The sequence below is a fragment of the Narcine bancroftii genome, unplaced genomic scaffold, assembly GCF_036971445.1.
Source record: "Narcine bancroftii isolate sNarBan1 unplaced genomic scaffold, sNarBan1.hap1 Scaffold_153, whole genome shotgun sequence".
NCBI lineage: Eukaryota > Metazoa > Chordata > Chondrichthyes > Torpediniformes > Narcinidae > Narcine > Narcine bancroftii.
Window position 1 is genome coordinate 2,794 of NW_027211888.1, and position 288,358 is coordinate 291,151.

At 47.3% G+C, this 288,358-nt stretch overlaps 2 long non-coding RNA genes across 3 annotated transcripts; both read left to right on the forward strand.

Moving 5' to 3' along the window:
* The first annotated feature begins 7,326 nt into the window (after positions 1-7,326).
* On the forward strand, positions 7,327-14,353 carry LOC138750472 (uncharacterized). Its single transcript, XR_011349349.1, has 2 exons — positions 7,327-8,004; positions 13,012-14,353. It is a non-coding gene; the product is annotated as an uncharacterized lncRNA (long non-coding RNA).
* A 3,224-nt stretch (positions 14,354-17,577) lies between these two features.
* LOC138750485 (uncharacterized) lies at positions 17,578-185,154 on the forward strand. Of its 2 annotated transcripts, none has more exons than XR_011349357.1 (3): positions 17,578-17,825; positions 29,380-29,508; positions 184,120-185,154. It is a non-coding gene; the product is annotated as an uncharacterized lncRNA (long non-coding RNA). The 2 variants fall into 2 exon arrangements; XR_011349358.1 differs by having other exon boundaries at positions 17,578-17,743.
* The last annotated feature ends 103,204 nt before the right edge of the window (positions 185,155-288,358 follow it).

Below are 288,358 nucleotides of genomic sequence, written 5' to 3' on the forward strand. Positions count from 1 at the left end.
ATCCACTTACACCAATTTCATCATTTATTTAATTCCATATATGTATCAAAAATGGTGTATCTCTATCACCAACCATTAATTTCGATTCCCACTTGTATATAAATTCTTCTGCTTTTCTCTATCTTATTTTATTTGATGGTAATTTTTCCCTTTCAAAAAAAGAAGCAAAATATCTCATTTGAGCTGCTCAATGACAATTTTTTTAAAATTAGGAAGCTGTGGTCCTCTCAATGCAGAATTTGCATTGGTTCAATAACATGGGATTCAATTAGAAATGGGTTAATGTAACATAAAACCACTATGCAGACTGTTTTCTAAGAATAGAATACCAGAGGAGGGTTGTCTAGGTCTTCCGCAAGATAAAGATCACAAGATGTAGGCCCATTGAGTGTGTTCCACCATTTTTCCACAGCCCCACTGCCCAGCTTTCTCTCCATAACCCTTGATTCCTTGACTAATCAAATACCTCTCAATCTCTGAATGAAATACACGCAATGACCTCAGTTCCACGATTCACGACCCACTGACAAAATAATTTTTTCCACATCTGTTTCATAGTGGCACCCTTTTATCCTGAAATTATGCTCTCTTGTCCTCAAATCTCCTACCATGGGAAACTTCTTTGCCATATGTACTCTGTCCAGGCCTTCCAGCATTTCAAATGCCTCTGAGGTCCCCCTTAGATTAATTTAATTTTGTGAGGCGTACTTTAGAGACCAAATATTTGGGCTTTTAATGGTGACCTATTTAAATGAACAAAATCTGATTAGAATTTGTTTATGGAAAGTTTGGAAGTTGCCACAAAAAAAACGGAGCATATAAATTAGATGTTGTAATGAAGAGAAATGAACAATACAATGAGCCTTGTGTCATAGTATCTACCTCAGTCTACCGTACATCACGTTAAACCTTCTCCCCACTGTGAATGCGGTATCTCCCGCTGTTTATTGTACATCACTTTTAAACCTACTCCATACTCTGAAATCTGTGTCACAGTATCGGCCTCCATCTACCGTACATTCCCATTAACATTCTCCCTATTGTGAACTTGGTGTCACAGTATCAAACACAGTTTATCGTACATTACTGTTCAACTGTATGACGGATGTGAACCCAGTGTCCCAATATTTGACACAGTTTATCGTTCATCACTGTTAAAACTTATTCCCTCTGTTCACCTGGTGTCACAGTATCCATCTCAATTTACCATACATCACCGTTCATCCTTCTCCCCACTGTGAACCTGGGGTCACAGTATTTGACACAGTTTATCGTTCATTACTGTGAAACCTTCTCGCACTGTGAACCTAGGGTCAAAGTATCTTGCACAGTTTATGGTGCAGTAGTGATTGACCTTCTCCCCATTGTGAATCCGGTTTCACAGTATCTGCCTCTGTCTTCTGTTCATCACCATTAAACCACTCCCCACAGTGAATCCGGTGTCACAGTATCTCATGGAGTTTATACTATTTGTCTCAATCTGCCATACATCATCATTAAACCATCTCCACACAGTGAACCCGGTGTCATAATATCTGGAACTGTTTATCGTGTATCACTGTTAAACATTCTCATTACTGTGAACCCAGTGTCACAGTATCTGACATAGTTTATTGTACATCAATGTTGAACCTTCTCCCCACTGTGAACCTGGTGTCATAGTATATGCCAGAGTTTATTATATATCACCATTAAAACTTCATAATATTGTGAACATCGTGTCACAGTATTGCCACAGTTTATCATACATCACTGTTCATCCTTCTCCCCACTGTAAACCCATTGTCTCTCTATCTGCCACAGATTATCGTACATCGCCATTAAACCTCTTTCCCCTTTGAACCTTCTGTCAAAATATCTGCTACACATAATCCTACACTCTTAAATCCATAACAAATGGATATCAGGTGTCACAGTACCTGGGACTGTTTATCGTACTGTTAAATCTTCCACCACTGTGAACTCAATGTCATAGTATCTGCCTCACTCTAACGAACATCATAAAACCTTCTCCTCACTGTGAACCTGGTGTCTCTGCATCTGCCATAATGTATCATATATCACTGTTAAACCTACTCACTACTGTGTACCTGGTGTGAAAAGTATCTGTCAAAGTGTACCATACATCCTCATTAAACATTCTCCCCACTGTGTAACTGGTGTCACAGTATCTGCCTCAGTCTGCCATACATCACCATTAAACCTTCTCCTTACTGTGAACCTGGTTTTACAGTACCTGACACAGTTTATCATACAGCACTTTTAAACTTTCTCCCCGCCTTGTACCTGGTGTTACAGTATCTGACACAGTTTATTGTACATCACTTTTTAACCATTTCGCTACTGTGAACCCAGTGTCACAAAATATGCCTGAGTCTACCGTCTATCACCATTAAACCATTTCTCCACTTTAAACTCGAAGTCACCGTATCCACCAAAGTTTATCGCACATCACCATTAAAACTTCTCACCACTGTGAAACCTTTGTCACAGGATCTGTCTAACTCTACTGAACATCACCGTTAATCCTTCTCCCCACTATGAGACCCTTGTTACTGTATTTGGCACAGTTATTGTACATCACTTAAACCCTCTCAACACTGTGTACCTGGTATCATAATATCTGCTTCACTCTACAGTACATCACTGTTAAACCAACTGTCAAATTGGAGTCACTGTATCTGGCAGGAAGACCATTCCACTTCTGGCTTTTAACAGGCGGACTATTCCACATTCGGCATATGACAGACAGACCATTCCACATCAGGCATTTTCCAGGAAGGCCATTCCACAACATGAATCTGACAGGCAGAACATTCCACATCTGGCTTCTGGCAGGGTGACCATTTGACATCCGGAATCTGGCAGGTGGACAATATCACATCTGCCAAATGTCATGAAGCTAATTCCACATGCGGCATCTTGCAGACGGAACATTTTACATCTGCCATCAGGCAGGCAGCCCATTCCACAAATGGCATATTCCTGGTGGAGCTTTCAAAATCTGGCATCTAGCAGGTAGACCATTCCACATATGGCATTTGCCAGAAAGACCATTCCACATCTGACAGGGGGAACATTCCACATCTGGCAACTGCCTGAAGACCACTACACAGCTGGCATCTGGCATGAGGACCATTCCACATCCAGCATATAGTTCGCATACCATTCCACATGCTGTATCTTGCAGCTGGACCATTCCACATCCAGCCTCTAGCAAGTTTACCATACCCCATCTGGCACCTGTCAGGTGGACCAGTTCAAATCTGGCATCAGGCAGGTTGACTACTCCACATCCAGCATCTGACAGGACTACTATTCCACATCTGGCAGAAAACCATTCCACATCTGGCAACTGGCAGGTGGACCATTCCATATCCAGCATCTGACACGAAGTCCATTCAACTTCCAGCATCCGGCACGAATTCCATTCCACATCTGGCATCTGTCCAGAAGTTCATTCTACATCCGGCATCTGGCCGGTGAACCATTACACATCCAGCAGCTGGCAGATGGACCATTTCACGTCTGGCATTTTACAGGGGGACCATTGCATATCTGGCATCTGTTAGGTGGACGTTTCCATATCCAGCAAATGGCAGGAAGCTGATACGACATTTGACATCTGACAGGCAGACCATTCCACATCCGGCATCTGGCAAGTGGTCCATTCCAAATCCGGCATCTCGCAGGTAGACAATTCCACATCTGGCATCTGTCAGGCAGACTAGTCAATATCTGGCATCAAGTGGGTGGATATTACCACATCTGGCAGGCCGACACTCCACATCCTACATCTGGGGAAAAAGAAACATTCCACATCTGGCATCTGGCAGGTGGTCTATTCCACTCCAGCATCAGCCAGGTAAACCATTCCATATCCATCATCTGGCAGAGGATCATTCCACATCCTGCAACTGACAAACATACCATTTCACATCTGGCATCTGGCACGAATTCCATTCCACATTGGGCATCTGTCCAGAAGATCATTCTACATCCTGCATCTCGTCGGTGTACCATTACACATCTGGCACGAAGTCCATTCCACATCCGGATTCTCACAGAAGGACCATTCCACCTCCGGCATCTGGCAGGTGGACCATTCCACATCTGGCATCTCGCAGGAGGACGATTCCACATCCAGCATTTTGCAGGTGGACAATTACACCTCCGCAATTCCGCGCCACATTGGCCCTTCCCCTATATGGTTACATGCCCTGGTGGCTGCCACTGACGAGTGTATCCAATGTTGGCCGGGACAGCCCTTAATATTTGCCAATGGGGATTTGCATTTGGAATTCGGACTATTACTTAAAGACTAGTGGTGGGTCGGGCTAAGTGGGATCCTGTGATGGTGCCTCCCCCCCCCTAAAACCAGTATGCATTCCACAATATCGTATCGCTGGAGGGCAGGAAGAGATTACTGCCACCATCAATGCTTTGCAAGAAGAAGGAGTAGTGAGGCCCTCAACATTGCCCTTTAATAGCCCTGTTTGGCCAGTGCAGAAGTCGGATGGCTCCTGGAGGATGACAGTTGATTATTGTTTCTTGAACAAACATGCCCCACCACTTGCTTCGGCAGTTCCGGACATTGTCACCCTTATTGAAAACATTGCTACTAGGAACTCAGGAATATGTTATGCTGTCATTGATCTCGCTAACGTCTTCTTCAGTATTCTTATAGACGAGGTCTCACAGGATCAGTTCACCTTTACCTGGAGGGAACGTCAGTATACCTTCACCCACCTCCCTCAGGGCGATGTACACTCTCCCACTACTTGCCACAGCCTAATTGTCCGTGATTTGGAGACGGTGCCAGTATCGCCTTCCCTCTCAATTCACCATTATATTAATGATGTTATGATCCAAGGGGCCACGGAAGAAATGGTACAGAAAGCATTACAAGAGGACGCCTGGTTTACTGATGGTAGCAGCCGCTGGGTGAAAGGAAAGCAGAAGTGGAAGGCGGTGGCTTACTATCCCTGGTCAGGAACTCACTTATTGGAGGAGGGGGATGGTGGCTCCAGTCAATATGCTGAGTTGAAGGCGGTCACTTTACCACTAGACCCCCATGATCACCCTCTTCGCTTGTTCACTGATTCCTGGGCTATGGCTAATGGACTAGTGGTATGGATGTCTGATTGGCAAAAGAATGACTGGCTGGTACATGACCGCTCAGTATGGGGAAAACAGTTGTGGCAGCTGTTGTGGGACGCTTCCCATCATCGTGAGATAACCGTATATCACGTTGACGCCCATACCAATGCGACGACGAACATGGCACAACATAATGCAGTATCAGATCAGCTTGCCACTATCAGCCACGCCGATACCGTCCCCCTGGCTCGATGGGCACATGAACAGAGTAGCTATTTGGGGGAGAAGGGATCAGCTATGTGGCCTGTACACATGCCTTACCCATCCATCAGAACAATGTCCGCATGGTCGAGCGGACATGCCCAGCCTGCCAGCTTTTGAAGTCCCGCACTGTTCCTCCTCGTCTGCATGGTCGAATAAGACAGGGAGCTCACTCACCTGCAGTCTGGCAAATTGATTACATAGGCCCAATGCCAGATTGTATGGGTAAACGTTACGTCCTAGTAATGATTGACACTTTTTTGCTTTTCCCACCAAGACGGCTGACCAAGCTAGCACTATCCAAGGACTAAACCATTAAATTTCTTGTTATGATGTACCAGAAGTAATTCAGTCTGATAATGGCTCGCACTTCTCCGGGAAGGCAATCTGTGATTGGGCAGCTGACAACAGTATCTTATGGGTCCTTCTTTCTTTGGCTTGGCTTCGCGGATGAAGATTTATGGAGGGGTAGTGTCCACGTCAGCTGCAGGCTCATTTGTGGCTGACAAGTCTGATGCGGGACAGGCAGACACGGTTGCAGCGGTTGCAAAGGAAAATTGGTTGGTTGGGGTTGGGTGTTGGGTTTTTCCTCCTTTGTCTTTTGTCAGTGAGGTGGACTCTGCGGTCTTCTTCAAAGGAGGTTGCTGTCCGCCGAACTGTGAGGCGCCAAGATGCAGGGTTTGAGGCAATATTATCCCACTGGTGGTGGTCATGTGGCAGGCACTAAGAGATTTCTTTAGGCAGTCCTTGTACCTCTTCTTTGCTGCACCTCTGTCTCAGTGGCCAGTGGAGAGATTGCCATATAACATGATCTTGGGAACGCGATGGTCCTCCATTCTGGAGACGTGACCTAACCAGTGCAGTTGGATCTTCAGCAGCGTGGATTTGATGCTGTTGGCCTCTGCCATCTCGAGTACATTGATGTTGGAGATGAAGTCGCTCCAATGAATGTTGAGGATGGAGCGGAGACAACGCTGGTGGAAGCATTCTAGGAGCCGTAGGTTATGCCGGTAGAGGACCCATTATTAGGAGCCGAACAGGAGTGTGGGTATGACAACGGCTCTGTATACACTAATCTTTGTGAGGTTTTTCAGTTGGTTGTTTTTCCAGACTCTTTTGTGTAGTCTTCCAAAGGCGCTATTTGCCTTGGCGAGTCTGTTGTCTATCTCGTTGTCGATCCTTGCATCCGATGAAATGGTGCAGCCGAGATAGGTAAACTGGTTGACCGTTTTGAGTTTTGTGTGCCCGATGGAGATGTGGGGGGGCTGGTAGTCATGGTGGGAAGCTGGCTGATGGAGGATCTCAGTTTTCTTCAGGCTGACTTCCAGGCCAAACATTTTGGCAGTTTCCGCAAAACAGGACATCAAGCGCTGAAGAGCTGGCTCTGAATGGGCAACTAAATTGGCATCGTCTGCGAAGAGTAGTTCACGGACATGTTGCTCTTGTGTCTTGGTGTGAGCTTGCAGGCGCCTCAGATTGAAGAGACTGCTATCCGTGCGGTACCAGATGTAAACAGCGTCTTCATTGTTGAGGTCTTTCATGGCTTGTTTCAGCATCATGCTGAAGAAGATTGAAAAGAGGGTTGGTGCCAGAACGCAGCCTTGTTAATGGAGAAGGGTTCAGAGAGCTCTTTGCTGTATCTGACCCGACCTTGTTGGTTTTCGTGCAGTTGGATAACTTATGGGTCCACCATATTCCTTATTACTCACAGGATGCCGGGTTAGTTGAATGAATGCATGGTTTACTGAAGGAACAAATTAGTTTGTTAACACCACTGGGGACCCTGAAGGGGTGGTGCCATGTGCTGCAGCAGGCCGTCCATAATTTGAATCATCGCCTTTCCACCGACTTCTTCACGCTTCTGAACTACAGCCTATTCCAGAGGAAAAACAGTCATTGCCCCCCATTCCCGAGCTAGAGAATGTCGGACAAAAGGTATGGGTGACACCATCAGGTAGTGTCTGTTATATAGAGAATTTAGGTTAAAATGACTTAAGTTAAAATGTGATGATTAATCATAAAAAGGGAAGCCAGAACGGACAGGGAGCTTACTAGCAGCCAAGGACAAAAGGTTCAGCTGAATATGTTTTTTTAAAAACCTATCTTTTCATGGTCATAGTGAGAGACATGCAGGAGACAAAGGATTGATAAGAAGGGTGAGAAACAGAATTTAGTGTATGTAGAGTTCACAGCGTACGTAACGAACGTGATAATTAAAAATGCAGTTATACTTAGAATGCTTTTGTAATACTAACCAATTAAAACAGTATTAATAAGAAGGGGAAGGGCAAACAATAAGGGTATAAAAATCAATGCACTGTATGTATCGGGGCTTAACTGGTGAGAAGCCAGTTAAGTCCAACTCTGCAGACTTGTAAATAAAGCTTGTCGTGTCATCAGTTTTAAAGAGACTCATGTGTGAGAAGTTTTATTTCTGACAAATGGGGGCTCGTCCGGGATCTACACTCCGGCCGTGAGGGGAGGCGAGAAGAGGGACATCGGAGGTGGTGCACGCCGCTGAGTTCAGCGGCTCCTAGTCCCTTGCTCGTCGCTTCGGGCGGCTTGAGCGAGTGGTATCCGGACAAGGTGACACGACAAGACGGAGAGGAGAAGGGTGACGGTTCAATCCCCGGGAAGACACCGGTAAGTGACGACTTACGATTGTGGTGTGGGGATTGGGTAACAGGTGTAACGGGATACACCTGTTTGGATAAAAAAACCTAACATAATAGATCAGGTATAGAGCTTTTGTCGTGGCGTGAGGACCCTGTCGTGGGACTCTAGGATAGACCCCAGGGAAACCTCGGCGGTAACCGAAGGAGGGACAGCACCTCTGACGAAGTGCCGAGAAGAGAGGGGTCAACCCCAGGGAAACCTCAGCGGTAACCGAAGGAGGGACAGTACCTCCGACGAGGCGTCTGAGAAGAAGGGAGTAGGGTCCAGAACGAGAGGGTCCTCAGCAACGATAAACAGATCTAGGTGGGAAAATGGGAGGATCAAAATCTAAGGGCTCGTCTGAAAATTCAGGACAATTCCTGGGAGTACCCCTTGACAGCCCTTTGGGGAGAATGTTTGAAAATTGGGATAGTAATAGATATCGGGACAAAAACAAGAAAAAGATGGTCCAATATTGTCTCCTTTGGTCAAAACAACCTATTAAAGGTTCCTCGGTCTGGTGGCCGAAATTTGGATCTGATGAGGATTGGGTTAGACAAACATTAAACATATATGTAAATTCGAGACCAAAGGTGAATCAAGAAGAGTCAGCATATGCATTTTGTTGGGTTCCCTGGCCAGGATCCTTAACAGAATGTTTTAAATTGAGAGTGGCAGGAGAAAAGAAATGGGAACCTCTGGACAACCTTCCCCCTCCTTATATTCCCCCGGTGCCTACTGCGCCCGAGGAAAGCTTATTACCGGAGGGGAAAGGTGATGAATCTGATTGCCCCGAAGGGGGCCGGGATAAAAAGGATGAATTAAGGGAGTCGGACCCTAAACTTCCACCGGTAAACCGACCCTGGACAAGATCCCAGACTGGTCCAGGACCATCAAAGTTTTCAATAAACCTAAATCCCCTGAGAGAAATTCCTATGGGAGGACCGGGAGGGGGAACGGGATATGTGAATGTTCCCCTAACTAGTACAGAGGTGCGGGGATTTAAGAAAGAAATGAAAAAGTTATTGGAAGATCCTATAGGACTGGCTGAACAGCTCGACCAATTCCTGGGACCAAACACATATACGTGGGAAGAGATGCAGGCAATAATGGGAACATTATTCTGCCCTCCTCATGTGGGAATATGAACAACCTGGGGACCCCAGACCCCATGAACAAAAATATCCCTTAAAAGAACCCAGGTGGGACAAATGAACACCCGAGGGATTGAAAAGTATGAGACAATATAGAGAGTGGACAATTAAAGGGATACGGGAGGCTGTGCCAAAGGGTCACAATTTTACCAAGGCATTTGGGAACCACCAGGGGAAAGACGAGTCCCCTACTGATTTTTTGGAGAGGGTGAGAAAGAATGTCCAACAGTATGCTGGCGTGGACCCTAGTACACCAATGGGTGAACAGCTTATTCGAATTGAATTTGTTTCCAAATCATGGCAGGACATTAGAAAGAAACTAGAAAAGGAGGAGGACTGGAGTGAAAAACCCCTAAGTGAACTGTTAAAAAAGGCACAAAAAGTATATGTGCAGAGAGAAGAAGAAGATCAAAAGAAGGCGACAAAGGTTATGGTACAGACTATCCGACAGATGAATGCTGAATCCAGAGGGGAAAGAAAACAAAACCTTCCTCTAAACAATCCAAAATATCCAAGAGAGGGAAGACCCCGGAGATTCGTTAAGTGCTATTACTGCAATGAGGAAGGACACTTTAAGAGGGAATGCCCCCGATACAAGAGGGAATTGCGTGCCCTCGAACTTATGGAAGAAGATTAGGGGTGTCAGGGGTTCCAAATGTTAGGGACCAAATATAAGAGGGAACCCCTGGTAAAACTAAAAATTGGTCCCAAGGGAGAAGAGGTGGTGTTTATGGTGGACACAGGAGCGGAACGAAGTAGTGTAATAACTGTGCCAATCGGAACTGAGCCTATAAAAAGTAATTTGACAATTTCTGGGATAGAAGGAGCTCCCAGAATGGTATCAATAATTCCCCAAGTAACAGTGAAACTGGAAGAAAGAGAAGGGGTACAAGACCTCTTGTTGTTACCGTCGGCTGGATTTAACCTCCTAGGAAGGGACTTACAGGCTCTCCTAGGTTTGGGTGCTCTCCCTATGGACGGAGAAGTGCGAGTCCACCTCTGTGCTCTAAAGGAAGAGGATGAACGGCAGATTGACGAGAGAGTCTGGTATAAGGAGGGAAATCGAGGAGGTCTGGACATCCCACCTTTACATGTCACATTAATACCAGGTCATCAGCCGGTAAGGAAACGTCAGTATCCTATTTCTTTGGAAGGGAGAAAAGGAGACTCTAATACGAGACGGACTATTAGAAGAATGCATGTCACCTTATAACACCCCTATACTCCCAGTGAAAAAGTCAGATGGATCCTATCGCCTAGTTCAGGATCTAAGAAGTTTGAATGCTATTGTTCAGACCCGCCACCCAGTGGTGCCTAATCCCTATACTATTATGAGTCGGATTCCCCCAGACCATGAGTGGTTTAGTGTTATCGACTTGAAGGATGCCTTCTGGACGTGTCCATTAGAAGAGGAAAGTAGAGATATGTTTGCGTTTGAATGGGAAAATCCATGGACAGGTAGACGGAGACAGCTTCGGTGGACTGTATTGCCCCAAGGGTTCACTGAATCTCCGAACCTGTTTGGACAAATGCTAGAACAAATCCTGGTGGACTATCCACAATCTGATGATTCCCAACTAATGCAGTATGTGGACGATTTACTATTATCAGGACCCAAGGAACAAGAAATGAGGGGAGATACAATTAGACTTGAATTATCTGGGGAAAAAGGGTCTACGGGTGTCCAGGAACAAGTTACAGTTCGTTGAGAGAACTGTGGTATATCTGGGACACCAGATAAGTAAAGGACAGAAACGGATTACCCCTGAACGGATTGCGGGAATCACTAGAATGCCGTTACCCCGTAATAAGAAGGAAATAAGACAATTCCTGGGACTCTTAGGATACTGTAGGTTATGGATAGAGGACTACTCAGTTTTGGTGAAGTTTATGTATGATAAACTGACAAATGAAAATGACTATCCATTGAAATGGACCCAGGAGGAGGAGGGATGGTTCGAGGACTTGAAACATCGCCTAACACGAGCCCCAGTGCTCACTCTGCCCTCTTTAAAACAGCCCTTCCAGCTATTTGTCACTCATAACCAAGGAACAGCTGTGGGAGTTTTAACACAAGAAAAAGGCGGTCAGCGACACCCAGTAGCTTTCCTTTCCAAAATGATGGACCCAGTGTCTCGCGGATGGCCGACGTGTATCCAGGGAGTAGCGGCTGCTGCTCTGTTGGTAGAGGAAGCACGTAAACTTACTTTTGGAGGAAAGATGACTGTGTACACCTCCCATTCTGTGAGTGTTTTATTAACACAAACTGCCCATCGATGGCTGACTGATTCTCGCATATTAAAGTATGAAACCATTTTAATGGTTGGAGAAGATTTACAGTTTGCAAAAATTAATAGCTGCAACCCAGCTCAATTTTTATACGGCAGTGAAACAGAGAAAGAGGTGGAGCATGACTGTGTCGAGTTGACAGATCTTCAGACCAAGACCCGAGAAGACCTTTGCGATACTCCGCTGGGAGAAGGATATGAATTCTACATTGATGGCTCCGCCAGATGCGTTGACGGAATGAGAAGAAGTGGGTATGCTATAATAGAAGGAAATACTTGGAAAGTAGTAGAATCCACGAGACTACCCGGAAGCTGGTCAGCACAATCCTGTGAACTATATGCCTTGCAGAGAGCCCTCAGAATACTGGCAAAGAAAATTGGAACGATTTACACTGATTCCAAATACGCATACGGGGTAGTGCATACCTTTGGTAAGATCTGGAAGGAGCGTGGTCTAATTACATCAAGAGGAAAGGAATTGGCACACGAACAAATGATTACTCTGACTTTAGAAGCCTTGACATTACCCCAGGAAATAGCAGTGGTCTAGATACCAAGCCATCAGAGGGGAGATACCCCGACAGCAATTGGAAACAGACTGGCTGATGAAGAAGCCAAAAGGGCAGCCATGCAACAAGAAGTCCGTTTGCTGACCTTAATTCCAATAAGGCAAGGCATAAAGAAGGCTCCCATTTTCACTGCTAAGGAAGAAAAGGACATGGCTCAGCTGGGCGCAAGCCAGCTGCCTGATGGAACATGGAAGACACCAGATGGAAGAATGGTTCTAAATAAAGAAATAACTCGCAATATTTTAAAACACCTGCATCAACAGAGCCACTGGGGCACCCAAGCCTTATGTGACACAGTGCTTCGAGAATATGTGTGTAAGGGAATCTACACCTTGGCCCAACAAGAGGTGCAAAATTGTTACCTATGCACAAAAATTAATAAGAAGATAATGAGGACAGGGACCATGGGAGGTCAACCATTAGCCATACGCCCTTTTCAACGTATCCAGATCGACTTCACAGAGTTACCTCAAGTTCAAAGATGGAAATATCTGTTGGTGATAATAGATCACTTTACCCGATGGGTAGAAGCCTTCCCAACAATAAATACTACAGCCTCTACAGTAGCTCGCCTCCTCCTAGAGCAGATAATCCCCAGATATGGTATAATGGATTCTATAGACTCAGACAGGGGTCCACATTTTTCTTCAAAAATCCAGCAATTGATTTGTGATGCATTACAGGTCTCTTGGAAATTACATACCCCTTGGCATCCACAAAGCTCAGGGAAGGTCGAGCGTATGAATGGAACACTAAAAATCCAATTGACAAAGTTAATGGTGGAAACTAAAATGCCTTGGATAAAGTGTCTGCCCCTAGCCTTATTGAGAATTCGTACTGCCCCACGAAAAGATGTAGGGCTGTCCCCTTATGAAATGATGTTTGGGCTTCCCTTCTGGAGTACAGTTGAGGGGTGTCCCACCTTGGGGGAAGGGGATATATTTGTTAGGAACTATTTACAGGCACTGTCACGCTCTCTTACAGATTTACGAAAGAGAGGACTATTGGCACAAACACCGCCTCTAGACTTTTCTTTACACAAAGTGGAACCAGGAGACTGGATTCTTATCAAGACCTGGAAGACTGAAAAACTCCAGCCCCAGTGGGAAGGTCCATACCAAGTTCTCTTAACTACAGAAGCTGCAGCACGAACAAGAGAGAAGGGGTGGACACACGCATCCAGATTTAAGGGACCTGTAGAGGCGCCTCAGGACCCTGATACGAACTCAGACTGGACTTGTGTTCCTGGAGAAAAACCTCTTACTTTACGATTTCGCAGAAAGACTTGATTCACAATGTTATTGTTATGTTCTTTGATTTTTCTTAGTTTGCCTATGTCTTTATCAGGTGTGAAATGTAAGAAATGCAGAGACACAGTGGTCCTGTTTCAGGACCACATTTGGGGAAGAAAGGAAGGTAATTTCATTTCCCATACCTCAGTTCCTGAGAAATGCTGGGCAGAAAATACCACCCAACATCCATATACCCCTTGTGTGGAAAAAGAAGGAAATAATATGGGTCATTATATACAGATTCCTAATACCACTCCTTTCCCTCTTAACGGTTGGAAGGGTGACTCAGGCCCACCATGCCCTGATGGACTCTGGTTTTGCATACACCAGCGTACTGTTCCAATGAAAAGTTCCACTCCACACTCGAAAGTGCCTGCCCCTTTAAGACAGCCGGACTTAGTTCGAGTCCATCCAAATAACCATGAAAGTTTCGGTCATGCAGTTGGGGGAAATAACCTTTTTGTAGATCTTGCAACTAAAATTGCAGGAACTTTTAATGTAACCAATTGTTGGGTCTGCGGGGGTCCACGGATGAATTCATATCTATATATATTACACACATTTTAAAGAGAGAAAGGGGTGGATTGTTATATAGAGAATTTAGGTTAAAATGACTTAAGTTAAAATGTGATGATTAATCATAAAAAGGGAAGCCAGAACGGACAGGGAGCTTACTAGCAGCCAAGGACAAAAGGTTCAGCTGAATATGTTTTTTTAAAAACCTATCTTTTCATGGTCATAGTGAGAGACATGCAGGAGACAAAGGATTGATAAGAAGGGTGAGAAACAGAATTTAGTGTATGTAGAGTTCACAGCGTACGTAACGAACGTGATAATTAAAAATGCAGTTATACTTAGAATGCTTTTGTAATACTAACCAATTAAAACAGTATTAATAAGAAGGGGAAGGGCAAACAATAAGGGTATAAAAATCAATGCACTGTATGTATCGGGGCTTAACTGGTGAGAAGCCAGTTAAGTCCAACTCTGCAGACTTGTAAATAAAGCTTGTCGTGTCATCAGTTTTAAAGAGACTCATGTGTGAGAAGTTTTATTTCTGACAGTGTCCCTCCTGTAAAAGGAGAAATAGTGACACCTGCCCAGGGTAACACTCAGTGGATAGCTATTGAGGGACAGGATGGTTTAGTTTGTTTAAATACCGAAAGCTTATGGCACTGTGAGTGACATATGTCAGGCTTCTTTGTTCCAGGTCCTCCATCTTGTGCTCCTGCTGATCTGGCTTAACCGGTGCTTTGATGCCAGCAATTGGATTTGTAATGTCGAGGACGTTCCGAGGGAGTTGCCTGTGGGGGACACGGCCCGATATATCCACTAATATATCGGATATTGTTAAGCATGTTTCAAAATCTGTTGGTGAGCTTCAGCGTCTGGGTCTTGTGGCCCACAAGGATAGTTTGAGCTTGATTGGAACCCTTTTTCATGGTGAGCTGGTCCATTTGGTGGATTGGGCCACATTATTCTCCGTTGGTTGTCGCATTTTTGCTTGTTTTTGTGATTATCATAGTTTTAGTTTCTCTTTTTCACTCCTTCTGTACTCAAATGCTTGTAAGGTCTCATAAGTGACAGGCTGCGACCAAGGGGTGGAATGTAATGGAAGATTTAAACCATGTTTTTTATTTTTGCAGCCTTTGCTCCTGCAAGGCAGAGAACCAGCTTGTTGCATATGAATTAGTAGACATTATCTAAATTTACACTATGGGGCCCAGGGATGCATATGAATCAGTAGACATTATCCAACTTCCACCATGAGGCCCAGAGATGCAGTTGTCTTTTGTTGGTCGCAGACTGTCAGGAGACCTTGAAGACAATTAAATCATTTGTTCGAAGAGATAAGATCTGAAGTAAACAACTTTTGGGTAATATAAGCCATGGTCCCACTGCTTAAAGAGTCCCTCTTTGAGACTCTCCAAGAGGTGGCAACATCTCTCAGCAAGAAGAAGAACTTCAAGATTCCAACCAACGTCCCGGTCCGGGGAGGTGGAGAAGCTGCTACCGGCGCCCAGACAACCTACTACAAGTGTGCAGTCGTCGCCTCGCTTTGGCAGTTGGGACCAGTCCAGGCATTGATAAGTATAATTGGGAAGGGCTTGCATTTGGTAGTGTGAATTCAGCTAGCTATTTAATAATAAAGACTTGTATAAACTGAACTGCTCTCGGTGTGTATGTGTGTATGTGTGTGTATGTGTCTATTTTCTTTCGGTACCTCAAACACTGTGACCAATCTAAAAAGAACAAAATGAGAGGAATAAGTTTACCCAAGACAACGGGCATGTGGATGTAAGAGAACAGAAGGCAAGGGGTGTGGTACAGGTAAGGGTTAGTTTGTTGTGGAGAACATTTACAAAGGTCAGTACAGCCTTTATGGGATAAAGGGCCTGTACTGGGCAACAATGGTTGATGTTATAATGGATGCGGAAGCTCTGGGAAGGGGTAAGGGAGGGACTGGCCAGGAAGTCTGCAGATTCTGGGGCCGAGGGCAATGCACAAACATGCTGTGGAAACTCATGGATAGTTTTGTGAGGAGCAGGTCTTGCTTCATGAGTCAAATTGAGTTTTTCGAGGAGGTGTCAAAGGAAATAGATGAAGGTAAAGGTGTATATGGGCTGCACATGGATTTTAGTAAGGTTCCCACGGTGGCCTCATTCAGAATGTCGGGAGGCATGGGATCCATGGAGCCTTGGCTGTGTGGATTCAGAATTGGCTTGTCTGCAGAAAACAGAGGGTAGTAGTAGATGGAACAATGACTAGCGGCGCTCCAAGGTGATCTACTCTGGGACCCCAGCTCTTTGTGATTTTTATGAATGATGATGAGTGGAAGGGTGGGTACGTCAGCAGATGACACAGACCTGCACACTGCCAGATGACCAAAATGCAGACATGCGTGAAGACATTACCTTGGACAATGAGGATTTGGAGGTGTTCCAGAAGGCCAAGAACGCACTGGCCAACATCACTCTTCCATTAGACGCCAGGCCAAAGACACCCACCACTCTCACAGTAGACTCTTCCAGCACAGCAGTAGGGGGTGCACTGGAGCAATTCATCGAAGGGCAATGGCAGCCCCTTTGCTTCTTTAGCAGACACCTCTGGCCACCCGAACTCAACTACAGCGTCTTTGACTGAGAGCAATTGGTACTGTACCTGGCAGTCAGGCACTTCAGGTATTTTTGGAAGGTAGACAATTCAGGATGTTCATGGACCAGAAGTCATTAACTTTTGCCTTCCATAAGGTGTTGGACCCTTGATCAGCCAGGCAGCAGCAGCTCCTCTCATGAATCTGAGTTCACTACAGACATTCAACACATTTTGTGTGATGCACTGCCCCACCCCACAACCAAGTCTGTCCAGGCCCTGTCCCAGGGAATCGACTATTTAGCGCAAGGCAGGGGACAGCAGGAAGACCCTGAGATACTTGCATTCAGGACAGCAGTTTCCAGGCTCAGGCTGGAGGATGTTGACCTCGACCCTGGTAAGTAGATGCTCCTCTGTGACATTCCAATGGAAACCCTGCCTCATCGTGCTGACCACATGGAGATGGCAGGTTTTCGATGAGTTGCACAACCTGACGCACCCAGCCATCAGAACTTTCAAAATGGTGGTCAGTAGGATTGTCTTGCTGAGCCTCCGGAAACAGGTTGTCACGGGGCCAAGATCTGCACACTCTGCCAGATGACCAAAATGCAGAATACGTGAAGGCACCATCCCCAGACATTCAAGTCAGCACCACGTAGGTTCAGCCATGTCTACATTAACATTGTAGGGTCACTACTAGCCTCCCGCGGGGCAAGTTATCTTCTCACCATGATTGCCTGCTCCATGAGGTTCACCGAGGAGGTCCAGCTGTCTGACACAACCACTTGTGTCCTCCATTAAATTGGAAGCAGTAATAAATATGAAGGAGTGATTGATAATATATAGTCTCCCTTGTAGTTTGGGTGCAATGTATTTCTTGAGATCAGAGGAATCCAGGAGCCAGGACAGAGTGATCCTGTGTTTCCCAAGGATTTGATAGTTGGGGTAGTAGGAAGTGGAAGGGCCGAAGGGTTTACTGCTCCTTCGACTGCCTCTCTTTTCTGTCTTGCGATGCTGATTGGGTGCGACTGTGTGTTCCATCGCTCGCTGATGAGTTGCTTCAATTGCACGAGCCAATGGACTGATTCGGTGAGGCCGCTTTTGGATTGGACGCTGAAGTAGGGTTAGATTGATGGGCGGATTCGCGGGCTGATTGGCTCTTGCTGTGAGGAGGCGGGACGTTGGCGGTGGCGTCGTCAGCTCGGGGTCCGTCGCGTCGCCGAGGGCGCTAACGGGAAGAAGTTGGCAGCGGCGCCGGGACCTTCCTCAGCCGCGCGGTCCAGAGAGAGCGAGCGACCCGCAGCCCGATGGGCCCCACCGTTGAGCGGCCGGTACCGACGTGGTGTTTGGGTGGAGCCGAGGCGTCGGTGCGAGGCCTGATGGCGCCAACAGGGCGAGGCCGGAGGCCGCGGGGTAACTGGCAGCGGGGGGGGGGGGGGGGGGAGGGGAGGGGCAAGAAGGAGATTTGCACGTCTTTGGTTGGCGCATGCGCGATGGGTTCGCCACTTGGCGTTCGGTTCGCGCATGTACGATTGATACGCATGTGCCAAATGACGGCCCTAAGCGAACCCTTTGGGCAAGCGCCAACTGATGACTCGCGCATGCGCACAGAAATTAAGATGGCTTCCCCCAGCCGATGGACCCCGAGACACTGAGTCACAAATTCAATCCGCACATTTTGGGTCTTTCGTTCCCTGTGTCTCTGTTCTCGTTTGTCAAATCATTTGATTTTAAAAATAGGCTCTAATACTTCAGGCACCGCACACGGGGAAAACTCCGACTTGCGACCATTGTGAGATCTGACTGATCCTTCAGTCTCCATGACGGTCGCAGGTCGGGGAGGGCCGTCTTGGACTGTCCGAGTGTTGCTCCGATTTCACTTTTTTTTGCTCGCCCGGTCGCTTGGCGTGCTACAATCTCAGTGTTTATAAGGGGGAAATTCTTTTAATGTTTCATTTACTTTTGTTACATAATTCTTCCTAGATTATCTGTGTAACATTGAAGGTTATGGGTTTTCATGAACAGCAATCATGATTTTACTCATAATTTGATGACGAAATGGATGGGACACTTTTTGCTAATGCCCCATGTGAATTGAAATAAAAATGAAGTGACAAACTTAGGAAGGCTTGTTTACCCTTCTTTTAAAGCAGGATGTCCAGATGATTTTCATCTTGCTTGCTGAATTAAAATGTGATTTGTCTGTTCTTAATGGCAGCTGCCATATTGGCATTGCAAGGAAAGATGGGAAATGGGTCAGGTCCTTGGTGGTCCCAGTAATGCAATGGAGAAAGATGTCACAGGGCTGAATGTGGTTTAGGGAGGGAGAGGGTATTAATTTTTAGGAAACATATGTGTTCAGCCACCTATCAGTATTTTTTCTCAAATAGAAACTCCTGCTGGTAGAAGCCATTTCCTACTTTGAACAGGCCCAATGTCATTATCTAAGCAGATATTGTTACGAGCCCAAAGGACCCCAAAACTCAGCAGCAATAGACATTCACCAAGACAGGTGGTTTTTAAAACAGAAGTTATTTTTAATCAACTTTAAACATGAAAATAGAATGAAACTTTAACTTAACTAACCCAAATTAACCCCCTTCTAATTCTAAGCACACATGTTTGTAATGTGTTTAAATTTTATGAAAAGTTCTTTGGTTCACAGTTCAATCTCACTTCTCCTTCTTCCAAGTTCTCTGGATGCAGGCAATTCTTCTGCTGTGCACATAATTGATCATGTATAAATTTCACCAGGTTTTGGTGCTCGAAAGGTAAATATTTACCGCTCAGGAAGGTTCTTGTAGGGTTTGCAGAGAGTGATTTGTTGTTCCAGGATTTCCATAACTGAGGTACCACCATTAGTCACGTCAATGTCTCGCTGATGAAACTTGCCCCGTCAGGGTTTTCCAGATGGTAACTTCTTTCTTTAAGTGACCACAGAGTTCCATTTCTCTTATTCCAAACAACAGGAGTTCTTTCTTCTGCTCAAGCTGTGGTTAGATAAACAAAACCGGTGAGTGACTTTCCTGTAAGCGCCCTTCAGAAAGGTACTTGTAGTCATCCTGGCTCCATTTCCAAACAATGGTCATTCATTTTATTACATCAGTTCAGTTAACACCTACTTGTGTATGTGCATCAATATTTCTTCAGTCTTTCAAATAAAATCTGTTTTAAAAGGTATGTATGTATGTTTGTAACCTACACTAAATCTTACCAAAATCGCAAATATTACCAAATTCTCTAAATATATTTATTCATTACAATATCACGTAAGGAGCAACTGGGTCGATGAACTGCCTTGGGTTCTATTAGGAGTATGAACAGCTCCAAAAGAAAATCTGTCTGCATCATCTGTAGAATTGATGTTTCGTCCGGCCCTTATGGTTCCAGAAGATATTCACTTCAGGAACAATTCAGACATGGACATCCTTCAACAACTCCGCAAGGGTATTGCTAACAGCAAACCATCCTCTACCAACTGGCATGGCAAAACTAGACAACAAGTCCCCCAATCACTATTAAACACTGAATTTGTATTTGTACGAAGACAGGTTCCAGGGGCACCATTACTAAAACCACATGAAGGACCATTTTGTTTGATTAAGAGATATGGAGTGGTATATACATTGGACATCGGAGGGCATCCACAGCTATTCAGCGTGGACAGACTTAAACCTGCCATATGGACCCTACTTCACCAGTTCAGTGCTATCAACCCAGGCGACATGAACGTCTGCCTAACTCAAGCATATCTGGTATCTTAAGTTACAGTGACGATTTTGGGGGGGGCATGATATAGCGAGTGCACAGCGTGGTATTACGAATTGCCACCGTCAGTTCCTAGACTTAACTGACACATTACGGGCTAACTGTGTAAACATTTTTCATCACCCTATAAACTTTTTCGCATTGTAAACCCGGTGTCACGGTATCTGTCTCAGACTCCTGCAAATCACCGTTGTCACCTCCTACCCACTCTGTACCCGGAGTCAGAGTATATGCCTCAGTCTACCGAACATCACCATTAAAATGTCTCCCCACTGTTAACTCTGTGTCACGGTATCTGCAACAATGTATTGCGTTTCACGTTTAAACCTCTTCCACACTGTGAACTTGGTGTCACAGTACTTGTCACAGTTCATTGAACCTCAACGTTAAACCATCTCACTAATGTGAACCCAGTTTCACGGTATCCGCCTCAGTCTACAATACATCACTGTTAAACCTTCTACCCACTGTGAATCCGTTATAACAGTATATGCCAGAGTTTATTTTGTATCACCGATAAACTTTCTCCCCACTGTGAACCTGGTTTTCACAGTATCTGACACAGTTTATCCTTCATCACTGATAAACCTTCTCATTGATCTGAATCCGGTGTCACAGTTTCTGTCTCAGTGCGCCATACATCATTGTTAAAGCTGTCTCCCACGGATCCCCACCGTTTCCCATCAGTTCCCCACTGTTCCTCAGCTATTTCCCACCATTCCCCACTTTTCCCCATGGTTCCCCACTCTTCCACTCATTTCCCAATCTGTTCCCCCATTCTCCACAGTTCGCTATCTGTTCTCCACTGCTCCCCACTATTCACCCCTGTTCTCCACTGTTCCTTAGTGATCCCCACTTTTCCCCACTGTTCCTTAGTGATCCCCACTTTTTCCCATCTCTTCCATCCATTCATCAATTTTTCCCACTGTTGCCCTCAATACACCATTGTTCCCCAACTGTTCCCCACTGTTCCTCACTGTTCCCCACCTGTCACACACTTTTGACCAATGTTCCACACGTTCTCCAATGTTCGCCTTTTGTTCCCCATTGCTCTCCCCTGTTACCCTGTGTTCCCCACAGTTCTTCACTGTTCCCCACTTTTCTCCAGCTGTTCCCAATCTATTCCCCACTGTTGCCCTCTGTTCCCTACTGTTCTCCATTTCTCCCACTTTAACCTACTGTTCCACATTTCTTCCCCACTGTTCCCCACAGATCCCAACTGTTACCAACTGTACCCCATGGTTCCCCATTGTTGCCCATCAGATGCTCCTCTGTTTCCAATCTGTGCCCCATTTTTCCACACTGTTTCTCACAGTTCTCCACTGTTCACCATCTGTTCCCCACTGCTCCCCAGAATTACCCACTGTTCCCCATGGGTCCACTCTGTTCCCCATCTGTCCCCACAGTTCTCCAGCTGACCCCCTGTTCCACACTGTTCCGTTCTTTTCTCCACTGTTCTGCATCTGTTCTGCCAAGTGCAAGTGAGGACAAAAATGCAAGGTGAAGACAAGTGAATGTGTGGCTGAGGGGCTGGTGTAAAAGACAGTGTTTTGGCTTCTTGGACCATTGGGCTATCTTTTGGGGAAGGCATGACCTTTACAAAAAGAATGGGTTACACCTAAACTCAAAAGGGATCAATGTATTGGCAGCTAGGTTTGGTGCAGCCGTCGGATGCGGTTTAAACTAATTTGGCACTGGGATGGGAACCTGTATGATAAGCAAAGGACAGGAAAGATAAAATAGGAAAAGTTGGGTTAGGCAGCGAAAGTAAAAATCAGAAAGAGCAAGGAGGGTGAAAAAAGCAAATCTGAAGGCTTTATATCTTAATGCAAGAAGCATTCGGAACAAGGTAGATGAATTGGCTGTGGAAATTGAGACAAACAAATACGATTTGATTGGGATTACAAAACATGGCTGCAAGGTGGGCAAGCCTGGGAACTTAACATCCCGGGGTATACAATATTTGGGAGGGGTAGACAAGAAAGAAAAGGGGGTGGGGTAGCTTTGATGGTGAGAGAAGGAACCGACACAATTGACAGGAAGGTTATTAACTCGGAAGATACGGAATCTATATGGGTAAAACTGAGGAATAGCAAGGGGCGGAAAATGTTAGTGGGGGTGGTATATCGGCCTCCAAATAGTAATGTAGAGGTGAGGGAAGGCATAATAAGGGAAATTAGAGAAACGTGCAATAAGGGAACAGCTGTCATTATGGGAGACTTTAATTTACATATCGATTGGACTAGTCAAATTAGTAAAAATACTGAGGAGGAGGAATTCCTTGAATGTTTACGGGACGGTTATCTAGACCAATATGTCGAGGAACCAACTTGGGAGCAGGCCATTTTAGACTGGGTATTATGCAATGAAAAGGGCCTAATCAGCAAACTTGTTGTACAAGGCCCTTTGGGTAGGAGCGACCACAATATGATCGAATTCTCACTCGACATGGAGAGTGAAGAAATTATCACCGAGACTAAGGTCCTGAATTTAAATAAAGAGAATTATGATGGTATGAGACGGGAGGTGAGTAAGATTGATTGGGTGGTTTATGGGGTGGGGGGGGGGTGTTGACGGTGGATAGACAATGGAAAGCATTCAAAGATCTAATGGAAGAATTGCATAAAAATAAACCAAGAAAAGTGACTCAACTGGTGATAACAAGGGAAATTAGAGACAGCATTAGGTCCAAAGGGAGAACATATCAATTGGGCAAAAAAAGTACCAAATCCGAAGACTGGGAACAGTTCAAGATGCAGCAAAGGAGGACGAAGGGATTAATCAAGAGGGCAAAAATAAATTATGAAAGTAAGCTTGCGGCAAACATAAAAACCAATTGCAAAAGATTTTATAGATATGTCAAGAGGAAAAGATTGGTGAAATCCAGAGTAGGTCCCTTGCAGGCAGAATCAGGGGAATATATAATGGGGAATAAGGAAATGGCAGACCAATTAAATTCTTACTTTAGTTCCGTTTTTACAAGAGAGGATACAGTAACCTCCCAAGGATGTTGGGAAACATAGACACTAATGCAAGGGAGGAGCTGAAAGAAATCAGTATCTCTAAGGACATGGTCTTGGGAAAATTGAAGGGATTGAAGGCCGATAAATCCCAAGGGCCTGATAATCTACATTCTAGTGGAACTTCAGATAGCAGATGCTTTAAAAATTATTTTCCAGAACTCAATAGACTCAGGATCAGTACCCATGGATTGGAGGGTAGCTAATATAACCCCACTATTTAAAAAAGGGGTAGAGAAAAAGAGGGGAATTATAGGCTGGTGAGCCTTACATCAGTAAGGGGCAAAATGATGAAATCCATTATTAAGGATGTAATAGCGGAGCATATGACTAGCAGAGAAGGGATCGGAGAGAATCAACATGGATTTACAAAAGGTAAATTGTGCTTGACAAATCTATTGAAATTCTTTGAGATGGTGAGAGGTAAAATAGATGAGGGAGAGCCAGTGGATGTGTTGTACCTGGATTTCCAAAAGGCCTTCGATAAGGTTCCACATAAATGACTGGCATGCAAAATCAAGGCTCATGGGATTGTGGGGGGAAGGTATTTATGTGGATTGATAACTGGCTGGCAGATAGAAGACAGAGAGTTGGGATAAACGGCTAATTTTCTGAGTGGCAGGCGGTGACCAGTGGGGTGCCACAGGGATCTGTACTGGGACCCCAGCTGTTCACAATTTACATTAATGATCTGGATGAGGGGATTGGATGTAATACCTCCAAATTTGCAGACGACACTAAGCTAGGAGAGGTTGTGTGCACTGAAGAGGGGGTCAGGAAGCTCCAGTGTGATTTGGATAAATTGGGGGACTGGGTAGATACATGGCAAATGCACTACAATGTGGATAAATGTGAGGTTATCCACCTTGGTAACACAAACCAGAGGGCAGATTACAATTTGAATGGCAATAGATTGGGAGATGGGGAAGTGCAGAGAGACCTAGGGGTTCTTGTGCACCAGTCACTGAAGGCGAGCATGCAGGTACAGCATGCGGTTAAAAAGGCAAGTGCTATGTTCGCCTTCACATCAAGAGGATTTGAGTATAGGAATAAGGATACCTTACTGCAATTGTACAGAGCCCTGGTGAGAGCACACCTGGAGTATTGTGTGCACGTTTGGTCGCCTTTTCTGTTCTTGCAATGGAGTGCAAAGGTGATTCACCAGGCTTTATACCTGGAATGACAGGAATAACTTCTGAGGAAAGATTGCACAATTTGGGATTGTACTCGCTGGAGTTTAGAAGATTGAGAGGGGATCTCATAGAGACATATAAAGTTCTGGCAGGACTGGACAGAATGGATGAGGAAGGGATGTTTCCAATGGTGGGGGAGTCCATAACCCGGGGCCATGGTTCGAGGATAATAGGCAAACCATTATGAACCGAGATGAGGAGGAATTTCTTTACCCAGAGGCTGGTGAATCTGTGGAATTCATTGCCACACAGAGCAGTAGAGGCAGGTTCATTGAATATATTTAGAGGGAATTAGATATATTTCTTCAGTATAAGGGAATTAGGGGTTACGGAGAGAAGGCAGGGACGGGGTACTGAAATTTAAGATCAGCCATGATCTCATTGAATGGCGGAGAAGGCTCGAAGGGCCGAATGACCTACTCCTGCTCTGATCTTCTATGTTTCTGCCCTGTTGCCCATTTTCCCCAATCTTCCCCTCTGTTTTACACTGCTCTCCACTGTGCCCCTCTGTTCCTCATTCTTCCCCTCTTCCCTTAGTTCTTCACTGTTCCCCACTGTTCCATAGTGTTCACATTGTTCCCCATGGGTCCATAGTGTTCCCCATCATTTCCTAATCTGCTTCCCACTGTTCCCCACAGTTCCCCACTGTTCTCCATTTGAACCCCCTGCTCCACACTATTCCCTATATTTCCCCACTATTCTGCATCTGTTCCACCCTGTTCCCCACTGTTCTCCAGCTGTCTCCGTTCCACATTTATCCCACTGTTCCACAACTATTCCCCACTGTTCCTGACTTTTCCCTTCTGTTCCCCATCTGTTACCAACATTTGTCCACTGTTACTCGCTAGTTATCCACTGTTCGTCACCTGTTCTCAACTGCTCCCCACTGTGCCCCTCTGTTCCCCACTGCTCCTCTTTCTTCCCCCTGTTGGGGAACAGAGGAGCACAGTGGAGAACAGAAAGGAAAAGTGGGGAACTGTGGGGAATAGTCAGGAACAGGTGTGAACCTCTGGGGAACAGGTATATATGGGGAACAGATGGGGTACAGTGGAGAACATTGGGAAAAATGGGCAACAGTGCAGAACAGTTCATGGGGACCAGTGGGTTAAATGGGGAACAGAGGGCAAAAGTGGGGAACAGTGGGAATAATGCAGAAGAGTGGGGAAAAGTAGGGAACCATGGGGAAAAGTATGGAACCGGGGGGACAGCTGGAGAAGATTGTGGAAGCGTGGGGAACACTGTAGAAAAATGGGGATCGGAGGGGAATAGTGGGGAGTGGGAGGGAACGAGGAAAGGAGAACAGTGGGGAACAATGTTCCGCACTGTTCCCCAACGTACACCCTGGTTCCCCATTGTTGACCAGCAGAAGCTCATCTGTTTCCACTTGTGCCCCACTTTTCCACACTGTTTCTCACACTACGCCACTGTTCACCATCCATTCCCCACCATGAAATATAAAGTGTTCACAATCCTTACTCTGGAGATAAAAGTTTTGAAGAACAGGTTCATCTTTATTTCGAGTCTGCAGAGTCGGGTGTCCCTGGTCTGGAGACACACTGGAAGTTCAGAATCATCACTCTTTTGTACAGTCCCGCGTTCAACATCACCCCACCTTCATTTACCTTCTTCCAATCAGAATCCCAATACATTACAACATTCTCCTTCTCCCTTCCATCAATCCAGGTATCACTCAGTTCTTCCCTCTTCATACATTGCCTGTTCATGTCTCTATGAGGCAATCGCAGTACTAGCTATAGACTATCTTAGGTCACTGTACCAACCTGAACCAGTTCCTTGCATCCTTGGGGCTTGAGATAAGAAGGGGCCCACTGGCTAGTACTGTCTACTCTCAAGCTCTTATCTACATACTTTGCATTCCATCATTTTTCACAGAATGGTGCGAGTGTAATCACATTCAACTGTTTTTCACAATTCCTCCTTTTTTCTCGTTATCATGTATTTCTGATTAAACTGCATTATTGTTCACCTTTTGTTTCCTCAAATTGTAACATGAGTTGAATTTGTCGTTGTTCATCTGCCATGGGATTTTTTAATACCACCTGCTTCGCTCCAGTAGCTGAGCAAATGGATCTCATGATAAAACATCGTAGGATGGCTGATCCAATCAATAAGCCCACTAGAATCATTCAGCCAGATATAGCAAAGTTCATTAACTATGGCCGCCAACCTCCGAATTTCCAATCTCCCCATGTCCAATCACCTCCTTTTTCATATTTATCTCTAGTCTCCTGGATCTTCTCTCTACACTTTTTAATATGGACCACCAAATCCGAGATATTAGCTGATTCATCCAGGATGTATGTGTAACATTCAGAACCAATTAAAGCCCTTTCTCTGTCAAAATAAAATCAAGGGCCATGCATTTTTGGAGGACTGTAAGTTGCATGGTGGCCATTTCTGTATTTATTGCCCAGACTTGGGATTGGACTTCCCCAAGTACCAGGTTCGTATTATTTACTAGTTCATCTAGGGTGGCTGCTATTTTTGAATCTCAACCGCACTTTGTGCAGCTCCATATGTTGGGAAAAACCTCCACATGAGACGATCTCCTTCAGTCACCCTTTTGCTTTTCCCATGGGACAAGCCTAGTACAGGTAGCTGATTAAGTTCACGGACATGGGGAATTAAGTAAGCCAGGTAATAACATCCACTCCAACCTTTAGGTGTACAGGTCAATATAAATCCTTTTGTCCGATTCCAACATTCCTTTTCTCCAGGTAACCATGAATAAATTTTACGTCCACACACCCAATATGTGCCATTCACCGGGTGTGGGATTCACAGTCGTGTGACGGTCTAATTCTTCATGAAATTGGAAACTCCTAGTTGGTTTCTCAAAAGGAAGCATCTCTCCAGACTGAGGAGTTGGTGACTTTGTTGGTTTTGGTCGTATCGACCACCCTTTGTATTTATCTTCAATGGTTGGATCACTGTTGCTCGGCAAGATCTATATATCAAATAATTTGTGTAGGGAGAGAGGGATTGCTACTAAGGGGACTCCTGACTTGCCATGGTGTGGTATTTTCGCAGAAACCCAACAATCTGTTTGATTTTGGTTCTTAGCATAATTAGTACATAGAGAGATAAAATAATTTTTAGGTTTAACACGCAAAGTTATGATATGTATAAGTCAAATTGAAATAGTAAGCGCAAAAGTTTCATTATTGTAGTTTTCTTTTCTGTTCCTTTTTACTCCTCTTTCCTTCTTTCTGTGGCTGGTGGTGGGACCACAGGTCCCTTTATTCTTTTTTTAAAGTTTTTTTTCTTCGCACTATGAGCCATATTCACCAAAATACCCACAAACGTTTCCCTCTTGAATATATAGTGTCCCACCCCCCTCCCCACCCACTAAACATTCAACATATACAATACAATAAACCCATTAAACAATGTTATCACACAATGGAATAGACAAGAAAATTGTGTCATCTACTTTTACACACTGGGTCAGTTCATTTCGTCTACTTCTCATTCTGTCATTTCAAGAGGTGGTGGTCTGCGGTAGGACCTCTCTTTTGTGTTCCATGTACGGTTCCCAAATTTGTTCGAATACTGTGATGTTATTTCTTAAATTATATGTTATTTTTCCAATTCAATACATTTATTCATTTCCATGTATCATTGCTGTATTCCCAGGCTATCTTCTGATTTCCAGGTTGACATTGTACATTTTTTTGCTACAGCTAAGGCTATCGTAATAAATCTTTTTTGCGCTTCATACAAATCGAGGCCACGTTCTTTACTTCTTATATTATTTAGAAGAAAAATCTCTGGATTTTTTGATATGTTATTTTTTGTGATTTTATTTAATACCTGATTTAGATCTTCCCAAAACTTTTCCACTTTCTCACATGCCCAAATTGAAATATACTGTTGTTCCCGTTTCCTTCTTACAGCGAAAACATCTATCTGATACTGTTGGGGCCCATTTATTTAACTTTTAGCATGTGTCCACCCCTTTTCCTTTGTTCAGTCTGATTTTTCTGTGGTCAATAGTACTAGATATGGTCTGTTCCACCAGGGCTGAAGCTTTTCTTCTTTCCACGAATTGATCAGGACCCAGTCACCAGCATTCACAGAGTGGATAGAGAAATGCAGAGGAGGGCTCTGCACCAGCAGACGCTTAGCTTTTAAATCTGCAAGAGAACGAGAAACTGCCAGTCGATAATTCCTTAAAAACACATCATTATTTTTGACTGTAGGTATTCCTTCTATCCGCCCCAAATATGGGAGTCCAAATAACATCTCGTAAGGGGATATTAATGTTTTGTCATGGGGCTGTCCGAATTCTGAGAAGAGTTATTGGTTAGCACTTGGTCCAGGGTAATTTAGTCTCTTCTTTTAGTTATGTAATTTGCATTTTTAAAGTGGCATTCATTTGTTCCACTTTGATGCCTTGGAGTATGCAGCTTCCATTTTATCCCTAAGGTTTCACAGACCAGGCTGTAAATTTTAGAAGCGAAGTGCTTTCCCTGATCTGAATTGATGGATTCGGCTATTCCATATCGGGGTACAATTTTTTCCAGAATTATATGCTTGTTCAGTGGCATTGACGGTGGGGAATGCTTCAACCCATCTCGTGAAATGGTCCACTACTGCTAGTAGAAATTTCCATCGCTGGACCTTAGGGAGTTTGGTGAAATCCACTTGTATCCGCTGAAATGGCCAGATTGCTAAAGGTGGTACTCCTCCAGGCATAGCTTTCATAACTTTCTTATAACTTTCTTATTAACCTTTAAACAGATCACACAGCGGTTCACTGCCTGTCTTGCTAGGATATAGACTCCTCTGCAGGCATAAGTTTGTAAGAATGCATCACACAGTGCTTGCACTCCCGGTGGGAGCATGAGTGCAGTTCCCCTAGTATCTGCTGGGTGATTTCTTTATTTAACAATTGTCTTCCATTGGGGAGCCACCATTTTCCGTCTTCTTTGCTCCCATCTTTTCCATTTTTTTCTTCTTCAGGGAGGGAAAAGATAGGACCTTCTTCAGCCCTTCTCTGAGAGGTATCAGAGCCATCAGGTGGATGTACTTTTCCTGATCGTGCCGCTTGTCGGGCCAGTTCATCAGCCATCCGATTTCCTCGTGCTTTTGGTGAGTTCCCCTTCTGATGACCTGGTACATGTACTGTGGCAATTCTTTCTGGTTTGATTAATGCTTCCAAAGTCTTTTCAGTTAGTTGCTCATGAGCCAGTTCTTTTCATCTTGTTGTTATCATCCCTCGTTCTTTCCAAATTTTCCTAAATGTGTGTACCACTCCAAATGCATATTTCAAATCTGTATATATGTACCTTTCTGCCCTCCCAACAGTCCCCACAAGTCCCCAGAGTTCCCCATCAGTTCCCTATCTGTTCTAAACTGTTTCCCACTGTTCGTCACCTATTCCACACCTGTTCTCCATTGTTCTGCCTGCTGTTTCCCACCAGTTCCCCACGTTTCACCACTGTTCTCCATGGTCCCCCACTGTTCCCCTCATTTCCCAATCTGTTCCCCACTTTTCTCCACTGTTCTCCCATTCTCCACAGTTCGCTATCCGTTCCCCACTGCTCCCCACTATTCCCCTCTGTTGCCCACTGTTCCGCAGAGATCTCCACTGTTCCCCTTTCCTTCCTTACATTCCTCAATTTTCCCAGCTGTTGCCCTCCATAGTACAGTTCCCCAACAATTTTACGTGTTCCCCACGGTTCCCCACTGTTCCCCACCTGTCAAACACTTTTTAACACTGTTCCCCACATTCTCCAATGTTCGCCAAATGTTCCCCACTGCTCTCCACTGTTACCCTCTGTTCCCCACTGTTACTCATTCTTCCCCTCTGTTCCCCATTGTTCCCCCACAGTTCTTCACTGTTCCCCACTGTTCTCCAGCTGTTCCCAAACTGTTCCCCAAAGTTACCCATTTTTCTCACTGTTCCCTACTGTTCCACATCTGTTCCCCACAGTTCTTCACTGTTTTCCAGCTGTTTCCAAACTGTTCCCCACTCTTGCCCATTTATCCCAATTTTCCTCACTGTACCCCATTTTCCCACTGTACCCTATTGTTCCACATCTGTTCACCACAACTCTTCACTGTTCCCCACTGTTCCTTACCTGTTCCCCAATGTTTCTACCAATCTCAACTGTTTCCCAGCAGTTTCCCACCTCTTCCCCATGTTTCCCTACTGTTCCCCATCAGTGTCCCACTGTTCTCCAACTGTTCCCCATTTTTCCTACTAATCCCCACTCTTCCACATCTGTTCTCCACAGTTCACCTCTGTTCCCCACTGTTCTTCACCTGTTCCCCAACTTTTTCCCACTGTTCCCCACCAATCCCAAGTGTTTCCCAGCAGTTTCCCACCTATTCCCCATGGTTCCCCACTGTTCCCCATCCGTTCCCCATTGTTCCCCCTGCTCCCTTTTGTTTTCTCTGTTCTCATCTCTCCTGCAGTGTTCCCCACTGTTCCCATCTGCTCCCCTTTCCTCATTGTTCCCCCCTTCTCCCCAATATTCCCCTCCATTGCCCATTGTTCTGCAGTATACCCCATTATTCCACACTCTTCTCCCTCTGTTCCACACTGTTTCCCATTTTTCCCACTGTTCTCTACTGTTTCACACCTGTTACCCTCAATTCCCAGACTGTTCCCCACAGTTCCTCCTTTTCCCCACTTTTCCCCATTTTCCCACTATTCCCTACTGTTCAACAATGTTCCCAACTGTTCCCCTATATTCCACATCAGTCACCATCTGTTCCCCAATGTTCCCCATATTCCCCAATGTTCTGCACTGTTCTCCAACAATCCCCCCACCGTAACCCACTGTACCACATTTTTGCCCACAAAATGTTCAACTCTTTCCCATCTGTGCCCCACTTTTCCACACTGTTTTCCACAGATCTCCACTGTTCACCATTTGTTTCCCACTGCCCCCCAGAATTATCCACAGCTCCCCACAGTCTTCAACATTTCCCCAGTGTTCCCCACTCTTCCCCAATGTGACTCTATGTTCCCCACTGTACTAACTGTTCCCCACTATTCCCCACTGTCCTTCACAGTTCCCCACAGTTCTTCATTGTTCCCAAATGGTTCTCCACTGTTCCTCACTGTTTCCCAGCAGTTACCCACCTGGTCCCCATGGATCTTCACTGTTCCCCATCACTTCCCCATCTCTTTTCCATCTGTACCTCACTGTTACCCCCTTTCTCCACTGTTTACCGTCTGTTCCACACTATTACTCCTGCTCCCCAATGTTCCTCTCTATTTTCCAGCTGTTCCTGAACTGTTCTGCACTGTACCCCTTTGTTCCCCACTTTCCCCCATTTTTCCCACTGTACCCTAATATTCCACATCTGGTCCCCACAGTTCTTCACTGTTCCCCACTATTCTTCACCTGTTCCCCATCAATCCCATCTGTTTCCCAGCATTTTCACACCTGGTCTACAAGGTTCCCCACTATTCACCGTTAGTTCCCCATATGTTCCCCATTATTCTCAAGCTGTTACCCATCTGTTCCCCACTGTTACCCATCTGTTCCCCACTGTTCCCCTTTGTTCCCGTCTGTTCTGCAGTGTTCCCCACTGTTCCCTTTTCCTCATTGTTCCCCCCACTTCCCAATAATCCCTCCATTCCCCATTATTCTGCAGTGTACCCCTGGGTTCCACACTGTACCCTACTTTTCTCCACAGTTCCCCACTGTTCTGCATCTGTTCCAACCTGTTCCCCATTTTTCCCAATGCTCCGTACCGTTCCCCATTTATCCCACTGTTTCCCATTTGTTCTCCACTGTTCCACAACTGTTCCCGACTTTTTCCCTCTGTTCCCCACTGATCCCCAACTGTTCCCCATTGTTCCTCACTGTTCCCCAATTATTACCCACATTACCCCCTGCTCTATTTGGTTCCCCTCTGAGCTGCAGTGTTCTCTACGGTTCCCCACTTTTTCCAATGTGTTCCCCTGCTCCCTTTGGTTCCCCTCTGTTCTGCAGTGATCCCCACGGCTCCCCACATTTTCCAAACTGTTCCCCCGGCTCTCTTTGGTTTCATACTGTTCTGCAGTGTTCCCCACGGTTCCCCACTTTTTCCAATCCGTTCCCTCTGCTCCCTTTGGTTCCCCTGTGTTCTGCAGTGTTCCCCACAGTTCTCCACCTTTTCCAATTCGTTCCCCCTGCTCCCTTTGGTTCCCCACCTTTCTGCATTTTTCCACATGGTTCCCAACTTTTTCCAATCGGTTCCCCACTTTTTCCAAACCATTCCTCCTGCTCCCTTTAGTTCCCCTCTATTCTACAGTGTTCCCCACGATTCTATACATTTTTTTCCATCCTGTACCCCCTGCTCCCTATGGTTCCCCTCTGCCTTGCAGTGTTACCCATGGGACCCCACTTTTTCCAACCTGTTCCCCTTGTTCCCTTTGGTTCCCCCCTGTCCTGCCGTGTTCTCCACGGTTCCCAACTTTTTGCAATCCGTTCCCCCTGCTCCGTTTGGTTCCCCTCTGTTCTGCAGTGTTCCCCACGGTTCCCCACTTTTTCCAATCTGTTTCCCCTGCTACCTCTGGTTCCCCTCTGTTCTGCATTTTTCCACACTGTTCCCCACTTTTTCCAATCCGTTTCCCCTGCTTCCTTTGGTTCACCTCTGTTCTGCATTGTTCCCCACGGTTCCCCACTTTTCCGAACTGTACCCCCTGCTCCCTTTGGTTCACCTCTGTTCTGCAGTGTTCCTCACGGTTCCCCACTTTTTCCAATCTGTTCCCCCTGCACCCTTTGATTCCCCTCTGTTCTGCAGTGTTGCCCACTGTTCTCAACTTTTTCCAATCTGTTCTTCCTGTTCCCTTTGGTTCCCCTCTGTTCTGCATTGTTCCCCACGGTTCCCCACTTTTCCGAACTGTACCCCCTGCTCCCTTTGGTTCACCTCTGTTCTGCAGTGTTCCTCACGGTTCCCCACTTTTTCCAATCTGTTCCCCCTGCACCCTTTGATTCCCCTCTGTTCTGCAGTGTTCCCGACGCTTCCCCACTTTTTCCAATCCGTTCCCCCTGCTCCCTTTGGTTCCCCTCTATTCTGCATTGTTCCCTACATTTCTCCCTTTTTTTTCCATCCTGTACCCCCTGCTCCCTATGGTTCCCCTCTGCCTTGCAGTGTTCCGCATGGGACCCCACTTTTTCCAATCTGTTCCCCCTGCTCCTTTCGCTCCACTCTGTTCTGCAGTTTTCCCCATGGTTCTCCACATTTTTTCCAAACTGTTCCACCTGCTCCCTTTGGTTCTGCAGTGTTTCCCACGATTCCCCACTTTTTCCAATCCATTTCCCCTGCTCCCTTTGGTTCCCCTCTATTGTTCAGTGTTCCCCACGGTTCCCCACTTTTTCCAATCTGTTCCCCTGCTCCCTTTGGGTCCCCTCTGTTCTGCAGTGATCTCCACGGTTCCCCACATTTTCCAAACTGTTCCCCCGGCTCGCTTTGGTTTCATACTGTTCTGCAGTGTTCCCCACGGTTCCCCACTTTTTCCAACCTGTACCTCCTGTTCCCTTTGGTTCCCCTCTGTCATGCAGTGTTTTCACAGCTCCACCAATTTTTTCTTATCTGTTCCCCCTGATCCCTTTGGTTCCCCTCTGTCATGCACCACGGTTCCCCACTTTTTCCAATCCGTTCCCTCTGCTCTCTTTGGTTCCCCTCTGTTCTGCAGTGTTCGCCACAGTTCTCCACCTTTTCCAATTCGTTCCCCTTGCTCCCTTTTGTTCCCCACATTTCTGCATTTTTCCACACGGTTCCCTACGTTTTCCAATCGGTTCCCCACATTTTCCAATCTGTTCCCGCTGCTCCATTTGGTTCTCCTCTGTTCTGCAGTGTTCCCGACGCTTCCCCACTTTTTCCAATCCGTTCCCCCTGCCCCCTTTGGTTCCCCTCTATTCTAGTGGTCCTCACGATTCTCCACATTTTTTTACATACTGTACCCCCTGCTCCCTATGGTTCCCCTCTGCCTTGCAGTGTTACCCATGGGACACCACTTTTTCCAACCTGTTCCCCTTGTTCCCTTTGGTTCCCCTCTGTCCTTCCGTGTTCTCCACAGTTCCCAACTTTTTGCAATCCGTTGCCCCTGCTCCGTTTGGTTCCCCTCTGTTCTGCAGTGTTCCCCACGGTTCCCCACTTTTTCCAATCTGTTCCCCCTGCTCCTTTGTCTCCACTCTGTTCTGCAGTTTTCCCCACGGTTCCCCACATTTTCCAAACCATTCCCCCGGCTCGCTTTGGTTTCATACTGTTCTGCAGCATTCCCCACGGTTCCCCACTTTTTTACAAACTGTTTGCCCTGCTTCCTTTGGTTTCCCCTGTTCTGCATTGTCCTCCACGGTTCCCAACTTTTTGCAATTGATTCCCCTTGTTCCGTTTGTTTGCCCTCTGTTCTGCAGTGTTCCCCACAGTTCCCCACTTTTTCCAATCAGTTCCCCCTGCTCCCTTTGATTCCCCTCTGTCCTACAGTGTTCCCCACCGGCGCAACTTTTTCCAATCCGTTCCCCCTGCTTCCTTTGGTTCCCCTCTGTCGTGCAGTGTTCCCCACGGTTCCCCACTTTTTCCAATGCATTCCCTCTGCTCCCTTTGGTGCCCCTCTGTTCTGCAGTGTTCCCCACGGTTCCCCACTTTTTCCAATCTGTTTCCCCTGCTACCTCTGGTTCCCCTCTGTTCTGCATTTTTCCACAATGTTCCCCACTTTTTCCAATCCGATCCCCCTGCTTCCTTTGGTTCACCTCTGTTCTGCAGAACTCCCCACAATTCCCCACTTTTTCCAATCTGTTACCCCTGTTCCCTTTGGTTCCCCTCTGTTCTGCATTGTTCCCCACGGTTCCCCACTTTTCCGAACTGTACTCCCTGCTCCCTTTGGTTCACCTCTGTTCTGCAGTGTTCCACACGGTTCCCCACTTTTTTCAATCTGTTCCCCCTGCACCCTTTGATTCCCCTCGGTTCTGCAGTGTTGTCCACTGTTCTCAACTTTTTCCAATCTGTTCCTCCTGCTCCCTTTGGTTACCAACTGTTCCGCATTTTTGCACACGGTTCCCCACTTTTTCAAAACAGTTCCCCTTGCTCCCTTTGGTTCCCCTTTATTCTGCAGTGTTCCCCACGATTCTCCTCATTTTTTTAAATCCTGTACCCCCTGCTCCCTTTGGTTCCCCTCTGTCCTGCAGTGTCCTCCACGGTTCCCCACTTTTTCCAACCTGTACCTCCTGCTCCCTTTGGTTCCCCTCTGTCATGCAGTGTTTTCACAGTTCCCCAATTTTTTTCTATCTGTTCCCCCTGATCCCTTTGGTTCTCCTCTGTCGTGCAGTGTTCCCCACGGTTCCCCACTTTTTCCAAACCGTTCCCTCTGCTCCCTTTGGTTCCCCTCTGTTCTACATTGTTCCCCACAGTTCTCCACCTTTTCCAATTCGTTCCCCCTGCTCCCTTTGGTTCCTCACTGTTCTGCAGTGTTCCCCACGGTTCTCCAAATTTTTTCTAATCTGTTCCCCCTTCTCCCTCTGGTTCGCCTCTGTTCTACATTTTTCCACACTGTTCCCCATTTTTTCCAATCCGTTCCCCCTGCTTCCTTTGGTCCACCTCTTTTCTGCAGAGTTCCCCACGGTCCACTTTTTCGAATCCTTTCCCCTGCTCTCTTTGGGTCCCCACTGTTCTGCAGAACTCCCCACGATTCCCCACTTTTTCCAATCTGTTCCCCCTTCTCCCTTTGGTTCCTCTCTGTTCTGCATTGTTCCCCACGGGTCCGCACTTTTCCGATCTGTTCCCCCTGCTCCCTTTGGTTCCGCTCTGTTCTGCAGTTTTCCCCACGGTTCTCCAAATTTTTTCTAATCTGTTCCCATGCTCCCTTTGGTTTCCCTCTGCCCTGCAGTGTCCCCCATGGTTCCCCACCTTTTCCAATCCGTTCCCCCTGCTACCTTTGGTTCCCCTCTGTTCTGCAGTGTTTCCCACAGTTCCCCACTTTTTCCAATCGGTTCCCCCTGCTCCCTTTGATTACCCTCTGTCATGCAGTGTTCGCCATGGGCCCCACTTTTTGCAATCCGTTTCCCCTGCTCACTTTTGTTCCCCTCTGTGCTGCAGTGTTCTCCACGGTTCCCCACTTTTTCCAACCTGTACCTCCTGCTCCCTTTGGTTCCCCACTGTCATGCAGTGTTCCCCACAGTCCCCACTTTTTCCAATCCGTTCCATCTGCTCCCTTTGGTTCCCCTCTGTTCTGCTGTGTTCCCCACAGTTCTCCACCTTTTCCAATTCGATCCCCCTGCTCCCTTTGGTTCCCCACCTTTCTCCAATTTTCCACACGGTTCCCTACTTTTTCCAATCGGATCCCCTCTTTATGCAATCTGTTCCCTCTGCTCTCTTTGGTTCTCCTCTGTTCTGCAGTGTTCCCGACGCTTCCCCACTTTTTCCAATCCATTCCCCCTGCTCCCTTTGGTTCCCCTCTATTCTGCAGTGTTCCCCACGATTCTCCACATTTTTTTCCATCCTGTACCCCCTGCTCCCTATGGTTCCCCTCTGCCTTGCAGTGTTACCCATAGGACCCCACTTTTTCCAACCTGTTCCCCTTGTTCCCTTTGGTTCCCCTCTGTCCTGCCGTGTTCTCCACAGTTATCAACTTTTTGCAATCCGTTCCCCCTGCTCCGTTTGTTTCCCTTCTGTACTGCAGTGTTCCCCACAGTTCCCCAATTTTTCCAATCTGTTCCCCCTGCTCCCTTTGATTCCCCTCTGGAATGCAGTGTTTGCCATGGGCCCCACTTTTTCAATCCGTTTCCCCTTCTCCCTTTGGTTCCCCTCTGTTCTGCAGTGTTCCCCACAGTTCTCCACCTTTTCCAATTCGTTCCCCCTGCTCCCTTTGGTTCCCCACTATTCTGCATTTTTCCACACGGTTCCCTTCTTTTTCCAAACGGTTCCCCACTTTTTCCAATCTGTTCCCCCTGCTCCCTTTGGTTCTCCTCTGTTCTGCAGTGTTCCTGACGCTTCCCCACTTTTTCCAATGCGTTCCCCTGCTCCCTTTGGTTCCCCTCTGTTCTGCAGTGATCCACACGGTTCCCCACTTTTTCCAAACCGTTCCCCCTGTTCACTTTGGTTCACCTCTGTTCTGCAGCGTTCCCAACGCTTCCCCACTTTTTCCAATCCGTTCCCCCTGCTCCCTTTGGTGCCTCTCTATTCTGCAGTGTTCCCCACGATTCTCCACATTTTTTTCCATCCTGTACCCCCTGCTCCCTTTGGTTCCCCACTGTTGTGCATTTTTGCACACGGTACCCCACTTCTTCTAATCTGTTCCTCCTGCACCCTTTGTTTCCCCACTGTTCTGCATTTTTCCACACGGTTCCCCACTTTTTCCAATCCGTTCCCCCTGCTCCCTTTGGTTCTCCTCTGTTCTGCAGTGTTCCCGACGCTTCCCCACTTTTTCCAATGCGTTCCCCTGCTCCCTTTGGTTCCCCTCTGTTCTGCAGTGTTGCCCACTGTTCACAACTTTTTCCAATCTGTTCCTCCTGCTCCCTTTGGTTCCCCACTGTTTTGCATTTTTGCACACGGTTCCCCACTTTTTCAAAACTGTTCCCCCTGCTCCCTATGGATCCCCTCTGCCCTGCAGTGTCCCCCATGGTTCCCCACTTTTTCCAATCCGTTCCCCCTGTTCCCTTTGGTTCGCCTCTGTTCTGCAGTGTTCCCGACGCTTCCCCACTTTTTCCAATCCGTTCCCCCTGCTCCCTTTGGTTCCCCTCTATTCTGCAGTGTTCCCCACGATTCTCCACATTTTTTTCCATCCTGTACCCCCTGCTCCCTTTGGTTCCCCACTGTTGTGCATTTTTGCACACGGTACCCCACTTCTTCTAATCTGTTCCTCCTGCACCCTTTGTTTCCCCACTGTTCTGCATTTTTCCACACGGTTCCCCACTTTTTCCAATCTGTTCCCCCTGCTCCCTTTGGTTCCTCACTGTTCAGCAGTGTTCTCCACGGTTCCCAACTTTTTGCAATCCGTTCCCGCTGTTCTTTTTGGTTCCCCTCTGTCCCGCAGTGTTCCCCACGATTCTCCACATTTTTTTCCATCCTGTACCCCCTGCTCCCTTTGGTTCCCCTCTATTCCGCATTTTTCCACACTTTTCCCCAATTTTTCCAATCCGCTCCCCCTGCTTCCTTTGGTTCACCTCTGTTCTGCAGATCTCTCCACGAATCCCCACTTTTTCCAATCTGTTCCCCCTGCTCCCTTTGGTTCCCCTCTATTCTGCAGTGTTCCCCACGGTTCCCCACATTTTCCAAACTGTTCCCCCGGCTCGCTTTGGTTTCATACTGTTCTGCAGTGTTCCCCACGGTTCCCCACTTTTTTACAATCTGTTCGCCATGCTCCCTTTGGTTCCCCTCTGTCCTGCAGTGTCCTCCACGGTTCCCCACTTTTTCCAACCTGTACCACCTGCTCCCTTTGGTACCCCTCTGTCATGCAGTGTTTTCACAGATCCCAATTTTTTCCTATCTGTTCCTCCTGATCCCTTTGGTTCCCCTCTGTCGTGCAGTGTTCCCCACGATTCCCCACTTTTTCCTATCTGTACCCCCTGCTCCCTTTGGTTCCCCTCTGTTCAGCAGTGTTCCCCACGGTTCCCCACTTTTTCCAATCTGTTTCCCCTGCTACCTCTGGTTCCCCTCTGTTCTGCATTTTTCCACACTGTTCCCCACTTTTTCCAATCCGATCCCCCTGCTTCCTTTGGTTCACCTCTGTTCTGCAGAACTCCCCACGATTCCCCACTTTTTCCAATCTGTTACCCCTGTTCCCTTTGGTTACCCTCTGTTCTGCATTGTTCCCCACGGTTCCCCACTTTTCCGAACTGTACCCCCTGCTCCCTTTGGTTCACCTCTGTTCTGCAGTGTTCCTCACGGTTCCCCACTTTTTCCAATCTGTTCCCCCTGCACCCTTTGATTCCCCTCTGTTCTGCAGTGTTCCCGACGCTTCCCCACTTTTTCCAATCCGTTCCCCCTGCTCCCTTTGGTTCCCCTCTATTCTGCATTGTTCCCTACATTTCTCCCTTTTTTTTCCATCCTGTACCCCCTGCTCCCTATGGTTCCCCTCTGCCTTGCAGTGTTCCGCATGGGACCCCACTTTTTCCAATCTGTTCCCCCTGCTCCTTTCGCTCCACTCTGTTCTGCAGTTTTCCCCATGGTTCTCCACATTTTTTCCAAACTGTTCCACCTGCTCCCTTTGGTTCTGCAGTGTTTCCCACGATTCCCCACTTTTTCCAATCCATTTCCCCTGCTCCCTTTGGTTCCCCTCTATTGTTCAGTGTTCCCCACGGTTCCCCACTTTTTCCAATCTGTTCCCCTGCTCCCTTTGGGTCCCCTCTGTTCTGCAGTGATCTCCACGGTTCCCCACATTTTCCAAACTGTTCCCCCGGCTCGCTTTGGTTTCATACTGTTCTGCAGTGTTCCCCACGGTTCCCCACTTTTTCCAACCTGTACCTCCTGTTCCCTTTGGTTCCCCTCTGTCATGCAGTGTTTTCACAGCTCCACCAATTTTTTCTTATCTGTTCCCCCTGATCCCTTTGGTTCCCCTCTGTCATGCACCACGGTTCCCCACTTTTTCCAATCCGTTCCCTCTGCTCTCTTTGGTTCCCCTCTGTTCTGCAGTGTTCGCCACAGTTCTCCACCTTTTCCAATTCGTTCCCCTTGCTCCCTTTTGTTCCCCACATTTCTGCATTTTTCCACACGGTTCCCTACGTTTTCCAATCGGTTCCCCACATTTTCCAATCTGTTCCCGCTGCTCCCTTTGGTTCTCCTCTGTTCTGCAGTGTTCCCGACGCTTCCCCACTTTTTCCAATCCGTTCCCCCTGCTCCCTTTGGTTCCCCTCTATTCTAGTGTTCCTCACGATTCACCACATTTTTTTACATACTGTACCCCCTGCTCCCTATCGTTCCCCTCTGCCTTGCAGTGTTAACCATGGGACACCACTTTTTCCAACCTGTTCCCCTTGTTCCCTTTGGTTCCCCTCTGTCCTTCCGTGTTCTCCACAGTTCCCAACTTTTTGCAATCCGTTGCCCCTGCTCCGTTTGGTTCCCCTCTGTTCTGCAGTGTTCCCCACGGTTCCCCACTTTTTCCAATCTGTTCCCCCTGCTCCCTTTGATTCCCCTCTGGAATGCAGTGTTTGCCATGGGCCCCACTTTTTCAATCCGTTTCCCCTTCTCCCTTTGGTTCCCCTCTGTTCTGCAGTGTTCCCCACAGTTCTCCACCTTTTCCAATTCGTTCCCCCTGCTCCCTTTGGTTCCCCACTATTCTGCATTTTTCCACACGGTTCCCTACTTTTTCCAAACGGTTCCCCACTTTTTCCAATCTGTTCCCCCTGCTCCCTTTGGTTCTCCTCTGTTCTGCAGTGTTCCTGACGCTTCCCCACTTTTTCCAATGCGTTCCCCTGCTCCCTTTGGTTCCCCTCTGTTCTGCAGTGATCCACACGGTTCCCCACTTTTTCCAAACCGTTCCCCCTGTTCACTTTGGTTCACCTCTGTTCTGCAGCGTTCCCGACGCTTCCCCACTTTTTCCAATCCGTTCCCCCTGCTCCCTTTGGTGCCTCTCTATTCTGCAGTGTTCCCCACGATTCTCCACATTTTTTTCCATCCTGTACCCCCTGCTCCCTTTGGTTCCCCACTCTTGTGCATTTTTGCACACGGTACCCCACTTCTTCTAATCTGTTCCTCCTGCACCCTTTGTTTCCCCACTGTTCTGCATTTTTCCACACGGTTCCCCACTTTTTCCAATCCGTTCCCCCTGCTCCCTTTGGTTCTCCTCTGTTCTGCAGTGTTCCCGACACTTCCCCACTTTTTCCAATGCGTTCCCCTGCTCCCTTTGGTTCCCCTCTGTTCTGCAGTGTTGCCCACTGTTCTCAACTTTTTCCAATCTGTTCCTCCTGCTCCCTTTGGTTCCCCACTGTTTTGCATTTTTGCACACGGTTCCCCACTTTTTCAAAACTGTTCCCCCTGCTTCCTATGGATCCCCTCTGCCCTGCAGTGTCCCCCATGGTTCCCCACTTTTTCCAATCCGTTCCCCCTGTTCCCTTTGGTTTGCCTCTGTTCTGCAGTGTTCCCGACGCTTCCCCACTTTTTCCAATCCGTTCCCCCTGCTCCCTTTGGTTCCCCTCTATTCTGCAGTGTTCCCCACGATTCTCCACATTTTTTTCCATCCTGTACCCCCTGCTCCCTTTGGTTCCCCACTGTTGTGCATTTTTCCACACGGTACCCCACTTCTTCTAATCTGTTCCTCCTGCACCCTTTGTTTCCCCACTGTTCTGCATTTTTCCACACGGTTCCCCACTTTTTCCAATCTGTTCCCCCTGCTCCCTTTGGTTCCTCACTGTTCAGCAGTGTTCTCCACGGTTCCCAACTTTTTGCAATCCGTTCCCGCTGTTCTTTTTGGTTCCCCTCTGTCCCGCAGTGTTCCCCACGATTCTCCACATTTTTTTCCATCCTGTACCCCCTGCTCCCTTTGGTTCCCCTCTATTCCGCATTTTTCCACACTTTTCCCCAATTTTTCCAATCCGTTCCCCCTGCTTCCTTTGGTTCACCTCTGTTCTGCAGATCTCTCCACGAATCCCCACTTTTTCCAATCTGTTCCCCCTGCTCCCTTTGGTTCCGCTTTGTTCTGCATTTTTCCACACGGTTCCCCACTTTTTCCAATCCGTTCCCCCTGCACCCTTTGGTTCCCCTCTATTCTGCAGTGTTCCCCACGGTTCCCCACATTTTCCAAACTGTTCCCCCGGCTCGCTTTGGTTTCATACTGTTCTGCAGTGTTCCCCACGGTTCCCCACTTTTTTACAATCTGTTCGCCATGCTCCCTTTGGTTCCCCTCTGTCCTGCAGTGTCCTCCACGGTTCCCCACTTTTTCCAACCTGTACCTCCTGCTCCCTTTGGTTCCCCTCTGTCATGCAGTGTTTTCACAGATCCCAATTTTTTCCTATCTGTTCCTCCTGATCCCTTTGGTTCCCCTCTGTCGTGCAGTGTTCCCCACGATTCCCCACTTTTTCCAATCTGTTTCCCCTGCTACCTCTGGTTCCCCTCTGTTCTGCATTTTTCCACACTGTTCCCCACTTTTTCCAATCCGATCCCCCTGCTTCCTTTGGTTCACCTCTGTTCTGCAGAACTCCCCACGATTCCCCACTTTTTCCAATCTGTTACCCCTGTTCCCTTTGGTTACCCTCTGTTCTGCATTGTTCCCCACGGTTCCCCACTTTTCCGAACTGTACCCCCTGCTCCCTTTGGTTCACCTCTGTTCTGCAGTGTTCCTCACGGTTCCCCACTTTTTCCAATCTGTTCCCCCTGCACCCTTTGATTCCTCTCTGTTCTGCAGTGTTCCCGACGCTTCCCCACTTTTTCCAATCCGTTCCCCCTGCTCCCTTTGGTTCCCCTCTATTCTGCATTGTTCCCTACATTTCTCCCTTTTTTTTCCATCCTGTACCCCCTGCTCCCTATGGTTCCCCTCTGCCTTGCAGTGTTCCGCATGGGACCCCACTTTTTCCAATCTGTTCCCCCTGCTCCTTTCGCTCCACTCTGTTCTGCAGTTTTCCCCATGGTTCTCCACATTTTTTCCAAACTGTTCCACCTGCTCCCTTTGGTTCTGCAGTGTTTCCCACGATTCCCCACTTTTTCCAATCCATTTCCCCTGCTCCCTTTGGTTCCCCTCTATTGTTCAGTGTTCCCCACGGTTCCCCACTTTTTCCAATCTGTTCCCCTGCTCCCTTTGGGTCCCCTCTGTTCTGCAGTGATCTCCACGGTTCCCCACATTTTCCAAACTGTTCCCCCGGCTCGCTTTGGTTTCATACTGTTCTGCAGTGTTCCCCACGGTTCCCCACTTTTTCCAACCTGTACCTCCTGTTCCCTTTGGTTCCCCTCTGTCATGCAGTGTTTTCACAGCTCCACCAATTTTTTCTTATCTGTTCCCCCTGATCCCTTTGGTTCCCCTCTGTCATGCACCACGGTTCCCCACTTTTTCCAATCCGTTCCCTCTGCTCTCTTTGGTTCCCCTCTGTTCTGCAGTGTTCGCCACAGTTCTCCACCTTTTCCAATTCGTTCCCCTTGCTCCCTTTTGTTCCCCACATTTCTGCATTTTTCCACACGGTTCCCTACGTTTTCCAATCGGTTCCCCACATTTTCCAATCTGTTCCCGCTGCTCCCTTTGGTTCTCCTCTGTTCTGCAGTGTTCCCGACGCTTCCCCACTTTTTCCAATCCGTTCCCCCTGCTCCCTTTGGTTCCCCTCTATTCTAGTGTTCCTCACGATTCTCCACATTTTTTTACATACTGTACCCCCTGCTCCCTATGGTTCCCCTCTGCCTTGCAGTGTTACCCATGGGACACCACTTTTTCCAACCTGTTCCCCTTGTTCCCTTTGGTTCCCCTCTGTCCTTCCGTGTTCTCCACAGTTCCCAACTTTTTGCAATCCGTTGCCCCTGCTCCGTTTGGTTCCCCTCTGTTCTGCAGTGTTCCCCACGGTTCCCCACTTTTTCCAATCTGTTCCCCCTGCTCCTTTGTCTCCACTCTGTTCTGCAGTTTTCCCCACGGTTCCCCACATTTTCCAAACCATTCCCCCGGCTCGCTTTGGTTTCATACTGTTCTGCAGCATTCCCCACGGTTCCCCACTTTTTTACAAACTGTTTGCCCTGCTTCCTTTGGTTTCCCCTGTTCTGCATTGTCCTCCACGGTTCCCAACTTTTTGCAATTGATTCCCCTTGTTCCGTTTGTTAGCCCTCTGTTCTGCAGTGTTCCCCACAGTTCCCCACTTTTTCCAATCAGTTCCCCCTGCTCCCTTTGATTCCCCTCTGTCCTACAGTGTTCCCCACCGGCGCAACTTTTTCCAATCCGTTCCCCCTGCTTCCTTTGGTTCCCCTCTGTCGTGCAGTGTTCCCCACGGTTCCCCACTTTTTCCAATGCATTCCCTCTGCTCCCTTTGGTGCCCCTCTGTTCTGCAGTGTTCCCCACGGTTCCCCACTTTTTCCAATCTGTTTCCCCTGCTACCTCTGGTTCCCCTCTGTTCTGCATTTTTCCACAATGTTCCCCACTTTTTCCAATCCGATCCCCCTGCTTCCTTTGGTTCACCTCTGTTCTGCAGAACTCCCCACAATGCCCCACTTTTTCCAATCTGTTACCCCTGTTCCCTTTGGTTCCCCTCTGTTCTGCATTGTTCCCCACGGTTCCCCACTTTTCCGAACTGTACCCCCTGCTCCCTTTGGTTCACCTCTGTTCTGCAGTGTTCCACACGGTTCCCCACTTTTTTCAATCTGTTCCCCCTGCACCCTTTGATTCCCCTCTGTTCTGCAGTGTTGTCCACTGTTCTCAACTTTTTCCAATCTGTTCCTCCTGCTCCCTTTGGTTACCAACTGTTCCGCATTTTTGCACACGGTTCCCCACTTTTTCAAAACAGTTCCCCTTGCTCCCTTTGGTTCCCCTTTATTCTGCAGTGTTCCCCACGATTCTCCTCATTTTTTTAAATCCTGTACCCCCTGCTCCCTTTGGTTCCCCTCTGTCCTGCAGTGTCCTCCACGGTTCCCCACTTTTTCCAACCTGTACCTCCTGCTCCCTTTGGTTCCCCTCTGTCATGCAGTGTTTTCACAGTTCCCCAATTTTTTTCTATCTGTTCCCCCTGATCCCTTTGGTTCTCCTCTGTCGTGCAGTGTTCCCCACGGTTCCCCACTTTTTCCAAACCGTTCCCTCTGCTCCCTTTTGTTCCCCTCTGTTCTACATTGTTCCCCACAGTTCTCCACCTTTTCCAATTCGTTCCCCCTGCTCCCTTTGGTTCCCCACCTTTCTGCATTTTTCCACACGGTTCCCTACTTTTTCCAATCGGTTCCCCACTTTTTCCAATCTGTTCCCCCTGCTCCCTTTGGTTCTGCTCTGTTCTGCAGTGTTCCCCAAGTTCCCCACTTTTTCCAATCTGTTCCCCCTGCTCCTTTGGCTCCACTCTGTTCTACAGTTTTCCCCACGGTTCCCCACATTTTCCAAACCATTCCCCCGGCTCGCTTTGGTTTCATACTGTTCTTCAGCATTCCCCACGGTTCCCCACTATTTTACAATCTGTTCGTCCTGCTCCCTTTGGTTCCCCTCTGTTCTGCAGTGTCCTCCACGCTTCCCAACTATTTGCAATCCATTCCCCCTGCTCTGTTTGTTTCCCCACTGTTCTGTATTTTCCACACGGTTCCCCACTTTTTCCAATCTGTTCCCCCAGCTCCCTTTGGTTCCTCACTGTTCTGCAGTGTTCCTCACGGTTCTCCACATTTTTTCCAACCTGTAGCCCCTGCTCCCTATGGTTCCCCTCTGCCCTGCAGTATTCCCCATGGTTCCCCACTCTTTCCAATCCGTTCCCCCTGTTCCCTTTGGTTCCCCTCTGTCCCGTAGTGTTCTGCACGATTCCCCACTTTTTCTAATCAGTTCCCCCTGCTGCCTTTGATTCCGCTCTGTCCTCCAGTGTTCCCCATGGGCCCCATTTTTTGCAATCCGTTCCCCCTGCTCCCTTTGGGTCCCCACTGTTCTGCAGAACTCCCCACGATTCCCCACTTTTTCCAATCTGTTCCCCCTTCTCCCTTTGGTTCTTCTTTGTTCTGCATTGCTCCCCATGGGTCCGCACTTTACCGACCTGTACCCCCTGCTCCCTTTCGTTCCGCTCTGCACTGCAGTTTTCCCCACGGTTCTCCAAATTTTTTGTAATCTGTTCCCATGCTCCCTTTGGTTCCCCTCTACTCTGCAGTGTTCCCCACAGTTCCCCACTTTTTCCAATCGGTTCCCCCTGCTCCCTTTGATTACCCTTCTGTCATTCAGTGTTCGCCATGGGCCCCACTTTTTGCAATCCGTTTCCCGTGCTCACTTTTGTTCCCCTCTGTGCTGCAGTGTTCTCCACGGTTCACCACTTTTTCCAACCTGTACCTCCTGCTCCCTTTGGTTCCCCTCTCTCATGCAGTGTTCCCCACGGTTCCCCACTTTTTCCAATCTGTTCCCTCTGCTCCCTTTGGTTCCCCTCTGTTCTGCTGTTTTCTCCACAGTTCTCCACGTTTTCCAATTCGTTCCCCCTGCTCCCTTTGGTTCCCCACCTTTCTGCATTTTTCCACACGGTTACCTACTTTTTCCAATCGGTTTCCCACATTTTGCAATCTGTTCCCCCTGCTCCCTTTGGTTCTCCTCTGTTCTGCAGTGTTCCCGACGCTTCCCCACTTTTTCCAATCCATTCCCCCTGCTCCCTTTGGTTCCCCTCTATTCTGCAGTGTTCCCCACGATTCTCCACATTTTTTCCAACCTGTAGCCCCTGCTCCCTATGATTCCCCTATGCCCTGCAGTATTCCCCATGGTTCCCCACTTTTTCCAATCCGTTCCCCCTGTTCCCTTTGGTTCCCCTCTGTCCCGCTGTGTTCTGCACTATTCCCCACTTTTTCCAATCAGTTCCCCCTGCTCATTTTGATTCCGCTCTGTCCTGCAGTGTTCCCCATGGGCCCCACTTTTTGCAATCCGTTCCCCCTGCTCCTTTGGCTCCACTCTGTTCTGCAGTTTTCCCCATGGTTCCCCACATTTTGCAATCCATTTCCCCTGCTCCATTTGTTTCCCCTCTGTTCTGCAGTGTTCCCCACTTTTTCCAATCTGTTCCCCCTGCTCCCTTTAATTCCCCTCTGTCCTGCAGTGTTACCCATGGGCCCCACTTTTTACAATCCGTTCCCCCTGCTTCCTTTGGTTCCCCTCTGTCGTGTAGTATTCCAAACGGTTCCCCACATTTTCCAATGCGTTCCCTCTGCTCCCTTTGGTGCCCCTCTGTTCTGCAGTGTTCCCCACGGTTCCCCACTTTTTCCAATCTGTTCCCCCTGCTCCCTTTGGTTCCCCTCTGTTCTGCATTGTTCCTCACGGTTCCCCACTTTTTCAAAGTGTTCCCCCTGCTCCCTTTGGTTCCCCTCTGTTCTGCATTGTTCCTCACGGTTCCCCACTTTTTCAAACTGTACCCCCTGCTCCCTTTGGTTCCCCTCTACTCTGCAGTGTTCCCCACAGTTCCCCACTTTTTCCAATCTGTTCCCCCTGCTCCCTTTGATTCCCCTCTGTCCTGCAGTGTTCCCCATGGGCCCCACTTTTTACAATCCGTTCCCCCTGCTTCCTTTGGTTCCCCTCTGTCGTGTAGTGTTCCAAACGGTTCCCCACATTTTCCAATGCGTTCCCTCTGCTCCCTTTGGTTCCCCTCTGTTCTGCATTGTTCCTCACGGTTCCCCACTTTTTCAAAGTGTTCCCCCTGCTCCCTTTGGTTCCCCTCTGTTCTGCATTGTTCCTCACGGTTCCCCACTTTTTCAAACTGTACCCCCTGCTCCCTTTGGTTCCCCTCTATTCTGCAGTGATCCCCACGGTTCCCCACATTTTCCAAGCTGTTCCCCCTGCTCGCTTTGGTTTCATACTGTTCTGCAGTGTTCCCCACGGTTCCCAACTTTTTTACAATCTGTTCGCCCTGCTCCCTTTGGTTCTCCTCTGTCCTGCAGTGTCCTCCACGGTTCCCCACTTTTTACAATCCGTTCCCCCTGCTTCCTTTGGTTCCCCTCTGTCGTGCAGTGTTCCAAACGGTTCCCCACTTTTTGCAATCTGTTCCTCCTGCTCCCTCTGGTTTCCCCTCTGTTCTGCATTTTTCCACAGTGTTCCCCACTTTTTCCAATCCATTCCCCCTGCTCCCTTTGGTTCCCCACTGTTCTGCATTTTTCCACACGGTTCCCCACTTTTTCCAAGCTGTTCCCCCTGCTCCCTTTGGTTCCTCACTGTTCTGCAGTGTTCCTCACGGTTCTCCACATTTTTTCCAACCTGTACCCCCTGCTCCCTTTGCTTTCCCTCTGTTCTGCAGTGTTCCCCAGAGTTCTCTACCTTTTCCAATCCGTTCCCCCTGCTCCTTTTGGTTCCTCACTGTTCTGCAGTGTTCCCCACGGTTCTCCAAATTTTTTCTAATCTGTTCCCCCTTCTCCCTCTGGTTCGCCTCTGTTCTACATTTTTCCACACGGTTCCCCATATTTTCCAATCTGTTCCCCCTACTTCCTTTGGTCCACCTCTTTTCTGCAGAGTTACCCACGGTCCACTTTTTCGAATCCTTTTCCCCTGCTCCCTTTGGGTCCCCACTGTTCTGCAGAACTCCCCACGATTCCCCACTTTTTCCAATCTGTTCCCCCTTCTCCCTTTGGTTCCTCTCTGTTCTGCATTGTTCCCCACGGGTCCGCACTTTTCCGATCTGTTCCCCCTGCTCCCTTTGGTTCCGCTCTGTTCTGCAGTTTTCCCCAATGTTCTCAACTTTTTCCAATCTGTTCCTCTTGCTCCCTTTGTTTCCCCACTGTTCTGCATTTTTGCACACGGTTCCCCACTTTTTCAAAACTGTTCCCCCTGCTCCCTTTGGTTCTTCACTGTTCTGCTGTTTTCCTCACGGTTCTCCACATTTTTCCAACCTGTACCCCCTGCCCCCTATGGTTCCCCTCTGCCCTGCAGTGTCCCCCATGGTTCCCCACTTTTTCCAATCCGTTCCCCCTGTTCCCTTTGGTTCGCCTCTGTTCTGCAGTGTTCCCGACGCTTCCCCACTTTTTCCAATCCGTTTCCCCTGCTCCCTCTGGTTTCCCCTCTGTTCTGCATTTTTCCACACTGTTCCCTACTATTTCCAATCCGTTCCCCCTGCTCCTTTTGGTTCCTCACTGTTCTGCAGTGTTCCCCACGGATCTCCAAATTTTTTCTAATCTGTTCCCCCTTCTCCCTCTGGTTCGCCTCTGTTCTACATTTTTCCACACGGTTCCCCATTTTTTCCAATCCGTTCCCCCTGCTTCCTTTGATTACCCTCTGTCATTCAGTGTTCGCCATGGGCCCCACTTTTTGCAATCCGTTTCCCGTGCTCACTTTTGTTCCCCTCTGTGCTGCAGTGTTCTCCACGGTTCACCACTTTTTCCAACCTGTACCTCCTGCTCCCTTTGGTTCCCCTCTGTCATGCAGTGTTCCCCACGGTTCCCCACTTTTTCCAATCCGTTCCCTCTGCTCCCTTTGGTTCCCCTCTGTTCTGCTGTGTTCCCCACAGTTCTCCACCTTTTCCAATTCGTTCCCCCTGCTCCCTTTGGTTCCCCACCTTTCTGCATTTTTCCACACGGTTCCCTACTTTTTCCAATCAGTTTCCCACTTTTTGCAATCTGTTCCCCCTGCTCCCTTTGGATCTCCTCTGTTCTGCCGTGTTCCCGACGCTTCCCCACTTTTTCAATCCATTCCCCCTGCTCCCTTTGGTTCCCCTCTATTCTGCAGTGTTCCCCACGATTCTCCACATTTTTTTCCATCCTGTACCCCCTGCTCCCTATAGTTCCCCTCTGCCTTGCAGTGTTACCCATGGGACCCCACTTTTTCCAACCTGTTCCCCTTGTTCCCTTTGGTTCCCCTCTGTCATGCAGTGTTTTCACAGTTCCCCAATTTTTTCCTATCTGTTCCCCCTGAAACCTTTGGTTCTCCTCTGTCGTGCAGTGTTCCCCTCGGTTCCCCACTTTTTCCAATCTGTTCCCCCTGCTCCCTTTGGTTCTGCTCTGTTCTGCAGTGTTCCCCACAGTTCCCCACTTTTTCCAATCTGTTCCCCCTGTCCTTTTGCTCCACTCTATTCTGCAGTTTCCCCCACGGTTCCCCACATTTTCCAAACCATTTCCCCGGCTCGCTTTGGTTTCATACTGTTCTGCAGCGTTCCCCACGGTTCCCCACTATTTTACAATCTGGTCGCCCTGCTCCCTTTAGTTCCCCTCTGTTCTGCAGTGTCCTCCACGCTTCCCAACTTTTTGCAATCCATTCCCCCTGCTCTGTTTGTTTCCCCACTGTTCTACATTTTTCCACACGGTTCCCCACTTTTTCCAATCTGTTCCCCCTGCTCCCTTTGGTTCCTCACTGTTCTGCAGTGTTCCTCACGGTTGTTCACATTTTTTCCAACCTGTAGCCCCTGCTCCCTATGGTTCCCCTATGCCCTGCAGTATTCCCCATGGTTCCCCACTTTTTCCAATCCGTTCCCCCTGTTCCCTTTGGTTCCCCTCTGTCCCGCAGTGTTCTGCACGATTCCCAACTTTTTCCAATCAGTTCCCCCTGCTCCCTTTGGTTCCCCTCTGTTCTGCAGTGTTCCCCACAGTTCCCCACTTTTTCCAATCAGTTCCCCCTGCTCCCTTTGATTCCCCTCTGTCCTACAGTGTTCCCCATCGGCCCAACCTTTTACAATCCGTTCCCCCTGCTTCCTTTGGTTCCCCTCTGTCGTGCAGTATTCCCCACGGTTCCCCGGTTTTCCAATGCCTTCCCTCTGCTCCCTTTGGTGCCCCTCTGTTCTGCAGTGTTCCCCACGGTTCCCCACTTTTTCCAATCTGTTTCCCCTGCTACCTCTGGTTGCCCTCTGTTCTGCATTTTTCCACACTGTTCCCCACTTTTTCCAATCCGTTCCCCCTGCTTCCTTTGGTTCACCTCTGTTCTGCAGTGTGCCCCACGGTTCCCCACTTTTTCCAATCCGTTCCGTCTGCTCCCTTTGGTGCCCCTCTGTTCTGCAGTGTTGCACACGGTTCCCCACTTTTTCCAATCTGTTTCCCCTGCTACCTCTGGTTCCCCTCTGTTCTGCATTTTTCCACACTGTTCCCCACTTTTTCCAATCTGTTTCCCCTGCTACCTCTGTTTCCCCTCTGTTCTGCATTTTTCCACACTGTTCCCCACTTTTTCCAATCCGTTCCCCCTGTTTCCTTTGGTTCACCTCTGTTCTGCAGATCTCTCCACGAATCCCCACATTTTCCAATCTGTTCTCCCTGCTCCCTTTGGTTCCCCTTTGTTCTGCATTTTTCCACACGGTTCCCCACATTTTCCAATCTCTTCCCCCTGCTCCCTTTGGTTCCTCTCTTTTCTGCATTGTTCCCCACGGGTCCCCATTTTCCGAGCTGTTCCCCCTGCTCCCTTTGGTTCCGCTCTGTTCTGCAGTTTTCCCCACTCTTCTCAACTTTTTCCAATGTGTTCCTCCTGCACCCTTTGTTTCCCCACTGTTCTGCATTTTTCCACACGGTTCCCCACTTTTTCCAATGCATTCCCCTGCTCCCTTTGGTTCCCCTCTGTTCTGCAGTGATCCTCACGGTTCCCCACATTTTCCAAACTGTTCCCCCTGCTCGCTTTGGTTTCATACTGTTCTGCAGTGTTCCCCACTTTTTTACAATCTGTTCGCCCTGCTCCCTTTGGTTCCCCTCTGTCCTGCAGTGTCCTCCACGGTTCCCCACTTTTTCCAACCTGTACCTCCTGCTCCCTTTGGTTGCCCTCTGTCATGCAGTGTTTTCACAGTTCCCCAATTTTTTCCTATCTGTTCCCCCTGATCCCTTTGGTTCCCCTCTGTCATGCAGTGTTTTCACAGTTCCCCAATTTTTTCCTATCTGTTCCCCCTGAAACCTTTGGTTCTCCTCTGTCGTGCAGTGTTCCCCACAGTTCCCCACTTTTTCCAATCCGGTCCCTCTGCTCCCTTTGGTTCCCCTCTGTTCTGCAGTGTTCCCCACAGTTCTCCACCTTTTCCAATTCGTTCCCCCTGCTCCCTTTGGTTCCCCACCTTTCTGCATTTTTCCACACGGTTCCTTACTTTTTCCAATCGGTTCCCCACTTTTTCCAATCTGTTCCACCTGCTCCCTTTGGTTCTGCTCTGTTCTGCACTGTTCCCCACAGTTACCCACTTTTTCCAATCTGTTCCCCCTGTTTCTTTGGCTCCACTCTGTTCTGCAGTTTTCCCCACGGTTCCCCACATTTTCCAAACCATTCCCCCAGCTTGCTTTGTTTTCATACTGTTCAGCAGCGTACCCCACGGTTCCCCACTTTTTTACAATCTGTTCGCCCTGCTCCCTTTGGTTCCCCTCTGTTCTGCAGCGTCCTCCACGCTTACCAACTTTTTGCAATCCATTCCCCCTGCTCCGTTTGTTTGCCCTCTGTTCTGCAGTGTTCCCCACAGTTCCCCACTTTTTCCACTCAGTTCCCCCTGCTCCCTTTGATTCCACTTTGTCCTACAGTGTTTCCCATCGGCCAAACATTTTACAATGCGTTCCCCCTGCTTCCTTTGGTTCCCCTCTGTCGTGCAGTGTTCCCCACGGTTCCCCAGTTTTCCAATGCTTTCCCTCTGCTCCCTTTGGTGCCCCTCTGTTCTGCAGTGTTCCCCACGGTTCCCCACTTTTTCCAATCTGTTTCCCCTGCTACCTCTGGTTGCCCTCTGTTCTGCATTTTTCCACACTGTTCCCCACTTTTGCCAATCCGTTCCCACTGCTTCCTTTGGTTCACCTCTGTTCTGCAGATCTCTCCACGACTCCCCACTTTTTACAATCTGTTCCCCCTGCTCCCTTTGGTTCCCCTCTGTTCTGCATTGTTCCCCACGGTTCCCCACTTCTCCAAACTGTACCCCCTGCTCCCTTTGGTTCCCCTCTGTTCTGCAGTGTTCCTCACGGTTCCCCACTTTTTCCAATCTGTTCTTCCTGCTCCCTTTGGTTCCCCACTGTTCTGCATTTTTCCACACGGTTCCCCACTTTTTTCCAATCTGTTCCCCCTGCTTCCTTTGATTCCCCACTGTTCTGCATTTTTCCACACGGTTCCCCACTTTTTCCAATCTGTTCCACCTGCTCCCTTTGGTTCGTCACTGTTCTGCAGTGTTCCTCACGGTTCTCCAAATTTTTTCTAATCTGTTCCCCCTTCTCCCTCTGGTTCGCCTCTGTTCAACATTTTTCCACACGGTTCCCCACTTTTTCCAATCCGTTCCCCCTGCTTCATTTGGGTCCCCACTGTTCTGCAGAACTCCCCACGATTCCCCACTTTTTCCAATCTGTTCCCCCTTCTCCCTTTGGTTCCTCTCTGTTCTGCATTGTTCCCCACGGGTCGCCACTTTTCCGAGTTGTTCCCCCTTCTCCCTTTGTTTCCTCTCTGTTCTGCAGTTTTCCCCACGGTTCTACAAATTTTTTCTATTCTGTTCCCATCCTCCCTTTGGTTCCCCTCTGCCCTGCAGTATCCCCCATGGTTCCTTACTTTTTCCAATCCGTTCCCCCTGCTACCTTTGGTTCCCCTCTGTTCTGCAGTGTTCCCCACAGTTACCCACTTTTTCCAATCGGTTCCCCCTGCTCCCTTTGATTACCCTCTGTCATGCAGTGTTCGCCTTGGGCCCCACTTTTTGCAATCCGTTTCCCCTGCTCCCTTTGGTTCCCCTCTGTGCTGCAGTGTTCACCACGGTTCCCCACTTTTTACAACCTGTACCTCCTGCTCCCTTTGGTTCCCCTCTGAAAATGCAGTGTCCCCCATGGTTCCCCACTTATTCCAATCCGTTCCCCCTGTTCCCTTTGGTTCTCCTCTGTTCTGCAGTGTTCCCGACGCTTCCCTACTTTTTCCAATCGGTTCCCCACTTTTTCCAATCTGTTCACACTGCTCCCTTTGCATCTCCTCTGTTCTGCAATGTTCCCGACGCTTCCCCACTTTTTCCAATCCGTTCCCCCGTTCCCTTTGGTTCCCCTCTATTCTGCAGTGTTCCCCACGATACTCCACATTTTTTTCCATCCTGTATCCCCGGCTCCCTATGGTTCCCCTCTGCATTGAAGTGTTACCCATGGGACCATACTTTTCCCAACCGGTTGCGCTTGTTCCCTTTGGTTCCCCTCTGTCCTGCCATGTTCTCCACAATTATCAACTTTTTGCAATCCATTCCCCCTGCTCCGTTTGGTTCCCCTCTGTTCTGCAGTGTTCCCCACGGTTCCCCACTTTTTCCAATCTGTTCCCCCTGCTGCTTTGGCTCCACTCTGTTCTGCAGTTTTCAACACGTTTCCCCACATTTGCCAAACCATTCCCCCGGCTCGCATTGTTTTCATACTGTTCTGGCGCGTTCCCCACGCTTCCCCACTTTTTGACAATCTGTTTGTCCTGCTCCCTTTGGTTCCCCTCTATCTGCAGTGTCCTCCACGCTCACCAACTTTTTGCAATCCATTCCCCCTGCTCTGTTTGTTTCTCCTCTGTCCTGCATTGTCCTCCACGGTTCCCAACTTTTTGCAATCCATTCCCCCTGCTCTGTTTGTTTGCCCTCTGTCCTACAGTGTTCCCCATGGGCCCACCTTTTTACAATCCGTTCCCCCTGCTTCCTTTGGTTCCCTTCTGTCGTGCAGTATTCCCCACGGTTCCCCACTTTTTGCAATGTGTTCCCTCTGCTCCCTTTGCTGCCCCTCTGTTCTGCAGTGTTCCCGACGGTTCCCCACTTTTTCCAATCTGTTTCCCCTGCTCCCTTTGATTCCCCTCTGTCCTACAGTGTTCCCCATGGGCCCACCTTTTTACAATCCGTTCCCCCTGCTTCCTTTGGTTCCCTTCTGTCGTGCAGTATTCCCCACGGTTCCCCACTTTTTCCAATGTGTTCCCTCTGCTCCCTTTGCTGCCCCTCTGTTCTGCAGTGTTCCCGACGGTTCCCCACTTTTTCCAATCTGTTTCCCCTGCTACCTCTGGTTCCCCTCTGTTTTGTATTTTTCCACACTGTTCCCCACTTTTTCCAATCAGTTCCCCCTTCTTCCTTTGGTTCACCTCTGTTCTGCAGAACTCCCCACGATTCCCCACTTTTTCCAATTTGTTCCCCCTGCTCCCTTTGGTTCCCCACTGTTCTGAGTTTTTCCACACTGTTCCCCACTTTTTCCAATCCGTTCCCCCTGCTTCCTTTGGTTCACCTCTGTTCTGCAGTGTGCCCCACGGTTCCCCACTTTTTCCAATCCGTTCCCTCTGCTCCCTTTGGTGCCCCTCTGTTCTGCAGTGTTGCCCACGGTTCCCCACTTTTTCCAATCTGTTTCCCCTGCTACCTCTGGTTCCCCTCTGTTCTGCATTTTTCCACACTGTTACCCACTTTTTCCAATCTGTTTCCCCTGCTACCTCTGTTTCCCCTCTGTTCTGCATTTTTCCACACTGTTCCCCACTTTTTCCAATCCGTTCCCCCTGCTTCCTTTGGTTCACCTCTGTTCTGCAGATCTCTCCACGAATCCCAACATTTTCCAATCTGTTCTCCCTGCTCCCTTTGGTTCCCCTTTGTTCTGCATTTTTCCACACGGTTCCCCACATTTTCCAATCTCTTCCCCCTGCTCCCTTTGGTTCCTCTCTGTTCTGCATTGTTCCCCACGGGTCCCCACTTTTCCGAGCTGTTCCCCCTGCTCCCTTTGGTTCCGCTCTGTTCTGCAGTTTTCCCCACTGTTCTCAACTTTTTCCAATCTGTTCCTCCTGCTCCCTTTGGTTCCCCACTGTTCTGAGTTTTTCCACACTGTTCCCCACTTTTTCCAATCCGTTCCCCCTGCTTCCTTTGGTTCACCTCTGTTCTGCAGTGTGCCCCACGGTTCCCCACTTTTTCCAATCCGTTCCCTCTGCTCCCTTTGGTGCCCCTCTGTTCTGCAGTGTTGCCCACGGTTCCCCACTTTTTCCAATCTGTTTCCCCTGCTACCTCTGGTTCCCCTCTGTTCTGCATTTTTCCACACTGTTACCCACTTTTTCCAATCTGTTTCCCCTGCTACCTCTGTTTCCCCTCTGTTCTGCATTTTTCCACACTGTTCCCCACTTTTTCCAATCCGTTCCCCCTGCTTCCTTTGGTTCACCTCTGTTCTGCAGATCTCTCCACGAATCCCCACATTTTCCAATCTGTTCTCCCTGCTCCCTTTGGTTCCCCTTTGTTCTGCATTTTTCCACACGGTTCCCCACATTTTCCAATCTCTTCCCCCTGCTCCCTTTGGTTCCTCTCTGTTCTGCATTGTTCCCCACGGGTCCCCACTTTTCCGAGCTGTTCCCCCTGCTCCCTTTGGTTCCGCTCTGTTCTGCAGTTTTCCCCACTGTTCTCAACTTTTTCCAATCTGTTCCTCCTGCTCCCTTTGGTTCCCCACTGTTCTGCATTTTTGCACACGGTTCCCGACTTTTTCACAACTGTTCCCCCTTCTCCCTTTGGTTCCTCACTGTTCTGCAGTTTTCCTCACGGTTCTCCACATTTTTCCAACCTGTACCCCCTGCTCCCTATGGTTCCCCTCTGCCCTGCAGTGTCCCCCATGTTTCCCCACTTTTTCCAATCCGTTCCCCCTGTTCCCTTTGGTTCGCCTCTGTTCTGCAGTGTTCCCGACACTTCCCCACTTTTTCCAAACCGTTCCACCTTCTCCCTTTGGTTCCCCTCTATTCTGCAGTGTTCCCCACGATTTCCCACATTTTCCAAACTGTTCCCCCTGCTCGCTTCTGTTTCATACTGTTCTGCAGTGTTCCCCACTTTTTTACAATCTGTTCGCCCTGCTCCCTTTGGTTCCCCTCTGTCCTGCAGTGTCCTCCACGGTTCCCCACTTTTTCCAACCTGTACCTCCTGCTCCCTTTGGTTCCCCTCTGTCATGCAGTGTTTTCACAGTTCCCCAATTTTTTCCTGTCTGTTCCCCCTGATCCCTTTGGTTCCCCTCTGTCATGCAGTGTTTTCACAGTTCCCCAATTTTTTCCTATCTGTTCCCCCTGAAACCTTTGGTTCTCCTCTGTCGTGCAGTGTTCCCCACAGTTCCCCACTTTTTTCAATCCGGTCCCTCTGCTCCCTTTGGTTCCCCTCTGTTCTGCAGTGTTCCCCACAGTTCTCCACCTTTTCCAATTCGTTCCCCCTGCTCCCTTTGGTTCCCCACCTTTGTACATTTTTCCACACGGTTCCCGACTTTTTCCAATCGGTTCCCCACTTTTTCCAATCTGTTCCACCTGCTCCCTTTGGTTCTGCTCCGTTCTGCACTGTTCCCCACAGTTACCCACTTTTTCCAATCTGTTCCCCCTGTTTCTTTGGCTCCACTCTGTTCTGCAGTTTTCCCCACGGTTCCCCACATTTTCCAAACCATTCCCCCAGCTTGCTTTGTTTTCATACTGTTCAGCAGCGTTCCCCACGGTTCCCCACTTTTTTACAATCTGTTAGACCTGCTCCCTTTGGTTCCCCTCTGTTCTGCAGCGTCCTCCACGCTTACCAACTTTTTGCAATCCATTCCCCCTGCTCCGTTTGTTTGCCCTCTGTTCTGCAGTGTTCCCCACAGTTCCCCACTTTTTCCACTCAGTTCCCCCTGCTCCCTTTGATTCCACTTTGTCCTACAGTGTTTCCCATCGGCCAAACATTTTACAATGCGTTCCCCCTGCTTCCTTTGGTTCCCCTCTGTCGTGCAGTGTTCCCCACGGTTCCCCAGTTTTCCAATGCTTTCCCTCTGCTCCCTTTGGTGCCCCTCTGTTCTGCAGTGTTCCCCACGGTTCCCCACTTTTTCCAATCTGTTTCCCCTGCTACCTCTGGTTGCCCTCTGTTCTGCATTTTTCCACACTGTTCCCCACTTTTGCCAATCCGTTCCCCCTGCTTCCTTTGGTTCCCCTCTGTTCTGCATTGTTCCCCACGGTTCCCCACTTCTCCAAACTGTACCCCCTGCTCCCTTTGGTTCCCCTCTGTTCTGCAGTGTTCCTCACGGTTCCCCACTTTTTCCAATCTGTTCTTCCTGCTCCCTTTGGTTCCCCACTGTTCTGCATTTTTCCACACGGTTCCCCACTTTTTTCCAATCTGTTCCCCCTGCTTCCTTTGATTCCCCACTATTCTGCATTTTTCCACACGGTTCCCCACTTTTTCCAATCTGTTCCACCTGCTCCCTTTGGTTCGTCACTGTTCTGCAGTGTTCCTCACGGTTCTCCAAATTTTTTCTAATCTGTTCCCCCTTCTCCCTCTGGTTCGCCTCTGTTCAACAATTTTCCACACGGTTCCCTACTTTTTCCAATCCGTTCCCCCTGCTTCATTTGGGTCCCCACTGTTCTGCAGAACTCCCAACGATTCCCCACTTTTTCCAATCTGTTCCCCCTTCTCCCTTTGGTTCCTCTCTGTTCTGCATTGTTCCCCACGGGTCGCCACTTTTCCGAGTTTTTCCCCCTTCTCCCTTTGTTTCCTCTCTGTTCTGCAGTTTTCCCCACGGTTCTACAAATTTTTTCTATTCTGTTCCCATGCTCCCTTTGGTTCCCCTCTGCCCTGCAGTATCCCCCATGGTTCCTTACTTTTTCCAATCCGTTCCCCCTGCTACCTTTGGTTCCCCTCTGTTCTGCAGTGTTCCCCACAGTTACCCACTTTTTCCAATCGGTTCCCCCTGCTCCCTTTGATTACCCTCTGTCATGCAGTGTTCGCCTTGGGCCCCACTTTTTGCACTCCGTTTCCCCTGCTCCCTTTGGTTCCCCTCTGTGCTGCAGTGTTCACCACGGTTCCCCACTTTTTACAACCTGTACCTCCTGCTCCCTTTGGTTCCCCTCTGAAAATGCAGTGTCCCCCATGGTTCCCCACTTATTCCAATCCGTTCCCCCTGTTCCCTTTGGTTCTCCTCTGTTCTGCAATGTTCCCGACGCTTCCCTACTTTTTCCAATCGGTTCCCCACTTTTTCCAATCTGTTCACACTGCTCCCTTTGCATCTCCTCTGTTCTGCAATGTTCCCGACGCTTCCCCACTTTTTCCAATCCGTTCCCCCGTTCCCTTTGGTTCCCCTCTATCTGCAGTGTCCTCCACGCTTACCAACTTTTTGCAATCCATGCCCCCTGCTCTGTTTGTTTCTCCTCTGTCCTGCATTGTCCTCCACGGTTCCCAACTTTTTGCAATCCATTCCCCCTGCTCTGTTTGTTTGCCCTCTGTTCTGCAGTGTTCCCCACAGTTCCCCACTTTTTCCAATCAGTTCCCCCTGCTCCCTTTGATTCCCCTCTGTCCTACAGTGTTCCCCATGGGCCCACCTTTTTACAATCCGTTCCCCCTGCTTCCTTTGGTTCCCCTCTGTCGTGCAGTATTCCCCACGGTTCCCCACTTTTTCTAATGTGCTCCCTTTGCTGCCCCTCTGTTCTGCAGTGTTCCCAACGGTTCCCCACTTTTTCCAATCTGTTTCCCCTGATACCTCTGGTTCCCCTCTGTTTTGTATTTTTCCACACTGTTCCCCACTTTTTCCAATCAGTTCCCCCTTCTTCCTTTGGTTCACCTCTGTTCTGCATAACTCCCCACGATTCCCCACTTTTTCCAATTTGTTCCCCCTGCTCCCTTTTGTTCCCCACTGTTCTGCATTTTTCCACACGGTCCCCCACTTTTTCCAATCCGTTCCCCTGCTCCCTTTGGTTCCCCTCTGTTCTGCAGGATCCCCACGGTTCCCCATATTTTCCAAACTGTTCCCCAGGCTCGATTTCGTTTCATACTGTTCTGCAGTGTTCCCCACGATTCCCCACTTTTTTACAATTTGTTCGCCCTGCTCCCTTTGGTTCCCCTCTGTCCTGCAGTGTCCTTCACGGTTCCCAACTTTTTCCAACATGTACCTCCTGTCCCCTTTGGTTCCCCTCTGTCATGCAGTGTTTTCACAGTTCCCCAATTTTTTCCTATCTGTTCCCCCTGATCCCTTTGGTTCCCCTCTGTTGTGCAGTGTGCCCCAAGGTTCCCCACTTTTTCCAATCCGTTCCCTCTGCTCCCTTTGGTTCCCCTCTGTTCTGCAGTGTTCCCCACAGTTCTCCACCTTTTCCAATTCGTTCCCCCTGCTCCCTTTGGTTCCCCACCTCTCTGCATTTTTCCACACGGTTCCCTACTTTTTTCCAATCGGTTCCCCACTTTTTAAAATCTGTTCCCCCTGCTCCCTTTGGTTCTCATCTCTTCTGCAGTGTTCCCGACGCTTCCCCACTTTTTCCAATCCGTTCCCCCTGCTCCCTTTGGTTCCCCTCTATTCTACAGTGTTCCCCACGATTCTCCACATTTTTTTACATACTGTACTCCCTTCTCCCTTTGGTTCCCCTCTGCCTTGCAGTGTTACCCATGGGACACCACTTTTTCCAACCTGTTCCCCTTGTTCCCTTTGGTTCCCCTCTGTCCTTCCGTGTTCTCCAGTGTTCCCAACTTTTTGCAATCTGTTGCCCCTGCTCCGTTTGGTTCCCCTCTGTTTTGTAGTGTTCCCCACGGTTACACCACTTTTTCCAACCTGTTCCCCTTGTTCCCTTTGGTTCCCCTCTGTCCTTCCGTGTTCTCCAGTGTTCCCAACTTTTTGCAATCCGTTCCCTCTGCTCCCTTTGGTTCCCCTCTGTTCTGCAGTGTTCCCCACAGTTCCCTACTTTTTCCAATCGGTTCCCCACTTTTTCCAATCTGTTCCCCCTGCTCCTTTGGCTCCACTCTGTTCTGCAGTTTTCCACACGTTTCCCCACATTTTCCAAACCATTCCCCCGGCTCGCTTTGGTTTCATACTGTTCTGCAGCGTTCCCCACGTTTCCCTACTTTCTTACAATCTGTTCACCCTGCTCCCTTTGGTTCCCCTCTGTTCTGCAGTGTCCTCCACGCGTACCAACTTTTTGCAATCCATTCCCCCTGCTCTGTTTGTTTCCCCTCTGTCCTGCATTGTCCACCACGGTTCCCAACTTTTTGGAATCATATTCCCCTGCTCCCTTTGATTCCCCTCTGTCCTACAGTGTTCCCCATGGGCCCAACTTTTTACAATACGTTCCCCCTGCTTCCTTTGGTTCCCCTCTGTCGTGCAATATTCCCCACGGTTCCCCACTTATTCTAATGTGTTCCCTGTGCTCCCTTTGGTTCCCCTCTGTTCTGCAGTGTTCCCCACTTTTTCCAATCTGTTTCCCCTGCTTCCTTTGGTTCACCTCTGTTCTGCAGAATTCCCCACGATTCCCCACTTTTTCCAATCTGTACCCCCTGCTCCTTTTGATTCCTCACTGTTCTCCACATTTTTTCCAACCTGCACCCCCTGCTCTCTATGGTTCCCCTCTGCCCTGCAGAGTCCCCCATGGTTCCCCACTTTTTCCAATCCGTTCCCCCTGTTCCCTTTTGTTTGCCTCTGTTCTGCAGTGTTCCCGACGCTTCCCCACTTTTTCCAATCCGTTCCCCCTGCTCCCTTTGGTTCCCCTCTATTCTGCATTGTTACCCACATTTCTCCACATTTTTTCCATCCTGTACCCCCTGCTCCCTATGAATCCCCTCTGCCTTGCAGTGTTCCCAATGGGACCCCACTTTTTCCAATCTGTTCCCCCTGGTCCTTTCGCTCCACTCTGTTCTGCAGTTTTCCCCATGGTTCTCCACATTTTTTCCAAACTGTTCCACCTGCTCCCTTTGGTTCTGCAGTGCTTCCCATGGTTCCCCACTTTTTCCAATGCATTTCCCCTGCTCCCTTTGGTTCCCCTCTATTGTTCAGTGTTCCCCACGGTTCCCCACTTTTTCCAATCCGTTTCCCTGCTCCCTTTGGTTCCCCTCTGTTCTGCAGTGATCCCCACGGTTCCCAACATTTTCCAAACTGTTCCCCCGGCTCGCTTTGGTTTCATACTCTTCTGCAGTGTTCCCCACGGTTCCCCAATTTTTTACAATCTGTTCGCCCTGCTCCCTTTGGTTCCCCTCTGTCCTGCAGTGTCCTCCACGGTTCCCCACTTTTTCCAACCTGTACTTCCTGTTCCCTTTGGTTCCCCTCTGTCATGCAGTGTTTTCAAAGTTCCCCAATTTTTTCCTATCTGTTCCCCCTGATCCCTTTGGTTCCCCTCTATCATGCAGTGTGCCCCACGGTTCCCCATTTTTTCCAATCCGTTCCCTCTGCTCCCTTTGGTTCCCCTCTGTTCTGCAGTGTTCCCCACAGTTCTCCACCTTTTCCAATTCGTTCCCCCTGCTCCCTTTGGTCCCCACCTTTCTGCATTTTTCCACATGGTTCCCTACTTTTTCCAATCGGTTCCCCACTTTTTCCAATCTGTTCCCCCTGCTCCCTTTGGTTCTCCTCTGTTCTGCAGTGTTCCCGACCTTCCCCACTTTTTCCAATCCGTTCCCCCTGCTCCCTTTGGTTCCCCTCTATTCTACAGTGTTCTCCACGTTTCTCCACATTTTTTTTCATACTGTACCCCCTGCTCCCTATGGTTCCCCTCTACCTTGCAGTGTTACCCATGGGACACCACTTTTTCCAACCTGTTCCCCTTGTTCCCTTTGGTTCCCCTCTGTCCTTCCGTGTTCTCCACGGTTCCCCACTTTTTACAACCTGTAGCTCCTGCTCCCTTTGGTTCCCCTCTGTTATGCAGTGTTCCCCACGGTTCCCCACTTTTTCCAACCTGTACCTCCTGCTCCCTTTGGTGCCCCTCTGTTCTGCAGTGTTGCCCACGGTTCCCCACTTTTTCCAATCTGTTTCCCCTGCTACCTCCGGTTCCCCTCTGTTCTGCATTTTTCCACACTGTTCCCCACTTTTTCCAATCCGTCCCCCTTCTTCCTTTGGTTCACCTCTGTTATGCAGAACTCCCCACGATTCCCCACTTTTGCCAATTTGTTCCCCCTGCTCCCTTTGGTTCCCCACTGTTCTGCATTTTTCCACACGGTTCCCCACTTTTTCCAATCTGTTCCCCTGCTCCCTTTGATTCCTCACTGTCTCCACATTTTTTCCAACCTGCACCCACTGCTCCCTATAGTTCCCCTCTGCCTTGCAGTGTTCCCCATGGGACCCCACTTTTTGCAATCTGTTCCCCCTGCTCCTTTGGCTCCACTCTGTTCTGCAGTTTTCCACACGTTTCCCCACATTTTCCAAACCATTCCCCCGGCTCGCATTGTTTTCATACTGTTCTGGCGCATTCCCCACGGTTCCCCACTTTTCTACAATCTGTTCGTCCTGCTCCCTTTGGTTCCCCTCTATCTGCAGTGTCCTCCATGCTTACCAACTTTTTGCAATCCATTCCCCCTGCTCCGTTTGTTTGCCCTCTATTCTGCAGTGTTCCCCACAGTTCCCCACTTTTTCCAATCAGTTCCCCCTGCTCCCTTTGATTCCCCTTTGTCCTACAGTGTTCCCCATCGGCCAACCTTTTTACAATCCGTTCCCCCTGCTTCCTTTGGTTCCCCTCTGTCGTGCAGTGTTCCCCACGGTTCCCCAGTTTTCTAATGCGTTCCCTCTGCTCCCTTTGGTGCCCCTCTGTTCTGCAGTGTTCCCCACGTTTCCCCACTTTTCCCAATCTGCTTCCCCTGCTTACCTCTTGTTGCCCTCTGTTCTGCATTTTTCCACACTGTTCCCCACTTTTGCCCATCCGTTCCCCCTGCTTCCTTTGGTTCACCTCTGTTCTGCAGATCTCTCCATGAATCCCCACTTTTTCCAATCTGTTCCCCCTGCTCCCTTTGGTTCCCCTCTGTTCTGCATTGTTCCCCACGGTTCCCCACTTCTCCAAACTGTACCCCCTGCTCCCTTTGGTTCCCCTCTGTTCTGCAGTGTTCCTCACGGTTCCCCACTTTTTCCAATCTGTTCTTCCTGCTCCCTTTGGTTCCCCACTGTTCTGCATTTTTCCACACGGTTCCCCACTTTTTCCAATCTGTTCCCCCTGCTTCCTTTGCTTCCCCACTGTTCTGCATTTTTCCACACGGTTCCCCACTTTTTCCAATCTGTTCCACCTGTTCCCTTTGGTTCCTCACTGTTCTGCAGTGTTCCCCACGGTTCTCCAAATTTTTTCTAAACTGTTCCCCCTTCTCCCTCTGGTTCGCCTCTGTTCTACATTTTTCCACACGGTTCCCCATTTTTTCCAATCCGTTCCCCCTGCTTCCTTTGGTCCACCTCTTTTCTGCAGAGTTCCCCACGGTCCAGTTTTTCGAATCCTTTCCCCCTGCTCCCTTTGAGTCCCCACTGTTCTGCAGAACTCCCCACGATTCCCCACTTTTTCCAATCTGTTCCCCCTTCTCCCTTTGGTTCCTCTCTGTTCTGCAGTTTTGCCCACGGTTCTCCAAATTTTTTCTAATCTGTTCCCATGCTCCCTTTGGTTCCCCTCTGTTCTGCAGTGTTCCCCACTGTTCCCCACTTTTTCCAATCGGTTCCCCCTGCTCCCTTTGATTACACTCTGTCATGCAGTGTTCGCCATGGGCCCCACTTTTTGCAATCCGTTTCCCCTGCTTCCTTTGGTTCACCTCTGTGCTGCAGTGTTCACCACGGTTCCCCACATTTTACAACCTGTACCTCCTGCTCCCTTTGGTTCCCCTCTGTCATGCAGTGTTCCCCACGGTTCCCCACTTTTTCCAATCCGTTCCCTCTGCTCCCTTTGGTTCCCCTCTATTCTGCAGTGTTCCCCACGATTCTCCACATTTTTTTCCATCCTGTACCCCCGGCTCCCTATGGTTCCCCTCTGCATTGAAGTGTTACCCATGGGACCACACTTTTCCCAACCTGTTCCCCTTGTTCCCTTTGGTTCCCCTCTGTCCTGCCATATTCTCCACAGTTATCAACTTTTTGCAATCCATTCCCCCTGCTCCGTTTGGTTCCCCTCTGTTCTGCAGTGTCCTCCACGCTTACCAACTTTTTGCAATCCATTCCCCCTGCTCTGTTTGTTTCCCCTCTGTCCTGCATTGTCCTCCACGGTTCCCAACTTTTTGCAATCATATTCCCCTGCTCCCTTTGATTCCCCTCTGTCCTACAGTGTCCCCCATGGGCCCAACTTTTTACAATCCGTTCCCCCTGCTTCCTTTGGTTCACCTCTGTCGTGCAATATTCCCCACGGTTCCCCACTTATTCCAATGTGTTCCATCTGCTCCCTTTGGTGCCCCTCTGTTCTGCAGTGTTCCCCACGGTTCCCCAGTTTTCCAATGCGTTCCCTCTGCTCCCTTTGGTGCCCCTCTGTTCTGCAGTGTTCCTCACGGTTCCCCACTTTTTCCAATCTGTTCCCCCTGCTTCCTTTGGTTCACCTCTGTTCTGCAGTGTTGCCCACTGTTCTCAACTTTTTCCAATCTGTTCCTCCTGCTCCCTTTGGTTCCCCACTGTTCTGCATTTTTGCACACGGTTCCCCACTTTTTCAAAACTGTTCCCCCTGCTCCCTTTGGTTCCTCACTGTTCTGCAGTTTTCCTCACGGTTCTCCACATATTTCCAACCTCTACCCCCTGCTCCCTATGGATCCCCTCTGCCCTGCAGTTTCCCCCATGGTTCCCCACTTTTTCCAATCCGTTCCCCCTGTTCCCTTTGGTTCGCCTTTGTTCTGTAGTGTTCCCGACGCTTCCCCACTTTTTCCAATCCGTTCCCCGTGCTCCCTCTGGTTCCCCTCTATTCTGAAGTGTTCCCCACGATTCTCCACATTTTTTTCCTTCCTGTACCCCCTGCTCCCTTTGGTTCCCCACTGTTGAGCATTTTTGTACACGGTACCCCACTTCTTCTAATCTGTTCCTCCTGCACACTTTGTTTCCCCACTGTTCTGCATTTTTCCACACGGTTCCCCACTTTTTCCAATCTATTCCCCCTGCTCCCTTTGGTTCCTCACTGTTCTGCAGTGTTCCCCACGGTTCCCCACTTTTTCCAAATCGTTCCCCTGCTCCCTTTGGTTCCGCTCTGTTCTGCAGTGATCCCCACGGTTCCCCACATTTTCCAAACTGTTCTCCCTGCTCGCTTTGGTTTCATACTGTTCTGCAGTGTTCCCCACGGTTCCCCACTTTTTTACAATCTGTTCGCCCTGCTCCCTTTGGTTCCCCTCTGTCCTGCAGTGTCCTCCACGGTTCCCCACTTTTTCCAACCTGTACCTCCTGCTCCCTTTGGTTCCCCTCTGTCATACAGTGTTTTCACAGTTCCCAAATTTTTTCCTATCTGTTCGCCCTGATCCCTTTGGTTCCCCTCTGTCGTGCAGTGTTCCCCACGGTTCCCCACTTTTTCCAATCCGTTCCCTCTGCTCCCTTTGGTTCCCCTCTGTTCTGCAGTGTTCCCCACAGTTCCCTACTTTTTCCAATCGGTTCCCCACTTTTTCCAATCTGTTCCCCCTGCTCCTTTGGCTCCACTCTGTTCTGCAGTTTTCCACACGTTTCCCCACATTTTCCAAACCATTCCCCCGGCTCGCTTTGGTTTCATACTGTTCTGCAGCGTTCCCCACGTTTCCCTACTTTTTTACAATCTGTTCACCCTGCTCCCTTTGGTTCCCCTCTGTTCTGCAGTGTCCTCCACGCGTACCAACTTTTTGCAATCCATTCCCCCTGCTCTGTTTGTTTCCCCTCTGTCCTGCATTGTCCACCACGGTTCCCAACTTTTTGGAATCATATTCCCCTGCTCCCTTTGATTCCCCTCTGTCCTACAGTGTTCCCCATGGGCCCAACTTTTTACAATACGTTCCCCCTGCTTCCTTTGGTTCCCCTCTGTCGTGCAATATTCCCCACGGTTCCCCACTTATTCTAATGTGTTCCCTGTGCTCCCTTTGGTTCCCCTCTGTTCTGCAGTGTTCCCCACTTTTTCCAATCTGTTTCCCCTGCTACCTCTGGTTCCCCTCTCTTCTGCATTTTTCCACACTTTTGCCCACTTTTGCCAATCCGTTCCCCCTGCGTCCTTTGGTTCACCTCTGTTCTGCAGATCTCTCCACGAATCCCCACTTTTTCAAATCTGTTCCCCCTGCTCCCTTTGGTTCCCCTCTGTGCTGCAGTTTTCTCCACTGTTCCCCACTTTTTCCAACCTGTACCTCCTGCTCCCTTTGGTTCCCCTCTGTCATGAAGTGTTCCCCACGGTTCCCCACTTTTTCCAATCCGTTCCCTCTGCTCCCTTTGGTTCCCCTCTGTTCTGCAGTGTTCCCCACAGTTCTCCACCTTTTCCAATTCGTTCCGCCTGCTCCCTTTGGTTCCCCACCTTTCTGCATTTTTCCACACGTTTCCCTACTTTTTCCAATCTGTTCCCCACTTTTTCCAATCTGTTTCCCCTGCTCCCTTTGGTTCCCCTCTGTTCTGCAGTGTTCCCGACACTTCCCCACTTTTTCCAATCCGTTCCCCCTGCTCCCTTTGGTTCCCCTCTATTCTGCAGTGTTCCCCACGATTCTCCACATTTTTTTCCATCCTGTACCCCCGGCTCCCTATGATTCCCTTCTGCATTCCAGTGTTACCCATGGGACCACATTTTTTCCAACCAGTTCCCCTTGTTCCCTTTGGTTCCCCTCTGTCCTGCCGTGTTCTCCACAGTTATCAACTTTCTCAATCCGTTCCCCATGCTCCGTTTGGTTCCCCTCTGTTCTGCAGTGTTCCCCACGGTTCCCCACTTTTTCCAGTCTGTTCCCCCTGCTCCTTTGGCTCCACTCTGTTCTGCAGTTTTCATACTGTTCTGCAGCGTTCCCCACGTTTCCCTACTTTTTACAATCTGTTCACCCTGCTCCCTTTGGTTCCCCTCTGTTCTGCAGTGTCCTCCACGCTTACCAACTTTTTGCAATCCATTCCCCCTGCTCTGTTTGTTTCCCCTCTGTCCTGCATTGTCCTCCACGGTTCCCAACTTTTTGCAATCATATTCCCCTGCTCCCTTTGATTCCCCTCTGTCCAACAGTGTCCCCCATGGGCCCAACTTTTTACAATCCGTTCCCCCTGCTTCCTTTGGTTCACCTCTGTCGTGCAATATTCCCCACGGTTCCCCACTTATTCCAATGTGTTCCATCTGCTCCCTTTGGTGCCCCTCTGCCCTGCAGTTTCCCCCATGGTTCCCCACTTTTTCCAATCCGTTCCCCCTGTTCCCTTTGGTGCCCCTCTGTTCTGCAGTGTTCCCGACGCTTCCCCACTTTTTCCAATCCGTTCCCCGTGCTCCCTCTGGTTCCCCTCTATTCTGAAGTGTTCCCCACGATTCTCCACATTTTTTTCCTTCCTGTACCCCCTGCTCCCTTTGGTTCCCCACTGTTGAGCATTTTTGTACACGGTACCCCACTTCTTCTAATCTGTTCCTCCTGCACACTTTGTTTCCCCACTGTTCTGCATTTTTCCACACGGTTCCCCACTTTTTCCAATCTATTCCCCCTGCTCCCTTTGGTTCCTCACTGTTCTGCAGTGTTCCCCACGGTTCCCCACTTTTTCCAAATCGTTCCCCTGCTCCCTTTGGTTCCGCTCTGTTCTGCAGTGATCCCCACGGTTCCCCACATTTTCCAAACTGTTCTCCCTGCTCGCTTTGGTTTCATACTGTTCTGCAGTGTTCCCCACGGTTCCCCACTTTTTTACAATCTGTTCGCCCTGCTCCCTTTGGTTCCCCTCTGTCCTGCAGTGTCCTCCACGGTTCCCCACTTTTTCCAACCTGTACCTCCTGCTCCCTTTGGTTCCCCTCTGTCATACAGTGTTTTCACAGTTCCCAAATTTTTTCCTATCTGTTCGCCCTGATCCCTTTGGTTCCCCTCTGTCGTGCAGTGTTCCCCACGGTTCCCCACTTTTTCCAATCCGTTCCCTCTGCTCCCTTTGGTTCCCCTCTGTTCTGCAGTGTTCCCCACAGTTCCCTACTTTTTCCAATCGGTTCCCCACTTTTTCCAATCTGTTCCCCCTGCTCCTTTGGCTCCACTCTGTTCTGCAGTTTTCCACACGTTTCCCCACATTTTCCAAACCATTCCCCCGGCTCTCTTTGGTTTCATACTGTTCTGCAGCGTTCCCCACGTTTCCCTACTTTTTTACAATCTGTTCACCCTGCTCCCTTTGGTTCCCCTCTGTTCTGCAGTGTCCTCCACGCGTACCAACTTTTTGCAATCCATTCCCCCTGCTCTGTTTGTTTCCCCTCTGTCCTGCATTGTCCACCACGGTTCCCAACTTTTTGGAATCATATTCCCCTGCTCCCTTTGATTCCCCTCTGTCCTACAGTGTTCCCCATGGGCCCAACTTTTTACAATACGTTCCCCCTGCTTCCTTTGGTTCCCCTCTGTCGTGCAATATTCCCCACGGTTCCCCACTTATTCTAATGTGTTCCCTGTGCTCCCTTTGGTTCCCCTCTGTTCTGCAGTGTTCCCCACTTTTTCCAATCTGTTTCCCCTGCTTCCTTTGGTTCACCTCTGTTCTGCAGAATTCCCCACGATTCCCCACTTTTTCCAATCTGTACCCCCTGCTCCCTTTGATTCCTCACTGTTCTCCACATTTTTTCCAACCTGCACCCCCTGCTCTCTATGGTTCCCCTCTGCCCTGCAGAGTCCCCCATGGTTCCCCACTTTTTCCAATCCGTTCCCCCTGTTCCCTTTTGTTTACCTCTGTTCTGCAGTGTTCCCGACGCTTCCCCACTTTTTCCAATCCGTTCCCCCTGCTCCCTTTGGTTCCCCTCTATTCTGCATTGTTACCCACATTTCTCCACATTTTTTCCATCCTGTACCCCCTGCTCCCTATGAATCCCCTCTGCCTTGCAGTGTTCCCAATGGGACCCCACTTTTTCCAATCTGTTCCCCCTGGTCCTTTCGCTCCACTCTGTTCTGCAGTTTTCCCCATGGTTCTCCACATTTTTTCCAAACTGTTCCACCTGCTCCCTTTGGTTCTGCAGTGCTTCCCATGGTTCCCCACTTTTTCCAATGCATTTCCCCTGCTCCCTTTGGTTCCCCTCTATTGTTCAGTGTTCCCCACGGTTCCCCACTTTTTCCAATCCGTTTCCCTGCTCCCTTTGGTTCCCCTCTGTTCTGCAGTGATCCCCACGGTTCCCAACATTTTCCAAACTGTTCCCCCGGCTCGCTTTGGTTTCATACTCTTCTGCAGTGTTCCCCACGGTTCCCCAATTTTTTACAATCTGTTCGCCCTGCTCCCTTTGGTTCCCCTCTGTACTGCAGTGTCCTCCACGGTTCCCCACTTTTTCCAACCTGTACTTCCTGTTCCCTTTGGTTCCCCTCTGTCATGCAGTGTTTTCAAAGTTCCCCAATTTTTTCCTATCTGTTCCCCCTGATCCCTTTGGTTCCCCTCTATCATGCAGTGTGCCCCACGGTTCCCCACTTTTTCCAATCCGTTCCCTCTGCTCCCTTTGGTTCCCCTCTGTTCTGCAGTGTTCCCCACAGTTCTCCACCTTTTCCAATTCGTTCCCCCTGCTCCCTTTGGTCCCCACCTTTCTGCATTTTTCCACATGGTTCCCTACTTTTTCCAATCGGTTCCCCACTTTTTCCAATCTGTTCCCCCTGCTCCCTTTGGTTCTCCTCTGTTCTGCAGTGTTCCCGACCTTCCCCACTTTTTCCAATCCGTTCCCCCTGCTCCCTTTGGTTCCCCTCTATTCTACAGTGTTCTCCACGTTTCTCCACATTTTTTTTCATACTGTACCCCCTGCTCCCTATGGTTCCCCTCTACCTTGCAGTGTTACCCATGGGACACCACTTTTTCCAACCTGTTCCCCTTGTTCCCTTTGGTTCCCCTCTGTCCTTCCGTGTTCTCCACGGTTCCCCACTTTTTACAACCTGTAGCTCCTGCTCCCTTTGGTTCCCCTCTGTTATGCAGTGTTCCCCACGGTTCCCCACTTTTTCCAACCTGTACCTCCTGCTCCCTTTGGTGCCCCTCTGTTCTGCAGTGTTGCCCACGGTTCCCCACTTTTTCCAATCTGTTTCCCCTGCTACCTCCGGTTCCCCTCTGTTCTGCATTTTTCCACACTGTTCCCCACTTTTTCCAATCCGTCCCCCTTCTTCCTTTGGTTCACCTCTGTTATGCAGAACTCCCCACGATTCCCCACTTTTGCCAATTTGTTCCCCCTGCTCCCTTTGGTTCCCCACTGTTCTGCATTTTTCCACACGGTTCCCCACTTTTTCCAATCTGTTCCCCTGCTCCCTTTGATTCCTCACTGTCTCCACATTTTTTCCAACCTGCACCCACTGCTCCCTATAGTTCCCCTCTGCCTTGCAGTGTTCCCCATGGGACCCCACTTTTTGCAATCTGTTCCCCCTGCTCCTTTGGCTCCACTCTGTTCTGCAGTTTTCCACACGTTTCCCCACATTTTCCAAACCATTCCCCCGGCTCGCATTGTTTTCATACTGTTCTGGCGCGTTCCCAACGGTTCCCCACTTTTTGACAATCTGTTCGTCCTGCTCCCTTTGGTTCCCCTCTATCTGCAGTGTTCTCCACGCTTACCAACTTTTTGCAATCCATTCCACCTGCTCTGTTTGTTTCTCCTCTGTCCTGCATTGTCCTCCACGGTTCCCAACTTTTTGTAATGCATTCCACCTGCTCCGTTTGTTTGCCCTCTGTTCTGCAGTGTTACCCACAGTTCCCCACTTTTTCCAATCAGTTCCCCCTGCTCCCTTTGATTCCCCTCTGTCCTACAGTGTTCCCCATGGGCCCAACTTTTTACAATCCGTCCCCCCTGCTTCCTTTGGTTCCCCTCTGTCGTGCAGTATTCCCCACGGTTCCCCACTTTTTCTAATGTGTTCCCTCTGCTCCCTTTGGTGCCCCTCTGTTCTGCAGTGTTGCCCACGGTTCCCCACTTTTTCCAATCTGTTTCCCCTGCTACCTCTGGTTCCCCTCTGTTCTGCATTTTTCCACACTGTTCCCCACTTTTTCCAATCCGTCCCCCTTCTTCCTTTGGTTCACCTCAGTTATGCAGAACTCCCCACGATTCCCCACTTTTGCAAATTTGTTCCCCCTGCTCCCTTTGGTTCCCCACTGTTCTGCATTTATCCACACGGTTCCCCACTTTTTCCAATCTGTTCCTCTGCTCCTTTGATTCCTCACTGTCTCCACATTTTTTCCAACCTGCACCCACTGCTCCCTATAGTTCCCCTCTGCCTTGCAGTGTTCCCCATGGGACCCCACTTTTTGCAATCTGTTCCCCCTGCTCCTTTGGCTCCACTCTGTTCTGCAGTTTTCCCCATGGTTCTCCAGATTTTTTCCAATCTGTTCCACCTGCTCCCTTTGGTTCTGCAGTGTTTCCCACGGTTCCCCACTTTTTCCAATCCATTTCCCCTGCTCCCTTTGGTTCCCCTCTATTGTTCAGTGTTCCCCACGGTTCCCCACTTTTTCCAATCCGTTCCCCTGCTCCCTTTGGTTCCCCTCTGTTCTGCAGTGATCCCCACGGTTCCCCACATTTTGCAAACTGTTCCCCCGGCTCGCTTTGGTTTCATACTGTTCTGCAGTGTTCCCCACGGTTCCCCACTTTTTTACAATCTGTTCGCCCTGCTCCCTTTGGTTCCCCTCTGTCCTGCAGTATCCTTCACGGTTCCCCACTTTTTCCAACATGTACCTCCTGTTCCCTTTGGTATCCCTCTGTCATGCAGCGTTTTCACAGTTCCCCAATTTTTTCCTATCTTTTCCCCCTGTTCCCTTTGGTTCCCCTCTGATGTGCAGTGTGCCCCAAGGTTCCCCACTTTTTCCAATCCGTTCCCTCTGCTCCCTTTGGTTCCCCTCTGTTCTGCAGTGTTCCCCACAGTTCTCCACCTTTTCCAATTCGTTCCCCCTGCTCCCTTTGGTTCCCCACCTTTCTGCATTTTTCCACACGATTCCCTACTTTTTTCCAATCGGTTCCCCAATTTTTCAAATCTGTTCCCCCTGCTCCCTTTGGTCCTCCTCTCTTCTGCAGTGTTCCCGACGCTTCCCCACTTTTTCCAATCCGTTCCCCCTGCTCCCTTTGGTTCCCCTCTATTCTACAGTGTTCCCCACGATTCTCCACATTTTTTTACATACTGTACCCCCGCTCCCTATGGTTCCCCTCTGCCTTGCAGTGTTATCCATGGGACACCACTTTTTCCAACCTGTTCCGCTTGTTCCCTTTGGTTCCCCTCTGTCCTTCCGTATTTTCCAGGGTTCCCAACTTTTTGCAATCCGTTGCCCCTGCTCCGTTTGGTTCCCCTCTGTTTTGTAGTGTTCCCCACGGTTCCCCACTTTTTCCAATCTGTTCCCCCTGCTCCTTTGTCTCCACTCTGTTCTGCAGTTTTCCCCACGGTTCCCCACATTTTCCAAACCATTCCCCCGGCTCGCTTTGTTTCATACTGTTCTGCAGCGTTCCCCACGGTTCCCCACTTATTTACAAGCTGTTTGCCCTGCTCCTTTTGGTTCCCCCCTGTTCTGCATTGTCCTCCACGGTCCCAACTTTTTGGAATCCATTCCCCCTGTTCCGTTTGTTTGCCCTCTGTTCTGCAGTGTTCCCCACAGTTCCCCACTTTTTCCAATCACTTCCCCCTGCTCCCTTTGATTCCCCTCTGTTCTACAGTGTTCCCCATCGGCGCAACTTTTTACAATCCGTTCCCCCTGCTTCCTTTGGTCCACCTCTTTTCTGCTGTGTTCCCCACGGTTCCCCACTTTTTTCAATGCATTCCCTCTGCTCCCTTTGGTGCCCCTCTGTTCTGCAGTGTTCCCCACGGTTCCCCACTTTTTCCAATCTGTTCGCCCTGCTCCCTTTGGTTCCCCTCTGTCCTGCAGTGTCCTCCACGGTTCCCCACTTTTTCCAACCTGTACCTCCTGCTCCCTTTGATTCCCCTCTGTCCTACAGTGTTCCCCATCGGCCCAACTTTTTACAATTCGTTCCCCCTGCTTCCTTTGGTTCCCCTCTGTCGTGCAGTGTTCCCCACGGTTCCCCAGTTTTCCAATGCGTTCCCTCTGCTCCCTTTGGTGCCCCTCTGTTCTGCAGTGTTCCCCACGGTTCCCCACTTTTTCCAATCTGTTTCCCCTGCTACCTCTGGTTGCCCTCTGTTCTGCATTTTTCCACACTTTTGCCCACTTTTGCCAATCCGTTCCCCCTGCGTCCTTTGGTTCACCTCTGTTCTGCAGATCTCTCCACGAATCCCCACTTTTTCAAATCTGTTCCCCCTGCTCCCTTTGGTTCCCCTCTGTGCTGCAGTTTTCTCCACTGTTCCCCACTTTTTCCAACCTGTACCTCCTGCTTCCTTTGGTTCCCCTCTGTCATGAAGTGTTCCCCACGGTTCCCCACTTTTTCCAATCCGTTCCCTCTGCTCCCTTTGGTTCCCCTCTGTTCTGCAGTGTTCCCCACAGTTCTCCACCTTTTCCAATTCGTTCCGCCTGCTCCCTTTGGTTCCCCACCTTTCTGCATTTTTCCACACGTTTCCCTACTTTTTCCAATCTGTTCCCCACTTTTTCCAATCTGTTTCCCCTGCTCCCTTTGGTTCCCCTCTGTTCTGCAGTGTTCCCGACACTTCCCCACTTTTTCCAATCCGTTCCCCCTGCTCCCTTTGGTTCCCCTCTATTCTGCAGTGTTCCCCACGATTCTCCACATTTTTTTCCATCCTGTACCCCCGGCTCCCTATGATTCCCTTCTGCATTCCAGTGTTACCCATGGGACCACATTTTTTCCAACCAGTTCCCCTTGTTCCCTTTGGTTCCCCTCTGTCCTGCCGTGTTCTCCACAGTTATCAACTTTCTCAATCCGTTCCCCATGCTCCGTTTGGTTCCCCTCTGTTCTGCAGTGTTCCCCACGGTTCCCCACTTTTTCCAGTCTGTTCCCCCTGCTCCTTTGGCTCCACTCTGTTCTGCAGTTTTCATACTGTTCTGCAGCGTTCCCCACGTTTCCCTACTTTTTTACAATCTGTTCACCCTGCTCCCTTTGGTTCCCCTCTGTTCTGCAGTGTCCTCCACGCTTACCAACTTTTTGCAATCCATTCCCCCTGCTCTGTTTGTTTCCCCTCTGTCCTGCATTGTCCTCCACGGTTCCCAACTTTTTGCAATCATATTCCCCTGCTCCCTTTGATTCCCCTCTGTCCTACAGTGTCCCCCATGGGCCCAACTTTTTACAATCCGTTCCCCCTGCTTCCTTTGGTTCACCTCTGTCGTGCAATATTCCCCACGGTTCCCCACTTATTCCAATGTGTTCCATCTGCTCCCTTTGGTGCCCCTCTGCCCTGCAGTTTCCCCCATGGTTCCCCACTTTTTCCAATCCGTTCCCCCTGTTCCCTTTGGTGCCCCTCTGTTCTGCAGTGTTCCCGACGCTTCCCCACTTTTTCCAATCCGTTCCCCGTGCTCCCTCTGGTTCCCCTCTATTCTGAAGTGTTCTCCACGATTCTCCACATTTTTTTCCTTCCTGTACCCCCTGCTCCCTTTGGTTCCCCACTGTTGAGCATTTTTGTACACGGTACCCCACTTCTTCTAATCTGTTCCTCCTGCACACTTTGTTTCCCCACTGTTCTGCATTTTTCCACACGGTTCCCCACTTTTTCCAATCTATTCCCCCTGCTCCCTTTGGTTCCTCACTGTTCTGCAGTGTTCCCCACGGTTCCCCACTTTTTCCAAATCGTTCCCCTGCTCCCTTTGGTTCCGCTCTGTTCTGCAGTGATCCCCACGGTTCCCCACATTTTCCAAACTGTTCTCCCTGCTCGCTTTGGTTTCATACTGTTCTGCAGTGTTCCCCACGGTTCCCCACTTTTTTACAATCTGTTCGCCCTGCTCCCTTTGGTTCCCCTCTGTCCTGCAGTGTCCTCCACGGTTCCCCACTTTTTCCAACCTGTACCTCCTGCTCCCTTTGGTTCCCCTCTGTCATACAGTGTTTTCACAGTTCCCAAATTTTTTCCTATCTGTTCGCCCTGATCCCTTTGGTTCCCCTCTGTCGTGCAGTGTTCCCCACGGTTCCCCACTTTTTCCAATCCGTTCCCTCTGCTCCCTTTGGTTCCCCTCTGTTCTGCAGTGTTCCCCACAGTTCCCTACTTTTTCCAATCGGTTCCCCACTTTTTCCAATCTGTTCCCCCTGCTCCTTTGGCTCCACTCTGTTCTGCAGTTTTCCACACGTTTCCCCACATTTTCCAAACCATTCCCCCGGCTCGCTTTGGTTTCATACTGTTCTGCAGCGTTCCCCACGTTTCCCTACTTTTTTACAATCTGTTCACCCTGCTCCCTTTGGTTCCCCTCTGTTCTGCAGTGTCCTCCACGCGTACCAACTTTTTGCAATCCATTCCCCCTGCTCTGTTTGTTTCCCCTCTGTCCTGCATTGTCCACCACGGTTCCCAACTTTTTGGAATCATATTCCCCTGCTCCCTTTGATTCCCCTCTGTCCTACAGTGTTCCCCATGGGCCCAACTTTTTACAATACGTTCCCCCTGCTTCCTTTGGTTCCCCTCTGTCGTGCAATATTCCCCACGGTTCCCCACTTATTCTAATGTGTTCCCTGTGCTCCCTTTGGTTCCCCTCTGTTCTGCAGTGTTCCCCACTTTTTCCAATCTGTTTCCCCTGCTTCCTTTGGTTCACCTCTGTTCTGCAGAATTCCCCACGATTCCCCACTTTTTCCAATCTGTACCCCCTGCTCCCTTTGGTTCCCCACTGTTCTGCATTTTTCCAGACAGTTTCCCACTTTTTTCCAATATGTTCCTCCTGCTCCCTTTGATTCCTCACTGTTCTCCACATTTTTTCCAACCTGCACCCCCTGCTCTCTATGGTTCCCCTCTGCCCTGCAGAGTCCCCCATGGTTCCCCACTTTTTCCAATCCGTTCCCCCTGTTCCCTTTTGTTTGCCTCTGTTCTGCAGTGTTCCCGACGCTTCCCCACTTTTTCCAATCCGTTCCCCCTGCTCCCTTTGGTTCCCCTCTATTCTGCATTGTTACCCACATTTCTCCACATTTTTTCCATCCTGTACCCCCTGCTCCCTATGAATCCCCTCTGCCTTGCAGTGTTCCCAATGGGACCCCACTTTTTCCAATCTGTTCCCCCTGGTCCTTTCGCTCCACTCTGTTCTGCAGTTTTCCCCATGGTTCTCCACATTTTTTCCAAACTGTTCCACCTGCTCCCTTTTGTTCTGCAGTGATTCCCATGGTTCCCCACTTTTTCCAATGCATTTCCCCTGCTCCCTTTGGTTCCCCTCTATTGTTCAGTGTTCCCCACGGTTCCCCACTTTTTCCAATCCGTTTCCCTGCTCCCTTTGGTTCCCCTCTGTTCTGCAGTGATCCCCACGGTTCCCAACATTTTCCAAACTGTTCCCCCGGCTCGCTTTGGTTTCATACTCTTCTGCAGTGTTCCCCACGGTTCCCCAATTTTTTACAATCTGTTCGCCCTGCTCCCTTTGGTTCCCCTCTGTCCTGCAGTGTCCTCCACGGTTCCCCACTTTTTCCAACCTGTACTTCCTGTTCCCTTTGGTTCCCCTCTGTCATGCAGTGTTTTCAAAGTTCCCCAATTTTTTCCTATCTGTTCCCCCTGATCCCTTTGGTTCCCCTCTATCATGCAGTGTCCCCCATGGGCCCAACTTTTTACAATCCGTTCCCCCTGCTTCCTTTGGTTCACCTCTGTCGTGCAATATTCCCCACGGTTCCCCACTTATTCCAATGTGTTCCATCTGCTCCCTTTGGTGCCCCTCTGCCCTGCAGTTTCCCCCATGGTTCCCCACTTTTTCCAATCCGTTCCCCCTGTTCCCTTTGGTGCCCCTCTGTTCTGCAGTGTTCCCGACGCTTCCCCACTTTTTCCAATCCGTTCCCCGTGCTCCCTCTGGTTCCCCTCTATTCTGAAGTGTTCCCCACGATTCTCCACATTTTTTTCCTTCCTGTACCCCCTGCTCCCTTTGGTTCCCCACTGTTGAGCATTTTTGTACACGGTACCCCACTTCTTCTAATCTGTTCCTCCTGCACACTTTGTTTCCCCACTGTTCTGCATTTTTCCACACGGTTCCCCACTTTTTCCAATCTATTCCCCCTGCTCCCTTTGGTTCCTCACTGTTCTGCAGTGTTCCCCACGGTTCCCCACTTTTTCCAAATCGTTCCCCTGCTCCCTTTGGTTCCGCTCTGTTCTGCAGTGATCCCCACGGTTCCCCACATTTTCCAAACTGTTCTCCCTGCTCGCTTTGGTTTCATACTGTTCTGCAGTGTTCCCCACGGTTCCCCACTTTTTTACAATCTGTTCGCCCTGCTCCCTTTGGTTCCCCTCTGTCCTGCAGTGTCCTCCACGGTTCCCCACTTTTTCCAACCTGTACCTCCTGCTCCCTTTGGTTCCCCTCTGTCATACAGTGTTTTCACAGTTCCCAAATTTTTTCCTATCTGTTCGCCCTGATCCCTTTGGTTCCCCTCTGTCGTGCAGTGTTCCCCACGGTTCCCCACTTTTTCCAATCCGTTCCCTCTGCTCCCTTTGGTTCCCCTCTGTTCTGCAGTGTTCCCCACAGTTCCCTACTTTTTCCAATCGGTTCCCCACTTTTTCCAATCTGTTCCCCCTGCTCCTTTGGCTCCACTCTGTTCTGCAGTTTTCCACACGTTTCCCCACATTTTCCAAACCATTCCCCCGGCTCGCTTTGGTTTCATACTGTTCTGCAGCGTCCCCACGTTTCCCTACTTTTTTACAATCTGTTCACCCTGCTCCCTTTGGTTCCCCTCTGTTCTGCAGTGTCCTCCACGCGTACCAACTTTTTGCAATCCATTCCCCCTGCTCTGTTTGTTTCCCCTCTGTCCTGCATTGTCCACCACGGTTCCCAACTTTTTGGAATCATATTCCCCTGCTCCCTTTGATTCCCCTCTGTCCTACAGTGTTCCCCATGGGCCCAACTTTTTACAATACGTTCCCCCTGCTTCCTTTGGTTCCCCTCTGTCGTGCAATATTCCCCACGGTTCCCCACTTATTCTAATGTGTTCCCTGTGCTCCCTTTGGTTCCCCTCTGTTCTGCAGTGTTCCCCACTTTTTCCAATCTGTTTCCCCTGCTTCCTTTGGTTCACCTCTGTTCTGCAGAATTCCCCACGATTCCCCACTTTTTCCAATCTGTACCCCCTGCTCCCTTTGGTTCCCCACTGTTCTGCATTTTTCCAGACAGTTTCCCACTTTTTTCCAATATGTTCCTCCTGCTCCCTTTGATTCCTCACTGTTCTCCACATTTTTTCCAACGTGCACCCCCTGCTCTCTATGGTTCCCCTCTGCCCTGCAGAGTCCCCCATGGTTCCCCACTTTTTCCAATCCGTTCCCCCTGTTCCCTTTTGTTTGCCTCTGTTCTGCAGTGTTCCCGACGCTTCCCCACTTTTTCCAATCCGTTCCCCCTGCTCCCTTTGGTTCCCCTCTATTCTGCATTGTTACCCACATTTCTCCACATTTTTTCCATCCTGTACCCCCTGCTCCCTATGAATCCCCTCTGCCTTGCAGTGTTCCCAATGGGACCCCACTTTTTCCAATCTGTTCCCCCTGGTCCTTTCGCTCCACTCTGTTCTGCAGTTTTCCCCATGGTTCTCCACATTTTTTCCAAACTGTTCCACCTGCTCCCTTTTGTTCTGCAGTGATTCCCATGGTTCCCCACTTTTTCCAATGCATTTCCCCTGCTCCCTTTGGTTCCCCTCTATTGTTCAGTGTTCCCCACGGTTCCCCACTTTTTCCAATCGGTTTCCCTGCTCCCTTTGGTTCCCCTCTGTTCTGCAGTGATCCCCACGGTTCCCAACATTTTCCAAACTGTTCCCCCGGCTCGCTTTGGTTTCATACTCTTCTGCAGTGTTCCCCACGGTTCCCCAATTTTTTACAATCTGTTCGCCCTGCTCCCTTTGGTTCCCCTCTGTCCTGCAGTGTCCTCCACGGTTCCCCACTTTTTCCAACCTGTACTTCCTGTTCCCTTTGGTTCCCCTCTGTCATGCAGTGTTTTCAAAGTTCCCCAATTTTTTCCTATCTGTTCCCCCTGATCCCTTTGGTTCCCCTCTATCATGCAGTGTGCCCCACGGTTCCCCACTTTTTCCAATCCGTTCCCTCTGCTCCCTTTGGTTCCCCTCTGTTCTGCAGTGTTCCCCACAGTTCTCCACCTTTTCCAATTCGTTCCCCCTGCTCCCTTTGGTCCCCACCTTTCTGCATTTTTCCACATGGTTCCCTACTTTTTCCAATCGGTTCCCCACTTTTTCCAATCCGTTCCCCCTGTTCCCTTTGGTGCCCCTCTGTTCTGCAGTGTTCCCGACGCTTCCCCACTTTTTCCAATCCGTTCCCCGTGCTCCCTCTGGTTCCCCTCTATTCTGAAGTGTTCCCCACGATTCTCCACATTTTTTTCCTTCCTGTACCCCCTGCTCCCTTTGGTTCCCCACTGTTGAGCATTTTTGTACACGGTACCCCACTTCTTCTAATCTGTTCCTCCTGCACACTTTGTTTCCCCACTGTTCTGCATTTTTCCACACGGTTCCCCACTTTTTCCAATCTATTCCCCCTGCTCCCTTTGGTTCCTCACTGTTCTGCAGTGTTCCCCACGGTTCCCCACTTTTTCCAAATCGTTCCCCTGCTCCCTTTGGTTCCGCTCTGTTCTGCAGTGATCCCCACGGTTCCCCACATTTTCCAAACTGTTCTCCCTGCTCGCTTTGGTTTCATACTGTTCTGCAGTGTTCCCCACGGTTCCCCACTTTTTTACAATCTGTTCGCCCTGCTCCCTTTGGTTCCCCTCTGTCCTGCAGTGTCCTCCACGGGTCCCCACTTTTTCCAACCTGTACCTCCTGCTCCCTTTGGTTCCCCTCTGTCATACAGTGTTTTCACAGTTCCCAAATTTTTTCCTATCTGTTCGCCCTGATCCCTTTGGTTCCCCTCTGTCGTGCAGTGTTCCCCACGGTTCCCCACTTTTTCCAATCCGTTCCCTCTGCTCCCTTTTGTTCCCCTCTGTTCTGCAGTGTTCCCCACAGTTCCCTACTTTTTCCAATCGGTTCCCCACTTTTTCCAATCTGTTCCCCCTGCTCCTTTGGCTCCACTCTGTTCTGCAGTTTTCCACACGTTTCCCCACATTTTCCAAACCATTCCCCCGGCTCGCTTTGGTTTCATACTGTTCTGCAGCGTTCCCCACGTTTCCCTACTTTCTTACAATCTGTTCACCCTGCTCCCTTTGGTTCCCCTCTGTTCTGCAGTGTCCTCCACGCGTACCAACTTTTTGCAATCCATTCCCCCTGCTCTGTTTGTTTCCCCTCTGTCCTGCATTGTCCACCACGGTTCCCAACTTTTTGGAATCATATTCCCCTGCTCCCTTTGATTCCCCTCTGTCCTACAGTGTTCCCCATGGGCCCAACTTTTTACAATACGTTCCCCCTGCTTCCTTTGGTTCCCCTCTGTCGTGCAATATTCCCCACGGTTCCCCACTTATTCTAATGTGTTCCCTGTGCTCCCTTTGGTTCCCCTCTGTTCTGCAGTGTTCCCCACTTTTTCCAATCTGTTTCCCCTGCTTCCTTTGGTTCACCTCTGTTCTGCAGAATTCCCCACGATTCCCCACTTTTTCCAATCTGTACCCCCTGCTCCCTTTGGTTCCCCACTGTTCTGCATTTTTCCAGACAGTTTCCCACTTTTTTCCAATATGTTCCTCCTGCTCCCTTTGATTCCTCACTGTTCTCCACATTTTTTCCAACCTGCACCCCCTGCTCTCTATGGTTCCCCTCTGCCCTGCAGAGTCCCCCATGGTTCCCCACTTTTTCCAATCCGTTCCCCCTGTTCCCTTTTGTTTGCCTCTGTTCTGCAGTGTTCCCGACGCTTCCCCACTTTTTCCAATCCGTTCCCCCTGCTCCCTTTGGTTCCCCTCTATTCTGCATTGTTACCCACATTTCTCCACATTTTTTCCATCCTGTACCCCCTGCTCCCTGTGAATCCCCTCTGCCTTGCAGTGTTCCCAATGGGACCCCACTTTTTCCAATCTGTTCCCCCTGGTCCTTTCGCTCCACTCTGTTCTGCAGTTTTCCCCATGGTTCTCCACATTTTTTCCAAACTGTTCCACCTGCTCCCTTTTGTTCTGCAGTGATTCCCATGGTTCCCCACTTTTTCCAATGCATTTCCCCTGCTCCCTTTGGTTCCCCTCTATTGTTCAGTGTTCCCCACGGTTCCCCACTTTTTCCAATCCGTTTCCCTGCTCCCTTTGGTTCCCCTCTGTTCTGCAGTGATCCCCACGGTTCCCAACATTTTCCAAACTGTTCCCCCGGCTCGCTTTGGTTTCATACTCTTCTGCAGTGTTCCCCACGGTTCCCCAATTTTTTACAATCTGTTCGCCCTGCTCCCTTTGGTTCCCCTCTGTCCTGCAGTGTCCTCCACGGTTCCCCACTTTTTCCAACCTGTACTTCCTGTTCCCTTTGGTTCCCCTCTGTCATGCAGTGTTTTCAAAGTTCCCCAATTTTTTCCTATCTGTTCCCCCTGATCCCTTTGGTTCCCCTCTATCATGCAGTGTGCCCCACGGTTCCCCACTTTTTCCAATCCGTTCCCTCTGCTCCCTTTGGTTCCCCTCTGTTCTGCAGTGTTCCCCACAGTTCTCCACCTTTTCCAATTCGTTCCCCCTGCTCCCTTTGGTCCCCACCTTTCTGCATTTTTCCACATGGTTCCCTACTTTTTCCAATCGGTTCCCCACTTTTTCCAATCCGTTCCCCCTGTTCCCTTTGGTGCCCCTCTGTTCTGCAGTGTTCCCGACGCTTCCCCACTTTTTCCAATCCGTTCCCCGTGCTCCCTCTGGTTCCCCTCTATTCTGAAGTGTTCCCCACGATTCTCCACATTTTTTTCCTTCCTGTACCCCCTGCTCCCTTTGGTTCCCCACTGTTGAGCATTTTTGGACACGGTACCCCACTTCTTCTAATCTGTTCCTCCTGCACACTTTGTTTCCCCACTGTTCTGCATTTTTCCACACGGTTCCCCACTTTTTCCAATCTATTCCCCCTGCTCCCTTTGGTTCCTCACTGTTCTGCAGTGTTCCCCACGGTTCCCCACTTTTTCCAAATCGTTCCCCTGCTCCCTTTGGTTCCGCTCTGTTCTGCAGTGATCCCCACGGTTCCCCACATTTTCCAAACTGTTCTCCCTGCTCGCTTTGGTTTCATACTGTTCTGCAGTGTTCCCCACGGTTCCCCACTTTTTTACAATCTGTTCGCCCTGCTCCCTTTGGTTCCCCTCTGTCCTGCAGTGTCCTCCACGGTTCCCCACTTTTTCCAACCTGTACCTCCTGCTCCCTTTGGTTCCCCTCTGTCATACAGTGTTTTCACAGTTCCCAAATTTTTTCCTATCTGTTCGCCCTGATCCCTTTGGTTCCCCTCTGTCGTGCAGTGTTCCCCACGGTTCCCCACTTTTTCCAATCCGTTCCCTCTGCTCCCTTTGGTTCCCCTCTGTTCTGCAGTGTTCCCCACAGTTCCCTACTTTTTCCAATCGGTTCCCCACTTTTTCCAATCTGTTCCCCCTGCTCCTTTGGCTCCACTCTGTTCTGCAGTTTTCCACACGTTTCCCCACATTTTCCAAACCATTCCCCCGGCTCGCTTTGGTTTCATACTGTTCTGCAGCGTTCCCCACGTTTCCCTACTTTTTTACAATCTGTTCACCCTGCTCCCTTTGGTTCCCCTCTGTTCTGCAGTGTCCTCCACGCGTACCAACTTTTTGCAATCCATTCCCCCTGCTCTGTTTGTTTCCCCTCTGTCCTGCATTGTCCACAACGGTTCCCAACTTTTTGGAATCATATTCCCCTGCTCCCTTTGATTCCCCTCTGTCCTACAGTGTTCCCCATGGGCCCAACTTTTTACAATACGTTCCCCCTGCTTCCTTTGGTTCCCCTCTGTCGTGCAATATTCCCCACGGTTCCCCACTTATTCTAATGTGTTCCCTGTGCTCCCTTTGGTTCCCCTCTGTTCTGCAGTGTTCCCCACTTTTTCCAATCTGTTTCCCCTGCTTCCTTTGGTTCACCTCTGTTCTGCAGAATTCCCCACGATTCCCCACTTTTTCCAATCTGTACCCCCTGCTCCCTTTGGTTCCCCACTGTTCTGCATTTTTCCACACAGTTCCCCACTTTTTTCCAATATGTTCCTCCTGCTCCCTTTGATTCCTCACTGTTCTCCACATTTTTTCCAACCTGCACCCCCTGCTCTCTATGGTTCCCCTCTGCCCTGCAGAGTCCCCCATGGTTCCCCACTTTTTCCAATTCGTTCCCCCTGCTCCCTTTGGTTCCCCACCTTTCTGCATTTTTCCACACGTTTCCCTACTTTTTCCAATCGGTTCCCCACTTTTTCCAATCTGTTTCCCCTGCTCCCTTTGGTTCTCCTCTGTTCTGCAGTGTTCCTGACGCTTCCCCACTTTTTCCAATCCGTTCCCCCTGCTCCCTTTGGTTCCCCTCTATTCTGCAGTATTCCCCACGATTCTCCACATTTTTTTCCATCCTGTACCCCCGGCTCCCTATGATTTCCCTCTGCATTCCAATGTTACCCATGGGACCACACTTTTTCCAACCTTTTCCCCTTGTTCCCTTTGGTTCCCCTCTGTCCTGCCGTGTTCTCCACAGTTATCAACTTTTTGCAATCCGTTCCCCCTGCTCCGTTTGGTTCCCCTCTGTCCTGCAGTGTTCCCCACGGTTCCCCACTTTTTCCAATCTGTCCCCCTGCTCCTTTGGCTCCACTCTGTTCTGCAGTTTTCCACACGTTTCCCCACATTTTCCAAACCATTCCCCCGGCTCGCTTTGGTTTCATACTGTTCTGCAGCGTTCCCCACGTTTCCCTACTTTTTTACAATCTGTTTACCCTGCTCCCTTTGGTTCCCCTCTGTTCTGCAGTGTTCCCCACGATTCTCCACATTTTTTTCCATCCTGTACCCCCGGCTCCCTATGGTTCCCCTCTGCATTGAAGTGTTACCCATGGGACCACACTTTTACCAACCTGTTCCCCTTGTTCCCTTTGGTTCCCCTCTGTCCTGCTATATTCTCCACAGTTATCAACTTTTTGCAATCCATTCCCCCTGCTCCGTTTGGTTCCCCGCTGTTCTGCAGTGTTCCCCACGGTTCCGCACTTTTTCCAATCTGTTCCCCCTGCTCCTTTGGCTCCACTCTGTTCTGCAGTTTTCCACACGTTTCCCCATATTCCCCAACCGTTCCCAACGGTTCCCCACTTTTTTACAATCTGTTCGCCCTGCTCCCTTTGGTTCCCCTCTATCTGCAGTGTCCTCCACGCTTACCAACTTTTTGCAATCCATTCCCCCTGCTCTGTTTGTTTCTCCTCTGTCCTGCATTGTCCTCCACGGTTCCCAACTTTTTGCAATGCATTCCACCTGCTCCGTTTGTTTGCCCTCTGTTCTGCAGTGTTACCCACAGTTCCCCACTTTTTCCAATCAGTACCCCCTGCTCCCTTTGATTCCCCTCTGTCCTACAGTGTTCCCCATGGGCCCAACTTTTTACAATCCGTCCCCCCTGCTTCCTTTGGTTCCCCTCTGTCGTGCAGTATTCCCCACGGTTCCCCACTTTTTCTAATGTGTTCCCTCTGCTCCCTTTGGTGCCCCTCTGTTCTGCAGTGTTCCCCACGGTTCCCCACTTTTTCCAATCTGTTTCCCCTGCTACCTCTGTTTCCCCTCTGTTCTGCATTTTTCCACACTGTTCCCCACTTTTTCCAATCTGTTCCCCTGCTCCCTTTGATTCCTCACTGTCTCCACATTTTTTCCAACCTGCACCCACTGCTCCCTATAGTTCCCCTCTGCCTTGCAGTGTTCCCCATGGGACCCCACTTTTTGCAATCTGTTCCCCCTGCTCCTTTGGCTCCACTCTGTTCTGCAGTTTTCCCCATGGTTCTCCAGATTTTTTCCAATCTGTTCCACGTGCACCCTTTGGTTCTGTAGTGTTTCCCACGGTTCCCCACTTTTTCCAATCCATTTCCCCTGCTCCCTTTGGTTCCCCTCTATTGTTCAGTGTTCCCCACGGTTCCCCACTTTTTACAATCCGTTCCCCTGCTCCCTTTGGTTCCCCTCTGTTCTGCAGTGATCCCCACGGTTCCCCACATTTTGCAAACTGTTCCCCCGGCTCGCTTTGGTTTCATACTGTTCTGCAGTGTTCCCCACGGTTCCCCACTTTTTTACAATCTGTTCGCCCTGCTCCCTTTGGTTCCCCTCTGTCCTGCAGTATCCTTCACAGTTCCCCACTTTTTCCAACATGTACCTCCTGTTCCCTTTGGTATCCCTCTGTCATGCAGCATTTTCACAGTTCCCCAATTTTTTTCCTATCTGTTCCCCCTGATCCCTTTGGTTCCCCTCTGACGTGCAGTGTGCCCCAAGGTTCCCCACTTTTTCCAATCCGTTCCCTCTGATCCCCTTGGTTCCCCTCAGTTCTGCAGTGTTCCCCACAGTTCTCCACCTTTTCCAATTCGTTCCCCCTGCTCCCTTTGGTTCCCCACCTTTCTGCATTTTTCCACACGATTCCCTACTTTATTCCAATCGGTTCCCCAATTTTTCAAATATGTTCCCCCTGCTCCCTTTGGTTCACCTCTCTTCTGCAGTGTTCCCGACGCTTCCCCACTTTTTCCAATCCGTTCCCCCTGCTCCCTTTGGTTCCCCTCTATTCTACAGTGTTCCCCACGTTTCTCCACATTTTTTTACATGCTGTACCCCCGCTCCCTATGGTACCCCTCTGCCTTGCAGTGTTACCCATGGGACACCACTTTTTCCAACCTGTTCCGCTTGTTCCCTTTGGTTCCCCTCTGTCCTTCCGTATTTTCCAGGGTCCCAACTTTTTGCAATCCGTTGCTCCTGCTCCGTTTGGTTCCCCTCTGTTTTGTAGTGTTCCCCACGGTTCCCCACTTTTTCCAATCTGTTCCCCCTGCTCCTTTGTCTCCACTCTGTTCTGCAGTTTTCCCCACGGTTCCCCACATTTTCCAAAACATTCCCCCGGCTCGCTTTGGTTTCATACTGTTCTGCAGCTTTCCCCACGGTTCCCCACTTTTTTACAAGCTGTTTGCCCTGCTCCTTTTGGTTCCCCCCTGTTCTGCATTGTCCTCCATGGTCCCAACTTTTTGGAATCCATTCCCCCTGTTCCTTTTGTTTGCCCTCTGTTCTGCAGTGTTCCCCACAGTTCCCCACTTTTTCCAATCAGTTCCCCCTGCTCCCTTTGATTCCCCTCTGTTCTACAGTGTTCCCCATCGGCGCAACTTTTTACAATCCGTTCCCCCTGCTTCCTTTGGTCCACCTCTTTTCTGCAGTGTTCCCCACGGTTCCCCACTTTTTCCAATGCATTCCCTCTGCTCCCTTTGGTGCCCCTCTGTTCTGCAGTGTTCCCCACGGTTCCCCACTTTTTCCAATCTGTTCGCCCTGCTCCCTTTGGTTCCCCTCTGTCCTGCAGTGTCCACCACGGTTCCCCACTTTTTCCAACCTGTACCTCCTGCTCCCTTTGATTCCCCTCTGCCCTACAGTGTTCCCCATCGGCCCAACTTTTTACAATCCGTTCCCCCTGCTTCCTTTGGTTCCCCTCTGTCGTGCAGTGTTCCCCACGGTTCCCCAGTTTTCCAATGCGTTCCCTCTGCTCCCTTTGGTGCCCCTCTGTTCTGCAGTGTTCCCCACGGTTCCCCACTTTTTCCAATCTGTTTCCCCTGCTACCTCTGGTTGCCCTCTGTTCTGCATTTTTCCACACTTTTCCCCACTTTTGCCAATCCGTTCCCCCTGCGTCCTCTGGTTCACCTCTGTTCTGCAGATCTCTCCACGAATCCCCACTTTTTCAAATCTGTTCCCCCTGCTCCCTTTGGTTCCCCTCTGTGCTGCAGTTTTCTCCACGGTTCCCCACTTTTTCCAACCTGTACCTCCTGCTCCCTTTGTTTCCCTTCTGTCATGCAGTGTTCCCAACGCTTCCCCACTTTTTCCAATCCGTTCCCCCTGGTCCTTTCGCTCCACTCTGTTCTGCAGTTTTCCCCATGGATCTCCACATTTTTTCCAAACTGTTCCACCTGCTCCCTTTGGTTCTGCAGTGTTTCCCACGGTTCCCCACTTTTTCCAATCCATTTCCCCTGCTCTCTTTGGTTCCCCTCTATTGTTAAGTGTTCCCCACGGTTCCCCACTTTTTCCAATCCGTTTCCCTGCACCCTTTGGTTCCCCTCTGTTCTGCAGTGATCCTCACGGTTCCCCACATTTTCCAAACTGTTCGCCCGGCTCGCTTTGGTTTCATACTCTTCTGCAGTGTTCCCCACGGTTCCCCACTTTTTTACAATCTGTTCGCCCTGCTCCCTTTGGTTCCCCTCTGTCCTGCAGTGTCCTCCACGGTTCCCCACTTTTTCCAACCTGGACTTCCTGTTCCCTTTGGTTCCCCTCTGTCATGCAGTGTTTTCACAGTTCCCCAATTTTTTCCTGTCTGTTCCCCCTGATCCCTTTGGTTCCCCTCTGCCATTCAGTGTGCCCCACGGTTCCCCACTTTTTCCAATCTGTCCCCCTGCTCCTTTGGCTCCACTCTGTTCTGCTGTTTTCCACACGTTTCCCCACATTTTCCAAACCATTCCCCCGGCTCGCTTTGGTTTCATACTGTTCTGCAGCGTTCCCCACGTTTCCCTACTTTTTTACAATCTGTTCACCCTGCTCCCTTTGGTTCCCCTCTGTTCTGCAGTGTCCTCCACGCTTACCAACTTTTTGCTATCCATTCCCCCTGCTCTGTTTGTTTCCCCTCTGTCCTGCATTGTCCACCACGTTTCCCAACTTTTTGGAATCATATTCCCCTGCTCCCTTTGATTCGCCTCTGTCCTACAGTGTTCTCCATGGGCCCAACTTTTTACAATCCGTTCCCCCTGCTTCCTTTGGTTCCCCTCTGTCGTGCAATATTCCCCACGGTTCCCCACTTATTCCAATGTGTTCCCTGTGCTCCCTTTGGTGCCCCTCTTTTCTGCAGTGTTCCCCACTTTTTCCAATCTGTTTCCCCTGCTTCCTTTGGTTCACCTCTGTTCTGCAGAAATCCCCACGATTCCCCACTTTTTCCAATCTGTTCCCCCTGCTCCCTTTGGTTCCCCACTGTTCTGCATTTTTCCACACAGTTCCCCACTTTTTCCAATATGTTCCTCCTGCTCCCTTTGATTCCTCACTGTTCTCCACATTTTTTCCAACCTGCACCCCCTGCTCTCTATGGTTCCCCTCTGCCCTGCAGTGTCCCCCATGGTTCCCCACTTTTTCCAATCCGTTCCCCCTGTTCCCTTTTGTTTGCCTCTGTTCTGCAGTGTTCCCGACGCCTCCCCACTTTTTCCAATCCGTTCCCCCTGCTCCCTTTGGTTCCCCTCTATTCTGCATTGTTACCCACATTTCTCCACATTTTTTCCATCCTGTACCCCCTGTTCCCTTTGGTTCCCCTCTGTCCTTCCGTGTTCTCCACGGTTCCCAACTTTTTGCAATCCATTGCCCCTGCTCCGTATGGTTCCCCTCTGTTCTGCAGTGTTCCCCACGGTTCCCCCTTTTTCCATTCTCTTTCCCCTGCTCTTTTGGCTCCACTCTGTTCTGCAGTTTTTCCCACGGTTCCCCACATTTTCCAAACCATTCCCCCGGCTTGCTTTGTTTTCATACTGTTCTGCAGCATTCCCCACGGTTCCCCACTTTTTGCAATCCATTCCCCCTGCTCTGTTTGTTTCCCCTCTGTCCTGCATTGTCCTCCACGGTCCCCAACTTTTTGCAATCCATTCCCCCTGCTCTGTTTGTTTCCCCTCTGTCCTGCATTGTCTTCCACGGTTCCAAACATTTTGCAATCCATTCCTCCTGCTCCGTTTGTTTGCCCTCTGTTCTGCAGTGTTCCCCACAGTTCCCCACTTTTTCCAATCAGTTCCCCCTGCTCCCTTTGATTCCCCTCTGTCCTACAGTGTTCCCCACGGTTCTCCACTTTTTCCAATCCGTTCTCTCTGCTCCCTTTGGTTCCCCTCTGTTCTGCAGTGTTCCCCACAGTTCTCCACCTTTTCCAATTCGTTCCCACTGCTCCCTTTGGTTCCCCACCTTTCTGCATTTTTTCACACGTTTCCCTACTTTTTCCAATCGGTTCCCCACTTTTTCCAATCTGTTTCCCCTGCTCCCTTTGGTTCTCCTCTGTTCTGCAGTGTTCCTGACGCTTCCCCACTTTTTCCAATCCGTTCCCCCTGCTCCCTTTGGTTCCCCTCTATTCTGCAGTATTCCCCACGATTCTCCACATTTTTTTCCATCCTGTACCCCCGGCTCCCTATGATTTCCCTCTGCATTCCAATGTTACCCATGGGACCACACTTTTTCCAACCTTTTCCCCTTGTTCCCTTTGGTTCCCCTCTGTCCTGCCGTGTTCTCCACAGTTATCAACTTTTTGCAATCCGTTCCCCCTGCTCCGTTTGGTTCCCCTCTGTTCTGCAGTGTTCCCCACGGTTCCCCAATTTTTTACAATCTGTTCGCCCTGCTCCCTTTGGTTCCCCTCTGTCCTGCAGTGTCCTCCACGGTTCCCCACTTTTTCCAACCTGTACTTCCTGTTCCCTTTGGTTCCCCTCTGTCATGCAGTGTTTTCAAAGTTCCCCAATTTTTTCCTATCTGTTCCCCCTGATCCCTTTGGTTCCCCTCTATCATGCAGTGTCCCCCATGGGCCCAACTTTTTACAATCCGTTCCCCCTGCTTCCTTTGGTTCACCTCTGTCGTGCAATATTCCCCACGGTTCCCCACTTATTCCAATGTGTTCCATCTGCTCCCTTTGGTGCCCCTCTGCCCTGCAGTTTCCCCCATGGTTCCCCACTTTTTCCAATCCGTTCCCCCTGTTCCCTTTGGTGCCCCTCTGTTCTGCAGTGTTCCCGACGCTTCCCCACTTTTTCCAATCCGTTCCCCGTGCTCCCTCTGGTTCCCCTCTATTCTGAAGTGTTCCCCACGATTCTCCACATTTTTTTCCTTCCTGTACCCCCTGCTCCCTTTGGTTCCCCACTGTTGAGCATTTTTGTACACGGTACCCCACTTCTTCTAATCTGTTCCTCCTGCACACTTTGTTTCCCCACTGTTCTGCATTTTTCCACACGGTTCCCCACTTTTTCCAATCTATTCCCCCTGCTCCCTTTGGTTCCTCACTGTTCTGCAGTGTTCCCCACGGTTCCCCACTTTTTCCAAATCGTTCCCCTGCTCCCTTTGGTTCCGCTCTGTTCTGCAGTGATCCCCACGGTTCCCCACATTTTCCAAACTGTTCTCCCTGCTCGCTTTGGTTTCATACTGTTCTGCAGTGTTCCCCACGGTTCCCCACTTTTTTACAATCTGTTCGCCCTGCTCCCTTTGGTTCCCCTCTGTCCTGCAGTGTCCTCCACGGTTCCCCACTTTTTCCAACCTGTACCTCCTGCTCCCTTTGGTTCCCCTCTGTCATACAGTGTTTTCACAGTTCCCAAATTTTTTCCTATCTGTTCGCCCTGATCCCTTTGGTTCCCCTCTGTCGTGCAGTGTTCCCCACGGTTCCCCACTTTTTCCAATCCGTTCCCTCTGCTCCCTTTGGTTCCCCTCTGTTCTGCAGTGTTCCCCACAGTTCCCTACTTTTTCCAATCGGTTCCCCACTTTTTCCAATCTGTTCCCCCTGCTCCTTTGGCTCCACTCTGTTCTGCAGTTTTCCACACGTTTCCCCACATTTTCCAAACCATTCCCCCGGCTCGCTTTGGTTTCATACTGTTCTGCAGCGTTCCCCACGTTTCCCTACTTTTTTACAATCTGTTCACCCTGCTCCCTTTGGTTCCCCTCTGTTCTGCAGTGTCCTCCACGCGTACCAACTTTTTGCAATCCATTCCCCCTGCTCTGTTTGTTTCCCCTCTGTCCTGCATTGTCCACCACGGTTCCCAACTTTTTGGAATCATATTCCCCTGCTCCCTTTGATTCCCCTCTGTCCTACAGTGTTCCCCATGGGCCCAACTTTTTACAATACGTTCCCCCTGCTTCCTTTGGTTCCCCTCTGTCGTGCAATATTCCCCACGGTTCCCCACTTATTCTAATGTGTTCCCTGTGCTCCCTTTGGTTCCCCTCTGTTCTGCAGTGTTCCCCACTTTTTCCAATCTGTTTCCCCTGCTTCCTTTGGTTCACCTCTGTTCTGCAGAATTCCCCACGATTCCCCACTTTTTCCAATCTGTACCCCCTGCTCCCTTTGGTTCCCCACTGTTCTGCATTTTTCCAGACAGTTTCCCACTTTTTTCCAATATGTTCCTCCTGCTCCCTTTGATTCCTCACTGTTCTCCACATTTTTTCCAACGTGCACCCCCTGCTCTCTATGGTTCCCCTCTGCCCTGCAGAGTCCCCCATGGTTCCCCACTTTTTCCAATCCGTTCCCCCTGTTCCCTTTTGTTTGCCTCTGTTCTGCAGTGTTCCCGACGCTTCCCCACTTTTTCCAATCCGTTCCCCCTGCTCCCTTTGGTTCCCCTCTATTCTGCATTGTTACCCACATTTCTCCACATTTTTTCCATCCTGTACCCCCTGCTCCCTATGAATCCCCTCTGCCTTGCAGTGTTCCCAATGGGACCCCACTTTTTCCAATCTGTTCCCCCTGGTCCTTTCGCTCCACTCTGTTCTGCAGTTTTCCCCATGGTTCTCCACATTTTTTCCAAACTGTTCCACCTGCTCCCTTTTGTTCTGCAGTGATTCCCATGGTTCCCCACTTTTTCCAATGCATTTCCCCTGCTCCCTTTGGTTCCCCTCTATTGTTCAGTGTTCCCCACGGTTCCCCACTTTTTCCAATCCGTTTCCCTGCTCCCTTTGGTTCCCCTCTGTTCTGCAGTGATCCCCACGGTTCCCAACATTTTCCAAACTGTTCCCCCGGCTCGCTTTGGTTTCATACTCTTCTGCAGTGTTCCCCACGGTTCCCCAATTTTTTACAATCTGTTCGCCCTGCTCCCTTTGGTTCCCCTCTGTCCTGCAGTGTCCTCCACGGTTCCCCACTTTTTCCAACCTGTACTTCCTGTTCCCTTTGGTTCCCCTCTGTCATGCAGTGTTTTCAAAGTTCCCCAATTTTTTCCTATCTGTTCCCCCTGATCCCTTTGGTTCCCCTCTATCATGCAGTGTGCCCCACGGTTCCCCACTTTTTCCAATCCGTTCCCTCTGCTCCCTTTGGTTCCCCTCTGTTCTGCAGTGTTCCCCACAGTTCTCCACCTTTTCCAATTCGTTCCCCCTGCTCCCTTTGGTCCCCACCTTTCTGCATTTTTCCACATGGTTCCCTACTTTTTCCAATCGGTTCCCCACTTTTTCCAATCCGTTCCCCCTGTTCCCTTTGGTGCCCCTCTGTTCTGCAGTGTTCCCGACGCTTCCCCACTTTTTCCAATCCGTTCCCCGTGCTCCCTCTGGTTCCCCTCTATTCTGAAGTGTTCCCCACGATTCTCCACATTTTTTTCCTTCCTGTACCCCCTGCTCCCTTTGGTTCCCCACTGTTGAGCATTTTTGTACACGGTACCCCACTTCTTCTAATCTGTTCCTCCTGCACACTTTGTTTCCCCACTGTTCTGCATTTTTCCACACGGTTCCCCACTTTTTCCAATCTATTCCCCCTGCTCCCTTTGGTTCCTCACTGTTCTGCAGTGTTCCCCACGGTTCCCCACTTTTTCCAAATCGTTCCCCTGCTCCCTTTGGTTCCGCTCTGTTCTGCAGTGATCCCCACGGTTCCCCACATTTTCCAAACTGTTCTCCCTGCTCGCTTTGGTTTCATACTGTTCTGCAGTGTTCCCCACGGTTCCCCACTTTTTTACAATCTGTTCGCCCTGCTCCCTTTGGTTCCCCTCTGTCCTGCAGTGTCCTCCACGGTTCCCCACTTTTTCCAACCTGTACCTCCTGCTCCCTTTGGTTCCCCTCTGTCATACAGTGTTTTCACAGTTCCCAAATTTTTTCCTATCTGTTCGCCCTGATCCCTTTGGTTCCCCTCTGTCGTGCAGTGTTCCCCACGGTTCCCCACTTTTTCCAATCCGTTCCCTCTGCTCCCTTTGGTTCCCCTCTGTTCTGCAGTGTTCCCCACAGTTCCCTACTTTTTCCAATCGGTTCCCCACTTTTTCCAATCTGTTCCCCCTGCTCCTTTGGCTCCACTCTGTTCTGCAGTTTTCCACACGTTTCCCCACATTTTCCAAACCATTCCCCCGGCTCGCTTTGGTTTCATACTGTTCTGCAGCGTTTCCCACGTTTCCCTACTTTCTTACAATCTGTTCACCCTGCTCCCTTTGGTTCCCCTCTGTTCTGCAGTGTCCTCCACGCGTACCAACTTTTTGCAATCCATTCCCCCTGCTCTGTTTGTTTCCCCTCTGTCCTGCATTGTCCACCACGGTTCCCAACTTTTTGGAATCATATTCCCCTGCTCCCTTTGATTCCCCTCTGTCCTACAGTGTTCCCCATGGGCCCAACTTTTTACAATACGTTCCCCCTGCTTCCTTTGGTTCCCCTCTGTCGTGCAATATTCCCCACGGTTCCCCACTTATTCTAATGTGTTCCCTGTGCTCCCTTTGGTTCCCCTCTGTTCTGCAGTGTTCCCCACTTTTTCCAATCTGTTTCCCCTGCTTCCTTTGGTTCACCTCTGTTCTGCAGAATTCCCCACGATTCCCCACTTTTTCCAATCTGTACCCCCTGCTCCCTTTGGTTCCCCACTGTTCTGCATTTTTCCAGACAGTTTCCCACTTTTTTCCAATATGTTCCTCCTGCTCCCTTTGATTCCTCACTGTTCTCCACATTTTTTCCAACCTGCACCCCCTGCTCTCTATGGTTCCCCTCTGCCCTGCAGAGTCCCCCATGGTTCCCCACTTTTTCCAATCCGTTCCCCCTGTTCCCTTTTGTTTGCCTCTGTTCTGCAGTGTTCCCGACGCTTCCCCACTTTTTCCAATCCGTTCCCCCTGCTCCCTTTGGTTCCCCTCTATTCTGCATTGTTACCCACATTTCTCCACATTTTTTCCATCCTGTACCCCCTGCTCCCTGTGAATCCCCTCTGCCTTGCAGTGTTCCCAATGGGACCCCACTTTTTCCAATCTGTTCCCCCTGGTCCTTTCGCTCCACTCTGTTCTGCAGTTTTCCCCATGGTTCTCCACATTTTTTCCAAACTGTTCCACCTGCTCCCTTTTGTTCTGCAGTGATTCCCATGGTTCCCCACTTTTTCCAATGCATTTCCCCTGCTCCCTTTGGTTCCCCTCTATTGTTCAGTGTTCCCCACGGTTCCCCACTTTTTCCAATCCGTTTCCCTGCTCCCTTTGGTTCCCCTCTGTTCTGCAGTGATCCCCACGGTTCCCAACATTTTCCAAACTGTTCCCCCGGCTCGCTTTGGTTTCATACTCTTCTGCAGTGTTCCCCACGGTTCCCCAATTTTTTACAATCTGTTCGCCCTGCTCCCTTTGGTTCCCCTCTGTCCTGCAGTGTCCTCCACGGTTCCCCACTTTTTCCAACCTGTACTTCCTGTTCCCTTTGGTTCCCCTCTGTCATGCAGTGTTTTCAAAGTTCCCCAATTTTTTCCTATCTGTTCCCCCTGATCCCTTTGGTTCCCCTCTATCATGCAGTGTGCCCCACGGTTCCCCACTTTTTCCAATCCGTTCCCTCTGCTCCCTTTGGTTCCCCTCTGTTCTGCAGTGTTCCCCACAGTTCTCCACCTTTTCCAATTCGTTCCCCCTGCTCCCTTTGGTCCCCACCTTTCTGCATTTTTCCACATGGTTCCCTACTTTTTCCAATCGGTTCCCCACTTTTTCCAATCCGTTCCCCCTGTTCCCTTTGGTGCCCCTCTGTTCTGCAGTGTTCCCGACGCTTCCCCACTTTTTCCAATCCGTTCCCCGTGCTCCCTCTGGTTCCCCTCTATTCTGAAGTGTTCCCCACGATTCTCCACATTTTTTTCCTTCCTGTACCCCCTGCTCCCTTTGGTTCCCCACTGTTGAGCATTTTTGTACACGGTACCCCACTTCTTCTAATCTGTTCCTCCTGCACACTTTGTTTCCCCACTGTTCTGCATTTTTCCACACGGTTCCCCACTTTTTCCAATCTATTCCCCCTGCTCCCTTTGGTTCCTCACTGTTCTGCAGTGTTCCCCACGGTTCCCCACTTTTTCCAAATCGTTCCCCTGCTCCCTTTGGTTCCGCTCTGTTCTGCAGTGATCCCCACGGTTCCCCACATTTTCCAAACTGTTCTCCCTGCTCGCTTTGGTTTCATACTGTTCTGCAGTGTTCCCCACGGTTCCCCACTTTTTTACAATCTGTTCGCCCTGCTCCCTTTGGTTCCCCTCTGTCCTGCAGTGTCCTCCACGGTTCCCCACTTTTTCCAACCTGTACCTCCTGCTCCCTTTGGTTCCCCTCTGTCATACAGTGTTTTCACAGTTCCCAAATTTTTTCCTATCTGTTCGCCCTGATCCCTTTGGTTCCCCTCTGTCGTGCAGTGTTCCCCACGGTTCCCCACTTTTTCCAATCCGTTCCCTCTGCTCCCTTTGGTTCCCCTCTGTTCTGCAGTGTTCCCCACAGTTCCCTACTTTTTCCAATCGGTTCCCCACTTTTTCCAATCTGTTCCCCCTGCTCCTTTGGCTCCACTCTGTTCTGCAGTTTTCCACACGTTTCCCCACATTTTCCAAACCATTCCCCCGGCTCGCTTTGGTTTCATACTGTTCTGCAGCGTTCCCCACGTTTCCCTACTTTTTTACAATCTGTTCACCCTGCTCCCTTTGGTTCCCCTCTGTTCTGCAGTGTCCTCCACGCGTACCAACTTTTTGCAATCCATTCCCCCTGCTCTGTTTGTTTCCCCTCTGTCCTGCATTGTCCACAACGGTTCCCAACTTTTTGGAATCATATTCCCCTGCTCCCTTTGATTCCCCTCTGTCCTACAGTGTTCCCCATGGGCCCAACTTTTTACAATACGTTCCCCCTGCTTCCTTTGGTTCCCCTCTGTCGTGCAATATTCCCCACGGTTCCCCACTTATTCTAATGTGTTCCCTGTGCTCCCTTTGGTTCCCCTCTGTTCTGCAGTGTTCCCCACTTTTTCCAATCTGTTTCCCCTGCTTCCTTTGGTTCACCTCTGTTCTGCAGAATTCCCCACGATTCCCCACTTTTTCCAATCTGTACCCCCTGCTCCCTTTGGTTCCCCACTGTTCTGCATTTTTCCACACAGTTCCCCACTTTTTTCCAATATGTTCCTCCTGCTCCCTTTGATTCCTCACTGTTCTCCACATTTTTTCCAACCTGCACCCCCTGCTCTCTATGGTTCCCCTCTGCCCTGCAGAGTCCCCCATGGTTCCCCACTTTTTCCAATTCGTTCCCCCTGCTCCCTTTGGTTCCCCACCTTTCTGCATTTTTCCACACGTTTCCCTACTTTTTCCAATCGGTTCCCCACTTTTTCCAATCTGTTTCCCCTGCTCCCTTTGGTTCTCCTCTGTTCTGCAGTGTTCCTGACGCTTCCCCACTTTTTCCAATCCGTTCCCCCTGCTCCCTTTGGTTCCCCTCTATTCTGCAGTATTCCCCACGATTCTCCACATTTTTTTCCATCCTGTACCCCCGGCTCCCTATGATTTCCCTCTGCATTCCAATGTTACCCATGGGACCACACTTTTTCCAACCTTTTCCCCTTGTTCCCTTTGGTTCCCCTCTGTCCTGCCGTGTTCTCCACAGTTATCAACTTTTTGCAATCCGTTCCCCCTGCTCCGTTTGGTTCCCCTCTGTCCTGCAGTGTTCCCCACGGTTCCCCACTTTTTCCAATCTGTCCCCCTGCTCCTTTGGCTCCACTCTGTTCTGCAGTTTTCCACACGTTTCCCCACATTTTCCAAACCATTCCCCCGGCTCGCTTTGGTTTCATACTGTTCTGCAGCGTTCCCCACGTTTCCCTACTTTTTTACAATCTGTTTACCCTGCTCCCTTTGGTTCCCCTCTGTTCTGCAGTGTTCCCCACGATTCTCCACATTTTTTTCCATCCTGTACCCCCGGCTCCCTATGGTTCCCCTCTGCATTGAAGTGTTACCCATGGGACCACACTTTTACCAACCTGTTCCCCTTGTTCCCTTTGGTTCCCCTCTGTCCTGCTATATTCTCCACAGTTATCAACTTTTTGCAATCCATTCCCCCTGCTCCGTTTGGTTCCCCGCTGTTCTGCAGTGTTCCCCACGGTTCCGCACTTTTTCCAATCTGTTCCCCCTGCTCCTTTGGCTCCACTCTGTTCTGCAGTTTTCCACACGTTTCCCCATATTCCCCAACCGTTCCCAACGGTTCCCCACTTTTTTACAATCTGTTCGCCCTGCTCCCTTTGGTTCCCCTCTATCTGCAGTGTCCTCCACGCTTACCAACTTTTTGCAATCCATTCCCCCTGCTCTGTTTGTTTCTCCTCTGTCCTGCATTGTCCTCCACGGTTCCCAACTTTTTGCAATGCATTCCACCTGCTCCGTTTGTTTGCCCTCTGTTCTGCAGTGTTACCCACAGTTCCCCACTTTTTCCAATCAGTACCCCCTGCTCCCTTTGATTCCCCTCTGTCCTACAGTGTTCCCCATGGGCCCAACTTTTTACAATCCGTCCCCCCTGCTTCCTTTGGTTCCCCTCTGTCGTGCAGTATTCCCCACGGTTCCCCACTTTTTCTAATGTGTTCCCTCTGCTCCCTTTGGTGCCCCTCTGTTCTGCAGTGTTCCCCACGGTTCCCCACTTTTTCCAATCTGTTTCCCCTGCTACCTCTGTTTCCCCTCTGTTCTGCATTTTTCCACACTGTTCCCCACTTTTTCCAATCTGTTCCCCTGCTCCCTTTGATTCCTCACTGTCTCCACATTTTTTCCAACCTGCACCCACTGCTCCCTATAGTTCCCCTCTGCCTTGCAGTGTTCCCCATGGGACCCCACTTTTTGCAATCTGTTCCCCCTGCTCCTTTGGCTCCACTCTGTTCTGCAGTTTTCCCCATGGTTCTCCAGATTTTTTCCAATCTGTTCCACGTGCACCCTTTGGTTCTGTAGTGTTTCCCACGGTTCCCCACTTTTTCCAATCCATTTCCCCTGCTCCCTTTGGTTCCCCTCTATTGTTCAGTGTTCCCCACGGTTCCCCACTTTTTACAATCCGTTCCCCTGCTCCCTTTGGTTCCCCTCTGTTCTGCAGTGATCCCCACGGTTCCCCACATTTTGCAAACTGTTCCCCCGGCTCGCTTTGGTTTCATACTGTTCTGCAGTGTTCCCCACGGTTCCCCACTTTTTTACAATCTGTTCGCCCTGCTCCCTTTGGTTCCCCTCTGTCCTGCAGTATCCTTCACAGTTCCCCACTTTTTCCAACATGTACCTCCTGTTCCCTTTGGTATCCCTCTGTCATGCAGCATTTTCACAGTTCCCCAATTTTTTTCCTATCTGTTCCCCCTGATCCCTTTGGTTCCCCTCTGACGTGCAGTGTGCCCCAAGGTTCCCCACTTTTTCCAATCCGTTCCCTCTGATCCCCTTGGTTCCCCTCAGTTCTGCAGTGTTCCCCACAGTTCTCCACCTTTTCCAATTCGTTCCCCCTGCTCCCTTTGGTTCCCCACCTTTCTGCATTTTTCCACACGATTCCCTACTTTATTCCAATCGGTTCCCCAATTTTTCAAATATGTTCCCCCTGCTCCCTTTGGTTCACCTCTCTTCTGCAGTGTTCCCGACGCTTCCCCACTTTTTCCAATCCGTTCCCCCTGCTCCCTTTGGTTCCCCTCTATTCTACAGTGTTCCCCACGTTTCTCCACATTTTTTTACATGCTGTACCCCCGCTCCCTATGGTACCCCTCTGCCTTGCAGTGTTACCCATGGGACACCACTTTTTCCAACCTGTTCCGCTTGTTCCCTTTGGTTCCCCTCTGTCCTTCCGTATTTTCCAGGGTCCCAACTTTTTGCAATCCGTTGCTCCTGCTCCGTTTGGTTCCCCTCTGTTTTGTAGTGTTCCCCACGGTTCCCCACTTTTTCCAATCTGTTCCCCCTGCTCCTTTGTCTCCACTCTGTTCTGCAGTTTTCCCCACGGTTCCCCACATTTTCCAAAACATTCCCCCGGCTCGCTTTGGTTTCATACTGTTCTGCAGCTTTCCCCACGGTTCCCCACTTTTTTACAAGCTGTTTGCCCTGCTCCTTTTGGTTCCCCCCTGTTCTGCATTGTCCTCCATGGTCCCAACTTTTTGGAATCCATTCCCCCTGTTCCTTTTGTTTGCCCTCTGTTCTGCAGTGTTCCCCACAGTTCCCCACTTTTTCCAATCAGTTCCCCCTGCTCCCTTTGATTCCCCTCTGTTCTACAGTGTTCCCCATCGGCGCAACTTTTTACAATCCGTTCCCCCTGCTTCCTTTGGTCCACCTCTTTTCTGCAGTGTTCCCCACGGTTCCCCACTTTTTCCAATGCATTCCCTCTGCTCCCTTTGGTGCCCCTCTGTTCTGCAGTGTTCCCCACGGTTCCCCACTTTTTCCAATCTGTTCGCCCTGCTCCCTTTGGTTCCCCTCTGTCCTGCAGTGTCCACCACGGTTCCCCACTTTTTCCAACCTGTACCTCCTGCTCCCTTTGATTCCCCTCTGCCCTACAGTGTTCCCCATCGGCCCAACTTTTTACAATCCGTTCCCCCTGCTTCCTTTGGTTCCCCTCTGTCGTGCAGTGTTCCCCACGGTTCCCCAGTTTTCCAATGCGTTCCCTCTGCTCCCTTTGGTGCCCCTCTGTTCTGCAGTGTTCCCCACGGTTCCCCACTTTTTCCAATCTGTTTCCCCTGCTACCTCTGGTTGCCCTCTGTTCTGCATTTTTCCACACTTTTCCCCACTTTTGCCAATCCGTTCCCCCTGCGTCCTCTGGTTTACCTCTGTTCTGCAGATCTCTCCACGAATCCCCACTTTTTCAAATCTGTTCCCCCTGCTCCCTTTGGTTCCCCTCTGTGCTGCAGTTTTCTCCACGGTTCCCCACTTTTTCCAACCTGTACCTCCTGCTCCCTTTGTTTCCCTTCTGTCATGCAGTGTTCCCAACGCTTCCCCACTTTTTCCAATCCGTTCCCCCTGGTCCTTTCGCTCCACTCTGTTCTGCAGTTTTCCCCATGGATCTCCACATTTTTTCCAAACTGTTCCACCTGCTCCCTTTGGTTCTGCAGTGTTTCCCACGGTTCCCCACTTTTTCCAATCCATTTCCCCTGCTCTCTTTGGTTCCCCTCTATTGTTAAGTGTTCCCCACGGTTCCCCACTTTTTCCAATCCGTTTCCCTGCACCCTTTGGTTCCCCTCTGTTCTGCAGTGATCCTCACGGTTCCCCACATTTTCCAAACTGTTCGCCCGGCTCGCTTTGGTTTCATACTCTTCTGCAGTGTTCCCCACGGTTCCCCACTTTTTTACAATCTGTTCGCCCTGCTCCCTTTGGTTCCCCTCTGTCCTGCAGTGTCCTCCACGGTTCCCCACTTTTTCCAACCTGGACTTCCTGTTCCCTTTGGTTCCCCTCTGTCATGCAGTGTTTTCACAGTTCCCCAATTTTTTCCTGTCTGTTCCCCCTGATCCCTTTGGTTCCCCTCTGCCATTCAGTGTGCCCCACGGTTCCCCACTTTTTCCAATCTGTCCCCCTGCTCCTTTGGCTCCACTCTGTTCTGCTGTTTTCCACACGTTTCCCCACATTTTCCAAACCATTCCCCCGGCTCGCTTTGGTTTCATACTGTTCTGCAGCGTTCCCCACGTTTCCCTACTTTTTTACAATCTGTTCACCCTGCTCCCTTTGGTTCCCCTCTGTTCTGCAGTGTCCTCCACGCTTACCAACTTTTTGCTATCCATTCCCCCTGCTCTGTTTGTTTCCCCTCTGTCCTGCATTGTCCACCACGTTTCCCAACTTTTTGGAATCATATTCCCCTGCTCCCTTTGATTCGCCTCTGTCCTACAGTGTTCTCCATGGGCCCAACTTTTTACAATCCGTTCCCCCTGCTTCCTTTGGTTCCCCTCTGTCGTGCAATATTCCCCACGGTTCCCCACTTATTCCAATGTGTTCCCTGTGCTCCCTTTGGTGCCCCTCTTTTCTGCAGTGTTCCCCACTTTTTCCAATCTGTTTCCCCTGCTTCCTTTGGTTCACCTCTGTTCTGCAGAAATCCCCACGATTCCCCACTTTTTCCAATCTGTTCCCCCTGCTCCCTTTGGTTCCCCACTGTTCTGCATTTTTCCACACAGTTCCCCACTTTTTCCAATATGTTCCTCCTGCTCCCTTTGATTCCTCACTGTTCTCCACATTTTTTCCAACCTGCACCCCCTGCTCTCTATGGTTCCCCTCTGCCCTGCAGTGTCCCCCATGGTTCCCCACTTTTTCCAATCCGTTCCCCCTGTTCCCTTTTGTTTGCCTCTGTTCTGCAGTGTTCCCGACGCCTCCCCACTTTTTCCAATCCGTTCCCCCTGCTCCCTTTGGTTCCCCTCTATTCTGCATTGTTACCCACATTTCTCCACATTTTTTCCATCCTGTACCCCCTGTTCCCTTTGGTTCCCCTCTGTCCTTCCGTGTTCTCCACGGTTCCCAACTTTTTGCAATCCATTGCCCCTGCTCCGTATGGTTCCCCTCTGTTCTGCAGTGTTCCCCACGGTTCCCCCTTTTTCCATTCTCTTTCCCCTGCTCTTTTGGCTCCACTCTGTTCTGCAGTTTTTCCCACGGTTCCCCACATTTTCCAAACCATTCCCCCGGCTTGCTTTGTTTTCATACTGTTCTGCAGCATTCCCCACGGTTCCCCACTTTTTGCAATCCATTCCCCCTGCTCTGTTTGTTTCCCCTCTGTCCTGCATTGTCCTCCACGGTTCCCAACTTTTTGCAATCCATTCCCCCTGCTCTGTTTGTTTCCCCTCTGTCCTGCATTGTCTTCCACGGTTCCAAACATTTTGCAATCCATTCCTCCTGCTCCGTTTGTTTGCCCTCTGTTCTGCAGTGTTCCCCACAGTTCCCCACTTTTTCCAATCAGTTCCCCCTGCTCCCTTTGATTCCCCTCTGTCCTACAGTGTTCCCCACGGTTCTCCACTTTTTCCAATCCGTTCTCTCTGCTCCCTTTGGTTCCCCTCTGTTCTGCAGTGTTCCCCACAGTTCTCCACCTTTTCCAATTCGTTCCCACTGCTCCCTTTGGTTCCCCACCTTTCTGCATTTTTTCACACGTTTCCCTACTTTTTCCAATCGGTTCCCCACTTTTTCCAATCTGTTTCCCCTGCTCCCTTTGGTTCTCCTCTGTTCTGCAGTGTTCCTGACGCTTCCCCACTTTTTCCAATCCGTTCCCCCTGCTCCCTTTGGTTCCCCTCTATTCTGCAGTATTCCCCACGATTCTCCACATTTTTTTCCATCCTGTACCCCCGGCTCCCTATGATTTCCCTCTGCATTCCAATGTTACCCATGGGACCACACTTTTTCCAACCTTTTCCCCTTGTTCCCTTTGGTTCCCCTCTGTCCTGCCGTGTTCTCCACAGTTATCAACTTTTTGCAATCCGTTCCCCCTGCTCCGTTTGGTTCCCCTCTGTTCTGCAGTGTTCCCCACGGTTCCCCAATTTTTTACAATCTGTTCGCCCTGCTCCCTTTGGTTCCCCTCTGTCCTGCAGTGTCCTCCACGGTTCCCCACTTTTTCCAACCTGTACTTCCTGTTCCCTTTGGTTCCCCTCTGTCATGCAGTGTTTTCAAAGTTCCCCAATTTTTTCCTATCTGTTCCCCCTGATCCCTTTGGTTCCCCTCTATCATGCAGTGTCCCCCATGGGCCCAACTTTTTACAATCCGTTCCCCCTGCTTCCTTTGGTTCACCTCTGTCGTGCAATATTCCCCACGGTTCCCCACTTATTCCAATGTGTTCCATCTGCTCCCTTTGGTGCCCCTCTGCCCTGCAGTTTCCCCCATGGTTCCCCACTTTTTCCAATCCGTTCCCCCTGTTCCCTTTGGTGCCCCTCTGTTCTGCAGTGTTCCCGACGCTTCCCCACTTTTTCCAATCCGTTCCCCGTGCTCCCTCTGGTTCCCCTCTATTCTGAAGTGTTCCCCACGATTCTCCACATTTTTTTCCTTCCTGTACCCCCTGCTCCCTTTGGTTCCCCACTGTTGAGCATTTTTGTACACGGTACCCCACTTCTTCTAATCTGTTCCTCCTGCACACTTTGTTTCCCCACTGTTCTGCATTTTTCCACACGGTTCCCCACTTTTTCCAATCTATTCCCCCTGCTCCCTTTGGTTCCTCACTGTTCTGCAGTGTTCCCCACGGTTCCCCACTTTTTCCAAATCGTTCCCCTGCTCCCTTTGGTTCCGCTCTGTTCTGCAGTGATCCCCACGGTTCCCCACATTTTCCAAACTGTTCTCCCTGCTCGCTTTGGTTTCATACTGTTCTGCAGTGTTCCCCACGGTTCCCCACTTTTTTACAATCTGTTCGCCCTGCTCCCTTTGGTTCCCCTCTGTCCTGCAGTGTCCTCCACGGTTCCCCACTTTTTCCAACCTGTACCTCCTGCTCCCTTTGGTTCCCCTCTGTCATACAGTGTTTTCACAGTTCCCAAATTTTTTCCTATCTGTTCGCCCTGATCCCTTTGGTTCCCCTCTGTCGTGCAGTGTTCCCCACGGTTCCCCACTTTTTCCAATCCGTTCCCTCTGCTCCCTTTGGTTCCCCTCTGTTCTGCAGTGTTCCCCACAGTTCCCTACTTTTTCCAATCGGTTCCCCACTTTTTCCAATCTGTTCCCCCTGCTCCTTTGGCTCCACTCTGTTCTGCAGTTTTCCACACGTTTCCCCACATTTTCCAAACCATTCCCCCGGCTCGCTTTGGTTTCATACTGTTCTGCAGCGTTCCCCACGTTTCCCTACTTTTTTACAATCTGTTCACCCTGCTCCCTTTGGTTCCCCTCTGTTCTGCAGTGTCCTCCACGCGTACCAACATTTTGCAATCCATTCCCCCTGCTCTGTTTGTTTCCCCTCTGTCCTGCATTGTCCACCACGGTTCCCAACTTTTTGGAATCATATTCCCCTGCTCCCTTTGATTCCCCTCTGTCCTACAGTGTTCCCCATGGGCCCAACTTTTTACAATACGTTCCCCCTGCTTCCTTTGGTTCCCCTCTGTCGTGCAATATTCCCCACGGTTCCCCACTTATTCTAATGTGTTCCCTGTGCTCCCTTTGGTTCCCCTCTGTTCTGCAGTGTTCCCCACTTTTTCCAATCTGTTTCCCCTGCTTCCTTTGGTTCACCTCTGTTCTGCAGAATTCCCCACGATTCCCCACTTTTTCCAATCTGTACCCCCTGCTCCCTTTGGTTCCCCACTGTTCTGCATTTTTCCAGACAGTTTCCCACTTTTTTCCAATATGTTCCTCCTGCTCCCTTTGATTCCTCACTGTTCTCCACATTTTTTCCAACCTGCACCCCCTGCTCTCTATGGTTCCCCTCTGCCCTGCAGAGTCCCCCATGGTTCCCCACTTTTTCCAATCCGTTCCCCCTGTTCCCTTTTGTTTGCCTCTGTTCTGCAGTGTTCCCGACGCTTCCCCACTTTTTCCAATCCGTTCCCCCTGCTCCCTTTGGTTCCCCTCTATTCTGCATTGTTACCCACATTTCTCCACATTTTTTCCATCCTGTACCCCCTGCTCCCTATGAATCCCCTCTGCCTTGCAGTGTTCCCAATGGGACCCCACTTTTTCCAATCTGTTCCCCCTGGTCCTTTCGCTCCACTCTGTTCTGCAGTTTTCCCCATGGTTCTCCACATTTTTTCCAAACTGTTCCACCTGCTCCCTTTTGTTCTGCAGTGATTCCCATGGTTCCCCACTTTTTCCAATGCATTTCCCCTGCTCCCTTTGGTTCCCCTCTATTGTTCAGTGTTCCCCACGGTTCCCCACTTTTTCCAATCCGTTTCCCTGCTCCCTTTGGTTCCCCTCTGTTCTGCAGTGATCCCCACGGTTCCCAACATTTTCCAAACTGTTCCCCCGGCTCGCTTTGGTTTCATACTCTTCTGCAGTGTTCCCCACGGTTCCCCAATTTTTTACAATCTGTTCGCCCTGCTCCCTTTGGTTCCCCTCTGTCCTGCAGTGTCCTCCACGGTTCCCCACTTTTTCCAACCTGTACTTCCTGTTCCCTTTGGTTCCCCTCTGTCATGCAGTGTTTTCAAAGTTCCCCAATTTTTTCCTATCTGTTCCCCCTGATCCCTTTGGTTCCCCTCTATCATGCAGTGTGCCCCACGGTTCCCCACTTTTTCCAATCCGTTCCCTCTGCTCCCTTTGGTTCCCCTCTGTTCTGCAGTGTTCCCCACAGTTCTGCACCTTTTCCAATTCGTTCCCCCTGCTCCCTTTGGTCCCCACCTTTCTGCATTTTTCCACATGGTTCCCTACTTTTTCCAATCGGTTCCCCACTTTTTCCAATCCGTTCCCCCTGTTCCCTTTGGTGCCCCTCTGTTCTGCAGTGTTCCCGACGCTTCCCCACTTTTTCCAATCCGTTCCCCGTGCTCCCTCTGGTTCCCCTCTATTCTGAAGTGTTCCCCACGATTCTCCACATTTTTTTCCTTCCTGTACCCCCTGCTCCCTTTGGTTCCCCACTGTTGAGCATTTTTGTACACGGTACCCCACTTCTTCTAATCTGTTCCTCCTGCACACTTTGTTTCCCCACTGTTCTGCATTTTTCCACACGGTTCCCCACTTTTTCCAATCTATTCCCCCTGCTCCCTTTGGTTCCGCACTGTTCTGCAGTGTTCCCCACGGTTCCCCACTTTTTCCAAATCGTTCCCCTGCTCCCTTTGGTTCCGCTCTGTTCTGCAGTGATCCCCAAGGTTCCCCACATTTTCCAAACTGTTCTCCCTGCTCGCTTTGGTTTCATACTGTTCTGCAGTGTTCCCCACGGTTCCCCACTTTTTTACAATCTGTTCGCCCTGCTCCCTTTGGTTCCCCTCTGTCCTGCAGTGTCCTCCACGGTTCCCCACTTTTTCCAACCTGTACCTCCTGCTCCCTTTGGTTCCCCTCTGTCATACAGTGTTTTCACAGTTCCCAAATTTTTTCCTATCTGTTCGCCCTGATCCCTTTGGTTCCCCTCTGTCGTGCAGTGTTCCCCACGGTTCCCCACTTTTTCCAATCCGTTCCCTCTGCTCCCTTTGGTTCCCCTCTGTTCTGCAGTGTTCCCCACAGTTCCCTACTTTTTCCAATCGGTTCCCCACTTTTTCCAATCTGTTCCCCCTGCTCCTTTGGCTCCACTCTGTTCTGCAGTTTTCCACACGTTTCCCCACATTTTCCAAACCATTCCCCCGGCTCGCTTTGGTTTCATACTGTTCTGCAGCGTTCCCCACGTTTCCCTACTTTCTTACAATCTGTTCACCCTGCTCCCTTTGGTTCCCCTCTGTTCTGCAGTGTCCTCCACGCGTACCAACTTTTTGCAATCCATTCCCCCTGCTCTGTTTGTTTCCCCTCTGTCCTGCATTGTCCACCACGGTTCCCAACTTTTTGGAATCATATTCCCCTGCTCCCTTTGATTCCCCTCTGTCCTACAGTGTTCCCCATGGGCCCAACTTTTTACAATACGTTCCCCCTGCTTCCTTTGGTTCCCCTCTGTCGTGCAATATTCCCCACGGTTCCCCACTTATTCTAATGTGTTCCCTGTGCTCCCTTTGGTTCCCCTCTGTTCTGCAGTGTTCCCCACTTTTTCCAATCTGTTTCCCCTGCTTCCTTTGGTTCACCTCTGTTCTGCAGAATTCCCCACGATTCCCCACTTTTTCCAATCTGTACCCCCTGCTCCCTTTGGTTCCCCACTGTTCTGCATTTTTCCACACAGTTCCCCACTTTTTTCCAATATGTTCCTCCTGCTCCCTTTGATTCCTCACTGTTCTCCACATTTTTTCCAACCTGCACCCCCTGCTCTCTATGGTTCCCCTCTGCCCTGCAGAGTCCCCCATGGTTCCCCACTTTTTCCAATCCGTTCCCCCTGTTCCCTTTTGTTTGCCTCTGTTCTGCAGTGTTCCCGACGCTTCCCCACTTTTTCCAATCCGTTCCCCCTGCTCCCTTTGGTTCCCCTCTATTCTGCATTGTTACCCACATTTCTCCACATTTTTTCCATCCTGTACCCCCTGCTCCCTGTGAATCCCCTCTGCCTTGCAGTGTTCCCAATGGGACCCCACTTTTTCCAATCTGTTCCCCCTGGTCCTTTCGCTCCACTCTGTTCTGCAGTTTTCCCCATGGTTCTCCACATTTTTTCCAAACTGTTCCACCTGCTCCCTTTTGTTCTGCAGTGATTCCCATGGTTCCCCACTTTTTCCAATGCATTTCCCCTGCTCCCTTTGGTTCCCCTCTATTGTTCAGTGTTCCCCACGGTTCCCCACTTTTTCCAATCCGTTTCCCTGCTCCCTTTGGTTCCCCTCTGTTCTGCAGTGATCCCCACGGTTCCCAACATTTTCCAAACTGTTCCCCCGGCTCGCTTTGGTTTCATACTCTTCTGCAGTGTTCCCCACGGTTCCCCAATTTTTTACAATCTGTTTGCCCTGATCCCTTTGGTTCCCCTCTGTCCTGCAGTGTCCTCCACGGTTCCCCACTTTTTCCAACCTGTACTTCCTGTTCCCTTTGGTTCCCCTCTGTCATGCAGTGTTTTCAAAGTTCCCCAATTTTTTCCTATCTGTTCCCCCTGATCCCTTTGGTTCCCCTCTATCATGCAGTGTGCCCCACGGTTCCCCACTTTTTCCAATCCGTTCCCTCTGCTCCCTTTGGTTCCCCTCTGTTATGCAGTGTTCCCCACAGTTCTCCACCTTTTCCAATTCGTTCCCCCTGCTCCCTTTGGTCCCCACCTTTCTGCATTTTTCCACATGGTTCCCTACTTTTTCCAATCGGTTCCCCACTTTTTCCAATCTGTTCCCCCTGCTCCCTTTGGTTCTCCTCTGTTCTGCAGTGTTCCCGACCTTCCCCACTTTTTCCAATCCGTTGCCCCTGCTCCCTTTGGTTCCCCTCTATTCTACAGTGTTCCCCACGTTTCTCCACATTTTTTTTCATACTGTACCCCCTGCTCCCTATGGTTCCCCTCTACCTTGCAGTGTTACCCATGGGACACCACTTTTTCCAACCTGTTCCCCTTGTTCCCTTTGGTTCCCCTCTGTCCTTCCGTGTTCTCCACGGTTCCCCACTTTTTACAACCTGTAGCTCCTGCTCCCTTTGGTTCCCCTCTGTTATGCAGTGTTCCCCACGGTTCCCCACTTTTTCCAACCTGTACCTCCTGCTCCCTTTGGTGCCCCTCTGTTCTGCAGTGTTGCCCACGGTTCCCCACTTTTTCCAATCTGTTTCCTCTGCTACCTCCGGTTCCCCTCTGTTCTGCATTTTTCCACACTGTTCCCCACTTTTTCCAATCCGTCCCCCTTCTTCCTTTGGTTCACCTCTGTTATGCAGAACTCCCCACGATTCCCCACTTTTGCCAATTTGTTCCCCCTGCTCCCTTTGGTTCCCCACTGTTCTGCATTTTTCCACACGGTTCCCCACTTTTTCCAATCTGTTCCCCTGCTCCCTTTGATTCCTCACTGTCTCCACATTTTTTCCAACCTGCACCCACTGCTCCCTATAGTTCCCCTCTGCCTTGCAGTGTTCCCCATGGGACCCCACTTTTTGCAATCTGTTCCCCCTGCTCCTTTGGCTCCACTCTGTTCTGCAGTTTTCCCCATGGTTCTCCAGATTTTTTCCAATCTGTTCCTCCTGCTCCCTTTGGTTCTGCAGTGTTTCCCACGGTTCCCCACTTTTTCCAATCCATTTCCCCTGCTCCCTTTGGTTCCCCTCTATTGTTCAGTGTTCCCCACGGTTCCCAACTTTTTCCAATCCGTTCCCCTGCTCCCTTTGGTTCCCCTCTGTTCTGCAGTGATCCCCACGGTTCCCCACGTTTTGCAAACTGTTCCCCCGGCTCGCTTTGGTTTCATACTGTTCTGCAGTGTTCCCCACGATTCCCCACTTTTTTACAATCTGTTCGCCCTGCTCCCTTTGGTTCCCCTCTGTCCTGCAGTATCCTTCACGGTTCCCCACTTTTTCCAACATGTACCTCCTGTTCCCTTTGGTATCCCTCTGTCATGCAGCGTTTTAACAGTTTCCCAATTTTTTCCTATCTGTTCCCCCTGATCCCTTTGGTTCCCCTCTGACGTGCAGTGTGCCCCAAGGTTCCCCACTTTTTCCAATATGTTCCTCCTGCTCCCTTTGATTCCTCACTGTTCTCCACATTTTTTCCAACCTGCACCCCCTGCTCTCTATGGTTCCCCTTTGCCCTGCAGTGTTCCCCATGGTTCCCCACTTTTTCCAATCCGGTCCCTCTGCTCCCTTAGGTTCCCCTCTGTTCTGCAGTGTTCCCCACAGTTCTCCACCTTTTCCAATTCGTTCCCCCTGCTCCCTTTGGTTCCCCACCTTTCTGCATTTTTCCACACGGTTCCCTACTTTTTCCAATCGGTTCCCCACTTTTTCCAATCTGTTCCACCTGCTCCCTTTGGTTCTGCTCTGTTCTGCACTGTTCCCCACAGTTCCCCACTTTTTCCAATCTGTTCCCCCTGTTCCTTTGGCTCCACTCTGTTCTGCAGTTTTCCCCACGGTTCCCCACATTTTCCAAACCATTCCCCCAGCTTGCTTTGTTTTCATACTGTTCAGCAGCGTTCCCCACGGTTCCCCACTTTTTTACAATCTGTTCGCCCTGCTCCCTTTGGTTCCCCTCTGTTCTGCAGCGTCCTCCACGCTTACCAACTTTTTGCAATCCATTCCCCCTGCTCCGTTTGTTTGCCCTCTGTTCTGCAGTGTTCCCCACAGTTCCCCACTTTTTCCAATCAGTTCCCCCTGCTCCCTTTGATTCCCCTTTGTCCTACAGTGTTTCCCATCGGCCAAATATTTTACAATGCGTTCCCCCTGCTTCCTTTGGTTCCCCTCTGTTCTGCAGATCTCTCCACGACTCCCCACATTTTACAATCTGTTCCCCCTGCTCCCTTTGGTTCCCCTCTGTTCTGCATTGTTCCCCACGGTTCCCCACTTCTCCAAACTGTACCCCTGCTCGCTTTGGTTCCCCTCTGTTCTGCAGTGTTCCTCACGGTTCCCCACTTTTTCCAATCTGTTCTTCCTGCTCCCTTTGGTTCCCCACTGTTCTGCATTTTTCCACACGGTTCCCCACTTTTTTCCAATCTGTTCCCCCTGCTTTCTTTGCTTCCCCACTGTTCTGCATTTTTCCACATGGTTCCCCACTTTTTCCAATCTGTTCCACCTGCTCCCTTTGGTTCCTCACTGTTCTGCAGTGTTCCTCACGGTTCTCCAAATTTTTTCTAATCTGTTCCCCCTTCTCCCTCTGGTTCGCCTCTGTTCAACATTTTTCCACACGGTTCCCCACTTTTTCCAATCCGTTCCCCCTGCTTCATTTGGGTCCCCACTGTTCTGCAGAACTCCCCACGATTCCCCACTTTTTCCAATCCGTTCCCCCTTCTCCCTTTGGTTCCTCTCTGTTCTGCATTGTTCCCCACGGGTCTCCACTTTTCCGAGCTGTTCCCCCTTCTCCCTTTGGTTCCGCTCTGTTCTGCAGTTTTCCCCACGGTTCTACAAATTTTTTCTATTCTGTTCCCATGCTCCCTTTGGTTCCCCTCTGCCCTGCAGTATCCCCCATGGTTCCTTACTTTTTCCAATCCGTTCCCCCTGCAACCTTTGGTTCCCCTCTGTTCTGCAGTGTTCCCCACAGTTACCCACTTTTTCCAATCGGTTCCCCCTGCTCCCTTTGATTACCCTCTGTCATGCAGTGTTCGCCTTGGGCCCCACTTTTTGCAATCCGTTTCCCCTGCTCCCTTTGGTTCCCCTCTGTGCTGCAGTGTTCACCACGGTTCCCCACTTTTTACAACCTGTACCTCCTGCTCCCTTTGGTTCCCCTCTGTCATGCAGTGTCCCCCATGGTTCCCCACTTATTCCAATCCGTTCCCCCTGTTCCCTTTGGTTCTCCTCAGTTCTGCAGTGTTCCCGACGCTTCCCTACTTTTTCCAATCGGTTCCCCACTTTTTCCAATCTGTTCACCCTGCTCCCTTTGCATCTCCTCTGTTCTGCAATGTTCCCGACGCTTCCCCACTTTTTCCAATCCGTTCCCCCTGTTCCCTTTGGTTCCCCTCTATTCTGCAGTGTTCCCCACGATTCTGCACATTTTTTTCCATCCTGTATCCCCGGCTCCCTATGGTTCCCCTCTGCATTGAAGTGTTACCCATGGGACCACACTTTTCCCAACCTGTTCCACTTGTTCCCTTTGGTTCCCCTCTGTCCTGCCATGTTCTCCACAATTATCAACTTTTTGCAATCCATTCCCCCTGCTCCGTTTGGTTCCCCTCTGTTCTGCAGTGTTCCCCACGGTTCCCCACTTTTTCCAATCTGTCCCCCTGCTCCTTTGGCTCCACTCTGTTCTGCAGTTTTCAACACGTTTCCCCACATTTGCCAAACCATTCCCCCGGCTCGCATTGTTTTCATACTGTTCTGGCGCGTTCCCCACGCTTCCCCACTTTTTGACAATCTGTTCGTCCTGCTCCCTTTGGTTCCCCTCTATCTGCAGTGTCCTCCACGCTTACCAACTTTTTGCAATCCATTCCCCCTGCTCTGTTTGTTTCTCCTCTGTCCTGCATTGTCCTCCACGGTTCCCAACTTTTTGCAATCCATTCCCCCTGCTCTGTTTGTTTGCCCTCTGTTCTGCAGTGTTCCCCACAGTTCCCCACTTTTTCCAATCAGTTCCCCCTGCTCCCTTTGATTCCCCTCTGTCCTACAGTGTTCCCCATGGGCCCACCTTTTTACAATCAGTTCCCCCTGCTTCCTTTGGTTCCCCTCTGTCGTGCAGTATTCCCCACGGTTCCCCACTTTTTCGAATGTGTTCCCTCTGCTCCCTATGCTGCCCCTCTGTTCTGCAGTGTTCCCGACGGTTCCCCACTTTTTCCAATCTCTTTCCCCTGCTACCTCTGGTTCCCCTCTGTTCTGTATTTTTCCACACTGTTCCCCACTTTTTCCAATCAGTTCCCCCTTCTTCCTTTGGTTCACCTCTGTTCTGCAGAACTCCCCACGATTCCCCACTTTTTCCAATTTGTTCCCCCTGCTCCCTTTGGTTCCCCACTGTTCTGCATTTTTCCACACGGTTCCCCACTTTTTCCATTCTGTTCCCCCTGCTCCCTTTGATTCCTCACTGTTCTCCACATTTTTTCCAACCTGCAGCCCCTGCTCCCTATGGTTCCCCTCTGCCTTGCAGTGTTCCCCATGGGACCCTACTTTTTCCAATCTGTTCCCCCTGCTCCTTTGGCTCCACTCTGTTCTGCAGTTTTCCCCATGGTTCTCCACATTTTTTCCAATCTATTCCACCTGCTCCCTTTGGTTCTGCAGTGTTTCCCACGGTTCCCCACTTTTTCCAATCCATTTCCCCTGCTCCCTTTTGTTCCCCTCTATTGTTCAGTGTTCCCCACGGTCCCCCACTTTTTCCAATCCGTTCCCCTGCTCACTTTGGTTCCCCTCTGTTCTGCAGAATCCCCACGGTTCCCCACATTTTCCAAACTGTTCCCCAGGCTCGCTTTGGTTTCATACTGTTCTGCAGTGTTCCCCATGATTCCCCACTTTTTTACAATTTGTTCGCCCTGCTCCCTTTGGTTCCCCTCTGTCCTGCAGTGTCCTTCACGGTTCCCAACTTTTTCCAACATGTACCTCCTGTCCCCTTTGGTTCCCCTCTGTCATGCAGTGTTTTCACAGTTCCCCAATTTTTTCCTATCAGTTCCCCCTGATCCCTTTGGTTCCCCTCTGTTGTGCAGTGTGCCCCAAGGTTCCCCACTTTTTCCAATCCGTTCCCTCTGCTCCCTTTGGTTCCCCTCTGTTCTGCAGTGTTCCCCACAGTTCTCCACCTTTTCCAATTCGTTCCCCCTGCTCCCTTTGGTTCCCCACCTCTCAGCATTTTTCCACACGGTTCCCTACTTTTGTCCAATCGGTTCCCCACTTTTTCAAATCTGTTCCCCCTGCTCCCTTTGGTTCTCATCTCTTCTGCAGTGTTCCCGACGCTTCCCCACTTTTTCCGATTCCGTTCCCCCTGCTCCCTTTGGTTCCCCTCTATTCTACAGTGTTCCCCACGATTCTCCACATTTTTTTACATACTGTACTCCCTTCTCCCTTAGGTTCCCCTCTGCCTTGCAGTGTTACCCATGGGACACCACTTTTTCCAACCTGTTCCCCTTGTTCCCTTTGGTTCCCCTCTGTCCTTCCGTGTTCTCCAGTGTTCCCAACTTTTTGCAATCCGTTGCCCCTGCTCCGTTTGGTTCCCCTCTGTTTTGTAGTGTTCCCCACGGTTCCCCACTTTTTCCAATCTGTTCCCCCTGTTCCTTTGGCTCCACTCTGTTCTGCAGTTTTCCCCACGGTTCCCCACATTTTCCAAACCATTCCCCCAGCTTGCTTTGTTTTCATACTGTTCAGCAGCGTTCCCCACGGTTCCCCACTTTTTTACAATCTGTTCGCCCTGCTCCCTTTGGTTCCCCTCTGTTCTGCAGCGTCCTCCACGCTTACCAACTTTTTGCAATCCATTCCCCCTGCTCCGTTTGTTTGCCCTCTGTTCTGCAGTGTTCCCCACAGTTCCCCACTTTTTCCAATCAGTTCCCCCTGCTCCCTTTGATTCCCCTTTGTCCTACAGTGTTTCCCATCGGCCAAATATTTTACAATGCGTTCCCCCTGCTTCCTTTGGTTCCCCTCTGTTCTGCAGATCTCTCCACGACTCCCCACATTTTACAATCTGTTCCCCCTGCTCCCTTTGGTTCCCCTCTGTTCTGCATTGTTCCCCACGGTTCCCCACTTCTCCAAACTGTACCCCTGCTTCCTTTGGTTCCCCTCTGTTCTGCAGTGTTCCTCACGGTTCCCCACTTTTTCCAATCTGTTCTTCCTGCTCCCTTTGGTTCCCCACTGTTCTGCATTTTTCCACACGGTTCCCCACTTTTTTCCAATCTGTTCCCCCTGCTTTCTTTGCTTCCCCACTGTTCTGCATTTTTCCACACTGTTCCCCGCTTTTTCCAATCCGTTCCCCCTGCTTCCTTTGGTTCACCTCTGTTCTGCAGTATGCCCCAACGGTTCCCCACATTTTCCAATCCGTTCCCTCTGCTCCCTTTGGTTCCCCTCGGTTCTGCAGTGTTCCCCACAGTTCTCCACCATTTCCAATTTGTTCCCCCTGCTCCCTTTGGTTCCCCACCTTTCTGTATTTTTACATACTGTTCCCTACTTTTTCCAATCGGTTCCCCACTTTTTCCAATCTGTTCCCCCTGCTCCCTTTGGTTCTCCTCTGTTCTGCAGTGTTCCCCACGATACTCCACATTTTTTTCCATTCTGTAACCCCTGATCCCTATGGTTCCCCTCTGCCTTGCAGTGTTACCCATGGGACACCACTTTTTCTAACCTGTTCCCCTTGTTCCCTTTGGTTCCCCTCTGTCCTTCCGTGGGGCAATCCGTTGCCCCTGCTCCCTTTGATTCCCCTTTGTCCTACAGTGTTCCCCATCGGCCAACCTTTTTACAATCCGTTCCCCCTGCTTCCTTTGGTTCCCCTCTGTCGTGCAGTGTTCCCCACGGTTCCCCAGTTTTCTAATGCGTTCCCTCTGCTCCCTTTGGTGCCCCTCTGTTCTGCAGTGTTCCCCACGTTTCCCCATTTTTTCCAATCTGTTTCCCCTGCTACCTCTTGTTGCCCTCTGTTCTGCATTTTTCCACACTGTTCTCCCACTTTTGCCCATCCGTTCCCCCTGCTTCCTTTGGTTCACCTCTGTTCTGCAGATCTCTCCAAGAATCCCCACTTTTTCCAATCTGTTCCCCCTGCTCCCTTTGGTTCCCCTCTGTTCTGCATTGTTCCCCACGGTTCCCCACTTCTCCAAACTGTACCCCCTGCTCTCTTTGGTTCCCCTCTGTTCTGCAGTGTTCCTCGCGGTTCCCCACTTTTTCCAATCTGTTCTTCCTGCTCCCTTTGGTTCCCCACTGTTCTGCATTTTTCCACACGGTTCCCCACTTTTTCCAATCTGTTCCCCCTGCTTCCTTTGCATCCCCACTGTTCTGCCTTTTTCCACACGGTTCCCCACTTTTTCCAATCTGTTCCCCCTTCTCCCTTTGGTTCCTCTCTGTTCTGCAGTTTTCCCCACGGTTCTCCAAATTTTTTCTAATCTGTTCCCATGCTCCCTTTGGTTCCCCTCTGCCCTGCAGTGTCCCCCATGGTTCCTTACTTTTTCCAATCCGTTCCCCCTGCTACCTTTGGTTCCCCTCTGTTCTGCAGTGTTCCCCACAGTTCCCCACTTTTTCCAATCGGTTCCCCCTGCTCCCTTTGATTACACTCTGTCATGCAGTGTTCGCCATGGGCCCCACTTTTTGCAATCCGTTTCCCCTGCTTCCTTTGGTTCCCCTCTGTGCTGCAGTGTTCACCACGGTTCCCCACTTTTTACAACCTGTACCTCCTGCTCCCTTTGCTTCCCCTCTGTCATGCAGTGTTCCCCACGGTTCCCCACTTTTTCCAATCCGTTCCCTCTGCTCCCTTTGGTTCCCCTCTGTTCTGTAGTGTGCCCCACAGTTCTCCACCTTTTCCAATTCGTTCCCCCTGCTCCCTTTGGTTACCTTCTATTCTGCAGTGTTCCCCACGATTCTCCACATTTTTTTCCATCCTGTATCCCCGGCTCCCTATGGTTCCCCTCTGCATTGAAGTGTTACCCATGGGACCACACTTTTCCCAACCTGTTCCCCTTGTTCCCTTTGGTTCCCCTCTGTCCTGCCATATTCTCCACAGTTATCAACTTTTTGCAATCCATTCCCCCTGTTCCGTTTGGTTCCCCTCTGTTCTGCAGTGATCCCCACGGTTCCCCACATTTTGCAAACTGTTCCCCCGGCTCGCTTTGGTTTCATACTGTTCTGCAGTGTTCCCCACGGTTCCCCACTTTTTTACAATCTGTTCGCCCTGCTCCCTTTGGTTCCCCTCTGTCCTGCAGTATCCTTCACGGTTCCCCACTTTTTCCAACATGTACCTCCTGTTCCCTTTGGTATCCCTCTGTCATGCAGCATTTTCACAGTTCCCCAATTTTTTTCCTATCTGTTCCCCCTGATCCCTTTGGTTCCCCTCTGACGTGCAGTGTGCCCCAAGGTTCCCCACTTTTTCCAATCCGTTCCCTCTGATCCCCTTGGTTCCCCTCAGTTCTGCAGTGTTCCCCACAGTTCTCCACCTTTTCCAATTCGTTCCCCCTGCTCCCTTTGGTTCCCCACCTTTCTGCATTTTTCCACACGATTCCCTACTTTTTTCCAATCGGTTCCCCAATTTTTCAAATATGTTCCCCCTGCTCCCTTTGGTTCTCTTCTCTTCTGCAGTGTTCCCGACGCTTCCCCACTTTTTCCAATCCGTTCCCCCTGCTCCCTTTGGTTCCCCTCTATTCTACAGTGTTCCCCACGTTTCTCCACATTTTTTTACATACTGTACCCCCGCTCCCTATGGTACCCCTCTGCCTTGCAGTGTTACCCATGGGACACCACTTTTTCCAACCTGTTCCGCTTGTTCCCTTTGGTTCCCCTCTGTCCTTCCGTATTTTCCAGGGTCCCAACTTTTTGCAATCCGTTGCTCCTGCTCCGTTTGGTTCCCCTCTGTTTTGTAGTGTTCCCCACGGTTCCCCACTTTTTCCAATCTGTTCCCCCTGCTCCTTTGTCTCCACTCTGTTCTGCAGTTTTCCCCACGGTTCCCCACATTTTCCAAAACATTCCCCCGGCTCGCTTTGGTTTCATACTGTTCTGCAGCGTTCCCCACGGTTCCCCACTTTTTTACAAGCTGTTTGCCCTGCTCCTTTTGGTTCCCCCCTGTTCTGCATTGTCCTCCATGGTCCCAACTTTTTGGAATCCATTCCCCCTGTTCCTTTTGTTTGCCCTCTGTTCTGCAGTGTTCCCCACAGTTCCCCACTTTTTCCAATCAGTTCCCCCTGCTCCCTTTGATTCCCCTCTGTTCTACAGTGTTCCCCATCGGCGCAACTTTTTACAATCCGTTCCCCCTGCTTCCTTTGGTCCACCTCTTTTCTGCAGTGTTCCCCACGGTTCCCCACTTTTTCCAATGCATTCCCTCTGCTCCCTTTGGTGCCCCTCTGTTCTGCAGTGTTCCCCACGGTTCCCCACTTTTTCCAATCTGTTCGCCCTGCTCCCTTTGGTTCCCCTCTGTCCTGCAGTGTCCACCACGGTTCCCCACTTTTTCCAACCTGTACCTCCTGCTCCCTTTGATTCCCCTCTGCCCTACAGTGTTCCCCATCGGCCCAACTTTTTACAATCCGTTCCCCCTGCTTCCTTTGGTTCCCCTCTGTTCTGCATTGTTCCCCATGGTTCCCCACTTTTCCGAACTCTACCCCCTGCTCCCTTTGGTTCACCTCTGTTCTGCAGTGTTCCTCACGGTTCCCCACTTTTTCCAATCTGTTCCACCTGCACCCTTTGATTCACCTCTGTTCTGCAGTGTTGCCCACTGTTCTCAACTTTTTCCAATCTGTTCCTCCTGCTCCCTTTGGTTCCCCACTGTTCTGCATTTTTGCACACGGTTCCCCACTTTTTCAAAACTGTTCCCTCTGCTCCCTTTGGTTCCTCACAGTTCTGCAGTTTTCCTCACGGTTCTCCACATATTTCGAACCTCTACCCCCTGCTCCCTATGGATCCCCTCTGCCCTGCAGTTTCCCCCATGGTTCCCCACTTTTTCCAATCCGTTAACCCTGCTCCCTCTGGTTCCCCTCTATTCTGCAGTGTTCCCCACGATTCTGCTCATTTTTTTCCTTCCTGTACCCCCTGCTCCCTTTGGTTCCCCACTGTTGTGCATTTTTGTACACGGTACCCCACTTCTTCTAATCTGTTCCTCCTGCACCCTTTGTTTCCCCTCTGTTCTGCATTTTTCCACACGGTTCCCCACTTTTTCCAATCTATTCCCCCTGCTCCCTTTGGTTCCTCACTGTTCTGCAGTGTTCCCCACGGTTCCCCACTTTTTCCAAATCGTTCCCCTGCTCCCTTTGGTTCCCCTCTGTTCTGCAGTGATCCCCACGGTTCCCCACATTTTCCAAACTGTTCCCCCTGCTCGCTTTGGTTTCAAACTGTTCTGCAGTGTTCCCCAGGGTTCCCCACTTTTTTACAATCTGTTCGCCCTGCTCCCTTTGGTTCCCCTCTGTCCTGCAGTGTCCTCCACGGTTCCCCACTTTTTCCAACCTGTACCTCCTGCTCCCTTTGGTTCCCCTCTGTCATGCAGTGTTTTCACAGTTCCCAAATTTTTTCCTATCTATTCGCCCTGATACCTTTGGTTCCCCTCTGTCGTGCAGTGTTCCCCACGGTTCCCCACTTTTTCCAATCCGTTCCCTCTGCTCCCTTTGGTTCCCCTCTGTTCTGCAGTGTTCCCCACAGTTCTCCACCTTTTCCAATTCGTTCCCCCTGCTCCCTTTGGTTCCCCACCTTTCTGCATTTTTCCACACGGTTCCCTACTTTTTCCAATCGGTTCCCCACTTTTTCCAATCTGTTCCCCCTGCTCCCTTTGGTTCTGCTCTGTTCTGCAGTGTTCCCCACAGTTCCCCACTTTTTCCAATCTGTTCCCCCTGCTCCTTTAGCTCCACTCCGTTCTGCAGTTTTCCCCACGGTTCCCCACATTTTCCAAACCATCCCCACGGCTCGCTTTGGTTTCATACTGTTCTGCAGCGTTCCCCACGGTTCCCCACTATTTTACAATCTATTCGCCCTGCTCCCTTTGGTTCCCCTGTGTTCTGCAGTGTCCTCCACGCTTCCCAACTTTTTGCCATCCATTCCCCCTGCTCTGTTTGTTTCCCCACTGTTCTGCATTTTTCCACACGGTTCCCCACTTTTTCCAATCTGTATCCCCTCTACCTCTGGTTCACCTCTGTTCTGCAGAATTCCCCACGATTCCCCACTTTTTCCAATCTGTTCCCCCTGCTCCCTTTGGTTCCCCTCTGTTCTGCATTGTTCCCCATGGTTCCCCACTTTTCCGAACTCTACCCCCTGCTCCCTTTGGTTCACCTCTGTTCTGCAGTGTTCCTCACGGTTCCCCACTTTTTCCAATCTGTTCCACCTGCACTCTTTGATTCACCTCTGTTCTGCAGTGTTGCCCACTGTTCTCAACTTTTTCCAATCTGTTCCTCCTGCTCCCTTTGGTTCCCCACTGTTCTGCATTTTTGCACACGGTTCCCCACTTTTTCAAAACTGTTCCCTCTGCTCCCTTTGGTTCCTCACAGTTCTGCAGTTTTCCTCACGGTTCTCCACATATTTCGAACCTCTACCCCCTGCTCCCTATGGATCCCCTCTGCCCTGCAGTTTCCCCCATGGTTCCCCACTTTTTCCAATCCGTTAACCCTGTTCCCTTTGGTTCGCCTTTGTTCTGCAGTTTTCCCGACGCTTCCCCACTTTTTCCAATCCGTTCCCCCTGCTCCCTCTGGTTCCCCTCTATTCTGCAGTGTTCCCCACGATTCTGCTCATTTTTTTCCTTCCTGTACCCCCTGCTCCCTTTGGTTCCCCACTGTTGTGCATTTTTGTACACGGTACCCCACTTCTTCTAATCTGTTCCTCCTGCACCCTTTGTTTCCCCACTGTTCTGCATTTTTCCACACGGTTCCCCACTTTTTCCAATCTATTCCCCCTGCTCCCTTTGGTTCCTCACTGTTCTGCAGTGTTCCCCACGGTTCCCCACTTTTTCCAAATCGTTCCCCTGCTCCCTTTGGTTCCCCTCTGTTCTGCAGTGATCCCCACGGTTCCCCACATTTTCCAAACTGTTCCCCCTGCTCGCTTTGGTTTCAAACTGTTCTGCAGTGTTCCCCAGGGTTCCCCACTTTTTTACAATCTGTTCGCCCTGCTCCCTTTGGTTCCCCTCTGTCGTGCAGTGTTCCCCACGTTTCCCCACTTTTTCCAATCCGTTCCCTCTGCTCCCTTTGGTTCCCCTCTGTTCTGCAGTGTTCCCCACAGTTCTCCACCTTTTCCAATTCGTTCCCCCTGCTCCCTTTGGTTCCCCACCTTTCTGCATTTTTCCACACGGTTCCCTACTTTTTCCAATCGGTTCCCCACTTTTTCCAATCTGTTCCCCCTGCTCCCTTTGGTTCTGCTCTGTTCTGCAGTGTTCCCCACAGTTCCCCACTTTTTCCAATCTGTTCCCCCTGCTCCTTTAGCTCCACTCCGTTCTGCAGTTTTCCCCACGGTTCCCCACATTTTCCAAACCATCCCCACGGCTCGCTTTGGTTTCATACTGTTCTGCAGCGTTCCCCACGGTTCCCCACTATTTTACAATCTATTCGCCCTGCTCCCTTTGGTTCCCCTGTGTTCTGCAGTGTCCTCCACGCTTCCCAACTTTTTGCCATCCATTCCCCCTGCTCTGTTTGTTTCCCCACTGTTCTGCATTTTTCCACACGGTTCCCCACTTTTTCCAATCTGTTCCCCCTGCTCCCTATGGTTCCCCTCTGCCCTGCAGTGTTCCTCATGGTTCTCCACATTTTTTCCAATCCGTTCCCCCTGTTCCCTTTGGTTCCCCTCTGTCCTTCCGTGTTCTCCACGGTTCCCAACTTTTTGCAATCCATTGCCCCTGCTCCGTATGGTTCCCCTCTGTTCTGCAGTGTTCCCCACGGTTCCCCCTTTTTCCATTCTCTTTCCCCTGCTCTTTTGGCTCCACTCTGTTCTGCAGTTTTTCCCACGGTTCCCCACATTTTCCAAACCATTCCCCCGGCTTGCTTTGTTTTCATACTGTTCTGCAGCATTCCCCACGGTTCCCCACTTTTTGCAATCCATTCCCCCTGCTCTGTTTGTTTCCCCTCTGTCCTGCATTGTCCTCCACGGTTCCCAACTTTTTGCAATCCATTCCCCCTGCTCTGTTTGTTTCCCCTCTGTCCTGCATTGTCTTCCACGGTTCCAAACATTTTGCAATCCATTCCTCCTGCTCCGTTTGTTTGCCCTCTGTTCTGCAGTGTTCCCCGCAGTTCCCCACTTTTTCCAATCAGTTCCCCCTGCTCCCTTTGATTCCCCTCTGTCCTACAGTGTTCCCCACGGTTCCCCACTTTTTCCAATCCGTTCTCTCTGCTCCCTTTGGTTCCCCTCTGTTCTGCAGTGTTCCCCACAGTTCTCCACCTTTTCCAATTCGTTCCCACTGCTCCCTTTGGTTCCCCACCTTTCTGCATTTTTTCACACGTTTCCCTACTTTTTCCAATCGGTTCCCCACTTTTTCCAATCTGTTTCCACTGCTCCCTTTTGTTCTCCTCTGTTCTGCAGTGTTCCCGACGCTTCCCCACTTTTTCCAATCCGTTCCCCCTGCTCCCTTTGGTTCCCCTCTATTCTGCAGTATTCCCCACGATTCTCCACATTTTTTTCCATCCTGTACCCCCGGCTCCCTATGATTTCCCTCTGCATTCCAATGTTACCCATGGGACCACACTTTTTCCAACCTTTTCCCCTTGTTCCCTTTGGTTCCCCTCTGTCCTGCCGTGTTCTCCACAGTTATCAACTTTTTCAATCCGTTCCCCCTGCTCCGTTTGGTTCCCCTCTGTTCTGCAGTGTTCCCCACGGTTCCCCACTTTTTCCAATCTGTCCCCCTGCTCCTTTGGCTCCACTCTGTTCTGCAGTTTTCCACACGTTTCCCCACATTTTCCAAACCATTCCCCCGGCTCGCTTTGGTTTCATACTGTTCTGCAGCGTTCCCCACGTTTCCCTACTTTTTTACAATCTGTTCACCCTGCTCCCTTTGGTTCCCCTCTGTTCTGCAGTGTCCTCCACGCTTACCAACTTTTTGCAATCCATTCCCCCTGCTCAGTTTGTTTCCCCTCTGTCCTGCATTGTCCACCACGGTTCCCAACTTTTTGGAATCATATTCCCCTGCTCCCTTTGATTCGCCTCTGTCCTACAGTGTTCCCCATGGGCCCAACTTTTTACAATCCGTTCCCCCTGCTTCCTTTGGTTCCCCTCTGTCGTGCAATATTCCCCACGGTTCCCCACTTATTCCAATGTGTTCCCTGTGCTCCCTTTGGTGCCCCTCTTTTCTGCAGTGTTCCCCACTTTTTCCAATCTGTTTCCCCTGCTTCCTTTGGTTCACCTCTGTTCTGCAGAATTCCCCACGATTCCCCACTTTTTCCAATCTGTTCCCCCTGCTCCCTTTGGTTCCCCACTGTTCTGCATTTTTCCACACAGTTCCCCACTTTTTCCAATATGTTCCTCCTGCTCCCTTTGATTCCTCACTGTTCTCCACATTTTTTCCAACCTGCACCCCCTGCTCTCTATGGTTCCCCTCTGCCCTGCAGTGTCCCCCATGGTTCCCCACTTTTTCCAATCCGTTCCCCCTGTTCCCTTTTGTTTGCCTCTGTTCTGCAGTGTTCCCGACGCTTCCCCACTTTTTCCAATCCGTTCCCCCTGCTCCCTTTGGTTCCCCTCTATTCTGCATTGTTACCCACATTTCTCCACATTTTTTCCATCCTGTACCCCCTGTTCCCTTTGGCTCCCCTCTGTCCTTCCGTGTTCTCCACGGTTCCCAACTTTTTGCAATCCATTGCCCCTGCTCCGTATGGTTCCCCTCTGTTCTGCAGTGTTCCCCACGGTTCCCCCTTTTTCCATTCTCTTTCCCCTGCTCTTTTGGCTCCACTCTGTTCTGCAGTTTTTCCCACGGTTCCCCACATTTTCCAAACCATTCCCCCGGCTTGCTTTGTTTTCATACTGTTCTGCAGCATTCCCCATGGTTCCCCACTTTTTGCAATCCATTCCCCCTGCTCTGTTTGTTTCCCCTCTGTCCTGCATTGTCCTCCACGGTTCCCAACTTTTTGCAATCCATTCCCCCTGCTCTGTTTGTTTCCCCTCTGTCCTGCATTGTCTTCCACGGTTCCAAACATTTTGCAATCCATTCCTCCTGCTCCGTTTGTTTGCCCTCTGTTCTGCAGTGTTCCCCACAGTTCCCCACTTTTTCCAATCAGTTCCCCCTGCTCCCTTTGATTCCCCTCTGTCCTACAGTGATCCCCACGGTTCCCCACTTTTTCCAATCCGTTCTCTCTGCTCCCTTTGGTTCCCCTCTGTTCTGCAGTGTTCCCCACAGTTCTCCACCTTTTCCAGTTCGTTCCCACTGCTCCCTTTGGTTCCCCACCTTTCTGCATTTTTTCACACGTTTCCCTACTTTTTCCAATCGGTTCCCCACTTTTTCCAATCTGTTTCCCCTGCTCCCTTTGGTTCTCCTCTGTTCTGCAGTGTTCCCGACGCTTCCCCACTTTTTCCAATCCGTTCCCCCTGCTCCCTTTGGTTCCCCTCTATTCTGCAGTATTCCCCACGATTCTCCACATTTTTTTCCATCCTGTACCCCCGGCTCCCTATGATTTCCCTCTGCATTCCAATGTTACCCATGGGACCACACTTTTTCCAACCTTTTCCCCTTGTTCCCTTTGGTTCCCCTCTGTCCTGCCGTGTTCTCCACAGTTATCAACTTTTTGCAATCCGTTCCCCCTGCTCCATTTGGTTCCCCTCTGTTCTGCAGTGTTCCCCACGGTTCCCCACTTTTTCCAATCTGTCCCCCTGCTCCTTTGGCTCCACTCTGTTCTGCAGTTTTCCACACGTTTCCCCACATTTTCCAAACCATTCCCCCGGCTCGCTTTGGTTTCATACTGTTCTGCAGCGTTCCCCACGTTTCCCTACTTTTTTACAATCTGTTCACCCTGCTCCCTTTGGTTCCCCTCTGTTCTGCAGTGTCCTCCACGCTTACCAACTTTTTGCAATCCATTCCCCCTGCTCTGTTTGTTTCCCCTCTGTCCTGCATTGTCCACCACGGTTCCCAACTTTTTGGAATCATATTCCCCTGCTCCCTCTGATTCGCCTCTGTCCTACAGTGTTCCCCATGGGCCCAACTTTTTACAATCCGTTCCCCCTGCTTCCTTTGGTTCCCCTCTGTCGTGCAATATTCCCCACGGTTCCCCACTTATTCCAATGTGTTCCCTGTGCTCCCTTTGGTGCCCCTCTTTTCTGCAGTGTTCCCCACTTTTTCCAATCTGTTTCCCCTGCTTCCTTTGGTTCACCTCTGTTCTGCAGAATTCCCCACGATTCCCCACTTTTTCCAATCTGTTCCCCCTGCTCCCTTTGGTTCCCCACTGTTCTGCATTTTTCCACACAGTTCCCCACTTTTTCCAATATGTTCCTCCTGCTCCCTTTGATTCCTCACTGTTCTCCACATTTTTTCCAACCTGCACCCCCTGCTCTCTATGGTTCCCCTCTGCCCTGCAGTGTCCCCCATGGTTCCCCACTTTTTCCAATCCGTTCCCCCTGTTCCCTTTTGTTTGCCTCTGTTCTGCAGTGTTCCCGACGCTTCCCCACTTTTTCCAATCCGTTCCCCCTGCTCCCTTTGGTTCCCCTCTATTCTGCATTGTTACCCACATTTCTCCACATTTTTTCCATCCTGTACCCCCTGCTCCCTATGAATCCCCTCTGCCTTGCAGTGTTCCCAATGGGACCCCACTTTTTCCAATCTGTTCCCCCTGGTCCTTTCGCTCCACTCTGTTCAGCAGTTTTCCCCATGGTTCTCCACATTTTTTCCAAACTGTTCCACCTGCTCCCTTTGGTTCTGCAGTGCTTCCCACGGTTCCCCACTTTTTCCAATCCATTTCCCCTGCTCCCTTTGGTTCCCCTCTATTGTTCAGTGTTCCCCACGGTTCCCCACTTTTTCCAATCCGTTTCCCTGCTCCCTTTGGTTCCCCTCTGTTCTGCAGTGATCCCCACGTTTCCCAACATTTTCCAAACTGTTCCCCCGGCTCGCTTTGGTTTCATACTCTTCTGCAGTGTTCCCCACGGTTCCCCACTTTTTTTACAATCTGTTCGCCCTGCTCCCTTTGGTTCCCCTCTGTCCTGCAGTGTCCTCCACGGTTCCCCACTTTTTCCAACCTGTACCTCCTGTTCCGTTTGGTTCCCCTCTGTCATGCAGTGTTTTCACAGTTCCCCAATTTTTTCCTATCTGTTCCCCCTGATCCCTTTGGTTCCCCTCTATCATGCAGTGTGCCCCACGGTTCCCCACTTTTTCCAATCCGTTCCCTCTGCTCCATTTGGTTCCCCTCTGTTCTGCAGTGTTCCCCACAGTTCTCCACCTTTTCCAATTCGTTCCCCCTGCTCCCTTTAGTCCCCACCTTTCTGCATTTTTCCACATGGTTCCCTACTTTTTCCAATCGGTTCCCCACTTTTTCCAATCTGTTCCCCCTGCTCCCTTTGGTTCTCCTCTGTTCTGCAGTGTTCCCGACGCTTCCCCACTTTTTCCAATCCGTTCCCCCTGCTCCCTTTGGTTCCCCTCTATTCTACAGTGTTCCCCACGATTCTCCACATTTTTTTACATACTGTACCCCCTGCTCCCTATGGTTCCCCTCTGCCTTGCAGTGTTACCCATGGGACACCACTTTTTCCAACCTGTTCCCCTTGTTCCCTTTGGTTCCCCTCTGTCCTTCCGTGTTCTCCACGGTTCCCAACTTTTTGCAATCCGTTGCCCCTGCTCCGTTTGGTTCCCCTCTGTTCTGCAGTGTTCCCCACGGTTCCCCACTTTTTCCAATCTGTTCCCCCTGCTCCTTTGTTTCAACTCTGTTCTGCAGGTTTCCCCACGGTTCCCCACATTTTCCAAAACATTCCCCCGGTTCGCTTTGGTTTCATACTGTTCTGCAGCGTTCCCCACGGTTCCCCACTTTTTTACAAACTGTTTGCCCTGCTCCCTTTGGCTTCCCCTGTTCTGCATTGTCCTCCACAGTTCCAAACTTTTTGCAATCCATTCCCCCTGTTCCATTGTTTGCCCTCTGTTCTGCAGTGTTCCCCACTGTTCCCCACTTTTTCCAATCAGTTCCCCCTGCTCCCTTTGATTCCCCTCTGTACTACAGTGTTCCCCATTGGCGCAACATTTTACAATCCGTTCCCCCTGCTTCCTTTGGTTCCCCTCGCTCCTCCAGTGTTCCCCATTGGCGCAACATTTTACAATCCGTTCCCCCTGTTTCCTTTGGTTCCCCTCTGTCGTGTAGTGTTCCCCACGTTTCCCCACTTTTTCCAATGCATTCCCACTGCTCCCTTTGGTGCCCCTCTGTTCTGCAGTGTTCCCCACGGTTCCCCACTTTTTCCAATCTGTTTCCCCTGCTACCTCCGGGTCCTCTCTGTTCTGCATTTTTCTACACTGTTCCCCACTTTTTCCAATCCGATCCCCCTGCTTCCTTTGGTTCACCTCTGTTCTGCAGAACTCCCCACGATTCCCCACTTTTTCCAATCTGTTCCCCCTGCTCCCTTTGGTTCCCCTCTGTTCTGCATTGTTCCCCACGGTTCACCACTTTTCCGAACTGTACCCCCTGCTCCCTTTGGTTCACCTCTGTTCTGCAGTGTTCCTCACGGTTCCACACTTTTTCCAATCCATTCCCCCTGCTCCCTTTGGTTCCCCTCTATTCTGCAGTGTTCCCCACGATTCTCCACATTCTTTTCCTTCCTGTACCCCCTGCTCCCTTTGGTTCCCCACTGTTGTGCATTTTTGCACACGGTACCCCACTTCTTCAAATCTGTTCCTCCTGCACCCTTTGTTTCCCCACTGTTCTGCATTTTTCCACACGGTTCCCCACTTTTTCCAATCTGTTCCCCCTGCTCCCTTTGGTTCCTCACTGTTCTGCAGTGTTCCCCACGGTTGCCCACTTTTTCCAATGTGTTCCCCTGCTCCCTTTGGTTCCCCTCTGTTCTGTAGTGATCCCCACGTTTCCCCACATTTTCCAAACTGTTCCCCCTGCTCGCTTTGGTTTCATACTGTTCTGCAGTGTTTCCCACAGTTCCCCACTTTTTTACAATCTGTTCGCCCTGCTCCCTTTGGTTCCCCTCTGTCCTGCGGTGTCCTCCACGGTTCCCCACTTTTTCCAACCTGTACCTCCTGCTCCCTTTGGTTCCCCTCTGTCATGCAGTGTTTTCACAGTTCCCCAATTTTTTCCTATCTGTTCCCCCTGATCCCTTTGGTTACCCTCTGTCGTGCAGTGTTCCCCACAGTTCTCCACCTTTTCCAATTCTTTCCCCCTGCTCCCTTTGGTTCCCCTCTGTTCTGCAGTGATCCCCACGTTTGCCAACATTTTGCAAACTGTTCCCCCGGCTCGCTTTGGTTTCATACTCTTCTGCAGTGTTCCCCACGGTTCCCCACTTTTTTTACAATCTGTTCGCCCTGCTCCCTTTGGTTCCCCTCTGTCCTGCAGTGTCCTCCACGGTTCCCCACTTTTTCCAACCTGTACCTCCTGTTCCCTTTGGTTCCCCTCTGTCATGCAGTGTTTTCACAGTTCCCCAATTTTTTCCTATCTGTTCCCCCTGATCCCTTTGGTTCCCCTCTATCATGCAGTGTGCCCCACGGTTCCCCACTTTTTCCAATCTGTTCCCCCTGCTCCCTTTGGTTCCCCTCTGTTCTGCATTGTTCCCCACGGTTCACCACTTTTCCGAACTGTACCCCCTGCTCCCTTTGGTTCACCTCTGTTCTGCAGTGTTCCTCACGGTTCCCCACTTTTTCCAATCTGTTCCCCCTGCACCCTTTGGTTCCCCACTGTTCTGCATTTTTGCACACGGTTCCCCACTTTTTCAAAACTGTTCCCCCTGCTCCCTTTGGTTCCTCACTGTTCTGCAGTTTTCCTCACGGTTCTCCACATTTTTCCAACCTGTACCCCCTGCTCCCTATGGTTCCCCTCTGCCCTGCAGTGTCCCCCATTGTTCCCCACTTATTCCAATCCGTTCCCCCTGTTCCCTTTGGTTCGCCTCTGTTCTGCAGTGTTCCCGACGCTTCCACACTTTTTCCAATCCATTCCCCCTGCTCCCTTTGGTTCCCCTCTATTCTGCAGTGTTCCCCACGATTCTCCACATTCTTTTCCTTCCTGTACCCCCTTCTATCTCTGGTTCGCCTCTGTTCTACATTTTTCCACAAGGTTCCCCATTTTTTCCAATCCGTTCCCCCTGCTTCCTTTGGTCCACCTGTTTTCTGCAGAGTTCCCCACGGTCCACTTTTTCGAATCCTTTCCCCCTGCTCCCTTTGGGTCCCCACTGTTCTGCAGAAGTCCCCACGATTCCCCACTTTTTCCAATCTGTTCCCCCTGCTCCCTCTGGTTCCCCTCTTTTCTGCATTTTTCCACACTGTTCCCCACTTATGCCAATCCATTCCCCCTGCTTCATTTGGTTCCCCTCTGTCCTGCAGTGTCCTCCATGGTTCCACACTTTTTTCAACCGGTACCTCCTGTTCCCTATGGTTCCCCACTGTCATGCAGTGTTTTCACAGTACCCCAATTTTTTCCTATCTGTTCCCCCTGATCCCTTTGGTTCCCCTCTGTCATGCAGTGTGCCCCACGGTTCCCCACTTTTTCCAATCCATTTCCCCTGCTCCCTTTGGTTCCCCTCTATTGTTCAGTGTTCCCCACAGTTCTCCACCTTTTCCAATTCTTTCCCCCTGCTCCCTTTGGTTCCCCTCTGTTCTGCAGTGATCCCCACGTTTCCCAACATTTTCCGAACTGTACCCCCTGCTCCCTTTGGTTCACCTCTGTTCTGCAGTGTTCCTCACGGTTCCCCACTTTTTCCAATCTGTTCCCCCTGCACCCTTTGGTTCCCCACTGTTCTGCATTTTTGCACACGGTTCCCCACTTTTTCAAAACTGTTCCCCCTGCTCCCTTTGGTTCCTCACTGTTCTGCAGTTTTCCTCACGGTTCTCCACATTTTTCCAACCTGTACCCCCTGCTCCCTATGGTTCCCCTCTGCCCTGCAGTGTCCCCCATTGTTCCCCACTTATTCCAATCCGTTCCCCCTGTTCCCTTTGGTTCGCCTCTGTTCTGCAGTGTTCCCGACGCTTCCACACTTTTTCCAATCCATTCCCCCTGCTCCCTTTGGTTCCCCTCTATTCTGCAGTGTTCCCCACGATTCTCCACATTCTTTTCCTTCCTGTACCCCCTGCTCCCTTTGGTTCCCCACTGTTGTGCATTTTTGCACACGGTACCCCACTTCTTCAAATCTGTTCCTCCTGCACCCTTTGTTTCCCCACTGTTCTGCATTTTTCCACACGGTTCCCCACTTTTTCCAATCTGTTCCCCCTGCTCCCTTTGGTTCCTCACTGTTCTGCAGTGTTCCCCACGGTTGCCCACTTTTTCCAATGTGTTCCCCTGCTCCCTTTGGTTCCCCTCTGTTCTGTAGTGATCCCCACGTTTCCCCACATTTTCCAAACTGTTCCCCCTGCTCGCTTTGGTTTCATACTGTTCTGCAGTGTTTCCCACAGTTCCCCACTTTTTTACAATCTGTTCGCCCTGCTCCCTTTGGTTCCCCTCTGTCCTGCGGTGTCCTCCACGGTTCCCCACTTTTTCCAACCTGTACCTCCTGCTCCCTTTGGTTCCCCTCTGTCATGCAGTGTTTTCACAGTTCCCCAATTTTTTCCTATCTGTTCCCCCTGATCCCTTTGGTTACCCTCTGTCGTGCAGTGTTCCCCACAGTTCTCCACCTTTTCCAATTCTTTCCCCCTGCTCCCTTTGGTTCCCCTCTGTTCTGCAGTGATCCCCACGTTTGCCAACATTTTGCAAACTGTTCCCCCGGCTCGCTTTGGTTTCATACTCTTCTGCAGTGTTCCCCACGGTTCCCCACTTTTTTTACAATCTGTTCGCCCTGCTCCCTTTGGTTCCCCTCTGTCCTGCAGTGTCCTCCACGGTTCCCCACTTTTTCCAACCTGTACCTCCTGTTCCCTTTGGTTCCCCTCTGTCATGCAGTGTTTTCACAGTTCCCCAATTTTTTCCTATCTGTTCCCCCTGATCCCTTTGGTTCCCCTCTATCATGCAGTGTGCCCCACGGTTCCCCACTTTTTCCAATCTGTTCCCCCTGCTCCCTTTGGTTCCCCTCTGTTCTGCATTGTTCCCCACGGTTCACCACTTTTCCGAACTGTACCCCCTGCTCCCTTTGGTTCACCTCTGTTCTGCAGTGTTCCTCACGGTTCCCCACTTTTTCCAATCTGTTCCCCCTGCACCCTTTGGTTCCCCACTGTTCTGCATTTTTGCACACGGTTCCCCACTTTTTCAAAACTGTTCCCCCTGCTCCCTTTGGTTCCTCACTGTTCTGCAGTTTTCCTCACGGTTCTCCACATTTTTCCAACCTGTACCCCCTGCTCCCTATGGTTCCCCTCTGCCCTGCAGTGTCCCCCATTGTTCCCCACTTATTCCAATCCGTTCCCCCTGTTCCCTTTGGTTCGCCTCTGTTCTGCAGTGTTCCCGACGCTTCCACACTTTTTCCAATCCATTCCCCCTGCTCCCTTTGGTTCCCCTCTATTCTGCAGTGTTCCCCACGATTCTCCACATTCTTTTCCTTCCTGTACCCCCTTCTATCTCTGGTTCGCCTCTGTTCTACATTTTTCCACAAGGTTCCCCATTTCTTCCAATCCGTTCCCCCTGCTTCCTTTGGTCCACCTGTTTTCTGCAGAGTTCCCCACGGTTCACTTTTTCGAATCCTTTCCCCCTGCTCCCTTTGGGTCCCCACTGTTCTGCAGAAGTCCCCACGATTCCCTACTTTTTCCAATCTGTTCCCCCTCCTCCCTTTGGTTCCTCTCTGTTCTGCATTGTTCCCCACGGGTCCGTACTTTTCCGAGCTGTTCCCGCTGCTCCCTTTGGTTCCGCTCTGTTCTGCAGTTTTCCCCACGGTTCTCCAAATTTTTTCTAATCTGTTCCCATGCTCCCTTTGGTTCCCGTCTGCCATGCAGTGTCCCCCATGGTTCCCCACTTTTTCCAATCCTTTCCCCCTGCTACCTTTGGTTCCCCTCTGTTCTGCAGTGTTCCCCACAGTTCCCAACTTTTTCCAATCGGTTCCACCTGCTCCCTTTGATTACGCTCTGTCATGCAGTGTTCGCCATGGGCCCCACTTTTTGCAATCCGTTTCCCCTGCTCACTGTTGTTCCCATCTGTGCTGCAGTGTTCTCCACGGTTCCCCACTTTTTACAACCTGTAGCTCCTGCTCCCTTTGGTTCCCCTCTGTCATGCAGTGTTCCCCACGGTTCCCATCTTTTTCCAACCTGTACCTCCTGCTCCCTTTGGTGCCCCTCTGTTCTGCAGTGTTGCCCACGGTTCCACACTTTTTCCAATCTGTTTCCCCTGCTACCTCCGGTTCCCCTCTGTTCTGCATTTTTCTACACTGTTCCCCACTTTTTCCAATCCGATCCCCCTGCTTCCTTTGGTTCACCTCTGTTCTGCAGAACTCCCCACGATTCCCCACTTTTTCTAATCTGTTCCCCCTGCTCCCTCTGGTACCCCTCTTTTCTGCATTTTTCCACACTGTTCCCCACTTATGCCAATCCGTTCCCCCTGCTTCATTTGGTTCCCCTCTGTCCTGCAGTGTCCTCCACGGTTCCACACTTTTTTCAACCTGTACCTCCTGTTCCCTATGGTTCCCCACTGTCATGCAGTGTGCCCCACGGTTCCCCACTTTTTCCAATCCGTTCCCTCTGCTCCCTTTGGTTCCCCTCTGTTCTGCAGTGTTCCCCACAGTTCTCCACCTTTTCCAATTCTTTCCCCCTGCTCCCTTTGGTTCCCCACCTTTCTGCATTTTTCCACACGGTTCCCCACTTTTTCCAATATGTTCCCCCTGCTCCCTTTGATTCCTCACTGTTCTCCACATTTTTTCCAACCTGCACCCCCTGTTCTCTATGGTTCCCCTCTGCCCTGCAGTGTCCCCCATGGTTCCCCACTTTTTCCAGTCCGTTCCCCCTGTTCCCTTTTGTTTACCTCTGTTCTGCAGTGTTCCCGACGCTTCCCCACTTTTTCCAATTCGTTCCCCCTGCTCCCTTTGGTTCCCCTCTATTCTGCATTGTTACCCACGTTTCTCCACATTTTTTTCCATCCTGTTCCCCCTGCTCACTATGGTTCCCCTCTGCCTTGCAGTGTTCCCCATGGGACCCCACTTTTTCCAATCTGTTCCCCCTGCTCCCTTTTGTTCCCCTCTGTTCTGCATTGTTCCCCACGGTTCACCACTTTTCCGAACTGTACCCCCTGCTCCCTTTGGTTCACCTCTGTTCTGCAGTGTTCCTCACGGTTCCCCACTTTTTCCAATCTGTTCCCCCTGCACCCTTTGATTCACCTCTGTTCTGCAGTGTTGCCCACTGTTCTCAACTTTTTCCAATCTGTTCCTCCTGCTCCCTTTGGTTCCCCACTGTTCTGCATTTTTGCACACGGTTCCCCACTTTTTCAAAACTGTTCCCCCTGCTCCCTTTGGTTCCTCACTGTTCTGCAGTTTTCCTCACGGTTCTCCACATTTTTCCAACCTGTACCCCCTGCTCCCTATGGTTCCCCTCTGCCCTGCAGTGTCCCCCATTGTTCCCCAATTTTACCAATCCATTCCCCCTGTTCCCTTTGGTTCGCCTCTGTTCTGCAGTGTTCCCGACGCTCCCCACTTTTTCCAATCCGTTCCCCCTGCTCCCTTTGGTTCCCCTCTATTCTGCAGTGTTCCCCACGGTTCCCCCTTTTTCCATTCTGTTCCCCCTGCTCTTTTGGCTCCACTCTGTTCTGCAGTTTTCCCCACGGTTCCCCACATTTTCCAAACCATTCCCCCGGCTTGCTTTGTTTTCATACTGTTCTGCAGCATTCCCCACGGTTCCCCACTTTTTTACAATCTGTTCGCCCTGCTCCCTTTGGTTCCCCTCTGTTCTGCAGTGTCCTCCACGCTTACCAACTTTTTGCAATCCATTCCCCCTGCTCCGTTTGTTTGCCCTCTGTTCTGCAGTGTTCCCCACAGTTCCCCACTTTTTCCAATCAGTTCCCCCTGCTCCCTTTGATTCCCCTTTGTCCTACAGTGTTCCCCATCGTCCAAACCTTTTACAATCCGTTTACCCTGCTTCCTTTGGTTCCCCTCTGTCGTGCAGTGTTCCCCACGGTTCCCCAGTTTTCCAATGCGTTCCCTCTAATCCCTTTGGTGCCCCTCTGTTCTGCAGTATTCCTCACGGTTCCCCACTTTTTCCAATCTGTTTCCCCTGCTACCTTTGGTTGCCCTCTGTTCTGCATTTTTCTACACTGTTCCCCACATTTCCCAATCCGTTCCCTCTGCTCCCTTTGGTTCCCCTCTGTTCTGCAGTGTTCCCCACAGTTCTCCACCATTTCCAATTCGTTCCCCCTGCTCCCTTTGGTTCCCCACCTTTCTGTATTTTTCCACACGGTTCACTACTTTTTCCAATCGGTTCCCCACTTTTTCCAATCCGTTCCCCCTGCTCCCTTTGGTTCTCCTCTGTTCTGCAGTGTTCCCGACGCTTCCCCACTTTTTCCAATCCGTTCCCCCTGCTCCCTTTGGTTCCCCTCTATTCTACAGTGTTCCCCACGATTCTCCACATTTTTTTCGATCCTGTATCCCCGGATCCCTATGTTACCCATGGCACCACACTTTTTCCAACCTGTTCCCCTTTTTCCCTTTGGTTCCCCTCTGTCCTGACGTGTTCTCCACAGTTATCATCTTTTTGCAATCCGTTCGCCCTGCTCCGTTTGGTTCCCCTCTGTTCTGCAGTGTTCCCCACGGTTCCCAACTTTTTCCAATCTATTCCCCCTGCTCCTTTGGCTCCACTCTGTTCTGCAATTTTCCACACGTTTCCCCACATTTTCCAAACCATTCCCCCGGCTCGCATTGTTTTCATACTGTTCCGGAGCGTTCCCCACGGTTCCCCACTTTTTTACAATCTGTTCGTCCTCCTCCCTTTGGATCCCCTCTATCTGCAGTGTCCTCCACGCTTACCAACTTTTTAAAATCCATTCCCCTTGCTCTGTTTGTTTCCCCTCTATCCTGCATTGTCCTCCACGGTTCCCAACTTTTTGCAATCCATTCCCCCTGATCTGTTTGTTTCCCCTCTGTCCTGCATTGTCTTCCACGGTTCCCAACAATTTGCAATCCATTCCTACTGCTCCGTTTGTTTGCCCTCTGTTCTGCAGTGTTCCCCACAGTTCTCCACTTTTTCCGATAAGTTAGCCCTGCTCCCTTTGGTGCCCCTCTGTTCTGCAGTGTTCCCCACGGTTCCCCACTTTTTCCAATCTGTTTCCCCTGCTACCTTTGATTCCCCTCTCTCCTACAGTGCTCCCCATCGGTGCAACTTTTTACAATCCGTTCCCCCTGCTTCCTTTGGTTCCCCTCTGTCATGCAGTGTTCCCCACGGTTCCCCACTTTTTCCAATGCATTCCATCTGCTCCCTTTGGTGCCCCTCTGTTCTGCAGTGTTCACAACGGTTCCCCACTTTTTCCAATCTGTTCCCACTGATCCCTTTGGTTCCCCTCTGTTCTGCAGTTTTCCCCACGGTTCCCCACATTTTCCAAACCATTCCCCCGGCTTGCTTTGTTTTCATACTGTTTTGCAGCGTTCCCCACGGTTCCCCACTTTTTTACAATCTGTTCGCCCTGCTCCCTTTGGTTCCCCTCTGTTCTGCAGTGTCCTCCACGCTTACCAACTTTTTGCAATCCATTCCCCCTGCTCTGTTTGTTTCCCCTCTGTCCTGCATTGTCCTCCACGGTTCCCAACTTTTTGCAATCCATTCCCCCTGCTCCGTTTGTTTGCCCTCTGTTCTGCAGTGTTCCCCACAGTTCCCCACTTTTTCCAATCAGTTCCCCCTGCTCCCTTTGATTCCCCTCTGTCCTACAGTGTTCCCCATCGGCCCAACGTTTTACAATTCGTTCCCCCTGCTTCCTTTGGTTCCCCTCTGTCGTGCAGTGTTCCCCACAGTTCCCCAGTTTTCCATTGCGTTCCCTCTGCTCCCTTTGGTGCCCCTCTGTTCTGCAGTGTTCCCCACGGTTCCCCACTTTTTCCAATCTGTTTCCCCTGCTACCTCTGGTTGCCCTCTGTTCTGCATTTTTCCACACTGTTCCCCAGTTTTTCCAATCCGTTCCCCCTGCTTCCTTTGGTTCACCTCTGTTCTGCAGTGTTCCCCACGGTTCCCCACATTTTCCAATCCGTTCCCTCTGCTCCCTTTGGTTCCCCTCTGTTCTGCAGTGTTCCCCACAGTTCTCCACCATTTCCAATTCGTTCCCCCTGCTCCCTTTGGTTCCCCACCTTTCTGTATTTTTCCACACGGTTCCCTTCTTTTTCCAATCGGTTCCCCACTTTTTCCAATCTGTTCCCCCTGCTCCCTTTGGTTCTCCTCTGTTCTGCAGTGTTCCCGACGCTTCCCCACTTTTTCCAATCCGTTCCCCCTGCTCCCTTTGATTCCCCTCTCTCCTACAGTGCTCCCCATCGGTGCAACTTTTTACAATCCGTTCCCCCTGCTTCCTTTGGTTCCCCTCTGCCTTGCAGTGTTACCCATGGGACACCACTTTTTCCAACCTGTTCCCCTTGTTCCCTTTCGTTCCTCTCTGTCCTTCCGTGTTCTCCACGGTTCCCAACATTTTGCAATCCGTTGCCCCTGCTCCCTTTGGTTCTGCTCTGTTCTGCAGTGTTCCCCACGGTTCCCCACTTTTTCCAATCTGTTCCCCCTGCTCCTTTGTCTCCACTCTGTTCTGCAGTTTTCCCCACGGTTCCCCACATTTTCCAAACCATTCCCCCGGCTTGCTTTGTTTTCATACTATTCTGCAGCATTCCCCACGGTTCCCCACTTTTTTACAATCTGTTCGCCTTCTCCCTTTGGTTCCCCTCTGTTCTGCAGTGTCCTCCACGCTTACCAACTTTTTGCAATCCATTCCACCTGCTCCGTTTGTTTGCCCTCTGTTCTGCAGTGTTCCCAACAGTTCCCCACTTTTTCCAATCAGTTCCCCCTGCTCCCTTTGATTCCCCTTTGTCCTACAGTGTTCCCCATCGGCCAAACTTTTTACAATCCGTTTCCCCTGCTTCCTTTGGTTCCCCTCTGTCGTGCAGTGTTCCCCACGGTTCCCCACTTTTTCCAACCTGTACCTCCTGCTCCCTTTGGTGCCCCTCTGTTCTGCAGTGTTCCTCATGGTTCCCCACTTTTTCCAATCTGTTTCCCCTGCTACCTCTGTTTGCCCTCTGTTCTGCATTTTTCCACACTGTTCCCCACATTTTCCAATCCGTTCCCTCTGCTCCCTTTGGTTCCCCTCTGTTCTGCAGTGTTCCCCACAGTTCTCCACCATTTCCAATTCGTTCCCCCTGCTCCCTTTGGTTACCCACCTTTCTGTATTTTTCCACACTGTTCCCCACATTTTACAATCTGTTCCCCCTGCTCCCTTTGGTTCTCCTCTGTTCTGCAGTGTTTCCGACGCTTCCCCACTTTTTCCAATCCGTTCCCCCTGCTCCCTTTGGTTCCCCTCTATTCTACAGTGTTCCTCACGATTCTCCACATTTTTTTCCATCCTGTACCCCTGGATCCCTATGGTTCCCCTCTGCATAGAAGTGTTACCCATGGCACCACACTTTTTCCAACCTGTTCCCCTTGTTCTCTTTGGTTCCCCTCTGTCCTGCCGTGTTCTCCACAGTTATCAACTTTTTGCAAACCGTTCCCCCTGCTCCCTTTGGTGCCCCTCTGTTCTGCAGTGTTCCCCACGGTTCCCCACTTTTTCCAATCTGTTTCCCCTGCTACCTCTGGTTGCCCTCTGTTCTGCATTTTTCCACACTGTTCCCCACTTTTTCCAATCCGTTCCCCCTGCTCCCTTTGGTTCCCCACCTTTCTGTATTTTTCCACACGGTTCCCTTCTTTTTCCAATCGGTTCCCCACTTTTTTCAATCTGTTCCCCCTGCTCCCTTTGGTTCTCCTCTGTTCTGCAGTGTTCCCGACGCTTCCCCACTTTTTCCAATCCGTTCCCCCTGCTCCCTTTGATTCCCCTCTCTCCTACAGTGCTCCCCATCGGTGCAACTTTTTACAATCCGTTCCCCCTGCTTCCTTTGGTTCCCCTCTGCCTTGCAGTGTTACCCATGGGACACCACTTTTTCCAACCTGTTCCCCTTGTTCCCTTTCGTTCCCCTCTGTCCTTCCGTGTTCTCCACGGTTCCCAACTTTTTGCAATCCGTTGCCCCTGCTCCCTTTGGTTCTGCTCTGTTCTGCAGTGTTCCCCACGGTTCCCCACTTTTTCCAATCTGTTCCCCCTGCTCCTTTGTCTCCACTCTGTTCTGCAGTTTTCCCCACGGTTCCCCACATTTTCCAAACCATTCCCCCGGCTTGCTTTGTTTTCATACTATTCTGCAGCATTCCCCACGGTTCCCCACTTTTTTACAATCTGTTCGCCTTCTCCCTTTGGTTCCCCTCTGTTCTGCAGTGTCCTCCACGCTTACCAACTTTTTGCAATCTATTCCACCTGCTCCGTTTGTTTGCCCTCTGTTCTGCAGTGTTCCCAACAGTTCCCCACTTTTTCCAATCAGTTCCCCCTGCTCCCTTTGATTCCCCTTTGTCCTACAGTGTTCCCCATCGGCCAAACTTTTTACAATCCGTTTTCCCTGCTTCCTTTGGTTCCCCTCTGTCGTGCAGTGTTCCCCACGGTTCCCCACTTTTTCCAATCCGTTCCCCCTGTTCCCTTTTGTTTGCCTCTGTTCTGCAGTGTTCCCGACGCTTCCCCACTTTTTCCAATCCGTTCCCCCTGTTCCCTTTTGTTTTCCTCTGTTTTGCATTGTTACCCACGTTTCTCCACATTTTTTTCCATCCTGTACACCCTGCTCCCTATGGTTCCCCTCTGCCTTGCAGTGTTCCCCATGGGACCCCACCTTTTCCAATCTGTTCCCCCTGCTCCTTTCGCTCCACTCTGTTCTGCAGTTTTCCCCATGGTTCTCCACATTTTTTCCAAACTGTTCCACCTGCTCCCTTTGGTTCTGCAGTGTCTCCCACGGTTCCCCACTTTTTCCAATCCATTTCCCCTGCTCCCTTTGGTTCCCCTCTATTGTTCAGTGTTCTCCACGGTTCCCCACTTTTTCCAAACTGTTCCCCCGGCTCGCTTTGGTTTTTTACTCTTCTGCAGTGTTCCCCACGGTTCCCCACTTTTTTACAATCTGTTCGCCCTGCTCCCTTTGGTTTTTTACTCTTCTGCAGTGTTCCCCACGGTTCCCCACTTTTTTACAATCTGTTCGCCCTGCTCCCTTTGGTTCCCCTCTGTCCTGCAGTGTCCTCCACGGTTCCCCACTTTTTCCAACCTCTACCTCCTGTTCCCTTTGGTTCCCCTCGGTCATGCAGTGTTTTCACAGTTCCCCAATTTTTTCCTGTCTGTTCCCCCTGATCCCTTAGGTTCCCCTCTGTTCTGCAGTGTTCCCCACAGTTCTCCACCTTTTCCAATTCGTTCCCACTGCTCCCTTTGGTCCCCACCTTTCTGCATTTTTCCACATGGTTCCCTACTTTTTCCAATCGGTTCCCCACTTTTTCCAATCTGTTCCCCCTGCTCCCTTTGGTTCTCCACTGTTCTGCAGTGTTCCCGACGCTTCCCCACTTTTTCCAATCTGTTCCCCCTGCTCCCTTTGGTTCCCCTCTATTCTACAGTGTTCCCCACGATTCTCCACATTTTTTTACATACTGTACCCCCTGCTCCCTATGGTTCCCCTCTGCCTTGCAGTGTTACCCATGGGACACCACTTTTTCCAACCTGTTCCCCTTGTTCCCTTTGGTTCCCCTCTGTCCTTCCGTGATCTCCACGGTTCCCAACTTTTTGCAATCCGTTTCCCCTGCTCCGTTTGGTTCCCCTCTGTTCTGCAGTGTTCCCCACGGTTCCCCACATTTTCCAAACCATTCCCCTGGCTCGCTTTGGTTTCATACTGTTCTGCAGCGTTCCTCACGGTTCCCCACTTTTTTACAAACTGTTTGCCCTGCTCCCTTTGGTTTCCCCTGTTCTGCATTGTCCTCCACGGTTCCAAACATTTTGCAATACAGTCCCCCTGTTCCGTTTGTTTGCCCTCTGTTCTGCAGTGTTCCCCACTGTTCCCCACTTTTTCCAATCAGCTCCCCCTGCTCCCTTTGATTCCCCTCTGTCCTACAGTGTTCCCCATCGGCGCAACATTTTACAATCCGTTCCCCCTGCTTCCTTTGGTTCCCCTCTGTCGTGCAGTGTTCCCCACGTTTCCCCACTTTTTCCAATGCATTCCCACTGCTCCCTTTGGTGCCCCTCTGTTCTGCAGTGTTCCCCACGGTTCCCCACTTTTTCCAATCTGTTTCCCCTGCTACCTCTGGTTCCCCTCTGTTCTGCATTTTTCTACACTATTCCCCACTTTTTCCAATCCGATCCCCCTGTTTCCTTTGGTTCACCTCTGTTCTGCAGAACTCCCCACGATTCCCCACTTTTTCCAATCTGTTCCCCCTGCTCCCTTTGGTTCCCCTCTGTTCTGCATTGTTCCCCACGGTTCCCCACTTTTCCGAACTGTACCCCCTGCTCCCTTTGGTTCACCTCTGTTCTGCAGTGTTCCTCACGGTTCCCCACTTTTTCCAATCTGTTCCCCCTGCACCCTTTGATTCACCTCTGTTCTGCAGTGTTCCCCATGGGCCCAACTTTTTACAATCCGTTCCCCCTGCTTCCTTTGGTTCCCCTCTGTCGTGCAATATTCCCCACGGTTCCCCATTTATTCTAATGTGTTCCCTGTGCTGCCTTTGGTGCCCCTCTTTTCTGCAGTGTTCCAATCTGTTTCCCCTGCTTCCTTTGGTTCACCTCTGTTCTGCAGAATTCCCCACGATTCCCCACTTTTTCCAATCTGTTCGCCCTGCTCCCTTTGGTTCCCCACTGTTCTGCATTTTTCCACACAGTTCCCCACTTTTTCCAATATGTTCCTCCTGCTCCCTTTGATTCCTCACTGTTCTCCACATTTTTTCCAACCTGCACCCCCTGCTCTCTATGGTTCCCCTCTGCCCTGCAGTGTCCCCCATGGTTCCCCACTTTTTCCAATCCGTTCCCCCTGTTCCCTTTTGTTTGCCTCTGTTCTGCAGTGTTCCCGACGCTTCCCCACTTTTTCCAATCCGTTCCCCCTGCTCCCTTTGGTTCCCCTCTATTCTGCATTGTTACCCACATTTCTCCACATTTTTTCCATCCTGTACCCCCTGCTCCCTATGAATCCCCTCTGCCTTGCAGTGTTCCCCATGGGACCCCACCTTTTCCAATCTGTTCCCCCTGGTCCTTTCGCTCCACTCTGTTCTGCAGTTTTCCCCACGGTTCTCCACATTTTTTCCAAACTGTTCCACCTGCTCCCTTTGGTTCTGCAGTGTTTCCCACGGTTCCCCACTTTTTCCAATCCATTTCCCCTGCTCCCTTTGGTTCCCCTCTATTGTTCAGTGTTCCCCACGGTTCCCAACTTTTTCCAATCCGTTTCCCTGCTCCCTTTGGTTCCCCTCTGTTCTGCAGTGATCCCCACGGTTCCCCACATTTTCCAAACTGTTCCCCCGGCTCGCTTTGGTTTCATACTCTTCTGCAGTGTTCCCCACGGTTCCCCACTTTTTTACAATCTGTTCGCCCTGCTCCCTTTGGTTCTCCTCTGTCCTGCAGTGTCCTCCACGGTTCCCCACTTTTTCCAACCTGTTCCTCCTGTTCCCTTTGGTTCCCCTCTGTCATGCAGTGTTTTCACAGTTCCCCAATTTTTTCCTATCTGTTCCCCCTGATCCCTTTGGTTCCCCTCTATCATGCAGTGTGCCCCACGGTTCCCCACTTTTTCCAACCTGTTCCTCTTGTTCCCTTTGGTTCCCCTCTGTCCTTCCGTGTTCTCCACGGTTCCCAACTTTTTGCAATCCGTTGCCCCTGCTCCGTTTGGTTCCCCTCTGTTCTGCAGTGTTCCCCACTGTTCCCCACTTTTTCCAATCTGTTCCCCCTGCTCCTTTGTCTCCACTCTGTTCTGCAGTTTTCCCCACGGTTCCCCACATTTTCCAAACCATTCCCCCGGCTCGCTTTGGTTTCATACTGTTCTGCAGCGTTCCCCACGGTTCCCCACTTTTTTACAAACTGTTTGCCCTGCTCCCTTTGGCTTCCCCTGTTCTGCATTGTCCTCCACGGTTCCAAACTTTTTGCAATCCATTCCCCCTGTTCCGTTTGTTTGCCCTCTGTTCTGCAGTGTTCCCCACTGTTCCCCACTTTTTCCAATCAGTTCCCCCTGCTCCCTTTAATTCCCCTCTGTCCTACAGTGTTCCCCATCGGCGCAACATTTTACAATCCGTCCCCCCTGCTTCCTTTGGTTCCCCTCTGTCGTGCAGTGTTCCCCACGTTTCGCCACTTTTTCCAATGCATTCCCACTGTTCCCTTTGGTGCCCCTCAGTTCTGCAGTGTTCCCCACGGTTCCCCACGTTTTCCAATCCGTTTCCCCTGCTACCTCTGGTTCCCCTCTGTTCTGCATTTTTCAACACTGTTCCCCACTTTTTCCAATCCGATCCCCCTGCTTCCTTTGGTTCACCTCTGTTCTGCAGAACTCCCCACTATTCCCCACTTTTTCCAATCTGTTCCCCCTGCTCCCTTTGGTTCCCCTCTGTTCTGCATTGTTCCCCACGGTTCACCACTTTTCCGAACTGTACCCCCTGCTCCCTTTGATTCACCACTGTTCTGCAGTGTTGCCCACGGGTCCGCACTTTTCCGAGCTGTTCCCCCTGCTCCCTTTGGTTCTGCTTTGTTCTGCAGTTTTCCCCACGGTTCTCCAAATTTTTTCTAATCTGTTCCCATGCTCCCTTTGGTTCCCGTCTGCCCTGCAGTGGCCCCCATGGTTCCCCACTTTTTCCAATCTGTTCCCCCTGCTCCTTTGGCTCCACTCTGTTCTGCAGTTTTCCCCACGGTTCGCCACATTTTCCAAATCATTCCCTCGGCTCGCTTTCGTTTCATACTGTTCTGCAGCGTTTCCCACGGTTCACTACTTTTTCCAATCTGTTTCCCCTGCTACCTCTGGTTCCCCTCTGTTCTGCATTTTTCTACACTGTTCCCCACTTTTTCCAATCCGATCCCCCTGCTTCCTTTGGTCCACCTGTTTTCTGCAGAGTTCCCCACGGTCCACTTTTTCGAATCCTTTCCCCCTGCTCCCTTTGGGTCCCCACTGTTCTGCAGAACTCCCCACGATTCCCCACTTTTTCCAATCTGTTCCCCCTTCTCCCTTTGGTTCCTCTCTGTTCTGCATTGTTCCCCACGGGTCCGCACTTTTCCGAGCTGTTCCCCCTGCTCCCTTTGGTTCTGCTTTGTTCTGCAGTTTTCCCCACGGTTCTCCAAATTTTTTCTAATCTGTTCCCATGCTCCCTTTGGTTCCCGTCTGCCCTGCAGTGGCCCCCATGGTTCCCCACTTTTTCCAATCCGTTCCCCCTGCTTCCTTTGGTTTCCCTCTGTTCTGCAGTGTTCCCCACAGTTCCCAACTTTTTCCAATCGGTTCCCCCTGCTCCCTTTGATTACCCTCTGTCATGCAGTGTTCGCCATGGGCCCCACTTTTTGCAATCCGTTTCCCCTGCTCACTTTTGTTCCCATCTGTGCTGCAGTGTTCTCCACGGTTCCCCACTTTTTCCAACCTGTCCCTCCTGCTACCTTTGGTTCCCCTCTGTCATGCAGTGTTCCCCACGGTTCCCCACTTTTTCCAACATGTACCTCCTGCTCCCTTTGGTGCCCCTCTGTTCTGCAGTGTTGCCCACGGTTCCCCACTTTTTCCAATCTGTTTCCCCTGCTACCTCTGGTTCCCCTCTGTTCTGCATTTTTCCACACTGTTCCCCACTTTTGCCAATCCGTTCCCCCTGCTTCCTTTGGTTCCCCTCTGTTCTGCAGTGTTCCCCACGGTTCCCCACTTTTTCTAATCTGTTCCCCCTGCTACTTTGTCTCCACCCTGTTCTGCAGTTTTCCCCACGGTTCCCCACATTTTCCAAACCATTCCCCCGGCTCGCTTTGGTTTCATACTGTTCTGCAGCATTCCCCACGGTTCCCCACTTTTTTACAAACTGTTTGCCCTGCTCCCTTTGGTTTTCCCTGTTCTGCATTGTCCTCCACGGTTCCAAACTTTTTGCAATCCATTCCCCCTGTTCCGTTTGTTTGCCCTCTGTTCTGCAGTGTCCCCCACTGTTCCCCACTTTTTCCAATCACTTCCCCCAGCTCCCTTTGATTCCCCTCTGTCCTACAATGTGCCCCATCGGTGCAACTTTTTACAATCCGTTCCACCTGCTTCCTTTGGTTCCCCTCTGTCGTGCAGTGTTCCCCACGGTTCCCCACTTTTTCCAATCTGTTTCCCCTGCTACCTCTGCTTCCCCTCTGTTCTGCATTTTTCTACACTGTTCCCCAGTTTTTCCAATCCGATCCCCCTGCTTCCTTTCGTTCACCTCTGTTCTGCAGAACTCCCCACGATTCCCCACTTTTTCCAATCTGTTCCACATTCTCCCTTTGTTTCCCCTCTGTTCTGCATTGTTCCACACGGTTCCCCATTTTTTCCAATCCGTTCCCCCTGCTTCCTTTGGTTCCCCTCTGTCCTGCAGTGTCCTCCACGGTTCCCCACTTTTTTCAACCTGTACCTCCTGTTCCCTTTGGTTCCCCACTGTCATGCAGTGTTTTCACAGTTCCCCAATTTTTTCCTATCTGTTCCCCCTGATCCATTTGGTTCCCCTCTGTCATGCAGTGTGCCCCACGGTTCCCCACTTTTTCCAATCTGTTCCCTCTGCTCCCTTTGGTTCCCCTCTGTTCTGCAGTGTTCCCCACAGTTCTCCACCTTTTCCAATTCTTTCCCCCTGCTCCCTTTGGTTCCCTACTTTTCTGCATTTTTCCACACGGTTCCCCACTTTTTCCAATATGTTCCCCCTGCTCCCTTTGATTCCTCACTGTTCTCCACATTTTTTCCAATCTGCAACCCCTGCTCTCTATGGTTCCCCTCTGCCCTGCAGTGTCCCCCATGGTTCCCCACTTTTTCCAATCCGTTCCCCCTGTTCCCTTTTGTTTGCCTCTGTTTTGCATTGTTACCCACGTTTCTCCACATTTTTTTCCTTCCTGTACACCCTGCTCCCTATGGTTCCCCTCTGCTTTGCAGTGTTTTCCATGGGACCCCACTTTTTCCAATCTGTTCCCCCTGCTCCTTTCGCTCCACTCTGTTCTGCAGTTTTCCCCATGGTTCTCCACATTTTTTCCAAACTGTTCCACCTGCTCCCTTTGGTTCTGCAGTGTTTCCCACGGTTCCCCACTTTTTCCAATCCATTTCCCCTGCTCCATTTGGTTCCCCTCTATTGTTCAGTGTTCCCCACGGTTCCCCACTTTTTCCAATCCGTTCCCCTGCTCCCTTTGGTTCCCCTCTGTTCTGCAGTGATCCCCACGGTTCCCCACATTTTCCAAACTGTTCCCCCGGCTCGCTTTGGTTTCATACTCTTCTGCAGTGTTCCCCACGGTTCCCCACTTTTTTACAATCTGTTCGCCCTGCTCCCTTTGGTTCCCCTCTGTTCTGCATTGTTCCCCACGGTTCCCCACTTTTCCGAACTGTACCCCCTGCTCCCTTTGGTTCACCTCTGTTCTGCAGTGTTCCTCACGGTTCCCCACTTTTTCCAATCTGTTCCCCCTGCACCCTTTGATTCACCTCTGTTCTGCAGTGTTGCCCACTGTTCTCAACTTTTTCCAATCCGTTCCCCCTGCTCCCTTTGGTTCCCCACCTTTCTGTATTTTTCCACACGGTTCCCTACTTTTTCCAATCGGTTCCCCACTTTTTCCAATCTGTTCCCCCTGCTCCCTTTGGTTCTCCTCTGTTCTGCAGTGTTCCCGACGCTTCCCCACTTTTTCCAATCCGTTCCCCCTACTCCCTTTTGTTCCCCTCTATTCTACAGTGTTCCCCACGATTCTCCACATTTTTTTACATACTGTACCCCCTGCTCCCTATGGTTCCCCTCTGCCTTGCAGTGTTACCCATGGGACACCACTTTTTCCAACCTGTTCCCCTTGTTCCCTTTGGTTCCCCTCTGTCCTTCCGTGTTCTCCACGGTTCCCAACTTTTTGCAATCCGTTGCCCCTGCTCCGTTTGGTTTCCCTCTGTTCTGCAGTGTTCCCCACGGTTCCCCACTTTTTCCAATCTGTTCCCCCTGCTCCTTTGTCTCAACTCTGTTCTGCAGTTTTGCCCACGGTTTCCCACATTTTCCAAACCATTCCCCCGGCTCGCTTTGGTTTCATACTGTTCTGCAGCGTTAACCACGGTTCCCCACTTTTTTACAAACTGTTTGCCCTGCTCCCTTTGGTTTCCCCTGTTCTGCATTGTCCTCCACGGTTCCAAACTTTTTGCAATCCATTCCCCATGTTCCGTTTGTTTGCCCTCTGTTCTGCACTGTTCCCCACTTTTTCCAATCAGTTCCCCCTGCTCCCTTTGATTCCCCTCTGTCCTACAGTGTTCCCCATAGGCGCAACATTTTACAATCCGTTCCCCCTGCTTCCTTTGGTTCCCCTCTGTCGTGCAGTGTTCCCCACGTTTCCCCACTTTTTCCAATGCATTCCCCCTGCTTCCTTTGGTTCATCTCTGTTCTGCAGAACTCCCCACGATTCCCCACTTTTTCCAATCTGTTCCCCCTGCTCCCTTTGGTTCCCCTCTGTTCTGCATTTTTCCCCACGGTTCCCCACTTTTCCGAACTGTACCCCCTGCTCCCTTTGGTTCACCTCTGTTCTGAAGTGTTCCTCACGGTTCCCCACTTTTTCCAATCTGTTCCCCCTGCACCCTTTGATTCACCTCTGTTCTGCAGTGTTGCCCACTGTTCTCAACTTTTTCCAATCCGTTCCCCCTGCTCCCTTTGGTTCCCCTCTATTCTACAGTGTTCCCCACGATTCTCCACATTTTTTTACATACTGTACCCCCTGCTCCCTATGGTTCCCCTCTGCCTTGCAGTGTTACCCATGGGACACCACTTTTTCCAACCTGTTCCCCTTGTTCCCTTTGGTTCCCCTCTGTCCTTCCGTGTTCTCCACGGTTCCCAACTTTTTGCAATCCGTTTCCCCTGCTTCGTTTGGTTCCCCTCTGTTCTGCAGTGTTCCCCACGGTTCCCCACTTTTTCCAATCTGTTCCCCCTGCTCCTTTGTCTCAACTCTGTTCTGCAGTTTTCCCCACGGTTCCCCACATTTTCCAAACCATTCCCCCGGCTCGCTTTGGTTTCATACTGTTCTGCAGCGTTCCCCACAGTTCCCCACTTTTTTACAAACTGTTTGCCCTGCTCCCTTTGGTTTCCCCTGTTCTGCATTGTCCTCCACGGTTCCAAACTTTTTCCAATGTATTCCCCCTGCTTCCTTTGGTTCACCTCTGTTCTGCAGAACTCCCCACGATTCCCCACTTTTTCCAATCTGTTCCCCCTGCTCCCTTTGGTTCCCCTCTGTTCTGCATTGTTCCCCACGGTTCCCCACTTTTCCGAACTGTACCCCCTGCTCCCTTTGGTTCACCTCTGTTCTGCAGTGTTCCTCACGGTTCCCCACTTTTTCCAATCTGTTCCCCCTGCACCCTTTGATTCACCTCTGTTCTGCAGTGTTGCCCACTGTTCTCAACTTTTTCCAATCAGTTCCCCCTGCTCCCTTTGGTTCCCCACCTTTCTGTATTTTTCCCCACGGTTCCCCACTTTTTCCAATCTGTTTCCCCTGCTACCTCTGGTTCCCCTCTGTTCTGCATTTTTCTACACTGTTCCCCACTTTTTCCAATCCGAACCCCCTGCTTCCTTTCGTTCACCTCTGTTCTGCAGAACTCCCCACGATTCCCCACTTTTTCCAATCTGTTCCCCCTGCTCCCTTTGGTTCCCCTCTGTTCTGCATTGTTACACACGGTTCCCCATTTTTTCCAATCCGTTCCCCCTGCTTCCTTTGGTCCACCTGTTTTCTGCAGAGTTCCCCACCGTCCACTTATTCGAATCCTTTCCCCCTGCTCCCTTTGAGTCCCCACTGTTCTGCAGAAGTCTCCACGATTCCCCACTTTTTCCAATCTGTTCCCCCTCCTCCCTTTGGTTCCTCTCTGTTCTGCATTGTTCCCCACGGGTCCGCACTTTTCCGAGCTGTCCCCCCTGCTCCCTTTGGTTCTGCTTTGTTCTGCAGTTTTCCCCACGGTTCTCCAAATTTTTTCTAATCTGTTCCCATGCTCCCTTTGGTTCCTGTCTGCCCTGCAGTGGCCCCCATGGTTCCCCACTTTTTCCAATCCATTCCCCCTGCTACCTTTGGTTTCCCTCTGTTCTGCAGTGTGCCCCACGGTTCCCCACTTTTTCCAATCCGTTCCCTCTGCTCCCTTTGGTTCCCCTCTGTTCTGCAGTGTTCCCCACAGTTCTCCACCTTTTCCAATTCGTTCCCCCTGCTCCCTTTGGTTCCCCACCTTTCTGCATTTTTCCACACGGTTCCCTACTTTTTCCAATCGGTTCCCCACTTTTTCCAATCTGTTCCCCCTGCTCCCTTTGGTTCTCCTCTGTTCTGCATTGTTCCCGACGCTTCCCCACTTTTTCCAATCCGTTCCCCCTGCTCCCTTTGGTTCCCCTCTATTCTACCGTGTTCCCCAGGATTCTCCACATTTTTTAACATACTGTACCCCCTGCTCCCTTTCGTTCCCCTCTGCCTTGCAGTGTTACCCATGGGACACCATTTTTTCCAACCTGTTCCCCTTGTTCCCTTCGATTCCCCTCTGTCCTTCCGTGTTCTCCACGGTTCCCAACTTTTTGCAATCCGTTGCCCCTGCTCCGTTTGGTTCCCCTCTGTTCTGCAGTGTTCCCCACGGTTCCCCACTTTTTCCAATCTGTTCCCCCTGCACCTTTGTCTCCACTCTGTTCTGCAGTTTTCCCCACGGTTCCTCACATTTTCCAAACCATTCCCCCGGCTCGCTTTGGTTTCATACTGTTCTGCAGCGTTCCCCACGGTTCCCCACTTTTTTACAAACTGTTTGCCCTGCTCCCTTTGGTTTCCCCTGTTCTGCATTGTCCTCCACGGTTCCAAACTTTTTGCAATCCATTCCCCCTGTTCCGTTTGTTTGCCCTCTGTTCTGCAGTGTTCCCCACTGTTCCTTACTTTTTCCAGTCAGTTCCCCCTGCTCCCTTTGATTCCCCTCTGTCCTACAGTGTTCCCCATCGGCCCAACTTTTTACAATCCGTTCCACCTGCTTCCTTTTGTTCCCCTCTGTCGTGCAGTGTTCCCCACGGTTCCCCACTTTTTCCAATACATTCCCTCTGCTCCCTTTGGTGCCCCTCTGTTCTGCAGTGTTCCCCACGGTTCCCCACTTTTTCCAATCTGTATCCCCTGCTACCTCTGGTTCCCCTCTGTTCTGCATTTTTCCACACTGTTCCCCACTTTTTCCAATCCGATCCCCCTGCTCCCTTTGGTTCCCCTCTGTTCTGCATTGTTCCCCACGGTTCCCCACTTTTCCGAACTGTACCCCCTGCTCCCTTTGGTTCACCTCTGTTCTGCAGTGTTCCTCATGGTTCCCCACTTTTTCCAATCTGTTCCCCCTGCACCCTTTGATTCACCTCTGTTCTGCAGTGTTGCCCACTGTTTTCAACTTTTTCCAATATGTTCCTCCTGCTCCCTTTGGTTCCCCACTGTTCTGCATTTTTGCACACGGTTCCCCACTTTTTCAAATCTGTTCCCCCTGCTCCCTTTGGTTCCTCACTGTTCTGCAGTTTTCCTCACGGTTCTCCACATTTTTCCAACCTCTACCCCTGCTCCCTATGGTTCCCCTCTGCCCTGCAGTTTCCCCCATGGTTCCCCACTTTTTCCAATCCGTTCCCCCTGTTCCCTTTGGTTCTCCTTTCTTCTGCAGTGTTCCCGACGCTTCCCCACTTTTTCCAATCCGTTCCCTCTGCTCCCTTTGGTTCCCCTCTATTCTGCAGTGTTCCCCACGATTCTCCACATTTTTTTCCTTCCTTTACCCCCTGCTCCCTTTGGTTCCCCACTGTTGTGCATTTTTGCACATGGTACCCCACTTCTTCTAATCTGTTCCTCCTGCACCCTTTGTTTCCCCACTGTTCTGCATTTTTCCACACGGTTCCCCACTTTTTCCAATCTGTTCCCCCTGCTCCCTTTGGTTCCTCACTGTTCTGCAGTGTTCCCCACTTTTTCCAATGCGTTCCCTTCTCCCTTTGGTTCCCCTCTGTTCTGCAGTGATCCCCACGGTTCCCCACATTTTCCAAACTGTTCCCCCTGCTCGCTTTGGTTTCATACTGTTCTGCAGTGTTCCCCACGGTTCCCCACTTTTTTAGAATCTGTTCGCCCTGCTCCCTTTGGTTCCCCTCTGTCCTGCAGTGTCCTCCACGGTTCCCCACTTTTTCGAACCTGTACCTCCTGCTCCCTTTGGTTCCCCTCTGTCATGCAGTGTTTTCACAGTTCCCAAATGTTTTCCTATCTGTTGCCCCTTATCCCTTTGGTTCCGCTCTGTCATGCAGTGTTCCCCACGTTTCCCCACTTTTTCCAATCCGTTCCCTCTGCTCCCTTTGGTTCCCCTCTGTTCTGCAGTGTCCTCCACGCTTACCAACTTTTTGCAATCCATTCCCCCTGCTCTGTTTGTTTCCCCTCTGTCCTGCATTGTCCTCCACGGTTCCCACCTTTTTGCAATCCATTCCCCCTGCTCCGTTTGTTTGCCCTCTGTTCTGCAGTGTTCCCCACAGTTCCCCACTTTTTTCAATCAGTTCCCCCTGCTCCCTTTGATTCCCCTCTGTCCTACAGTGTTCCCCATCGGCCCAACGTTTTACAATCCGTTCCCCCTGCTTCCTTTGGTTCCCCTCTGTCGTGCAGTGTTCCCCACGGTTCCCCAGTTTTGCAATGTGTTCCCTCTGCTCCCTTTGGTGCCCCTCTGTTCTGCAGTGTTCCCCACGGTTCCCCACTTTTTCCAATCTGTTTCCCCTGATACCTCTGGTTCCCCTCTGTTCTGCATTTTTCCACACGGTTCCCCACTTTTTCCAATCAGTTCCCCCTGCTCCCATTGATTCCCCTATGTCCTACAGTGTTCCCCATCGGCGCAACTTTTTACAATCCGTTCCCCCTGCTTCCTTTGGTTCCACTCTGTCGTGCAGTGTTCCCCACGGTTCCCCACTTTTTCCAATGCTTTCCCTCTGCTCCCTTTGGTGCCCCTCAGTTCTGCAGTGTTCCCCACGGTTCCCCACTTTTTCCAATCTGTTCCCTCTGCTCCCTTTGGTTCCCCTCTGTTCTGCAGTTTTCCCCACGGTTCCCCACATTTTCGAAACCATTCCCCCGGCTTGCTTTGTTTTCATACTGTTCTGCAGCGTTCCCCACGGTTCCCCACTTTTTTACAATCTGTTCGCCCTGCTCCATTTGGTTCCCCTCTGTTCTGCAGTGTCCTCCACGCTTACCAACTTTTTGCAATCCATTCCCCCTGCTCCGTTTGTTTGCCCTCTGTTCTGCAGTGTTCCCCACAGTTCCCCACTTTTTCCAATCCGTTCCCCCTGCTTCCTTTGGTTCACCTCTGTTCTGCTGTGTGCCCCACGGTTCCCCACATTTTCCAATCCGTTCCCTCTGCTTCCTTTGGTTCCCCTCTGTTCTGCAGTGTTCCCCACAGATCTCCACCATTTCCAATTCGTTCCCCCTGCTCCCTTTGGTTCCCCACCTTTCTGTATTTTTCCACACGGTTCCCTACTTTTTCCAATCGGTTCCCCACTTTTTCCAATCTGTTCCCCCTGCTCCCTTTGGTTCTCCTCTGTTCTGCAGTGTTCCCGACGCTTCCCCACTTTTTCCAATCCGTTCCCCCTGCTCCCTTTGGTTCCCCTCTATTCTAAAGTGTTCCTCACGATTCTCCACATTTTTTTCCATCCTGTACCCCTGGATCCCTATGGTTCCCCTCTGCATTGAAGTGTTACCCATGGCACCACACTTTTTCCAACCTGTTCCCCTTGTTCCCTTTGATTCCCCTCTGTCCTACAGTGTTCCCCATCGGCCCAACGTTTTACAATCCGTTCCCCCTGCTTCCTTTGGTTCCCCTCTGTCGTGCAGTGTTCCCCACGGTTCCCCACTTTTTTACAATCTGTTCGCCCTGCTCCCTTTGGTTCCCCTCTGTCCTGCAGTGTCCTCCACGGTTCCCCACTTTTTCGAACCTGTACCTCCTGCTCCCTTTGGTTCCCCTCTGTCATGCAGTGTTTTCACAGTTCCCAAATTTTTTCCTATCTGTTCCCCCTGATCCCTTTGGTTCCGCTCTGTCATGCAGTGTTCCCCACGTTTCCCCACTTTTTCCAATCCGTTCCCTCTGCTCCCTTTGGTTCCCCTCTGTTCTGCAGTGTCCTCCACGCTTACCAACTTTTTGCAATCCATTCCCCCTGCTCTGTTTGTTTCCCCTCTGTCCTGCATTGTCCTCCACGGTTCCCACCTTTTTGCAATCCATTCCCCCTGCTCCGTTTGTTTGCCCTCTGTTCTGTAGTGTTCCCCACAGTTCCCCACTTTTTTCAATCAGTTCCCCCTGCTCCCTTTGATTCCCCTCTGTCCTACAGTGTTCCCCATCAACCCAACGTTTTACAATCCGTTCCCCCTGCTTCCTTTGGTTCCCCTCTGTCGTGCAGTGTTCCCCACGGTTCCCCAGTTTGCAATGTGTTCCCTCTGCTCCCTTTGGTGCCCCTCTGTTCTGCAGTGTTCCCCACGGTTCCCCACTTTTTCCAATCTGTTTCCCCTGATACCTCTGGTTCCCCTCTGTTCTGCATTTTTCCCCACGGTTCCCCACTTTTTCCAATCTGTTCCCTCTGCTCCCTTTGGTTCCCCTCTGTTCTGCAGTTTTCCCCACGGTTCCCCACATTTTCGAAACCATTCCCCCGGCTTGCTTTGTTTTCATACTGTTCTGCAGCGTTCCCCACGGTTCCCCACTTTTTTACAATCTGTTCGCCCTGCTCCATTTGGTTCCCCTCTGTTCTGCAGTGTCCTCCACGCTTACCAACTTTTTGCAATCCATTCCCCCTGCTCCGTTTGTTTGCCCTCTGTTCTGCAGTGTTCCCCACAGTTCCCCACTTTTTCCAATCCGTTCCCCCTGCTTCCTTTGGTTCACCTCTGTTCTGCTGTGTGCCCCACGGTTCCCCACATTTTCCAATCCGTTCCCTCTGCTCCCTTTGGTTCCCCTCTGTTCTGCAGTGTTCCCCACAGTTCTCCACCATTTCCAATTCGTTCCCCCTGCTCCCTTTGGTTCCCCACCTTTCTGTATTTTTCCACACGGTTCCCTACTTTTTCCAATCGGTTCCCCACTTTTTCCAATCTGTTCCCCCTGCTCCCTTTGGTTCTCCTCTGTTCTGCAGTGTTCCCGACGCTTCCCCACTTTTTCCAATCCGTTCCCCCTGCTCCCTTTGGTTCCCCTCTATTCTACAGTGTTCCTCACGATTCTCCACATTTTTTTCCATCCTGTACCCCTGGATCCCTATGGTTCCCCTCTGCATTGAAGTGTTACCCATGGCACCACACTTTTTCCAACCTGTTCCCCTTGTTCCCTTTGATTCCCCTCTGTCCTACAGTGTTCCCCATCGGCCCAACGTTTTACAATCCGTTCCCCCTGCTTCCTTTGGTTCCCCTCTGTCGTGCAGTGTTCCGCACGGTTCCCCACTTTTTTACAATCTGTTCGCCCTGCTCCCTTTGGTTCCCCTCTGTCCTGCAGTGTCCTCCACGGTTCCCCACTTTTTCGAACCTGTACCTCCTGCTCCCTTTGGTTCCCCTCTGTCATGCAGTGTTTTCACAGTTCCCAAATTTTTTCCTATCTGTTCCCCCTGATCCCTTTGGTTCCGCTCTGTCATGCAGTGTTCCCCACGTTTCCCCACTTTTTCCAATCCGTTCCCTCTGCTCCCTTTGGTTCCCCTCTGTTCTGCAGTGTCCTCCACGCTTACCAACTTTTTGCAATCCATTCCCCCTGCTCTGTTTGTTTCCCCTCTGTCCTGCATTGTCCTCCACGGTTCCCACCTTTTTGCAATCCATTCCCCCTGCTCCGTTTGTTTGCCCTCTGTTCTGTAGTGTTCCCCACAGTTCCCCACTTTTTTCAATCAGTTCCCCCTGCTCCCTTTGATTCCCCTCTGTCCTACAGTGTTCCCCATCGGCCCAACGTTTTACAATCCGTTCCCCCTGCTTCCTTTGGTTCCCCTCTGTCGTGCAGTGTTCCCCACGGTTCCCCAGTTTGCAATGTGTTCCCTCTGCTCCCTTTGGTGCCCCTCTGTTCTGCAGTTTTCCCCACGGTTCCCCACTTTTTCCAATCTGTTTCCCCTGATACCTCTGGTTCCCCTCTGTTCTGCATTTTTCCACACGGTTCCCCACTTCTTCCAATCAGTTCCCCCTGCTCCCATTGATTCCCCTCTGTCCTACAGTGTTCCCCATCGGCGCAACTTTTTACAATCCGTTCCCCCTGCTTCCTTTGGTTCCCCTCTGTCGTGCAGTGTTCCCCACGGTTCCCCACTTTTTCCAATGCTTTCCCTCTGCTCCCTTTGGTGCCCCTCTGTTCTGCAGTGTTCCCCACGGTTCCCCACTTTTTCCAATCTGTTCCCTCTGATCCCTTTGGTTCCCCTCTGTTCTGCAGTTTTCCCCACGGTTCCCCACATTTTCGAAACCATTCCCCCGGCTTGCTTTGTTTTCATACTGTTCTGCAGCGTTCCCCACGGTTCCCCACTTTTTTACAATCTGTTCGCCCTGCTCCCTTTGGTTCCCCTCTGTTCTGCAGTGTCCTCCACGCTTACCAACATTTTGCAATGCATTCCCCCTGCTGCGTTTGTTTGCCCTCTGTTCTGCAGTGTTCCCCACAGTTCCCCACTTTTTCCAATCAGTTGCCCCTGCTCCGTTTGGTTCCCCTCTGTTTGCAGTGTTCCCCACTGTTCCCCACTTTTTCCAATCTGTTTCCCCTGCTACCTCTGGTTCTCCTCTGTTCTGCTTTTTTCTACACTGTTCCCCACTTTTTCCAATCCGATCCCCCTGCTTTCTTTCGTTCACCTCTGTTCTGCAGAACTCCCCACGATTCCCCACTTTTTCCAATCTGTTCCCCCTGCTCCCTTTGGTTCCCCTCTGTTCTGCAGTTTTCCCCACGGTTCCCCACATTTTCGAAACCATTCCCCCGGCTTGCTTTGTTTTCATACTGTTCTGCAGCGTTCCCCACGGTTCCCCACTTTTTTACAATCTGTTCGCCCTGCTCCCTTTGGTTCCCCTCTGTTCTGCAGTGTCCTCCACGCTTACCAACATTTTGCAATGCATTCCCCCTGCTGCGTTTGTTTGCCCTCTGTTCTGCAGTGTTCCCCACAGTTCCCCACTTTTTCCAATCAGTTGCCCCTGCTCCGTTTGGTTCCCCTCTGTTTGCAGTGTTCCCCACTGTTCCCCACTTTTTCCAATCTGTTTCCCCTGCTACCTCTGGTTCTCCTCTGTTCTGCTTTTTTCTACACTGTTCCCCACTTTTTCCAATCCGATCCCCCTGCTTTCTTTCGTTCACCTCTGTTCTGCAGAACTCCCCACGATTCCCCACTTTTTCCAATCTGTTCCCCCTGCTCCCTTTGGTTCCCCTCTGTTCTGCATTGTTCCACACGGTTCCCCATTTTTTTCCAATCCGTTCCCCCTGCTTCCTTTGGTCCACCTGTTTTCTGCAGAGTTCCCCACGGTCCACTTTTTCGAATCCTTTCCCCCTGCTCCCTTTGGGTCCCCACTGTTCTGCAGAAGTCCCCACGATTCCCCACTTTTTCCAATCTGTTCCCATGCTCCCTTTGGTTCCCGTCTGCCCTGCAGTGGCCCCCATGGTTCCCCACTTTTTCCAATCCGTTCCCCCTGCTACCTTTGGTTTCCCTCTGTTCTGCAGTGTGCCCCACGGTTCCCCACTTTTTCCAATCCGTTCCCTCTGCTCCCTTTGGTTCCCCTCTGTTCTGCAGTGTTCCCCACAGTTCTCCACCTTTTCCAATTCGTTCCCCCTGCTCCCTTTGGTTCCCCACCTTTCTGCATTTTTCCACACGGTTCCCTACTTTTTCCAATCGGTTCCCCACTTTTTCCAATCTGTTCCCCCTGCTCCCTTTGGTTCTCCTCTGTTCTGCATTGTTCCCGACGCTTCCCCACTTTTTCCAATCCATTCCCACTGCTCCCTTTGGTTCCCCTCTATTCTACAGTGTTCCCCACGATTCTCCACATTTTTTTACACACTGTACCCCCTGCTCCCTATGGTTCCCCTCTGCCTTGCAGTGTTAACCATGGGACACCATTTTTTCCAACCTGTTCCCCTTGTTCCCTTCGATTCCCCTCTGTCCTTCCGTGTTCTCCACGGTTTCTAACTTTTTGCAATCCGTTGCCCCTGCTCCGTTTGCTTCCCCTCTGTTCTGCAGTGTTCCCCACGGTTCCCCACTTTTTCCAATCTGTTCCCCCTGCTCCTTTGTCTCCACTCTGTTCTGCAGTTTTCCCCACGGTTCCTCACATTTTCGAAACCATTCCCCCGGCTCGCTTTGGTTTCATACTGTTCTGCAGCGTTCCCCACGGTTCCCCACTTTTTTACAAATTGTTTGCCCTGCTCCCTTTGGTTTCCCCTGTTCTTCATTGTCCTCCACGGTTCCAAACTTTTTGCAATCCATTCCCTCTATTCCGTTTGTTTGCCCTCTGTTCTGCAGTGTTCCCCACTGTTCCCCACTTTTTCCAATTAGTTCCCCCTGCTCCCTTTGATTCCCCTCTGTCCTACAGTGTTCCCCATCTGCCCAACTTTTTACAATCCGTTCCCCCTGCTTCCTTTTGTTCCCCTCTGTCGTGCAGTGTTCCCCATGGCTCCCCACTTTTTCCAATACATTCCCTCTGCTCCCTTTGGTGCCCCTCTGTTCTGCAGTGTTCCCCACGGTTCCCCACTTTTTCCAATCTGTATCCCCTGCTACCTCTGGTTCCCCTCTGTTCTGCATTGTTCCCCACGGTTCCCCACTTTTCCGAACTGTTCCCCCTGCACCCTTTGATTCACCTCTGATCTGCAGTGTTGCCTACTGTTTTCAACTTTTTCCAATCTGTTCCTCCTGCTCCCTTTGGTTCCCCACTGTTCTGCATTTTTGCACACGGTTCCCCACTTTTTCAAATCTGTTCCCCCTGCTCCCTTTGGTTCCTCACTGTTCTGCAGTTTTCCTCACGGTTCTCCACATTTTTCCAACCTCTACCCCTGCTCCCTATGGTTCCCCTCTGCCCTGCAGTTTCCCCCATGGTTCCCCACTTTTTCCAATCCGTTCCCCTGTTCCCTTTGGTTCGCCTTTGTTCTGCAGTGTTCCCGACGCTTCCCCACTTTTTCCAATCCGTTCCCCCTGCTCCCTTTGGTTCCCCTCTATTCTGCAGTGTTCCCCACGATTCTCCACATTTTTTTCCTTCCTTTACCCCCTGCTCCCTTTGGTTCCCCACTGTTGTGCATTTTTGCACACGGTACCCCACTTCTTCTAATCTGTTCCTCCTGCACCCTTTGTTTCCCCACTGTTCTGCATTTTTCCACACGGTTCCCCACTTTTTCCAGTCTGTTCCCCCTCCTCCCTTTGGTTCCTCACTGTTCTGCAGTGTTCCCCACTTTTTCCAATGCGTTCCCCTGCTCCCTTTGGTTCCCCTCTGTTCTGAGGTGAACCCCACGGTTCCCCACATTTTCCAAACTGTTCCCCCTGCTCGCTTTGGTTTCATACTGTTCTGCAGTGTTCCCCACGGTTCCCCACTTTTTTACAATCTGTTCGCCCTGCTCCCTTTGGTTCCCCTCTGTCCTGCCGTGTCCTCCACGGTTCCCCACTTTTTCGAACCTGTACCTCCTGCTCCCTTTGGTTCCCCTCTGTCATGCAGTATTTTAACAGTTCCCAAATTTTTTCCTATCTGTTCCCCCTGATCCCTTTGGTTCCGCTCTGTCGTGCAGTGTTCCCCACGTTTCCCCACTTTTTCCAATCCGTTCCCTCTGCTCCCTTTGGTTCCCCTCTGTTCTGCAGTGTCCTCCACGCTTACCAACTTTTTGCAATCCATTCCCCCTGCTCTGTTTGTTTCCCCTCTGTCCTGCATTGTCCTCCACGGTTCCCACCTTTTTGCAATCCATTCCCCCTGCTCTGTTTGTTTGCCCTCTGTTCTGCAGTGTTCCCCACAGTTCCCCACTTTTTTCAATCAGTTCCCCCTGCTCCCTTTGATTCCCCTCTGTCCTACAGTGTTCCCCATCGGCCCAACGTTTTACAATCCGTTCCCCCTGCTTCCTTTGGTTCCCCTCTGTCGTGCAGTGTTCCCCACGGTTCCCCAGTTTTGCAATGTGTTCCCTCTGCTCCCTTTGGTGCCCCTCTGTTCTGCAGTGTTCCCCACGGTTCCCCACTTTTTCCAATCTGTTTCCCCTGATACCTCTGGTTCCCCTCTGTTCTGCATTTTTCCACACGGTTCCCCACTTTTTCCAATCAGTTCCCCCTGCTCCCATTGATTCCCCTCTGTCCTACAGTGTTCCCCATCGGCGCAACTTTTTACAATCCGTTCCCCCTGCTTCCTTTGCTTCCCCTCTGTCGTGCAATGTTCCCCACGGTTCCCCACTTTTTCCAATGCTTTCCCTCTGCTCCCTTTGGTGCCCCTCTGTTCTGCAGTGTTCCCCACGGTTCCCCACTTTTTCCAATCTGTTCCCTCTGCTCCCTTTGGTTCCCCTCTGTTCCGCAGTTTTCCCCACGGTTCCCCACATTTTCGAAACCATTCCCCCGGCTTGCTTTGTTTTCATACTGTTCTGCAGCGTTCCCCACGGTTCCCCACTTTTTTACAATCTGTTCGCCCTGCTCCCTTTGGTTCCCCTCTGTTCTGCAGTGTCCTCCACGCTTACCAACTTTTTGCAATCCATTCCCCCTGCTCCGTTTGTTTGCCCTCTGTTCTGCAGTGTTCCCCACAGTTCCCCACTTTTTCCAATCTGTTCCCCCTGCTCCTTTGTCTCCACTCTGTTCTGCAGTTTTCCCCACGGTTCCTCACATTTTCGAAACCATTCCCCCGGCTCGCTTTGGTTTCATACTGTTCTGCAGCGTTCCCCACGGTTCCCCACTTTTTTACAAATTGTTTGCCCTGCTCCCTTTGGTTTCCCCTGTTCTTCATTGTCCTCCACGGTTCCAAACTTTTTGCAATCCATTCCCTCTATTCCGTTTGTTTGCCCTCTGTTCTGCAGTGTTCCCCACTGTTCCCCACTTTTTCCAATTAGTTCCCCCTGCTCCCTTTGATTCCCCTCTGTCCTACAGTGTTCCCCATCTGCCCAACTTTTTACAATCCGTTCCCCCTGCTTCCTTTTGTTCCCCTCTGTCGTGCAGTGTTCCCCATGGCTCCCCACTTTTTCCAATACATTCCCTCTGCTCCCTTTGGTGCCCCTCTGTTCTGCAGTGTTCCCCACGGTTCCCCACTTTTTCCAATCTGTATCCCCTGCTACCTCTGGTTCCCCTCTGTTCTGCATTGTTCCCCACGGTTCCCCACTTTTCCGAACTGTTCCCCCTGCACCCTTTGATTCACCTCTGATCTGCAGTGTTGCCTACTGTTTTCAACTTTTTCCAATCTGTTCCTCCTGCTCCCTTTGGTTCCCCACTGTTCTGCATTTTTGCACACGGTTCCCCACTTTTTCAAATCTGTTCCCCCTGCTCCCTTTGGTTCCTCACTGTTCTGCAGTTTTCCTCACGGTTCTCCACATTTTTCCAACCTCTACCCCTGCTCCCTATGGTTCCCCTCTGCCCTGCAGTTTCCCCCATGGTTCCCCACTTTTTCCAATCCGTTCCCCTGTTCCCTTTGGTTCGCCTTTGTTCTGCAGTGTTCCCGACGCTTCCCCACTTTTTCCAATCCGTTCCCCCTGCTCCCTTTGGTTCCCCTCTATTCTGCAGTGTTCCCCACGATTCTCCACATTTTTTTCCTTCCTTTACCCCCTGCTCCCTTTGGTTCCCCACTGTTGTGCATTTTTGCACACGGTACCCCACTTCTTCTAATCTGTTCCTCCTGCACCCTTTGTTTCCCCACTGTTCTGCATTTTTCCACACGGTTCCCCACTTTTTCCAGTCTGTTCCCCCTCCTCCCTTTGGTTCCTCACTGTTCTGCAGTGTTCCCCACTTTTTCCAATGCGTTCCCCTGCTCCCTTTGGTTCCCCTCTGTTCTGAGGTGAACCCCACGGTTCCCCACATTTTCCAAACTGTTCCCCCTGCTCGCTTTGGTTTCATACTGTTCTGCAGTGTTCCCCACGGTTCCCCACTTTTTTACAATCTGTTCGCCCTGCTCCCTTTGGTTCCCCTCTGTCCTGCCGTGTCCTCCACGGTTCCCCACTTTTTCGAACCTGTACCTCCTGCTCCCTTTGGTTCCCCTCTGTCATGCAGTATTTTAACAGTTCCCAAATTTTTTCCTATCTGTTCCCCCTGATCCCTTTGGTTCCGCTCTGTCGTGCAGTGTTCCCCACGTTTCCCCACTTTTTCCAATCCGTTCCCTCTGCTCCCTTTGGTTCCCCTCTGTTCTGCAGTGTCCTCCACGCTTACCAACTTTTTGCAATCCATTCCCCCTGCTCTGTTTGTTTCCCCTCTGTCCTGCATTGTCCTCCACGGTTCCCACCTTTTTGCAATCCATTCCCCCTGCTCTGTTTGTTTGCCCTCTGTTCTGCAGTGTTCCCCACAGTTCCCCACTTTTTTCAATCAGTTCCCCCTGCTCCCTTTGATTCCCCTCTGTCCTACAGTGTTCCCCATCGGCCCAACGTTTTACAATCCGTTCCCCCTGCTTCCTTTGGTTCCCCTCTGTCGTGCAGTGTTCCCCACGGTTCCCCAGTTTTGCAATGTGTTCCCTCTGCTCCCTTTGGTGCCCCTCTGTTCTGCAGTGTTCCCCACGGTTCCCCACTTTTTCCAATCTGTTTCCCCTGATACCTCTGGTTCCCCTCTGTTCTGCATTTTTCCACACGGTTCCCCACTTTTTCCAATCAGTTCCCCCTGCTCCCATTGATTCCCCTCTGTCCTACAGTGTTCCCCATCGGCGCAACTTTTTACAATCCGTTCCCCCTGCTTCCTTTGCTTCCCCTCTGTCGTGCAATGTTCCCCACGGTTCCCCACTTTTTCCAATGCTTTCCCTCTGCTCCCTTTGGTGCCCCTCTGTTCTGCAGTGTTCCCCACGGTTCCCCACTTTTTCCAATCTGTTCCCTCTGCTCCCTTTGGTTCCCCTCTGTTCCGCAGTTTTCCCCACGGTTCCCCACATTTTCGAAACCATTCCCCCGGCTTGCTTTGTTTTCATACTGTTCTGCAGCGTTCCCCACGGTTCCCCACTTTTTTACAATCTGTTCGCCCTGCTCCCTTTGGTTCCCCTCTGTTCTGCAGTGTCCTCCACGCTTACCAACTTTTTGCAATCCATTCCCCCTGCTCCGTTTGTTTGCCCTCTGTTCTGCAGTGTTCCCCACAGTTCCCCACTTTTTCCAATCAGTTCCCCCTGCTTCCTTTGGTTCTCCTCTGTCGTGCAGTGTTCCCCACGGTTCCCCAGTTTTCCAATGCGTTCCTTCTGCTCCCTTTGGTGCCCCTCTGTTCTGCAGTGTTCCTCACGGTTCCCCACTTTTTCCAATCTGTTTCCCCTGCTACCTCTGGTTGCCCTCTGTTCTGCATTTTTCCACACTGTTCCCCACTTTTTCCAATCCGTTCCCCCTGCTTCCTTTGGTTCACCTCTGTTCTGTTGTGTGCCCCACGGTTCCCCACATTTTCCAATGTGTTCCCTCTGCTCCCTTTGGTTCCCCTCTGTTCTGCAGTGTTCCCCACAGTTCTCCACCATTTCCAATTCGTTCCCCCTGCTCCCTTTGGTTCCCCACCTTTCTGTATTTTTCCACACGGTTCCCTACTTTTTCCAATCGGTTCCCCACTTTTTCCAATCTGTTCCCCCTGCTCCCTTTGGTTCCCCTCTGTTCTGCAGTGTTCCCCACGGTTCCCCACTTTTTCCAATCTGTTCCCTCTGCTCCCTTTGGTTCCCCTCTGTTCTGCAGTTTTCCCCACGGTTCCCCACATTTTCGAAACCATTCCCCCGGCTTGCTTTGTTTTCATACTGTTCTGCAGCGTTCCCCACGGTTCCCCACTTTTTTACAATCTGTTCGCCCTGCTCCCTTTGGTTCCCCTCTGTTCTGCAGTGTCCTCCACGCTTACCAACTTTTTGCAATCCATTCCCCCTGCTCCGTTTGTTTGCCCTCTGTTCTGCAGTGTTCCCCACAGTTCCCCATTTTTTCCAATCAGTTCCCCCTGCTCCCTTTGATTCCCCTTTGTCCTACAGTGTTCCCCATCGGCCAAACTTTTTACAATCTGTTCCCCCTGCTCCGTTTGGTTCCCCTCTGTTCTGCAGTGTTCCCCACGGATCCCCACTTGTTCCAATCTGTTCCCCCTGCTCCTTTGGCTCCACTCTGTTCTGCAATTTTCCACACGTTTCCCCACATTTTCCAAACCATTCGGCCGGCTCGCATTTTTTTCATACTGTTCTGGTGCGTTCCCCACGGTTCCCCACTTTTTTACAATCTGTTCGTCCTGCTCCCTTTGGATCCCCTCTATCTGCAGTGTCCTCCACGCTTACCAACTTTTTGCAATCCATTCCCCCTGCTCTGTTTGTTTCCCGTCTATCCTGCATTGTCCTCCACGGTTCCCAACTTTTTGCAATCCATTCCCCCTGCTCTGTTTGTTTCCCCTCTGTCCTGCATTGTCTTCCACGGTTCCCAACATTTTGCAATCCATTCCTCCTGCTCCGTTTGTTTCCCCTCTGTTCTGAAGTGTTCCCCACAGTTCCCCACTTTTTCCAATCAGTTCCCCCTGCTCCCTTTGATTCCCCTCTGTCCTACAGTGTTCCCCATGGGCCCAACTTTTTACAATCCGTTCCCCCTGCTTCCTTTGGTTCCCCTCTGTCGTGCAGTATTCCCAACGGTTCCCCACTTTTTCCAATGTGTTCCCTCTGCTCCCTTTGGTGCCCCTCTGTTCTGCAGTGTTCCCCACGGTTCCCCACTTTTTCCAATCTGTTTCCCCTGCTACCTCTGTTTCCCCTATGTTCTGCATTTTTCCACACGGTTCCCCACTTTTTCCAATCAGTTCCACCTGCTCCTTTTGATTCCCCTCTGTCCTACAGTGTTCCCCATCGGCGCAACTTTTTACAATCCGTTCCCCCTGCTTTCTTTGGTTCCCCTCTGTCATGCAGTGTTCCCCACGGTTCCCCACTTTTTCCAATGCATTCCCTCTGCTCCCTTTGGTGCCCCTCTGTTCTGCAGTTTTCCCCACGGTGCCCCACATTTTCCAAACCAGTTCCCCAGGCTTGCTTTGTTTTCATACTGTTCTGCAGCGTTCCCCACGGTTCCCCACTTTTTTACAATCTGTTCGCCCTGCTCCTTTGGTTCCCCTCTGTTCTGCAGTGTCCTCCACGCTTACCAGCTTTTTGCAATCCAATCCCCCTGCTCCCTTTGGTTCCACTCTGTTCTGCAGTGTCCTCCACGCTTACCAACTTTTTGCAATCCATTCCCCCTGCTCCGTTTGTTTGCCCTCTGTTCTGCAGTGTTCCCCACAGTTCCCCACTTTTTCCAATTAGTTCCCCCTGCTCCCTTTGATTCCCCTCTGTCCTACAGTGTTCCCCATCGGCCCAACGTTTTACAATCCGTTCCCCCTGCTTCCTTTGGTTCCCCTCTGTCGTGCAGTGTTCCCCACGATTCCCCAGTTTTCCAATGCGTTCCCTCTGCTCCCTTTGGTGCCCCTCTGTTCTGCAGTGTTCCCCACGGTTCCCCACATTTTCCAATCTGTTCCCTCTGCTCCCTTTGGTTCCCCTCTGTTCTGCAGTGTTCCCCACAGTTCTCCACCATTTCCAATTCGTTCCTCCTGCTCCCTTTGGTTCCCCACCTTTCTGTATTTTTCCACACGGTTCCCTTCTTTTTCCAATCGGTTCCCCACTTTTTCCAATCTGATCCCCCTGCTCCCTTTGGTTCTCCTCTGTTCTGCAGTGTTCCCGACGCTTCCCCACTTTTTCCAATCCGTTCCCCCTGCTCCCTTTGGTTCCCCTCTATTGTACAGTGTTCCCCACGATACTCCACATTTTTTTCTATCCTGTAACCCCTGATGCCTATGGTTCCCCTCTGCCTTTCAGTGTTACCCATGGGACACCACTTTTTCCAACCTGTTCCCCTTGTTCCCTTTGGTTCCCCTCTGTCCTTCCGTGTTCTCCATGGTTCCCAACTTTTTGCAATCCGTTGCCCCTGCTCCGTTTGGTTCCCCTCTGTTTGCAGTGTTCCCCACGGTTCCCCCTTTTTCCATTTTGTTCCCCCTGCTCTTTTGGCTCCACTCTGTTCTGCAGTTTTCCCCACGGTTCCCCACATTTTCCAAACCATTCCCCCGGCTTGCTTTGTTTTCATACTGTTCTGCAGCATTCCCCACGGTTCCCCACTTTTTTACAATCTGTTCGCCCTGCTCCCTTTGGTTCCCCTCTGTTCTGCAGTGTCCTCCACGCTTACCAACTTTTTGCAATCCATTCCCCCTGCTCCGTTTGTTTGCCCTCTGTTCTGCAGTGTTCCCCACAGTTCCCCACTTTTTCCAATCAGTTCCCCCTGCTCCCTTTGATTCCCCTTTGTCCTACAGTGTTCCCCATCGTCCAAACCTTTTGCAATCCGTTTACCCTGCTTCCTTTGGTTCCCCTCTGTCGTGCAGTGTTCCCCACGGTTCCCCAGTTTTCCAATGCGTTCCCTCTAATCCCTTTGGTGCCCCTCTGTTCTGCAGTATTCCTCACGGTTCCCCACTTTTTCCAATCTGTTTCCCCTGCTACCTTTGGTTGCCCTCTGTTCTGCATTTTTCCACACTGTTCCCCACATTTTCCAATCCGTTCCCCCTGCTCCCTTTGGTTCCCCACCTTTCTGTATTTTTCCACACGGTTCACTACTTTTTCCAATCGGTTCCCCACTTTTTCCAATCCGTTCCCCCTGCTCCCTTTGGTTCTCCTCTGTTCTGCAGTGTTCCCGACGCTTCCCCACTTTTTCCAATCCGTTCCCCCTGCTCCCTTTGGTTCCCCTCTATTCTACAGTGTTCCCCACGATTCTCCACATTTTTTTCGATCCTGTATCCCCGGATCCCTATGTTACCCATGGCACCACACTTTTTCCAACCTGTTCCCCTTTTTCCCTTTGGTTCCCCTCTGTCCTGACGTGTTCTCCACAGTTATCATCTTTTTGCAATCCGTTCGCCCTGCTCCGTTTGGTTCCCCTCTGTTCTGCAGTGTTCCCCACGGTTCCCAACTTTTTCCAATCTATTCCCCCTGCTCCTTTGGCTCCACTCTGTTCTGTTATTTTCCACACGTTTCCCCACATTTTCCAAACCATTCCCCCGGCTCGCATTGTTTTCATACTGTTCCGGAGCGTTCCCCACGGTTCCCCACTTTTTTACAATCTGTTCGTCCTCCTCCCTTTGGATCCCCTCTATCTGCAGTGTCCTCCACGCTTACCAACTTTTTAAAATCCATTCCCCTTGCTCTGTTTGTTTCCCCTCTATCCTGCATTGTCCTCCACGGTTCCCAACTTTTTGCAATCCATTCCCCCTGCTCTGTTTCTTTCCCCTCTGTCCTGCATTGTCTTCCACGGTTCCCAACAATTTGCAATCCATTCCTACTGCTCCGTTTGTTTGCCCTCTGTTCTGCAGTGTTCCCCACGGTTCCCCACTTTTTCCAATCTGTTTCCCCTGCTACCTTTGATTCCCCTCTCTCCTACAGTGCTCCCCATCGGTGCAACTTTTTACAATCCGTTCCCCCTGCTTCCTTTGGTTCCCCTCTGTCATGCAGTGTTCCCCACGGTTCCCCACCTTTTCCAATGCATTCCATCTGCTCCCTTTGGTGCCCCTCTGTTCTGCAGTGTTCACAACGGTTCCCAACTTTTTCCAATCTGTTCCCACTGATCCCTTTGGTTCACCTCTGTTCCGCAGTGTGCCCCACGGTTCCCCACATTTTCCAATCCGTTCCCTCTGCTCCCTTTGGTTCCCCTCTGTTCTGCAGTGTTCCCCACAGTTCTCCACCATTTCCAATTCGTTCCTCCTGCTCCCTTTGGTTCCCCACCTTTCTGTATTTTTCCACACGGTTCCCTTCTTTTTCCAATCGGTTCCCCACTTTTTCCAATCTGATCCCCCTGCTCCCTTTGGTTCTCCTCTGTTCTGCAGTGTTCCCGACGCTTCCCCACTTTTTCCAATCCGTTCCCCCTGCTCCCTTTGGTTCCCCTCTATTGTACAGTGTTCCCCACGATACTCCACATTTTTTTCTATCCTGTAACCCCTGATGCCTATGGTTCCCCTCTGCCTTGCAGTGTTACCCATGGGACACCACTTTTTCCAACCTGTTCCCCTTGTTCCCTTTGGTTCCCCTCTGTCCTTCCGTGTTCTCCATGGTTCCCAACTTTTTGCAATCCGTTGCCCCTGCTCCGTTTGGTTCCCCTCTGTTTGCAGTGTTCCCCACGGTTCCCCCTTTTTCCATTCTGTTCCCCCTGCTCTTTTGGCTCCACTCTGTTCTGCAGTTTTCCCCACGGTTCCCCACATTTTCCAAACCATTCCCCCGGCTTGCTTTGTTTTCATACTGTTCTGCAGCATTCCCCACGGTTCCCCACTTTTTTACAATCTGTTCGCCCTGCTCCCTTTGGTTCCCCTCTGTTCTGCAGTGTCCTCCACGCTTACCAACTTTTTGCAATCCATTCCCCCTGCTCCGTTTGTTTGCCCTCTGTTCTGCAGTGTTCCCCACAGTTCCCCACTTTTTCCAATCAGTTCCCCCTGCTCCCTTTGATTCCCCTTTGTCCTACAGTGTTCCCCATCGTCCAAACCTTTTACAATCCGTTTACCCTGCTTCCTTTGGTTCCCCTCTGTCGTGCAGTGTCCCCCCCGGTTCCCCAGTTTTCCAATGCGTTCCCTCTAATCCCTTTGGTGCCCCTCTGTTCTGCAGTATTCCTCACGGTTCCCCACTTTTTCCAATCTGTTTCCCCTGCTACCTTTGGTTGCCCTCTGTTCTGCATTTTTCCACACTGTTCCCCACATTTTCCAATCCGTTCCCTCTGCTCCCTTTGGTTCCCCTCTGTTCTGCAGTGTTCCCCACAGTTCTCCACCATTTCCAATTCGTTCCCCCTGCTCCCTTTGGTTCCCCACCTTTCTGTATTTTTCCACACGGTTCACTACTTTTTCCAATCGGTTCCCCACTTTTTCCAATCCGTTCCCCCTGCTCCCTTTGGTTCTCCTCTGTTCTGCAGTGTTCCCGACGCTTCCCCACTTTTTCCAATCCGTTCCCCCTGCTCCCTTTGGTTCCCCTCTATTCTACAGTGTTCCCCACGATTCTCCACATTTTTTTCGATCCTGTATCCCCGGATCCCTATGTTACCCATGGCACCACACTTTTTCCAACCTGTTCCCCTTTTTCCCTTTGGTTCCCCTCTGTCCTGACGTGTTCTCCACAGTTATCATCTTTTTGCAATCCGTTCGCCCTGCTCCGTTTGGTTCCCCTCTGTTCTGCAGTGTTCCCCACGGTTCCCAACTTTTTCCAATCTATTCCCCCTGCTCCTTTGGCTCCACTCTGTTCTGCAATTTTCCACACGTTTCCCCACATTTTCCAAACCATTCCCCCGGCTCGCATTGTTTTCATACTGTTCCGGAGCGTTCCCCACGGTTCCCCACTTTTTTACAATCTGTTCGTCCTCCTCCCTTTGGATCCCCTCTATCTGCAGTGTCCTCCACGCTTACCAACTTTTTAAAATCCATTCCCCTTGCTCTGTTTGTTTCCCCTCTATCCTGCATTGTCCTCCACGGTTCCCAACTTTTTGCAATCCATTCCCCCTGATCTGTTTGTTTCCCCTCTGTCCTGCATTGTCTTCCACGGTTCCCAACAATTTGCAATCCATTCCTACTGCTCCGTTTGTTTGCCCTCTGTTCTGCAGTGTTCCCCACAGTTCCCCACTTTTTCCGATAAGTTAGCCCTGCTCCCTTTGGTGCCCCTCTGTTCTGCAGTGTTCCCCACGGTTCCCCACTTTTTCCAATCTGTTTCCCCTGCTACCTTTGATTCCCCTCTCTCCTACAGTGCTCACCATCGGTGCAACTTTTTACAATCCGTTCCCCCTGCTTCCTTTGGTTCCCCTCTGTCATGCAGTGTTCCCCACGGTTCCCCACTTTTTCCAATGCATTCCATCTGCTCCCTTTGGTGCCCCTCTGTTCTGCAGTGTTCACAACGGTTCCCCACTTTTTCCAATCTGTTCCCACTGATCCCTTTGGTTCCCCTCTGTTCTGCAGTTTTCCCCACGGTTCCCCACATTTTCCAAACCATTCCCCCGGCTTGCTTTGTTTTCATACTGTTTTGCAGCGTTCCCCACGGTTCCCCACTTTTTTACAATCTGTTCGCCCTGCTCCCTTTGGTTCCCCTCTGTTCTGCAGTGTCCTCCACGCTTACCAACTTTTTGCAATCCATTCCCCCTGCTCTGTTTGTTTCCCCTCTGTCCTGCATTGTCCTCCACGGTTCCCAACTTTTTGCAATCCATTCCCCCTGCTCCGTTTGTTTGCCCTCTGTTCTGCAGTGTTCCCCACAGTTCCCCACTTTTTCCAATCAGTTCCCCCTGCTCCCTTTGATTCCCCTCTGTCCTACAGTGTTCCCCATCGGCCCAACGTTTTACAATTCGTTCCCCCTGCTTCCTTTGGTTCCCCTCTGTCGTGCAGTGTTCCCCACAGTTCCCCAGTTTTCCATTGCGTTCCCTCTGCTCCCTTTGGTGCCCCTCTGTTCTGCAGTGTTCCCCACGGTTCCCCACTTTTTCCAATCTGTTTCCCCTGCTACCTCTGGTTGCCCTCTGTTCTGCATTTTTCCACACTGTTCCCCAGTTTTTCCAATCCGTTCCCCCTGCTTCCTTTGGTTCACCTCTGTTCTGCAGTGTTCCCCACGGTTCCCCACATTTTCCAATCCGTTCCCTCTGCTCCCTTTGGTTCCCCTCTGTTCTGCAGTGTTCCCCACAGTTCTCCACCATTTCCAATTCGTTCCCCCTGCTCCCTTTGGTTCCCCACCTTTCTGTATTTTTCCACACGGTTCCCTTCTTTTTCCAATCGGTTCCCCACTTTTTCCAATCTGTTCCCCCTGCTCCCTTTGGTTCTCCTCTGTTCTGCAGTGTTCCCGACGCTTCCCCACTTTTTCCAATCCGTTCCCCCTGCTCCCTTTGATTCCCCTCTCTCCTACAGTGCTCCCCATCGGTGCAACTTTTTACAATCCGTTCCCCCTGCTTCCTTTGGTTCCCCTCTGCCTTGCAGTGTTACCCATGGGACACCACTTTTTCCAACCTGTTCCCCTTGTTCCCTTTCGTTCCTCTCTGTCCTTCCGTGTTCTCCACGGTTCCCAACATTTTGCAATCCGTTGCCCCTGCTCCCTTTGGTTCTGCTCTGTTCTGCAGTGTTCCCCACGGTTCCCCACTTTTTCCAATCTGTTCCCCCTGCTCCTTTGTCTCCACTCTGTTCTGCAGTTTTCCCCACGGTTCCCCACATTTTCCAAACCATTCCCCCGGCTTGCTTTGTTTTCATACTATTCTGCAGCATTCCCCACGGTTCCCCACTTTTTTACAATCTGTTCGCCTTCTCCCTTTGGTTCCCCTCTGTTCTGCAGTGTCCTCCACGCTTACCAACTTTTTGCAATCCATTCCACCTGCTCCGTTTGTTTGCCCTCTGTTCTGCAGTGTTCCCAACAGTTCCCCACTTTTTCCAATCAGTTCCCCCTGCTCCCTTTGATTCCCCTTTGTCCTACAGTGTTCCCCATCGGCCAAACTTTTTACAATCCGTTTCCCCTGCTTCCTTTGGTTCCCCTCTGTCGTGCAGTGTTCCCCACGGTTCCCCACTTTTTCCAACCTGTACCTCCTGCTCCCTTTGGTGCCCCTCTGTTCTGCAGTGTTCCTCATGGTTCCCCACTTTTTCCAGTCTGTTTCCCCTGCTACCTCTGTTTGCCCTCTGTTCTGCATTTTTCCACACTGTTCCCCACATTTTCCAATCCGTTCCCTCTGCTCCCTTTGGTTCCCCTCTGTTCTGCAGTGTTCCCCACAGTTCTCCACCATTTCCAATTCGTTCCCCCTGCTCCCTTTGGTTACCCACCTTTCTGTATTTTTCCACACTGTTCCCCACATTTTACAATCTGTTCCCCCTGCTCCCTTTGGTTCTCCTCTGTTCTGCAGTGTTTCCGACGCTTCCCCACTTTTTCCAATCCGTTCCCCCTGCTCCCTTTGGTTCCCCTCTATTCTACAGTGTTCCTCACGATTCTCCACATTTTTTTCCATCCTGTACCCCTGGATCCCTATGGTTCCCCTCTGCATAGAAGTGTTACCCATGGCACCACACTTTTTCCAACCTGTTCCCCTTGTTCTCTTTGGTTCCCCTCTGTCCTGCCGTGTTCTCCACAGTTATCAACTTTTTGCAAACCGTTCCCCCTGCTCCCTTTGGTGCCCCTCTGTTCTGCAGTGTTCCCCACGGTTCCCCACTTTTTCCAATCTGTTTCCCCTGCTACCTCTGGTTGCCCTCTGTTCTGCATTTTTCCACACTGTTCCCCACTTTTTCCAATCCGTTCCCCCTGCTTCCTTTGGTTCACCTCTGTTCTGCAGTGTTCCCCACGGTTCCCCACATTTTCCAATCCGTTCCCTCTGCTCCCTTTGGTTCCCCTCTGTTCTGCAGTGTTCCCCACAGTTCTCCACCATTTCCAATTCGTTCCCCCTGCTCCCTTTGGTTCCCCACCTTTCTGTATTTTTCCACACGGTTCCCTTCTTTTTCCAATCGGTTCCCCACTTTTTTCAATCTGTTCCCCCTGCTCCCTTTGGTTCTCCTCTGTTCTGCAGTGTTCCCGACGCTTCCCCACTTTTTCCAATCCGTTCCCCCTGCTCCCTTTGATTCCCCTCTCTCCTACAGTGCTCCCCATCGGTGCAACTTTTTACAATCCGTTCCCCCTGCTTCCTTTGGTTCCCCTCTGCCTTGCAGTGTTACCCATGGGACACCACTTTTTCCAACCTGTTCCCCTTGTTCCCTTTCGTTCCCCTCTGTCCTTCCGTGTTCTCCACGGTTCCCAACTTTTTGCAATCCGTTGCCCCTGCTCCCTTTGGTTCTGCTCTGTTCTGCAGTGTTCCCCACGGTTCCCCACTTTTTCCAATCTGTTCCCCCTGCTCCTTTGTCTCCACTCTGTTCTGCAGTTTTCCCCACGGTTCCCCACATTTTCCAAACCATTCCCCCGGCTTGCTTTGTTTTCATACTATTCTGCAGCATTCCCCACGGTTCCCCACTTTTTTACAATCTGTTCGCCTTCTCCCTTTGGTTCCCCTCTGTTCTGCAGTGTCCTCCACGCTTACCAACTTTTTGCAATCTATTCCACCTGCTCCGTTTGTTTGCCCTCTGTTCTGCAGTGTTCCCAACAGTTCCCCACTTTTTCCAATCAGTTCCCCCTGCTCCCTTTGATTCCCCTTTGTCCTACAGTGTTCCCCATCGGCCAAACTTTTTACAATCCGTTTCCCCTGCTTCCTTTGGTTCCCCTCTGTCGTGCAGTGTTCCCCACGGTTCCCCACTTTTTCCAACCTGTACCTCCTGCTCCCTTTGGTGCCCCTCTGTTCTGCAGTGTTCCTCACGGTTCCCCACTTTTTCCAATCTGTTTCCCCTGCTACCTCTGTTTGCCCTCTGTTCTGCATTTTTCCACACTGTTCCCCACATTTTCCAATCCGTTCCCTCTGCTCCCTTTGGTTCCCCTCTGTTCTGCAGTGTTCCCCACAGTTCTCCACCATTTCCAATTCGTTCCCCCTGCTCCCTTTGGTTACCTACCTTTCTGTATTTTTCCACACTGTTCCCCACATTTTGCAATCTGTTCCCCCTGCTCCCTTTGGTTCTCCTCTGTTCTGCAGTGTTTCCGACGCTTCCCCACTTTTTCCAATCCGTTCCCCCTGCTCCCTTTGGTTCCCCTCTATTCTACAGTGTTCCTCACGATTCTCCACATTTTTTTCCATCCTGTGCCCCTGGATCCCTATGGTTCCCCTCTGCATAGAAGTGTTATCCATGGCACCACACTTTTTCCAACCTGTTCCCCTTGTTCTCTTTGGTTCCCCTCTGTCCTGCCGTGTTCTCCACAGTTATCAACTTTTTGCAAACCGTTCCCCCTGCTCCGTTTGGTTCCCCTCTGTTCTGCAGTGTTCCGCACGGTTCCCCACTTTTTCCAATCTGTTCCCCCTGCTCCTTTGGCTCCACTCTGTTCTGCAGTGTTCCTCACGGTTCCCCACTTTTTCCAATCTGTTTCCCCTGCTACCTCTGGTTGCCCTGTGTTCTGCATTTTTCAACACTGTTCCCCACATTTTCCAATCCGTTCCCTCTGCTCCCTTTGGTTCCCCTCTGTTCTGCAGTGTTCCCCACAGTTCTCCACCATTTCCAATTCGTTCCCCCTGCTCCCTTTGGTTCCCCACCTTTCTGTATTTTTCCACACGGTTCCCTTCTTTTTCCAATCGGTTCCCCACTTTTTCCAATCCGTTCCCCCTGCTCCCTTTGGTTATCCTCTGTTCTGCAGTGTTCCCGACGCTTCCCCACTTTTTCCAATGTGTTCCCCACGATTCTCCAAATTTTTTCCATCCTGTACCCCCGGATCCCTATGGTTCCCCTCTGCATTGAAGTGTTACCCATGGCACCACACTTTTTCCAACCTGTTCTCCTTGTTCCCTTTGGTTCCCCTCTGTCCTGCCGTGTTCTCCACAGTTATCATCTTTTTGCAATCCGTTCCCCCTGCTCCGTTTGGTTCCCCTCTGTTCTGCAGTGTTCCCCACGGTTCCCAACTTTTTCCAATCTGTTCCCCCTGCTCCTTTGGCTCCACTCTGTTCTGTAATTTTCCACACGTTTCCCCACATTTTCCAAACCATTCCCCCGGCTCGCATTGTTTTCATACTGTTCTGGCGCGTTCCCCACGGTTCCCCACTTTTTTACAATCTGTTCGTCCTGCTCCCTTTGGATCCCCTCTATCTGCAGTGTCCTGCACGCTTACCAACTTTTTGCAATCTATTCCCCCTGCTCTGTTTGTTTCCCCTCTGTCCAGCATTGTCCTCCACGGTTCCCAACTTTTTGCAATCCATTCCCCCTGCTCTGTTTGTTTCCCCTCTGTCCTGCATTGTCTTCCACGGTTCCCAACATTTTGCAATCCATTCCTCCTGCTCCGTTTGTTTGCCCTCTGTTCTGCATTGTTCCCCACAGTTCCCCACTTTTTCCAATCAGTTCCCCCTGCTCCCATTGATTCCCCTCTGTCCTACAGTGTTCCCCATCGGCACAACTTTTTACATTCAGTTCCCCCTGCTTCCTTTGTTTCCCCTCTGTCGTGCAGTGTTCCCCACTGTTCCCCACTTTTTCCAATGCATTCCCTCTGCTCCCTTTGGTGCCCCTCTGTTCTGCAGTGTTCCCCACGGTTCCTCACATTTTCCAATCTGTTCCCTCTGATCACTTTGGTTTCCCTCTGTTCTGCAGTTTTCCCCACGGTTCCCCACATTTTCCAAACCATACCCCCGGCTTGCTTTGTTTTCATACTGTTCTGCAGCTTTCCCCACGGTTCCCCACTTTTTTACAATCTGTTCGCCCTGCTCCCTTTGGTTCCCCTCTGTTCTGCAGTGTCCTCCACGCTTACCAACTTTTTGCAATCCATTCCCCCTGCTCTGGTTGTTTCACCTCTGTCCTGCATTGTCCTCCACGGTTCCCAACTTTTTGCAATCCATTCCCCCTGCTCCGTTTGTTTGCCCTCTGTTCTGCAGTGTTCCCCACAGTTCCCCACTTTTTCCAATCAGTTCCCCCTGCTCCCTTTGATTCCCCTCTGTCCTACAGTGTTCCCCATCGGCCCAACGTTTTACAATCCGTTCCCCCTGCTTCCTTTGGTTCCCCTCTGTCGTGCAGTGTTCCCCACGGTTCCCCACTTTTTCCAATCTGTTTCCCCTGCTACCTCTGGTTGCCCTCTGTTCTGCATTTTTCCACACTGTTCCCCACTTTTTCCAATCTGTTCCCCCTGCTCCTTTGGCTCCACTCTGTTCTGCAGTGTTCCTCACGGTTCCCCACTTTTTCCAATCTGTTTCCCCTGCTACCTCTGGTTGCCCTCTGTTCTGCATTTTTCCACACTGTTCCCCACATTTTCCAATCCGTTCCCTCTGCTCCCTTTGGTTCCCCTCTGTTCTGCAGTGTTCCCCACAGTTCTCCACCATTTCCAATTCGTTCCCCCTGCTCCCTTTGGTTCCCCACCTTTCTGTATTTTTCCACACGGTTCCCTTCTTTTTCCAATCGGTTCCCCACTTTTTCCAATCCGTTCCCCCTGCTCCCTTTGGTTATCCTCTGTTCTGCAGTGTTCCCGACGCTTCCCCACTTTTTCCAATCCGTTCCCCCTGCTCCCTTTGGTTCCCCTCTATTCTACAGTGTTCCCCACGATTCTCCAAATTTTTTCCATCCTGTACCCCGGGATCCCTATGGTTCCCCTCTGCATTGAAGTGTTACCCATGGCACCACAATTTTTCCAACCTGTTCTCCTTGTTCCCTTTGGTTCCCCTCTGTCCTGCCGTGTTCTCCACATTTATCATCTTTTTGCAATCCGTTCCCCCTGCTCCATTTGGTTCCCCTCTGTTCTGCAGTGTTCCCCACGGTTCCCAACTTTTTCCAATCTGTTCCCCCTGCTCCTTTGGCTCCACTCTGTTCTGTAATTTTCCACACGTTTCCCCACATTTTCCAAACCATTCCCCCGGCTCGCATTGTTTTCATACTGTTCTGGCGCGTTCCCCACGGTTCCCCACTTTTTTACAATCTGTTCGTCCTGCTCCCTTTGGATCCCCTCTATCTGCAGTGTCCTGCACGCTTACCAACTTTTTGCAATCTATTCCCCCTGCTCTGTTTGTTTCCCCTCTGTCCAGCATTGTCCTCCACGGTTCCCAACTTTTTGCAATCCATTCCCCCTGCTCTGTTTGTTTCCCCTCTGTCCTGCATTGTCTTCCACGGTTCCCAACATTTTGCAATCCATTCCTCCTGCTCCGTTTGTTTGCCCTCTGTTCTGCATTGTTCCCCACAGTTCCCCACTTTTTCCAATCAGTTCCCCCTGCTCCCATTGATTCCCCTCTGTCCTACAGTGTTCCCCATCGGCACAACTTTTTACATTCAGTTCCCCCTGCTTCCTTTGTTTCCCCTCTGTCGTGCAGTGTTCCCCACTGTTCCCCACTTTTTCCAATGCATTCCCTCTGCTCCCTTTGGTGCCCCTCTGTTCTGCAGTGTTCCCCACGGTTCCTCACATTTTCCAATCTGTTCCCTCTGATCACTTTGGTTTCCCTCTGTTCTGCAGTTTTCCCCACGGTTCCCCACATTTTCCAAACCATACCCCCGGCTTGCTTTGTTTTCATACTGTTCTGCAGCTTTCCCCACGGTTCCCCACTTTTTTACAATCTGTTCGCCCTGCTCCCTTTGGTTCCCCTCTGTTCTGCAGTGTCCTCCACGCTTACCAACTTTTTGCAATCCATTCCCCCTGCTCTGGTTGTTTCACCTCTGTCCTGCATTGTCCTCCACGGTTCCCAACTTTTTGCAATCCATTCCCCCTGCTCCGTTTGTTTGCCCTCTGTTCTGCAGTGTTCCCCACAGTTCCCCACTTTTTCCAATCAGTTCCCCCTGCTCCCTTTGATTCCCTTCTGTCCTACAGTGTTCCCCATCGGCCCAACGTTTTACAATCCGTTCCCCCTGCTTCCTTTGGTTCCCCTCTGTCGTGCAGTGTTCCCCACGGTTCCCCAGTTTTCCAATGCGTTCCCTCTGCTCCCTTTGGTGCCCCTCTGTTCTGCAGTGTTCCCCACGGTTCCCCACTTTTTCCAATCTGTTTCCCCTGCTACCTCTGGTTGCCCTCTGTTCTGCATTTTTCCACACTGTTCCCCACTTTTTCCAATCCGTTCCCCCTTCTTCCTTTGGTTCACCTCTGTTCTGCAGTGTGCCCCACGATTCCCCACTTTTTCCAATCTGTTCCCCCTGCTCCCTTTGGTTCCCCACCTGTTCCCTACTGATCCCAACTGTTCCCTTTAGTTCCTCACTTTTCCCCACTGTTTCCCATTTTTGTCTCTGTTCCACATCTGTTCACCACCATTACTGACTGTTCCCCACTATTCCCCTATATTCCCCATCAGTCCCCCATCTGTTCCCCACTGTTCCTCCTATTCCCCAATTTTCACACTGTTCCCCTCATTACCCATCAGTTACCCACTTTTCTCCACTGTTCTCCCGTTCTCCACAGTTCGCTATCTATTACCCACTGTTACTCATTCTTCCCTTTGACCCCTCAGTTTCCCACCAGTTCCCATGGTTCCCCACTGTTCCCCATCAGTTCCCCATCTGTTCCCCACTGTTATCCAGCTGTTTCCCACCACTTCCCCACTTTTCACCACTGTTCCACATGGTTCCCCACTTTTCCCCTCATTTCCCAATCTGTTCCCCACTGTTCCCACATTCTCCACAATTCAATATCTGTTCCCCATTGCTCCCCCCTATTTGTCTCTGTTCCACTGTTCTCCACTGTTCCTCAGTGATCCCTACTTTTCCCCATCTCTTCCTTCTGTACCTCAATTTTCCCACTGTTGCCCACTATACACCACTGTTCCCTAATTGTGCCCCGTGTTTCCCACTGTTCTTCACAGTTCTCCATCTGACACACACTTTTGACCACTGTTCCCCACATTCTCCAATGTTCGCATTCTGTTCCCCACTGCTCTCCCCATTACCCTGTATACCCAACTGTTACTCATTCTTCCCCTCTTTCCCACTATCTCCCACAGTTCCTCACTGTTCCCCACTTCTCTCCATCTATTCTAAACTGTTCCCTACTCTTCCACTCTGTTCACCACTGTTCCCCTCTGTGCTTTACTTTTCCCCTCTGTTCCCAACTGTTCCCCATTTCTCCCACTTTTCCCTATTGTTCCTCACTGTTCCCGACTGTTCCCCACAGATCCCAACTGTTACCCACTGCACCCCATGTTTCCCATTGTTGCCCATCAGATGCTCCTCTTTTTCCCATCTGTGACCTAAATTTCCACACTGTTTCCCGCAGTTCTCCAATGTTCACCATCTGTTCCCCACTGCTCCCCACTGTCCTCAACAGTTCCCCAGTTTTCACCAAAGTTTCCCAGAGTTGCTCACAGTTCCACAGCTGTTCGACGCATGTTCCCCATAGTTCCCCACATTTATCCACTGTTCACTAATGTTCCACATCAGTTCCCCATCTGTTCTAAACTGTTTCCCACTGTCCCTCATCTTTTCCCCACTGTTCCCCACCGTTTTCCTACTGTTCCAAACCTGTTCCCACTGTTCCCCAGCTATTCCACACCTGTTCACCACTGTTCCTCAACTGTCTCCCACCAATTCCCCACTTTTCCCCCATTCTCCACCATTCACCATCTCTTCCACACTGTTCCCCTGCTCCCCACAGTTCGCCTCTGTTTTCCAGCTGTTCACCAATTTTTCCACTGTACCCTACTGTTCCACCTCTTTACTCCACAGTTCATCACTCTCCCCCACTGTTCTTCACCTGTTCCCAAATGTTCCCTACTCTTCTCCACCAATCCCAACTGTTTCCTACCAGTTTCCCACCTGTTTCCCCATGGTTCCCCACTGTTCCCCATCAGTTCCCCTCTGTTCTCCAGCTGTTCCCGAACAGTTCTCTACTGTTTCACATCTGTTTCCCACAGTTCTGCACTGTAGCCCATTGTTCTTCACCTCTTCCCCAACTTTCCCCACTGTTCTCCACCAATCCCAACTGTTTTCTAGCAGTATCCCACCTATTACCCACAGTTCCCCACTGATTCCCATCAGTTCCCCATCTGTTCCCCTGCTCCCTTTTGTTCCCCTCTGTTCTGCAGTGTTCCCCACTCTTTCCCATCTGTTCCCCTTTCCTCATTGTTCCACCCTGCTCCCCAATATTCCCGTGTTCTCCATTTTACTGCAGTGATCACCACGGTTCCACACCATTCCCTACTTTTCCCCACACTTGATCTCATGACAAGATCTACCTTGGAGAAAGCACAGAAATTGTGCAGATGGGCAGCGACATCTTGCATATGAGGTATAGGGTATCTGTCGGCTGTAGTTATTGATCCTACAGTAATCACTGCAGGGTCTCCATCCACCTGTTTTCTTGGGTACCATGTTTAACAGTGATGCCCAAGGACTGTTGGAGTGCTGAATGATACCTAATTCCTCAATTGCAGTTCACTCTGCCCTTGCCTGCGCAGTTTATCAGGTGGAAGATGACGAACCCTGACGTCATTTGGTGGGCCTGAAGTGTCTATGTAATGGGACACACCCTGGGCTGTTTAGGAGATATTGAAATTAGGTGAGAGAGTACAGGGAAATTCGTTGAGCAGAGCAGCATGTGCACATTTGTTCAAGGTATGCACCCCGAGGTGGGAAACTCTCCCTTTGCTGCATCCCAGAGGGTATGTTTGAAAAGTGGTAGCAGGAACCAATTTCCTCCACTTCACATCTACTGGCAAGTCATGGGACCTTAAAAAATCTGCACCCAAAATAGGCTGTGCAATGGAAGCCAATAGGCAATTCCAATGGAATGTCACACCTCCTATCCCAATCGTGACCTATCCTGTGCCAAAGCAGGGAATTTTCATCCCATTTGTGTTTGAAGAGTCAGGTGGTGTTGTTTATGTGGGTTTTATTTCAAAATAGGTTGGTGGGAGCAAACGGACCTCAGCACTCGTGTCTACAAGAAACTTGTGCTTACCAGCGCAGTCTTGGAAGATACAATGGGACGTGCTTGTGCCAGCTGGCATGGCCATAAATGGTAGCCAGCCTTATCGTTTCCTGCCTTTTTTCTGTAATAGGTACATGTCGGGACACATTTATGGGCATTTTTTCCACCAACAGCCATGGTAAAAACACCATTCTCACCGCCTGTCAACACGTTCATCCTTCTTTGACTGAACTGAAGATATAGTTGGCTCATAGGACACGGGATATGGATCTGCTGCGAAAACAGTCTGTACGTGAGCAGACTCTAGCGTTGGAGTGTGATCCAGCCTGTCAGTCTCCTGCACTACGTCATGGGGATGGTGGAAATCCATGTTAATGATTGGTATTGTGACACGACATGGGAGTTTGGACAGGAATAGAGTCTCAAAAAGTAAACAATGAGAATAACCATCTGCTAATGCGAGCATCTCATTCATTAAATCGGATAGATTCCTGTTACCTAGGTCCTCCATATTTAAAAGTCGTGCTCATGTCTAGTCAATTCCAGCGAGTCCAGGAAAAATTGGCGGAACCTGGTTTACTGGTTTTCTGCCAGGGGATTGGCAACATATTCTATTACTTGAGACGCTGCAGCAGTGTCCGATGCACCTATTACATGGCAGAATTTCATGTCCTCTGCCATTATGCCACAAGACAAATCTGGGTTTCAGCCTGATTAAGCCATACCCGAGGTTGATGTGTCCAGAAAGGAGGCAAATGAAGTTCCACCACATTAACTGCAGCCGTGATGGCAACAGCTGCTGCCGTCCTTGTGTCCATGGTAACTGGAGATTCAAGCTTCCCTGAATCTTGCATTTGGGGTCCCCAATCGTAGCGGCGACTTCGGTAGAGCTACTAAAGTAATACACACACAAACACACACACACCAAGTTAGTCAACACAAGACTGCTTTATTCAGACTTTACAGACTTCTTTTAGGAACGGTGGGGAACAGTGAGGGAACAGTGGGGAAAAGTGGTGTATAGTGGGCAACAGAGGTGAAAATTGAGGAATGAAAGGAAGAGATGAGGAAAAGTGGGGATCGCTGAGGAACAATGGAGAACAGTGGGGAACAGAGACAAATGGGAGGAACAGTGGGGAACAGATTGGGAAATGAGGGGAAGAGTGGGGAATCATGGGGAACGGTGGTGAATAGTGGGGAACTGGTGGGGAACAGCTGGGGAATAGTGGGGAACAGGTGTACCACATCTGTTCCACCCTGTTGCCCATTCTTCACAATGTTCCCCACTTTGCCCCATCTGTTCCCCACTGTTCCCCATTTATCCCAGCCCATAAGTATTACATTCCTTAAATGGCAATTATTACCCCTTCTGGGCTTTTTGAATTTCTTAGGATGCCACTTGGGTTGAAGAATGCTATTCAAACCTGCCAGCAGCTTATTGGCACTTAGGGCAGAGATTTAGAATTCCCTTAAATCTACTTGGAAAACATCTGGTAAAAACAATGGCGTCATGAATATTCTGTCCAGACCGACTGTATATCATATTCAGGATGAGACTGATATTCCTGAATTAGCCAGTGTCCAGGCAATGGACCCCGATGGTCAGCCATATAGTACGACCATGACTAACTTGGACATACTGCAGGTGGCATCACAACTGGGCAGCCAACCTTACTTTGTGACATGTCTTTGGGCTACATTAGACCAGTGATTCCGGCATCTTGGAGGCAACACATTTTTGACCAGATACACACCTTGTCTCATCCGTCCATCAGAACATCTGTCAAGCTCATGTCAAATAAATATGTATGGCATGGACTAAAAAAGGGTGTTGCATAATGGGTCTGCACAGGTACCTCCTGCCAGACTGCCAAAATTCAGCGGCACAATAAGGCACCTCTTCAACATTTCCCGGTGGTACACAGGCGGTTGGAACACGTGCATGTGGACCTGCTTGGATCATTGCCATTATCTCAAATTTTGAAATACATTCTAACAGTCATAGAACGTTTCACACGCTGGTCAGAGGCTGTCCCGTTGCCATCCAGTGACACTGAGTCAAGGGCAAGAGCATTCACTGTCGATCGGATGGCTAGATTTGGTTTTCCGACACACATTACTTCAGATCATTGAGCACGTTTCTACTGGCAACTGAAGTCCGCACTTAAGGCCTGACTCACCAGTCCCAATTAGGTCGATGAGTTGCCATGGATTCTATTCGGAGTGCACATCTCTTCAAAGGAAGATATGTCCGCATTGTCCACAGAGATGGTTGATGGTACAGTTCTTACAGTTTCATGGGACATTCATTTCACAACCAACTCTGACCTGAATTTCCTTCACAGCTTTGACATGGAGTCATGATCAGCAAACTTTTTCCTACCCACTGGCATGGATCACCTAAACAGAATGTGCCCCACCATTCCTGGACGCTGATTTTGTTTTTGTGCGCGGACAGGTCCCAGGAGCGCCATTACAATTAACGTATGAGGGCCCTTTCCATGTGGTGAAGAAGGATGGGCTTGTGTATACTTTGGACATAAGGGGACATTCACAGCTGTTTAGTGTAGACTCAAGCCTGCCCATGTGAAGCCCGCTTCACCTATTTCAGTGCCCCCAGCCCAGACGGCGAGGGGGGTCCACCTCAGGTGCATGCAGCTGATGTTTTAGTTTCTGTGAAGGTTCTGGGGGGGAACTGGGTGGTTTAGCAGCTGTGTAGTGGGCCGAGCGGGTAAGGTTCTTTGGCACGCGAGTGAAAATATAAGACAGACAGTTGGGAACTCATCCATTTAATTGACTGTCCACGCGTGGTGCTTCGTGGCGAGGAACGGCACGTTGATCTGTGGATTCTCCTGCCGGATGGCACGGGACACTCACACGGCTTCATTTAAATCTGCGGTCCTGTGGTTCAGAAGCAAACTCATAATGATGTCCCATGGAGCCCAGGACACACTAAATCAAAGAAGCCTGTAAAGTCTGAATAAAGCAGTCTTGTGTTGACTAACCTGGTGTGTGTGTGTGGGTGTGTTGCTTTAGTAGCCCTATCGAAGTAGCCGCTACATATATAAATATTTGGGATGATTATCCCACTTACAGGATACTTTTCTTCCATCTCACAGCCTGTGGGAAGAAGCTATTCCCCAGCCTGGCAGTCCTGATTTTGATGATGGACGTGGTTAAAGATGCTGTGCACTGGATGGAAATGGTCTTTTTACAATTCCTTGAGCCCTATTTAAACAACACTTCCAGTAAATGTCATCTACAGAAGAAAGGGAGACCCCAGTGATCCTCACAACTCTTTGCATCATTCCTGTCTGATGCTTTACAGCTACTAGACCATCCAATGATGCAGCCAGACAGGAGACTCAACTGCGCTCCTGTAAAATCTCAGGATGAGAGCCGTTGGCCTTGACCTCCTCAGTCTCCTTGTGTGGTTTAGGCACTTCCTGACCAATAAGGAGGTGTGATTGTTTTGTGTATTAATACATGTTCTGTATAGATGTAACAATCTTTAGTGGAGAGAATTACTCATTGTACTTCAGGGCGTACAATCAGGTACAGAATGTCCTTAAATAGCCATTTGGCCCAGATGTCTATTCAGTCCAAGAATACTTTCAATCTCAGGGAGATTTTGAACAATAACACCATTCATTTTGCAACAAGCGCAACTTAATTTTGCCAGTTGTTCAATGGCAAGCGACATGGGGAAAACACCACTGTCAACTCTTCTACCTTAAAGGAGTAATTTTATTCAAATGGGCAGTAGATCAAGAGATGGAAACTGAAATCAGACAGAGGTGAGTGATTGGTTAAAATTAGAAACATTCGTATTCATGCTATAGAGTTTAAGGCTGCCCAGGAGGAATATAATATGTTTTCTTTAAGTTTGTGTGCCCTCAGCCTGGCAAAGGATGGGGCCAACAGTCATGTTGCTGGAAGGGTTTGAGAAATGATATGGTAGGCCACAGGAAGCTCAAGGTTAGATCCACAGAGCACAGGTGTTTAGCAAAATGGCTACCCAGTCTGTATTTGGTCTTGGTGATATCGAGGTCAACTGAGTCGACCAAATGTAGTAGATTAGGTTGGATGGGGTGCATGTGAAACAGTGCCTCACCTGGAAGGTCTGATTGTGGCCTTGGATGGAGGTGGCAGGAAATGGAGGGACAAGTTTGGAAATTTCTGCAATTCCAAAGGGGAGTGCGTCAGGTGGTGGTGGGTGGAGAGGGAAGTGCTGTCAAGGGAGAGGGAAGTGCTCTTGAGGGAGTCACAGAAAGACGTGCCCCTGTGAAAAGAGGATCTGAGTGGAGTGGGTTAGATGTAGCAGGTTAGAGAATGGTGCTGAAGTTGGAAGTGTTCAAGGATAATGTGTCAGATGTGGCAGCTGATGGGTGGTAAGCGAGAAATCTGAGGATTCTGTCCTTGTTCTGCCGGAGAGGAGGTGGGGTAAGGGCAGAAAGAAAATTGGAGATATGGGTGCAGGCTTTATGGGGGAATCTGCATTTATTGAAGAAATAAGACATTTTGGGTGTTCTGGAGTAGAAAACCTCCTTGGGACTTTTATAAGCCCAGAGGACCCAAAACCTCGCAGCAATAGAAAATCACCAAGACAAAAGATACTTAAACAAACGTCATTTTTAATTTTCTTTAAACAAAAAAACAGGATCAAACTTTAACTTATCACTATTAACTTAACAGCCTTACATTGCCCCGTTCTAATTCTCAGTGCAGGTGTATTTAATGTGCATAAAGTTCTTTGACACAACTCCATGTTCACTGGTGTCTATCAATTCTTATACTGTGCAAAGAATTCAACATTTATGAATTTGCACCAAGCTCTGGTGCTTAAAAGTGAATGGTTACTCCTCCAGGAAGGCTCTTGTTGGTTTCAGAGAGGGATTTCTTGCTCATTGGACACACAAAAACTGATTCCCTCTGATCAGCCACTTTGGGGTCTTGTCAATGAAACCCGTCACGGTTTTCCAAATGATCACCTCTTCTGCAGGTCACCATAGAGTTCCTTTTGTTTTCCTTATTTCAGGTGAAACACTCAGGCCAGCCATTTCCTATAGTTTGGATTAAAAGTTTTTCAACAGGCTGAACTGAGAACTCACAAACCGTCTTCAGCTTGCCATCTCTCTATTAGAAAAAGCATATTTGGTCTCTCCTCTATGCTTGCAAAAGCACATGACCTTCTTAGAACAGCAAACTGCAACCAGCCAGATTACTGCACTGGACCCAAACTTCTGAGTCCATTCATCAGTTGATTTAAAATCAATAATCCATTTACACCTGCTTTTGAAATTCTTCAGCAAAGCAGTCTCCTTGTTTTGTCTTTGCAAAGGCTCTTGGCACCTGAATGACTCTCTATCAGCAAAGCTCTTGCATTTTAAATAAGAGCTGTTTTGTGAAGTGTTTGTGTTTGTTTGTGGCCTCCACGACTCCTACAATAATCTCTTTCAAAAACATATCAATATACAATGTGGTGTCCTTGCAAAAAAATAAAGTGGGAAGAGGTATAATCCAGGTAGCTCTGGTGACTGGAGTTTGTAATAGTTTGAAACTTGAACCTCTCTCTCTATTTACTGTCATATAATTAAAAAGTGTCTTATCACACAAAATTGCCTTTTTCCTGCTGTGAGGCAGACAGATTCGCCATTGATTTTAATTATCTTTAAATATGAATATGGAATTACACTTCAACTTATGACTGTTTTACTACTTTAAATTACTTTACTTAACTTACCCCCCTTCTAATTCTAAGTGCACGTGTGTGTAATGTGTGTGTAAGTTCAGAAAAGTTCTTTGGTTCACAGTCCAATCTCACTTCTCATTCCTCAAAGTTCACTGGTTGCAGGCCATTCTTATACTGTGCACAGAATTTAACATATGTAAAATTCACCAGGCTTTGGTGCTCGAAAGGTAAAAAAAACATTACAGTTCAGGAAGGTTCTTGCTGGTTTTCAGAGAGAGGTGTGTTGTTCAGGGAAGTATTAGGGTGTTTCTGACTCGTCGTATCTGCATCTGAATTCTGATATCTCTTCAGAAAAGCTCTGATAGCTTTAGCATGGAGCAGAGCTGAGCCAGGACTTTGGAGGTATTTAAGGGAGTGTGTGGGCAGGGTTTGTTCTGGACCAACAATCTCACCAAATGACTCTGCTTGAAATCAAGATTCAAACCATTTTGAGGAATACAACAGGAATTGTTCAACAAAAGCCTGAGTTTTCTTTCAATAGTGGAAATGATTTTTTTTAAAAGCCCGTTAATATTCCTGATACAGATCTTTGTATTTATCTTTCAGGTTGCTATCTGTTGTTAACTTGGAGGCCTTTAATGAGGTGACTGGGAGGAATCTTTGCTTTAACCCAGCAGTTCTCTTGCAATTTTCCAGCTGTAGGATGAGGTGCAGTTGCTTGCAAGTTTAGCAAGTGGGATTAAGATGTGAAACTGCAAGTCACAGCACCATTTTTGTTTTTGAAAATGCAAATATGAAAATTTTAACTTTGGTCTCCTTGGTTTGCTTAAGTTTACAGAGGAGACGTTGGGTCAAGCTGAGAAGAGAGAGTTGGATGCCCATTTGGTGAAGCTGCACAGGCAAAAAAGAAAACACAAAACGAGGGACTGAAAAAATAATGAAGCAAACTGAAGAGCTGTTGCAACCAAACCCAAGTAAAGAATTTAATTTTGTGAGGCGTACTTTAGAGACCAAATGATTTGGGCTTTTAATGGTGACCTATTTAAATGAACTAAATCTGATTAGAATTTAACTTTATGGAAAGTTTGGAAGTTGCCACAAGAAAAATGGAGCATATAAATTAGATGTTGTAATGAAGGGAAATTAACAATACAATGAGCCTTGTGTCATAGTCTCTACCTCAGTCTACCGTACATCACGTTAAACCTTCTCCCCACTGTGAACCTGGTGCCACAGTATCTCCCTTAATGTACCATCCATCCCCGTTAACCTTCTCCCCCACTGTGAATGCGGTATCTCCCGCTGTTTATTGTACATCACTGTTATACCTACTCCATACTCTGAAATCTGTGTCACAGTATCGGTCTCCATCTACCTACATTCCCATTAACATTCTCCCCATTGTGAACTTGGTGTCACAGTATCAAACACAGTTTATCGTACATTACTGTTCAACCGTATGACGGATGTGAACCCAGTGTCACAATATTTGACACAGTTTATCGTTAATCACTGTTTAAACTCATTCCCTCTATTCAACTAGTGTCACAGTATCCATCTCAATTTACCGTACATCACCATTAAACTTTCTCCCCACTGTGAACCTGGGGTCACAGTATTTGACACAGTTCATCGTTCATTACTGTGACAGCTTCTCGCACTGTGAACCTAAGATCAAAGTATCTTGCACAGTTTATCGTCCAGCAGTGATTGACCTTCTCCCCATTGTGAATCCGGTTTCAAAGTATCTGCCTCTGTCTTCTGTTCATCACTATTAAACCACTCCCCACAGTGAATCCGGTGTCACAGTATCTCATGGAGTTTATAGTATCTGTCTCAGTCTGCCGTACATCACCATTAAACCATCTCTCCACAGTGAACCCGGTGTCATAATATCTGGAACTGTTTATCGTGTATCACTGTTAAACATTCTCATTACTGTGAACCCGGTGTCACAGTATCTGACGTAGTTTATTGTACATCAATGTTGAACCTTCTCCCCACTGTGAAACTGGGGTCATAGTATATGCCAGAGTTTATTATACATCACCATTAAAACTTCATAATATTGTGAACATCATGTCACAGTATTGCCACAATTTATCATACATCACTGTTCATCCTTCTCCCCACTGTAAACCCATTGTCTCTCTATCTGCCACAGATTATCGTACATCGCCATTAAACCTCTTTCCCCTTTGAACCTTCTGTCAAAATATCTGCTACACATAATACTACACTGTTAAATCCACTAACAAATGGTTATCAGGTGTCACAGAACCTGGGACTGTTTATCGTACTGTTAAATCTTCCACCACTGTGAACTCAATGTCACAGTATCTGTCTCACTCTAACAAACATCATAAAACCTTCTCCTCACTGTGAACCTGGTGTCTCTGCATCTGCCATAATGTATCATCTTTGGCTTGGCTTCGCGGACGAAGATTTATGGAGGGGGTAAAAAGTCCACGTCAGCTGCAGGCTCGTTTGTGGCTGACAAGTCCGATGCGGGACAGGCAGACACGATTGCAGCGGTTGCAAGGGAAAATTGGTTGGTTGGGGTTGGGTGTTGGGTTTTTCCTCCTTTGCCTTTTGTCAGTGAGGTGGGCTCTGCGGTCTTCTTCAAAGGAGGTTGCTTCCCGCCAAACTGTGAGGCGCCAAGATGCACGGTTTGAGGCGTTATCAGCCCACTGGCGGTGGTCAATGTGGCAGGCACAAAGAGATTTCTTTAGGCAGTCCTTGTACCTTTTCTTTGGTGCACCTCTGTCACGGTGGCCAGTGGAGAGCTCGCCATATAACACGATCTTGGGAAGGCGATGGTCCTCCATTCTGGAGACGTGACCCATCCAGCGCAGCTGGATCTTCAGCAGCGTGGACTCGATGCTGTCGACCTCTGCCATCTCGAGTACTTCGACGTTAGGGGTGTAAGCGCTCCAATGGATGTTGAGGATGGAGCGGAGACAACGCTGGTGGAAGCGTTCTAGGAGCCGTAGGTTGTGCCGGTAGAGGACCCATGATTCGGAGCCGAACAGGAGTGTGGGTATGACAACGGCTCTGTATACGCTTATCTTTGTGAGGTTTTTCAGTTGGTTGTTTTTCCAGACTTGTAGTCTTCCAAAGGCGCTATTTGCCTTGGCGAGTCTGTTGTCTATCTCAATGTATCATATATCACTGTTAAACCTACTCACTACTGTGTACCTGGTGTGAACAGTATCTGTCAAAGTGTACCATACATCCTCATTAAACATTCTCCCCACTGTGTAACTGGTGTCACAGTATCTGCCTCAGTCTGCCATACATCACCATTGTTTTATCTCTCAAATGTGAATCCAGTGTCACAGTATTTGCTACATTATATTGGACATCACTGTTAAACCTTCTCACTGCTGCTGTGAACCCTGTCTCACAGTATCTTCCTCATTCTTCCGTATATCACCGTTAAACCTTCTGCCCGGTGAACCCGGTGTAACATTATTTGCCTATGTCTGCCATGCATCACCGTTAAACCTTCTCACCACTGTGAGCCCAGTGTCTGAGTACCTGCCTCAGTCAACCATATACCACCATTGAACATTCTCACGTCTGTGAACTTGGTGTCTCAGTATCTGTCACAGTTTATCTTACAGCACCGTTAAACCTTATGCCAACTGGAAACCTCTTGTCAGAGTTTCTGCCACAGTTTATTGTACAAAACTGTAAACTTTCTCCCCACTGTGAACCCAGTGTAACGGTCTCTGCCTCAGTCTGCCGTACATCACCATTAAACCTTCTTACTGTGAACATGGTGTTACAGTATCTGACACAGTTTATCGTACATCACTTTTTAACCATTTCACTACTGTGAACACAGTGTCACAAAATATGCCTGAGTCTACCATATATCACCATTAAACCATCTCTCCACTTTAAACTCGGTCACCATATCCACCAAAGTTTATCGTACGTCACTATTTAAACTTCTCAACACTGTGAAACCTTTGTCACAGGATCTGTCTAACATCACCGTTAATCTTTCTCCCCACTATGAGACCCGTGTTACTGTATTTGGCACAGTTTATTGTACATCACTGTTAAACCCTCTCAACACTGTGTACCTGGTATCATAATATCTGCTTCAGTTTACAGTACATCACTGTTAAACCATCTCCTAACTGTCAAATTGGAGTCACTGCATCTGGCAGGAAGACCATTCTACATCCGGCATCTGGCAGGTGGACCATTGGAAATCCGACATATTGAAGAAGAACCATTCCAGATCCAGCAACTGGCAGGAAGACCATTCTCCTTCTTGCTTCTGGCAGGCAGACTATTCCTCATCCAGCATATGTCAGATGGACCATTCCATATCGGACATTTTCCAGGAAGGCCATTCCACATCATGAATCTGACAGGTAGAACATTCCACATCCGGCATCTGGCAAAGGACCATTCCACATTCTGTAAGTTGCTAGCAGTCCATTCCACATCCAGAAACTGGCACGAAGTCCATTCCACATCCGGATTCTCACATGAGGACCATTCCACCTCCAACATTTGGCAGGTGTACCATTCCACATCCGGAATCTGGCAGAGGAACATTCCACATCCAGCATCTGACAGGCAGACCATTCCACATCCGGCATCTGGCAGGTAGTCAATTCTAAATCCGGCATCTCGTTGGCAGACCAGCTGGAATTTAGCAAAATTACAAGGTTAGACTGTGAAACTCACCCACATAACAAATTTACACTGTGGGAATCTCACACATAACAATGTCACACAGTCAAACTCACTCTCTCCAATGTTACACTCTGAGGCTCACTAACTAGACAGGTTGACACTGTGGAATTCACTTCCATAACAACGTCACACTTTCAAACTCTCTCATATAACAAGGTCAAACGGTGGGACTCACTCACATTACAAGGTTATACTGTGGAACTCACTCACCTAAAAAAGTTGCACTGAGGAACTCACTAATATAACTTTTTCAATTTCGAATTTAGCAAAATTACATGGTTACACTGTGAAACTCAGGCACATAACCAGTTTACATGGTGGGAATCACTCACACAACAAGGTCAAATTTTGGGACTCACATCATACGGTCACACTGTGTAAGTTACTCCCATAACAAGTTTACACCATGGGACTTACTCACCTAAAAAGATTACACTGAGGAACTCATTAACATCACATTTTCAAAATCGAATTTAGCGAAATTAAAAGGTAACACTGTGAAACTCAGACACATAACAAGTTTACACGTTGGGACTCTCACACATAACAATGTCACACAGTCAAACTCACTCTCTACCAATGTTACGCTCTGAGGCTCACTAACTAGACAGGTTGACACTGTGGAATTCACTTCCATAACAACGTCGCACTTCCAAACTCTCTCATATAACAAGGTCAAACGGTGGGACTCACTCACATAACAAGGTCACACTGTGTAAATTACATAACACGGTTACACTGTGGAACTCACTCACCTAAAAAAGTTGCACTGAGGAACTCACGTACAAACAATATCGAATTTAGCAAAATTATAAGGTTACACAGTGAAACTCAGACACATTACAAGTTTACATGGTGGGAATCACTCACATAATAAGGTCACAGTCTTAATTACTCACACAACAAGTTTACTCTGTGGGACACACTAACATATAGTTTGGAATATGGGTTACACTAAGTAAACAAAATAATACTGTGCAACTCTCTCATATGACAAGTTTACATTGTGGAACTGACTCACATAACACGGTTACACTGTGGAACTGACTCACATAACAAGTTTATACTGTCCGTCGCCGGATGTGGATTTGTTTGCTGCCAAATGCCTGATGTGGAATGGTACTCCTACCAGATTCTGAATGTGGAGTGGTTGGCCTGCCAGATGCCAGATTTAGACTGGTCTGCCAGTGAGATGCCCGATTTAGAATTGACTACCTGCCAGATGCTAGATGTGGAATGGTTTGTCTGTAAGATGCTGAATCTGGTATCATCTTCCTGCCATTTGCTGGACATGGACTGCTCTGCCTAACAGATGCCAGATGTGGAATTGTCCATCTGGAAGATGCTGGATGTGGAATGTTCCTCTGCCACATTCCGGATTTGGAATGGTACATCTGCCAGATGGTCCTCATGTGAGAATGTGGATGTACAATATAATTCGTGCCAGATGCTAGATGTGGAATTGTGCACCTGCAAGTTGTCGGACCCCACCCAACCAACCAATTTTCCCTTGCAACCGCTGCAATCGTGTCTGCCTGTCCCGCATCGGACTGGTCAGCCACAAACGAGCCTGCAGCTGACGTGGACTTTTTACCCCCTCCATAAATCTTCGTCCGCGAAGCCAAGCCAAAGTAATTGTCCACCTGCAAGACGGCAGATGTGGAATGTTCCACCTGCCAGATGCCGGAGGTGGAATGGTCCTTCTGTGAGAATCCGGATGTGGAATGGACTTTGTACCAGATGCCAGACGTGTAATGGTATAGCGGCGAGATGCCGGATGTAGAATGATCTTCTGGACGGATGCCGGATCTGGAATGAAATTCGTGCCAGATGCCAGATGTGAAATGGTATGCTTGTCAGTTTCAGGATGTGGAATGGTCCTCTGCCAGATGCTGGATATGGAATAGTCTGCCTGGCTGATGCTGGTGTGGAATAGACCACCTGCCAGTTGAAGGATGGGGAATGGTTTGCTGCCAGATGCCAGATATAGAATGTTTTTTTTTCCCAGATGCAGCATGTGGAGTGGTCGGACTGCCTGATGCCAGATGTGGCATTGTCCACCCACTTGATGCCAAATATTGACTAGTCTGCCTGATAGATGCCAGATGTGGACTGGTCTGCCAGCGAGATGCCGCATTTAGAATTGACTACCTGCCAGATGCTGGATGTGGAATGGTCTGCCTGTAAGATGCTGAATCTGGTATCATCTTCCTGCCATTTGCTGGAATTGGACTGCTCAGCCTAACAGATGATGGATGTGGAATTGTCCACCTGGAAGATGCTGATGTGGAATGTTCCTCTGACACATTCCGCATGTGGAATGGTACATCTGCCAGATGCCGGAGGTGGAATGTTCCTCATATGAGGCTCTGGATGTACAATATAATTTGTGCCAGATGCCAGATGTGGAATTGTATGCTTGCCAGATCCCGGAGTTGGAATTGTCCACCTGCAAACACCCAAATGTGGAATGGTCTGCCTGCCAGATGCCAGATGTGGAATGGTACACCTGCCAAATGCCAGATGTGGAATGGTCCACCTGCCAGATGCCGGAGGTTGAATGGTCGTTCTGTGAGAATCCGGATGTGGAATGGACTTCCTGACAGATGCTGGATGTGTAATGGTACAGCGGCGAGATGCCAGAGTAGAATGATCTTCAGGACAGATACCAGATGTGGAATGGAATTCGTGCCAGATGCCAGATGTGAAAGTGTACAGCGGCGAGTTTACAGTGTGGGACTCACTCACCTAAAAAGGTTACACTGAGCAATTCACTAACATAACATTTTCAATGTCGAATTTAGCGAATTACAAGGTAACACTGTGAAACTCAACCACATAACAAGTTTACACGGTGAGAATCTCACATGTAACAATGTAACACTGTCGAACACACTCTATGCCAATGTTACACTCTGAGGCCCACTAAGTAGACAGGTTGACACTGTGGAATTCACTTCCATAACAATGTAACACTTTCAAACTCACTGACATTACAAGGTCAAATGGTGAGACTCACTCACACTGTGGAACACACTCACCTAAAAAAGTTGCACTGAGGAACTCACCAACAAACAATATCGAATTTAGCAAAATTACAAGGTTACACATTGAAACTCAGACACATAACAAGTTTACATGGTGGGAATCACTCACATAACAAGGTCACACTGTGTAAATGACTCACACAACAAGTTTACACTGTGGGACTAACTCACATGAAGTTTACAATATGGGATTCCCCAAGTGAACAAAATTATACGGTGCAACTCTCTCACACGACAAGTTTACACTGTGGAAATAACTCACATAACATGGTTACACTGTGGGAATCTCTCACCTAAAAAGGTTACACTGAGGAACTCATTAAAATCACATTTTGAATATCGAATTTAGCGAAATTAAAAGGTAACTCTGTGAAACTCAGACACATAACAAGTTTACACGGTGGGACTCTCACACATAACAATGTCACATTGTCAAACTCACTCTATGCCAATGTTACACTCTGAGGCCCACTAAATAGACAGGTTGACACTGTGGAATTCACTTCCATAACAATGTTAAACTTTCAAACTCACTGACATTACAAGGTCAAATGGTGAGACTCACTCACACTGTGGAACACACTCACCTAAAAAAGTTGCACTGAGGAACCCACTAACATAACATTTTCAATACTGAATTTAGCAAAATTACAAGGTTACACTGTGAAACTCACCCACATAAAAAATTTACACCTTGGGAATCTCACACATAAAATGTCACACTGTCGAACTCACTCCATACCAATGTTACACCCTGAGACTCACTAAGTAGAAAGGTTGACACTATGGAAATCACTTCAATAACAATGTCACACTTTCAAACTCACTCACAAAACAAATTTAAACTCTGGGAATCTCTCACATAAGAAGGTGAATTTGTGGGACTCACATAATAAGGTCACACTGTGTAAATCACTCACATAACAAATTTACACTGTGGGACTCACTAACATAAAGTTTACAATATGGGATTCCCTCAGTACCCAAAATTATACTGTGCAACTCTCTCACATGACAAGTTTACACTGTGGAACACACTCACCTAAAAATGTTGCACTGAGGAACTCACTAACATAACTTTTTCAATGTCGAATTTAGCAAAATTACAAGGTTAGACTGTGAAACTCAGACACATAACAAGTTTACATGGTGGGAATCAATCACATGACAAGGTCACACTATGTAAATTACTCACAGAAGTTTACACTGTGGGACACACTAACATATAGTTTGGAATATAGGTTACACTAAGTAAACAAAATTATACTGTGCAACTCTCTCATATGACAAGTTTACACTGTGGAACTGACTCACATAACACGGTTACACTGGGGAACTCACTCACATAACAAATTTATACTGTCAATCGCCAGATGTGGATTTGTTTGCTGCCAAATGCCAGATGTGGAATGGTACTCCTGCCAGATACTAAATGTGGAATGGTTGGCCTGCCAGATGCCAGATTTGGACTGTCTGCCAGTGAGATGCCGGATTTAGCATTGACTACCTGCCAGATGCTAGATATGGAATGGTCTGCCTGTAAGATGCTGAATCTGGTATCATCTTCCTGCCATTTGCTGGACATGGACTGCTCTGCCTAACAGATGCCAGATGTGTAATTGTCCATCTGGAAGATGCTGGACGTGGAATGTTCCTCTGACACATTCCGGATTTGGAATGGTACATCTGCCAGATGGTCCTCATGTGAGAATGTGGATGTACAATATAATTCGTGCCAGATGCTAGATGTGGAATTGCCCACCTGCAAGATATCGGAGGTATAATTGTCCACCTGCGAGTCGCCAGATGTGGAATGTTCCACCTGCCAGATGCCGGAGGTAGAATGGTCCTTCTGTGAGAATCCGGATGTGGAATGGACTTTGTACCAGATGCCGGACGTGTAATGGTACAGCGGCGAGATGCCGGATGTAGAATGATCTTCTGGACGGATGCCGGATGTGGAATGAAATTCGTGCCAGATGCCAGATGTGAAATGGTATGCTTGTCAGTTTCAGGATGTGGAATGGTCCTCTGCCAGATGCTGGATATGGAATAGTCTGCCTGGCTGATGCTGGTGTGGAATAGACCACCTGCCAGTTGCAGGATGGGGAATGGTTTGCTGCCAGATGCCAGATATAGAATGGTTTTTTTTCCCAGATGCAGCATGTGGAGTGGTCGGACTGCATGATGCCAGATGTGGCATTGTCCACCCACTTGATTCCCAGATATTGACTAGTCTGCCTGATAGATGCCAGATGTGGACTGGTCTGCCAGCGAGATGTCGCATTTAGAATTGACTTCCTGCCAGATGCTGGATGTGGAATGGTCTGCCTGTAAGATGCTGAATCTGGTATCATCTTCCTGCCATTTGCTGGAATTGGACTGCTCAGCCTAACAGATAATGGATGTGGAATTGTCCACCTGGAAGATGCTGGATGTGGAATGTTCCTCTGACACATTCCGCATGTGGAATGGTACATCTGCCAGATGACGGAGGTGGAATGTTCCTCATGTGAGGCTCTGGATGTACAATATAATTTGTGCCAGATGCCAGATGTGGATATGTATGCTTGCAAGATCCCGGAGTTGGAATTGTCCACCTGCAAACACACAAATGTGGAATGGTCTGCCTGCCAAATGCCAGATGTGGAATGGTCCACCTGCCAGATGCTGGAGGTGGAATGGTCCTTCTGTGAGAATCCGGATGTGGAATGGACTTCATGACAGATGCTGGATGTGTAATGGAACAGCGGCGAGATGCCAGAGTATAATGATCTTCTGGACAATATACCGGATGTGGAATGGAATTCGTGCCAGATGCCAGATTTGAAATGGTACAGCGGTGAGTTTACAGTGTGGGACTCACTCACCTAAAAAGGTCACGCTGAGGAATTCACTAACATAACATTTTCAATACTGAATTTAGCGAAATTACAAGGTTACACTGTGAAACTCACCCACATAACAAGTTTACACGGTGGGAATCTCACATATAACAATGTAACACTGTCGAACACACTCCATACCAATGTTACACTCTGATACTCACTAAGTAGAAAGGTTGACACTATGGAAATCACTTCGATAACAATGTCACACTTTCAAACTCACTCACATAACAAGTTTACACTCTGGGAATCTCTCACATAATAAGGTGAATTTGTGGGATGCACATAATAAGGTCACACTGTGTAAATTACTCACAGAACAAATTTACACTGTGGGACTCACTAACATAAAGTTTACAATATGGGATTCCCTAAGTTCCCAAAATTATACTGTGCAAATCTCTCACATGACAAGTTTACACTGTGGAACTCACTCACATAACAAGTTTACACTGTGGAACTCACTCACCTAAAAAAGTTGCACTGAGGAACTCACTAATATAACTTTTTCAATTTCGAATTTAGCAAAATTACATGGTTACACTGTGAAACTCAGGCACATAACCAGTTTACATGGTGGGAATCACTCACACAACAAGGTCAAATTTTGGGACTCACATAATACGGTCACACTGTGTAAGTTACTCCCATAACAAGTTTACACCATGGGACTTACTGACCTAAAAAGATTACACTGAGGAACTCATTAACATCACATTTTCAAAATTGAATTTAGCGAAATTAAAAGGTAACACTGTGAAACTCAGACACATAACAAGTTTACACGTTGGGACTCTCACACATAACAATGTCACACAGTCAAACTCACTCTATACCAATGTTATACTCTGAGGCCCACTAACTAGACAGGTTGACACTGTGGAATTCACTTCCATAACAATGTCACACTTTCAAACTCACTGACATTACAAGTTTACTCTGTGGGAATTTCTCACATAATAAGGACAACTTGTGGGACTAACATAATAAGGTCACACTGTGAAAATTATTCACATAACAAATTTACACTGTGGGACTCACTAACATAAAGTTTACAATATGGGATGCTGTAATGGAGGATTAAAACCATGTACTCAGATGCTTTTTGCTTATGTGGAACTGACGACACTGGGTCCACACGCAGGTCACCTTACTTTCAGAACTAGCAGATGTAATTAAACTCAGCCATGGGGACTTATCTGAAGATACACTTTGAAATGGAATTCCACCGTGAGGCCCAGGGAAAGCAGTTGTCAAATACGACACTCTGAAATTGACGTATTGGTCACAACCTGTCTTGCTCAAGAAGTTTTAATGAGTCCTTGTATCTACGAGATAAACCAGGATATCATAGCATCCTGCTCCATAATAATTAATCTTCTAAATTGTAGAATAGTATGCTCAGCTTTGATTTTGACTGACAAATGTTAGAGGGAGTGGGTGCATGATTAATTGTTTTTGGGGTATAAAAGTCTGTGGTCCTGCTGCTGAAGTTTAGATTTTCCGAGGGGTGGGAACACCCCTTGTCAAGAAGGAAGAACAGCCAGAGTCCAAGCAACGTCCCGGTCGGGGGAGGTGGAGAAGCTGCTACCAGCGCCCTGACAACCTACTACAAGTGTGCAGTCGTTGCCTCGCTTCGGCAGTTGGGACCAGTCCAAGCGTTGATAAGTATAGTTGGGAAGGGCTTGCATATTGTAGTGTGAAATCAGCTTTTGAATTAGTAATAAACATTTGTATAAACTGAACTGCTCTCGGTGTGTGTGTCTATTTTCTTTCGGTAGCTCAAACACTGTGACCAATCTAAAATGAACAAAATGAGAGGTATAAGTTTACCCAAGACAGATGCCCTAAATACCCAAAATTATACTGTGGAACGCTCCGACATAACACGGTTACACTGTGGAACACACACACCAGAACATGTTTCATTGAGGAACTCACTAACATAACATGTTCAATATCGAATTTAGCAAAATTACAAGGTAAAACTGTGAAACACACCCACATAACAAGTTTACACTGTGGGAATCTCACACTTAACAATGTCACACACTCAAACTCACTCTCTACCAATGTTACACTCTGAGGCTCACTAACTAGACAGGTTGACACTGTGGAATTCACTTCCATAACAACGTCACACTTTCAAACTCTCTCATATAACAAGGTCAAACCGTGGGACTCACTCACATAACAATGTCACACTGTGTAAATTACATAACACGGTTACACTGTGGAAGTCACTCACCTAAAAAAGTTGCACTGAGGAACTCACGAACAAACAATATCAAATTTAGCAAAATTACAAGGTTACACAGTGAAACTCAGACACATTACAAGTTTACATGGTGGGAATCACTCACATAATAAGGTCACACGGTCTAAATTACTCACACAACAAGTTTACTCTGTGGGACACACTAACATATAGTTTGGAATATGGGTTACACTAAGTAAACAAAATTATACTGTGCAACTCTCTCATATGACAAGTTTACACCATGGAACTGACTCACATAACACGGTTACACTGGGGAACTCACTCACATAACAAATTTATACTGTCAATCGCCAGATGTGGATTTGTTTGCTGCCAAATGCCAGATGTGGAATGGTACTCCTGCCAGATACTAAATGTGGAATGGTTGGCCTGCCAGATGCCAGATTTGGACTGTCTGCCAGTGAGATGCCGGATTTAGCATTGACTACCTGCCAGATGCTAGATATGGAATGGTCTGCCTGTAAGATGCTGAATCTGGTATCATCTTCCTGCCATTTGCTGGACATGGACTGCTCTGCCAAACAGATGCCAGATGTGGAATTGTCCATCTGGAAGATGCTGGATGTGGAATGTTCCTCTGACACATTCCAGATTTGGAATGGTACATCTGCCAGATGGTCCTCATGTGAGAATGTGGATGTACAATATAATTCGTGCCAGATGCTAGATGTGGAATTGCCCACCTGCAAGATATCGGAGGTATAATTGTCCACCTGCGAGTCGCCAGATGTGGAATGTTCCACCTGCCAGATGCCGGAGGTAGAATGGTCCTTCTGTGAGAATCCGGATGTGGAATGGACTTTGTACCAGATGCCGGACGTGTAATGGTACAGCGGCGAGATGCCGGATGTAGAATGATCTTCTGGACGGATGCCGGATGTGGAATGAAATTCGTGCCAGATGCCAGATGTGAAATGGTATGCTTGTCAGTTTCAGGATGTGGAATGGTCCTCTGCCAGATGCTGGATATGGAATAGTCTGCCTGGCTGATGCTGGTGTGGAATAGACCACCTGCCAGTTGCAGGATGGGGAATGGTTTGCTGCCAGATGCCAGATATAGAATGTTTTTTTTTTCCCAGATGCAGCATGTGGAGTGGTCGGACTGCCTGATGCCAGATGTGGCATTGTCCACCCACTTGATCCCAGATATTGACTAGTCTGCCTGATAGATGCCAGATATGGACTGGTGTGCCAGCGAGATGCCGCATTTAGAATTGACTACCTGCCAGATGCTGGATGTGGAATGGTCTGCCTGTAAGATGCTGAATCTGGTATCATCTTCCTGCCATTTGCTGGAATTCGACTGCTCAGCCTAACAGATAATGGATGTGGAATTGTCCACCTGGAAGATGCTGGATGTGGAATGTTCCTCTGACACATTCCGGATGTGGAATGGTACATCTGCCAGATGACGGAGGTGGAATGTTCCTCATGTGAGACTCTGGATGTACAATATAATTTGTGCCAGATGCCAGATGTGGATATGTATGCTTGCAAGATCCCGGAGTTGGAATTGTCCACCTGCAAACACACAAATGTGGAATGGTCTGCCTGCCAGATGCCAGATGTGGAATGGTCCACCTGCCAGATGCTGGAGGTGGAATGGTTGTTCTGTGAGAATCCGGATGTGGAATGGACTTCATGACAGATGCTGGATGTGTAATGGAACAGCGGCGAGATGCCAGAGTATAATGATCTTCTGGACAATATACCGGATGTGGAATGGAATTCGTGCCAGATGCCAGATTTGAAATGGTACAGCGGTGAGTTTACAGTATGGGACTCACTCACCTAAAAAGGTCACGCTGAGAAAATCACTAACATAACATTTTCAATACTGAATTTAGCGAAATTACAAGGTTACACTGTGAAACTCACCCACATAACAAGTTTACACAGTGGGAATCTCACATATAACAATGTAACACTGTCGAACACACTCCATACCAATGTTACACTCTGATACTCACTAAGTAGAAAGGTTGACACTATGGAATTCACTTCGATAACAAGGTCACACTGTGTAAATGACTCACACAACAAGTTTACACTGTGGGACTAACTCACATGAAGTTTACAATATGGGATTCCACAAGTGAACAAAATTATACGGTGCAACTCTCTCACACGACAAGTTTACACTGTGGAAATAACTCACATAACACGGTTACACTGTGGGAATCTCTCACCTAAAAAGGTTACACTGAGGAACTCATTAAAATCACATTTTGAATATCGAATTTAGTGAAATTAAAAGGTAACTCTGTGAAACTCAGACACATAACAAGTTTACACGGTGGGACTCTCACACATAACAATGTCACACTGTCAAACTCACTCTATACCAATGTTACACTCTGAGGCTCACTAACTAGACAGTTTGACACTGTGGAATGCACTTCCATAACAATGTCACACTTTCAAACTCACTGACATTACAAGGTCAAATGGTGAGACTCACTCACACTGTGGAACACACTCACCTAAAAAAGTTGCACTGAGGAACTCACTAACATAACATTTTCAATACTGAATTTAGCGAAATTACAAGGTTACACTGTGAAACTCACCCACATAAAAAATTTACACCTTGGGAATCTCACACATAAAATGTCACATTGTCGAACGCACTCCATACCAATATTACACCCTGAGACTCACTAAGTAGAAAGGTTGACACTATGGAATTCACTTCGATAACAATGTCACACTTTCAAACTCACTCACATAACAAGTTTACATTCTGGGAATCTCTCACATAATAAGGTGAATTTGTGGGATGCACATAATAAGGTCACACTGTGTAAATTACTCACAGAACAAATTTACACTGTGGGACTCACTAACATAAAGTTTACAATATGGGATTCCCTCAGTACCCAAAATTATACTGTGCAAATCTCTCACATGACAAGTTTACACTGTGGAACTCACTCACATAACAAGTTTACACTGTGGAACTCACTTACCTAAAAAAGTTGCACTGAGGAACTCACTAATATAACTTTTTCAATTTCGAATTTAGCAAACTTACATGGTTACACTGTGAAACTCAGGCACATAACCAGTTTACATGGTGGGAATCACTCACACAACAAGGTCAAATTTTGGGACTCACATAATACGGTCACACTGTGTAAGTTACTCCCATAACAAGTTTACACCATGGGACTTACTCACCTAAAAAGATTACACTGAGGAACTCATTAACATCACATTTTTAAAATCGAATTTAGCGAAATTAAAAGGTAACACGGTGAAACTCAGACACATAACAAGTTTACACGTTGGGACTCTCACACATAACAATGTCACACAGTCAAACTCACTCTATACCAATGTTATACTCTGAGGCCCACTAACTAGACAGGTTGACACTGTGGAATTCACTTCCATAACAATGTCACACTTTCAAACTCACTGACATTACAAGTTTACTCTGTGGGAATTTCTCACATAATAAGGACAACTTGTGGGACTAACATAATAAGGTCACACTGTGAAAATTATTCACATAACAAATTTACACTGTGGGACTCACTAACATAAAGTTTACAATATGGGATGCCCTAAATACCCAAAATTATACTGTGGAACGCTCCGACATAACACGGTTACACTGTGGAACACACACACCAGAACATGTTTCATTGAGGAACTCACTAACATAACATGTTCAATATCGAATTTAGCAAAATTACAAGGTAACACTGTGAAACACACCCACATAACAAGTTTACACTGTGGGAATCTCACACTTAACAATGTCACACACTCAAACTCACTCTCTACCAATGTTACACTCTGAGGCTCACTAACTAGACAGGTTGACACTGTGGAATTCACTTCCATAACAACGTCACACTTTCAAACTCTCTCATATAACAAGGTCAAACCGTGGGACTCACTCACATAACAATGTCACACTGTGTAAATTACATAACACAGTTACACTGTGGAACTCACTCACCTAAAAAAGTTGCACTGAGGAACTCACGAACAAACAATATCAAATTTAGCAAAATTACAAGGTTACACAGTGAAACTCAGACACATTACAAGTTTACATGGTGGGAATCACTCACATAATAAGGTCACACTGTCTAAATTACTCACACAACAAGTTTACTCTGTGGGACACACTAACATATAGTTTGGAATATGGGTTACACTAAGTAAACAAAATTATACTGTGCAACTCTCTCATATGACAAGTTTACACCATGGAACTGACTCACATAACACGGTTACACTGGGGAACTCACTCACATAACAAATTTATACTGTCAATCGCCAGATGTGGATTTGTTTGCTGCCAAATGCCAGATGTGGAATGGTACTCCTGCCAGATACTAAATGTGGAATGGTTGGCCTGCCAGATGCCAGATTTGGACTGTCTGCCAGTGAGATGCCGGATTTAGCATTGACTACCTGCCAGATGCTAGATATGGAATGGTCTGCCTGTAAGATGCTGAATCTGGTATCATATTCCTGCCATTTGCTGGACATGGACTGCTCTGCCTAACAGATGCCAGATGTGGAATTGTCCATCTGGAAGATGCTGGATGTGGAATGTTCCTCTGACACATTCCGGATTTGGAATGGTACATCTGCCAGATGGTCCTCATGTGAGAATGTGGATGTACAATATAATTCGTGCCAGATGCTAGATGTGGAATTGCCCACCTGCAAGATATCGGAGGTATAATTGTCCACCTGCGAGTCGCCAGATGTGGAGTGTTCCACCTGCCAGATGCCGGAGGTAGAATGGTCCTTCTGTGAGAATCCGGATGTGGAATGGACTTTGTACCAGATGCCGGACGTGTAATGGTACAGCGGCGAGATGCCGGATGTAGAATGATCTTCTGGACGGATGCCGGATGTGGAATGAAATTCGTGCCAGATGCCAGATGTGAAATGGTATGCTTGTCAGTTTCAGGATGTGGAATGGTCCTCTGCCAGATGCTGGATATGGAATAGTCTGCCTGGCTGATGCTGGTGTGGAATAGACCACCTGCCAGTTGCAGGATGGGGAATGGTTTGCTGCCAGATGCCAGATATAGAATGGTTTTTTTTCCCAGATGCAGCATGTGGAGTGGTCGGACTGCATGATGCCAGATGTGGCATTGTCCACCCACTTGATTCCGAGATATTAACTAGTCTGCCTGATAGATGCCAGATGTGGACTGGTCTGCCAGCGAGATGTCGCATTTAGAATTGACTTCCTGCAAGATGCTGGATGTGGAATGGTCTGCCTGTAAGATGCTGAATCTGGTATCATCTTCCTGCCATTTGCTGGAATTGGACTGCTCAGCCTAACAGATAATGGATGTGGAATTGTCCACCTGGAAGATGCTGGATGTGGAATGTTCCTCTGACACATTCCGCATGTGGAATGGTACATCTGCCAGATGACGGAGGTGGAATGTTCCTCATGTGAGGCTCTGGATGTACAATATAATTTGTGCCAGATGCCAGATGTGGATATGTATGCTTGCAAGATCCCGGAGTTGGAATTGTCCACCTGCAAACACACAAATGTGGAATGGTCTGCCTGCCAGATGCCAGATGTGGAATGGTCCACCTGCCAGATGCCGGAGGTGGAATGGTCCTTCTGTGAGAATCCGGATGTGGAATGGACTTCATGACAGATGCTGGATGTGTAATGGAACAGCGGCGAGATGCCAGAGTATAATGATCTTCTGGACAATATACCGGATGTGGAATGGAATTCGTGCCAGATGCCAGATTTGAAATGGTACAGCGGTGAGTTTACAGTGTGGGACTCACTCACCTAAAAAGGTCACGCTGAGGAATTCACTAACATAACATTTTCAATACTGAATTTAGCGAAATTACAAGGTTACACTGTGAAACTCACCCACATAACAAGTTTACACGGTGGGAATCTCACATATAACAATGTAACACTGTCGAACACACTCCATACCAATGTTACACTCTGATACTCACTAAGTAGAAAGGTTGACACTATGGAAATCACTTCGATAACAATGTCACACTTTCAAACTCACTCACATAACAAGTTTACACTCTGGGAATCTCTCACGTAATAAGGTGAATTTGTGGGATGCACATAATAAGGTCACACTGTGTAAATTACTCACAGAACAAATTTACACTGTGGGACTCACTAACATAAAGTTTACAATATGGGATTCCCTAAGTTCCCAAAATTATACTGTGCAAATCTCTCACATGACAAGTTTACACTGTGGAACTCACTCACATAACAAGTTTACACTGTGGAACTCACTCACCTAAAAAAGTTGCACTGAGGAACTCACTAATATAACTTTTTCAATTTCGAATTTAGCAAAATTACATGGTTACACTGTGAAACTCAGGCACATAACCAGTTTACATGGTGGGAATCACTCACACAACAAGGTCAAATTTTGGGACTCACATAATACGGTCACACTGTGTAAGTTACTCCCATAACAAGTTTACACCATGGGACTTACTGACCTAAAAAGATTACACTGAGGAACTCATTAACATCACATTTTCAAAATCGAATTTAGCGAAATTAAAAGGTAACACTGTGAAACTCAGACACATAACAAGTTTACACGTTGGGACTCCCACACATAACAATGTCACACAGTCAAACTCACTCGATACCAATGTTATACTCTGAGGCCCACTAACTAGACAGGTTGACACTGTGGAATTCACTTCCATAACAATGTCACACTTTCAAACTCACTGACATTACAAGTTTACTCTGTGGGAATTTCTCACATAATAAGGACAACTTGTGGGACTAACATAATAAGGTCACACTGTGAAAATTATTCACATAACAAATTTACACTGTGGGACTCACTAACATAAAGTTTACAATATGGGATGCCCTAAATACCCAAAATTATACTGTGGAATGCTCCGACATAACACGGTTACACTGTGGAACACACACACCAGAACATGTTTCATTGAGGAACTCACTAACATAACATGTTCAATATCGAATTTAGCAAAATTACAAGGTAACACTGTGAAACACACCCACATAACAAGTTTACACTGTGGGATTCTCACACTTAACAATGTCACACACTCAAACTCACTCTCTACCAATGTTACACTCTGAGGCTCACTAACTAGACAGGTTGACACTGTGGAATTCACTTCCATAACAACGTCACACTTTCAAACTCTCTCATATAACAAGGTCAAACCGTGGGACTCACTCACATAACAATGTCACACTGTGTAAATTACATAGCACGGTTACACTGTGGAACTCACTCACCTAAAAAAGTTGCACTGAGGAACTCACTAACATAACATTTTCAATACTGAATTTAGCGAAATTACAAGGTTACACTGTGAAACTCACCCACATAAAAAATTTACACCTTGGGAATCTCACACATAAAATGTCACATTGTCGAACGCACTCCATACCAATATTACACCCTGAGACTCACTAAGTAGAAAGGTTGACACTATGGAATTCACTTCGATAACAATGTCACACTTTCAAACTCACTCACATAACAAGTTTACATTCTGGGAATCTCTCACATAATAAGGTGAATTTGTGGGATGCACATAATAAGGTCACACTGTGTAAATTACTCACAGAACAAATTTACACTGTGGGACTCACTAACATAAAGTTTACAATATGGGATTCCCTCAGTACCCAAAATTATACTGTGCAAATCTCTCACATGACAAGTTTACACTGTGGAACTCACTCACATAACAAGTTTACACTGTGGAACTCACTTACCTAAAAAAGTTGCACTGAGGAACTCACTAATATAACTTTTTCAATTTCGAATTTAGCAAACTTACATGGTTACACTGTGAAACTCAGGCACATAACCAGTTTACATGGTGGGAATCACTCACACAACAAGGTCAAATTTTGGGACTCACATAATACGGTCACACTGTGTAAGTTACTCCCATAACAAGTTTACACCATGGGACTTACTCACCTAAAAAGATTACACTGAGGAACTCATTAACATCACATTTTTAAAATCGAATTTAGCGAAATTAAAAGGTAACACGGTGAAACTCAGACACATAACAAGTTTACACGTTGGGACTCTCACACATAACAATGTCACACAGTCAAACTCACTCTATACCAATGTTATACTCTGAGGCCCACTAACTAGACAGGTTGACACTGTGGAATTCACTTCCATAACAATGTCACACTTTCAAACTCACTGACATTACAAGTTTACTCTGTGGGAATTTCTCACATAATAAGGACAACTTGTGGGACTAACATAATAAGGTCACACTGTGAAAATTATTCACATAACAAATTTACACTGTGGGACTCACTAACATAAAGTTTACAATATGGGATGCCCTAAATACCCAAAATTATACTGTGGAACGCTCCGACATAACACGGTTACACTGTGGAACACACACACCAGAACATGTTTCATTGAGGAACTCACTAACATAACATGTTCAATATCGAATTTAGCAAAATTACAAGGTAACACTGTGAAACACACCCACATAACAAGTTTACACTGTGGGAATCTCACACTTAACAATGTCACACACTCAAACTCACTCTCTACCAATGTTACACTCTGAGGCTCACTAACTAGACAGGTTGACACTGTGGAATTCACTTCCATAACAACGTCACACTTTCAAACTCTCTCATATAACAAGGTCAAACCGTGGGACTCACTCACATAACAATGTCACACTGTGTAAATTACATAACACAGTTACACTGTGGAACTCACTCACCTAAAAAAGTTGCACTGAGGAACTCACGAACAAACAATATCAAATTTAGCAAAATTACAAGGTTACACAGTGAAACTCAGACACATTACAAGTTTACATGGTGGGAATCACTCACATAATAAGGTCACACTGTCTAAATTACTCACACAACAAGTTTACTCTGTGGGACACACTAACATATAGTTTGGAATATGGGTTACACTAAGTAAACAAAATTATACTGTGCAACTCTCTCATATGACAAGTTTACACCATGGAACTGACTCACATAACACGGTTACACTGGGGAACTCACTCACATAACAAATTTATACTGTCAATCGCCAGATGTGGATTTGTTTGCTGCCAAATGCCAGATGTGGAATGGTACTCCTGCCAGATACTAAATGTGGAATGGTTGGCCTGCCAGATGCCAGATTTGGACTGTCTGCCAGTGAGATGCCGGATTTAGCATTGACTACCTGCCAGATGCTAGATATGGAATGGTCTGCCTGTAAGATGCTGAATCTGGTATCATATTCCTGCCATTTGCTGGACATGGACTGCTCTGCCTAACAGATGCCAGATGTGGAATTGTCCATCTGGAAGATGCTGGATGTGGAATGTTCCTCTGACACATTCCGGATTTGGAATGGTACATCTGCCAGATGGTCCTCATGTGAGAATGTGGATGTACAATATAATTCGTGCCAGATGCTAGATGTGGAATTGCCCACCTGCAAGATATCGGAGGTATAATTGTCCACCTGCGAGTCGCCAGATGTGGAGTGTTCCACCTGCCAGATGCCGGAGGTAGAATGGTCCTTCTGTGAGAATCCGGATGTGGAATGGACTTTGTACCAGATGCCGGACGTGTAATGGTACAGCGGCGAGATGCCGGATGTAGAATGATCTTCTGGACGGATGCCGGATGTGGAATGAAATTCGTGCCAGATGCCAGATGTGAAATGGTATGCTTGTCAGTTTCAGGATGTGGAATGGTCCTCTGCCAGATGCTGGATATGGAATAGTCTGCCTGGCTGATGCTGGTGTGGAATAGACCACCTGCCAGTTGCAGGATGGGGAATGGTTTGCTGCCAGATGCCAGATATAGAATGGTTTTTTTTCCCAGATGCAGCATGTGGAGTGGTCGGACTGCATGATGCCAGATGTGGCATTGTCCACCCACTTGATTCCGAGATATTAACTAGTCTGCCTGATAGATGCCAGATGTGGACTGGTCTGCCAGCGAGATGTCGCATTTAGAATTGACTTCCTGCCAGATGCTGGATGTGGAATGGTCTGCCTGTAAGATGCTGAATCTGGTATCATCTTCCTGCCATTTGCTGGAATTGGACTGCTCAGCCTAACAGATAATGGATGTGGAATTGTCCACCTGGAAGATGCTGGATGTGGAATGTTCCTCTGACACATTCCGCATGTGGAATGGTACATCTGCCAGATGACGGAGGTGGAATGTTCCTCATGTGAGGCTCTGGATGTACAATATAATTTGTGCCAGATGCCAGATGTGGATATGTATGCTTGCAAGATCCCGGAGTTGGAATTGTCCACCTGCAAACACACAAATGTGGAATGGTCTGCCTGCCAGATGCCAGATGTGGAATGGTCCACCTGCCAGATGCCGGAGGTGGAATGGTCCTTCTGTGAGAATCCGGATGTGGAATGGACTTCATGACAGATGCTGGATGTGTAATGGAACAGCGGCGAGATGCCAGAGTATAATGATCTTCTGGACAATATACCGGATGTGGAATGGAATTCGTGCCAGATGCCAGATTTGAAATGGTACAGCGGTGAGTTTACAGTGTGGGACTCACTCACCTAAAAAGGTCACGCTGAGGAATTCACTAACATAACATTTTCAATACTGAATTTAGCGAAATTACAAGGTTACACTGTGAAACTCACCCACATAACAAGTTTACACGGTGGGAATCTCACATATAACAATGTAACACTGTCGAACACACTCCATACCAATGTTACACTCTGATACTCACTAAGTAGAAAGGTTGACACTATGGAAATCACTTCGATAACAATGTCACACTTTCAAACTCACTCACATAACAAGTTTACACTCTGGGAATCTCTCACGTAATAAGGTGAATTTGTGGGATGCACATAATAAGGTCACACTGTGTAAATTACTCACAGAACAAATTTACACTGTGGGACTCACTAACATAAAGTTTACAATATGGGATTCCCTAAGTTCCCAAAATTATACTGTGCAAATCTCTCACATGACAAGTTTACACTGTGGAACTCACTCACATAACAAGTTTACACTGTGGAACTCACTCACCTAAAAAAGTTGCACTGAGGAACTCACTAATATAACTTTTTCAATTTCGAATTTAGCAAAATTACATGGTTACACTGTGAAACTCAGGCACATAACCAGTTTACATGGTGGGAATCACTCACACAACAAGGTCAAATTTTGGGACTCACATAATACGGTCACACTGTGTAAGTTACTCCCATAACAAGTTTACACCATGGGACTTACTGACCTAAAAAGATTACACTGAGGAACTCATTAACATCACATTTTCAAAATCGAATTTAGCGAAATTAAAAGGTAACACTGTGAAACTCAGACACATAACAAGTTTACACGTTGGGACTCCCACACATAACAATGTCACACAGTCAAACTCACTCGATACCAATGTTATACTCTGAGGCCCACTAACTAGACAGGTTGACACTGTGGAATTCACTTCCATAACAATGTCACACTTTCAAACTCACTGACATTACAAGTTTACTCTGTGGGAATTTCTCACATAATAAGGACAACTTGTGGGACTAACATAATAAGGTCACACTGTGAAAATTATTCACATAACAAATTTACACTGTGGGACTCACTAACATAAAGTTTACAATATGGGATGCCCTAAATACCCAAAATTATACTGTGGAATGCTCCGACATAACACGGTTACACTGTGGAACACACACACCAGAACATGTTTCATTGAGGAACTCACTAACATAACATGTTCAATATCGAATTTAGCAAAATTACAAGGTAACACTGTGAAACACACCCACATAACAAGTTTACACTGTGGGATTCTCACACTTAACAATGTCACACACTCAAACTCACTCTCTACCAATGTTACACTCTGAGGCTCACTAACTAGACAGGTTGACACTGTGGAATTCACTTCCATAACAACGTCACACTTTCAAACTCTCTCATATAACAAGGTCAAACCGTGGGACTCACTCACATAACAATGTCACACTGTGTAAATTACATAACACGGTTACACTGTGGAACTCACTCACCTAAAAAAGTTGCACTGAGGAACTCACGAACAAACAATATCAAATTTAGCAAAATTACAAGGTTACACAGTGAAACTCAGACACATTACAAGTTTACATGGTGGGAATCACTCACATAATAAGGTCACAATGTCTAAATTACTCACACAACAAGTTTACTCTGTGGGACACACTAACATATAGTTTGGAATATGGGTTACACTAAGTAAACAAAATTATACTGTGCAACTCTCTCATATGACAAGTTTACACCATGGAACTGACTCACATAACACGGTTACACTGGGGAACTCACTCACATAACAAATTTATACTGTCAATCGCCAGATGTGGATTTGTTTGCTGCCAAATGCCAGATGTGGAATGGTACTCCTGCCAGATACTAAATGTGGAATGGTTGGCCTGCCAGATGCCAGATTTGGACTGTCTGCCAGTGAGATGCCGGATTTAGCATTGACTACCTGCCAGATGCTAGATATGGAATGGTCTGCCTGTAAGATGCTGAATCTGGTATCATCTTCCTGCCATTTGCTGGACATTGACTGCTCTGCCTAACAGATGCCAGATGTGGAATTGTCCATCTGGAAGAAGCTGGATGTGGAATGTTCCTCTGACACATTCCGGATTTGGAATGGTACATCTGCCAGATGGTCCTCATGTGAGAATGTGGATGTACAATATAATTCGTGCCAGATGCTAGATGTGGAATTGCCCACCTGCAAGACATCGGAGGTATAATTGTCCACCTGCGAGTCGCCAGATGTGGAATGTTCCACCTGCCAGATGCCGGAGGTAGAATGGTCCTTCTGTGAGAATCCGGATGTGGAATGGACTTTGTACCAGATGCCGGACGTGTAATGGTACAGCGGCGAGATGCCGGATGTAGAATGATCTTCTGGACGGATGCCGGATGTGGAATGAAATTCGTGCCAGATGCCAGATGTGAAATGGTATGCTTGTCAGTTTCAGGATGTGGAATGGTCCTCTGCCAGATGCTGGATATGGAATAGTCTGCCTGGCTGATGCTGGTGTGGAATAGACCACCTGCCAGTTGCAGGATGGGGAATGGTTTGCTGCCAGATGCCAGATATAGAATGGTTTTTTTTTTCCCAGATGCAGCATGTGGAGTGGTCGGACTGCCTGATGCCAGATGTGGCATTGTCCACCCACTTGATCCCAGATATTGACTAGTCTGCCTGATAGATGCCAGATGTGGACTGGTCTGCCAGCGAGATGCCGCATTTAGAATTGACTACCTGCCAGATGCTAGATGTGGAATGGTTTGCCTGTAAGATGCTGAATCTGGTATCATCTTCCTGCCATTTGCTGGAATTCGACTGCTCAGCCTAACAGATAATGGATGTGGAATTGTCCACCTGGAAGATGCTGGATGTGGAATGTTCCTCTGACACATTCCGCATGTGGAATGGTACATCTGCCAGATGACGGATGTGGAAAGTTCCTCATGTGAGACTCTGGATGTACAATATAATTTGTGCCAGATGCCAGATGTGGATATGTATGCTTGCAAGATCCCGGAGTTGGAATTGTCCACATGCAAACACACAAATGTGGAATGGTCTGCCTGCCAGATGCCAGATGTGGAATGGTCCACCTGCCAGATGCTGGAGGTGGAATGGTTCTTCTGTGAGAATCCGGATGTGGAATGGACTTCATGACAGATGCTGGATGTGTAATAGAACAGCGGTGAGTTTACAGTATGGGACTCACTCACCTAAAAAGGTCACGCTGAGAAAATCACTAACATAACATTTTCAATACTGAATTTAGCGAAATTACAAGGTTACACTGTGAAACTCACCCACATAACAAGTATACACGGTGGGAATCTCACATATCACAATGTAACACTGTCGAACACACTCCATACCAATGTTACACTCTGATACTCACTAAGTAGAAAGGTTGACACTATGGAATTCACTTCGATAACAAGGTCACACTGTGTAAATGACTCACACAACAAGTTTACACTGTGGGACGAACTCACATGAAGTTTACAATATGGGATTCCACAAGTGAACAAAATTATACGGTGCAACTCTCTCACACGACAAGTTTGCACTGTGGAAATAACTCACATAACACGGTTACACTGTGGGAATCTCTCACCTAAAAAGGTTACACTGAGGAACTCATTAAAATCACATTTTGAATATCGAATTTAGTGAAATTAAAAGGTAACTCTGTGAAACTCAGACACATAACAAGTTTACACGGTGGGACTCTCACACATAACAATGTCACACTGTCAAACTCACTCTATACCAATGTTACACTCTGAGGCTCAGTAACTAGACAGGTTGACACTGTGGAATGCACTTCCATAACAATGTCACACTTTCAAACTCACTGACATTACAAGGTCAAATGGTGAGACTCACTCACACTGTGGAACACACTCACCTAAAAAAGTTGCACTGAGGAACTCACTAACATAACATTTTCAATACTGAATTTAGCGAAATTACAAGGTTACACTGTGAAACTCACCCACATAAAAAATTTACACCTTGGGAATCTCACAAATAAAATGTCACATTGTCGAACGCACTCCATACCAATATTACACCCTGAGACTCACTAAGTAGAAAGGTTGACACTATGGAATTCACTTCGATAACAATGTCACACTTTCAAACTCACTCACATAACAAGTTTACATTCTGGGAATCTCTCACATAATAAGGTGAATTTGTGGGATGCACATAATAAGGTCACACTGTGTAAATTACTCACAGAACAAATTTACACTGTGGGACTCACTAACATAAAGTTTACAATATGGGATTCCCTAAGTACCCAAAATTATACTGTGCAAATCTCTCACATGACAAGTTTACACTGTGGAACTCACTCACATAACAAGTTTACACTGTGGAATTCACTTACCTAAAAAAGTTGCACTGAGGAACTCACTAATATAACTTTTTCAATTTCGAATTTAGCAAAATTACATGGTTACACTGTGAAACTCAGGCACATAACCAGTTTACATGGTGGGAATCACTCACACAACAAGGTCAAATTTTGGGACTCACATAATACGGTCACACTGTGTAAGTTACTCCCATAACAAGTTTACACCATGGGACTTACTCACCTAAAAAGATTACACTGAGGAACTCATTAACATCACATTTTCAAAATCGAATTTAGCGAAATTAAAAGGTAACACTGTGAAACTCAGACACATAACAAGTTTACACGTTGGGACTCTCACACATAACAATGTCACACAGTCAAACTCACTCTATACCAATGTTATACTCTGAGGCCCACTAACTAGACAGGTTGACACTGTGGAATTCACTTCCATAACAATGTCACACTTTCAAACTCACTGACATTACAAGTTTACTCTGTGGGAATTTCTCACATAATAAGGACAACTTGTGGGACTAACATAATAAGGTCACACTGTGAAAATTATTCACATAACAAATTTACACTGTGGGACTCACTAACATAAAGTTTACAATATGGGATGCCCTAAATATCCAAAATTATACTGTGGAACGCTCCGACATAACACGGTTACACTGTGGAACACACACACCAGAACATGTTTCATTGAGGAACTCACTAACATAACATGTTCAATATCGAATTTAGCAAAATTACAAGGTAACACTGTGAAACACACCCACATAACAAGTTTACACTGTGGGAATCTCACACTTAACAATGTCACACACTCAAACTCACTCTCTACCAATGTTACACTCTGAGGCTCACTAACTAGACAGGTTGACACTGTGGAATTCACTTCCATAACAACGTCACACTTTCAAACTCTCTCATATAACAAGGTCAAACCGTGGGACTCACTCACATAACAATGTCACACTGTGTAAATTACATAACACGGTTACACTGTGGAACTCACTCACCTAAAAAAGTTGCACTGAGGAACTCACGAACAAACAATATCAAATTTAGCAAAATTACAAGGTTACACAGTGAAACTCAGACACATTACAAGTTTACATGGTGGGAATCACTCACATAATAAGGTCACACTGTCTAAATTACTCACACAACAAGTTTACTCTGTGGGACACACTAACATATAGTTTGGAATATGGGTTACACTAAGTAAACAAAATTATACTGTGCAACTCTCTCATATGACAAGTTTACACCATGGAACTGACTCACATAACACGGTTACACTGGGGAACTCACTCACATAACAAATTTATACTGTCAATCGCCAGATGTGGATTTGTTTGCTGCCAAATGCCAGATGTGGAATGGTACTCCTGCCAGATACTAAATGTGGAATGGTTGGCCTGCCAGATGCCAGATTTGGACTGTCTGCCAGTGAGATGCCGGATTTAGCATTGACTACCTGCCAGATGCTAGATATGGAATGGTCTGCCTGTAAGATGCTGAATCTGGTATCATCTTCCTGCCATTTGCTGGACATGGACTGCTCTGCCTAACAGATGCCAGATGTGGAATTGTCCATCTGGAAGATGCTGGATGTGGAATGTTCCTCTGACACATTCCGGATTTGGAATGGTACATCTGCCAGATGGTCCTCATGTGAGAATGTGGATGTACAATATAATTCGTGCCAGATGCTAGATGTGGAATTGCCCACCTGCAAGATATCGGAGGTATAATTGTCCACCTGCGAGTCGCATGATGTGGAATGCTCCACCTGCCAGATGCCGGAGGTAGAATGGTCCTTCTGTGAGAATCCGGATGTGGAATGGACTTTGTACCAGATGCCGGACGTGTAATGGTACAGCGGCGAGATGCCGGATGTAGAATGATCTTCTGGACGGATGCCGGATGTGGAATGAAATTCGTGCCAGATGCCAGATGTGAAATGGTATGCTTGTCAGTTTCAGGATGTGGAATGGTCCTCTGCCAGATGCTGGATATGGAATAGTCTGCCTGGCTGATGCTGGTGTGGAATAGACCACCTGCCAGTTGCAGGATGGGGAATGGTTTGCTGCCAGATGCCAGATATAGAATGGTTTTTTTTCCCAGATGCAGCATGTGGAGTGGTCGGACTGCATGATGCCAGATGTGGCATTGTCCACCCACTTGATTCCCAGATATTGACTAGTCTGCCTGATAGATGCCAGATGTGGACTGGTCTGCCAGCGAGATGTCGCATTTAGAATTGACTTCCTGCCAGATGCTGGATGTGGAATGGTCTGCCTGTAAGATGCTGAATCTGGTATCATCTTCCTGCCATTTGCTGGAATTGGACTGCTCAGCCTAACAGATAATGGATGTGGAATTGTCCACCTGGAAGATGCTGGATGTGGAATGTTCCTCTGACACATTCCGCATGTGGAATGGTACATCTGCCAGATGACAGAGGTGGAATGTTCCTCATGTGAGGCTCTGGATGTACAATATAATTTGTGCCAGATGCCAGATGTGGATATGTATGCTTGCAAGTTCCCGGAGTTGGAATTGTCCACCTGCAAACACACAAATGTGGAATGGTCTGCCTGCCAGATGCCAGATGTGGAATGGTCCACCTGCCAGATGCCAGAGGTGGAATGGTCCTTCTGTGAGAATCCGGATGTGGAATGGACTTCATGACAGATGCTGGATGTGTAATGGAACAGCGGCGAGATGCCAGAGTATAATGATCTTCTGGACAATATACCGGATGTGGAATGGAATTCGTGCCAGATGCCAGATTTGAAATGGTACAGCGGTGAGTTTACAGTGTGGGACTCACTCACCTAAAAAGGTCACGCTGAGGAATTCACTAACATAACATTTTCAATACTGAATTTAGCGAAATTACAAGGTTACACTGTGAAACTCACCCACATAACAAGTTTACACGGTGGGAATCTCACATATAACAATGTCACACTGTCGAACACACTCCATACCAATGTTACACTCTGATAGTCACTAAGTAGAAAGGTTGACACTATGTAAATCACTTCGATAACAATGTCACACTTTCAAACTCACTCACATAACAAGTTTACACTCTGGGAATCTCTCACATAATAAGGTGAATTTGTGGGACGCACATAATAAGGTCACACTGTGTAAATTACTCACAGAACAAATTTACACTGTGGGACTCACTAACATAAAGTTTACAATATGGGATTCCCTAAGTTCCCAAAATTATACTGTGCAAATCTCTCACATGACAAGTTTACACTGTGGAACTCACTCACATAACAAGTTTACACTGTGGAACTCACTCACCTAAAAAAGTTGCACTGAGGAACTCACTAATATAACTTTTTCAATTTCGAATTTAGCAAAATTACATGGTTACACTGTGAAACTCAGGCACATAACCAGTTTACATGGTGGGAATCACTCACACAACAAGGTCAAATTTTGGGACTCACATAATACGGTCACACTGTGTAAGTTACTCCCATAACAAGTTTACACCATGGGACTTACTCACCTAAAAAGATTACACTGAGGAACTCATTAACATCACATTTTCAAAATCGAATTTAGCGAAATTAAAAGGTAACACTGTGAAACTCAGACACATAACAAGTTTACACGTTGGGACTCTCACACATAACAATGTCACACAGTCAAACTCACTCTATACCAATGTTACACTCTGAGGCTCACTAACTAGACAGGTTGACACTGTGGAATTCACTTCCATAACAACGTCACACTTTCAAACTCTCTCATATTACAAGGTCAAATGGTGAGACTCACTCACACTGTGGAACACACTCACCTAAAAAAGTTGCACTGAGGAACTCACTAACATAACATTTTCAATACTGAATTTTGCAAAATTACAAGGTTACACTGTGAAACTCACCCACATAACAAATTTACACCTTGGGAATTTCACACATAAAATGTCACACTGTCGAACGCATTCCATACCAATGTTACACCCTGAGACTCATTAAGTAGAAAGGTTGACACTGTGGAAATCACTTCTATAACAATGTCACACTTTCAAACTCACTGACATTACAAGTTTACTCTGTGGGAATTTCTCACATAATAAGGACAACTTGTGGGAGTAACATAATAAGGTCACACTGTGAAAATTACTCACGTAACAAATTTACACTGTGGGACTCACTAACATAAAGTTTACAATATGGGATGCCCTAAATACCCAAAATTATACTGTGGAACTCTCCAACATAACACGGTTACACTGTGGAACACACACACCAGAACATGTTTCATTGAGGAACTCACTAACATAACATGTTCAATATCGAATTTAGCAAAATTACAAGGTAACACTGTGAAACACACCCACATAACAAGTTTACACTGTGGGAATCTCACACATAACAATGTCACACAGTCAAACTCACTCTCTACCAATGTTACACTCTGAGGCTCACTAACTAGACAGGTTGACACTGTGGAATTCACTTCCATAACAACGTCGCACTTTCAAACTCTCTCATATAACAAGGTCAAACGGTGGGACTCACTCACATAACAAGGTCACACTGTGTAAATTACATAACACGGTTACACTGTGGAACTCACTCACCTAAAAAAGTTGCACTGAGGAACTCACGTACAAACAATATCGAATTTAGCAAAATTATAAGGTTACACAGTGAAACTCAGACACATTACAAGTTTACATGGTGGGAATCACTCACATAATAAGGTCACACTGTCTAAATTACTCACACAACAAGTTTACTCTGTGGGACACACTAACATATAGTTTGGAATATGGGTTACACTAAGTAAACAAAATTATACTGTGCAACTCTCTCATATGACAAGTTTACACCATGGAACTGACTCACATAACACGGTTACACTGGGGAACTCACTCACATAACAAATTTATACTGTCAATCGCCAGATGTGGATTTGTTTGCTGCCAAATGCCAGATGTGGAATGGTACTCCTGCCAGATACTAAATGTGGAATGGTTGGCCTGCCAGATGCTAGATTTGGACTGTCTGCCAGTGAGATGCCGGATTTAGCATTGACTACCTGCCAGATGCTAGATATGGACTGCTCTGCCTAACAGATGCCAGATGTGGAATTGTCCATCTGGAAGATGCTGGATGTGGAATGTTCCTCTGACACATTCCGGATTTGGAATGGTACATCTGCCAGATGGTCCTCATGTGAGAATCTGGATGTACAATATAATTCGTGCCAGATGCTAGATGTGGAATTGCCCACCTGCAAGATATCGGAGGTATAATTGTCCACCTGCGAGTCACCAGATGTGGATTGTTCCACCTGCCAGATGCCGGAGGTAGAATGGTCCTTCTGTGAGAATCCGGATGTGGAATGGACTTTGTACCAGATGTGTAATGGTACAGCGGCGAGATGCCGGATGTAGAATGATCTTCTGGACGGATGCCGGATGTGGAATGAAATTCGTGCCAGATGCCAGATGTGAAATGGTATGCTTGTCAGTTGCAGGATGTGGAATGGTCCTCTGCCAGATGCTGGATATGGAATGGTCTGCCTGGCTGATGCTGGAGTGGAATAGACCATCTGCCAGTTGCAGGATGGGGAATGGTTTGCTGCCAGATGCCAGATGTAGAATGGTATTTTTTCTCCCAGATGCAGGATGTGGAGTGGTCGGCCTGCCAGATGCCAGATGTGGCATTGTCCACCCACTTGATGCCAGATATTGACTAGTCTGCCTGATAGATGCCAGATGTGGACTGGTCTGCCAGCGAGATGCCGCATTTAGAATTGACTACCTGCCAGATGCTGGATGTGGAATGGTCTGCCTGTAAGATGCTGAATCTGGTATCATCTTCCTGCCATTTGCTGGAATTGGACTGCTCAGCCTAACAGATGATGGATGTGGAATTGTCCACCTGGAAGATGCTGGATGTGGAATGTTCGTCTGACACATTCTGGATGTGGAATGGTACATCTGCCAGATGCCGGAGGTGGAATGTTCCTCATGTGAGACTCTGGAATTACAATATAATTCGTGCCAGATGCCAGATGTGGAATTGTATGCTTGCCAGATCCCGGAGGTGGAATTGTCCACCTGAAAAAACCCAAATGTGGAATGGTCTGCCTGCCAGATGCCAGATGTGGAATGGTACACCTGCCAAATGCCAGATGTGGAATGGTCCACCTGCCAGATGCCGGAGGTGGAATGGTCCTTCTGTGAGAATCCGGATGTGGAATGGACTTCCTGACAGATGCTGGATGTGTAATGGTACAGCGGCGAGATGCCAGAGTAGAATGATCTTCAGGACAGATACCAGATGTGGAATGGAATTCGTGCCTGATGCCAGATGTGAAAGTGTACAGCGGCAGTTTACAGTGTGGGACTCACTCACCTAAAAAGGTTACACTGAGGAATTCACTAACATAACATTTTCAATGTCGAATTTAGCGAATTACAAGGTAACACTGTGAAACTCAACCACATAACAAGTTTACACGGTGAGAATCTCACATGTAACAATGTCACACTGTCGAACACACACTATGCCAATGTTACACTCTGAGGCCCACTAAGTAGACAGGTTAACACTGAGGAATTCACTTCCATAACAATGTCACACTTTCAAACTCACTGTCATTACAAGGTCAAATGGTGAGACTCACTCACACTGTGGAACACACTCACCTAAAAAAGTTGCACTGAGGAACTCACCAACAAACAATATCGAATTTAGCAAAATTACAAGGTTACACAGTGAAACTCAGACACATAACAAGTTTACATGGTGGGAATCACTCACATAACAAGGTCACACTGTGTAAATGACTCACACAACAAGTTTACACTGTGGGACTAACTCACATGAAGTTTACAGTATGGGATTCCCCAAGTGAACAAAATTATACGGTGTAACTCTCTCACACGACAAGTTTACACTGTGGAAATAACTCACATTACATGATGACACTGTGAGAATCTCTCACCTAAAAAGGTTACACTGAGGAACTCATTAAAATCACATTTTGAATATCGAATTTAGCGAAATTAAAAGGTAACTCTGTGAAACTCAGACACATAACAAGTTTACACGGTGGGACTCTCACACATAACAATGTCACATTGTCAAACTCACTCTATGCCAATGTTACACTCTGAGGCCCACTAAGTAGACAGGTTGACACTGTGGAATTCATTTCCATAACAATGTTAAACTTTCAAACTCACTGACATTACAAGGTCAAATGGTGAGAATCACTCACACTGTGGAACACACTCACCTAAAAAAGTTGCACTGAGGAACTCACTAACATAACATTTTCAATACTGAATTTAGCAAAATTACAAGGTTACACTGTGAAACTCACCCACATAAAAAATTTACACCTTGGGAATCTCACACATAAAATGTCACACTGTCGAACTCACTCCATACCAATGTTACACCCTGAGACTCATTAAGTAGAAAGGTTGACACTATGGAAATCACTTCAATAACAATGTCACACTTTCAAACTCACTCACAAAACAAATTTAAACTCTGGGAATCTCTCACATAATAAGGTGAATTTGTGGGACTCACATAATAAGGTCACACTGTGTAAATCACTCACATAACAAATTTACACTGTGGGACTCACTAACATAAAGTTTACAATATGGGATGCCCTAAGTACCCAAAATTATACTGTGGAACTCTCCAAAATAACACGGTTACACTGTGGAACACACTCACCTAAACATGTTTCATTGAGGAACTCATTAATATAACATGTTCAATATCGAATTTAGCAAAATTACAAGGTTAGACTGTGAAACTCACCCACATAACAAATTTACACTGTGGGAATCTCACACATAACAATGTCACACAGTCAAACTCACTCTCTCCAATGTTACACTCTGAGGCTCACTAACTAGACAGGTTGACACTGTGGAATTCACTTCCATAACAACGTCACACTTTCAAACTCTCTCATATAACAAGGTCAAACGGTGGGACTCACTCACATTACAAGGTCACACTGTGTAAATTACATAACAAGTTTACACTGTGGGACACACTAACATATAGTTTAGAATATGGGTTTCACAAAGTAAACAAAATTATACTGTGCATTTCTCTTACATGACGTTTACACTGTGGAAATGACTCACATAACACGGTTACACTGTGGAACTGATCTACATCACACGGTTACAAAGTGGAACTCACTCACATAACAAGGTTATACTGTGGAACTCACTCACCTAAAAAAGTTGCACTGAGGAACTCACTAATATAACTTTTTCAATTTCGAATTTAGCAAAATTACATGGTTACACTGTGAAACTCAGGCACATAACCAGTTTACATGGTGGGAATCACTCACACAACAAGGTCAAATTTTGGGACTCACATAATACGGTCACACTGTGTAAGTTACTCCCATAACAAGTTTACACCATGGGACTTACTCACCTAAAAAGATTACACTGAGGAACTCATTAACATCACATTTTCAAAATCGAATTTAGCGAAATTAAAAGGTAACACTGTGAAACTCAGACACATAACAAGTTTACACGTTGGGACTCTCACACATAACAATGTCACACAGTCAAACTCACTCTATACCAATGTTACACTCTGAGGCTCACTAACTAGACAGGTTGACACTGTGGAATTCACTTCCATAACAACGTCACACTTTCAAACTCTCTCATATAACAAGGTCAAACCGTGGGACTCACTCACATAACAATGTCACACTGTGTAAATTACATAACACGGTTACACTGTGGAACTCACTCACCTAAAAAAGTTGCACTGAGGAACTCACGAACAAACAATATCAAATTTAGCAAAATTACAAGGTTACACAGTGAAACTCAGACACATTACAAGTTTACATGGTGGGAATCACTCACATAATAAGGTCACAATGTCTAAATTACTCACACAACAAGTTTACTCTGTGGGACACACTGACATATAGTTTGGAATATGGGTTACACTAAGTAAACAAAATTATACTGTGCAACTCTCTCATATGACAAGTTTACACCATGGAACTGACTCACATAACACGGTTACACTGGGGAACTCACTCACATAACAAATTTATACTGTCAATCGCCAGATGTGGATTTGTTTGCTGCCAAATGCCAGATGTGGAATGGTACTCCTGCCAGATACTAAATGTGGAATGGTTGGCCTGCCAGATGCCAGATTTGGACTGTCTGCCAGTGAGATGCCGGATTTAGCATTGACTACCTGCCAGATGCTAGATATGGAATGGTCTGCCTGTAAGATGCTGAATCTGGTATCATCTTCCTGCCATTTGCTGGACATTGACTGCTCTGCCTAACAGATGCCAGATGTGGAATTGTCCATCTGGAAGAAGCTGGATGTGGAATGTTCCTCTGACACATTCCGGATTTGGAATGGTACATCTGCCAGATGGTCCTCATGTGAGAATGTGGATGTACAATATAATTCGTGCCAGATGCTAGATGTGGAATTGCCCACCTGCAAGACATCGGAGGTATAATTGTCCACCTGCGAGTCGCCAGATGTGGAATGTTCCACCTGCCAGATGCCGGAGGTAGAATGGTCCTTCTGTGAGAATCCGGATGTGGAATGGACTTTGTACCAGATGCCGGACGTGTAATGGTACAGCGGCGAGATGCCGGATGTAGAATGATCTTCTGGACGGATGCCGGATGTGGAATGAAATTCGTGCCAGATGCCAGATGTGAAATGGTATGCTTGTCAGTTTCAGGATGTGGAATGGTCCTCTGCCAGATGCTGGATATGGAATAGTCTGCCTGGCTGATGCTGGTGTGGAATAGACCACCTGCCAGTTGCAGGATGGGGAATGGTTTGCTGCCAGATGCCAGATATAGAATGGTTTTTTTTTTCCCAGATGCAGCATGTGGAGTGGTCGGACTGCCTGATGCCAGATGTGGCATTGTCCACCCACTTGATCCCAGATATTGACTAGTCTGCCTGATAGATGCCAGATGTGGACTGGTCTGCCAGCGAGATGCCGCATTTAGAATTGACTACCTGCCAGATGCTAGATGTGGAATGGTTTGCCTGTAAGATGCTGAATCTGGTATCATCTTCCTGCCATTTGCTGGAATTCGACTGCTCAGCCTAACAGATAATGGATGTGGAATTGTCCACCTGGAAGATGCTGGATGTGGAATGTTCCTCTGACACATTCCGCATGTGGAATGGTACATCTGCCAGATGACGGATGTGGAATGTTCCTCATGTGAGACTCTGGATGTACAATATAATTTGTGCCAGATGCCAGATGTGGATATGTATGCTTGCAAGATCCCGGAGTTGGAATTGTCCACATGCAAACACACAAATGTGGAATGGTCTGCCTGCCAGATGCCAGATGTGGAATGGTCCACCTGCCAGATGCTGGAGGTGGAATGGTTCTTCTGTGAGAATCCGGATGTGGAATGGACTTCATGACAGATGCTGGATGTGTAATAGAACAGCGGTGAGTTTACAGTATGGGACTCACTCACCTAAAAAGGTCACGCTGAGAAAATCACTAACATAACATTTTCAATACTGAATTTAGCGAAATTACAAGGTTACACTGTGAAACTCACCCACATAACAAGTATACACGGTGGGAATCTCACATATCACAATGTAACACTGTCGAACACACTCCATACCAATGTTACACTCTGATACTCACTAAGTAGAAAGGTTGACACTATGGAATTCACTTCGATAACAAGGTCACACTGTGTAAATGACTCACACAACAAGTTTACACTGTGGGACGAACTCACATGAAGTTTACAATATGGGATTCCACAAGTGAACAAAATTATACGGTGCAACTCTCTCACACGACAAGTTTGCACTGTGGAAATAACTCACATAACACGGTTACACTGTGGGAATCTCTCACCTAAAAAGGTTACACTGAGGAACTCATTAAAATCACATTTTGAATATCGAATTTAGTGAAATTAAAAGGTAACTCTGTGAAACTCAGACACATAACAAGTTTACACGGTGGGACTCTCACACATAACAATGTCACACTGTCAAACTCACTCTATACCAATGTTACACTCTGAGGCTCAGTAACTAGACAGGTTGACACTGTGGAATGCAGTTCCATAACAATGTCACACTTTCAAACTCACTGACATTACAAGGTCAAATGGTGAGACTCACTCACACTGTGGAACACACTCACCTAAAAAAGTTGCACTGAGGAACTCACTAACATAACATTTTCAATACTGAATTTAGCGAAATTACAAGGTTACACTGTGAAACTCACCCACATAAAAAATTTACACCTTGGGAATCTCACAAATAAAATGTCACATTGTCGAACGCACTCCATACCAATATTACACCCTGAGACTCACTAAGTAGAAAGGTTGACACTATGGAATTCACTTCGATAACAATGTCACACTTTCAAACTCACTCACATAACAAGTTTACATTCTGGGAATCTCTCACATAATAAGGTGAATTTGTGGGATGCACATAATAAGGTCACACTGTGTAAATTACTCACAGAACAAATTTACACTGTGGGACTCACTAACATAAAGTTTACAATATGGGATTCCCTAAGTACCCAAAATTATACTGTGCAAATCTCTCACATGACAAGTTTACACTGTGGAACTCACTCACATAACAAGTTTACACTGTGGAATTCACTTACCTAAAAAAGTTGCACTGAGGAACTCACTAATATAACTTTTTCAATTTCGAATTTAGCAAAATTACATGGTTACACTGTGAAACTCAGGCACATAACCAGTTTACATGGTGGGAATCACTCACACAACAAGGTCAAATTTTGGGACTCACATAATACGGTCACACTGTGTAAGTTACTCCCATAACAAGTTTACACCATGGGACTTACTCACCTAAAAAGATTACACTGAGGAACTCATTAACATCACATTTTCAAAATCGAATTTAGCGAAATTAAAAGGTAACACTGTGAAACTCAGACACATAACAAGTTTACACGTTGGGACTCTCACACATAACAATGTCACACAGTCAAACTCACTCTATACCAATGTTATACTCTGAGGCCCACTAACTAGACAGGTTGACACTGTGGAATTCACTTCCATAACAATGTCACACTTTCAAACTCACTGACATTACAAGTTTACTCTGTGGGAATTTCTCACATAATAAGGACAACTTGTGGGACTAACATAATAAGGTCACACTGTGAAAATTATTCACATAACAAATTTACACTGTGGGACTCACTAACATAAAGTTTACAATATGGGATGCCCTAAATATCCAAAATTATACTGTGGAACGCTCCGACATAACACGGTTACACTGTGGAACACACACACCAGAACATGTTTCATTGAGGAACTCACTAACATAACATGTTCAATATCGAATTTAGCAAAATTACAAGGTAACACTGTGAAACACACCCACATAACAAGTTTACACTGTGGGAATCTCACACTTAACAATGTCACACACTCAAACTCACTCTCTACCAATGTTACACTCTGAGGCTCACTAACTAGACAGGTTGACACTGTGGAATTCACTTCCATAACAACGTCACACTTTCAAACTCTCTCATATAACAAGGTCAAACCGTGGGACTCACTCACATAACAATGTCACACTGTGTAAATTACATAACACGGTTACACTGTGGAACTCACTCACCTAAAAAAGTTGCACTGAGGAACTCACGAACAAACAATATCAAATTTAGCAAAATTACAAGGTTACACAGTGAAACTCAGACACATTACAAGTTTACATGGTGGGAATCACTCACATAATAAGGTCACAATGTCTAAATTACTCACACAACAAGTTTACTCTGTGGGACACACTAACATATAGTTTGGAATATGGGTTACACTAAGTAAACAAAATTATACTGTGCAACTCTCTCATATGACAAGTTTACACCATGGAACTGACTCACATAACACGGTTACACTGGGGAACTCACTCACATAACAAATTTATACTGTCAATCGCCAGATGTGGATTTGTTTGCTGCCAAATGCCAGATGTGGAATGGTACTCCTGCCAGATACTAAATGTGGAATGGTTGGCCTGCCAGATGCCAGATTTGGACTGTCTGCCAGTGAGATGCCGGATTTAGCATTGACTACCTGCCAGATGCTAGATATGGAATGGTCTGCCTGTAAGATGCTGAATCTGGTATCATCTTCCTGCCATTTGCTGGACATGGACTGCTCTGCCTAACAGATGCCAGATGTGGAATTGTCCATCTGGAAGATGCTGGATGTGGAATGTTCCTCTGACACATTCCGGATTTGGAATGGTACATCTGCCAGATGGTCCTCATGTGAGAATGTGGATGTACAATATAATTCGTGCCAGATGCTAGATGTGGAATGGTATGCTTGTCAGTTTCAGGATGTGGAATGGTCCTCTGCCAGATGCTGGATATGGAATAGTCTGCCTGGCTGATGCTGGTGTGGAATAGACCACCTGCCAGTTGCAGGATGGGGAATGGTTTGCTGCCAGATGCCAGATATAGAATGGTTTTTTTTCCCAGATGCAGCATGTGGAGTGGTCGGACTGCATGATGCCAGATGTGGCATTGTCCACCCACTTGATTCCCAGATATTGACTAGTCTGCCTGATAGATGCCAGATGTGGACTGGTCTGCCAGCGAGATGTCGCATTTAGAATTGACTTCCTGCCAGATGCTGGATGTGGAATGGTCTGCCTGTAAGATGCTGAATCTGGTATCATCTTCCTGCCATTTGCTGGAATTGGACTGCTCAGCCTAACAGATAATGGATGTGGAATTGTCCACCTGGAAGATGCTGGATGTGGAATGTTCCTCTGACACATTCCGCATGTGGAATGGTACATCTGCCAGATGACGGAGGTGGAATGTTCCTCATGTGAGGCTCTGGATGTACAATATAATTTGTGCCAGATGCCAGATGTGGATATGTATGCTTGCAAGTTCCCGGAGTTGGAATTGTCCACCTGCAAACACACAAATGTGGAATGGTCTGCCTGCCAGATGCCAGATGTGGAATGGTCCACCTGCCAGATGCCAGAGGTGGAATGGTCCTTCTGTGAGAATCCGGATGTGGAATGGACTTCATGACAGATGCTGGATGTGTAATGGAACAGCGGCGAGATGCCAGAGTATAATGATCTTCTGGACAATATACCGGATGTGGAATGGAATTCGTGCCAGATGCCAGATTTGAAATGGTACAGCGGTGAGTTTACAGTGTGGGACTCACTCACCTAAAAAGGTCACGCTGAGGAATTCACTAACATAACATTTTCAATACTGAATTTAGCGAAATTACAAGGTTACACTGTGAAACTCACCCACATAACAAGTTTACACGGTGGGAATCTCACATATAACAATGTAACACTGTCGAACACACTCCATACCAATGTTACACTCTGATAGTCACTAAGTAGAAAGGTTGACACTATGTAAATCACTTCGATAACAATGTCACACTTTCAAACTCACTCACATAACAAGTTTACACTCTGGGAATCTCTCACATAATAAGGTGAATTTGTGGGATGCACATAATAAGGTCACACTGTGTAAATTACTCACAGAACAAATTTACACTGTGGGACTCACTAACATAAAGTTTACAATATGGGATTCCCTAAGTTCCCAAAATTATACTGTGCAAATCTCTCACATGACAAGTTTACACTGTGGAACTCACTCACATAACAAATTTACACTGTGGAACTCACTCACCTAAAAAAGTTGCACTGAGGAACTCACTAATATAACTTTTTCAATTTCGAATTTAGCAAAATTACATGGTTACACTGTGAAACTCAGGCACATAACCAGTTTACATGGTGGGAATCACTCACACAACAAGGTCAAATTTTGGGACTCACATAATACGGTCACACTGTGTAAGTTACTCCCATAACAAGTTTACACCATGGGACTTACTCACCTAAAAAGATTACACTGAGGAACTCATTAACATCACATTTTCAAAATCGAATTTAGCGAAATTAAAAGGTAACACTGTGAAACTCAGACACATAACAAGTTTACACGTTGGGACTCTCACACATAACAATGTCACACAGTCAAACTCACTCTATACCAATGTTACACTCTGAGGCTCACTAACTAGACAGGTTGACACTGTGGAATTCACTTCCATAACAACGTCACACTTTCAAACTCTCTCATATTACAAGGTCAAATGGTGAGACTCACTCACACTGTGGAACACACTCACCTAAAAAAGTTGCACTGAGGAACTCACTAACATAACATTTTCAATACTGAATTTTGCAAAATTACAAGGTTACACTGTGAAACTCACCCACATAACAAATTTACACCTTGGGAATTTCACACATAAAATGTCACACTGTCGAACGCATTCCATACCAATGTTACACCCTGAGACTCATTAAGTAGAAAGGTTGACACTGTGGAAATCACTTCTATAACAATGTCACACTTTCAAACTCACTGACATTACAAGTTTACTCTGTGGGAATTTCTCACATAATAAGGACAACTTGTGGGAGTAACATAATAAGGTCACACTGTGAAAATTACTCACGTAACAAATTTACACTGTGGGACTCACTAACATAAAGTTTACAATATGGGATGCCCTAAATACCCAAAATTATACTGTGGAACTCTCCAACATAACACGGTTACACTGTGGAACACACACACCAGAACATGTTTCATTGAGGAACTCACTAACATAACATGTTCAATATCGAATTTAGCAAAATTACAAGGTAACACTGTGAAACACACCCACATAACAAGTTTACACTGTGGGAATCTCACACATAACAATGTCACACAGTCAAACTCACTCTCTACCAATGTTACACTCTGAGGCTCACTAACTAGACAGGTTGACACTGTGGAATTCACTTCCATAACAACGTCGCACTTTCAAACTCTCTCATATAACAAGGTCAAACGGTGGGACTCACTCACATAACAAGGTCACACTGTGTAAATTACATAACACGGTTACACTGTGGAACTCACTCACCTAAAAAAGTTGCACTGAGGAACTCACGTACAAACAATATCGAATTTAGCAAAATTATAAGGTTACACAGTGAAACTCAGACACATTACAAGTTTACATGGTGGGAATCACTCACATAATAAGGTCACACTGTCTAAATTACTCACACAACAAGTTTACTCTGTGGGACACACTAACATATAGTTTGGAATATGGGTTACACTAAGTAAACAAAATTATACTGTGCAACTCTCTCATATGACAAGTTTACACCATGGAACTGACTCACATAACACGGTTACACTGGGGAACTCACTCACATAACAAATTTATACTGTCAATCGCCAGATGTGGATTTGTTTGCTGCCAAATGCCAGATGTGGAATGGTACTCCTGCCAGATACTAAATGTGGAATGGTTGGCCTGCCAGATGCTAGATTTGGACTGTCTGCCAGTGAGATGCCGGATTTAGCATTGACTACCTGCCAGATGCTAGATATGGAATGGTCTGCCTGTAAGATGCTGAATCTGGTATCATCTTCCTGCCATTTGCTGGACATGGACTGCTCTGCCTAACAGATGCCAGATGTGGAATTGTCCATCTGGAAGATGCTGGATGTGGAATGTTCCTCTGACACATTCCGGATTTGGAATGGTACATCTGCCAGATGGTCCTCATGTGAGAATCTGGATGTACAATATAATTCGTGCCAGATGCTAGATGTGGAATTGCCCACCTGCAAGATATCGGAGGTATAATTGTCCACCTGCGAGTCACCAGATGTGGATTGTTCCACCTGCCAGATGCCGGAGGTAGAATGGTCCTTCTGTGAGAATCCGGATGTGGAATGGACTTTGTACCAGATGCCGGACGTGTAATGGTACAGCGGCGAGATGCCGGATGTAGAATGATCTTCTGGACGGATGCCGGATGTGGAATGAAATTCGTGCCAGATGCCAGATGTGAAATGGTATGCTTGTCAGTTGCAGGATGTGGAATGGTCCTCTGCCAGATGCTGGATATGGAATGGTCTGCCTGGCTGATGCTGGAGTGGAATAGACCATCTGCCAGTTGCAGGATGGGGAATGGTTTGCTGCCAGATGCCAGATGTAGAATGGTATTTTTTCTCCCAGATGCAGGATGTGGAGTGGTCGGCCTGCCAGATGCCAGATGTGGCATTGTCCACCCACTTGATGCCAGATATTGACTAGTCTGCCTGATAGATGCCAGATGTGGACTGGTCTGCCAGCGAGATGCCGCATTTAGAATTGACTACCTGCCAGATGCTGGATGTGGAATGGTCTGCCTGTAAGATGCTGAATCTGGTATCATCTTCCTGCCATTTGCTGGAATTGGACTGCTCAGCCTAACAGATGATGGATGTGGAATTGTCCACCTGGAAGATGCTGGATGTGGAATGTTCGTCTGACACATTCTGGATGTGGAATGGTACATCTGCCAGATGCCGGAAGTGGAATGTTCCTCATGTGAGACTCTGGAATTACAATATAATTCGTGCCAGATGCCAGATGTGGAATTGTATGCTTGCCAGATCCCGGAGGTGGAATTGTCCACCTGAAAAAACCCAAATGTGGAATGGTCTGCCTGCCAGATGCCAGATGTGGAATGGTACACCTGCCAAATGCCAGATGTGGAATGGTCCACCTGCCAGATGCCGGAGGTGGAATGGTCCTTCTGTGAGAATCCGGATGTGGAATGGACTTCCTGACAGATGCTGGATGTGTAATGGTACAGCGGCGAGATGCCAGAGTAGAATGATCTTCAGGACAGATACCAGATGTGGAATGGAATTCGTGCCTGATGCCAGATGTGAAAGTGTACAGCGGCAGTTTACAGTGTGGGACTCACTCACCTAAAAAGGTTACACTGAGGAATTCACTAACATAACATTTTCAATGTCGAATTTAGCGAATTACAAGGTAACACTGTGAAACTCAACCACATAACAAGTTTACACGGTGAGAATCTCACATGTAACAATGTCACACTGTCGAACACACACTATGCCAATGTTACACTCTGAGGCCCACTAAGTAGACAGGTTAACACTGAGGAATTCACTTCCATAACAATGTCACACTTTCAAACTCACTGTCATTACAAGGTCAAATGGTGAGACTCACTCACACTGTGGAACACACTCACCTAAAAAAGTTGCACTGAGGAACTCACCAACAAACAATATCGAATTTAGCAAAATTACAAGGTTACACAGTGAAACTCAGACACATAACAAGTTTACATGGTGGGAATCACTCACATAACAAGGTCACACTGTGTAAATGACTCACACAACAAGTTTACACTGTGGGACTAACTCACATGAAGTTTACAGTATGGGATTCCCCAAGTGAACAAAATTATACGGTGTAACTCTCTCACACGACAAGTTTACACTGTGGAAATAACTCACATTACATGATGACACTGTGAGAATCTCTCACCTAAAAAGGTTACACTGAGGAACTCATTAAAATCACATTTTGAATATCGAATTTAGCGAAATTAAAAGGTAACTCTGTGAAACTCAGACACATAACAAGTTTACACGGTGGGACTCTCACACATAACAATGTCACATTGTCAAACTCACTCTATGCCAATGTTACACTCTGAGGCCCACTAAGTAGACAGGTTGACACTGTGGAATTCATTTCCATAACAATGTTAAACTTTCAAACTCACTGACATTACAAGGTCAAATGGTGAGAATCACTCACACTGTGGAACACACTCACCTAAAAAAGTTGCACTGAGGAACTCACTAACATAACATTTTCAATACTGAATTTAGCAAAATTACAAGGTTACACTGTGAAACTCACCCACATAAAAAATTTACACCTTGGGAATCTCACACATAAAATGTCACACTGTCGAACTCACTCCATACCAATGTTACACCCTGAGACTCATTAAGTAGAAAGGTTGACACTATGGAAATCACTTCAATAACAATGTCACACTTTCAAACTCACTCACAAAACAAATTTAAACTCTGGGAATCTCTCACATAATAAGGTGAATTTGTGGGACTCACATAATAAGGTCACACTGTGTAAATCACTCACATAACAAATTTACACTGTGGGACTCACTAACATAAAGTTTACAATATGGGATGCCCTAAGTACCCAAAATTATACTGTGGAACTCTCCAAAATAACACGGTTACACTGTGGAACACACTCACCTAAACATGTTTCATTGAGGAACTCATTAATATAACATGTTCAATATCGAATTTAGCAAAATTACAAGGTTAGACTGTGAAACTCACCCACATAACAAATTTACACTGTGGGAATCTCACACATAACAATGTCACACAGTCAAACTCACTCTCTCCAATGTTACACTCTGAGGCTCACTAACTAGACAGGTTGACACTGTGGAATTCACTTCCATAACAACGTCACACTTTCAAACTCTCTCATATAACAAGGTCAAACGGTGGGACTCACTCACATTACAAGGTCACACTGTGTAAATTACATAACAAGTTTACACTGTGGGACACACTAACATATAGTTTAGAATATGGGTTTCACAAAGTAAACAAAATTATACTGTGCATTTCTCTTACATGACGTTTACACTGTGGAAATGACTCACATAACACGGTTACACTGTGGAACTGATCTACATCACACGGTTACAAAGTGGAACTCACTCACATAACAAGGTTATACTGTGGAACTCACTCACCTAAAAAAGTTGCACTGAGGAACTCACTAATATAACTTTTTCAATTTCGAATTTAGCAAAATTACATGGTTACACTGTGAAACTCAGGCACATAACCAGTTTACATGGTGGGAATCACTCACACAACAAGGTCAAATTTTGGGACTCACATAATACGGTCACACTGTGTAAGTTACTCCCATAACAAGTTTACACCATGGGACTTACTCACCTAAAAAGATTACACTGAGGAACTCATTAACATCACATTTTCAAAATCGAATTTAGCGAAATTAAAAGGTAACACTGTGAAACTCAGACACATAACAAGTTTACACGTTGGGACTCTCACACATAACAATGTCACACAGTCAAACTCACTCTATACCAATGTTATACTCTGAGGCTCACTAACTAGACAGGTTGACACTGTGGAATTCACTTCCATAACAACGTCACACTTTCAAACTCTCTCATATAACAAGGTCAAACGGTGGGACTCACTCACATAACAAGGTCACACTGTGTAAATTACATAACACGGTTACACTGTGGAACTCACTCACCTAAAAAAGTTGCACTGAGGAACTCACGAACAAACAATATCGAATTTAGCAAAATTACAAGGTTACAGTGAAACTCAGACACATTACAAGTTTACATGGTGGGAATCACTCACATAATAAGGTCACACTGTGTAAATTACTCACACAACAAGTTTACTCTGTGGGACACACTAACATATAGTTTGGAATATGGGTTACACTAAGTAAACAAAATTATACTGTGCAACTCTCTCATATGACAAGTTTACACTGTGGAACTGACTCACATAACAAGTTTATACTGTCCATCGCCGGATGTGGATTTGTTTGCTGCCAAATGCCAGATGTGGAATGGTACTCCAACCAGATTCTGAATGTGGAGTGGTTGGCCTGCCAGATGCCAGATTTAGACTGGTCTGCCAGTGAGATGCCCGATTTAGAATTGACTACCTGCCAGATGCTAGATGTGGAATGGTTTGCCTGTAAGATGCTGAATCTGGTATCATCTTCCTGCCATTTGCTGGACATGGACTGCTCTGCCTAACAGATGCCAGATGTGGAATTGTCCATCTGGAAGATGCTGGATGTGGAATGTTCCTCTGACACATTCCGAATTTGGAATGGTACATCTGCCAGATGGTCCTCATGTGAGAATGTGGATTTACAATATAATTCGTGCCAGATGCTAGATGTGGAATTGTGCACCTGCAAGATGTCGGAGGTATAATTGTCCACCTGCGAGACGGCAGATGTGGCATGTTCCACCTGCCAGATGCCGGAGGTGGAATGGTCCTTCTGTGAGAATCCAGATGTGGAATGGACTTTGTACCAGATGCCGGACGTGTAATGGTACAGCGGCGAGATGCCGGATGTAGAATGATCTTCTGGACGGATGCCGGATGTGGAATGAAATTCGTGCCAGATGCCAGATGTGAAATGGTATACTTGTCAGTTTCAGGATGTGGAATGGTCCTCTGCCAGATGCTGGATATGGAATGGTCTGCTGGCTGATGCTGGTGTGGAATAGACCACCTGCCAGTTGCAGGATGGGGAATGGTTTGCTGCCAGATGCCAGATATAGAATGTTTTTTTTTCCCAGATGCAGCATGTGGAGTGGTCGGACTGCCTGATGCCAGATGTGGCATTGTCCACCCACTTGATGCCAAATATTGACTAGTCTGCCTGATAGATGCCAGATGTGGACTGGTCTGCCAGCGAGATGCCGCATTTAGAATTGACTACCTGCCAGATGCTGGATGTGGAATGGTCTGCCTGTAAGATGCTGAATCTGGTATCATCTTCCTGTCATTTGCTGGAATTGGACTGCTCAGCCTAACAGATGATGGATGTGGAATTGTCCACCTGGAAGATGCTGATGTGGAATGTTCCTCTGACACATTCCGCATGTGGAATGGTACATCTGCCAGATGACGGAGGTGGAATGTTCCTCATGTGAGGCTCTGGATGTACAATATAATTTGTGCCAGATGCCAGATGTGGAATTGTATGCTTGCCAGATCCCGGAGTTGGAATTGTCCACCTGCAAACACCCAAATGTGGAATGGTCTGCCTGCCAGATGCCAGATGTGGAATGGTCCACCTGCCAGATGCCAGAGGTGGAACGGTCCTTCTGTGAGAATCTGGATGTGGAATGGACTTCATGACAGATGCTGGATGTGTAATGGTACAGCGGCGAGATGCCAGAGTAGAATGATCTTCTGGACAATATACCGGATGTGGAATTGAATTCATGCCAGATGCCAGATTTGAAATGGTACAGCGGTGAGTTTACAGTGTGGGACTCACTCACCTAAAAAGGTCACGCTGACGAATTCACTAACATAACATTTTCAATGTCGAATGTCGCGAAATACAAGGTAACACTATGAAACTCACCCACATAACAAGTTTACACGGTGGGAATCTCACATATAACAATGTCACACTGTCGAACACACTCCATACCAATGTTACACTCTGATACTCACTAAGTAGAAAGGTTGACACTATGGAAATCACTTCGATAACAATGTCACACTTTCAAACTCACTCACATAACAAGTTTACACTCTGGGAATCTCTCACATAATAAGGTGAATTTGTGGGATGCACATAATAAGGTCACACTGTGTAAATTACTCACAGAACATATTTACACTGTGGGACTCACTAACATAAAGTTTACAATATGGGATTCCCTAAGTACCCAAAATTATACTGTGCAAATCTCTCACATGACAAGTTTACACTGTGGAACTCACTCACATAACAAGTTTACACTGTGGAACTCACTCACCTAAAAAAGTTGCACTGAGGAACTCACTAATATAACTTTATCAATTTCGAATTTAGCAAAATTACATGGTTACACTGTGAAACTCAGGCACATAACCAGTTTACATGGTGGGAATCACTCACACAACAAGGTCAAATTTTGGGACTCACATAATACGGTCACACTGTGTAAGTTACTCCCATAACAAGTTTACACCATGGGACTTACTCACCTAAAAAGATTACACTGAGGAACTCATTAACATCACATTTTCAAAATCGAATTTAGCGAAATTAAAAGGTAACACTGTGAAACTCAGACACATAACAAGTTTACACGGTGGGACTCACACACATAACAATGTCACACTGTCAAACTCACTCTATACCAATGTTATACTCTGAGGCCCACTAACTAGACAGGTTGACACTGTGGAATTCACTTCCATAACAATGTCACACTTTCAAACTCACTGACATTACAAGGTCAAATGGTGAGACTCACTCACACTGTGGAACACACTCACCTAAAAAAGTTGCACTGAGGAACTCACTAACATAACATTTTCAATACTGAATTTTGCAAAATTACAAGGTTACACTGTGAAACTCACCCACATAACAAATTTACACCTTGGGAATTTCACACATAAAATGTCACACTGTCGAACGCATTCCATACCAATGTTACACCCTGAGACTCATTAAGTAGAAAGGTTGACACTGTGGAAATCACTTCTATAACAATGTCACACTTTCAAACTCACTGACATTACAAGTTTACTCTGTGGGAATTTCTCACATAATAAGGACAACTTGTGGGAGTAACATAATAAGGTCACACTGTGAAAATTACTCACGTAACAAATTTACACTGTGGGACTCACTAACATAAAGTTTACAATATGGGATGCCCTAAATACCCAAAATTATACTGTGGAACTCTCCAACATAACACGGTTACACTGTGGAACACACACACCAGAACATGTTTCATTGAGGAACTCACTAACATAACATGTTCAATATCGAATTGAGCAAAATTACAAGGTAACACTGTGAAACACACCCACATAACAAGTTTACACTGTGGGAATCTCACACATAACAATGTCACACAGTCAAACTCACTCTCTACCAATGTTACACTCTGAGGCTCACTAACTAGACAGGTTGACACTGTGGAATTCACTTCCATAACAACGTCGCACTTTCAAACTCTCTCATATAACAAGGTCAAACGGTGGGACTCACTCACATAACAAGGTCACACTGTGTAAATTACATAACACGGTTACACTGTGGAACTCACGCACCTAAAAAAGTTGCACTGAGGAACTCACGTACAAACAATATCGAATTTAGCAAAATTATAAGGTTACACAGTGAAACTCAGACACATTACAAGTTTACATGGTGGGAATCACTCACATAATAAGGTCACACAGTCTTAATTACTCACACAACAAGTTTACTCTGTGGGACACACTAATATATAGTTTGGAATATAGGTTACACTAAGTAAACAAAATTATACTGTGCAACTCTCTCATATGACAAGTTTACACTGTGGAACTGACTCACATAACACGGTTACACTGGGGAACTCACTCACATAACAAATTTATACTGTCAATCGCCAGATGTGGATTTGTTTGCTGCCAAATGCCAGATGTGGAATGGTACTCCTGCCAGATACTAAATGTGGAATGGTTGGCCTGCCAGATGCCAGATGCCAGATTTGGACTGGTCTGCCAGTGAGATGCCGGATTTAGCATTGACTACCTGCCAGATGCTAGATATGGAATGGTCTGCCTGTAAGATGCTGAATCTGGTATCATCTTCCTGCCATTTGCTGGACATGGACTGCTCTGCCTAACAGATGCCAGATGTGGAATTGTCCATCTGGAAGATGCTGGATGTGGAATGTTCCTCTGACACATTCCGGATTTGGAATGGTACATCTGCCAGATGGTCCTCATGTGAGAATGTGGATGTACAATATAATTCGTGCCAGATGCTAGATGTGGAATTGCCCACCTGCAAGATATCGGAGGTATAATTGTCCACCTGCAAGTCACCAGATGTGGATTGTTCCACCTGCCAGATGCCGGAGGTAGAATGGTCCTTCTGTGAGAATCCGGATGTGGAATGGACTTTGTACCAGATGCCGGACGTGTAATGGTACAGCGGTGAGATGCCGGATGTAGAATGATCTTCTGGACGGATGCCGGATGTAGAATGAAATTCGTGCCAGATGCCAGATGTGAAATGGTATGCTTGTCAGTTGCAGGATGTGGAATGGTCCTCTGCCAGATGCTGGATATGGAATGGTCTGCCTGGCTGATGCTGGAGTGGAATAGACCATCTGCCAGTTGCAGGATGGGGAATGGTTTGCTGCCAGATGCCAGATGTAGAATGGTATTTTTTCTCCCAGATGCAGGATGTGGAGTGGTCGGCCTGCCAGATGCCAGATGTGGCATTGTCCACCCACTTGATGCCAGATATTGACTAGTCTGCCTGATAGATGCCAGATGTGGACTGGTCTGCCAGCGAGATGCCGCATTTAGAATTGACTACCTGCCAGATGCTGGATGTGGAATGGTCTGCCTGTAAGATGCTGAATCTGGTATCATCTTCCTGCCATTTGCTGGAATTGGACTGCTCAGCCTAACAGATGATGGATGTGGAATTGTCCACCTGGAAGATGCTGGATGTGGAATGTTCGTCTGACACATTCTGGATGTGGAATGGTACATCTGCCAAATGCCGGAGGTGGAATGTTCCTCATGTGAGACTCTGGAATTACAATATAATTCGTGCCAGATGCCAGATGTGGAATTGTATGCTTGCCAGATCCCGGAGGTGGAATTGTCCACCTGAAAAAGCCCAAATGTGGAATGGTCTGCCTGCCAGATGCCAGATGTGGAATGGTACACCTGCCAAATGCCAGATGTGGAATGGTCCACCTGCCAGATGCCGGAGGTGGAATGGTCCTTCTGTGAGAATCCGGATGTGGAATGGACTTCCTGACAGATGCTGGATGTGTAATGGTACAGCGGCGAGATGCCAGAGTAGAATGATCTTCAGGACAGATACCAGATGTGGAATGGAATTCGTGCCTGATGCCAGATGTGAAAGTGTACAGCGGCAGTTTACAGTGTGGGACTCACTCACCTAAAAAGGTTACACTGAGGAATTCACTAACATAACATTTTCAATGTCGAATTTAGCGAATTACAAGGTAACACTGTGAAACTCAACCACATAACAAGTTTACACGGTGAGAATCTCACATGTAACAATGTCACACTGTCGAACACACACTATGCCAATGTTACACTCTGAGGCCCACTAAGTAGACAGGTTAACACTGAGGAATTCACTTCCATAACAATGTCACACTTTCAAACTCACTGTCATTACAAGGTCAAATGGTGAGACTCACTCACACTGTGGAACACACTCACCTAAAAAAGTTGCACTGAGGAACTCACCAACAAACAATATCGAATTTAGCAAAATTACAAGGTTACACAGTGAAACTCAGACACATAACAAGTTTACATGGTGGGAATCACTCACATAACAAGGTCACACTGTGTAAATGACTCACACAACAAGTTTACACTGTGGGACTAACTCACATGAAGTTTACAGTATGGGATTCCCCAAGTGAACAAAATTATACGGTGTAACTCTCTCACACGACAAGTTTACACTGTGGAAATAACTCACATTACATGATGACACTGTGAGAATCTCTCACCTAAAAAGGTTACACTGAGGAACTCATTAAAATCACATTTTGAATATCGAATTTAGCGAAATTAAAAGGTAACTCTGTGAAACTCAGACACATAACAAGTTTACACGGTGGGACTCTCACACATAACAATGTCACATTGTCAAACTCACTCTATGCCAATGTTACACTCTGAGGCCCACTAAGTAGACAGGTTGACACTGTGGAATTCATTTCCATAACAATGTTAAACTTTCAAACTCACTGACATTACAAGGTCAAATGGTGAGAATCACTCACACTGTGGAACACACTCACCTAAAAAAGTTGCACTGAGGAACTCACTAACATAACATTTTCAATACTGAATTTAGCAAAATTACAAGGTTACACTGTGAAACTCACCCACATAAAAAATTTACACCTTGGGAATCTCACACATAAAATGTCACACTGTCGAACTCACTCCATACCAATGTTACACCCTGAGACTCATTAAGTAGAAAGGTTGACACTATGGAAATCACTTCAATAACAATGTCACACTTTCAAACTCACTCACAAAACAAATTTAAACTCTGGGAATCTCTCACATAATAAGGTGAATTTGTGGGACTCACATAATAAGGTCACACTGTGTAAATCACTCACATAACAAATTTACACTGTGGGACTCACTAACATAAAGTTTACAATATGGGATGCCCTAAGTACCCAAAATTATACTGTGGAACTCTCCAAAATAACACGGTTACACTGTGGAACACACTCACCTAAACATGTTTCATTGAGGAACTCATTAATATAACATGTTCAATATCGAATTTAGCAAAATTACAAGGTTAGACTGTGAAACTCACCCACATAACAAATTTACACTGTGGGAATCTCACACATAACAATGTCACACAGTCAAACTCACTCTCTCCAATGTTACACTCTGAGGCTCACTAACTAGACAGGTTGACACTGTGGAATTCACTTCCATAACAACGTCACACTTTCAAACTCTCTCATATAACAAGGTCAAACGGTGGGACTCACTCACATTACAAGGTCACACTGTGTAAATTACATAACAAGTTTACACTGTGGGACACACTAACATATAGTTTAGAATATGGGTTTCACAAAGTAAACAAAATTATACTGTGCATTTCTCTTACATGACGTTTACACTGTGGAAATGACTCACATAACACGGTTACACTGTGGAACTGATCTACATCACACGGTTACAAAGTGGAACTCACTCACATAACAAGGTTATACTGTGGAACTCACTCACCTAAAAAAGTTGCACTGAGGAACTCACTAATATAACTTTTTCAATTTCGAATTTAGCAAAATTACATGGTTACACTGTGAAACTCAGGCACATAACCAGTTTACATGGTGGGAATCACTCACACAACAAGGTCAAATTTTGGGACTCACATAATACGGTCACACTGTGTAAGTTACTCCCATAACAAGTTTACACCATGGGACTTACTCACCTAAAAAGATTACACTGAGGAACTCATTAACATCACATTTTCAAAATCGAATTTAGCGAAATTAAAAGGTAACACTGTGAAACTCAGACACATAACAAGTTTACACGTTGGGACTCTCACACATAACAATGTCACACAGTCAAACTCACTCTATACCAATGTTACACTCTGAGGCTCACTAACTAGACAGGTTGACACTGTGGAATTCACTTCCATAACAACGTCACACTTTCAAACTCTCTCATATAACAAGGTCAAACGGTGGGACTCACTCACATAACAAGGTCACACTGTGTAAATTACATAACACGGTTACACTGTGGAACTCACTCACCTAAAAAAGTTGCACTGAGGAACTCACGAACAAACAATATCGAATTTAGCAAAATTACAAGGTTACAGTGAAACTCAGACACATTACAAGTTAACATGGTGGGAATCACTCACATAATAAGGTCACACTGTGTAAATTACTCACACAACAAGTTTACTCTGTGGGACACACTAACATATAGTTTGGAATATGGGTTACACTAAGTAAACAAAATTATACTGTGCAACTCTCTCATATGACAAGTTTACACTGTGGAACTAACTCACATAACAAGTTTATACTGTCCATCGCCGGATGTGGATTTGTTTGCTGCCAAATGCCAGATGTGGAATGGTACTCCAACCAGATTCTGAATGTGGAGTGGTTGGCCTGCCAGATGCCAGATTTAGACTGGTCTGCCAGTGAGATGCCCGATTTAGAATTGACTACCTGCCAGATGCTAGATGTGGAATGGTTTGCCTGTAAGATGCTGAATCTGGTATCATCTTCCTGCCATTTGCTGGACATGGACTGCTCTGCCTAACAGATGCCAGATGTGGAATTGTCCATCTGGAAGATGCTGGATGTGGAATGTTCCTCTGACACATTCCGAATTTGGAATGGTACATCTGCCAGATGGTCCTCATGTGAGAATGTGGATTTACAATATAATTCGTGCCAGATGCTAGATGTGGAATTGTGCACCTGCAAGATGTCGGAGGTATAATTGTCCACCTGCGAGACGGCAGATGTGGCATGTTCCACCTGCCAGATGCCGGAGGTGGAATGGTCCTTCTGTGAGAATCCAGATGTGGAATGGACTTTGTACCAGATGCCGGACGTGTAATGGTACAGCGGCGAGATGCCGGATGTAGAATGATCTTCTGGACGGATGCCGGATGTGGAATGAAATTCGTGCCAGATGCCAGATGTGAAATGGTATACTTGTCAGTTTCAGGATGTGGAATGGTCCTCTGCCAGATGCTGGATATGGAATGGTCTGCCTGGCTGATGCTGGTGTGGAATAGACCACCTGCCAGTTGCAGGATGGGGAATGGTTTGCTGCCAGATGCCAGATATAGAATGTTTTTTTTTCCCAGATGCAGCATGTGGAGTGGTCGGACTGCCTGATGCCAGATGTGGCATTGTCCACCCACTTGATGCCAAATATTGACTAGTCTGCCTGATAGATGCCAGATGTGGACTGGTCTGCCAGCGAGATGCCGCATTTAGAATTGACTACCTGCCAGATGCTGGATGTGGAATGGTCTGCCTGTAAGATGCTGAATCTGGTATCATCTTCCTGTCATTTGCTGGAATTGGACTGCTCAGCCTAACAGATGATGGATGTGGAATTGTCCACCTGGAAGATGCTGATGTGGAATGTTCCTCTGACACATTCCGCATGTGGAATGGTACATCTGCCAGATGACGGAGGTGGAATGTTCCTCATGTGAGGCTCTGGATGTACAATATAATTTGTGCCAGATGCCAGATGTGGAATTGTATGCTTGCCAGATCCCGGAGTTGGAATTGTCCACCTGCAAACACCCAAATGTGGAATGGTCTGCCTGCCAGATGCCAAATGTGGAATGGTCCACCTGCCAGATGCCAGAGGTGGAACGGTCCTTCTGTGGAACTCACTCACCTAAAAAAGTTGCACTGAGGAACTCACTAATATAACTTTTTCAATTTCGAATTTAGCAAAATTACATGGTTACACTGTGAAACTCAGGCACATAACCAGTTTACATGGTGGGAATCACTCACACAACAAGGTCAAATTTTGGGACTCACATAATACGGTCATACTGTGTAAGTTACTCCCATAACAAGTTTACACCATGGGACTTACTCACTTAAAAAGATTACACTGAGGAACTCATTAACATCACATTTTCAAAATCAAATTGACGACCTGCCAGATGCTGGATGTGGAATGGTCTGCCTGTAAGATGCTGAATCTGGTATCATCTTCCTGTCATTTGCTGGAATTGGACTGCTCAGCCTAACAGATGATGGATGTGGAATTGTCCACCTGGAAGATGCTGATGTGGAATGTTCCTCTGACACATTCCGCACGTGGAATGGTACATCTGCCAGATGACGGAGGTGGAATGTTCCTCATGTGAGGCTCTGGATGTACAATATAATTTGTGCCAGATGCCAGATGTGGAATTGTATGCTTGCCAGATCCCTGAGGTGGAATTGTCCACCTGCAAAAGCCCAAATGTGGAATGGTCTGCCTGCCAGATGCCAGATGTGGAATGGTCCACCTGCCAGATGCCAGATGTGGAATGGTGCACCTGCCAGATGCCAGAGGTGGAATAGTCCTTCTGTGAGAATCCGGATGTGGAATGGACTTCATGACAGATGCTGGATGTGTAATGGTACAGCGGCGAGATGCCAGAGTAGGATGATCTTCTGGACAGATACCGGATGTGGAATGGAATTCGTGCCAGATGCCAGATGTGAAATTGTACAGCGCCGAGTTTACATTGTGGGATTCACTCACCTAAAAAGGTTACACTGAGGAATTCACTAACATAACATTTTCAATGTCGAATTTAGCGAAATACAAGGTAACACTGTGAAACTCACCCACATAATAATTTTACACGGTGGGAATCTCACATATAACAATGTCACACCGTCGAACACACTCCATACCAATGTTACACCCTGATACTCACTAAGTAGAAAGGTTGACACTGTGGAAATCACTTCGATAACAATGTCACACTTTCAAACTCACTCACAAATCAAGTTAACACTCTGGGACTCACTTACATGAAGTTTACAATATGGGATTCCCTAAGTAAACAAAATTGTACGGTGAAACTCTCTCACATGAAAAGTTTACAGTGTGGAACTGACTCACATAACAAGGTTATACTGTGGCCTCACTCACCTAAAATGGTTACACTGAGGAACTGACTAACATAACATTTTCAATATCGATTTTAGCAAAATTACAAGGTTACACTGTGAAACTCAGACACATAACAAGTTTACATGGTGGGAATCTCTCACACAACAAGGTCAAATTTTGGGACTCACATAATAAGGTCACACTGTGTAAGTGACTCCCATAACAAGTTTATTCCGTGGGACTCACTCACCTAAAAAGGTTACACTGAGGTCCTCATTAACATCACATTTTCAATATCGAATTTAGCAAAATTAAAAGGTAACACTGTGAAACTCAGACACATAACAAGTTTACATGGTGGGACTCTCACACATAACAATGTCACACTGTCAAACTCACTCTATACCAATGTTACACTCTGAGGCCCACTAACTAGACAGGCTGACACTGTGGAATTCACTTCCATAACATCGTGACACTTTGAAACTCTCTCATATTACAAGGTCAAATGGTGAGACTCACTCACACTGTGGAACACACTCACCTAAAAAAGTTGCACTGAGGAACTCACTAACATAACATTTTCAATACTGAATTTAGCAAAATTACAAGGTTACACTGTGAAATTCACCCACATAACAAATTTACACCTTGGGAATCTCACACATAAAATGTCACACTGTCGAACGCACTCCATACCAATGTTACACCCTGAGACTCACTAAGTAGAAAGGTTGACACTGTGGAAATCACTTCCATAACAATGTCACACTTTCAAACTCACTGACATTACAAGTTTACTCTGTGGGAATTTCTCACATAATAAGGTCAATTTGTGGGACTCACATAATAAGGTCACACTGTGAAAATTACTCACATAACAAATTTACACTGTGGAACTCTCCAAAATAACACGGTTACACTGTGGAACACACTCACCTAAACATGTTTCATTGAGGAATTCACTAACATAACATGTTCAATATCGAATTTAGCAAAATTACAAGGTAACACTGTGAAACTCACCCACATAACAAGTTTACACTGTGGGAATCTCACACATAACAATGTCACACAGTTAAACTCACTCTATACCAATGTTACACTCTGAGGCTCACTAACTAGACAGGTTGACACTGTGGAACTCACTCACATAACAAATTTATACTGTCAATCGCCGGATGTGGATTTGTTTGCTGCCAAATGCCAGATGTGGAATGGTATTCCTGCCAGATACTGAATGTGGAGTGGTTTGCCTGCCAGATGCCAGATGTGGAATGGTCTGCCTGTAAGATGCTGAATCTGGTATCATCTTCCTGCCATTTGCTGGACATGGACTGCTCAGCCTAACAGATGCCAGATGTGGAATTGTCCATCTGGTAGATGCTGGATGTGGAATTTTCCTCTGACACGTTCCGGATGTGGAATGGTACATCTGCCAGATGGTCCTCATGTGAGAATGTGGAAGTACAATATAATTCATGCCAGATGCCAGATGTGGAATTGTCCACCTGCAAGATGTCAGAGGTATAATTGTCCACCTGCGAGACGCCAGATGTGGAATGGTCCAAATGCTAGATGCCGGAGGTAGAATGGTCCTTCTGTGAGAATTCGGATGTGGAATGGACTTTGTACCAGATGCCGGACGTGTAATGGTACAGCGGCGAGATGCCGGATGTAGAATGATCTTCTGGACAGATGCCGGATGTGGAATGAAATTCGTGCCTGATGCCAGATGTGAAATGGTATGCTTGTCAGTTGCAGGATGTGGTATGGTTCTCTGCCAGATGCTGGATATGTAATGGTCTGCCTGGCTGATGCTGGAGTGGAATAGACAACCTGCCAGTTACAGGATGCGGAATGGTTTGCTGCCAGATGCCAGATGTGGAATGGTTTTTTTCCCCAGATGCAGGATGTGGAGTGGTCGGCCTGCCAGATGCCAGATCTGGCATTGTCCACCCACTTGATGCCAGATATTGACTAGTCTGCCTGATAGATGCCAGATGTGGACTGGTCTGCCTGCGAGATGCCGCATTTAGAATTGACTACCTGCCAGATGCTGGATGTGCAATGGTCTGCCTGTAAGATGCTGAATCTGGTATCATCTTCCTGCCATTTGCTGGAATTGGACTGCTCAGCCTAACAGATGATGGATGTGGAATGGTCCACCTGGAAGATGCTGGATGTGGAATGTTCGTCTGACACATTCTGGATGTGGAATGGTACATCTGCCAGATGCCGGAGGTGGAATGTTCCTCATGTGAGACTCTGGAATTACAATATAATTCGTGCCAGATGCCAGATGTGGAATTGTATGCTTGCCAGATCCCGGAGGTGGAATTGTCCACCTGAAAAAGCCCAAATGTGGAATGGTCTGCCTGCCAGATGCCAGATGTGGAATGGTACACCTGCCAAATGCCAGATGTGGAATGGTCCACCTGCCAGATGCCGGAGGTGGAATGGTCCTTCTGTGAGAATCCGGATGTGGAATGGACTTCCTGACAGATGCTGGATGTGTAATGGTACAGCGGCGAGATGCCAGAGTAGAATGATCTTCAGGACAGATACCAGATGTGGAATGGAATTCGTGCCTGATGCCAGATGTGAAAGTGTACAGCGGCAGTTTACAGTGTGGGACTCACTCACCTAAAAAGGTTACACTGAGGAATTCACTAACATAACATTTTCAATGTCGAATTTAGCGAATTACAAGGTAACACTGTGAAACTCAACCACATAACAAGTTTACACGGTGAGAATCTCACATGTAACAATGTCACACTGTCGAACACACACTATGCCAATGTTACACTCTGAGGCCCACTAAGTAGACAGGTTAACACTGAGGAATTCACTTCCATAACAATGTCACACTTTCAAACTCACTGTCATTACAAGGTCAAATGGTGAGACTCACTCACACTGTGGAACACACTCACCTAAAAAAGTTGCACTGAGGAACTCACCAACAAACAATATCGAATTTAGCAAAATTACAAGGTTACACAGTGAAACTCAGACACATAACAAGTTTACATGGTGGGAATCACTCACATAACAAGGTCACACTGTGTAAATGACTCACACAACAAGTTTACACTGTGGGACTAACTCACATGAAGTTTACAGTATGGGATTCCCCAAGTGAACAAAATTATACGGTGTAACTCTCTCACACGACAAGTTTACACTGTGGAAATAACTCACATTACATGATGACACTGTGAGAATCTCTCACCTAAAAAGGTTACACTGAGGAACTCATTAAAATCACATTTTGAATATCGAATTTAGCGAAATTAAAAGGTAACTCTGTGAAACTCAGACACATAACAAGTTTACACGGTGGGACTCTCACACATAACAATGTCACATTGTCAAACTCACTCTATGCCAATGTTACACTCTGAGGCCCACTAAGTAGACAGGTTGACACTGTGGAATTCATTTCCATAACAATGTTAAACTTTCAAACTCACTGACATTACAAGGTCAAATGGTGAGAATCACTCACACTGTGGAACACACTCACCTAAAAAAGTTGCACCGAGGAACTCACTAACATAACATTTTCAATACTGAATTTAGCAAAATTACAAGGTTACACTGTGAAACTCACCCACATAAAAAATTTACACCTTGGGAATCTCACACATAAAATGTCACACTGTCGAACTCACTCCATACCAATGTTACACCCTGAGACTCATTAAGTAGAAAGGTTGACACTATGGAAATCACTTCAATAACAATGTCACACTTTCAAACTCACTCACAAAACAAATTTAAACTCTGGGAATCTCTCACATAATAAGGTGAATTTGTGGGACTCACATAATAAGGTCACACTGTGTAAATCACTCACATAACAAATTTACACTGTGGGACTCACTAACATAAAGTTTACAATATGGGATGCCCTAAGTACCCAAAATTATACTGTGGAACTCTCCAAAATAACACGGTTACACTGTGGAACACACTCACCTAAACATGTTTCATTGAGGAACTCATTAATATAACATGTTCAATATCGAATTTAGCAAAATTACAAGGTTAGACTGTGAAACTCACCCACATAACAAATTTACACTGTGGGAATCTCACACATAACAATGTCACACAGTCAAACTCACTCTCTCCAATGTTACACTCTGAGGCTCACTAACTGGACAGGTTGACACTGTGGAATTCACTTCCATAACAACGTCACACTTTCAAACTCTCTCATATAACAAGGTCAAACGGTGGGACTCACTCACATTACAAGGTCACACTGTGTAAATTACATAACAAGTTTACACTGTGGGACACACTAACATATAGTTTAGAATATGGGTTTCACAAAGTAAACAAAATTATACTGTGCATTTCTCTTACATGACGTTTACACTGTGGAAATGACTCACATAACACGGTTACACTGTGGAACTGATCTACATCACACGGTTACAAAGTGGAACTCACTCACATAACAAGGTTATACTGTGGAACTCACTCACCTAAAAAAGTTGCACTGAGGAACTCACTAATATAACTTTTTCAATTTCGAATTTAGCAAAATTACATGGTTACACTGTGAAACTCAGGCACATAACCAGTTTACATGGTGGGAATCACTCACACAACAAGGTCAAATTTTGGGACTCACATAATACGGTCACACTGTGTAAGTTACTCCCATAACAAGTTTACACCATGGGACTTACTCACCTAAAAAGATTACACTGAGGAACTCATTAACATCACATTTTCAAAATCAAATTTAGCGAAATTAAAAGGTAACACTGTGAAACTCAGACACATAACAAGTTTACACGTTGGGACTCTCACACATAACAATGTCACACAGTCAAACTCACTCTATACCAATGTTACACTCTGAGGCTCACTAACTAGACAGGTTGACACTGTGGAATTCACTTCCATAACAACGTCACACTTTCAAACTCTCTCATATAACAAGGTCAAACGGTGGGACTCACTCACATAACAAGGTCACACTGTGTAAATTACATAACACGGTTACACTGTGGAACTCACTCACCTAAAAGAGTTGCACTGAGGAACTCACGAACAAACAATATCGAATTTAGCAAAATTACAAGGTTACAGTGAAACTCAGACACATTACAAGTTAACATGGTGGGAATCACTCACATAATAAGGTCACACTGTGTAAATTACTCACACAACAAGTTTACTCTGTGGGACACACTAACATATAGTTTGGAATATGGGTTACACTAAGTAAACAAAATTATACTGTGCAACTCTCTCATATGACAAGTTTACACTGTGGAACTGACTCACATAACAAGTTTATACTGTCCATCGCCGGATGTGGATTTGTTTGCTGCCAAATGCCAGATGTGGAATGGTACTCCAACCAGATTCTGAATGTGGAGTGGTTGGCCTGCCAGATGCCAGATTTAGACTGGTCTGCCAGTGAGATGCCCGATTTAGAATTGACTACCTGCCAGATGCTAGATGTGGAATGGTTTGCCTGTAAGATGCTGAATCTGGTATCATCTTCCTGCCATTTGCTGGACATGGACTGCTCTGCCTAACAGATGCCAGATGTGGAACGGTCCATCTGGAAGATGCTGGATGTGGAATGTTCCTCTGACACATTCCGAATTTGGAATGGTACATCTGCCAGATGGTCCTCATGTGAGAATGTGGATTTACAATATAATTCGTGCCAGATGCTAGATGTGGAATTGTGCACCTGCAAGATGTCGGAGGTATAATTGTCCACCTGCGAGACGGCAGATGTGGCATGTTCCACCTGCCAGATGCCGGAGGTGGAATGGTCCTTCTGTGAGAATCCAGATGTGGAATGGACTTTGTACCAGATGCCGGACGTGTAATGGTACAGCGGCGAGATGCCGGATGTAGAATGATCTTCTGGACGGATGCCGGATGTGGAATGAAATTCGTGCCAGATGCCAGATGTGAAATGGTATACTTGTCAGTTTCAGGATGTGGAATGGTCCTCTGCCAGATGCTGGATATGGAATGGTCTGCCTGGCTGATGCTGGTGTGGAATAGACCACCTGCCAGTTGCAGGATGGGGAATGGTTTGCTGCCAGATGCCAGATATAGAATTTTTTTTTTTCCCAGATGCAGCATGTGGAGTGGTCGGACTGCCTGATGCCAGATGTGGCATTGTCCACCCACTTGATGCCAAATATTGACTAGTCTGCCTGATAGATGCCAGATGTGGAGTGGTCTGCCAGCGAGATGCCGCATTTAGAATTGACTACCTGCCAGATGCTGGATGTGGAATGGTCTGCCTGTAAGATGCTGAATCTGGTATCATCTTCCTGTCATTTGCTGGAATTGGACTGCTCAGCCTAACAGATGATGGATGTGGAATTGTCCACCTGGAAGATGCTGATGTGGAATGTTCCTCTGACACATTCCGCATGTGGAATGGTACATCTGCCAGATGACGGAGGTGGAATGTTCCTCATGTGAGGCTCTGGATGTACAATATAATTTGTGCCAGATGCCAGATGTGGAATTGTATGCTTGCCAGATCCCGGAGTTGGAATTGTCCACCTGCAAACACCCAAATGTGGAATGGTCTGCCTGCCAGATGCCAGATGTGGAATGGTCCACCTGCCAGATGCCAGAGGTGGAACGGTCCTTCTGTGAGAATCTGGATGTGGAATGGACTTCATGACAGATGCTGGATGTGTAATGGTACAGCGGCGAGATGCCAGAGTAGAATGATCTTCTGGACAATATACCGGATGTGGAATTGAATTCATGCCAGATGCCAGATTTGAAATGGTACAGCGGTGAGTTTACAGTGTGGGACTCACTCACCTAAAAAGGTCACGCTGACGAATTCACTAACATAACATTTTCAATGTCGAATGTCGCGAAATACAAGGTAACACTGTGAAACTCACCCACATAACAAGTTTACACGGTGGGAATCTCACATATAACAATGTCACACTGTCGAACACACTCCATACCAATGTTACACTCTGATACTCACTAAGTAGAAAGGTTGACACTATGGAAATCACTTCGATAACAATGTCACACTTTCAAACTCACTCACATAACAAGTTTACACTCTGGGAATCTCTCACATAATAAGGTGAATTTGTGGGATGCACATAATAAGGTCACACTGTGTAAATTACTCACAGAACATATTTACACTGTGGGACTCACTAACATAAAGTTTACAATATGGGATTCCCTAAGTACCCAAAATTATACTGTGCAAATCTCTCACATGACAAGTTTACACTGTGGAACTCACTCACATAACAAGTTTACACTGTGGAACTCACTCACCTAAAAAAGTTGCACTGAGGAACTCACTAATATAACTTTTTCAATTTCGAATTTAGCAAAATTACATGGTTACACTGTGAAACTCAGGCACATAACCAGTTTACATGGTGGGAATCACTCACACAACAAGGTCAAATTTTGGGACTCACATAATACGGTCACACTGTGTAAGTTACTCCCATAACAAGTTTACACCATGGGACTTACTCACCTAAAAAGATTACACTGAGGAACTCATTAACATCACATTTTCAAAATCGAATTTAGCGAAATTAAAAGGTAACACTGTGAAACTCAGACACATAACAAGTTTACACGGTGGGACTCTCACACATAACAATGTCACACTGTCAAACTCACTCTATACCAATGTTATACTCTGAGGCCCACTAACTAGACAGGTTGACACTGTGGAATTCACTTCCATAACAATGTCACACTTTCAAACTCACTGACATTACAAGGTCAAATGGTGAGACTCACTCACACTGTGGAACACACTCACCTAAAAAAGTTGCACTGAGGAACTCACTAACATAACATTTTCAATACTGAATTTTGCAAAATTACAAGGTTACACTGTGAAACTCACCCACATAACAAATTTACACCTTGGGAATTTCACACATAAAATGTCACACTGTCGAACGCATTCCATACCAATGTTACACCCTGAGACTCATTAAGTAGAAAGGTTGACACTGTGGAAATCACTTCTATAACAATGTCACACTTTCAAACTCACTGACATTACAAGTTTACTCTGTGGGAATTTCTCACATAATAAGGACAACTTGTGGGAGTAACATAATAAGGTCACACTGTGAAAATTACTCACGTAACAAATTTACACTGTGGGACTCACTAACATAAAGTTTACAATATGGGATGCCCTAAATACCCAAAATTATACTGTGGAACTCTCCAACATAACACGGTTACACTGTGGAACACACACACCAGAACATGTTTCATTGAGGAACTCACTAACATAACATGTTCAATATCGAATTTAGCAAAATTACAAGGTAACACTGTGAAACACACCCACATAACAAGTTTACACTGTGGGAATCTCACACATAACAATGTCACACAGTCAAACTCACTCTCTACCAATGTTACACTCTGAGGCTCACTAACTAGACAGGTTGACACTGTGGAATTCACTTCCATAACAACGTCGCACTTTCAAACTCTCTCATATAACAAGGTCAAACGGTGGGACTCACTCACATAACAAGGTCACACTGTGTAAATTACATAACACGGTTACACTGTGGAACTCACTCACCTAAAAAAGTTGCACTGAGGAACTCACGTACAAACAATATCGAATTTAGCAAAATTATAAGGTTACACAGTGAAACTCAGACACATTACAAGTTTACATGGTGGGAATCACTCACATAATAAGGTCACACAGTCTTAATTACTCACACAACAAGTTTACTCTGTGGGACACACTAACATATAGTTTGGAATATAGGTTACACTAAGTAAACAAAATTATACTGTGCAACTCTCTCATATGACAAGTTTACACTGTGGAACTGACTCACATAACACGGTTACACTGGGGAACTCACTCACATAACAAATTTATACTGTCAATCGCCAGATGTGGATTTGTTTGCTGCCAAATGCCAGATGTGGAATGGTACTCCTGCCAGATACTAAATGTGGAATGGTTGGCCTGCCAGATGCCAGATGCCAGATTTGGACTGGTCTGCCAGTGAGATGCCGGATTTAGCATTGACTACCTGCCAGATGCTAGATATGGAATGGTCTGCCTGTAAGATGCTGAATCTGGTATCATCTTCCTGCCATTTGCTGGACATGGACTGCTCTGCCTAACAGATGCCAGATGTGGAATTGTCCATCTGGAAGATGCTGGATGTGGAATGTTCCTCTGACACATTCCGGATTTGGAATGGTACATCTGCCAGATGGTCCTCATGTGAGAATGTGGATGTACAATATAATTCGTGCCAGATGCTAGATGTGGAATTGCCCACCTGCAAGATATCGGAGGTATAATTGTCCACCTGCGAGTCACCAGATGTGGATTGTTCCACCTGCCAGATGCCGGAGGTAGAATGGTCCTTCTGTGAGAATCCGGATGTGGAATGGACTTTGTACCAGATGCCGGACGTGTAATGGTACAGCGGTGAGATGCCGGATGTAGAATGATCTTCTGGACGGATGCCGGATGTGGAATGAAATTCGTGCCAGATGCCAGATGTGAAATGGTATGCTTGTCAGTTGCAGGATGTGGAATGGTCCTCTGCCAGATGCTGGATATGGAATGGTCTGCCTGGCTGATGCTGGAGTGGAATAGACCATCTGCCAGTTGCAGGATGGGGAATGGTTTGCTGCCAGATGCCAGATGTAGAATGGTATTTTTTCTCCCAGATGCAGGATGTGGAGTGGTCGGCCTGCCAGATGCCAGATGAGGCATTGTCCACCCACTTGATGCCAGATATTGACTAGTCTGCCTGATAGATGCCAGATGTGGACTGGTCTGCCAGCGAGATGCCGCATTTAGAATTGACTACCTGCCAGATGCTGGATGTGGAATGGTCTGCCTGTAAGATGCTGAATCTGGTATCATCTTCCTGCCATTTGCTGGAATTGGACTGCTCAGCCTAACAGATGATGGATGTGGAATTGTCCACCTGGAAGATGCTGGATGTGGAATGTTCGTCTGACACATTCTGGATGTGGAATGGTACATCTGCCAAATGCCGGAGGTGGAATGTTCCTCATGTGAGACTCTGGAATTACAATATAATTCGTGCCAGATGCCAGATGTGGAATTGTATGCTTGCCAGATCCCGGAGGTGGAATTGTCCACCTGAAAAAGCCCAAATGTGGAATGGTCTGCCTGCCAGATGCCAGATGTGGAATTGTACACCTGCCAAATGCCAGATGTGGAATGGTCCACCTGCCAGATGCCGGAGGTGGAATGGTCCTTCTGTGAGAATCCGGATGTGGAATGGACTTCCTGACAGATGCTGGAAGTGTAATGGTACAGCGGCGAGATGCCAGAGTAGAATGATCTTCAGGACAGATACCAGATGTGGAATGGAATTCGTGCCTGATGCCAGATGTGAAAGTGTACAGCGGCAGTTTACAGTGTGGGACTCACTCACCTAAAAAGGTTACACTGAGGAATTCACTAACATAACATTTTCAATGTCGAATTTAGCGAATTACAAGGTAACACTGTGAAACTCAACCACATAACAAGTTTACACGGTGAGAATCTCACATGTAACAATGTCACACTGTCGAACACACACTATGCCAATGTTACACTCTGAGGCCCACTAAGTAGACAGGTTAACACTGAGGAATTCACTTCCATAACAATGTCACACTTTCAAACTCACTGTCATTACAAGGTCAAATGGTGAGACTCACTCACACTGTGGAACACACTCACCTAAAAAAGTTGCACTGAGGAACTCACCAACAAACAATATCGAATTTAGCAAAATTACAAGGTTACACAGTGAAACTCAGACACATAACAAGTTTACATGGTGGGAATCACTCACATAACAAGGTCACACTGTGTAAATGACTCACACAACAAGTTTACACTGTGGGACTAACTCACATGAAGTTTACAGTATGGGATTCCCCAAGTGAACAAAATTATACGGTGTAACTCTCTCACACGACAAGTTTACACTGTGGAAATAACTCACATTACATGATGACACTGTGAGAATCTCTCACCTAAAAAGGTTACACTGAGGAACTCATTAAAATCACATTTTGAATATCGAATTTAGCGAAATTAAAAGGTAACTCTGTGAAACTCAGACACATAACAAGTTTACACGGTGGGACTCTCACACATAACAATGTCACATTGTCAAACTCACTCTATGCCAATGTTACACTCTGAGGCCCACTAAGTAGACAGGTTGACACTGTGGAATTCATTTCCATAACAATGTTAAACTTTCAAACTCACTGACATTACAAGGTCAAATGGTGAGAATCACTCACACTGTGGAACACACTCACCTAAAAAAGTTGCACTGAGGAACTCACTAACATAACATTTTCAATACTGAATTTAGCAAAATTACAAGGTTACACTGTGAAACTCACCCACATAAAAAATTTACACCTTGGGAATCTCACACATAAAATGTCACACTGTCGAACTCACTCCATACCAATGTTACACCCTGAGACTCATTAAGTAGAAAGGTTGACACTATGGAAATCACTTCAATAACAATGTCACACTTTCAAACTCACTCACAAAACAAATTTAAACTCTGGGAATCTCTCACATAATAAGGTGAATTTGTGGGACTCACATAATAAGGTCACACTGTGTAAATCACTCACATAACAAATTTACACTGTGGGACTCACTAACATAAAGTTTACAATATGGGATGCCCTAAGTACCCAAAATTATACTGTGGAACTCTCCAAAATAACACGGTTACACTGTGGAACACACTCACCTAAACATGTTTCATTGAGGAACTCATTAATATAACATGTTCAATATCGAATTTAGCAAAATTACAAGGTTAGACTGTGAAACTCACCCACATAACAAATTTACACTGTGGGAATCTCACACATAACAATGTCACACAGTCAAACTCACTCTCTCCAATGTTACACTCTGAGGCTCACTAACTAGACAGGTTGACACTGTGGAATTCACTTCCATAACAACGTCACACTTTCAAACTCTCTCATATAACAAGGTCAAACGGTGGGACTCACTCACATTACAAGGTCACACTGTGTAAATTACATAACAAGTTTACACTGTGGGACACACTAACATATAGTTTAGAATATGGGTTTCACAAAGTAAACAAAATTATACTGTGCATTTCTCTTACATGACGTTTACACTGTGGAAGTGACTCACATAACACGGTTACACTGTGGAACTGATCTACATCACACGGTTACAAAGTGGAACTCACTCACATAACAAGGTTATACTGTGGAACTCACTCACCTAAAAAAGTTGCACTGAGGAACTCACTAATATAACTTTTTCAATTTCGAATTTAGCAAAATTACATGGTTACACTGTGAAACTCAGGCACATAACCAGTTTACATGGTGGGAATCACTCACACAACAAGGTCAAATTTTGGGACTCACATAATACGGTCACACTGTGTAAGTTACTCCCATAACAAGTTTACACCATGGGACTTACTCACCTAAAAAGATTACACTGAGGAACTCATTAACATCACATTTTCAAAATCGAATTTAGCGAAATTAAAAGGTAACACTGTGAAACTCAGACACATAACAAGTTTACACGTTGGGACTCTCACACATAACAATGTCACACAGTCAAACTCACTCTATACCAATGTTACACTCTGAGGCTCACTAACTAGACAGGTTGACACTGTGGAATTCACTTCCATAACAACGTCACACTTTCAAACTCTCTCATATAACAAGGTCAAACGGTGGGACTCACTCACATAACAAGGTCACACTGTGTAAATTACATAACACGGTTACACTGTGGAACTCACTCACCTAAAAAAGTTGCACTGAGGAACTCACGAACAAACAATATCGAATTTAGCAAAATTACAAGGTTACAGTGAAACTCAGACACATTACAAGTTAACATGGTGGGAATCACTCACATAATAAGGTCACACTGTGTAAATTACTCACACAACAAGTTTACTCTGTGGGACACACTAACATATAGTTTGGAATATGGGTTACACTAAGTAAACAAAATTATACTGTGCAACTCTCTCATATGACAAGTTTACACTGTGGAACTGACTCACATAACAAGTTTATACTGTCCATCGCCGGATGTGGATTTGTTTGCTGCCAAATGCCAGATGTGGAATGGTACTCCAACCAGATTCTGAATGTGGAGTGGTTGGCCTGCCAGATGCCAGATTTAGACTGGTCTGCCAGTGAGATGCCCGATTTAGAATTGACTACCTGCCAGATGCTAGATGTGGAATGGTTTGCCTGTAAGATGCTGAATCTGGTATCATCTTCCTGCCATTTGCTGGACATGGACTGCTCTGCCTAACAGATGCCAGATGTGGAATTGTCCATCTGGAAGATGCTGGATGTGGAATGTTCCTCTGACACATTCCGAATTTGGAATGGTACATCTGCCAGATGGTCCTCATGTGAGAATGTGGATTTACAATATAATTCGTGCCAGATGCTAGATGTGGAATAGTGCACCTGCAAGATGTCGGAGGTATAATTGTCCACCTGCGAGACGGCAGATGTGGCATGTTCCACCTGCCAGATGCCGGAGGTGGAATGGTCCTTCTGTGAGAATCCAGATGTGGAATGGACTTTGTACCAGATGCCGGACGTGTAATGGTACAGCGGCGAGATGCCGGATGTAGAATGATCTTCTGGACGGATGCCGGATGTGGAATGAAATTCGTGCCAGATGCCAGATGTGAAATGGTATACTTGTCAGTTTCAGGATGTGGAATGGTCCTCTGCCAGATGCTGGATATGGAATGGTCTGCCTGGCTGATGCTGGTGTGGAATAGACCACCTGCCAGTTGCAGGATGGGGAATGGTTTGCTGCCAGATGCCAGATATAGAATGTTTTTTTTTCCCAGATGCAGCATGTGGAGTGGTCGGACTGCCTGATGCCAGATGTGGCATTGTCCACCCACTTGATGCCAAATATTGACTAGTCTGCCTGATAGATGCCAGATGTGGACTGGTCTGCCAGCGAGATGCCGCATTTAGAATTGACTACCTGCCAGATGCTGGATGTGGAATGGTCTGCCTGTAAGATGCTGAATCTGGTATCATCTTCCTGTCATTTGCTGGAATTGGACTGCTCAGCCTAACAGATGATGGATGTGGAATTGTCCACCTGGAAGATGCTGATGTGGAATGTTCCTCTGACACATTCCGCATGTGGAATGGTACATCTGCCAGATGACGGAGGTGGAATGTTCCTCATGTGAGGCTCTGGATGTACAATATAATTTGTGCCAGATGCCAGATGTGGAATTGTATGCTTGCCAGATCCCGGAGTTGGAATTGTCCACCTGCAAACACCCAAATGTGGAATGGTCTGCCTGCCAGATGCCAGATGTGGAATGGTCCACCTGCCAGATGCCAGAGGTGGAACGGTCTTTCTGTGAGAATCTGGATGTGGAATGGACTTCATGACAGATGCTGGATGTGTAATGGTACAGCGGCGAGATGCCAGAGTAGAATGATCTTCTGGACAATATACCGGATGTGGAATTGAATTCATGCCAGATGCCAGATTTGAAATGGTACAGCGGTGAGTTTACAGTGTGGGACTCACTCACCTAAAAAGGTCACGCTGACGAATTCACTAACATAACATTTTCAATGTCGAATGTCGCGAAATACAAGGTAACACTATGAAACTCACCCACATAACAAGTTTACACGGTGGGAATCTCACATATAACAATGTCACACTGTCGAACACACTCCATACCAATGTTACACTCTGATACTCACTAAGTAGAAAGGTTGACACTATGGAAATCACTTCGATAACAATGTCACACTTTCAAACTCACTCACATAACAAGTTTACACTCTGGGAATCTCTCACATAATAAGGTGAATTTGTGGGATGCACATAATAAGGTCACACTGTGTAAATTACTCACAGAACATATTTACACTGTGGGACTCACTAACATAAAGTTTACAATATGGGATTCCCTAAGTACCCAAAATTATACTGTGCAAATCTCTCACATGACAAGTTTACACTGTGGAACTCACTCACATAACAAGTTTACACTGTGGAACTCACTCACCTAAAAAAGTTGCACTGAGGAACTCACTAATATAACTTTATCAATTTCGAATTTAGCAAAATTACATGGTTACACTGTGAAACTCAGGCACATAACCAGTTTACATGGTGGGAATCACTCACACAACAAGGTCAAATTTTGGGACTCACATAATACGGTCACACTGTGTAAGTTACTCCCATAACAAGTTTACACCATGGGACTTACTCACCTAAAAAGATTACACTGAGGAACTCATTAACATCACATTTTCAAAATCGAATTTAGCGAAATTAAAAGGTAACACTGTGAAACTCAGACACATAACAAGTTTACACGGTGGGACTCTCACACATAACAATGTCACACTGTCAAACTCACTCTATACCAATGTTATACTCTGAGGCCCACTAACTAGACAGGTTGACACTGTGGAATTCACTTCCATAACAATGTCACACTTTCAAACTCACTGACATTACAAGGTCAAATGGTGAGACTCACTCACACTGTGGAACACACTCACCTAAAAAAGTTGCACTGAGGAACTCACTAACATAACATTTTCAATACTGAATTTTGCAAAATTACAAGGTTACACTGTGAAACTCACCCACATAACAAATTTACACCTTGGGAATTTCACACATAAAATGTCACACTGTCGAACGCATTCCATACCAATGTTACACCCTGAGACTCATTAAGTAGAAAGGTTGACACTGTGGAAATCACTTCTATAACAATGTCACACTTTCAAACTCACTGACATTACAAGTTTACTCTGTGGGAATTTCTCACATAATAAGGACAACTTGTGGGAGTAACATAATAAGGTCACACTGTGAAAATTACTCACGTAACAAATTTACACTGTGGGACTCACTAACATAAAGTTTACAATATGGGATGCCCTAAATACCCAAAATTATACTGTGGAACTCTCCAACATAACACGGTTACACTGTGGAACACACACACCAGAACATGTTTCATTGAGGAACTCACTAACATAACATGTTCAATATCGAATTGAGCAAAATTACAAGGTAACACTGTGAAACACACCCACATAACAAGTTTACACTGTGGGAATCTCACACATAACAATGTCACACAGTCAAACTCACTCTCTACCAATGTTACACTCTGAGGCTCACTAACTAGACAGGTTGACACTGTGGAATTCACTTCCATAACAACGTCGCACTTTCAAACTCTCTCATATAACAAGGTCAAACGGTGGGACTCACTCACATAACAAGGTCACACTGTGTAAATTACATAACACGGTTACACTGTGGAACTCACTCACCTAAAAAAGTTGCACTGAGGAACTCACGTACAAACAATATCGAATTTAGCAAAATTATAAGGTTACACAGTGAAACTCAGACACATTACAAGTTGACATGGTGGGAATCACTCACATAATAAGGTCACACAGTCTTAATTACTCACACAACAAGTTTACTCTGTGGGACACACTAACATATAGTTTGGAATATAGGTTACACTAAGTAAACAAAATTATACTGTGCAACTCTCTCATATGACAAGTTTACACTGTGGAACTGACTCACATAACACGGTTACACTGGGGAACTCACTCACATAACAAATTTATACTGTCAATCGCCAGATGTGGATTTGTTTGCTGCCAAATGCCAGATGTGGAATGGTACTCCTGCCAGATACTAAATGTGGAATGGTTGGCCTGCCAGATGCCAGATGCCAGATTTGGACTGGTCTGCCAGTGAGATGCCGGATTTAGCATTGACTACCTGCCAGATGCTAGATATGGAATGGTCTGCCTGTAAGATGCTGAATCTGGTATCATCTTCCTGCCATTTGCTGGACATGGACTGCTCTGCCTAACAGATGCCAGATGTGGAATTGTCCATCTGGAAGATGCTGGATGTGGAATGTTCCTCTGACACATTCCGGATTTGGAATGGTACATCTGCCAGATGGTCCTCATGTGAGAATGTGGATGTACAATATAATTCGTGCCAGATGCTAGATGTGGAATTGCCCACCTGCAAGATATCGGAGGTATAATTGTCCACCTGCGAGTCACCAGATGTGGATTGTTCCACCTGCCAGATGCCGGAGGTAGAATGGTCCTTCTGTGAGAATCCGGATGTGGAATGGACTTTGTACCAGATGCCGGACGTGTAATGGTACAGCGGTGAGATGCCGGATGTAGAATGATCTTCTGGACGGATGCCGGATGTGGAATGAAATTCGTGCCAGATGCCAGATGTGAAATGGTATGCTTGTCAGTTGCAGGATGTGGAATGGTCCTCTGCCAGATGCTGGATATGGAATGGTCTGCCTGGCTGATGCTGGAGTGGAATAGACCATCTGCCAGTTGCAGGATGGGGAATGGTTTGCTGCCAGATGCCAGATGTAGAATGGTATTTTTTCTCCCAGATGCAGGATGTGGAGTGGTCGGCCTGCCAGATGCCAGATGTGGCATTGTCCACCCACTTGATGCCAGATATTGACTAGTCTGCCTGATAGATGCCAGATGTGGACTGGTCTGCCAGCGAGATGCCGCATTTAGAATTGACTACCTGCCAGATGCTGGATGTGGAATGGTCTGCCTGTAAGATGCTGAATCTGGTATCATCTTCCTGCCATTTGCTGGAATTGGACTGCTCAGCCTAACAGATGATGGATGTGGAATTGTCCACCTGGAAGATGCTGGATGTGGAATGTTCGTCTGACACATTCTGGATGTGGAATGGTACATCTGCCAAATGCCGGAGGTGGAATGTTCCTCATGTGAGACTCTGGAATTACAATATAATTCGTGCCAGATGCCAGATGTGGAATTGTATGCTTGCCAGATCCCGGAGGTGGAATTGTCCACCTGAAAAAGCCCAAATGTGGAATGGTCTGCCTGCCAGATGCCAGATGTGGAATGGTACACCTGCCAAATGCCAGATGTGGAATGGTCCACCTGCCAGATGCCGGAGGTGGAATGGTCCTTCTGTGAGAATCCGGATGTGGAATGGACTTCTTGACAGATGCTGGATGTGTAATGGTACAGCGGCGAGATGCCAGAGTAGAATGATCTTCAGGACAGATACCAGATGTGGAATGGAATTCGTGCCTGATGCCAGATGTGAAAGTGTACAGCGGCAGTTTACAGTGTGGGACTCACTCACCTAAAAAGGTTACACTGAGGAATTCACTAACATAACATTTTCAATGTCGAATTTAGCGAATTACAAGGTAACACTGTGAAACTCAACCACATAACAAGTTTACACGGTGAGAATCTCACATGTAACAATGTCACACTGTCGAACACACACTATGCCAATGTTACACTCTGAGGCCCACTAAGTAGACAGGTTAACACTGAGGAATTCACTTCCATAACAATGTCACACTTTCAAACTCACTGTCATTACAAGGTCAAATGGTGAGACTCACTCACACTGTGGAACACACTCACCTAAAAAAGTTGCACTGAGGAACTCACCAACAAACAATATCGAATTTAGCAAAATTACAAGGTTACACAGTGAAACTCAGACACATAACAAGTTTACATGGTGGGAATCACTCACATAACAAGGTCACACTGTGTAAATGACTCACACAACAAGTTTACACTGTGGGACTAACTCACATGAAGTTTACAGTATGGGATTCCCCAAGTGAACAAAATTATACGGTGTAACTCTCTCACACGACAAGTTTACACTGTGGAAATAACTCACATTACATGATGACACTGTGAGAATCTCTCACCTAAAAAGGTTACACTGAGGAACTCATTAAAATCACATTTTGAATATCGAATTTAGCGAAATTAAAAGGTAACTCTGTGAAACTCAGACACATAACAAGTTTACACGGTGGGACTCTCACACATAACAATGTCACATTGTCAAACTCACTCTATGCCAATGTTACACTCTGAGGCCCACTAAGTAGACAGGTTGACACTGTGGAATTCATTTCCATAACAATGTTAAACTTTCAAACTCACTGACATTACAAGGTCAAATGGTGAGAATCACTCACACTGTGGAACACACTCACCTAAAAAAGTTGCACTGAGGAACTCACTAACATAACATTTTCAATACTGAATTTAGCAAAATTACAAGGTTACACTGTGAAACTCACCCACATAAAAAATTTACACCTTGGGAATCTCACACATAAAATGTCACACTGTCGAACTCACTCCATACCAATGTTACACCCTGAGACTCATTAAGTAGAAAGGTTGACACTATGGAAATCACTTCAATAACAATGTCACACTTTCAAACTCACTCACAAAACAAATTTAAACTCTGGGAATCTCTCACATAATAAGGTGAATTTGTGGGACTCACATAATAAGGTCACACTGTGTAAATCACTCACATAACAAATTTACACTGTGGGACTCACTAACATAAAGTTTACAATATGGGATGCCCTAAGTACCCAAAATTATACTGTGGAACTCTCCAAAATAACACGGTTACACTGTGGAACACACTCACCTAAACATGTTTCATTGAGGAACTCATTAATATAACATGTTCAATATCGAATTTAGCAAAATTACAAGGTTAGACTGTGAAACTCACCCACATAACAAATTTACACTGTGGGAATCTCACACATAACAATGTCACACAGTCAAACTCACTCTCTCCAATGTTACACTCTGAGGCTCACTAACTAGACAGGTTGACACTGTGGAATTCACTTCCATAACAACGTCACACTTTCAAACTCTCTCATATAACAAGGTCAAACGGTGGGACTCACTCACATTACAAGGTCACACTGTGTAAATTACATAACAAGTTTACACTGTGGGACACACTAACATATAGTTTAGAATATGGGTTTCACAAAGTAAACAAAATTATACTGTGCATTTCTCTTACATGACGTTTACACTGTGGAAATGACTCACATAACACGGTTACACTGTGGAACTGATCTACATCACACGGTTACAAAGTGGAACTCACTCACATAACAAGGTTATACTGTGGAACTCACTCACCTAAAAAAGTTGCACTGAGGAACTCACTAATATAACTTTTTCAATTTCGAATTTAGCAAAATTACATGGTTACACTGTGAAACTCAGGCACATAACCAGTTTACATGGTGGGAATCACTCACACAACAAGGTCAAATTTTGGGACTCACATAATACGGTCACACTGTGTAAGTTACTCCCATAACAAGTTTACACCATGGGACTTACTCACCTAAAAAGATTACACTGAGGAACTCATTAACATCACATTTTCAAAATCGAATTTAGCGAAATTAAAAGGTAACACTGTGAAACTCAGACACATAACAAGTTTACACGTTGGGACTCTCACACATAACAATGTCACACAGTCAAACTCACTCTATACCAATGTTACACTCTGAGGCTCACTAACTAGACAGGTTGACACTGTGGAATTCACTTCCATAACAACGTCACACTTTCAAACTCTCTCATATAACAAGGTCAAACGGTGGGACTCACTCACATAACAAGGTCACACTGTGTAAATTACATAACACGGTTACACTGTGGAACTCACTCACCTAAAAGAGTTGCACTGAGGAACTCACGAACAAACAATATCGAATTTAGCAAAATTACAAGGTTACAGTGAAACTCAGACACATTACAAGTTAACATGGTGGGAATCACTCACATAATAAGGTCACACTGTGTAAATTACTCACACAACAAGTTTACTCTGTGGGACACACTAACATATAGTTTGGAATATGGGTTACACTAAGTAAACAAAATTATACTGTGCAACTCTCTCATATGACAAGTTTACACTGTGGAACTGACTCACATAACAAGTTTATACTGTCCATCGCCGGATGTGGATTTGTTTGCTGCCAAATGCCCGATGTGGAATGGTACTCCAACCAGATTCTGAATGTGGAGTGGTTGGCCTGCCAGATGCCAGATTTAGACTGGTCTGCCAGTGAGATGCCCGATTTAGAATTGACTACCTGCCAGATGCTAGATGTGGAATGGTTTGCCTGTAAGATGCTGAATCTGGTATCATCTTCCTGCCATTTGCTGGACATGGACTGCTCTGCCTAACAGATGCCAGATGTGGAATTGTCCATCTGGAAGATGCTGGATGTGGAATGTTCCTCTGACACATTCCGAATTTGGAATGGTACATCTGCCAGATGGTCCTCATGTGAGAATGTGGATTTACAATATAATTCGTGCCAGATGCTAGATGTGGAATTGTGCACCTGCAAGATGTCGGAGGTATAATTGTCCACCTGCGAGACGGCAGATGTGGCATGTTCCACCTGCCAGATGCCGGAGGTGGAATGGTCCTTCTGTGAGAATCCAGATGTGGAATGGACTTTGTACCAGATGCCGGACGTGTAATGGTACAGCGGCGAGATGCCGGATGTAGAATGATCTTCTGGACAGATGCCGGATGTGGAATGAAATTCGTGCCAGATGCCAGATGTGAAATGGTATACTTGTCAGTTTCAGGATGTGGAATGGTCCTCTGCCTGATGCTGGATATGGAATGGTCTGCCTGGCTGATGCTGGTGTGGAATAGACCACCTGCCAGTTGCAGGATGGGGAATGGTTTGCTGCCAGATGCCAGATATAGAATGTTTTTTTTTCCCAGATGCAGCATGTGGAGTGGTCGGACTGCCTGATGCCAGATGTGGCATTGTCCACCCACTTGATGCCAAATATTGACTAGTCTGCCTGATAGATGCCAGATGTGGACTGGTCTGCCAGCGAGATGCCGCATTTAGAATTGACTACCTGCCAGATGCTGGATGTGGAATGGTCTGCCTGTAAGATGCTGAATTTGGTATCATCTTCCTGTCATTTGCTGGAATTGGACTGCTCAGCCTAACAGATGATGGATGTGGAATTGTCCACCTGGAAGTTGCTGATGTGGAATGTTCCTCTGACACATTCCGCATGTGGAATGGTACATCTGCCAGATGACGGAGGTGGAATGTTCCTCATGTGAGGCTCTGGATGTACAATATAATTTGTGCCAGATGCCAGATGTGGAATTGTATGCTTGCCAGATCCCGGAGTTGGAATTGTCCACCTGCAAACACCCAAATGTGGAATGGTCTGCCTGCCAGATGCCAGATGTGGAATGGTCCACCTGCCAGATGCCAGAGGTGGAACGGTCCTTCTGTGGAACTCACTCACCTAAAAAAGTTGCACTGAGGAACTCACTAATATAACTTTTTCAATTTCGAATTTAGCAAAATTACATGGTTACACTGTGAAACTCAGGCACATAACCAGTTTACATGGTGGGAATCACTCACACAACAAGGTCAAATTTTGGGACTCACATAATACGGTCACACTGTGTAAGTTACTCACATAACAAGTTTACACCATGGGACTTACTCACCTAAAAAGATTACACTGAGGAACTCATTAACATCACATTTTCAAAATCGAATTGACTACCTGCCAGATGCTGGATGTGGAATGGTCTGCCTGTAAGATGCTGAATCTGGTATCATCTTCCTGTCATTTGCTGGAATTCGACTGCTCAGCCTAACAGATGATGGATGTGGAATTGTCCACCTGGAAGATGCTGATGTGGAATGTTCCTCTGACACATTCCGCATGTGGAATGGTACATCTGCCAGATGACGGAGGTGGAATGTTCCTCATGTGAGGCTCTGGATGTACAATATAATTTGTGCCAGATGCCAGATGTGGAATTGTATGCTTGCCAGATCCCTGAGGTGGAATTGTCCACCTGCAAAAGCCCAAATGTGGAATGGTCTGCCTGCCAGATGCCAGATGTGGAATGGTCCACCTGCCAGATGCCAGATGTGGAATGGTGCACCTGCCAGATGCCAGAGGTGGAATAGTCCTTCTGTGAGAATCCGGATGTGGAATGGACTTCATGACAGATGCTGGATGTGTAATGGTACAGCGGCGAGATGCCAGAGTAGGATGATCTTCTGGACAGATACCGGATGTGGAATGGAATTCGTGCCAGATGCCAGATGTGAAATTGTACAGCGCCGAGTTTACATTGTGGGATTCACTCACCTAAAAAGGTTACACTGAGGAATTCACTAACATAACATTTTCAATGTCGAATTTAGCAAAATACAAGGTCACACTGTGAAACTCACCCACATAATAATTTTACACGGTGGGAATCTCACATATAACAATGTCACACCGTCGAACACACTCCATACCAATGTTACACCCTGATACTCACTAAGTAGAAAGGTTGACACTGTGGAAATCACTTCGATAACAATGTCACACTTTCAAACTCACTCACAAATCAAGTTAACACTCTGGGACTCACTTACATGAAGTTTACAATATGGGATTCCCTAAGTAAACAAAATTGTACGGTGAAACTCTCTCACATGAAAAGTTTACAGTGTGGAACTGACTCACATAACAAGGTTATACTGTGGCCTCACTCACCTAAAATGGTTACACTGAGGAACTGACTAACATAACATTTTCAATATCGATTTTAGCAAAATTACAAGGTTACACTGTGAAACTCAGACACATAACAAGTTTACATGGTGGGAATCTCTCACACAACAAGGTCAAATTTTGGGACTCACATAATAAGGTCACACTGTGTAAGTGACTCCCATAACAAGTTTATTCCGTGGGACTCACTCACCTAAAAAGGTTACACTGAGGTACTCATTAACATCACATTTTCAATATCGAATTTAGCAAAATTAAAAGGTAACACTGTGAAACTCAGACACATAACAAGTTTACATGGTGGGACTCTCACACATAACAATGTCACACTGTCAAACTCACTCTATACCAATGTTACACTCTGAGGCCCACTAACTAGACAGGCTGACACTGTGGAATTCACTTCCATAACATCGTCACACTTTGAAACTCTCTCATATTACAAGGTCAAATGGTGAGACTCACTCACACTGTGGAACACACTCACCTAAAAAAGTTGCACTGAGGAACTCACTAACATAACATTTTCAATACTGAATTTAGCAAAATTACAAGGTTACACTGTGAAATTCACCCACATAACAAATTTACACCTTGGGAATCTCACACATAAAATGTCACACTGTCGAACGCACTCCATACCAATGTTACACCCTGAGACTCACTAAGTAGAAAGGTTGACACTGTGGAAATCACTTCCATAACAATGTCACACTTTCAAACTCACTGACATTACAAGTTTACTCTGTGGGAATTTCTCACATAATAAGGTCAATTTGTGGGACTCACATAATAAGGTCACACTGTGAAAATTACTCACATAACAAATTTACACTGTGGAACTCTCCAAAATAACACGGTTACACTGTGGAACACACTCACCTAAACATGTTTCATTGAGGAATTCACTAACATAACATGTTCAATATCGAATTTAGCAAAATTACAAGGTAACACTGTGAAACTCACCCACATAACAAGTTTACACTGTGGGAATCTCACACATAACAATGTCACACAGTTAAACTCACTCTATACCAATGTTACACTCTGAGGCTCACTAACTAGACAGTTTGACACTGTGGAACTCACTCACATAACAAATTTATACTGTCAATCGCCGGATGTGGATTTGTTTGCTGCCAAATGCCAGATGTGGAATGGTATTCCTGCCAGATACTGAATGTGGAGTGGTTTGCCTGCCAGATGCCAGATGTGGAATGGTCTGCCTGTAAGATGCTGAATCTGGTATCATCTTCCTGCCATTTGCTGGACATGGACTGCTCAGCCTAACAGATGCCAGATGTGGAATTGTCCATCTGGTAGATGCTGGATGTGGAATTTTCCTCTGACACGTTCCGGATGTGGAATGGTACATCTGCCAGATGGTCCTCATGTGAGAATGTGGAAGTACAATATAATTCATGCCAGATGCCAGATGTGGAATTGTCCACCTGCAAGATGTCAGAGGTATAATTGTCCACCTGCGAGACGCCAGATGTGGAATGGTCCAAATGCTAGATGCCGGAGGTAGAATGGTCCTTCTGTGAGAATTCGGATGTGGAATGGACTTTGTACCAGATGCCGGACGTGTAATGGTACAGCGGCGAGATGCCGGATGTAGAATGATCTTCTGGACAGATGCCGGATGTGGAATGAAATTCGTGCCTGATGCCAGATGTGAAATGGTATGCTTGTCAGTTGCAGGATGTGGAATGGTTCTCTGCCAGATGCTGGATATGTAATGGTCTGCCTGGCTGATGCTGGAGTGGAATAGACAACCTGCCAGTTACAGGATGCGGAATGGTTTGCTGCCAGATGCCAGATGTGGAATGGTTTTTTTCCCCAGATGCAGGATGTGGAGTGGTCGGCCTGCCAGATGCCAGATCTGGCATTGTCCACCCACTTGATGCCAGATATTGACTAGTCTGCCTGATAGATGCCAGATGTGGACTGGTCTGCCTGCGAGATGCCGCATTTAGAATTGACTACCTGCCAGATGCTGGATGTGCAATGGTCTGCCTGTACGATGCTGAATCTGGTATCATCTTCCTGCCATTTGCTGGAATTGGACTGCTCAGCCTAACAGATGATGGATGTGGAATTGTCCACCTGGAAGATGCTGGATGTGGAATGTTCGTCTGACACATTCTGGATGTGGAATGGTACATCTGCCAGATGCCGGAGGTGGAATGTTCCTCATGTGAGACTCTGGAATTACAATATAATTCGTGCCAGATGCCAGATGTGGAATAGTATGCTTGCCAGATCCCGGAGGTGGAATTGTCCACCTGAAAAAGCCCAAATGTGGAATGGTCTGCCTGCCAGATGCCAGATGTGGAATGGTACACCTGCCAAATGCCAGATGTGGAATGGTCCACCTGCCAGATGCCGGAGGTGGAATGGTCCTTCTGTGAGAATCCGGATGTGGAATGGACTTCCTGACAGATGCTGGATGTGTAATGGTACAGCGGCGAGATGCCAGAGTAGAATGATCTTCAGGACAGATACCAGATGTGGAATGGAATTCGTGCCTGATGCCAGATGTGAAAGTGTACAGCGGCAGTTTACAGTGTGGGACTCACTCACCTAAAAAGGTTACACTGAGGAATTCACTAACATAACATTTTCAATGTCGAATTTAGCGAATTACAAGGTAACACTGTGAAACTCAACCACATAACAAGTTTACACGGTGAGAATCTCACATGTAACAATGTCACACTGTCGAACACACACTATGCCAATGTTACACTCTGAGGCCCACTAAGTAGACAGGTTAACACTGAGGAATTCACTTCCATAACAATGTCACACTTTCAAACTCACTGTCATTACAAGGTCAAATGGTGAGACTCACTCACACTGTGGAACACACTCACCTAAAAAAGTTGCACTGAGGAACTCACCAACAAACAATATCGAATTTAGCAAAATTACAAGGTTACACAGTGAAACTCAGACACATAACAAGTTTACATGGTGGGAATCACTCACATAACAAGGTCACACTGTGTAAATGACTCACACAACAAGTTTACACTGTGGGACTAACTCACATGAAGTTTACAGTATGGGATTCCCCAAGTGAACAAAATTATACGGTGTAACTCTCTCACACGACAAGTTTACACTGTGGAAATAACTCACATTACATGATTACACTGTGAGAATCTCTCACCTAAAAAGGTTACACTGAGGAACTCATTAAAATCACATTTTGAATATCGAATTTAGCGAAATTAAAAGGTAACTCTGTGAAACTCAGACACATAACAAGTTTACACGGTGGGACTCTCACACATAACAATGTCACATTGTCAAACTCACTCTATGCCAATGTTACACTCTGAGGCCCACTAAGTAGACAGGTTGACACTGTGGAATTCATTTCCATAACAATGTTAAACTTTCAAACTCACTGACATTACAAGGTCAAATGGTGAGAATCACTCACACTGTGGAACACACTCACCTAAAAAAGTTGCACTGAGGAACTCACTAACATAACATTTTCAATACTGAATTTAGCAAAATTACAAGGTTACACTGTGAAACTCACCCACATAAAAAATTTACACCTTGGGAATCTCACACATAAAATGTCACACTGTCGAACTCACTCCATACCAATGTTACACCCTGAGACTCATTAAGTAGAAAGGTTGACACTATGGAAATCACTTCAATAACAATGTCACACTTTCAAACTCACTCACAAAACAAATTTAAACTCTGGGAATCTCTCACATAATAAGGTGAATTTGTGGGACTCACATAATAAGGTCACACTGTGTAAATCACTCACATAACAAATTTACACTGTGGGACTCACTAACATAAAGTTTATAATATGGGATGCCCTAAGTACCCAAAATTATACTGTGGAACTCTCCAAAATAACACGGTTACACTGTGGAACACACTCACCTAAACATGTTTCATTGAGGAACTCATTAATATAACATGTTCAATATCGAATTTAGCAAAATTACAAGGTTAGACTGTGAAACTCACCCACATAACAAATTTACACTGTGGGAATCTCACACATAACAATGTCACACAGTCAAACTCACTCTCTCCAATGTTACACTCTGAGGCTCACTAACTGGACAGGTTGACACTGTGGAATTCACTTCCATAACAACGTCACACTTTCAAACTCTCTCATATAACAAGGTCAAACGGTGGGACTCACTCACATTACAAGGTCACACTGTGTAAATTACATAACAAGTTTACACTGTGGGACACACTAACATATAGTTTAGAATATGGGTTTCACAAAGTAAACAAAATTATACTGTGCATTTCTCTTACATGACGTTTACACTGTGGAAATGACTCACATAACACGGTTACACTGTGGAACTCATCTACATCACACGGTTACAAAGTGGAACTCACTCACATAACAAGGTTATACTGTGGAACTCACTCACCTAAAAAAGTTGCACTGAGGAACTCACAAATATAACTTTTTCAATTTCGAATTTAGCAAAATTACATGGTTACACTGTGAAACTCAGGCACATAACCAGTTTACATGGTGGGAATCACTCACACAACAAGGTCAAATTTTGGGACTCACATAATACGGTCACACTGTGTAAGTTACTCCCATAACAAGTTTACACCATGGGACTTACTCACCTAAAAAGATTACACTGAGGAACTCATTAACATCACATTTTCAAAATCGAATTTAGCGAAATTAAAAGGTAACACTGTGAAACTCAGACACATAACAAGTTTACACGTTGGGACTCTCACACATAACAATGTCACACAGTCAAACTCACTCTATACCAATGTTACACTCTGAGGCTCACTAACTAGACAGGTTGACACTGTGGAATTCACTTCCATAACAACGTCACACTTTCAAACTCTCTCATATAACAAGGTCAAACGGTGGGACTCACTCACATAACAAGGTCACACTGTGTAAATTACATAACACGGTTACACTGTGGAACTCACTCACCTAAAAAAGTTGCACTGAGGAACTCACGAACAAACAATATCGAATTTAGCAAAATTACAAGGTTACAGTGAAACTCAGACACATTACAAGTTAACATGGTGGGAATCACTCACATAATAAGGTCACACTGTGTAAATTACTCACACAACAAGTTTACTCTGTGGGACACACTAACATATAGTTTGGAATATGGGTTACACTAAGTAAACAAAATTATACTGTGCAACTCTCTCATATGACAAGTTTACACTGTGGAACTGACTCACATAACAAGTTTATACTGTCCATCGCCGGATGTGGATTTGTTTGCTGCCAAATGCCAGATGTGGAATGGTACTCCAACCAGATTCTGAATGTGGAGTGGTTGGCCTGCCAGATGCCAGATTTAGACTGGTCTGCCAGTGAGATGCCCGATTTAGAATTGACTACCTGCCAGATGCTAGATGTGGAATGGTTTGCCTGTAAGATGCTGAATCTGGTATCATCTTCCTGCCATTTGCTGGACATGGACTGCTCTGCCTAACAGATGCCAGATGTGGAATTGTCCATCTGGAAGATGCTGGATGTGGAATGTTCCTCTGACACATTCCGAATTTGGAATGGTACATCTGCCAGATGGTCCTCATGTGAGAATGTGGATTTACAATATAATTCGTGCCAGATGCTAGATGTGGAATTGTGCACCTGCAAGATGTCGGAGGTATAATTGTCCACCTGCGAGACGGCAGATGTGGCATGTTCCACCTGCCAGATGCCGGAGGTGGAATGGTCCTTCTGTGAGAATCCAGATGTGGAATGGACTTTGTACCAGATGCCGGACGTGTAATGGTACAGCGGCGAGATGCCGGATGTAGAATGATCTTCTGGACGGATGCCGGATGTGGAATGAAATTCGTGCCAGATGCCAGATGTGAAATGGTATACTTGTCAGTTTCAGGATGTGGAATGGTCCTCTGCCAGATGCTGGATATGGAATGGTCTGCCTGGCTGATGCTGGTGTGGAATAGACCACCTGCCAGTTGCAGGATGGGGAATGGTTTGCTGCCAGATGCCAGATATAGAATGTTTTTTTTTCCCAGATGCAGCATGTGGAGTGGTCGGACTGCCTGATGCCAGATGTGGCATTGTCCACCCACTTGATGCCAAATATTGACTAGTCTGCCTGATAGATGCCAGATGTGGACTGGTCTGCCAGCGAGATGCCGCATTTAGAATTGACTACCTGCCAGATGCTGGATGTGGAATGGTCTGCCTGTAAGATGCTGAATCTGGTATCATCTTCCTGTCATTTGCTGGAATTGGACTGCTCAGCCTAACAGATGATGGATGTGGAATTGTCCACCTGGAAGATGCTGATGTGGAATGTTCCTCTGACACATTCCGCATGTGGAATGGTACATCTGCCAGATGACGGAGGTGGAATGTTCCTCATGTGAGGCTCTGGATGTACAATATAATTTGTGCCAGATGCCAGATGTGGAATTGTATGCTTGCCAGATCCCGGAGTTGGAATTGTCCACCTGCAAACACCCAAATGTGGAATGGTCTGCCTGCCAGATGCCAGATGTGGAATGGTCCACCTGCCAGATGCCAGAGGTGGAACGGTCCTTCTGTGAGAATCTGGATGTGGAATGGACTTCATGACAGATGCTGGATGTGTAATGGTACAGCGGCGAGATGCCAGAGTCGAATGATCTTCTGGACAATATACCGGATGTGGAATTGAATTCATGCCAGATGCCAGATTTGAAATGGTACAGCGGTGAGTTTACAGTGTGGGACTCACTCACCTAAAAAGGTCACGCTGACGAATTCACTAACATAACATTTTCAATGTCGAATGTCGCGAAATACAAGGTAACACTATGAAACTCACCCACATAACAAGTTTACACGGTGGGAATCTCACATATAACAATGTCACACTGTCGAACACACTCCATACCAATGTTACACTCTGATACTCACTAAGTAGAAAGGTTGACACTATGGAAATCACTTCGATAACAATGTCACACTTTCAAACTCACTCACATAACAAGTTTACACTCTGGGAATCTCTCACATAATAAGGTGAATTTGTGGGATGCACATAATAAGGTCACACTGTGTAAATTACTCACAGAACATATTTACACTGTGGGACTCACTAACATAAAGTTTACAATATGGGATTCCCTAAGTACCCAAAATTATACTGTGCAAATCTCTCACATGACAAGTTTACACTGTGGAACTCACTCACATAACAAGTTTACACTGTGGAACTCACTCACCTAAAAAAGTTGCACTGAGGAACTCACTAATATAACTTTTTCAATTTCGAATTTAGCAAAATTACATGGTTACACTGTGAAACTCAGGCACATAACCAGTTTACATGGTGGGAATCACTCACACAACAAGGTCAAATTTTGGGACTCACATAATACGGTCACACTGTGTAAGTTACTCCCATAACAAGTTTACACCATGGGACTTACTCACCTAAAAAGATTACACTGAGGAACTCATTAACATCACATTTTCAAAATCGAATTTAGCGAAATTAAAAGGTAACACTGTGAAACTCAGACACATAACAAGTTTACACGGTGGGACTCTCACACATAACAATGTCACACTGTCAAACTCACTCTATACCAATGTTATACTCTGAGGCCCACTAACTAGACAGGTTGACACTGTGGAATTCACTTCCATAACAATGTCACACTTTCAAACTCACTGACATTACAAGGTCAAATGGTGAGAATCACTCACACTGTGGAACACACTCACCTAAAAAAGTTGCATTGAGGAACTCACTAACATAACATTTTCAATACTGAATTTTGCAAAATTACAAGGTTACACTGTGAAACTCACCCACATAACAAATTTACACCTTGGGAATTTCACACATAAAATGTCACACTGTCGAACGCATTCCATACCAATGTTACACCCTGAGACTCATTAAGTAGAAAGGTTGACACTGTGGAAATCACTTCTATAACAATGTCACACTTTCAAACTCACTGACATTACAAGTTTACTCTGTGGGAATTTCTCACATAATAAGGACAACTTGTGGGACTAACATTATAAGGTCACACTGTGAAAATTACTCACGTAACAAATTTACACTGTGGGACTCACTAACATAAAGTTTACAATATGGGATGCCCTAAATACCCAAAATTATACTGTGGAACTCTCCAACATAACACGGTTACACTGTGGAACACACACACCAGAACATGTTTCATTGAGGAACTCACTAACATAACATGTTCAATATCGAATTTAGCAAAATTACAAGATAACACTGTGAAACACACCCACATAACAAGTTTACACTGTGGGAATCTCACACATAACAATGTCACACAGTCAAACTCACTCTCTACCAATGTTACACTCTGAGGCTCACTAACTAGACAGGTTGACACTGTGGAATTCACTTCCATAACAACGTCACACTTTCAAACTCTCTCATATAACAAGGTCAAACGGTGGGACTCACTCACATAACAAGGTCACACTGTGTAAATTACATAACACGGTTACACTGTGGAACTCACTCACCTAAAAAAGTTGCACTGAGGAACTCACGTACAAACAATATCGAATTTAGCAAAATTATAAGGTTACACAGTGAAACTCAGACACATTACAAGTTTACATGGTGGGAATCACTCACATAATAAGGTCACACAGTCTTAATTACTCACACAACAAGTTTACTCTGTGGGACACACTAACATATAGTTTGGAATATAGGTTACACTAAGTAAACAAAATTATACTGTGCAACTCTCTCATATGACAAGTTTACACTGTGGAACTGACTCACATAACACGGTTACACTGGGGAACTCACTCACATAACAAATTTATACTGTCAATCGCCAGATGTGGATTTGTTTGCTGCCAAATGCCAGATGTGGAATGGTACTCCTGCCAGATACTAAATGTGGAATGGCTGGCCTGCCAGATGCCAGATGCCAGATTTGGACTGGTCTGCCAGTGAGATGCCGGATTTAGCATTGACTACCTGCCAGATGCTAGATATGGAATGGTCTGCCTGTAAGATGCTGAATCTGGTATCATCTTCCTGCCATTTGCTGGACATGGACTGCTCTACCTAACAGATGCCAGATGTGGAATTGTCCATCTGGAAGATGCTGGATGTGGAATGTTCCTCTGACACATTCCGGATTTGGAATGGTACATCTGCCAGATGGTCCTCATGTGAGAATGTGGATGTACAATATAATTCGTGCCAGATGCTAGATGTGGAATTGCCCACCTGCAAGATATCGGAGGTATAATTGTCCACCTGCGAGTCACCAGATGTGGATTGTTCCACCTGCCAGATGCCGGAGGTAGAATGGTCCTTCTGTGAGAATCCGGATGTGGAATGGACTTTGTACCAGATGCCGGACGTGTAATGGTACAGCGGCGAGATGCCGGATGTAGAATGATCTTCTGGACGGATGCCGGATGTGGAATGAAATTCGTGCCAGATGCCAGATGTGAAATGGTATGCTTGTCAGTTGCAGGATGTGGAATGGTCCTCTGCCAGATGCTGGATATGGAATGGTCTGCCTGGCTGATGCTGGAGTGGAATAGACCATCTGCCAGTTGCAGGATGGGGAATGGTTTGCTGCCAGATGCCAGATGTAGAATGGTATTTTTTCTCCCAGATGCAGGATGTGGAGTGGTCGGCCTGCCAGATGCCAGATGTGGCATTTTCCACCCACTTGATGCCAGATATTGACTAGTCTGCCTGATAGATGCCAGATGTGGACTGGTCTGCCAGCGAGATGCCGCATTTAGAATTGACTACCTGCCAGATGCTGGATGTGGAATGGTCTGCCTGTAAGATGCTGAATCTGGTATCATCTTCCTGCCATTTGCTGGAATTGGACTGCTCAGCCTAACAGATGATGGATGTGGAATTGTCCACCTGGAAGATGCTGGATGTGGAATGTTCGTCTGACACATTCTGGATGTGGAATGGTACATCTGCCAGATGCCGGAGGTGGAATGTTCCTCATGTGAGACTCTGGAATTACAATATAATTCGTGCCAGATGCCAGATGTGGAATTGTATGCTTGCCAGATCCCGGAGGTGGAATTGTCCACCTGAAAAAGCCCAAATGTGGAATGGTCTGCCTGCCAGATGCCAGATGTGGAATGGTACACCTGCCAAATGCCAGATGTGGAATGGTCCACCTGCCAGATGCCGGAGGTGGAATGGTCCTTCTGTGAGAATCCGGATGTGGAATAGACTTCCTGACAGATGCTGGATGTGTAATGGTACAGCGGCGAGATGCCAGAGTAGAATGATCTTCAGGACAGATACCAGATGTGGAATGGAATTCGTGCCTGATGCCAGATGTGAAAGTGTACAGCGGCAGTTTACAGTGTGGGACTCACTCACCTAAAAAGGTTACACTGAGGAATTCACTAACATAACATTTTCAATGTCGAATTTAGCGAATTACAAGGTAACACTGTGAAACTCAACCACATAACAAGTTTACACGGTGAGAATCTCACATGTAACAATGTCACACTGTCGAACACACACTATGCCAATGTTACACTCTGAGGCCCACTAAGTAGACAGGTTAACACTGAGGAATTCACTTCCATAACAATGTCACACTTTCAAACTCACTGACATTACAAGGTCAAATGGTGAGACTCACTCACACTGTGGAACACACTCACCTAAAAAAGTTGCACTGAGGAACTCACCAACAAACAATATCGAATTTAGCAAAATTACAAGGTTACACAGTGAAACTCAGACACATAACAAGTTTACATGGTGGGAATCACTCACATAACAAGGTCACACTGTGTAAATGACTCACACAACAAGTTTACACTGTGGGACTAACTCACATGAAGTTTACAGTATGGGATTCCCCAAGTGAACAAAATTATACAGTGTAACTCTCTCACACGACAAGTTTACACTGTGGAAATAACTCACATTACATGATTACACTGTCAGAATCTCTCACCTAAAAAGGTTACACTGAGGAACTCATTAAAATCACATTTTGAATATCGAATTTAGCGAAATTAAAAGGTAACTCTGTGAAACTCAGACACATAACAAGTTTACACGGTGGGACTCTCACACATAACAATGTCACATTGTCAAACTCACTCTATGCCAATGTTACACTCTGAGGCCCACTAAGTAGACAGGTTGACACTGTGGAATTCATTTCCATAACAATGTTAAACTTTCAAACTCACTGACATTACAAGGTCAAATGGTGAGAATCACTCACACTGTGGAACACACTCACCTAAAAAAGTTGCACTGAGGAACTCACTAACATAACATTTTCAATACTGAATTTAGCAAAATTACAAGGTTACACTGTGAAACTCACCCACATAAAAAATTTACACCTTGGGAATCTCACACATAAAATGTCACACTGTCGAACTCACTCCATACCAATGTTACACCCTGAGACTCATTAAGTAGAAAGGTTGACACTATGGAAATCACTTCAATAACAATGTCACACTTTCAAACTCACTCACAAAACAAATTTAAACTCTGGGAATCTCTCACATAATAAGGTGAATTTGTGGGACTCACATAATAAGGTCACACTGTGTAAATCACTCACATAACAAATTTACACTGTGGGACTCACTAACATAAAGTTTACAATATGGGATGCCCTAAGTACCCAAAATTATACTGTGGAACTCTCCAAAATAACACGGTTACACTGTGGAACACACTCACCTAAACATGTTTCATTGAGGAACTCATTAATATAACATGTTCAATGTCGAATTTAGCAAAATTACAAGGTTAGACTGTGAAACTCACCCACATAACAAATTTACACTGTGGGAATCTCACACATAACAATGTCACACAGTCAAACTCACTCTCTCCAATGTTACACTCTGAGGCTCACTAACTAGACAGGTTGACACTGTGGAATTCACTTCCATAACAACGTCACACTTTCAAACTCTCTCATATAACAAGGTCAAACGGTGGGACTCACTCACATTACAAGGTCACACTGTGTAAATTACATAACAAGTTTACACTGTGGGACACACTAACAAATAGTTTAGAATATGGGTTTCACAAAGTAAACAAAATTATACTGTGCATTTCTCTTACATGACGTTTACACTGTGGAAATGACTCACATAACACGGTTACACTGTGGAACTGATCTACATCACACGGTTACAAAGTGGAACTCACTCACATAACAAGGTTATACTGTGGAACTCACTCACCTAAAAAAGTTGCACTGAGGAACTCACAAATATAACTTTTTCAATTTCGAATTTAGCAAAATTACATGGTTACACTGTGAAACTCAGGCACATAACCAGTTTACATGGTGGGAATCACTCACACAACAAGGTCAAATTTTGGGACTCACATAATACGGTCACACTGTGTAAGTTACTCCCATAACAAGTTTACACCATGGGACTTACTCACCTAAAAAGATTACACTGAGGAACTCATTAACATCACATTTTCAAAATCGAATTTAGCGAAATTAAAAGGTAACACTGTGAAACTCAGACACATAACAAGTTTACACGTTGGGACTCTCACACATAACAATGTCACACAGTCAAACTCACTCTATACCAATGTTACACTCTGAGGCTCACTAACTAGACAGGTTGACACTGTGGAATTCACTTCCATAACAACGTCACACTTTCAAACTCTCTCATATAACAAGGTCAAACGGTGGGACTCACTCACATAACAAGGTCACACTGTGTAAATTACATAACACGGTTACACTGTGGAACTCACTCACCTAAAAAAGTTGCACTGAGGAACTCACGAACAAACAATATCGAATTTAGCAAAATTACAAGGTTACAGTGAAACTCAGACACATTACAAGTTAACATGGTGGGAATCACTCACATAATAAGGTCACACTGTGTAAATTACTCACACAACAAGTTTACTCTGTGGGACACACTAACATATAGTTTGGAATATGGGTTACACTAAGTAAACAAAATTATACTGTGCAACTCTCTCATATGACAAGTTTACACTGTGGAACTGACTCACATAACAAGTTTATACTGTCCATCGCCGGATGTGGATTTGTTTGCTGCCAAATGCCAGATGTGGAATGGTACTCCAACCAGATTCTGAATGTGGAGTGGTTGGCCTGCCAGATGCCAGATTTAGACTGGTCTGCCAGTGAGATGCCCGATTTAGAATTGACTACCTGCCAGATGCTAGATGTGGAATGGTTGCCTGTAAGATGCTGAATCTGGTATCATCTTCCTGCCATTTGCTGGACATGGACTGCTCTGCCTAACAGATGCCAGATGTGGAATTGTCCATCTGGAAGATGCTGGATGTGGAATGTTCCTCTGACACATTCCGGATTTGGAATGGTACATCTGCCAGATGGTCCTCATGTGAGAATGTGGATGTACAATATAATTCGTGCCAGATGCTAGATGTGGAATTGTGCACCTGCAAGATGTCGGAGGTATAATTGTCCACCTGCGAGACGGCAGATGTGGCATGTTCCACCTGCCAGATGCCGGAGGTGGAATGGTTCTTCTGTGAGAATCCAGATGTGGAATGGACTTTGTACCAGATGCCGGACGTGTAATGGTACAGCGGCGAGATGCCGGATGTAGAATGATCTTATGGACGGATGCCGGATGTGGAATGAAATTCGTGCCAGATGTCAGATGTGAAATGGTATACTTGTCAGTTTCAGGATGTGGAATGGTCCTCTGCCAGATGCTGGATATGGAATGGTCTGCCTGGCTGATGCTGGTGTGGAATAGACCACCTGCCAGTTGCAGGATGGGGAATGGTTTGCTGCCAGATGCCAGATATAGAATGTTTTTTTTTCCCAGATGCAGCATGTGGAGTGGTCGGACTGCCTGATGCCAGATGTGGCATTGTCCACCCACTTGATGCCAAATATTGACTAGTCTGCCTGATAGATGCCAGATGTGGAGTGGTCTGCCAGCGAGATGCCGCATTTAGAATTGACTACCTGCCAGATGCTGGATGTGGAATGGTCTGCCTGTAAGATGCTGAATCTGGTATCATCTTCCTGCCATTTGCTGGAATTGGACTGCTCTGCCTAACAGATGATGGATGTGGAATTGTCCACCTGGAAGATGCTGGATGTGGAATGTTCTTCTGACACATTCCGGATGTGGAATGGTACATCTGCCAGATGCCGGAGGTGGAATGTTCCTCATGTGAGACTCTGGATGTACAATATAATTTGTGCCAGATGCCAGATGTGGAATTGTATGCTTGCCAGATCCCTGAGGTGGAATTGTCCACCTGCAAAAGCCCAAATGTGGAATGGTCTGCCTGCCAGATGCCAGATGTGGAATGGTCCACCTGCCAGATGCCAGATGTGGAATGGTGCACCTGCCAGATGCCAGAGGTGGAATAGTCCTTCTGTGAGAATCCGGATGTGGAATGGACTTCATTACAGATGCTGGATGTGTAATGGTACAGCGGCGAGATGCCAGAGTAGGATGATCTTCTGGACAGATACCGGATGTGGAATGGAATTCGTGCCAGATGCCAGATGTGAAATTGTACAGCGCCGAGTTTACATTGTGGGATTCACTCACCTAAAAAGGTTACACTGAGGAATTCACTAACATAACATTTTCAATGTCGAATTTAGCGAAATACAAGGTAACACTGTGAAACTCATCCACATAATAATTTTACACGGTGGGAATCTCACATATAACAATGTCACACCGTCGAACACACTCCATACCAATGTTACACCCTGATACTCACTAAGTAGAAAGGTTGACACTGTGGAAATCACTTCGATAACAATGTCACACTTTCAAACTCACTCACAAATCAAGTTAACACTCTGGGACTCACTTACATGAAGTTTACAATATGGGATTCCCTAAGTAAACAAAATTGTACGGTGAAACTCTCTCACATGAAAAGTTTACAGTGTGGAACTGACTCACATAACAAGGTTATACTGTGGCCTCACTCACCTAAAATGGTTACACTGAGGAACTGACTAACATAACATTTTCAATATCGATTTTAGCAAAATTACAAGGTTACACTGTGAAACTCAGACACATAACAAGTTTACATGGTGGGAATCTCTCACACAACAAGGTCAAATTTTGGGACTCACATAATAAGGTCACACTGTGTAAGTGACTCCCATAACAAGTTTATTCCGTGGGACTCACTCACCTAAAAAGGTTACACTGAGGTACTCATTAACATCACATTTTCAATATCGAATTTAGCAAAATTAAAAGGTAACACTGTGAAACTCAGACACATAACAAGTTTACATGGTGGGACTCTCACACATAACAATGTCACACTGTCAAACTCACTCTATACCAATGTTACACTCTGAGGCCCACTAACTAGACAGGCTGACACTGTGGAATTCACTTCCATAACATCGTCACACTTTGAAACTCTCTCATATTACAAGGTCAAATGGTGAGACTCACTCACACTGTGGAACACACTCACCTAAAAAAGTTGCACTGAGGAACTCACTAACATCACATTTTCAATACTGAATTTAGCAAAATTACAAGGTTACACTGTGAAATTCACCCACATAACAAATTTACACCTTGGGAATCTCACACATAAAATGTCACACTATCGAACGCACTCCATACCAATGTTACACCCTGAGACTCACTAAGTAGAAAGGTTGACACTGTGGAAATCACTTCCATAACAATGTCACACTTTCAAACTCACTGACATTACAAGTTTACTCTGTGGGAATTTCTCACATAATAAGGTCAATTTGTGGGACTCACATAATAAGGTCACACTGTGAAAATTACTCACATAACAAATTTACACTGTGGAACTCTCCAAAATAACACGGTTACACTGTGGAACTCTCCAAAATAACACGGTTACACTGTGGAACACACTCACCTAAACATGTTTCATTGAGGAATTCACTAACATAACATGTTCAATATCGAATTTAGCAAAATTACAAGGTAACACTGTGAAACTCACCCACATAACAAGTTTACACTGTGGGAATCTCACACATAACAATGTCACACAGTTAAACTCACTCTATACCAATGTTACACTCTGAGGCTCACTAACTAGACAGGTTGACACTGTGGAACTCACTCACATAACAAATTTATACTGTCAATCGCCGGATGTGGATTTGTTTGCTGCCAAATGCCAGATGTGGAATGGTATTCCTGCCAGATACTGAATGTGGAGTGGTTTGCCTGCCAGATGCCAGATGTGGAATGGTCTGCCTGTAAGATGCTGAATCTGGTATCATCTTCCTGCCATTTGCTGGACATGGACTGCTCAGCCTAACAGATGCCAGATGTGGAATTGTCCATCTGGTAGATGCTGGATGTGGAATTTTCCTCTGACACGTTCCGGATGTGGAATGGTACATCTGCCAGATGGTCCTCATGTGAGAATGTGGAAGTACAATATAATTCATGCCAGATGCCAGATGTGGAATTGTCCACCTGCAAGATGTCAGAGGTATAATTGTCCACCTGCGAGACGCCAGATGTGGAATGGTCCAAATGCTAGATGCCGGAGGTAGAATGGTCCTTCTGTGAGAATTCGGATGTGGAATGGACTTTGTACCAGATGCCGGACGTGTAATGGTACAGCGGCGAGATGCCGGATGTAGAATGATCTTCTGGACAGATGCCGGATGTGGAATGAAATTCGTGCCTGATGCCAGATGTGAAATGGTATGCTTGTCAGTTGCAGGATGTGGAATGGTTCTCTGCCAGATGCTGGATATGTAATGGTCTGCCTGGCTGATGCTGGAGTGGAATAGACAACCTGCCAGTTACAGGATGCGGAATGGTTTGCTGCCAGATGCCAGATGTGGAATGGTTTTTTTCCCCAGATGCAGGATGTGGAGTGGTCGGCCTACCAGATGCCAGATCTAGCATTGTCCATCCACTTGATGCCAGATATTGACTAGTCTGCCTGATAGATGCCAGATGTGGACTGGTCTGCCAGCCAGATGCCTCATTTAGAATTGACTACCTGCCAGATGCTGGATGTGCAATGGTCTGCCTGTAAGATGCTGAATCTGGTATCATCTTCCTGCCATTTGCTGGAATTGGACTGCTCAGCCTAACAGATGATGGATGTGGAATTGTCCACCTGGAAGATGCTGGATGTGGAATGTTCGTCTGACACATTCTGGATGTGGAATGGTACATCTGCCAGATGCCGGAGGTGGAATGTTCCTCATGTGAGACTCTGGAATTACAATATAATTCGTGCCAGATGCCAGATGTGGAATTGTATGCTTGCCAGATCCCGGAGGTGGAATTGTCCACCTGAAAAAGCCCAAATGTGGAATGGTCTGCCTGCCAGATGCCAGATGTGGAATGGTACACCTGCCAAATGCCAGATGTGGAATGGTCCACCTGCCAGATGTCGGAGGTGGAATGGTCCTTCTGTGAGAATCCGGATGTGGAATAGACTTCCTGACAGATGCTGGATGTGTAATGGTACAGCGGCGAGATGCCAGAGTAGAATGATCTTCAGGACAGATACCAGATGTGGAATGGAATTCGTGCCTGATGCCAGATGTGAAAGTGTACAGCGGCAGTTTACAGTGTGGGACTCACTCACCTAAAAAGGTTACACTGAGGAATTCACTAACATAACATTTTCAATGTCGAATTTAGCGAATTACAAGGTAACACTGTGAAACTCAACCACATAACAAGTTTACACGGTGAGAATCTCACATGTAACAATGTCACACTGTCGAACACACACTATGCCAATGTTACACTCTGAGGCCCACTAAGTAGACAGGTTAACACTGAGGAATTCACTTCCATAACAATGTCACACTTTCAAACTCACTGACATTACAAGGTCAAATGGTGAGACTCACTCACACTGTGGAACACACTCACCTAAAAAAGTTGCACTGAGGAACTCACCAACAAACAATATCGAATTTAGCAAAATTACAAGGTTACACAGTGAAACTCAGACACATAACAAGTTTACATGGTGGGAATCACTCACATAACAAGGTCACACTGTGTAAATGACTCACACAACAAGTTTACACTGTGGGACTAACTCACATGAAGTTTACAGTATGGGATTCCCCAAGTGAACAAAATTATACAGTGTAACTCTCTCACACGACAAGTTTACACTGTGGAAATAACTCACATTACATGATTACACTGTGAGAATCTCTCACCTAAAAAGGTTACACTGAGGAACTCATTAAAATCACATTTTGAATATCGAATTTAGCGAAATTAAAAGGTAACTCTGTGAAACTCAGACACATAACAAGTTTACACGGTGGGACTCTCACACATAACAATGTCACATTGTCAAACTCACTCTATGCCAATGTTACACTCTGAGGCCCACTAAGTAGACAGGTTGACACTGTGGAATTCATTTCCATAACAATGTTAAACTTTCAAACTCACTGACATTACAAGGTCAAATGGTGAGAATCACTCACACTGTGGAACACACTCACCTAAAAAAGTTGCACTGAGGAACTCACTAACATAACATTTTCAATACTGAATTTAGCAAAATTACAAGGTTACACTGTGAAACTCACCCACATAAAAAATTTACACCTTGGGATTCTCACACATAAAATGTCACACTGTCGAACTCACTCCATACCAATGTTACACCCTGAGACTCATTAAGTAGAAAGGTTGACACTATGGAAATCACTTCAATAACAATGTCACACTTTCAAACTCACTCACAAAACAAATTTAAACTCTGGGAATCTCTCACATAATAAGGTGAATTTGTGGGAATCACATAATAAGGTCACACTGTGTAAATCACTCACATAACAAATTTACACTGTGGGACTCACTAACATAAAGTTTACAATATGGGATGCCCTAAGTACCCAAAATTATACTGTGGAACTCTCCAAAATAACACGGTTACACTGTGGAACACACTCACCTAAACATGTTTCATTGAGGAACTCATTAATATAACATGTTCAATGTCGAATTTAGCAAAATTACAAGGTTAGACTGTGAAACTCACCCACATAACAAATTTACACTGTGGGAATCTCACACATAACAATGTCACACAGTCAAACTCACTCTCTCCAATGTTACACTCTGAGGCTCACTAACTAGACAGGTTGACACTGTGGAATTCACTTCCATAACAACGTCACACTTTCAAACTCTCTCATATAACAAGGTCAAACGGTGGGACTCACTCACATTACAAGGTCACACTGTGTAAATTACATAACAAGTTTACACTGTGGGACACACTAACAAATAGTTTAGAATATGGGTTTCACAAAGTAAACAAAATTATACTGTGCATTTCTCTTACATGACGTTTACACTGTGGAAATGACTCACATAACACGGTTACACTGTGGAACTGATCTACATCACACGGTTACAAAGTGGAACTCACTCACATAACAAGGTTATACTGTGGAACTCACTCACCTAAAAAAGTTGCACTGAGGAACTCACAAATATAACTTTTTCAATTTCGAATTTAGCAAAATTACATGGTTACACTGTGAAACTCAGGCACATAACCAGTTTACATGGTGGGAATCACTCACACAACAAGGTCAAATTTTGGGACTCACATAATACGGTCACACTGTGTAAGTTACTCCCATAACAAGTTTACACCATGGGACTTACTCACCTAAAAAGATTACACTGAGGAACTCATTAACATCACATTTTCAAAATCGAATTTAGCGAAATTAAAAGGTAACACTGTGAAACTCAGACACATAACAAGTTTACACGTTGGGACTCTCACACATAACAATGTCACACAGTCAAACTCACTCTATACCAATGTTACACTCTGAGGCTCACTAACTAGACAGGTTGACACTGTGGAATTCACTTCCATAACAACGTCACACTTTCAAACTCTCTCATATAACAAGGTCAAACGGTGGGACTCACTCACATAACAAGGTCACACTGTGTAAATTACATAACACGGTTACACTGTGGAACTCACTCACCTAAAAAAGTTGCACTGAGGAACACACGAACAAACAATATCGAATTTAGCAAAATTACAAGGTTACAGTGAAACTCAGACACATTACAAGTTAACATGGTGGGAATCACTCACATAATAAGGTCACACTGTGTAAATTACTCACACAACAAGTTTACTCTGTGGGACACACTAACATATAGTTTGGAATATGGGTTACACTAAGTAAACAAAATTATACTGTGCAACTCTCTCATATGACAAGTTTACACTGTGGAACTGACTCACATAACAAGTTTATACTGTCCATCGCCGGATGTGGATTTGTTTGCTGCCAAATGCCAGATGTGGAATGGTACTCCAACCAGATTCTGAATGTGGAGTGGTTGGCCTGCCAGATGCCAGATTTAGACTGGTCTGCCAGTGAGATGCCCGATTTAGAATTGACTACCTGCCAGATGCTAGATGTGGAATGGTTGCCTGTAAGATGCTGAATCTGGTATCATCTTCCTGCCATTTGCTGGACATGGACTGCTCTGCCTAACAGATGCCAGATGTGGAATTGTCCATCTGGAAGATGCTGGATGTGGAATGTTCCTCTGACACATTCCGGATTTGGAATGGTACATCTGCCAGATGGTCCTCATGTGAGAATGTGGATGTACAATATAATTCGTGCCAGATGCTAGATGTGGAATTGTGCACCTGCAAGATGTCGGAGGTATAATTGTCCACCTGCGAGACGGCAGATGTGGCATGTTCCACCTGCCAGATGCCGGAGGTGGAATGGTTCTTCTGTGAGAATCCAGATGTGGAATGGACTTTGTACCAGATGCCGGACGTGTAATGGTACAGCGGCGAGATGCCGGATGTAGAATGATCTTCTGGACGGATGCCGGATGTGGAATGAAATTCGTGCCAGATGTCAGATGTGAAATGGTATACTTGTCAGTTTCAGGATGTGGAATGGTCCTCTGCCAGATGCTGGATATGGAATGGTCTGCCTGGCTGATGCTGGTGTGGAATAGACCACCTGCCAGTTGCAGGATGGGGAATGGTTTGCTGCCAGATGCCAGATATAGAATGTTTTTTTTTCCCAGATGCAGCATGTGGAGTGGTCGGACTGCCTGATGCCAGATGTGGCATTGTCCACCCACTTGATGCCAAATATTGACTAGTCTGCCTGATAGATGCCAGATGTGGAGTGGTCTGCCAGCGAGATGCCGCATTTAGAATTGACTACCTGCCAGATGCTGGATGTGGAATGGTCTGCCTGTAAGATGCTGAATCTGGTATCATCTTCCTGCCATTTGCTGGAATTGGACTGCTCTGCCTAACAGATGATGGATGTGGAATTGTCCACCTGGAAGATGCTGGATGTGGAATGTTCTTCTGACACATTCCGGATGTGGAATGGTACATCTGCCAGATGCCGGAGGTGGAATGTTCCTCATGTGAGACTCTGGATGTACAATATAATTTGTGCCAGATGCCAGATGTGGAATTGTATGCTTGCCAGATCCCTGAGGTGGAATTGTCCACCTGCAAAAGCCCAAATGTGGAATGGTCTGCCTGCCAGATGCCAGATGTGGAATGGTCCACCTGCCAGATGCCAGATGTGGAATGGTGCACCTGCCAGATGCCAGAGGTGGAATAGTCCTTCTGTGAGAATCCGGATGTGGAATGGACTTCATTACAGATGCTGGATGTGTAATGGTACAGCGGCGAGATGCCAGAGTAGGATGATCTTCTGGACAGATACCGGATGTGGAATGGAATTCGTGCCAGATGCCAGATGTGAAATTGTACAGCGCCGAGTTTACATTGTGGGATTCACTCACCTAAAAAGGTTACACTGAGGAATTCACTAACATAACATTTTCAATGTCGAATTTAGCGAAATACAAGGTAACACTGTGAAACTCATCCACATAATAATTTTACACGGTGGGAATCTCTCATATAACAATGTCACACCGTCGAACACACTCCATACCAATGTTACACCCTGATACTCACTAAGTAGAAAGGTTGACACTGTGGAAATCACTTCGATAACAATGTCACACTTTCAAACTCACTCACAAATCAAGTTAACACTCTGGGACTCACTTACATGAAGTTTACAATATGGGATTCCCTAAGTAAACAAAATTGTACGGTGAAACTCTCTCACATGAAAAGTTTACAGTGTGGAACTGACTCACATAACAAGGTTATACTGTGGCCTCACTCACCTAAAATGGTTACACTGAGGAACTGACTAACATAACATTTTCAATATCGATTTTAGCAAAATTACAAGGTTACACTGTGAAACTCAGACACATAACAAGTTTACATGGTGGGAATCTCTCACACAACAAGGTCAAATTTTGGGACTCACATAATAAGGTCACACTGTGTAAGTGACTCCCATAACAAGTTTATTCCGTGGGACTCACTCACCTAAAAAGGTTA